The 288358-nt window shown below is 40.2% G+C and overlaps 3 long non-coding RNA genes across 5 annotated transcripts in view; 1 reads left to right on the plus strand and 2 right to left on the minus strand.

The window, feature by feature from the left end:
* The window catches only part of LOC116276409, a 17013-nt gene extending 13860 nt beyond the window's left edge, over nucleotides 1-3153 (minus strand). The window contains exon 1 of the long non-coding RNA XR_004185931.1: nucleotides 2490-3153. This is a non-coding gene — a long non-coding RNA (uncharacterized LOC116276409). The remainder of the gene's footprint in view (nucleotides 1-2489) is intronic.
* Nucleotides 3154-80810: 77657 nt separating this feature from the next.
* LOC116276410 lies at nucleotides 80811-86732 on the minus strand. Its single transcript, XR_004185932.1, has 2 exons — nucleotides 86488-86732; nucleotides 80811-81198 (listed from the first exon to the last, which is right to left on the minus strand). It is a non-coding gene; the product is annotated as an uncharacterized LOC116276410 (long non-coding RNA).
* Nucleotides 83809-196160, plus strand: LOC108587366. 3 transcript variants are annotated; one of them, XR_002523990.2, is made up of 5 exons: nucleotides 83809-84093; nucleotides 104158-104338; nucleotides 178993-179118; nucleotides 188762-189040; nucleotides 194908-196160. It is a non-coding gene; the product is annotated as an uncharacterized LOC108587366 (long non-coding RNA). The 3 variants fall into 3 exon arrangements; XR_002523991.2 differs by lacking the exon at nucleotides 83809-84093 and having other exon boundaries at nucleotides 103763-104338; nucleotides 194908-195042; nucleotides 195947-196160; XR_002523989.2 differs by lacking the exon at nucleotides 83809-84093 and having other exon boundaries at nucleotides 103763-104338.
* Nucleotides 196161-288358: the final 92198 nt, after the last annotated feature.

Consider the following 288358-nt stretch of genomic DNA (forward strand, 5'->3'; position numbering starts at 1 on the left):
CTACTCACTCACTCTATATTTCTATAATTTTTTATCTAGTTTCCAGGAGCACAAGGTCATTAGTAATGTGCCCCACGACTCTCCTTAGATTAATCAGACAAGCCAAAATTGGGGGAGATCTGAACAAAGCCTTAGAGTCTAGTTGATAGTAAGAATATGAAATGGATATGACTCATTGATGTAATATGGTCTTCAAAAAGCTAAATCTGGTGTTTGAATGCATAGAAATATATTAGGTTTTAGAACATAAAATTTCCATTTTGGTAGATGAAAAATGTTGAATAAAGGTAATTTCATAAGGTTCATAGTCTGTAGAGTGAGATGGAAGCAGAAAAACCTCACTTTGCTCTGTTCTGCTGTACTAAGCTTATACTTTAAGTAATCATTCAGTTCTTGATGCCATACAAATAAAGACAGTAGTGGACAAAAAGAGACACATATATTCGGTATATAACAACCAAGTGGGGAGGGGACTTTAAGACATGTCTGGTTAATGGGGGAAAAAATAAAGAGACTCTTTAACTTGGAGGTGTTAGCAGTCTTTTAGTCTTTAAAAGATAGGTGCAAAAGACAAAATTTTTCTGTGTGTGTATATATATATATATACACACACACATATATTTAATGCAATATATGACTAAGTAGTTCATGTAAGTGACAGTAGTAATAGTGACTAAGAAGTTCAGAAAAAGATTCAGATCCGTGTGAGAAGGAACTTTTTGAATGGAGCTGTCCAAAATTTAAAGGTGCCTTGTCAGCTACTTGCAGTGTTCCATTGCCAGGGATGTTCAACTCAAGCAGCACCAGGTGGTAGGTCTAGGACACTGGCTGTCTACCTGGGGTGAGTTTTTCTCCCAGGGGACATTTGATAATGCTTGCAAATGTGTTTGATTGTCACAATTTTGGGGGTTGGTGGGAGGGTGCTATTGGCATCTAATAAATAGAAGTCTGAGATGTTTCTAAACATCAAACAATGCACAGAACAGCGCCCTCACTGTAAGGAATTACCCAAGCTGAAATTGAGAAATCCTAGTCTAAACAGTTTGATACAGATGTTTAATTCCTAACATCCCTGTAGCTGGGGAGAAAAAAGTGAAATTGATCTATCGGAACAATGGTTATGTAGGCAATTGTTTATAATGACATTTTAAAAAGAATGTTAATGATACGCAGACATGTAAATTTTTTAACATATAACATTAAACATAAAAAAGAATACATCTCTATTTTATAAATATATCAAAATATTGAGTGGTTAAGTCTGATCAGTGAGGTTATTCATGCTTTTGTTTTCCTTTTTTCTCTATTTTCCAAGTAGCTATAATATACCAGTCCTGCTTTTAAATTCAGAAGAAGAAAAAAAGAATCTAAGTTGAATTTTTAAAACCTAATATGTCCCTGAGGACTGAAAGGCACATGGTAATAAGAATAACCATAATAGTAACTTCAATTTAGCCGGCAGCATACGGGGAGACAGGCCCACTCATTCACTGCCGGTCAGAATGTAAATTGTTATAACCCCTTTGGAAGACAATTTGGCAATATGACTGCAGAACTTCAAAAATATTCATATCCTATGACCCAGTCATTCCAATTTTGGGAAGCTAGCCTAAGGAAATAATCAAAAATAGGCACAAAGATGTTCATTTAAGCGTGATTTATAATAGTCAAAAATTGGATTTATAATGGCTACAAATTGAAAACAGTCTTAATTACTAGAAATAGGTGAATGTTTAACTAAATTATAATAAATCCATATGATGTAACACATAGCCATTGAAAACAATATTTACAGCTACTGATGGTGGGGGAAGAAACTTAAGATGCACGAATAACTGTGAAAAATAAGGGTCCAAAATAAATAAAAAGGATAACCCCCAAAATGTAAGTATACAAAGAAGCCATGATGTTTGAAAGTATATGTGTTAAAGTGTTAACAGAAAGTAAAGATCTTTAGGATATGAGATATGAGTGTTTAAAAATTTTTTTCTTTATATATTTATGACCTTTTCTAATTGTATAAAATGAAAAACATAAATTTTATAAACAGACAAAAACTTTAATATTTGTCAAATGCCAAATCTGAGTCCAAAGCCATTGTCCATTTTAAGAAAATCATCTGATTCAACATCACATCTACTTTTCAAGAGAGCACCATGCCCATTTCACAGAAGAGAAACTTTGGTCCAATATTCCTCAGTCTCCATGTTTTAACTTAGATATTGTTTCCTCCAGGAGGCCCTCATTGACCTTCCAATTCTGGTTAAATTACTCTTTCTCTGAGTTCTCATTACTCTACTGATTATGTGTATATAAAATATATATATAATATGTATATTATATGTTGTGCATATATATATGCACTGTGTGTGTTCGTGTGTGTGAATATATATATATATATATATATATGTTGTGCCTAGCAAGTGTATGACACCAAATATCCATAAATTGAATGAATGAATGAATTAATAAAGAAATGAATAACTTACCCAACCTGGTAAGTGGCAGGGCTGGCCAGGTCAGTGCAACTTCAAAGTCGGTGTTGTCACTGAATACTCCAGATGGATTGCAGAGAAGACCAAAGTTCATGTCTCGGCACCTTTTCCAATGTACAGGACTTATTGTTGGGACAGAGTAGTGCCTGGCCTAGAAGTTAAACATTCATCCAGCTAGCTATTAAGGCTTGAATGCCTTCAAAGAACAGCATGGATTTTTCTGTGAATTGTGAGTGTTTTCGCAATGCTTACCGCGGCAGCTGGTAATGATTATTGCTCCTGTTTCCCTTTGAATTTCATGTTCGTTTACTTAACAGGGCATTGCTAATCTAGAAGAAGGGAGTGGGTGAAGAATCCCATTTGTAAAGAGGATAACAGGTTAATGAAAAGAAGCAGAGGTATGTGTAGGTGATAGTGTTTCTACAAGGCTCGGTTCAATTGATATGATTTAAAGGCAAGTCTTGGCTGGCTGGTCATAATAAGGGCCACATTATGGAGGGGATTTACGTGGCAATTACCATGGTCCTTGCTAGTGGGATACAATGTTTGAGGGTTCCCTGGATACTTAAGATTAATGTCTGAATCAGTAGTGTTATTGTTGCAAGATCTTAGTGTGACGGGAGCCATTTGAGGCAGGAATTTTTATCCCTTATCAGAACGTAAAATACCTCATAGTCTGCAAGAACACCGATGACTATGGCCCGAAGTTGCCCTAGAAGAGTTTAAGTGTCCTGTTGATTGTTTTTTTTTTTTTTTTTTCCTTTTCCTTGGCAACTAGAATGCATAAATGAGTCTAGAGCTACTTTTGCTCATCTAGGTAATATGACTGAAATGGGAATTATACATGTTCAATCATTTAGAGAAGAGGGACTAAAAATCATAGACCTATAGCAAATCAAATAATTATAGAGAATCTACCATGTTAATGACTGCAATTAAGGACTTCTTCATGTACCCCAGGCCCGATTCACAGCCTCTGGGGCAAACTCACCATGATTTTTCCCTTACAATATTTATTAAGAATGATGATCCTGAACCTCAAGGAGCCAAGGGGAATTTTTGGATTCCTGCCAGGTATGTACCTGGCCAAGTTTAATTTGGTGAATCAACAATTCCCAGGAACCATATCATGAGTACTAAGAGAACAAATTGATTTATCTAGTAGTATGTTTCTCCAACCTAGTTATCGGTGCAAAAAAAAGTGCAGTGGACATGGCACACGTTCTAAGAAGTTCTCCTCCAAGGAAGTGGTCAAAATATGTAATGCTTATTTATTATTCATTTTGAGACCCAGATTATCCAGTCAAGGGGATCAATACCTTACTCCTCTTCCCCAGAAGCCTCACAAATAAAGTCTTAACACCATCTCAACAAAAATAAGATAGGGACCTGGACATGGAGAATATGCCTGTCTCACAGATTCCAAGCAATCAGGTAGAGTGTTGAGAAATGCTATTGAAACAGGAAGTTCCCGCTAAAGGTGTTGGTGAGATTGGGATGCCAGTGCAGACTGATACAATCTTTGGACACGAACACATAACATGTAAGTGTGTGAATCCTGTTCTTGTCTATAATGACATCTTGCCACTAAATCCTTGAGAACAAAAAAAAAATAATATATATTAGCTGAACTGTTTGCTAAAACCCCAATGTAGAACTCAGTAGAACAGACAGGACTACGTGGAAGAGTCCTTTTTCCTGGACAGGGTATTGCCAACTAGCCTCCAATTAAAGCAGGGCAGAGCCATAAAACTATTATAATCCAGGGGAAACTGGATACGGGGCCTTTTCATTTTGAAAGCAATATCCAAATCTACCCAGAAAGTCTAATTAAATCCTTATGGATCTACTTCTGATTAGCTGCTATCCAATTAGCATTCTGAAATCTGAATGCTCAGATTATCCCTCATTCCCATCTTGGTGGAGGGACAGGGGGAGTAAATTAGAGGAACAAAAGAACAAAAAAGAGGCTTTGAACTTCTGCTAGAAACCAGTATCACAAATCTAGAATGACAAGCCAAAACCAAGATATAGTTGGTCTGGGGCAACCGTATCCTTCATTTTCTTATTCGTTCATTAATTTACTCATTTATCAGGTGGACATTCGCAGGGCACCAGTGATGCTCTCAGGCACCATGTTTGGTGATGAGTTACCAGATGGTCTTAGCAGGTGAAAAGACTGGGAGCCCACTGGGAAGCATACAAAAATTATTCCGCAGCTATCAGATCAAGGGGGAGGTTAGTAAACCTGTTGGACCTTAAAGTTTCTTTACTTTTGTAAGTATAAAAACTGAGGTCAAGATAGAGTTTGGGATAATGGATGCAGCCATAGCCAAAGAATGAGTCTAGTGTCTATAGACAAGTTGTGATATTTGGAATTTTCCATGTGCAAACATGCACGCACATGCATGTGTGCACACACCACACCACGCACTCCTCACCTTTGCCATTTTCATAGGGAAACATGAAGAAATAAGTATATGGATTTTGGAACTGGACAGTGTTTTGTTTCAGACCCATGTTCGCTTGCGAGCTATGTGATATGTGACTTTGGCAACTTGTTTATCTTTTCTGGGAAAACAAATACTTCTAGGGGTACAGTAAGGAATAACTAGGAACAGTGGAAGGTGTGCCTGGTACAAAGCCTGGGGTGTAGATGCCATTTAATAAATGATGGTTTTCTTTCTCCTGAATCTTGAGAGTAGATCCAATCTATTGTTTATTCTTTACAATAGGCATGGTAGAGTAAAAGGAACAACGGAATAGAGGGAGGAAGGGAAGAAAAAAAAGAGAAAAACCATAAGGCCAGGTGCGGTAGCTCACGCCTGTAATCCTAACACTTTGGGAAGCTGGGGAGGGTGGACCAAGAGGTCAGGAGTTCGAGACCAGCCTGACCAATATGGTGAAACCCCATCTGTAGTAAAAATACAAAAAAATAAAAATAAAAAAAATTAACTGGGTGTGGTGGCACATGCCTGTAATCCCAGCTACTGGGAAGGCTGGCTGGTGGGGAGAACTGCTTGAACCGGGAGGCAGAGGTTGCAGGAGCCGAGATCTGACCACCGGCACCCAGTCTGGGTGACAGAGGAGACTCTGAAAGAAAGAAAGAAAAGAAAGAAAGAAAGAAAGAAAGAAAGAAAGAAAGAAAGAAAGAGAGAAAGAGAGGAAGGGAGGAAGGGAGGAAGGGAGGAAGGGAGGAAGGGAGGAAGGGAGGAAGGGAGGAAGGGGAGGAAGGGAGGAAGGGAGGAAGGGAGGAAGGAAGGGAGGAAGGGAGGAAGGGAGGAAAGGAAGAAAGGAAGAAAGGAAGAAAGGAAGAAAAGAAAGAAAGAAAGAAGAGAGAGAGAGAGAGAGAGAGAAAGAAAAGAGAGAAAGAAAGAAAGAAAGAAAGAAAGAAAGAAAGAAAGAAAGAAAGAAAGAAAGAAAGAAAGAAAGAGAGAGAAAAGCAACCATAAGACGGGCAAGAAGCTAAGTTTACAAATAAATGTAATCCATACTTCTCAACATCAGGACAGGCCCTTCATGCTTAGATTCCAGGTCTCTTCTTCGAATGTGATGTCAACACTTATCCAATGGTGCGTTTAAGAGCACCAAGTTTTTAAAAAAGACAAATGTCGAAAAGAAATGCCATTTATCATCAAGCGCCATTATTAAACACTAGCTTGTTGGCATATCTGTAATTCTGGTTGTTATTTTGCTAGGTGGAGAGGGCAGAATTTTGGAAAGTATCCAGGCCACACTCTTGTTTCAGAATAGTAATTACAAAAGCCACAATGTATTGGTACTTAGACTCATCATATATTTGTCCTTTTATTTTAAATACCCCAAGGATGGAAGTATTTCTAGCCTAATTTTCCAGCTAAGAAAATCAAGGATAAAAAAATGTTCATGTGTTGTTACTTTATCCTTAGTACCCCCCTGGGAAGTAGGTATAATTAGCCTTATCTTAGAGATGAGAATACTGAGGCTCAGAGAGGACTGTCCTATAACCAGAAAGAGGGTGTGTTAGGATCTGAACCCATCTGATGAAAGGCTATGCTCTTAATTAATAGCCTTGCAAGGACACATTTAGGTCACGGGATACCTGGGGAAGGTAAATGCTCTGTTCTGTTACAACTTAGCAATAGCCTTTGGCCCAAAATAAGACTGGACATTGACTTTCATGGATGAAAGTCCGCATTCCTAACATGGATTCATTCAGAAGCACCCAGATTTCACAAGAGGAAATGATGAGGCATTTTTCTGAAGTGTTGAAATTGTGCACTTTGTCAGTCACAAACAAACCTAAAAAAAAATGCTTTGAAAATTCCTCAAAGGTAAAAGGTAGCCTTTCTTCTCCCGTAGTTCTGACATAGTCCCAAAAGGAAACAAAAGCTTGCATAATTCTAGCCCCAGTGATTCTTCTTTCCTTCTTATTAACTACAAATCTTCACCACATTTTTTCTTACTAATTAGTTAAATGCTTAAGCTCCTGAGTCACTGAGTTGTCTACCGGTTAGAGCTTGTTCTAGCTCTTCCACCCTGAAATGGAACTTGCAAGGAATTAGGCCCTCTAAAGATCCCACATTCAAGTCGTGAAAACAAGCCAACAATGAAATCAATCACTGCCGAGAAGGGTGGACAAGCACAAGCATTAAGACCCACTACTGCTGAGTCAGGGCCTTTAGATATGCTGCCAATGGGAAGAAGAGAGAAAAATTATGTTTATTCATTTATAAATGTGTGCATTCTTGCCTCCAAAGGTCCTGATTTCACATTGGTCCATTTGGGTTCTGTTTTCTTTGCTGCATTCAGGAGCACAGTTGTATTTCATCTACTGCTTGAGAATCCAGAGGAGCTTGTCCCCAGCAGTGATGGAGCCAAACATAAAGCCAATTACTTTTCCCTGGGTGGCTAATGGTGGCTCCAAGAAGCCAGAGGTTGGTCACAGCCATATGATCCGAGAGAATAGACCATGCACTTCTGGAGGCTTGACTTGACTTTCACCAAAAGCATGCACAGAACGTGGAACTTGGCCTCCTGTAGAAAAGGCATGTCTTCAGCTTAGGTTATTCCTTTCTTGATGCTCACCATGATATCAGGCTCCTAGCAGGAGAGCCATTAATAACTGTCATGTAAACCACAGGAGAAAAGCTATGAGTAGAATTCTGTATCTATACTTATAAAAAAAAACAAAAACAACAACAAAAAAACAACCTTTAGTATGAATGTATGACGTTCTACTGATTGGCCCTAAACACTTTTCCAAAGCTTACCTCCACTTTACTCATCAGCAGTGTAGCTGCCAGAATTCTCACTGTTCCCAAGCAGCCATTTTCTCTCAGACTTCTGTAGTTTACATTCTCCACCCTTCCTTTGTCACCAGGTATCATCTAAAAATCATACCTGATTATGTCACCGACATGCACATGCACATGCACATACAAGGACATACACACACCCCTCATTAGTCTGGATCTCCCTGTTTGCACATAAAATGAAGTCCAGGCCTGTTAACATAGCACGTAAGACCCTCCTTAGTCGGCCTCCAAAACGGCCCATCCAGCCTCATTTCTACTCTCCCTCCTTCATCTTCTTCCTTACTGATGTTACCACAAAATTCTCTTATACTCCTCATCATTTCCAAAGGAGACCAGGCCTGGACCCAGTACCTTTGTGTACTGCTGCTTTGCTACCTGCTCTTATCCTCGGCTTTATCTCTATGAAGCAAACTCTTTCTCATCCTTCAAGAGCTAGTTCAAATATCCTCCTCTGGGAAGCCCTTTCTGAAGCCCACAGATGGAGTTAATTATACCCTTTACTGTGGGCACACCAAGGAAAAACAGCTTTACTCGTGTGCATGTCTCACTGTGTTATAATAGCTTACCTGCCTGTCTCACCATTAGACTGTGTACTTCTAGAAGGCAGAAATCTTTTTCTAGTGATGTCTTATTTCCCAGAACCTAGAACAATGCATATTAGAAAGGGTTGATTAGTGTATATGTTTAGAATAAATGAGTGCCTTTGGTGACTTGGCATTTGATGGACAATCTTGGCCATCCTAAAGGGTTCCATATACCCTGCATTGCCATGAGCTTTATTATTGGCTTTTAGAATATCATCCTCCCACTTTGAATAAATGGTCTAGCAGACAACAAAGTCCTGAGGAACAGAAAACATAAATGTTAGCTCCAGGAATCACCAGCATCTCATGCTTACTCAGGATAATAGAGGATGCAATGAGGAGCTGAAATGATTATCTAGTTTCCTATACATGGTAGATCCTGAGTAACCTGCTCAGCAAATCATATTTATCCTTTGAAGTTGAGAACTAACCCTACACATCTGAAACAGGACCAGGTACTCTCTAGATCTTGTTTCTGTTTGGAGAGTCCTGGTCAAAGAATGTCAAGGCCAAAAAGACTGCCAATATCAATTACTCTATTTTAGAGACGACAACATTGAGACTTGAAAAGGAAAAGAACCAGGAACATGAATAAAGGCAACCAGCTAACAAATATGCCACAGATAATGGTAGAAAACCCTCCACTGCATAGAAGAAAGAGGGTGTTTGTTGAAGGTTCTGGGTTTTCTCTATTTGCCCAATAAACAGATGCAGCTCTGAGCCATTCCACTCTGCAATAGATCCTTGACCCTTCTGTGAGAAAGAGCAGATCTAAAAAGCTGTCTTGGGCCTTGGCAGCTCTCACTGTGCTTATAGAACATTGACATTTTTGTTAGGGGTGACTAAGAGAGAAGATTTGCATTGGTTAGAAATTAGTCAGATGGCATTTCCTTAGGCTTTGCTTTCATTTCTCAGTGAAACGTTGTGTAGGAAGCATTTGATTTTCCTGTTAGATTACTTTATTAATAATCTATAGTTATTGGCTAGTTTCCAGAAGCCTAAGGCAAGAGAACTTGATAATGAAGGATACCCTATAAACCAGAGATCTTTGGGCAGACACTCACTTGGGGCATTAGGAGATCTCATTACAAGTCCTGGATCTTGATTTTCCCCTTTGTAAAATGAAGGACTTTAACCAGGTACTCTGTGGGTCCTGTTTCTGCTTGGAGAATTTTTAAGACCTCAGAGTCTATCTAGAATTGTTTTTTACTGAGCACAGTTCCCTCATGCATCCTGTATGTGCTCATTTCTCAGGACACAATGATAACAAGATGGGCTTCGTTCGTGCCATCATGGAGTTTTAGCCCAGTGGAGAAAACAGATAATACTATTGGAAAACCCACACTGAAGAAAGATTGTTACCAATCATTATGAACGCAGTGAAAAAACAATGAGGCTCTGAGGGTTACAACTACACAGTATAATGAATTACACAGAGGGGATGTTCAACTTAGATCGAGGGCCAGGGTGTCTTTTCTTAGGAGGAGGTTTGTAATCGGAAACCTAAAGGATAATAACATCTAGTCATAGCCTATATCATGGCTCATGGCCTGTAATCCCAGCACTTTGGGAGGTCGAGGTGAGAAGATCACTTGAGCACAGAAATTCTAGACAAACTTGGGCAAGAGGGTGAGACCCTGTCTCTACAAAAAATAATTAAAATTAGCTGGGCGTGGTGGTGCATGCCTGTGGTCCCATCAACGTGAAAGGCTGAGGAAGGAGGATTGGTTGCACCCAGGAGGTCAAGGCTGCAGTGAACCTTGATCATGTCATTGCACTCCAGCCTGGGAGACAGAGCAAGACTCTTGTCTCAAAAAAAAAAAAAAGTTAAGACTTGAGCATTTCAGGGAGAAGGAAAAGAGTGTGCAGGAGGCTGAGGTCAAGAAAAGCTTGGCCTGTCTGAGAAACCAAAAGGAGGAAAGGAGAGAAATGTCAGTAGAGTTCAGTGAGCAAGAGTGCAGATGGGGGATTATAAAGTATGAGGTGTGAAAGAGGGGCAGGTGAAGAAAGATCAAAATTGAGGTTTCAGTATTATGTGGGGAGATAACCTAATTTGGTTTACATCTTAACTCCATTATTCCAGTGACCATTTGGGAAATAACCTGAATTAGGACCAGCAGAGAGGCAGGGAGAAAATTTAGGAGGCTTTCACAGTAGACCCAGTCAGAGATAATGGTGATCAGGTGGAGATGGAAGGAGATACATATGTTTGGTTGGTATTTTGGAAAAGACTTTGATAGAATTCCCTGATGGACTCATACTTGGGTAATCATTGAAGAGCAAGTCACTGTGTTAGGGGCTGGGTGAGATGAGTGTACAAAAGTAAAGAGAACATGATCTCTGGCCAAGACCTTGAGAAGCTCAGAGTTCATGTAATTTTCATAAAATTCTAGTAAGTAAGGGTTACAGCAGCAATGAGATGTTCTTTCGCTTTCAGAACAGATGAGGCCTCCATGAATGGGGAGTAAGAAGAAAAGGTTTCACAAAGGAGTAGGCCTGTGAGCTGGGCCATGAAGGTTGGGTTCTGATCTAACAAGCAGAGCAGGGGGAAAGACCTCAAAGCAGCAAGAGCAAAGCTGCATGGTGTGAAGATTGCATGGGATTCAGAACTATGAGCAATGGTAGACTCGTGCCAAAGCACAGTGTGTAAGGAAGACAGGGCTGGAAACATATGCTGAGGTCTGACTGTGAGCGTTTGAAGCCCCCCTGAGAGGTCTGCACTCATTAAGAATTTCAGAGAAACATGATTAGTTCTACAATTGGAAAAATAATTTTGGTGCTAAGAACTAGTAAGGTATAAGATCAGCCTAATCACAGAGTGATTTGAAGTTGAAAAGAGTTTATAAATTATTCTTTAAGAAATCTCTGTTATTGAGGTGTGAGGCAGAGCCAGTACATAATGTCTATGTTCTGAACCAACTGAACGGGGAAACAAAAGGCTAACATTAGTATCAGGCACTTGTAGAGCATTTACCTTGTGCCAGGCAACATTCTGAATGCTTTATGTACACTAGCTCATTTAATCCTTTCAACTCTAGCTTGATAGGTAACACAGCAGGGATTTGAATCTTAGCTGTTTGAGGTCATTGTCCATGCACTCACCTATATCATTTTTCTGTCTCTTTCTGCAAACGTAAGATAAAAATATTACCTTCATTCTAGAAAACACCCCCTTGTAGAATAGGTTTATACCTTCAGGCATGTAGACTTTCCAATCCGAACTCCAGAAGTAGACAGATACCCACCAGGACTAGGCAATGCAGGAAAATCTCAGGCTTCAGCTGGGACTGTTTCATACAATTGCCTGCATGGCCAGAAACAAGGGTGAAGGCATGCACTCTGTGAGCAGCCCATTTGTGGACAGTGGGTCATGGGACTGAAGGAACCATGTTACACATGTCTGAGTTTTCCTTCTAACCTCAGAAACCATATTGAACACTCCTCCCTGGGGGAGAAGTGAGTGAGCAGGTGGAGAGACGATAGTAATGTTAGTATGGTGGAACTTCTTTCCCATAGATGGAAACACTGAGGGCTAAGAAGAAGGGCCTCTCCTCTAACATGTGTTATCTAGCAAGGCTGGTACTATTTAAGAAGGATATATAGTCTAATGTAATAGAATACAATATGCCTAGCTCTAAAATTATGTTGGGAAAAAAAATCAACGTTATGATGTGCTATATTCAGTCAATGAGTAAATATTTCTGTGCCTGCCACATGCTCAGCATTATAATTAGAGTCACCATGAAAAATTCTTATCCGTGATCCTTTATGCTATCAAAGCCTAAATTCCCCACTTAACCAAGAATCCTAGATAATTCCCAAAAAACAAATTTATTATTCGTTTCTATGGTTGTATGTTTGTCAAAAGTTGAAAGATTAATAGAAATAAGAACAATTTAGACTAGAAAAGCCATAGGCTTATACAAATGCTAGCATCAGCACATTCCAAAACTGCCTGACCCATCCCTTGATAGTATGTGTGATTGCTGTCACAAAACTAGCAGTTAGAATCCTTTGTAACTGAGAATATAAACCCAGTTTAGAAATATGTCTTTACTAAAAGGTGGAAACTTAGAAACGGAAATGGATTTACCACAATGAACTAGAACTAAATGTACCAACACAGGCTCAAAACACTATAAGATAGTTTTTCAAATTTATTTAAAATTAAGAAAAGAAAACTGGGTAACATTAAATCACAGACAGTTGAGAACACTGGGGTTACATAATATTAACATATAATTACATGATCATTTGTGGTAAACAGAAAATTTAAAAAAAGAAAAAGGATAAAAAAATTAAAAAAGAAAAACAAAAATAGAAACAAAAAAAAGAACAAAGTGAAATGAGAAAAAAAATTGATCAATGGCAAATCACTAGAGATAAATCATTTTGTACAGATTTCCCTACTGAAAAAAATAACAATAATTATAACACCAGCTAAGCCTCCTTTCTTCTTTTGATTTTTGTGAAAAACCACAATAAGATGTATCTCTAGATGGTGTGCTTGCCAGAATCTTTGCTGTTTCTTAGGCGAAAGATCATTGATAAGAATCTGGTGTGGAAAACAGTCAAAGAAGCATTGCAGCTCAATACAAAACAGTGGCAGGGAGGATCCATGGAATTAGGAGTCAGCAGTCATTATTCTACTACCTGCTAATCTTCTATGAGCTTTGTCAAGTCATTTAAGCTTGGTACCCACCAGTTTCCTCATCCGAAAACTAAGAAAAGTTGTTTCAAATTGTCTAAGTCCATTCCAGCTTGATCATACTAGTATCTTATGTGCAGCTTCTTAAAGTCCAGTTCACACCTCTGTCAACTCCCTGAATAATATGACTTCAAAAAAAAAAAAAAAAAAAAAAAACCTGTAGTTTGGTTATACAAATTATGTCCACTCATCTCATATCCACAGCTGCTATCAATATAATAAATTGGCAGTATCTGTAGTATCACTTATTAATAAAATGAAGTTTTTCTGACATACACGCAACCCAGACTATTAGGTCATTATCTCAATAATCCCTTAGCATAGGGGAAAGGGCAGAAAACACTTTCATTTTCTGTCTTGAACATTAGCGAGCCACAGTCCATATAATCTAATTAAAATAACAAATGAATATATCTATAATTGACCTGTGTCTGTTTCTCCAAGCCAAAGGGTAAGTCAGATATACGTGATTTTAAAATCTCTTGTTATTTTCAATATAAATTGTTCAGCTAAGTATCTAACAAATTGAAAGAATTAAAATGTTAATATCCAGAGCAATAATCTAAAACCTACTAGTCATCTACAATATAAAATGTTAGATTTTAAGGAAATTTCAGAGCTTATTTTACACAATTCTTTCACCTTTATGGTTGAAATTTTAATTTTGCCACTTCTTTTTACGAAGATCAGGAAGTTACAAAGACAGAAAGGTAACCTTATAGCTCAACAGTAAAGAATTAAAGGTGTTAAATAATGTACCAAGATAAATCAGTTTCTGGCATCATGAACTCTGTCACTTGGACTTGAAAACTGGTGGTCGTAGGATAGAGCCTAAAAATAGGTCATTAATCCTAATATATATATATTATATATATATGAAAGATATATTATATCTATAAAAGATATATATATGAAAGATATATAGAGATATATATATATGAAAGATATATATATACACAGAGAGAGAGAGAGAGAGAGGCAGAGTCTCGCTCTGTTGCCCAGGCTGGAGTGCAGCGGCGTGATCTCCGTTCACTGCAACCTCCACCTCCTGGTTCAAGCGATTCTCCTGGCTTAGCCTCCCGAGTAGCAGGATTACAGGTGTGAGCCACCACATCCAGCTAATTTTTGTATTTTTAGTAGAGATGGGGTTTCACCATGTTGGTCAGGCTGGTCTTGAATTCCTGACCTCGTGATCTGCCCGCCTCGGCCTCCCAAAGTGCTGGGATTACAGGCATGAGCCACCACGCCCAGCCAATCCTAATTAATATTGATTACAAATTATTAAAAGTCACTCAAATTGTAATTATAACATTCTTACACCAACCATTCTCAACAACATAATATCTGCCAAAAAGTAATTAACAAATACTCCCAGTGTTCTTGTTGCTGAAGGAAGTGGGATGAGAAAAGGAGACATTTAAAGGTACCCTACAGAAAGTATAGATTCATTTTTCTATGATATAGGGTGTTTATTTTTAATGTGGACTACACATTGGAAGTAGTATTTCTTGATTTAAAAAAAAAAACTGGGAATAATTGCTTACTGCCAGAAAGCAGAAAATATAAATCTAATAAAGAAACAAGTAGCCCTACAAGAAACAGCAAACACAGACTCAACGTGTATGAGAGAGACAGGGTCTGCAATTAAGATGACCAACTATTCCGGTTTCTCCAAGACTGTCCAGACCTTCTCCCACATCTCCAGAAACCCCTCCATTGTAGGTAAACCAGGTTGGTTGGTCACCTAAGCTGCAGCATCTTGCTGCCATTCTGTAAAAAGCAAAGACGAGAAGGTTTTAATTGGTAACCCAAGCCTGGAGAGCTAGCCACACCTAGCCAGTATGGACAATGCAAGTCAAGAGAAGTGCTGGACCTACTGAAAATAAATAACAGGACCAAAATGAGATAGACCCCTTACCCATGCTGGTAAAGAACAGTAGCCAGTGTTTAGTAAGGGAGGACCAGTGCCTAAATTCAGAACGCATTACATGTTCTCTATAGTGTCCTCTGTGTCTGTATATGAAGCCGAATTGATAAATGCCTGATTCTGAAGGCATGAGTCCATCCTCCGCCCAGGCAGACACAGAACATTTACCAGAGCACATTTTCCTGCTGACTCCTGTTCCAATGGGAACACAGAATCTGCTCAAGAAATGGTTCTAGACCAGCGGTTCTCAAACTTCAACGTGTATTGGAATCACTTTGTGGAAATGCTGATTTGATATTTTGATTAGGGGAATGTTGGCAGGGAACCTGAGATTTTGCATTCCTAACAAGCTCCCAGGTGATGCCCACATACCACACTGTAAGTAGAAAGGCTGTGAGCTCCAGTAATCAACCAAGTTGGGAGGCTGATTACTGAAGATGAAAGATGAAACCTATTTGACATACCCAACCTATAGTAAACTACCTACTCATAGGGCTGCTCTGAGGGTTAACTGAAATAAGCCACACAACGCTCCTAGCACAGTGCCTAACATCTAAACCACATATAGTTTCCATGCCCCAAATGATGGGTTCAATCACTCTTATTAGTAGTCTTGTAAATGCAATTTATATGAAAACTTCAGAAAGCCTGGTTTGTAGAAGTCAGTGAGAAGAGGGGGGTTATTAATATATATACACTCAGTTCTGACTCACACAAAGAACAAGGCTTCTGCTCAACAGAATTCAGAGGAGGTCTACTCTAGTGCAGGGCTTCCCAGCCCTGGTTGTACGGTGGTATCACATGGATATCTTGGAAAAGACATGAATGCCATTACCTCACCCCCGATCAATTGAATCGGAATCTCCGGTAGTCAGGTCCAGGCTTTCCAGAGTACAGAAAATTTGCAGGTTATTCTAAAGTGCAGTCAAGTTTGAGAGACACACACATAAGGAAACTAGAGCTCCCTGAGTTCTGAGGTTGACTCTCAGCTCTGCTTTGACAAACTTTCTGTACCCCATTTTCCTAATTTGTAAAATTAGAGTAATGGAAATAACAGTAATATCTATCTCAAAAGGCTAAATAAATCAATTTATGTGAAGCCCTTATTACAGTTTAATTTATGACTATGCTACATTTGGCCCTACCAGAATGGATAGGTGGTACATGACTATTACTATCAATATCTAAGACCTAGTACCTAACTAAGAATTAATTCTACAGAATTCTGTATTTAGACCTGTTTGTATTCAGATGCTATATCTTATACAAGCATTATTTTAGGCAAAGTAATATGACAGTTTAACATATTGTAAGCACATACTGTTTATCAGGCATAAATACATATTATGTGCTAAATGCTGTACTATTAATATATGAAAGGCAAAAGAATAGGATAGGAAACAGATTCAAACATGAATTGTGGTTCTACCATTTACTGTATATGTGACCTTGAGCAAGGTGCTTTTCTCATCAGCAGCCTATTTCCCTATCTGTCAACAAGAATGACGGTAATACCTACCACTTAAGGATTATTTCAAAGAATGAATGGATATGATCAATGTAAAGAATCTGGTATAGCACTTGACACTGAATAGGGGCTTACTAAGTGCATTTCTCTACCCTATCCATGTGTTTTGGGGGTACAGGAATGAATAAGATACCCCCAGTTTCCATAGTCTACTAGAGAATGTAGGACACAGACATACAAATTTCATTGCTTCTCCTTTAAAATCCTTGTATTAGAGATGTACAATGATAAAGAGCTAGAGTCTATTTATAGGCAATAGGAAGTTCATTATGTTTATGTGCTCCGTTCCTTGATATGGTACATCTGGGAATTTTATTTTTTTCTATGTGCATGGTTAGCCATTGTTTTGATTTTTGGTAGGTTTTATACTTGTTACAGTTTTGAAAGTAGACATGATTTGGCAGATGTTTAGAGTAGTAGGTGTGCGTTGCTTTTGATGTCTTTGAGAACATAGAGTCCTCGAGGGCTTGGATGGCTTTCTATAGTTGTATTCTCTAACTAATAGCTATGCAGTTCATGAGCGTTAAACAATGTCACTCCAAGTTACATAAGAGGCTATTCCACAGGAAGCAGAGGGAGTTAATGTAAGAAAAAACTGCACATTCCACATGGATCTTGTTCCACCCCACTCGACAAGGGGCAAAAGTGACTGAGAAGCTCATAGGGGATTCTGGAATGAATTTTATAATCTTCGTAGAACTTGAAAGATGTATTGACCCTACCAATTCCCTGAAAAACTGATGATGGCTAATAATAATGATTCATTCGAAACGCTAATGCCTACTCAAGACTCAGAAGATGGGTTGATCACATTTACATTCCTAACTAGATGTTTAATTGCATTTAAATACTATTTAACATTTAAGTGACACTGTAATTTACAAATAAATATTTCTACCACCATTTGAGTGGTGATTAAATCATGATTATTTGATTCACACATCATTCTGTGTACTATTACTATCCCATTTTACAGATGAGCAAGTCAAGTCAAAGAATTCATAAGTAATCAAGGCACAGGTATTCATCTATTCAACAGCAGCAGTACCTATGAGCCCCAGCCATGTCTCATGTCCTCTAACTATACTTTTCCCACTAAATATTGGCCATGTTGGGCAATGTGTGTTGCTACTTGCCTGTGTGTCAATTTCTTTATCTCTTAACTCACTTCACAGTGAAAATATGATAAAACGAAGCTAATTAAGAAAGGAAATTCTGGAATAAATAAAGTTCTGTATAAGCCTAGAATATTATGGTGTTTCAGGAAATGTGGAAGTGGACCAGAATTAGGTGTGTGTACAAGTAAACCCACCACCCTCATTGAAGCCTACAAACCAGGCACTCTGAAATTTTCATTATTTTTTGGTTAACACTGCATTTCTAAAAGCCTCCTGGAACATTTTACTTCCAATTGCCAATTCTTTAAAATCCTCTTGGGTTGAGTTCAAGCTTGAAAAATTTCATCTGAAAATGAATGTTTTGGTTTTTTTTTTTTTTTTTAAACATTCATAAAGTTCAGGGCATAAAGTACTCTTTCACAGAGAATAAAAACAAAGTTTACAGTGGAAATCGTGTCATAGACAGGCCATGGGGCACTTTTCTCCCTAGCCAATCAGCCAGAGCTGGGTAAGTGAAGGATGGAATCTGGCCTCAGGGAAAAGCCTTTTAGGGTAGACCCATCCCCCTCTATGAGGCTGCTCCTGCTAACTATGCTGTGAGCGTCCTGGGCTTGCAATGAACTCAGAATTCCCATCTGAAGTTTGACTTTATTTCACCATACATTGTGAAAGGGTGACTTCTCCAATCATCCAAAGGAAACATGGTCTCCTTAGCAAGACTGGACTAAACCAGCCTAAAGCCATTAAACCTGAAATCCAGTGCTGTTAACAAGGTGGAACAAGTGAGCTCCATGCCAACTGGTTTTCAGCCCCAGGTAGACTCTATTTAAACAGGCTGTGAACTCTTTCCACCACCTCCATTCTTTAATGCTTCTTAGTGAATTTAAGACAAGTGATCCCAAGCCACAGTGATGGTTTAGGAGCTGGCAATAGGAAGCGTATTGAAATGAAGTGTTCCCTTAGCTGCCTACTCTTCACCCATATTATGCTGCAACTGTAGTGAACCACCTACAGATACCCACACATGCTGTGCTCTCTGTTGTCTTCGTGCTTTTGAACCTGAGAAGCCCTTCTGTGAATTTTCTCCCTCATGGCTCCATCACCACACTCACCTCTCTTTCTAGTTCAGGACACAGGTCAGATCCTTCCTTTTCCCTTAGTCCTTGCACTATTCTGCAAGATCTCAGGTCTGCACTCACAACACACACTATGTTTGCTTCCATTTCAGCCCTTCTCTTCCCATTACTTGCCTGTATTTTTCTGCGTTCAACCAGTTATGAATTCTTTAAACATTTGGTACATTCTACTCTACAAAGTTTGAATAAAGAATGACATATGTAAAAGCCATTCACTGTTGTTTAGGTGGTAGAAAACTAGTTATCAAGTGCCTTCAATATGCCAGGCACTGTGCTTGGTACTTCAAGTGACTTTTCTCATTATGTTTTTTCAAATATGCCATGAAACTAATATTATTACTAACATCATCATTTTATAAGTGAAAAAGCTTGTGCTCAGAGAAGCTAAGTAATTTAGAATTGCTCCAAGACCATACCAAGAGAAACTGTATTCATTTGGGAATACAATTCCAATTCTGGAGTATTCCAAATGGAATCCCATGTCTGTCTAACTTCTAATCTCAAGTCATTTCCATGTCATCATATTCCTTTCCTTACTTCTAGGGAATAGCACTGGTTTCATGCTTTCTGATTTTTTTCTTTGTTTGAATTAGCCAAGTATGAAATGCGTTTTTAAATTTCCTTGAACAGAGACCTACAAATGCTCTGGTGTGTCATTCAGAACCCCCTTCAGAGCCAAGGCACTAATTTACCCAGTTGATGGGGGTGTTGGATGCTAATTGCATTGCCCTCTTTTGGAGACTGCTAGTTTGCCCACAGTTATACTCCCTTCCCAGGGTCAGTCTGATCCAATGTTAGTCAGTGTAGATGTGCTCTTTGCCCCAGTTCAGGAAAACTCTGCAGGGCCACCCTAGTCCTAGAGTTCCCTGTGGAATGGGCTAGTCAACAATTGCATCTGCCTCACAGTTCAACTTCTCCCTCTGCCCACTCCTGTTTCCCTCACTCTCTTACAAGTGTTGTTCCCGAAGACACTATCCAGTGAACTTTCTGCGTGCAAGTCTCCATCTGAGACTCTGTTTCTCAAACAACTCAGCCATAGATATGACAATGAGAAATCCATGACTACAAATTACTTATCAGAGTAAAAAATTGCAAGCAACATTTTAGTGATGGTTTAAGGAAAGAATGCACGTCTCTCCAAATGCACTCTCTGGCCCAGAAAGTACCATGGATTTTATAACTGGAAACTGGACCTGCTTTGCAGTGTCAGTGGTCAGCCCTTGACCTTCATAACTCCACCTGTTCACTCTGTGACTTGGTCTAGGTCACGTAACTTTTGTAAGCCTCTGTTTTGCATGGAACTCCACCACGGCATCAGGCACATTTTTCAAGCATGCCCTATGGTTAGGGAGGCAGAGCTCTTGGGCGCTGGCCACTCCAAAAAGTCACTCATCTCTTAATTGGATTGTTTATCTAGTGGCAGCCTCCAATTTAAGAAAAAGGAAAACCACTTTTCTCAGTGGTTTTCCTTTCAAGTTTGGACTCAACCCAAGAGGATTTTAAAGAAAACAATTCCCAAATGGAATAAACCACTACTATGCATGCCAGTCAAGAGTTTTAACATATGTGTTTTAAACTAGGACTATACTCAAATAAGAGTAGCCAATGATATAAGTAGGAATCACAAATTATGCCATGTAGCCATTCAGCCATCACACATTCCTTATTAGTCCTGATACCCATAGTTTCCAATATCACACCTCATTGTCACAGTTATGGTGATATTATATTGAGAAATATAAACAATGTATATCTAGAAATGGCACAGAGGTTCACCCTAGAGAAGAGAAACCTCAGGGAAGACATAAGAATTGTAGCTCCCTTTACAGAAAATCAAACACCGCATGTTCTCACTCATGGGTGGGAACTGAACAATGAGAACACTTGGACACAGGGTGGGGAACATCACACACTGGGGCTTGTCGTGGGGTCGGGGGACAGAGGCGGGATAGCATTAGGAGATATACCTAATGTAAATGACGAGTTAACGGGTGCAGCACACCAACATGGCACATGTATACATATGTAACAAACCTGCACGTTCTGCACATGTACCCTAGAACTTAAAGTATAATTTTAAAAAAATAAAAAATAAATAAATAAAAGAATTGTAGGTGCCTTTATGGGGTTGTTACTCTATGTTACTCTATGCCAGACCTGCATGGGGAGTTGTTGGTCAATCGGTATAAAGTATTAGTTACGTAAGATGGGTAAGTTCTAGTGATCTACTAGATCACTAGTAGTGCCTATAGCTAGCAATAGGTATTGTGTATTTAAAATGTGTTTAGGAGGATAGATCTTATGTTGAGTGATCTTACTACAAAACAAACACAAAGGAACAAAAGGGACTTTTTAGAGGTGATGGGTATGTTTGGCACCTTGGCCTTGGACTGTAACCATGGTCTCATAAGTGTATGCATATGTCTAAACTTATCACATGTGTACATTAAATGTGTACAAATCATACCTCAATAAAACATTCATTTTTTTAAATCTTCAATTCTGCTATTTTTTTTTCTTTAGATAACACCAAATTCCCTGGCCATTTACCATTCAAAAATCCAGAACCATGCAGAACAGGCACTCTTCCTCTCCATTTTATGGATGAGAAAAATAAGGCTTACAGTGTTTTAATACCTTACTCTAGTCCACAGAGCTAGTAAATACCTGAGCCACATTTCAGATCCAGGTTTTTCAGAATTTAAAACCTTTATTTTTATTTTATTCGTATTATCATGTTATCTTCTATGTTTATTTTTCACTATTTTATTGTCACTTTTTTCAACTTTAGCAATTTTTAAGTGTATAGTCACTGTTAACTACAGGTACAATGTCATAGAGCTGATATCTAGAGTTCATTCATCTTGCTTAATTGTAACTTCATACCATTGCTGAGTAACTTCTCATTTCCTCCTTCCCCTTAGCTCCTGACCATCTATAATTCCAGTATTTTATTTTATAAATTCAACTATTTTAGCTATCTCATAAAAATGGAATCATGCAGTACTTGTCTTTCTGTGACTGGCTCATTTCACCTAGCATAATGTCCTCAAGGTTCACCTATGTTATCTATATTGTAGAGTTTCCTTACGTTTTAAGGCTGCATAGTATTGTATTGTGTGTAGAGGCCATATTTTCCTTTCTTGCTTGCTTTTTTCTCTTTCTTGCTTGGTTGCTTTCTTGTTTTCTTGCTTTTCTTGCTTTCTTACAGGGTTTCACTCTGGCTCCCAGCCTTTACTGAAGTGCCACAATCATGGTTCATAACCTCAGACTCAACCTCTCTTGGCTCAGGTGATCCTCCCACCTCAGCCTCCTGGGTAGCTGAAACTACAGGCACAGGCATGCGCCCCCCACCCCACCTTTTTTTTTTTGTAGTGACAAGGGGTTTCAGCATGCTTTGCTCAGGCTAGTCTCGAACTCCTGGGCTCAAGCAATTCACCTCAGCCTCCCAAAGAGATAGGAATATTGGCATGAGCCACCACACCAAGCCCCTGTATTTTCTTAATCCATTCATCTGTCAATGAACATTTAGTGTATTTCCACATCTTGGCTTTTGTGAACAGTGCTGCAATAAACATGGAAGTGCTAATATCTTTCTTCAGTATTCTCATTTCAATTGTTTTGATAAATACACAGAAGTGGGATTGCTTGATCACATGATAGTTTTATTTTTAATGTTTTCAGAAACCTCATACTGTTTTACATAGAAGATGCACATTTCACGTTCCTACCAAGAGTATACAAGGGTTCCAATTTCTCCATGTGCTCACTAACACTTGCTGTCTTTTTTTAAAAAAAAATAATAGCTATTCTGACAAGTGTGAGGTGCTATTTCATTACAATTCTGATTTTCATTTCTGTGATGACTAGTGATGCTGATCATTTTTTTTCATACTCCTCTTGGTCATTTGTATGTTTCTTTAGAAAAGTGTCTGTTCGGGTCTACTGCCCTCCTTCTTTTTTTTTTTTTTTTATCACTGCAAATGCATATACTGCCTACATCACGTAAGTCTCTTTATTTTTCTGATGGGAAAATATAGGAAAAGAGACAGGGTTTGATCTGCATGTTCCCATTGAGTAGTCCTCAGTCAAATAAGAAGAAATTACAACTAATAGAGACTTAAGTGTATTGGGTAGGACCCAGTTCAAACTGACCAAAGTCCGGGGACGATTAGATGGATACTGATGCTCAAACAATACAGGTAGAATGTGTTTATGTTTTTTCTGTTGGCTTCTTTCTCAGGGCTTGACAATGACGGCCACAAGATCATTTGAGCTCACAGCCTATCATTTTAGCAGTCCCAACAGAGACAATAGTTACCCTTTCCTAATTGCTCTAGAAAAATCTCAGGATTGCATCTGAGTAAGTTGGCTTTGATCACATACCCATTTCTGAACCAAGCACTGTATATATTATATACTTTACAATTATTGTCCAGAACTGAGGAATGTACTGATGTTCAAGCTAGAAGTTCAGCTAAAAGGAGCTAAAATCACCTCCTTCTAAATTATGTGAACAGGGACAAGGTAAAGGGAGATTCTCCAAAGAAAAGGTGAACCAAAGAAGAAGGAAGGAGGTTGGGATGGCTGAAATGGCAGATGCTTTCTATGGGAAAGAGATTTTCAAACCTGCAGTGCACATTGTGGAACTCTTATCTCCTCCACTCTTACAGCGTGTGTGCACACAAGTCTGACTGCCAACTGCCAGCACTATGCTCCTTTGCCACAAGGCTGAAGTTAGCTCAGCCTGTACAAGTGGCAGATCAGCAATTCCGGCCTGCCACTTGAATGGAAGTTAACTCCTCTCAATAGAAAATTCAGTCAATAATTGTGCTATCTGGTGCATAAATACCCCAGCTCCCTTACCCCTTGTGTTAGCTAATTCTGAGATACATATGCTAGGAATATCATTCTTAAAGTTCTCCAACAGAATTAAGCTTCATTTATCTGAAGCTGTAAATGTAATCAAAATATATCCCATATTGTGGCCGGGACTGGTGGCTCACACCTGTACCCCTAGCACTTTGTGAGGCTGAGACAGAAGGATCACATGAGCTCAGGAGTGCAAGAACAGACTGGGCAACATAGTGAGATCTTGTTTCTAAAAAAAAAAAAAAATTAAAATTAGTAGGGCATGGTGGTGCCTGTCTGCAGTCTCAGCCACTTGGGTGGCTAAGGTGAGAGGATCACTTGAGCCTAGGAAGTTGAGGCTGTAGTGAGCTGTGATTGTGCCACTGTACTCTACCCTGGGAAGCAGAGCAAGACCCTGTCTCAAAACATATCTGTGCATATCCTGTATTGATTTTCTTCCATTCTCTGTGTCACATCTCCATATCCCTATCTTATATTATGGAATAACCTCCCAAAGAAACTAATTGTGCTTGAATCCTTGTCTTAACAGGTAAAAAAAACAATGAAATAGGCTGTTCCATGAAGTAGTGAGTTTCTCAGCAGTAGAAGTTTTCAATAATGAGTGGAAAAATGAATTTGGGGAGACACAAAAAATAAAATAGGTAATTGGATTGCAGGACCTACATTTAGACCATGCAGTCCCTTCTAAGGCTAAGTTGAATTATTACTTGTTTGACTTGTGACAGAGTCGTTCTTGCAGAAAAAGAGATTTATACTCATGCCTTGCATTCTGAAATTTGTGAAAGGAGATAATATAAAAAGTTCTCTGGGGATGGAATATTTTTTAAAGGTTATTTGAAAGTACAAGGTTTAGCCCTTCTGTTATAACGTGTTCTTATAAAAATACCTTTTTTACTACTCTGTGCTTCCTTTGCTTGGGAAGACCTCAAGATTACAAGAGGATGTCATTTCCTTAGCTCTGACTAGTTTTAAATTTTGACACCCACCATCATCTAGGCAGAGAAATAGCCTTCCCAAGATAACCTAAAGTGAGGAACATACATGGCTGCCACATACGTCCAAAAGGAGGTGAGAGTGTGTCATCATCTAAAGTTCTTTGTGTTGGTTTGGACATGTGCCGAGGACACAGAAGTGTAAAGGAAGTGATTTCTCTCAAAATAAGCACATCAATCAAAAAAAGTTACAGAATATAACTATTTTACCTTTTTGATGTGTGAAAGAAAGCCATGTCATATGAAATTTATTCTCCAGTGATGATTTTACTTCTCCAGTGGTAATTTTCTCCAGCTCACTCATAAAAATACTAATAATGAACAAAATTCGTTGAGTGTTAACTATGTATTGGGCACTATGAAAATGACTTAATATAAATTATGCATTGAATCCTCCCAAGAAATGTAATGGGTCCCATGTAAGCTGTCCACATTTGACTGATAAAGTAACCAAAGCTGAGAGGCTAAAGAGGCTTGAGGCTAAAGAGACTTGCTGAAGTTCACAAAACAGTGAGGTGCAAGTCTCCCTGTCTCCAAAGATATATTAGTTAGTAATTGCTGTGTAACAAATCACTCCAAAATTTAATGCTTAAAATAATAAACATTTATATTGCTCACAAGTCTATAGGTCAGCTGGGAAGTTTTTTCTGGTCTTGGCTGGATTTATTCATGCATCCGCAATCAGCCCTCAGTTGGGTAGGCAGCTGCTGCTATTTGGACTCACCTACATGTTTGGAGGTCAGCTGACAACGGGCAAATCTAGGATGTTCGCAATTGAAATAAGTGGACTTTTCTCTAGCTGGTCTCTCACCCTACAAGTGACTAGCCTAGGCTTGTTTTCATAGCAGTTGTATGGTCTCAAGAGTGTAAGAAAAGATGCATACAGTCTTTTGATGTCTAGGCCCCAAACAGACAACAGAATTGTTTGTATGACATTATATTGGCTGAAGTAAGTCACGTGGCCAGCCCAAATTTGAAAGGCAGGGAAAGAGATCCTGTCTCTTCATGGGAGGAGCTACAAAGTCATGCTGCAAACACACAGGGAGGCATGCAGGATTGCAGTTAATTCACCACGGATGCTTATATTTTGACCACTGTGTCCTTCCTTGCATCCTGGCACCTATCTGGCAAAAAAACACCAGCAGGTGTTCTTCGCCTTGGCTTTGCCTGAATGAACATCTAAGAGAGAGATAGCCCATTAATCGCCAATTTTGAAAGAGACTTTCAGGTCTTGTACTTATCTCCTACCCATGTTAAATCTCCTCTTTCAAACCTCCCACAAACACGCATTCGGCACCTACCAAGACACTTCCAGTGACGGGGAGCTCAATTTTATTATGTTAAATTGACTTTTGTTTCCTTTTACAGTAAGGGATTTGGAATAGGGCTTTCACCTCTATAGTTGTGCAATTTCTTTTTCAGGCATCCTGTTCCAATGCTCTTCCTTCTATACACTGAAATCTTCCTTCTAGCAATTCCCCATCTCTGCTCTTTTTCTTGCTCCCTGGAGCAGACTAAAACAAATCTGTGGCTTCTCCTATATGACAACTATTTTATATCCAAAGACATTTATCAATTTCTTCATCAATTCTCCAGGTCTTTCCAGATTTAATTATTCAACTGCTCTTCTAATGAGATCAATACACAGGTTGTCAATGTTCTTTCTTTATGTGGTACCCAGTCATCTACATACTCTGAATAAAACAGAACCAAATTGCTTGTTTTTTCTCCTCTACCTCTTCTTCCTTTTGTAATTGCAGTTCATTCTTACTGCATTAAATTGAATTTGGTTTCTCACTCACAGTAAGTAATTTGGAACAGAGCTGAGAGCCCTATTTTTGTACAATTTGTTTTTGAACCAAAGGAGAGGTATCATCTGCCTTTCTCCTTTTATTATTTCCTCTGTGAGTTCATACTTTCCTTCTAGTCAGTTGCTGTAAACATTGATGTTTTTATTTACTGTTTATTCATCACTCGATGGTCCTCCACTGAGATACTCTTCAGCACCTTGGTTTGTGATAGCTGCTTGGCACACAAAACTGGGTAAACCCCAGCACTGGTCCTTAAAGAATTTTCAGGCTCCTGGCGAGGCCGTGGTTTAAAGCAGTCTCTTTCAGGTAACCTCAGGCTATTTTAAAAGCATGCTTATTTTTCAGGGTTTCTCCTATACCCTTCTTCAATATCTCAAGAGGACGCTTGAGAAAGAAGACTGTGCGGCCCTGCGGTGTCAGGGGAGCATTGTCTGGTTCGCACGCTGTCTTCTGCTGCGAACTTCCTCAGCACGTTGACGCTCTTGTTGGGTCCGGATGTCAAGGATGTAGATGCTCTTATTGTCATCCTCCATAATGACCTCAGATGTTTCTGTGGCCTCCAGTCTTGAGGTCCACATTCTGAATGTGCCCTCATGTTGCCTCCCGGATTCCTCCAAGTTCAGGATTTCCATGTCCCCTGAGGGCCAGTGGCAATAATGCACTGTGGCTCTCTCTCCAGTAGGCAGTCACATGTGAGAGACAGCCTGAGCCACCCCTTGGCTTCCCTATGACTTTCTCACTACATTGGATTGTAATTCCATGCTGACTATGGAACTTCTTTGAGGGGCTTGCAGACTCCCTAGGCTTTTTCCAAGGATTCAAGGATTCCAGTTCTGTTTTACTTACTTTCTCCTAAATGAGATTAGGTTTCTATACCCTCCAGCTTGACATTTTACACCAGGGGGTGAGCTGGAACTCCAATAGTCATGTTGTGCATCTTGAGTAGTCATTCTATTCTTCTATCCTTAACACTCAAGCTCCTCCCAAGCACTCTGGTGGCTTTCAGAGTCATCATTTTCCTGCTGTGAGAACTTCCCTGCATCAATCAGTTCTCACAATTTCTATAACCTGCTCTGTAAGTGCCTTCAAGTTCTGCCTCAATGAAAGTCACAAGACATTTTTTGTTTGTTTTGTTTTTTCTCTGTCAACAAAACCAGCCATCTGCACATCAAAAGCATTTGCCTTCATACCATTGTCTCACTGTATTCTTAGTACGGTGTTCCAGAAATCGAAGCAACAGAGTCCCTGTTTTCAGACTGGTTCTTCTCTTAAACAAAGGAAAAAAATGGTCATTAATTGTATAGGGGCAGAAAGAAAAGGGACAAGGACTTCGGGAACTAGAGGTTCTGTCTACACGGGGATTCATGATACTATTTTCTCAATGATAGATCTGGAGGTTTGATTTACTATGAAAAAAAACACACACTTTTAAATGTTAATTCCTGTTAAACTTATAAAGAAATTTGGCATGCCAAGTAATAAACAAAGAATTCAGGAACCAGAGTGGTGAGAATGATGTGATTTGAGTGAAGATTTTCTAAAAGCTTAATGGGATTTCTTCACTTTCTCTTATTTTCTGTATCATCTAAAATCTAATAACCGAAGGACAGTTGACCTTCTGTCATTAGAGCTCTAATCCAGTCACAAAAAGAGAAAAAATTAGAGAGAGATAAGAAGAGAAAAAGGGAAGGAAAGAAAAGAGAAAGCGAAAGGAGGGGAAGAAAGGGAAGGGAGAGGAGGGGAGAGAAGGGAAGGGAGGGAGAGGAGAGGGAAGGGGAGGGGTGAGATGGTGAGGTGTGGAGGAGAAGTTAAATATTAAATTTGAACTCAATTGAACATGGACACAAACAATGGTCACCAAGTCCCAGCACAGGTTCTGTGAGCCCCTTGAGGTGTTCATCCAGCGCTGTTTCAGAGAAATCCCTATTTCAATCTATTCCTATATGTTAGTTATTGAAAAACAATAGAGAATCGCAAAAAACAAGTTGACCTTTTGTGTTCCTTGAGCCCAGTTGCAGAGGGCCGTCGTAACTGGGCCTTACACCAAATAACTCGTTACAAAAAGAGCTAGGGTCCCAGACTGCACCAAGGCTTCATGAGACTGCTCCTCGTCTGTGCACAGATGAGTGGCCAACTCTGGAGCCCAGGTTGTTGTTTCCCAGTATGGTGGTGAATCCTTCATAATCTGGTGAGTATAAATATATATATCTTTCCCTTCTCCCCTTTTCATTGCAATTTGCTTATTATATTATTTGCTTATTATATCAATTTGCTTATTACATTGATTTGCTTATTATATCATTTGCTTATTATATCTGCGTTGCCATTTACGTGGGAAAAAGGTTGTTTACCCCTCAAGGTATTGTGTATGTGTGTATGTGTCTTTTCTTTTCCCCTTGCACATTTCCTGCACAGAACAGGAGGAATGGAAAAAAAGAGGGGAGGGGATGGGAGGAAAGGGGAGGGGAGGGGAAAAGATAAAATCAAAATGGACCAATGACCAGTGTCGGGAACACTAAGCCCCAAATTAAGTCTTAAAATGACTGAATATTCTGAGATAAAAGTGACACAGACCCATCCCCATCCCAAAAGCATAAAGGACAAGATAAGTGACAGACAGAAAAGAAAGTAGAGACTGTGGCATGGAATTCCTTAATTTCTAAGATTGCTCATTGTTCTGTTGGAAACAGGGGGTTATGTAAGTGTTTAAGACAGAGCCAGTGCACAAGTGAGTGGTAGAGAGAGTGATGAAGCATCTCCTATTTTGAATGAGATCTTCTGTCTCTTCTCATACATATCCCAATCCACAACAGGGAAAAAGTAATACATAGATTCATTCATTCAGTGACTCAGCAAATAGTATGTGCCATGCATTTTCCCAAACATTAAGAATACAATTGGGAGCAAAGCAGACAAATGTCCCTTGCCCTGATGGGAGAACACAGGCATTAAATAAAATAATTAGATCAAAATATAATATACTAGGTGATAAGAATTGTCATGGGAATAAGTAAAGCAGGTAAAAAGGAATGAAGGCCCTCTGTGAAGGAGGATACTGTTTAAAACAAGGTGAAGGCAGGCATCTCAAAACAGTTGCATTTCAACAATGGCCGGAAGGAAGTGAAGGGCACCTGAGGGAAACATGTTCCAAGCAGGGGAATCATCAAGCATAAAGATCCTGAGGCAAGGCTTGCGGACTTGTTTCAAGGATAGCAAAAAAGGCCAATATGGATGGACCACAACAGGGAGGAGATAAAACTGCAGGTAAAATTGGAGCCATAATGGGAGCTGGCCATTTTAAGAATTTAGACTTTTATCATGAGTAAAAGGAAAAGAACTGAAGGAGCTGGGTGTGGCATTTATAGAATGTACACTTATAAAGTCATCACTTAGCTGCTGTGTTAGAAGTAAACTATAAGTGAGCCAAAGGCACAAGCAGAGAGTTCAGGTATCACGCTGTCTTAAAAACAAGCAAACAAACAACAACAACAACAACAACAAAAACAGAGATGGTGGTGGCATGGACCAGGGTGGCATTCTAGATGGTGAGTGATAGGTGGATCCTAGATAGATTTTGAATACAGAGCCAGTAGGATTTGGGAATGAATTAGATGTGAAATGTGAGCAAAAGGAGGAGTTAGGCACTTTTGTTCTAATTGAAGGATGGAGTTGCTATTTTTTGAGGTCAAGACTGCAGAAGGAGCAAGTTGGGGAGGAAGGAATTTGGGAGTTTGTTTTGGGTAAACTTTTTAAGACATTCAAGTGTAGACGTCAAATGAGTAGTTGTGTATGCGGTTCTGTTGCATTCACAGGGGAGACACAGATTTGGCAATGAATTTGGGAGTCATCAGTGTATAGGTGGTATCAAGGCTGTAAGACTATATGGGAGTGAGTGTAGACAGAGAAAAGTGATGTTTAAGAACTGAATCCTAGAGTACACCAAAGTGTATTGTTTGGGAAGTTGAGAAGCAAACAGGAGAGGTGATTGAGATGGAGCAGCCTGTAGGGAATATAAGAATGGTGTCCTGGAAGAAATGAGAAAATATTTTCAATGCAGAAGGAGCTGTCACTAGGTCCAATGTTGCCAGTAGGTCAATTAAAAATAGGAATGAGATCCGCAATATGCGGGCCTTTGGAGACATTAGCAAGAGACATTTTTATAAAGAGGGAAGAACATAAGGCTAAATAGAGTGAGTTCCAGAGAGAAAGGGAAAAAGATTTAAGAGATAATGAGAAAGAGCATCTCTTTGGAGAAGTTTTGCTAAGAAGGGGAGCAGAAAAATGTGGTATCAAGGAAAGGAGTTTTAAAGACGGGAGGAATTATACACAGGCTTCATTTGCAAATAAAAACATTGATATAGGAGATAAAGGGTGCTTTCTGAAGCACCATCCTTGAGCTGGTAAGAGGGAATGGGTTCTGGTACAAAAATGCAGAGACTGGCCTTGCACACAAACATGGATTGTTAATTCACACTAACTGAGAGAGAGGTGAGTATATAGGGCAGATACAGGCAAGGTAGACGTGGAGGGGGTATTGGGAGAAAATTGCCTTCTGCTGCCTTCTCTTCTCCCAGTGAAATAGGAAACAAGATCCAGACACTATAGGTCACTGTGCAGTCACATTTTTTGGATTCAAGGTCCTAGAATGAGTGAGTTGGAAAGATAGAGTGTGGTGGTTAAGAAAGTGAAATACTTGAAACCAAGATTACAGGGAGTGGCAGTGATTTTAATGCCCAGACCTAGAAAGAAGAGAGAAGAGGTAAAAGAGTTAAGGTCAAGTTACTGGGAAGATTATCTTGACTGCTAGTGAAGTCATCAGTTTATGATATGAACAGTGTGATTATGACTATGAGAACAGGTCAGAAGTTAAAAACTTCAAAGAATAAGGGGGAATTCTCTGAATCATGGGTTTGTAGATGCCTGCAATAAAGAGGGGCAACTGATGGTATAGATGGATGACATAAACTTCAAAGCGAGTTTTCAGAGAGCGGGCAGGGAGAAGCATCTGGAGGCTGGAATGAGGAAATAAGAGGACACCTAGTCAACCTCCAGGCTAGTTACAGAAGGAAACAGAAAAAAAAAGTGACAAATTAGAAGGACTTTATGAGGAGGCAGGGATCCCAGGAGTATCTGAGTTTCCATTAGAGCAAAAATGCAAAACGGGATTTATAAAGAAACTGCACAGGCTATAAGGCATTTTGCTGATGACTGATCTGGAATTGTACAAGGGAGGGTATGGGAATTAGAAAGAGGTGAAGATGGGGTCAGATTAGGTGGTACACAGAGCGGTACTGGGGAAGTATATGGGAGCTAAAGGATGAGCTGTGTGTCTTGGGCTTTCGTAGTATTTTATGGATGTGGAGATCAAGGGAGGATCTTCTGTAAGACACCAGTGGTGAGATTGTGAATGTCAGGGGAGGTAGGGTGTGGGGTCTTTCTTGGAGCACCCAGGGCTCTGAGGCACTCTCTTCTCCCTCCTGCCAATGGCAGTATGGAAAGCAAGGAAGAAATAGTGTTACTATAAACAATTAAGCCTGAGCCCCCTCCTCATTCTAACCAATGTTTTTGCTTTCTTCATTCATTAAATAAATACCTTTTCGGGGCCTCATAAACCTGAATACTAGAATATAATAGGAAAATGTCAGTTTCTTCTCTCATGTAGCCTTCAGAGTATTGGAAAAAACTCCATTCCAAAGCCCAAGACTTATTCATTATTCTATACCACCTCCTCAGGGGATGCTTAATTATCTAAATCTGAGTATCTATGACCTCAGAGAAGGGATCTGGACTGGAAATACAAACTTGAGCCATAATCAATTACCATATGGCCTAAGGAAAGAGTCTACACTCAGAAGAGAAGGACTTTCAAGAGTCTTAAAAATTAGGGGTAATTGGAGTGGTTCCAGAAAATTAAATATTGAGAAACATTTTTTTTGTTTTGTTTTGTTTCGTTTTGTTTGTTTTTGGGTTTTTTTTTTTTTTTTTTTTTTTTTTTTTTTTTTTTGAGAAGGAGTCATGCTGTGTTGCCAAGCTGGAGTGCAGTGGCCCAATCTTGGCTCACTGCAACCTCCACCTCCCAAGTTCTACTGATTCTCCTGCCTCAGCCTCCTGAATAGCTGGGATTACAAGCCACCATGCTCAGCTAATTTTTTTTTTTTTTGTATTTTTAGCAGAGATGGGGTTTCACCATGTTGAGAAACGTTTGCTTTTTAAAAAGGGAGTGTGTTAATTTTCCAGAGGTGGCATAACAAAGGACCACAAAGTGGTGGCTTATCCCACTCATCCTCTCACAGTTCAGGAGGCTCGAAGTCTGAAATCAAGGTGTCAGCAGAATGAGTTCCTTTGGAGAGCTCTCAGGCAGAGCCTGTTTCCTGTTTCTCTCCTAGCTTCTGGAGGTGCCCGCAATCCTTTGATTTCCTTAGCTTATAGATGCATCACTCCAATCTCTGCCACTATCTTCACATGACATTCTTCCCTATGTCTCTGCGTCTTCAAATTTTCCTCCCTTTATAAGGACACCAGGCATTGGATTTAGGGCCCAACCTATCCCAATATAACGTCATTTTAAACTGATTACATCTGCAAAACCATATTTCTTTTTTTGGATGACGTCTGGCTCTGTCACCCAGGCTGGAGTGCAGTGGCACAATCTCGGCTCCCTGTAACCTCCATCTCCCGGGTTCAAGCGATTCTCCTGCCTCAGCCTCCCGAGTAGCTAGGATGACAGGCATGTGCCAACACACCCAGCTAATTTTTGTATTTTTAGTAGAGACAGGGTTTTGCCATGTTGTTCAGGTGGGTCTCAAACTCCTGACCTCAGGTGATCTGCCTGCCTCAGCTTCCCAAAATGCTGGGATTACAGGCGTGAGCCATCGCACCCAGCCTGCAAAGACCATATTTCTCAATAAGGTCACATTCCCAGGCTCTGGGTGGACATGAATTTTGAGGTGGCACTATTGGACCCACTACAGGAGAAAGAGATAAAATTATAACAAAACCATGTGTCATTCCATGTTGATCATGTGCCAGTAACTTCCAGGATTTTCTTTTTTTCTTTTTTTTTTTTTTTAATCATTTAATTTGAGCTCATCAGAAAAAGTTCATTTTCTTCCTGTTGGGAATGTTTTTGATCTACACGTAAAGTCACTTGGTCATGTCTCTTGCCGGGTGATCGTTTTCTCTAGGTCAGTGGTCATCATGATTAAAACGGATGTTGACTCCAACCTTCAGGGTTTCTGATTTAGTGGTTCAAGGATGCGGCCCCAACATTTGCAGTTTTAAAAAAGTTCCCAGATGATATTGGTGTTGATGTTGTTCATCCCAGACAACACTTTTCACTCCCAGAAATCTAATTTCTCCGACTCTGTACTTAAGAGAAAAGAGTTCCTAGTTATGTCAGTCATTGATGTCTCTATTTCCTGTGTGTGGTTGATGAATAGGTACGTGGAAAGAACCCTATATGCGGGACTGTTGTGCTGAGGTCTTTATCATAATACTGATAATTATTCTTTGTATCCCATTACAAGTTGCAAGGTACCTTCCCATACTCTATTTAATGTAACTTTTGAACCAGTGATAAGTTGGTTACTGTTGCTCCATTTTACCCAGGAAACTAGTTCAGAGGTGTACTGTACCTTGAGACATATCACTGGGAGCTGATGGTAGAAGCTGTGTGGCAAATTTTCACCTTTTTATTCTAGAGCCAGTGTAATCTGCCACCCAGCAGCTATTTTATAGCTTTTGAACCTAAATTTTGATGAGAACTATCTGGGTGGTACTCTGCAAATTAGGACAACACACAGGTTTGTTTCATATTGTATTTGTGCCACCATCTGCATCATCGAGGTGGTGACGGTGCTGTTTTCCCTCGCTCTTGCTTTCTAATCTTAGTAAAGGGCTTGTCAGCCCAGTTCATCAGAGTTCTTTGCTCCCTGTTCCCTCTGATTGTCCAAATGGCAAGTTTTGTATATGCTAAGGTTCACTTCCTAACACGAATTCTCTGAGGTTCATGGTTAATGACCCTTTCTTCTCAGGAGCCAGAGAAATAAACATAATGTGGGTTGTGTTCTCTGCAGGTTGCTTCAACCTTTCTCCTCCATACTTTCTCTCTGCAGCATCACACATCTGACGAGTGGGAAAGCTGAGATTTGAACCTGTGCTGTCTGTTTCAGAGCCTGCCTCTAACAACTTCACACGGCCCTGCTCACTGCCCTCAACAGCACTTCCTGTTCTATCAGAATCTTGCTGAACTCCAATCTGACATTACGGCTGCTGAAGCAATTCACCCCACACATTTGCATCTTCACTGTGTTCCACCCAGGCTGACTGTTCCTGGCGGAGGAGTTTCCAGCTCGTCTCCCACGCGTGCTATGCTCACCTGTGGTTCCTGTCCTCATGCAGGTGACAGGTGTCTGAGTAGCTAAAAACACAAGCTTTGGACCCACGCAACTCCAAATATGACGCGCCACTTTTTCTTCTTACTGTATAACCTTGAGTAAGTCACTGATTTTCAGAACCACTGTTTCTTTATCTGTAAAATGGGTACAAGAATATCAAGTTTGCATAGTCGCTGTGAGAATTAAACGGATAATTTATGCAGCAAGTAGCAGCTCAATCATTGGAGCTTTTCTTATTTGTGTCATGTTATTGCCTCTGCCTGGAGCCCCTAATCTACTCCTTTCTGCCTAAGTGTTCTTCAGTGTTCCTCGCACTCTTCTCACATATGAAAATACCCTGACCAGTCCTGCCATGATCGCAATGATGTGTTTAATTCTCTGGGAGCCTTAGTGTATTGTACAGCAAATGACCTCCTAATGTCATTTCCAGCCTAATGTGCCTCTTTCACACAATAAATGACTATTTGAAGCCCCTAATTCCTCATTTAACAACAGTAATAGCCACCATTTACAGCCCTTAAAATTTGCCAAAAAAATTGCCCATAAAGTTGTGATAAACACCATTGCCCTGTATGGAAGGAACTACTATAATTTCCCTTTAGAGAAGAGAAAACTGAAGCTCAGTGAGTTTTAGTAGAATCCTAGTAGATCAAAGCTGAAAGAAATCCTAAAATCTATTCTGTTTCATTAGGCCCACACTTGAAATTCTCCTGCAACGCCAGTTCTTCTGTGACAAGCGCTCACTATCTCTGAGACTAATCTCACTTTCTCTCTCTCCTTCTCTGTCTCTCTTTTGACCAGGCTGGTCTTGAACTCTTGAACTCTTGCCCTCAAGCAATCCTCCATTCTCAGTTTTGCAAAGCATTGGGATTACAGGCATGAGCCACTGCAACCAGCCCAAGCTTGATATTTTTATATCCGTCTTACAGATGTAAAAAATGGCGGTTCAGAGAAGTCAGTGTCTTGCTCAAGATGACACAGGAAGGAAAGGAATGGGGAGTCATACCTAGAGTTGCCTGGATCCAAAGCTTGTGTTATTAACTACACACACACACACACACACACACTCATCATCATCATCATCGTCATCATCATCATCATCATCAGTCTCCTTATGGAGGCTGCAACTTTCTTAGCCACTTTTAGTTCTCATCAGTCCCAAGCCCTTCAACCAGAACAGAAAGCTGAAAGGCCCTGATTCCTCCCTTCTTTTCTATCTGCCAGCAGCACCAAACAAACCCTGCATATAGGTATGCATAGGTATGGGGAATTGGTGGCAGAACTCCCCCATGAATACCAAAATTCACGGATGCTTAAGTCTCTTATATAACATGGTGCAGTGTTTGCATATAACCTACGCACATCCTTCTGTATACTTCAAATCATCTCTTGATTATTTATAATACCTAACACAATGTAAATGCTATGTTAATGGTTGTTATACTGTATTGTTTAGAGAATAATGACAAGAAAAGGAAGTCTGTCTGTGCATATTCAGTACAAATGCAACCACCATTTTTTCCTCAAATATTTTGACTGTGGCTGGTTGGATTCGTGAATGTGGAACCCACAGATAAGGAGGACCCACTGTATTTTGCTCACCTAGCTTTCCTTCTCCTCCCTCCTTGCTGCTTAACCCTGAGGCAGTCTTTCTTCTCTCTTTATCCTCCAGGGCTAGGTGAGGGGCTCACACACTGAGTCATCATGCTGGGGTGCAACTCTCTTTGCATGTCTATCTCTTTCCCCCAAATTAGGAGCCTCTTGAGAACAGGACCTGGGGCTTTGCTCTTTAGCTTATCTGCATGGATCCAGTATAGTCCCTGCATACAGCTGGCCCTCAGGATTTATTGAATAAGTGATTGCTTCCTGAATTAGTATAAGAATGCCAGCCAGGCAAGGTGGCTTACGCCTGTAATCCCAGCACTTTGGGAGGTCAAGGAGGGCGGATCACAATGTCAAGAGTTCGAGACCGGCCTGGCCAACATGGTGAAACCCCGTCTCTGCTAAGAATACAAAAACAAGCCAGGCGTGGTGGCATGTGCCTATAGTCTCAGCTACTAGGGAGGCTGAGGCAGGAGAATTGCTTGAACCCAGGAGGCAGAGGTTGCAGTGAGCTGAGATTGCGCCACTGCACTCCAGCCAGGGCAACAGAGCAAGACCCCGTCTCGAAAACAAGCAAACAAAATAAAAAGAATGCCAAGCACCATGGTGAGCACCCAGGTGACACTGCATCACTGCTTGCTGACTTGGTCTTAGTAAATATTGGCAGTTCTGGGGCTCCTGGTGAATGTCCTGACAGAGGTGGCTTGGCTTGAATTGAAATCTGGGAGTGCTACATGAAGGCACTGTGAAGCAACTTATGCTAACCCTGACTCTCTTAATGGCATCTCACTGATGCCACGTTTCTTGCTTTCATTCACAATCTTGAGCTTCTCTGGGGCCAGGGGGAAAATTGCCTTCAGGATTGAAATGAATAGGGTGCCGGCAAACCTCACCTCTGGATTGTTGTGGTTGTGAAGTCCCTACAAGTCAAGCTATTTTGCCAGGAAGTTTCCGTTAATTTACATGGCTTTCCAGTAAGGTGCAAACAAATATCTGAGGCTTATCACTTCCAGACATCACCCTTCTCTTCCAATCATCCTTTGGAACATCCTATTTTGAGCGTCTTCTTCCTTTCCATCCCTGCTGCTCTCCTCCACCCCCGCTGGGAGTTGCCTCTGCGATGCCTTAATAAGTTCACATCTTGCAATACATCAGACCAGATCTACCCTGCTTCCGGCCAGCTTCACTAGCTATAGTCTTCGCTGGACTTCAAAACTCCTTCTTACCCATGTTCACGTTGGTAAACCTGGTGCAGTTCTCTCGGGCTTCAGGGTGAGGAAAATAACACTTGCTTTATTTTCATTTCCATCCCAGTCACTGGGGCAGCCATGCTTGGTGACAAGCCTCTGATTATGAGGCTGCAGGATGGCACAGTCAGCAATGACTAATCCTAACACAGTAGTCAATGTTAGTTAAGCTGCAGGGTAAAAGGCAAAAAGGAAACAGGAGCATCAGCAATTGCATGGTTGGAAATAAAATGCTATCCGGGACAACAGAATAAATCAAAAGATGTTAATTCACCACTACTCAATAAAGAGGACCTGAGGGAAATATAAACAGTGAAGAAGACAGGAAGTCCGCTCTTGCTGTGCTTATGGGCTGATTGGGCACTGGACTCACCCAGTGTGAGCCTTAAGAAGGAACTTACCTCCCCAGGCTTGCTGTTAAAATAGGAGTCTGATGGCAGTACTGGTATCCGGCCTTTTTAGTATGAGGAATGTCTCTTTTGTTGCTTTTGCCCAAGGATCCACTGTTTGGAAAGAATCTGATTCAAAAATAAATGATAACCACTTTCATGAGTCCTTAATTCCTTGTCTCAGTTTTCTATTGATCAAAGATATGTAAGTCACAAATAAAAACTTCTGATCAACAGGAATCAAAAAGTAAATCCAACTTGAAGCACAGTTTATTTAACACTTTTGATAGTTTATAAAGTATTAACAAATTAAACTGGGTGTGGTGGCTCACCCCTCTAATCCCAGCACTTTGGGAGGACGAGGTGGGTGGATCATTTGGGGTCAGGAGTTCGAGACCAGCCTGGCCAACATGGTGAAACCCCATCTCTATTAAAAATATAAAAATTAGCAGGGTGTGGTGGCGCAGGCCTGTAATGCCAGCTTCTTGGGAGGCTGAGGCAGGAGAACCGCTTGAACCTGGAACGTGGAGGCTGCAGGGAGTGGGGATGGTACCACTATACTCCAGTCTAGTTGACAAAGCCAGACTCTGGCTCAAAACAAAAACAAACAAACACAAACACAAACCAGTATTAACAAATTAATGTGTTATTTCCTTGGGCTTTAAAAAATACTGGGAACTGCTCATGACCTTACTTCTCCCAACTCCACAGTACCTTCGCTTTAGTTCTCAAAGTGTGATATGAAGGAGGAGTGATGGTCTGTGCATTTGTTCAGATATTCAAGCTGTCCCTTTGCTTCTTATGTGCAAGTGAGTTTCAGTTCCATGGACTTGAGTTTTTGCACTACTTTATGTTAACCTATTATGAGAATTCTTTGAGGGTTACTAAAATTGGGTTATTTATAAAAATAATTCCTGTCTGTTACCAGCAATTACTGAGGTCTCTAATTCAGGACTGTCCTGAGTGTTGGATGTCACATATGTTAAAATATTGCAAAGCTCCTACTGCAAATGGCTCATGTAACCAACATTGTTAGAGAGTATTTCCTGTTTAGAAATTTATTTTAAAAATTTAAATTTAAATTTAAAAGTTAAAATTATTTTACCACTTTAAAAAGTCTTTCTAGCATAGATTATACCCTTAAACAGAGGATGTGAACCTATTTACCTTTACTAATGGCCATTATTAAATTCACTTTTACTCTGTTTCTTGCACAGAGAGAGGCAGAGGTTCTGAAAGCCTGGTGTACTGGGATCCAGCATATCTTTAATTGGCAATTATATTTCCCCTTTTCCCCAAAACCTGTTTGAAATAGGCTTTGGTCATTTACTACCTGAAAAAGTTATTGATGCTATTCTCACAGGGTATCAGTGCAGTACAAATTACACCTGAAGGTATTAGGTTAAATAAAACAGCATCGGAAATCTCTTAACACAAAGTTGATCCTCAGTAAATTAGTTGGTAGACACATTCTTTCGGACAGATAGTGAATTCAGTTTTCTACACATGCCTCTATTTGGCCTGAAGAAAATAAAATCTTGCTTTACTTTTCTTACTCTTTTCTTTTTTGTGTGAGATAGGGTCTTGCTTGCTCTGCTGCCCAGACTGGAGTGCAGTGGTACAATCACAGCTCACTGTAGCCTCAAACCCTTGGGTTTTAAGTGTTTCTCCCTCCGCATTCCTCCTGAGTTCTAGGACTACTGGCACACACCACCATCTCTGGCTAACTTTAATTTTTTTTTTTTTTTTTTTTTTTTGTAGAGATGGGAGTCTCACTACATTTCCAAGGCTGGCCTTGAACACCTGGGCTCAAGCAGTGCTCTCATCTTGACCTCTCAAAGTGCTGGGATTACAGATGTGAGCTACCATGCCCCACCTACGCTATATTTTTAAAGAGCACTTCAGAGTCTTCTAAATACTCCCCCAGCTAATATTTTACCTCATCTACAGACACCTCTCTACCTCTTTCAGCTATTTCATAGACTGTTGACCATGTAGCCAAGCAGAGTGGATGGAGTTTGAGAAGAGATGTATTCATAAGGAGAGGGATTTCATTCCAAAGGCAAAAAGATCTATTAAAAAATATTTCTTGAACACCTTCTATGATAGGCCCTCGGACTATAGTAGTGAATGAGACAGGCAAAACCATTGGCTTCACAGACAGGAAAATGCACAGAGCAAGCGAGGCAGGTTTATTCCACTCAGGGCTAGAGATAGTGGCAGGTAATTGCCTTTAATCTCCTTTGTCTATCTCAAATGAAAACATCAAAATCTGATGAAAGTAAAAGAGATAAATTTGGGACAAAAACCTTAAAGTCACTACTTAGCCTGCATTAGACTTGGGTCATATAGTTTACTCAACCTTTCCAAGCCTCTTACCTTCCAGGGTTGCTGGGAAGATCCAGGAAGGTGATGTGTATTATGCAATGTACCTGGTACTCCCAAGTGCTCAGTGAGGGAAAGGATTCTAAATAAAGGAGGACTGAAGGAGTTCACTGGCTTTTCTCAGAAATGTCTATTTCATACCACACAAGCAGTGCCAAGGAGCTATATAGAAATATATATATATATATGTATAACTCATTCATAATTTCAACACCTCCTAAAAATACGGCTTCCATCTGCCTATGTCCTTTCTCCCTGTGACCACAAACACACATGACATTTGAGCTTTAATCGGGGTAGAGTTACCATTTCTAAATTTATCATTTTCTTCTCTGAATATAGCATGGAAACAGTCCATGTTTACACACCACATTTGTTATAGCTATAACACGTTATTTAGACACTATTTTTAAGAGCACACTTATATGCATCCAGTTTTCAGCAGTATGAATAGCGTGGCCGAGTACATGCTTATGCAGAAAAGGTGACACTTCTTTCCCTGTAAATCCTTAGAATAGGCCCTTGGGATTGTAGACTTAAATTTTATTAACGTCTCTCCACGATGTGATTATAAAGTACTTTTTCGATTATCAAAGTCCTTTGGAGAATTTAGGGAAATTGAAGGAATGGGGCTTCTCTGGCGTGTGAAGTGGTTATGTGGAGAGAGAACAAGGATTTCGTGTGGAATGAGATGTTTATAGGAAGGGAGCATTGGGAATCACTGCGTGAAGCGGTTGCAGGGGAGATTACTGGGGATTAGGAAGGAGTAAGAAGTGACTGTTGGTCAGAGGATTGGAGTTCATCACGGCGTGTGAAGGATGTGTCGTATTTGAGGATCGGTGTTACTCTGGCATGTGATTGGGCTGTGGGCACGAGAGGATTAGGGTTTGCTGTGGAGTGTAGTCATTTAGGGAGCATGGATAGGGGTTTATTGTGGAGTGGCTTGTAGGGGTAGAAGAACTGCAAATAACTAAGGGCTTAAAAGTGGATGCTGGCTTACAGAATGAGGATTTACTCTGGAATGAGAAAGGGACTATGAAGGTGAGTGGGGTGGGGTTTACCTGGGAATGTGAATTGTTTGTAGAGAGGAAGGATTGGGGGTTCACGTGAACTGCAAAAGGGCTGGGAGAGTGGAGAATTGGCGTCCGCTGTGGAGTCTGAAGCATTTGGGGGAGGAAGGACTGAAAATGACTGGGGAGTGTGAAACGGCTTGAGGATGGGGGTCCTGCGGAGTAAGAAGCGGGTGTGAGGGTAGGCGAACTGCAGTTTATCAAGGCGCATGAAGCCGTGTGGGAGAGGAGGTGTGAGGTTTCCTGTGGAGTGTGCAGCATGTGTAGAGTAGAAAGATTGGTGATTAACGCGAAGGTAAAAGAGCCACGGCTGTCCTGTGGAGTCTAAGGGATCTGAGGCTTGGTGAATTGGTGTGTATTGTGGCATGTGAGGTGGCTGTTGAGAGGGATGAGTAGTACTTGATTTTGAAATAACCTGGTTTTGTGGAGAGATGACTGAAGCTTTCCATGGGCGTGAAGCAGGTGGTTGTGGGGGAAGAACTGGTACCTTCCATGGAGTGTGAAGTGCAGTGGAGGTGGGAGGGCTTTCCTGTTGGGGTGTGAGGTGGTTATTGGATGGAGGATTGGAGATTGCGGTAGAGCAGTAAGGGGCTCTGTGGTGGGAGGGTTGGGTTTGCTCTAGAAGGTCAGGGTTTCTGGTGAGGGAGGATTTGGGTTTAGTGTGACATGTGAAGCAGTTGTTGGAGGGAGGACTGGATTCTTCTTGGAACATGAGTTGGTGTGGGCAGGGATCACTGAAGATGGCTAGCAAGTGTGAAGGGCTGTAGGCGTGAGAATTTTATTATGGGGTGTGAAGCGGTTATGGGGGAGGGAAGCGTTGGGCCTCTTGTGGAAAGGTGAATTACTGTGGAGTAGGAGGTTAGGGCTTCCCCCAGGACGTGAGGAGGTCAGAGAAGGTAAGAATGAAGTTTGCTGTGGACTGTAAAATGGCTGTTGGGTTGGACGATTGGATTTACTGCGGAATATGTAGTGATTGTAAGGAGGGACAATTTTTGCTTGATGTGGAATGTGAATTGGTTGTATCAGAGGAGGATTTGTATTTATGATGAAGTATGAAATTGGTGGGGAGAGGGATTGAGGCTGACTGTGGAGTGTTAAGTGGATATAGCAGTGGGGGGTTTATGGCTGATTTTGGAGTGAGACATGGTATCCTGACTTATATTTTGCTCCCTATCTTTCCATAAACTATCTCCTAAATCTGACTAAACATGTCCTTCCCAGGGAAGCCACTTAGAATCATGGGAACCCTTCCACCACCCATACATCCCTCTTCTCCTCCAGTTAGTCAGAAGAAATTGATTTGAGCACTTTAGTGCCCCTGGCCCAGTCTTAGGAGCTGGAAATATAGAAAACACAAGTTTTTCCTTCATGGAGCTGTCAGTTTAAAAGCAAATGAGAAGCTCAAGAGCACAGAAAACAAGTTACTGAGTTTTTGGGTCCGCTCTATGCTTCAGAGAGAGTGGGCAAGGGCATCTTCAGGTTTCCACCTCAAGAATCCATTTCAGTTCTTCAGGAAGAAACGGTTCCTGGCATTTGGGTGTGACATGCCCTTCTAGATAATGAGCATGGGTCTAGAAGCAGCTATCCCTTTGGAATCCTGAATATTGCATGTGAGGTACCATCTATCCAGAGATCCTAACCCTGGTGAGCCCTGGGTCCTCAAGGAGAAAGGACTTAGAAGGCAGCATTGAATAGAGCAGGGACGCTGGAGTTGGCTAGATCTGGGCTCAAATTTCAGTTCTGCAACTGTGATGGGCATCTGCCATTTAGCCTGTGTGAACACCCTCTCCACATTGTGGTAGTTCTCTACAGTGTAAATCTCTCCATTCCAACATAGAATCCATCAGGGCCGACAGGTGGCACAGGCCCTGCTCATCAGACAAGTTCTGGGAGATACATTTTGAGGGGTCAATGATATTCATGGAAAGTGAGGCAGGATGCAAAGAATTTATTCAGCTGTTGCAGACTAATGCAGCTGTAGCCTGGTTCTATAGTCCCCAGTTGGGGTGGAAGCTCCTGACTCAGGGCACCCTGATTGTGGTAGGGGCAGCTGCCCTCTGGGTGTGTTAGTTCCAAGGTGTGGCTCTGGGAATCTTTCCTGAAATTTTAGTCTGTATTTCATAAAAGTCATTTCATCGCTGTGATAGCTATTTACCACCTTTAATAGAACTCTTTCTGCTGAAAATAGCTGCATTGAGTTATGTTGTCTACGTTAAAGAAACATGACCATAAAAACTACTAATAAGCTTTGAAACCACGAATAAATCAACCTGCACAGGTCCCTCGGCTCATAGGGGCAAGCCAACTTAATAGTTACAGGTATAGACTTGCAAGCAAGACCATTTAGGTTTTAATCCTGGCGCTGACACAAGTTGTGTAAGCTTGAATAAGTTATTTTATCTCCTGGGGTGCCTGTTTTCTCCTCCATGAAGTGAGAATAATGTTGCTTACTTCATGGGGTTGTTGTGAGAATTAAATGGACTAATTCATATTAGCTGCTTAGAAAAGCACCTATGATATACAAAACACTGAATAAAGATTAGTCATAATGTTCACTCTTTCTGAGCCTCAGTTTCCATTTATAGACTTTGAAAACATTTACCTCATAAGTTTGCAGTGACAATCAGATTTTAATAATGCATTTGATAAGTCCTTCCTTCCCTCCTTCCTTCCTTCCTTCCTTCCTTCCTTCTCTTCCTTTTCCTTCTTCCTTCCTTCCTTTTCCCTTTTCCTTCTCCTTTCCTTTTCCTTTCTCTCCTTTCTTTCTCCCAAAATGAGGAAAGAAGGAAATGGTATTGACAGGAATCTGAGGACCATCTAAGGCAAAGTTGACCTACTTACCAATTTTGAAGTGTTGCAGCTCCTTTGGGACAGCTAGAATTAGAAGTACACCCCAAGAAAAATGCATTGCTCAGGGAGAGACAGAAAACAGCTAGGCATGTTAACTAAACTAAGTTTACTTAAAGAGACAAGCAGTTATAATTTATATAAGTTTCTACTGAGTAAAGAACTTTCAACTAGATTTTTATTGCTGTTTTTTAATTGTAAATTGACAATTTATATAAATGTATGAAGTAAAAAGTGATGTTTGCCAGGCTTAGTGGTTTATGCCTGTAATCCCAGCACTTTAGGAGGCCGAGGTGGGCAGATCACTTGAGCTCAGGAGTTCAAGACCAGCCTGGGCAACATGGCAAAACCTTGTCTCTACTAAAAATACTGGGCCTGGTGGTGCACACCTATGATCCCAGCTACTCAGGAGGCTGAGGTGGGAGGATCACTTGAACCCCAGGAGGTGGCGGTTGCAGTGACCCGAGATTTTGCCACTGTACTCCAGCCTGGATGACAGAGAGAGGACCCTGTCTCAAGAAATAAATAAATAAATAAATAAATAAATAAATACAATCAAGCTAGTTAACATATTCATCACCTCAAATACTTTTCTATGGTGAGAACATTTGAAATTTACTCTCTTGGCCATCTTTAACTGTACAATGCTTTATTATTAATTATGTTTACCACAATATGCAATAGAATTTAAAAACAGGAAAGAACATATTCTTCCTGCCATTTTATACCATTTGATCATCTCCCCATTCCCCTCACCTTAGCCTCTGTAACTACCATTCTATTCTCTATTTCTCTGAGTTTGATTGTTGTAAATTCCACATTGTAAGTGAGAACGTGTGGTATTTCTTCCCGTGCCTGACTTATTTTACTCAGCATAATGTTCTCCAAATCTATCTATGTTATTGCAAGTAACCAAATTTCCTTCTTTTTAAAGACTGAATAGTATGTCATTGTGTGTTTATATCACATCTTCTTTATCCATTTATCTGTTGAGGAGTCCTTAGGAGGATTCCGTACCTTGTCTATTGTGAATAATGCTGCAGTGAACATTGGAGGGCAGACACCTCCATAACAAACATTTCAAATCTTTTGGGTAAAGACCTAGAAGAGGCATTGCTGGATCATGTGGTAATTCAATTTTTTTGTTTTGTTGGGAAACCTCCGTATGTGTTTTTATAGTGGCTATTCTCATTGGCATTCCTATCAAAAGCGTGCAAAGGTTTCCTTTTATCCACATCTTTGTCAGCACTTGTTATCTTCTGCCTTTTTGATAAAAGCCTTTCTGACATATGATATCTCATTGTGGTTTTAATTTGCATTTCCCTAATAATTAGTCATGCAGAGCATTCTTTCATATGTCTGTTCACCATTTGTATGTTTTTTGTTGAGAAATGTCTATTCACACCCTTTACCCACTTAAAATTTTTTTTCTTGCTATTGAGTTTTTTGAACTCCTTATATATTTTGTATATATTAATCTCTTATCAGATGTATGGCTTGCAAATATTTTCTCCCAGTCCATAGGTTGTCTCTATACACTGGTAATTGCTTTGTTTTTTGTTTTGTTTTGTTTTTATGCAGAAGATTTTTAATTTTATATAATCCCATTTGTCCATTTTTGTTATTGTTGCCTGCACTTTTGGAGTCTATTCCAAATATATTATTGCCCAGATTAAAGTCATAAAGCTTTTCTTCCAGCAGTTTTAGAGTTTCTGGTATTACATTAAAATCTGTATGCTTATGAGTTGATTTTTGGACATGTTGTGGGATAAGGATCCAATTTTACTCTTCTGAATGTGGAAATCCAGTTTTCCCAATACCATTTCCCAACAACATTGATTAAAGAGATTTTTATCTTTCCATTGCATATTTTTGGTACCTTTGTTTAAAATTGGTTAGCCATATGTGCATGGGGCCATTTATGGGCTCTCTACTCTGTTCTGTTGGTTGATATGTCCATTTTTTTTATTTTTTTATTTTATTTTTGCCAGTACCATGCTGTTTAATTACTATAGTTTTGTAGCATAATTTGAAGTCAGGTAGTGTGATATCTCCAGCTTTTTACTTTTTGCTCAATATTGCCTTGGCTATTCAGAGTATTTTGAGGTTCCATATGAATTTTAGAATTGTTTTTTATATTTCTATGAAAAAAGATGTTGGGATTTTGTTACGGATTGCATTGATGCTATAGACCAATTTGGGAAACATGGGCATTTTAATAATATTAAATTCCATAAACTTGAACTGTATTTTCATTTACTTTTTCTTCTTTAATTGTTTTCATCAACATCTATAGTTTTGGGGGTACAGGTCTTTCACCTCCTTGGTTACATTTATTTCTAAATATTTCTGTATTTTTGTAGCTAATGTAAATAAGATTGTTCATTTCTTTTTCAGATAATTCATTGTTAGTGTATAGAAATGCTATCAATTTTTGGCGGGGCATGGTGGCTCACGACTGTAATCCAGTACTTTGGGAGCCCGAGGGGGGCAGATCCTGAAGTCAGGAGTTCGAGACGGCCTGGCTAACATAGTGAATCCCCATCCCTACTAAAAATACAACAATTAACTGGGCATGGTGGTGCGCGCCTGTAGTCCCAGCTTCTCAGGAGGCTGAGGCAGGAGAATCGCTTGAACCCAGGAGGTGGAGGTTGTGGTGAGCCAAGATCGCGCCACTGCCCTCCAGCCTGGGCAACAAAGCAAGACTCCATCTCAAAAAAAAGAAGAAAAAAAGAAAAAGAAAAAGAAATGCTATCGCTATTAATTTTTTATGTGAGATTTTTTGTATCCTGCAACTTTACTGTATTCATTGATTAGTTCTAACAGTTTTTTTGGTAAAGTCTGTAGGGTTTTTTAGATGTATGAGATTATGTCATCAGCAAACATTGACAATTTTACTTTTTCCTTTACTACTTGGATGTCTTTTATTTTTGTTTATTTGTTCATGTATTTATTTTTGCCTAATTGCTCTGGCAACGCCTTCCCATATTACACTAATTAGAAGTGGCAAGAGTGGGCATCCTTGTCTGGTTCCAGGTCTTAGGGAAAAGGGTTTCAATTTTTCACCATTGAGTATAATGTTAGCTGTTGACTTCTAATATATGAACTTTATTGTGTTATGGTACATTTCTTCTATACCTAATTTGGTGAGAATTTTTATCATGAAAGAATGTAGAATTTTGTCAAATGCTTTTTCTGCATCTAATGAGATGATCAAATGCTTTTTATTCTTCATTCTGTTAATATAATTATGGCTTTTTATACTGCCTGGTTTTAAATGACTTTTATGTTCCTTTTTTGCAATGTTACAGTTTTTCCCATTTTGTATCTTGAGTAAAATGTTTTGATTAAATAGAGGCAGTTTCCCTGTATTCTCAATAAATGTTTTCCTCTAAGGAAGGTAAAATGATTCAAACGTGAGCTTTTTCGTCAGGCAATTTTTAGAACCACTGTAAACAACCCAGATTTTTGAAGAAAACAGTGAAGAGCCTTTAGATCAGCAAAATAGTCGACACGTGGTCCTTTGGTATCTTTCTTTTTTTTTAAATGTGAATTTTAGCCTCTGTATCAATTACATTTCATTATAAGCCATGAAGATCCCAACTCAAATTGTTTGGGGGCCAAGAGAAAGTTGCTGACAGTGGCATTGTCAGCTGCAGTGCAAGGATGAAAGCTCATGATCTGCTAAGATCATGGTACCAGACAAGGATACTCTTGCTGAAGAGAAAAGAGCTACTTGGAACCACAGATGGATTTGCCACTTAAAGTCCATTTCAGGTCCTACTTCCTCCCTTTTCTTTTTCTTTCTTTTTTTTTTTTTTTGAGAGAGAGTCTCCCTCTGTTGCCCAGGCTGGAGTGCGGTGGCGCCATCTCGGCTCACTGCAAACTCCGCCTCCCGGGTTGACGCCATTCTCCTGCCTCCGTCTCCTGAATAGCTGGGACTACAGGCTCCGACCACCGCACCCGGCTAATTTTCTGTATTTTTTTTTTTTTCAGTAGAGACGGAGTTTCACCATGTTAGCTAGGATGGTCTGGATCTCCTGACCTCGTGATGCGCCCATCTCGGCCTCCCAAAATGCTGGGATTACAGGCGTGAGCCATCGCGCCTGGCCCATTCTCCCTTTTCTTATAGTCATGCCATCTAGAACATATGGCCTCTAGGGTCACCAAGGCAGAGACTAACAGGGACAGAAGAGGGCTGTAATTAATCAGCTCACATGCATTACTTCCACTCAAGTCCACTAGCCTGCTTTATTCACGTGGCTTCAGTCTAACAATAGGGAGGGTGAAAAGTATAGGTAAGCAATGGCTGTTGGGAGAGTCTCTACTGGCTATACCACAACAGTTATCCCTATCTTTTCTGGTTTTCAAAAGAAGGTATATTACTCCATTCTTGAATTGCTATAAAGAACTATCTGAGATCAGGAATTTTATAAATAAAAGACGTTTAATTGGTTCACAGTCCTGCAGGCTATACAGGAAGCACGGCTGGGGAGGCCTCAGGAAACTTACAATCCTGGCAGTAGGCAAAGGGGAAGCAAAGCGTGTCCTACATGGCTGAAGCAGGAGGAAGAGGGCAAAGGGGGAGGTTCTACACATTTTTATTTTATTTTATTTTATTTTATTTTTTTCTTTTATATTATACTTTAAGTTCTAGGGTACATGTGCACAACGTGCAGGTTTGTTACATATGTATACATGTGCCATATTGGTGTGCTGCACCCATTAATTCGTCATTTACATTAGGTATATCTCCTAATGCTATCCCACCCCACTCCCCGCTTCCCACAACAGGCCCTGGTGTGTGATGTTCCCCTTCCTGTGTCAAAGTGTTCTCATTGTTCAATTCCCACCTATGAGTGAGAACATGCGGTGTTTGGTTTTCTGTTCTGTGACAGTTTGCTGAGAATGATGGTTTCCAGCTGCATCCATGTCCCTACAAAGGACATGAACTCAGCCTTTTTTATGGCTGCATAGTATTCCATGGTGGATATGTGCCACATTATCTTAATCCAGTCTGTCATTGATGGACATTTGGGTTGGTTCCCAGTCTTTGCTATTGTGAATAGTGCCACGATAAACATACGTGTGCATGTGTCTTTATAGCAGCATGATTTATAATCCTTTGGCTATATACCCAGTAATGGGATGGCTGGGTCAAATGGTATTTCTAATTGTAGATCCTTGAGGAATCGCCACACTGTCTTCCACAATGGTTGAACTAGTTTACAGTCCCACCAACCATGTAAAAGTGTTCCTATTTCTCCACATCCTCTCCAGCACCTGTTGTTTCCTGACTTTTTAATGATCGCCATTCTATCTGGTGTGAGGTGGTATCTCATTATGGTTTTGATTTACATTTCTCTGATGACCAGTGATGATGAGCATTTTTTCATGTGTCTGTTGGCTGTATGAATGTCTTCTTTTGAGAAGTGTCTGTTCATATCCTTTGCCCAGTTTTGAGGGGGTTGTTTTTTTCTTGTAAATTTCATAGAGTACTTTGTAGGTTCTGGATATTAGCCCTTTGTCACATGAGTAGATTGCAAAAATTTTCTCCCATTCTGTAGGTTGCCTGTTCACTCTCATGGTAGTTTCTTTTTCTGTGCAGAAGCTCTTTGGTTTAATTAGATCCCATTTGTCAATTTTGGCTTTTGTTGCCATTGCTTTTGGTGTTTTAAGACATGAAATCCTTGCCCATGCCTATGTCCTGAATGGTATTGCCTGGGTTTTCTTCTAGGGTTTTTATGGTTTTAGGTCTAACATTTAAGTCTCTAATCCATCTTGAATTAATTCTTGTATAAGGTGTAAGGAAGGGATCCAGTTTCAGCTTTCTACTTATGGCTAGCCAGTTTTCCTAGCACCATTTATTAAATAGGTTCCCCATTTCTTGTTTTTGTCAGGTTTGTCAAAGATCAGATGGTTGTAGATGTGTGGTATTATTTCTGAGGACTCTGTTCTGTTCCATTGATCTGTATCTCTGTTTTGGTACCAGTACCATGCTGTTTTGGTTACCGTAGCCTTGTAGTATAGTTTGAAGTCAGGTAGCGTGATGCCTCCAGCTTTGTTCGTTTGGCTTAGGACTGTCTGGGCAATGCAGCTCTTTTCTCATTCCATATGAACTTTAAAGTAGTTATTTCCAATTCTGTGAAGAAAGTCATTGGTAGCTTATACGGATGGCATTGAATCTATAAATTACCTTGGGCAGTATGGCCATTTTCACGATATTGATTCTTCCTATCCATGAGCATGGAATGTTCTTCCATTTGCTTGTGTCCTCTTTTATTTCATTGAGCAGTGGTTTGTAGTTCTTCTTGAAGAGGTCCTTCACATCCCTTGTAAGTTGGATTCCCAGGTATTTTATTCGCTTTGAAGCAATTGTGAATGGGAGTTTACTCATGATTTGGCTGTCTGTCTGTTATTGGTGTATAAGAATGCCAATGACTTTTGCACATTGATTTTGTATCTTGAGACTTTGCTGAAGTTGCTTATCAGCTTATGGAGATTTTGGGCTGAGACGATGGGGTTTTCTAAATATACAATCATGTCATCTGCAAACAGGGAAAATTTGACTTCCTCTTTTCCTTATTGAATACCCTTTCTTTCTCTTGCTTGATTGCCCTGGCCAGAACTTCCAACGCTATGTTGAATAGGAGTGGTGAGAGAGGGCATCCCTGTCTTGTGCCAGTTTTCAAGGGGAGTGCTTCCAGTGTTTGCCCATTCAGTATGATTATTGGCTGTGGGTTTGTCATAAATAGCTCTTATTATTTTGAGGTATGTTCTATCAATACCAAATTTATTGAGAGTTTTTAGCATGAAGGGCTGTTGAATTTTGTCAAAGGCCTTTTCTGCATCTATTGAGATAATCATGTGGTTTTTGTCTTTGGTTCTGTTTATATGCCGGATTACTTTTATTGATTTGTGTGTGTTGAACCAGCCTTGCATCCCACAGATGAAGCCCACTTGATCATGGTGGGTAAGCTTTTTGATGTGCTGCTAGATTTGGTTTGCCAGTACTTTATTGAGGATTTTTGCATCGATGTTCATTAGGGATATTGGTCTAAAATTCTCCTTTTTTGTTGTGTCTCTGCCAGGCTTTGGTATCAGGATGATGTTGGCCTCATAAAATGAGTTAGGGAGGATTCCCTCTTTTTCTATTGATTGGAATAATTTCAGAAGGAATGGTACCGACTCCTCCTTGTACCTCTGGTAGAATTTGGCTGTGAATCTGTCTGGTCCTGGACTTTTTTTGGTTGGTAGGCTATTAATTATTGAGTCAATTTCAGAACCTGTTATTGGTCTATTCAGGGATTCAACTTCTTCCTGGTTTAGTCTTGGGAGAGTGTATGTGTCCAGGAATTTATCCATTTCTTCTAGGTTTCTAGTTTATTTGTGCAGAGGTGTTTGTAGTATTCTCTGATGGTAGTTTGTATTTCTGTGGGGTTGGTGGTGATATCCCCTTTATCATTTTTTATTGCATCTATTTGATTCTTCTCTCTTTTCTTCTTTATTAGTCTTGCTAGTGGTCTATCAATTTTGTTGATCTTTTCAAAAAACCAGCTCCTGGATTCATTGATTTTTTGAAGGATTTTTTGTGTCTCTATCTCCTTCAGTTCCGCTCTGATCTTCGTTATTTCTTGCCTTCTGCTAGCTTTCGAATGTGTTTGCTCTTGCTTCTCTAGTTCTTTTAATTGTGATGTTAGGGTGTCAATTTTAGATCTTTCCTGCTTTCTCTTGTGGGCATTTAGTGCTATAAATTTCCCTCTACACACTGCTTTAAATGTGTCCCAGAGATTCTGGTATGTTGTATCTTTGTTCTCACTGGTTTCAAAGAACATCTTTATTTCTGCCTTCATTTCGTTATGTGCCCAGTAGTCATTCAGGAGCAGGTTGTTCAGTTTCCATGTAGTTGAGCAGTTTTGATTGAGTTTCTTAATCCTGAGTTCTAGTTTGATTGCACTGTGGTCTGAGAGACAGTTTGCTATAATTTCTGTTCTTTTACATTTGCTGAGAAGTGCTTTACTTCCAACTATGTGGTCAATTTTGGAATAAGTGCAATGTGGTACTGAGAAGAATGTATATTATGTTGATTTGGGATAGAGAGTTCTGTAGATGTCTATTAGGTCTGCTTGGTGCAGAGTTGAGTTTAATTCCTGGATATCCTTGTTAACTTTCTGTGTCGTTGATCTGTCTAATGTTGACAGTGGAGTGTTGAAGTCTCCCATTATTATTGTGTGGGAGTCTAAATCTCTTTGTAAGTCTCTAAGGACTTGCTTTATGAATCTGGGTGCTCCTGTATTGGGTGCATATATATTTAGGAGAGTTAGCTCTTCTTGTTGAATTGATCCCTTTACCATTATGTAATGGCCTTCTTTGTCTCTTTTGATCTTTGTTGGTTTAAAGTCTGTTTTATCAGAGAGTAGGATTGCAACCCCTGCCTTTTTGTTCTGTTTTGTTTTCTATTTGCTTGGTACATCTTCCTCCATCCCTTTATTTTGAGCCTATGTGTGTCTCTGCACGTGAGATGAGTCTCCTGAATACAGCAAACTGATGGGTCTTGACTCTTTATCCAATTTGCCAATCTGTGTATTTTATTTGGACAATTTAGCCCATTTACATTTAAGGTTAATATTGTTATGCATGAACTTGATCCTGTCATTATGATGTTAGCTGGTTATTTTGCTCGTTAGTTGGTGCAGTTTCTTTCTAGCATCAACAGTTTTTACATTTTGGCATGTTTTTGCAGTGGTTGGTACCAGTTTTTCCTTTCCATGTTAAGTGCTTCCTTCAGGATCTCTTGTAGGCAGGCCTGGTGGTGACAAAATCTCTAAGCATTTGCTTGTCTGTAAAGGATTTTATTTCTCTTTCACTTATGAAACTTAGTTTGGCTAGATATGAAATTCTGAGTTGAAAATTCTTTGAGAATGTTGAATATTGGCCACCACTCTCTTCTGGCTTGTAGAGTTTCTGCCAAGAGATCTGCTGTTAGTCTGATGGGCTTCCCTTTGTGGGTAACCCGACCTTTCTCTCTGGCCGCCCTTAACATTTTTTCCTTCATTTCAACTTTGGTGAATCTGACAGTTATGTGTCTTGGAGTTGCTCTTCTTGAGGAGTATCTTTGTGGAGTTCTCTGTGTTTCTTGAATTTGAATGTTGGCCTGCTTTACTAGGTTGGGGAAGTTCTCCTAGATGATATCCTGCAGAGTGTTTTCCAACTTGGTACCTTTCTCCCCATCACTTTCAGATACACCAATCAGACGTAGATTTGGTCTTTTCATGTAGTCCCATATTTCTTGGAGGCTTTGTTCATTTCTTTTTACTCTTTTTTCTTTAAACTTCTCTTCTTGCTTCATTTCATTCATTTAATCATCAATTACTGATACCCTTTCTTCCAGTTGATCGAGTCGTTTACTGAAGCTTGTGCATTTGTCACGTAGTTCTCGTGTCATGGTTTTCATCTCTATCAGGTCGTTTGAGAACTTCTCTGCATTGGTTATTCTAGTTAGCCATTCGTCAACTCTTTTTTTAAGGTTTTTAGTTTCTTTGTGCTGGGTTTGTAATTCCTCCTTTAGCTTGAAGTAGTTTGATTGTCTGAAGTCTTAGTCTCTGAATTCGTCAAAGTCATTCTCTGTCCAGCTTTGTCCTGTTGCTGGTGAGGAGCTGCATTCCTTTGGAGGGGGAGAGGCGCTCTGTTTTTTAGAATTTCCAGCTTTTCTGTACTGCTTTTTCCCCATCTTTGTGGTTTTATCTACCTTTGGTCTTTGATGATGGTGATGTACAGATGGGGTTTTGGTGTGGCTGTCCTTTCTGTTTGTTATTTTTCCTTCTAACAGCACCCTCAGCTGCAGGTCTGTTGGAGTTTGCTGGAGGTCCACTCCAGACCCTCTTTGCCTGGGTATCAGTAGCAGAGGCTTCAAAAGAGTGAATATTGCTGAGCAGCAAATGCTGCTGTCTGATTGTTCCTCTGGAAGCTTCATCTCAGAGGTGTACCTGGTCATGTGAGGAGTGAGGTGTCTGTCTGCCCCTAGTGGGGGATGTCTCCCAGTTAGGCTATTTGGGTGTCAGGGACCCCCCACTTGAGCAGACAGTCTGTCCGTTCTCAGATCTCAAATTCCATTCTGGGAAAACCACTACTCTCTTCAAAACTGTCAGACAGGGACATTTACATCTGCAGAGGTTTCTGCTGCCTTTTGTTTGGCTCTGCCCTGTCCCCAGAGGTGGAGTCTATGGAGGTAGGCAGGCCTCCTTGAGCTGTGGTGGGCTGCACCCAGTTCGAGCCTCCCAGCCACTTTGTTTACCTACTTAAGCCTCAGTGATGATGGGCACCCCTCCTCCAGCCTCGCTGCTGCCTTGCAGTTAGATCTCAGACTGCTGTGCTAGCAATGAGGGAAGCTCCGTGGGCGTGGGACCCTCCAAGCCAGGCTCAGGATATAGTCTCCTGGTGTGCCGTTTGCTAAGACCCTTGGTAAAGCACAGTATTAGGGTGGGAGTGACCCGATTTTCCAGGTGTTGTGTGTCATGGTTTCCTTTGGCTAGGAAAGGGAATTCCCTTCCCTCTTGCACTTCCTGCGTGAGGCGATGCCTTGCCCTGCTTCGGCTCTCGCTCTTTGAGTTGCACCCACTATCCTGCACCACTGTCCGACATGCCTGAGTTAGATGAACCCGGTACCTCAGTTGGAAATGCAGAAATCACCCGTCTTCTGTGTCGCTCATGCTGGAAGCTGGAGGCTGGAGCTGTGCCTATTTGGCCATCTTGGCGCAGATCTCTACACATTTTTAAGTAACCAGATCTCATGAGAACTCTCTCACTATCATGATAACAGCAAGAGGAAAATCCACCCTGATGATCCAATCACCTCCTACCAGGCCCCTCCTCCAGGATCAGGGATTACAAATTGACATGAGATTTGGGTGGGGACAAAATCCAAGCCATATCAAAAGGAATTTACTCTAAACCCTATGGCCTCTCTCCACTTACTTTCTATTGAGAGGAAGAGTGACTTAGTTACTGGGTGTCTTTGGAAGAAGGATCTAAGGTTGTTGGTACAGCCTCTCCCTTTCTTTCATTCTTTGAAAGTGTACCTGAGAGTAGAGAGCATAGATTGTGCTCTTCTCCTCCATGCTTCAAGCTTGGCTGGAGAAGAATTGCCCCATCAATACAAGGGTGGGGAAATCCTGTAATGATCCAGTAATGCTTGCAATTGGATGAATAAATTTGTTTTATTCTGAGATTTGGTGTTAAGAAAGCCATTACTGCTGTTTCCTTTAGCCATAAACCCACAATAGTGTTTATCTATAGTGGTGGTGATACTCTGATCCCCATCTGTCTCACTTCAGTGTCTTTCTCTCAATTGGTTCTGAATTCAGGCAGGGAACAAGAGCCATGTTGATAGACCCTAGAGCCCAACATCAGCATCAGTTTGTTCAGTTGTAAGATGTGTTCAATAAGCACTCAGTAAATGAATGCACGTGTAAGAAACCTGAAAGATTATCTAGTAAAACCTGCCCTTAGAGCAACATAAGTAGAATCCAAAGCAATGATCTGACTGCTCAAAATCACCTATATTGATAACTGATTCCCAAATCCCTGCTCCATCTAACATATATTGCTAATACCATGCCCAGATAGAACACAAAACAATATTTATTATATGACTAAATCTCTCCATAATGTTAGAGATTTTTCCTCGAGGAAAGAAAGGACTTTTTTAAAAAACAGAGATTAAACTTTTCCAAGTATATTACATACTATTCTTTTCCCAGAGGTCTGGGGGTAAATTCTTTGCCACACCCCACACCTACCACCCAAACTATTGAATACTTTTGGGTGAATCATTCCCAATCTGAACTGATAATCCTTGCAGAAATCTTTTCTTTCCAGACCATAAAAACACAGCAGCTTGTTAATCATACAACTATTTAACCCAGTCCCTCCCTAGTCCTACAAATGAGCTCCAAGCCCATAACGTATAATCTACCCACCCACACATATTGAAATGAGATTATTGTTCCCACAGAAAAGAGCCCTGCAGTTGCACAAGTCCCAACTTTGCTCCCGAGGGCGATAAAGGGGACAAGGAAAAGGTCTGGAGTTGTTTGATAGGCTTCTAAGGAAGGCTCAGAAAGGATGAAAGATTACCCTCCCAGGTACACAGTGTGGAGCAGCGTTCCAGCAAACATCCAGAGGGTTCCCACACTCCACCCAGGCACGCTCCCCAACTCTTTGATCTAGAAACCACCACGAATTACTGATTGTTACAGAGGTGGCTGGAGTGGATGAACCTACCTTTACTTAAAAAGTAAGACCTGCCAGGGAGGCAAAATACCCACAAAAAGAGCACTGTGGCAGGTGAGAATCCAGGCTGAGGAGCAGCTTACCACAGCAGAAAAAGAAGAGTTTTGGGGATCGTGTACACCTGGATTGCAGTCTCAAATCTGCCACTTAGAATCTGTGAGAATCAAAAATACAACTACTGAGTCCCGTCTATGTGCCAAGAATGAAGTTAGGCAGTCTAGTGATAAATGTCCATAAGACCTCGGCTGGCATGACCATCACCTGCTGAGTTAGACCTTTCCCACCTTCAAACTGTAGATAATAAAACCAACATCACGTAATTATTATAAAGAGAGGAGAAAAGTTCAGGGACAATGTCTGGTGCACAGCCAGCATGCAGTCAACAGGAGTGCTGATTCTTTCTCACTCATTAGGAAGCACTAGTTCCAGGGTATCTTACACGAGAGGTTCAAACACCTAGCAGCAACTCTAGACAGCATCCCAGCTACAGAAAATTTCAGGTCAGCAGCCAGGATTTGAGCTTCAGCTCTCTTACCATCCCAGAGACTAGAGGAGCTCCTGGATTCAAATGACACATCTCAGTGGACACTGAGAAAGGTTTAAAACAGATTGGACCTCTCAGCTGGCATCATGGAAGTAGGAGTCAAAGACAGACTTGCTGCAAGGTCATCGGAGGTTTAGAAAAAGACAGATGTTCTTTGACATTCCCTGGTTCCTTCTTAGAGAGACAAACATAAACAGAAAATCAGTTTGTCCTTTGAAGAAGAAGTTCCAGATGGAAACAGCAAGGCTGTCTTACTCTGTGAATGTTTCCTTGATCCATCCCCAGGGCTCCCAGCAAAGTCCAAATCCCTTGGGCACCACTGTCTGGTAAACAACCCTCTAATGTTGCCTGAAGCTCAATTATAAAAATATCTAGCTTCTCCCTAAACTAGACATTCCTCCAGGGCAGAGAGTGTGTTGTATATGTGTTGATATTAATCTGACAAGGAAAAAAGCCAATAATTATTAAGTGCCTACTATACAACAACCACTTTTTTTTTTTTTTTTTTAGATGGAGTCTCGCTCTGTTGCCCAGGCTGGAGTGCAGTGGTGCGACCTTGGCTCACTGTAGCTTCTGACTCCCTGGTTCAAGTGATTCTCCCGCCTTAACCTCCTGAGTAGCTGGGATTACAGGCATGCACCACCACACCCAGCTAATTTTTATATTTTTAGTAGAGACTGGGTTTCACCATGTTGGCCAGGTTGGTCTTCATTTCCTGACCTCATGATCTGCCCAGCTCGGCCTCCCAAAATGCTGGGATTATAGGCATGAGCCACTGTGCCCGGCCAACAAACACTTTTAAAACACAGAGATATTTATATATTATGCATACTTTAAAAAATTAAACTAACCCATGTAAACCGTATTTTATACTTTCTTTTTCTCACTGAAGTTTGGAGTGATAGCCTTATTTCTTTTAATGGTTATGAATATTTCCTCATATAGATGTATCATAATTTAAGCATTCTACTACTGATTGATTTTTATAATTTTTCCTCTTCCGTTTGCTTTATCAAATTTACTATCTGTAGTCTTTGTCTGCATCAATGATTACTTCCTAACAATAGACTCCTAGAAGTCACTATGACACTGTCTTATGTATAGTGAGACAGTAAGGCATAGAGGTAATAAGCAACAACTCGGGAACTAAACCACATTAACTAGCTGTCTAACCTTAAGTAGGACATTTAACCTTTCTGGTTAGAGTTTCTTTACTCTAAACTATAAGCGATCATAGTAACCAACTCATAGGTCTGTGGCAAACAGTAAATGAATTAATATATGGAAAGCACATAGAATAGTGCCTGCCACATACTAAGTGCTCTATTTTTGCTGTTATTATTTATATTTATGCAGCTGTACCCCCATAAGACTGGGAGACCCTTGAGGACAGTGGCCATGTCTCACTCATGTACTCCACCCCCCTCAACCTGTCACTGAGAAGGAGCTCTGTGCATATTTGCTGAATACATAAGATACGCGAATGGGGAAATCAAACATTTACCTGGTTGTGGTCAGTGTTCCATAGTAAATGGTTCATTAATTTGAATTACATTTTTATCCACATGTATATATACATATATATGAAACCTTACCAGTCTTTCACACCTTAGTTTGGAATGAGTTTCTTGCATATTTTCTGGAGACAAAGATGTTAAGTGGAAGAAAAAGGACACAAAAGGTCTAGGTGCCCCAGAGAAAGAGCAGAACAGACACCGCCAGGAGCGCATAGAACATAGGAATGATGTGGTCCGTTCAAAAACAATGTCAATGCCTCCTCCATTTCATCTAGTTTTGGCTCTGCACTTGTAAAATTATATTAGAGTCAGGCTCCTATTCACTTAACTGTGGTTGATCATTTCCTTATCCATCAACAGAATAAACCTAGAATAGGGAAGCAAACAAGGACAGAAGCCAATGATTATTGAGTGCCTACTGTAAACACACTTTTGAATAATAATATTATTGGAGTTTCACACACACACCCAGCAGTTCTATATGATTATCTTCTTCCCACAAATGAGAAAACTGAGATACAGCCATGCTTGGTCATACAGCTGGGGGAAAAAAAAACAAAACAAAAAAACAGAGCAATGATTTAAACCCTGCCCTCTTTACATCTTGGTGCTAACCTTTTCTTCCTTGTTTAAGCAGCACGGACCCAAATAGGGCTCATTCCTAAGAAGCAAGACTTTGCAAGCTTAGTGTCCTAGCATTCTGAACCAAGCAGGAAAAGAGAGAGTTCATCAACTTTAAATCTCATTCGTAAAACTGCCTATAAGCATAGTCATTTTCCTTTGTTTCTGCTTGGGTACCATGTTGGGAGATGGGAAGAAGCAATCTGTCCTGAAACAGGTCCAAAGAAGGCCTCTCAGTCAACAAGTGGGAACTTGTGTCATCAGGGAACCAAAACTGCTGAATGTTCTGTAGCTGGAGGGGATCCACCACAGGAGACTATCAGAGGCAGCATTCAAAATTCTACATAAATATTCTTCAAATCAGCAGCTTCTGCTTTGATTGTAGAAAGTGGAAGAAAGAAAAGAAAAAGATGTTTTGTTCTTATTTTTCATTGTTTACTTTTTTCTCATTTTACATTTGTTTTCATTTTGCATTTTTTACTGTGTCAAGTTGTGATCCTAGTCAAAGAAGCCTGAAATGATTTAATGTGGTCCCTATGAGGGTTGGGTGTTTTATAGAGAAAGGTTCAAATACATTTGGAATATATGTGCTGCTTAGGCATATGAATTATGCATATACTAAGGTAAAATCATAGATTTATTTTCAATTTTGCTTCCAAGTATTTCATAACACAAATCTTCTATTATTACCTCATGTGTTATCATCTCTTAATGGGGAAATAAAATGGAGACCAGAATTTATTTTCCCTATACAGGTGGGAAAACTGAAGAACTAGGATTAAGTAACTCCCCAAAGTCTGGAAAAATAAAAGATATTTTTTAAAAGATAAGAAAAGGAAAAGAAAAACCTACTCATTTAGAGTCCTAGAATAACCGTAACGTCTAACGTTGCCCTAACGTTGTCACCAATGCAAGGATCCTCCTAGTATATCCTTAGGGGACAGCCATCCAAATCCTGCTTCTGTACATCCAACAAAGGGAAGATGTTTTTCCTCTCAGTGGGAACCCATATTTCAAAGAAAATATTCCACATGAGCAATGCAGATGCATGGGAGGCACTGAACAGGCCCGGGGAATGCTGAAATCTATCTGCAAGGCAGTGTTAATCCCAGGTGGTTAGTGATCAGTGACATGGCTCAACTGTGGCATACTGAAGTATTCAGGAATTTGATTCTTCAGGAACAGTTATGTATGTGTCTGGTTCAAATGCTGAGTCAAGACCTCACCCTTCCTCATGTTACCAACTTATTTCATTTTAACCTTCTTATAGGGATAGAATTTGCATGTGTGAGGTAGTTAGAATGCCAAGTATTTACGAAGCATTTCCAGTGCTTTTACTCATGTATCCTTACAGTCACTCTAAAGAAGCATTACTATCCCCATTTTACAAATGTAGAAATTGAGGGTTAAAAAGTTGTCCCAGTAGGAAAGCAGAAGACCAAAGACACTATCAGTGTTAAGGGCTGATCTTGGGATTATATTAGGAACTTTAAAAAGAAGTTGTAATTCTAGTTGATGGATGGTGGTCTATCACAGGGGATGACTTCTGAGCTTGGCTTTGAGAATGAGGGAGAAGAAAGCTTTTCAGATTAAAGGAACAACATCAAGAAAAGACATGGGGCCTTGAAAGAAGATACTGAATTTGTAATACTTCTTAAAGGTAGCTCACCTGACTCTCCAACCAGACTCTCTTCATTATACCCTTGTACAGAGAAGGTACCTGTATGTATTTATTGATTGCCTGCTGGGAGATTAGCTGATGCCATTCCTATCACCATGACAATCAAGTGGGCTTTTAACAGCTATATTTGGAACTTGGAGACCTATTTTCAGATGCAAGCACTGAATCAGAAAAGTAGAGTTGGGAAAACTTAGGGATGGTCTTCTCTAGAGCTTCCAAACTTGTCTTTAGTAATGAAAATCTTTTTTCAGACAATATTTTCAACGTAGCATAGATAGGCATGTATTCCTTGGTATTTTGTCTCAAATAAAACCTAAATTTTATTTGAGAAACTACCCTTTTCACATACAGTATGTAGGATTGACCACAACCCAGCTCTAATTTGGGTCAGTAATTGGTTTAAACCATGCATCAGGTTGTATTTCTCTGGGACCATGATTGCTTTAGGGTAGCCAAGTGATCTCTGCTGATTCAATCAGATTGATCCCAAAGAATTGCCTGGGACTACTGAACTAGAATAGCTTCACTGGTTGAGATGATGAGGATGTGAAGGTTAGAACTGCCAGGAGCCATGGCTGCTACCATTAGCAGTTCTAGCCTGAGGTCAAAGCCAGCAGAAAAGGCTGATCCTTGAGAAATATAAAGAAATGAGCCTCTAATGTAAATATAGTTAACCTGCTGGATCAAGCTGTTTCCCAATCCAGTTGCCTCTGGCCTTCTTAGTTAAGTAAATAAATAGATTATCTTTTATGCTTCACCCAGTTTGAGTGGGATTTTCTGTTAGTTGCAAATGAAAGCATTTTTAAAGAATCCAAAACCCCATAATAAGAAATAGATAAAACCAGATTCTCCCAGTTAAGGTGACGGCAGGAAACTTAGAGTCTCACCCACAATGTACTTTCGATTTCTAAAATGTGGTGCAGATGAACTTTACTATCTAGTTTAATCCTTTTTATTTTACAAATGGCCAAACCATGATTCAAAGCGAATATTAAAATATTGACAATACACGTGAAGAAATACAAACATGGGTACAAGTTTATTTGTTTTTTAAAAAGCAGATTTCAAAAAATTGGACAGGATCAAGGGTTGCTGCTTAAAAATTAGAAAGATTTTATCTAGAGAAATCACAATAATGCAGGATTCAAAATAACACGAAATAAGCCATCAGAAATTACAATATAATCACTTATGTAGTATAAGCATGTTCTACAATGTCTATAAAAAGTATTAACAGTTATTGCCCTATAGATAGTTGATCATGCTTAAAAATTGCATTAAAGTACTGTTTGCTACTTTAACCATGCTTGTAAACTTGCTACAGAAATTTCTGGTATGTTCTAATAAAAATACACTTTTCCTAGGGAGGGGCTGGTTTTATATTATGCCATTCATCTTACTTGTTATTTCAACTGTACACAGCTTTGGCTGGGCGCGGTGGCTCACGCCTGTAATCCCAGCATTTTGGGAGGCCGAGGCGGGTGGATCACGAGGTCAGGAGATTGAGACCATCCTGGCTAATACGGTGAAACCCCATCTCTACTAAAAATACAAAAAAAAAAAAAATTAGCCGGGTGTGGTGGCGGGTGCCTGTAGTCCCAGCTACTCGGGGAGGCTGAGGCAGGAGAATGGCGTGAACCTAGGAGGCGGAGCTTGCAGAGCGGAGATGGTGCCACTGCACTCCAGCCTGGGCGCAGAGTGAGACTCCAACCTCAAAAGAAAAAAAAGAAAAAAAAAAAAGAAACTGTACACGGTACACAGCTTTACAGTATGATGCATTACCCTGTAACCTCAACTTTCTCTCAGACAGACATCGCTGTTACAGGGTATATCCTTAAGGCAAAATAAAAGAAATTCAACAGACAGGTCAAAATTTGGGACACAATATAAAAGGCACATGGTAGACCATTTTGCGGTGGTCAACTTGTAAAACATCATGATCCACAAAGGTCAGAAGACTAACCAAATTTACATAACTGCACAAAGAGAGGGGAAAGTAGAAAATGTGTATGAATATATAATCAATAAATGAGTCATTTATTCTCAGTTTAAAGTTATCTTCAGAGAGGTGCTAAATCCACAAACCACATTGCCTTTATTCTTTTTTGCCAGTGAATAAAAAAGAAAAACAATTTAGTAGTTAGATGAAAAGATTTTAATCTAAAATTTCAAAGAGCATTATTTTATTGTGTCTCTTATCTAAAGATCAGTCATTACATGACTGCTTTCCAGAGTTTAAGAAGTGTTTCATAGAAATGTGTCTGATTGAAAGCTCGGAACTCAGCTTAATACAAAAACGGGTTTATCCTTCTGATTGATGGAATGGAAGTAGTACTTGTAATAATGAGGCAGGAGAATAGGGTCTGAAGGCAGGGAACCTCAGGCTGATTCAAGCTTCTTTCCTAGAACTCAATCAAAAGGAAAACCCCAACTTTCCATGCCCAAGTAACAAAAGACCCAGAGGCTACTCCCTTTGCAACCCCCAGTTTTCTGTGTGGCAGATGAAAAACTAAAAGTACCTCTGATTGGTCACTTCCCACAACCCATCAGGCTGGCTGCGGGGCAAGTCTTCCTTTGTATAGGAGTATAACTTTGTAACTTCAGTTTAGCCTCTGGTTGCTTTACACGACCAATCAGACGTTTGCATATAGTGTAACTTTGTAACTTTGCTTCAGGCTCTGATTGGTTCCCTACCACAACCAATCAGACTGATTATAGGCCCCTACTTCATTTACATAGGGTATACACAAAGTAACCAATGGGACACCAATGGGACACCTCTAGAGAGTATTTAAACCTCAGAAAACTCTTAACTGGGTCCTTGAGCCTCTTGCTCGGGCCACTCCTACCCTGTGGACTGTATTTCCCTTTTCAATCAATCTCTGCTTTTGTTACTTCATTCTTTCCTTGCTTTGTTTATGCACTTTGTCCAATTCTTTGTTTAAGGTGCTAGGAACCTGGACACAACCTCCACCTGGACACCCTCTACCAAACAATAACTCATAAATTCTGGTTAAAAGGAGAAATAATCATGAAATCTTGGTTAAAGATAAATAATTAAAAAAGAGTTATTTAGTATTATTCTTGGTGACCCATATGAGCCCTTTTTATAGTATTTTTTCTTTCATCTGAAAATTTTGAGTAAAGGAGAGTTTTAAAAACTTCATTTATGGTTTGTGGCATAGTCGCTGAAGTATTTGAGAAACACTTAAGAGACTGGGAATTGGTATACAACAATATAATGATTCATTCATAAGAATCTGAGGAAGTTATCTTTCCCCCATAAAAAGAGTGAGCAATTTAGCTACTCAAATCTTTTCATTTTGTTTGGGCTGTCTTAGGTCAGTGAAAGCATTATTAACTAGTTACCAGAGTCATGGTTTATTAGAAATGCCAGCTTGGGTGGGTTTTAGTAAAATTTGAGGTCATGCAGCTTTTCTTAGACCCAGAGAGGGAAACTGAGGGATCTACTATCACATGTCAGCATGCTGAGAGGAAACTGTCTGAATTCCAACCTGTCCCTGCATATATGTGACTTCCGACAAATTACTCATCTTTTTTTCGGATGACTTCCTTAGTTTTCTCAACTGTAAACTGAAAATATGTATACTATTTTAAAGGACTGTTGTAAAGATTAGATTGGTTTAAAACTCTTAAGATGATTTCTGGCATATGGTAAACACTCAGCATTAGTCTTTATTAACATATAAGTCTAGTGAAACTGACATAATTAGGCAGTTTGTGCCATGAATGGCTTCACCTCGAGGAAAGCTAATACAGAGAAACCTGATCTCACCAGCCAGATAAATGTGAGGCTGGTCTCCCAGGTCAGCCTGGATATTCACTGGTTGTGGTGGGCAGAATTCTAAGATGTCTCCAAGATCCCAGTCCCTCTTATTCAGAGCCTTTATAACCTCTTCCCCATGAACACAGGTAGAATCTTTCATGTGATGGGTTATTACTCTCATGCTTAGGTTACTAATCAGTGACTTTGTGTTAACCAAAAGTGTGATTATCAAGGTGGGCTTGACATAATCAGGAGAACTTTATAAGGGACCGGGCTCTTCCTGGAGTTAGATAGATTTAAAATGTGAGAAGCTGCACTTAGAGGAAGCTGCATGGCAAGGAACTGAAGTAGCCTCCGGAAAATGAGAACAGTCCCTGGCTTGCAGTCAGCCACAAAATGGGAGCCTTTTTCCTACAGCCTCAAGGAACTGAATTCTTCCAACAGCTATGAGGGCTACAAGGGACTCTTAGCTTGAGAGGAGACCACATCCCAGGTGATACCTTGATTTCATCCTTGTGGCACAGTGAGCAGAGACCTGGGTAGATCTGACTGGACTCCTGACCTACAGAACTATGAAATAATAAATTGGTGTTGCTTTAAACCACTAAGTTTGTGGTTATTTATTATTAGGCAGCAGTAGAAAATGAATACACTGTTAATGATCCAAAGTTGTGCATCATTTGCCTGGCTCATCAGAGGCCAGGAGAGTAGATACTAAGAGCTTGTGATTATTATTTTGCTTTTTATCTGTCCCAGAAAGGGAAGCACAACTCAGGGAATTTTGTGGTCCCAGAGGATGGCTATGTTCATTCTTATGACCTCTGCAGGAAGACTACTGTCATCCCCAAATACCCTCTTCAGCAAAGTCCCTAGAAGACTTCTTAAATTTTGTCATCCTTTAGCCTTCTGCTTAATTGAAATAAAGAGAAACTTCCCCTAATCACTCAGTCTAATGTCCACCTCCCAGAGGTCCTTCATAGTGCTGGTCCATGATTATCTTGTTTATTTGCTATCTGGCTTGCTACCATGCTCTGATTTGAAAGTAAGAAACATGAAGGCAAGGACCTTGCTTATTTTGCTCACTGTTATATCTCCAGAGCCAGTATAAGTGGCTGGCAATGAATGAACAGTTGCTACATGAAAGTATAATAGAGAAAGGCAGCCAGTGCCAACATTGCAAACACACAACACTGTTATACACTCGTATACCCAGCATTCACACATAGCTCTATTAAAAGGTTTTTTTGTTTGTTCGTTTTTTTGAGACGGAGTCTAGCTCTGCCTCCTGGGTTCACGCCATTCTCCTGCCTCAGCCTCCTGAGGAGCTGGGACTACAGGTGCCTGCCACCACGCCCGGCTAATGTTTTGTATTTTTAGTAGAGGCGGGTTTTCATTGTGTTAGCCAGAATGGTCTCGATCTCCTGACCTCGTGATCTGCCCGCCTTGGCCTCCCAAAGTGCTGGGATTACAGGCGTGAGCCACTGCGCCTGGCAGGTTTTTGTGTGTGTGTGTTGTTGTTGTTTTGAGATGGAGCTTCGCTCTTGTTGCCCTGGCTGGAGTGCAATGGTGAGATCTCAGCTCACCACAACCTCTGCCTCCAGGATTCAAGCGATTCTCCTGCCTCAGCCTCCTGAGTAGCTAGGATTATAAGCATGTGCCACCATGCCCAGCTTATTTTGTATTTTTAGTAGAGATGGGTTTTCTCCATGTTGGTCAGGCTGGTCTCAAACTCCCAACCTCAGGTGACCTGCCTGCTTCGGCCTCTGAAAGTGCTGGGATTACAGACGTGAGCCACTGCACCTGGCCATAGCACTTTGTTTATATTCTTATAATAAAAATTTTGATGCTAGTTTATGCGATTCTTGAGGACAGAGGTAACATCCTGTTATCTTTGTATCTTTGTGCTAAACACAGTAATCAATGTGTAGTCAATGTTCAATAAATGTTTGTGGAATATAATGGCAATTGATAATTAAACTAAAAAATACAATTATTCTCAACATGAATATATATATGACTAAGTGTAATTCTTTTTTAAGAAACATACCAATTTTTAACCAACATCTTGATTTTAACCCAGTGAAATCCATTTTGGGAGTCTGGCCTTCTGAACTATGAGATAATAAACTTTTATCATTTAAGCGACTAAGTTTATGGTTATTGGCTAGAGCAATAAGAGACTAAGGCATAGGGGTAGGGACAGAGCTGTCTTAGGCAGATGTCTCCTCCTTACAGAGATCAGTTTGCATTGCAGGACATATTATCAGTGGTTTTGGGTCCTGCCACGAATGGGAACCATAGATTTTACCTTCACTAAAGCTTTTCTCATCATCTCTCAGGCTTCCTCCCCAACCTTGTGCCTGCATGTGATATGGCAGAATAGAAAGAACATGGGCTTCAGAATCAGAGAAACATAAATTTAAATCCCAGTTCCACCACTTATCACTAACATGACCTGGGACAGCTAACTCCTCCTCTCTGGTTATTTCAGTATTGTTATAAGGGTTAGAAAGCAAAGAAATCATAACAATGAAGATAATGTTATGAGTGATGACCAAAGCAGCCTTCCAAGGAGGTACTCACACTAGAGTTTTTCTGCTCTGAACATCCACAGGATTGCATGGTGGCAGGGCCTGTGGAAAGCTGGGTTGTTCCCGTATATTCTAGGGAAAGAAGTTTGGTGCCACCAGTCTCAGTCCTGGGGTGACGTAAAGGGCAGCAGAGACTGGCTAAGAACAGAAAAGATGAGACAAATGAATGAAAGTGCAGCAAATTCTATAATGTGAACTTCCCTGGGACTTTCAAATCTTTAATTAGTTCTAACTTTATATGTTCTCAACATGACTGTGTTTTTTATGTAAACTTTCATCGAAGCTTATTCTTAGAACCACTTTTATTTAGGATAAAACAGAGAGAAGATTCAGGCAGAAGGTAATCATGAGAGGGTATAGCCCCTAGAAATAAATAATAAGCAAGGAAGAACTTTGGGCTTCCATCAATGGTGAGATTGAGCCAAGATTACCAAACTCCCTAAAAGACAAAGCCAGGGTCCTGCTAACAACTCGTTGCAGGAATGCCTGGAAAATTACAGGCAATCAAATGGTGAGGACTTCAATTTGGGTGGTGTTTTGTATGCTTTCTTCTCTCATTTGAACCATATTGACTTACCAGTTTGCCTAGATAGAGATATGGAAAGAAGTTGATCTAACAGGAAAACAGTGGGGGTGGCAGCTGGTAATAGCAATCATGAGGTCTATTGCCCCTTCAGGGCCCAGAATGTATCCCTTTTGTTCCCAATCACCCTTCTGCCCTCTAGTCCAATGCTGTCTGCTGGGGAAGACTTAACACAAGAGAGCAGGTGGCTTCACAAGTCTTTCATTTGGGTAATGAGTTGGAACACTGACCTAAAGCCAAGCCCAAGGATCCTCCCAGCTGCTCCACACTGGAAGCTGACACACAGTAACATATATGCATATGTGTGCGTGTTGAGATGGGGTGGGGCATCATTTTTTGTAATAATCAACAAGCTTGTAGCTGTTTCCTGCCTATGTTATAAACCAGGATAAGAGCTTCCTGGATCACTTGATCTCTTTTTGTGCTGGTAAAAATAATCAAGCCTGTCTTTAGGCAATTAGCTACCTCTTCAGGTCATCAACTTTATGCACAATTTCCAAGGAACTCCTCCTTGCCTTTTCCAAACCACTGTGGGAAATGATTGGAAGGAGACAGTCAAAGGCCAACAATATAGGGCGAGGCCCCTGGGCATCCTTCTCTTCTCTGGGGAAGGTTAATGAACTGTACTTGGGGAACAAAGAGAACTTTGACAACAGAGATTCTGACAGTTTCATAAGGCAGGAAATGTGGCCATTATCAACCCAGAGCTGGGTTGACACAATCTCTGTGTTTATATACCTTCTCTAAGTTTGTGGACATTGTTCAAATGGAAGAGGAAGAAAACACAAGAAGGAAATCCTCTTCCTTTTGGCAAGACACAGACAGAAATTCACATGCTTGACCTGCATCTGTTGTCTCAAGGAACAAGTCACCCTCACTGTGTTGGGTGTCACAAAGAGAGTTTAAAAGACAGCATCATCACCATCAAATCATTCATTCAAAAGCCATTTATTGAGCACTGATTATAGGACAGGTGCCAAGGTTACAACGGTAAGCAAAAAGTCATTGTCCTTCTTTTGCCTCATGGAACTCCTCATCTAGTCATTGTTGTGGTTCACCTCGTCATCATCCTCATTGCAAACACCACTGCCATCTCCCTTTTTATCTCTTAGGGCAATTTTAAAAATTAAGTATGAGTCTGGGTGCAGTGGCTCATGCCTGTAATCCAAGCACTTTGGGAGGCCGAGGCAGGTGGATCACCTGAGGTCAGGAGTTCAACACTAGCCCCGAGAACATGGCAAAACCCCGTCTCTACTAAAAATACAAAAAAATTAGCCAGGCGTGGTGGTGGGTGCCTATAATCTTAGTTACTCGGGAGACTGAGGTAGGAGAATCACTATAACCCTGGAAGCAGAGGTTTCAGTGAGCTGTGATTGTGCCATTGCACACTAGCCTAGGTGACAGAGTGAGACTCTTTCTCAAAAAAGAAATAAAAATTAAAAAATCAAGTATGTTTATGAAGCACCCAGGGATCAAAAAAAGGAACATAAAAATAAAATCTTTAAAAAATTTAAAAAGTGAAAAAGAATTATCTGGGGATTTTATTAAAAGGCGAATTTTCAGATATATTTGCCATGCTATGAATTAGAAAATCTTGAGGAGAGTCCCAGGACTCAGTATTTTCAAAGTAATTCAGATAGTTCTGATGTACATATTTCATGGTCTATATTTTGCAAATATTGTCTTACGTTATAGCACTTTTGTCACATTCATTGTGTTTTGAATATCACAAAAGTCCAATAAGGTAGACAGAATGGGAAATATTATCTCCAATTTACTTATGAGGAAAATGAATGCATAAAACTGTGCATTTATCCTAATTTAATATAACTGATATCTAATTTGTTCAAGCCTCTGTTTTAGAAGTTGCAGAGAAGAATGATATACTTAATGAGTTTGTATTAGAAGGGAAAAGCAATGTATACAATGTGTCAGATGCTTTACATGCTATATTATTTGTAACTTACTCTAATATGTATTAGTAATACATGCATATAAATGCATTATATTAGCCTTAATTTAAAGCCTAAGGGTGATACATTTCTTAATTTGCTAATTTGTTCATTCACTTGTCTAATATTTATTGAGCACCAATTATGTGGCTGACATTGCTTTTTGTATTTTGAATGCAGTGTTTTATTAAACACATTTTAAAAGCCTTCCTGGAGCTCATATTATAGGGCAGAAACAGAGATCAGGAAATCACAGCACAGTGTGATTAGTTCATATTTGTAGGGGTATATCTAGGAGTCCACACTCTAGATGTAACTGTGCAAGTGCTTAGTAGCACTATCCATATCTACATCAGAGGGTTTGCTGATTCGTATAAGGATGCCAGAAATAATGCCTTGGTGAAATAAACGATATTCAAGATGTGTAGTTGACAAGAAACATTATAAGACAAGTTTACTCTTTCATGAATAAAGCAGCTGACATTGACAAGCCCAGTAGCCTAACATCTTTGGCATAACTAGGTCTAGAATTCTATTTGATCATCTTTCTCCTCCCATTAATGGAGGACTCTGTCATCTTATCTTTTCTTTCTTTTCTTTTTTTTTTTTTTGAGATGGAGTCTCGCTCTGTCACCCAGGCTGGAGTGCAGTGGCGCGATCTCAGCTCACTGCAAGCTCCACCTCCCGGGTTCATGCCATTCTCTTGCCTCAGCCTCCCGAGTAGCTGGGACTACAGACTCCCGCCACCTCGCCCGGCTAGTTTTTTTTTGTATTTTTAGTAGAGACAGGGTTTCACCATATTGGCCAGGTTGGCCTCAAACTCCTGACCTTGTGATCTGCCTGCCTCAGCCTCCCAAAGTGCTGGGATTACAGGCGTGAGCCACCGCGCCCGGCCCATCTTATCTTACTGGATAATTTCCTGAACCTGTATGCACCTCAGAATAAGGACTGCATGCGAGGTGCTTATTGAAACGACTAAAAGGATACAGAGGGAGAAATCACCAGGTTTCTGGGAATAGGCTGCATGACTGTTTGGGAACTATTTGATAATAAGTGTTTGTACAAGCGGCAGAATTCTTTCTGAGACTTGCTCTCATCAAAAATCCCTTCCACAAGTGAGATTGTTGGGGAGCAAATTCACAACCCCACCTGCCTGTCATTGTCACAGCCATTGTTTGCCAAAATAATCTGACAATTATGAGCAGACAAATTGACATCCCAATTTGCACCAGATTGTGTCATTTAATCGCTTATAATAATAAGGTGAGGTGGTGTAGACAATCTTCTTATCTCCAGTTTACAGATTAGGCACTTCAGGTTGAAAGAGGTTAAATAATTTACCTGATGCTGTTATTAGATATTGAGTAGCAGAGCAAGGGTTTAAACTGGTTTGTTTCTAAAGCCTGTACTATTTCCACTTACACACTCTGGTTTGAGAAGATCCTGCTGTCACAAAATCTATGTAAAAACCATCTCTCAATAGTTCTCAGTGGCCTTATGTTTCACTTTGGTCATTCTCTTTCACACCAGCCACATTCAACCTACGTTTGAGTTTCCTCTCCAACCTTCTGTCCATGAAGAGCCAATTTAAATTTCCCTTCTGGAAGAATTTCCCAGTAGTTGACGATCACTTTTTTTTTTTTTTTTTTGAGACGGAGTCTCGCTCTGTCGCCCAGGCTGGAGTGCAGTGGCCTGATCTCAGCTCACTGCAAGCCCCGCCTCCCGGGTTTACGCCATTCTCCTGCCTCACCCTTCCGAGTAGCTGGGACTACAGGCACCCGCCACCTCGCCCGGCTAGTTTTTTGTATTTTTTTAGTAGAGACGGGGTTTCACTGTGTAGGCCAGGATGGTCTCGATCTCCTGACCTTGTGATCCGCCCGTCTCGGCCTCCCAAAGTACTGGGATTACAGGCTTGAGCCACCGCGCCCGGCCGACGATCACTTTTTAATCTATGTTAAATCTTTTCTCCCTCAAGTAACTAACTGAAAAAATTTTCAGATGAAATATTTTTTTCTATAGTTTTCTAATACTCCATAGCACCTAGTATGATGCAATACATGTAGAAAGCGTATGATCTTTGTTGCCTCCACAGGTAAAATGGAACTGCACAGGTTAGCACGTAGTACCTGGCATATAATAGATACTTATAGGTACTCACTCTTGAAATGAGAATTTTCACAGGATTCTAGATGATATAGTGGATGTCACTTTCAGTTTAGATGATCAGAACTAGAAAACCAGTGAGATTCCTTTTGTAATTTAAAAGACTTATTCTAAATGGCTATTATTTACTCATTCTTTTAAATATAAGGCTTAAAGGTCCTGGAACAAGAGGTTCATTCTTAATATATAATGTATGTATCCAAAAATCTGAGTCAGCAATGAGGTTATCTGAGGCCAACCTGAGAAAATATTTGTGGAGGGAGGTTCTGGATAGTGTGAGCGGAACTGAGATGGAATACAGAATATGGGGAAGGAAAAGTGTGCACAGAGCCAAAGCTTTACATATTAGATTTTCTCCATTGATTATAAACAAATTAGAAGAAAAGATATTTCATGCACCATATATTAAGTTCAAAACAGCCCTTTACTTACTTTGGAAACACCAAGCACATTTCACATCTTGTCACTTCTTAATGATTAGTGTGCTGAATACCATTTGATGTCAAGTAAAACAGACTGAGTTTGCAATTATTGCTTAGTTATATGCAGACATGTGATAGAATCACAGCATTTAATATATGCATGCTCATGTATATAGCTATGTGCAACTTGTTTCCAAATCCAATACCAAGCGAAACAATTCAAGAGGGGATTTTGTTAATTTATGAATTTCTTTAAATTAATGTTCTATGGTGCAATATAAATTCATCAGTTTTAGGTATATGTATTTGAAAAGAATGAAATTATCAGAAATTGAGACTGTTGTCAAAATAAGAAATACAGCCATTCTGTGCACAAGTATGGATAATATAATTAGGAAAAATAACTATGAGCTTTATGCAAACTCAAAGGGTAGAAAACTCATTTCAATTAAAACTTAAGAAAGAAGGTGTTTTTGTGACATGTGCATGTATGATAAATACCCATAACATATTGAACTACGAGAAACAGCGATTTTATGATGAAAGCATTGGTTTTTAAAGTGATACAGTTTTAGATATGGGTCCCTGTTCTACCACCTGAATTTACTTTCTATTTCTGAGCTTTAGTTTTCTCCCCTTTAAATATAGGGGTAAGCATAATTGTTCCTATCTCAAGGAGTCGTCTGAATAAATGAGATAGTATACATGAAAATTCCCATCACACAAGTGGGATGGTTACTTACCTCCCCCTCTTTTTTTTTTTTTTTTTTTTTTTGCCTCTGTTGGTGTTTATTATGAATATAGCCATATGTTATTCTATTTGGAAGGGCCATCGGATACATACAAGAGGATATAGGCAGGCATTCTCTTGTGTCTTTCGTGCATTGTATGCAGAAAGTAGAGAGTGGAAATTTTCAAAAGTGCTGGTTGAGATATTCCCAAGGTTTTTCCTGCTAGGCTATGGCCAGCAATTTAATTAGAGACAAGATCTCTCATTAGCCAAAAGAAAGTCAGATGACAAGTTATTGCTATACTGAAAAGATACCTTGAATATAGGAAATCCCCAAGGAGCCTTGATGGGCAGCAAGGAGGCAGAAGGAAGAACCAAGCACATGCTGAAGGCCAAGGCAGTGCAGGGAGTCAGGCTGTAACAGCCGAGTGAAAGGAACCAGCAAAGCACACCAGCAGGAGAGGAAGATTCCATTTGAACCCAAGCTCCGTGACCCATCCAAGTCCTAAAGCTCATCAATGTTATGCACCTTCTCAGCATACCCAGGTGCCAAGCACAGGGGCAGGTAAGGAACATCTCCAATGACATATTCTGATCTAATGAGGCAAGCACTGAACCAGGAGCCAAGAGACCCAGATTCAATCCGTCTTCCACTTAGAAACTCTGTAATATGGCGCAAGTAAATTCCTTCAGTGCCCTCACTTGTAAAACACTGATAATGTTTGCTTTCTTTCACAGGTAGTATGAGATTAAAAAAAAAAAAAAAAAGAAAAGGAAAGAAAAAAAGGAACATGAAACAACACAGGTTAGAGGTCAATGACATAGACTGCCTGGATCCAAATCCAGATCCTGTACTTACAGCAGCACCCAATCTTGCCAAGTGTAGCTGTACCTCAGTGTGCTCATCTGAAAAAATGGGATAATAAGATGCCTTTCTCAAAGAGTTGTAGGCAATAAGTGATACCAGCAGTACATGTGAAGTGTTCACAACAGAGCCAGACACACAGAAGACATTCAGTAAATTTAATGTGAACTATGATTAGTAATGAGAACATGAATAACCAAACATCACCTGTTTGTGAACAGGGGTTGTAGGAAGAAAATAGAACTTGGCTCCAGAATCAGACAGACTTAGGCTCTGATTCAAATTCCATAAATATGAGCTGGATGATTTGAAAGACATTCAACCTTTCTTAATAAATATGTATTTTTTTAAATTTGCAAACTAGGCATGTTAATTCACTTTACACTTTGTTCTTACAAAGATTTGAAATGGTCTATGTCAAGCAGATAAAATATGGTATATTTTCGATGAATGATAATTATGTACAGTTGTAGGATGATAGACACATTTAGAAGGCATTGGTATTAGAACTGATATTATTGCAAGTTTTTTCCTGAGCAATGGATGGACTTCTCAGATGCTAAGACTGTGACATTATTGAGTCAGTGTGAACAAGGTGAGCCAGTGCAGCTGGGAAAGTCGAGAACCTGGTTTAAAACAAGTATAAACGCTTCTTCCTTTATAGACAACCCAATCAGAATAGACATTCAAACAATTCATCTGTCCCCTGTGGTTTACATTCATAGTGCATTTTGCCCAGTACTCTCTCCTCTCTGGTCCCCTGTGTTGGTGAGACCAATGAGGAGAACAGTACAATGTCCTGGGACAGAAATGCCACAGGTAGCCTGAGGATATGAGCTCTTTGTCCTGTAGGTCTCAGACATCAACAATGCTGCCACTATTCTCAGAAACGCTGGAATGTGGATGGAGGCCAGCTGGACTCAACTACCACAAAAGCAGACCAAAGAGTTGCAAATGGGCCAGGAGGAAGGCAAGAAGATGGGTATTTGAGAATTCAGGTTGTGGTGCACTCTCACAGTGCTCTTCAAAGCACTGGGCTCGTCCCAGTTCAATGCGTGCCAAGTACCCAAAGGAGCAAGCAACACGCTTCTGATTCCCAGTAGAAAGTCACGGCCTAGAAGAAATATGAAGGGGTAAATTGCCTCAGCAATGACTAAGTTTCTCATTCACGGCAGGTGCTTTATACGTTGATCCCATTTGGTCCCCATAGCACCTGTGTCAAGTTTCAATCATCCCAATGATGCAGGTGCATTGTAACCCTTCAACCAATTTTCATTCTGATTATTGTTGTTGTCATCATTATTATTGGAAACGGAGAGAGACTCATGGCAGTTAAATCATTTGCCCAAATGTATACAGCTGCTTAGCGTCAAAGCTAGGACTCAAACTAGTGGCCTATCCTTTGCATAAAAGCCTATAGCCTAAATGACTCATTAAACACCTTCCCTGAACCAATGGCCATATTAGGAGCATAAACAGAGATAAAATGGTTTGCTCTAAAAAACTGAAAGTCTAGTGAAACGTTTTGCAGACTCTAGGACATAGCCTTCGGTAGGTCATTAAGCTACTTTGAAGTCATCACAAATACATTTTTAATACTTTGTTAAAAAATTTAAGTATAGAATGCATGTTACATAACACTAGTATTTGATGACACTTTTGTTTTAATCATATGTAAATATACATATATGTGTATGTACCATATCATAATGTACAAAATATACCTTTTTTTTTTTTTTGAGACAGAGTCTGCTCTGTCACCCAGGCTCTGTTGCCCAGGGAGAGTGCAGTAATGACTGCACTGTAACCTCAACCTAAAAAATAGCTCATAAAAATCATGGTGAGAAACTTTTGGAAGCTATTAGTTTAGTAATTTTGCAAGCAAAAGACACAGAGATTTATGTGGGGCATTCCCTACTTGCTAACTCTTGTCCTCAGTCTCTTTACGGTATCTCAAGTGGAAGAGAAGGATTATAATGCCCAAGTCAATAGTTAGGACTTAATAAAGCAGACTTCTGTAATCCACAGTGAACATCTCAGTATACTACAAAATCCAATAGCATGATATGAATTAAGGTTTGAATTAAGCTGGAGTTAAGGTAATTTTTTCATTCAACAAACATTCAACTAACATTTGTTTATCCTCCTCTGTGTACTAGGAATATATTTTCTACTGTACTAGTATATTCTCTACTGTACTAGGTACTAAAGAGAGGAGATTCAAAAGACAGATATATTATTGCCCTGTCCTCATAGAGCTCACAAGTCCTTTCACAAATATGAACTGAACACCCTGTATGCACTAGAACCTGTGCAAGGATCCAGGAATATCAGAGTAATGCCAAACAATGTTGGAGTATGAGGATCAAGAAAAAACATATGCCCCATATACATTTTTTTTTTTTTTTTTTTTTTTGAGACGGAGTTTCGCCCTTGTCGCTCAGGCTGGAGTGCAGTGGCACAATCTATGCTCACTGCCACCTCTGCCTCCTGGGTTCAAGTGATTCTCCTGCCTCAGTCTCCCGAGTAGCTGGGATTACAGGCGCCCACTACCACGACCGGCTAATTTTTTTGTATTTTTAGTAGAGACGGGGTTTCGCTATGTTGGGCAGGCTGGTCTCCAACTGCTGACCTCGTGATCCGCCCGGCTTGGCCTCCCAAAGTCCTGGGATTACAGGCACTAGCCACTGCACCCGGCCTATATATGTTTTAATATAAAGATTTAATTTTATTATTTTATTTTTAGTTTACAAATCATATATATTTATGGGATACAATGTGATGATTTGATCTACGTATACATTATCGAAAGATTTAATTAAATCAACATATCCATCACCTCAATAATTTATCATTTTTGGTTGTGAGAATGTTAAAAATCTTTTTTAGTAATTTTGAAACATAAAATACATTTTTATTAACTGTGGTCAACATGCAGTGCAATAGATTATTAAAATCTTTTCTCCAAGAAATAACATTTATTTCTCCAATAAATAAAACTTTGTACCCTTCAATTAATAACATCTTCCTTTTCCCTATCCTTTCCACTTTGCCCTAGCCTTTGGTAACCACCTATCTATTCTCTGTTTTTAGGAGACTGACTTTTTTCAGATTCCACATATAAGTGAGAGCATATAATATTTGTGTTCCTGTGCCTGGCTTATTTCCCTTAGCATAATGTCCCCCAGTTCCATCCATGCTGTCACAAGATTAGAACTTCCTTATTTTTAAAGACTGTGTAGTATACCATTGTATATGTATACTATATTTTTAAAAATCCATTAATTTGTTGATAGATACTTAGATTGCTTCCATAACTTGGCTAGTGTGAAAAATGTTGAAATTAACATGGGAGTGCAGATATCTCTTTGACATACTGATTTCAATTCTTTTGAATACTGATTTCAATTCTTTTGAATATACACCCATAAATGGGATTGTGGATTATATGGTAATTTTATTTTTAGCATTTTTTTTTAAGGAAATTCCCATTTTCCAAAATTTCCATGCTAATTTGCATTCTCCCCAGCAATGTACAAGTGTTTCTTTCTCCACTTCCTCACCAACACTTTTTATGATTTGTCTTTTTAATAGCAGCTGTTCTAACAGGTTTGAAGTAATATCTCATTGTGGTTTTCTTGCTTTTCCCTCATGATGAAAGAAATTGAGTATTTTTCATATATTTGTTGGCCATTCATGTGGCATATTAATATGTTTGTAATTTATTTAAGAACATTAAAATCATTGAAGAATATTGAAGTCTAAAAGTAGGTGTACTAAAACTCAATACATTATTTTAAGATTAAATATTTTATTTATACCCAAAATGAACTTATTTTAATTTTAATTTCCTGTTTTGTTGATGAGAAAACTCACCAATATATTCAAAATCAGCTTCTTGCTGATCTCATTTTTATTTGGGGAAATTGCTATGTTTAACAATTTATCTTGACCAAATGAAATGGTCTTACATAATGATTAATACAAATCTAGTCTTATTTAAAATATTATGTTCACAATGGAATGTTTGCACTAATTTCTATTTTTAAAAGCACTGCACTAAAATATTATTTATCTTGGTTGTTTATGTGTTTTGCTTCCCCTACTCCTTCACTGAATTTTGCAGCCAGTGAGGTGCTTCACTCAGCTCACCCTAGTCCCAGCACTGAAGAAAACATCAGCAAAATAAGACAGAGCCCTTGTTCTCCAGCTTTTATATTCCAATGGGAGGTCAAAGTAAGGAGACACATACGAGCTAACATAAGTGCTCTTCTAAGTACTTTACATAAATTAATTCATTTAATTCTTCCAGCAATTTTATGAGGCATATACTACTTATAATTCCTGTTTTAACAAAAAAAAAAAAAAAAAGAAAAAAGAAAGAAAAGAAAGAAAGAAAGAAAGAAATTTAGGGACAGAGTAGTTAAGAAACAAACTCAAAGTCTAAGATACTATGCCTGTAATTGAACCCAGACAGCCTGGCTCCAATTCTGAAAAATCAACCACTGAGTAGTCTCTAGATTAAGAGAGGTGGTTGTAGTTTTTTATTTAAAGGATCATCAGCTCAGCTGGAGAAACAAAAAGAGAACATGATATTACATCATATAGGATTTTTAAAACCAACTTAAAAATAATAATTATAATAACTAACACTTTGGGTAATCTGCCCCCAGATAGTTCTCCTGAAAAATGTGATTTTCCTTCCCTGAGCTATATACTTTTCATTCCCAAGGAGGATCAGAGTAATTCTCTCTACAAATGCTTAAATTAAATCAGAGAATTTCCTTAAGATGAATTTGCACTCACAAATTGACATCTTTTGCACAGTAAGTAGCCACACTGAGACCTACTACACTGAATCTATGTCTCTGAATATTGCATCTTATCCATTCTTTGAACAAATATTTATTAAGCACCTACTGTGAGTCAATTTTATTTTTAAAGAAAATATAAAATGTATTTAAAGCATCGACCCACAAGTCTGTTTTACTCTGAATTTTTTCGGAGACATCCCTGAGGAGGAAGCAGTACTAATGCATAAAGCTATATCCTCAAATATAAAACTATATGTAACACACATCTGTATGACGGTTTATGGGTTACAATGTGTTTTCATGTACATTATTTCATTTGCTATTCATCCTCTATCATGTCTCAGGAGATAAGTAAAATTAAAATAACACTAATTTAAAACACTCTAATTAAAGGAGCCTAAAATGGTAAGCACTAGCAATAGATAAACTCTAATTGTTGCCCCACCGAGGAAGAGAGTTTGAAAAAATAGGTCATACATAATGGTTTTCCCTGTAGGGAAGGAAGATAAAATGCTGAAGCCCTGCCACTAACCGCTAACCACTTGGGTGGTATCAGGTTAAATCATTAAGCTCTGTATTTTAGTTTCCTTACCAATATAGTGAGTTTTCAGTCACATGCCAGTTCATCTCACAGAGTGAGATGAGTCCCTCAAGTACAGAGATTGTTCATCTTTTCATCTCTGCAGTTCCCATGCCCAGTACAGGTCCTGGTATGTAGAGGGCACCCAACATGTATGTTGAAAGGATGGATGATGGATGGATGGATGGATCAGTAGATGTGTCGATGGGTGGACGAATAAATGACTAATGAACTGATTTTGTCTGCCCTTTTGGCCCTTTTCTTGAATCTGTAACACTCACCCATCACTTGAAGCCAGTGGTGGGTGCTAGTTCAACTATGGCATTTGCCTAGGGTCTTTGCACTTGCTATGGAAGAGGTATGCTCTTGTTTGAATTATTTACCTTCTTCATTCTACTTGCCATTTGGATTCCAGATCAAATGTGTTTTCTTCAGAGTTTTCTTCCCTAATCACCTCTTAATGTTGCCTGCTTAGTCCTGTTTTATCAGTCATCCTGCTTTACTATCTTCAGAGCTCTTAGCACTCTTTGAATGATATTATTAATTTTTGCTAATTTACATATATGTTCCTTGTTTTCCCCATTGAATGCGAGCTTCATTAGGCCAGGGAATTAGTTTCTCTTATCCACTACTGAACCCTCAGTTTATAATATAGTGATGGTACTTAGTAGCACACAATAAATTATTGTTACATGAATGAACAAATTAGCCCCAATCACTCTTTCAAGTACTGATATGACCTAATATTCCTGCTTTAAAAATTATTTTCTGGAAATTGGACCTGGTAATTGGCCTTATAATCTTGGTTGCAATGTTTTCTCCAGGTCTACTTTCCCATTTTAGAAACCTTGAACCTTCTCACCCATCTCCTCCAGTGCAAATCCATAACCCACTAACTCCCAAAACTCTAAAGATAAAATAATTTCTTCCTACTTCCTCTTTCCCATGAAACTTTCATCGATCAGGCTTATTCCTAGATTTCCTCTTATGAGAGGATCTAGAAATGGATGGATGGATGGATGGATGAATGGATAAATCAATGATGAATTCATTTATAAATTGATAATGATGAATTTAAAAATACTTTCAAGGTTTATGACAGTTTTCACCAGTTGAGTACTTGTAAAACGTCTTTTGTTTTCTCTACAAAGCTTTCTCCAGTGAAAGAGAATTGCCATTATTCCAGGACCCTACTACTACTCTTACAAAAACCCATTTTGAGTTTGGAAAACGTTGACTAATTAAGACAAAATATTTAAAGCTGCAACTGAAAATCAAAACAAACATCAACTTTATTACTTAAAAAAATGAATCGGAGGATGTGATATAGATGTATTACGTCAATAAGCTCTGTTCCAATTATCTACCGTAGCTGCCTAACAGCCACCCAAAAATTAATTACTTAGTAACAGTTATTTATTTCACTCATGAATATCCAACTTGGGCAGAGCTTAGTAGGGACAGCTTGTGTCTGCTTCATGTGGCATCAGCTGGGATGGCTCCACCAGGCAGGAGGATCCACGTTCAAGGAGGCTTACGCACATGATCAGCAGGTTCCTTGGTAGGCTAGTTCTGACTGCTGCTGAGCCTGGCTGAGGGTATCAGCTGGAAGCCTCGCATCCTCTCCATGGGCTACTTGAGCTTCCTTGAAGCCTGGAGCAAGATGACAAGAGCAAACATTCCAAGAGAATAAGGAGGAAGTGCATATCATTTTCATGCCCTAGTCTTGGAAGTAACAGTATTATCACTTTTGCCATACGCCATAGATCCAAATAGTCACATACTCTCTGCCTAGATTCAAGGTTAGGGAACAGAGACTACATGTATTTATTTATTATTCCTTTTCTTTTTCTTTTTTGCCCTCAGCCAGTGGAAGATGAGAAAGAGACTCCATTACTTGATGGAAGAATGATAAGGTTCTAAAGAGTGTGAGATGGGTGGTATTGCTGGAACCATCTTCAGAAAATAAAATATGCCACAGGCTTCCTAATACTGAGTCCCAGAATTAGAGGGACATACCCTTCTTGTCATAGGCAGCTCTGGTAAACCCACATTGATGCCAGCCCCTGTAAAACTTAGGGCATGGAGCAAGTGATGGGACAGAAAGGTTACACTGAACTGAATTCTAAAACCCAATCCGAGCCAATTAAACACAAAGAATCATCGGCTAGAGTTTCTAAGAGAGAGAAGAATACTCTCTTACACATGATTTGATGGTGTGAAGATGTGAGGTTTATACTTATTTCAGATATTTTGTCAACATTAGAAGAAATAGCTAAGGAATAATGTCACCACACAGAGGAGTCAGAGAGAAGAGATAATCCTAGTGGCATTATTCAACTGAATCAAATGTTTAAAGTTGGATGAAACATTGGACTTTTAATTTACATGAGCCAATACATTCCCTGTTATTAATATTTGCAAGCCATTGTAAGTTGGTGTTTCATTCATTTACCACCTATCCTCCTATACTCTGCATGCCACTAGGGGAGTGTCTCTCATAATAAACAACACTATAGATGATAATGATATATACATCTTGGAAATTCTCTATCTGTTCCTTTATTGCCTCAGCAACATATGGTTTGGACCTGGGCAAATTCTCCCCAAGACTTCCAGTTGCCTCTGCTTTGGTGGGCTTCTCTGCTTACTTACAGTGTCTCCTACCTCCAACCCATTCCCCATCCCCACCATTCAGCAACCCCCTCACCAATACCCACATCTTCTCTGATCACTCACATTCTTTTATCAGTTCTCCCATTTCCCACTTCTTCAAGTACAGAGTTCTCAATCTTGTCCCCTAAGCCTCTTCTTTTACCTTTCCAGATTTAACTCCCATGAACTTGATAATCCATCCCAACTTTATGACTCAGTTCTCTGACAAGAATGCACCTTTTTTTCCTCATTTCTCAATTTTGTTATTGCTGTTCCTTCTATGATATATGAAAGATGGCCACAGAGCCCTTGCTATTTCTTTCATCAAGAGGGGCAGTCTGTATATCTAGTACAAAGAAAGGACAAATATTTAAGGTGATGGACATCCTAAGTATACTGATTTGATCTTTACAAATTATATAAATGTATTAAATTACCACATGTAACCTCCCCAAAAAGAGTCTGAACCTTTTTTTTTTAAACCTGGGTTGGTCTTGGGGACATGATTGATCAACAGAATGCAGCTGAAGTGACACTCTGGGATTTCCAAGACTAGGTTACCAGAAGCCTTAAAGCTTCTTCCTGGGCTTCTTAGAATACATGTTCTCTTTGTTCTGGGTTTCTTGTAATGAATGATTTTTCTTGGAACACTTTCGAATCCCAGCCACTGGAATTCATTCTGTCAAAAAGTCCATGTCAGCCATGTAGAGTAGATACAAGATGAAATAACTGCTTGACCAGCCTTCAGCTGTGCTACCCATTGTGAAAAAGGCACCAGATGTATGCGTGAAGCCACCTTGGAACCCTCAGATCAGTCCACCTGCAAGCTGAGTACCACTGAGTTACCTTGCTTGATGTTCCTTGGAACACAAGAATAAAGCAGCCAACCTCTACCTAAATTCTAGATGCACACAGTAGAGCATCTGTGGCCACTGTAGTTAAGGTGAAAAGGAAAAAGGAATGAATTATAGATCCATCTTAAAATGTTTACACACATAATAGAGATATCTTGAAATGGTTACTTTTTAAGTCACTGACTTTTAAAAATAATTTGAATATAGCAATAGATAACTAGAACACCCTTCGTCAAAGTAGGGCTAGGTTCACTAGAAAAATCATAAGAAAATCTTACCTCTCTCTTCTACCTGAATTTAAAAGACAAGAATCTTTTGGATTGATTGATTTTGGACAAGAATCTATCATTGCAGTTTGATGGTGCTAGACAGGTTGAAGGAATATTTCAAGCATATGATCCTTTTGTGTATCTTGTTATAGTTGAATGTGTAGAGTTGGCAAGGTGTGGGCAAAAGAACATTATGCCAACGGTGGTAATATGAGGAAATGATGATATAATGTTAGAAGTCCAGGAGCAAGTATGAATGTTCCCTGAATAGAGAAACTGTCTGCCTTCAAATGACCCTGCATCTAAAAACCCATTTCTTAAAATGTAAAAGAAAATTAGCATTGCTGATTCTTCATGATAAACATTTTAAAATTATATTTTGCAATGAAGATTATTTCTATCTCTCCCCCACCCCATATTTTTTTTCTCTCACATTACTCCCTGATCCCTGCAAAAAAAAAAAAAGGGGGGGGGGTTTTAAGTGGTCTAAGTTTTTCTGTTTAGCCAAATTCTGTCTGGTGTTTGTAATCTGCAACTGATCATAAAGTTTTACATACTAAAATAAAGAACAACTTTGCCATATTTGAAAGAAGACCAAGGTTATGTTATCCATTCATTTTAACATTAGACACAATCAGCCCAATGAAGGAAGAGGAGGAAAAGGAGAAGAAAAGAAAAAGAAAGAGAGAGGAAGAGGAAGATGATCAAAGTGGAAATGTGGCCGGGCGCGGGGGCTCATGTCTATCATCTCAGCACTTTGGGAGGCCAAGGTAGGCAGATCACTTTTTTATAGACCTCCTATGGCATATACCTCTCCACATTTTTATAACTGCCATTTATACACGTTTTTAAGTTCCTAGAGTATTGTCCTTCAAGGCAAAAATCCTGGTATAATCTTCTTGATATTCTTAGGGCCTAATGTTACCAAAATGCCAGGGGTTTGGTCTTGGTCCTGTAGCTTGCTGCTTGAAGAGCTAGACCCCGAGACAACAAGAGTTGCCAGGTAAGAAGGCTTTATCTGGGTGCTGCAGCAAAGGAGACAGGAGATGAGTCTCAAACCTGCCTGACTACAATTGGGGGTTTATATAGCAGAGAAGGACTGTAGCTACAAGCAGGAAGGAATTAGGGAGCGATAAGGAAGCAATCATGATGAATGAGGGGTCTGAGCTCTCGTTATCTGCATGTGGTGATCTAGTGAGTTTCAGTCCCTTGCCTGAGGGTCAGTTTCCTGAGAAGAGAATTCAGATGGGGCAAATATAAGTTTCAAATTTTAAGACCAGGAGAGTCAATTTCTATATTTATTCAAAAAACCCATAAACATTATTTCTATGGAGCAATTGGGCTGATTTCAGTAGCCCAGTGCTTGGATATCTTCAGTGCATTATTGAGTAAATAACTGCTCAGTAAATAACTGCTGAATTAAAGGAAGGTGGCGATGATGGCAGTGGTTGTGGAAGAGGCGCTGGTTAGTAGCCACGATGATTGTTTTTGGTGGGAATGTTACTGACGGTGGTGATGATGATACTGATGATAGAGGTGGTCCTACTGATGTTGGTGAGGTTGGTATTGTTGAGTCCTAACTAAGAGAAAGGAGCACTAAATTATCTAGGAGTAATATCATTTTGATAATGAAGGAAAATTTGGTGGTAAGCCTGATTGCCAGTCTATGCAACAGTTAGCAGGAGAAAATAGCAGACTTTCTCTGATAGCTTTGGGATCTGATGAATAGACAGCAGAGGCTACTGGGAGCAATTTTATCAGTCTCTAGAGAGTCCTAGCTGACTCCCTAAATGCCTCTTTGCTCCAGGACTTGGTTTTTTGAAGGAATTGAGCAAGGAATATGAAAGAAGAGGGATAAATAGTCACACCCAGAGTAACTTCCCATCCCTCATTGTCTCATGCAAAGAAAAGACATTCTTTAGAAGGGATCCTTCCAAAGAAAACATCCTGAGCATCTAAGTATCCTGCTTGTGGATCCCCAGTAGCCAGCACGCTGACTCACTGGTATTTGTGCAGCTCCCATGTGCCAGTGAATTATAATGAGAATATTCTGGGCAATCAAATTACTGGATCTGAAGGGGATGGTGAAGTAGGGGTTGCCCACATAGGTCACTTTCTAGAAAGCAGGTTCCAAAAATGTCTTTCTGTGCACTGAGAATTGAATCTCACCATTCCAACAGAGAGAATATTTCCTGCCCATAACATACATAGACCGAAGGAATTAAAATGCAATGAGTTATTTGAAAGCTTATTGTACTTAAATCAACAAAAATTAGGTACTTTTCAACTTATTTATCCTGTGCTGTATTTAAACCACTTCCCTCCTGCCTTTGTTCTGTAAATAACCATTCCAAAATCTAAACTGCCTATCGAACAACAAAGCAATGATTCAGTTAATAATTATAAACCTTAACAATTCAGCATGCACCCACTTATAGAAGAACTAGATATCACTTGCCTGGAATATTTGACAGTCATACAAGAAAGCAATGGGCTACTTAAACAACGCAGTCATGTTGGGAGCTGTTGGGGAAGGGGTAAGGGCGGGGAGGATTGTTTTTGAATGAAACTTCGTCTACGTGGTTCCAATGGATTCTTTCCCACACAAGCTCAAGCCTACATCTCACAGAGCTATTAGGTCTGTTCACTTCCTTGTGCTCTGCTCCAAGAATTAGTGAGTCATGTTTTAAGCACAAATTCTTAACATAGGTGCTACCAGGGAACAAAGGAAAACAAAATGCCTCATTCTTTTATTCATCTTTTGAAAGGAAACTCATGGCGGAAACATTTGTGTAACATTCCATTTATGTAACCTGAGAAATATCAGCTGAAGGAAAGAACAGTACAGCTGAGGAAGGGGACTGTGGTGCTTTCTTTCCACAAACCCATGCCCCTCCTAGACTATTAGTTCCTAATGTGTTTCACAGCTCGTGGGCCAGCAAGGAAATGTGAGGGCACATAGCGGGAGGCAGAGAGGTGGAGGGGAGCACATCAGGAGAGCCCAGATGCTCCAGCAGGTATTAGGAAATGCTTCAGTAGAGTGTTTGCAAGCATGGGCTGCAGAGTCAGGCAGACCACTGGCTGTGTGACCCTGGGCAGGTGGCTGAACGTCTCTGTGCCGTAGCATCATTGTTGGGCAGAACGAGGATAACAAAGAAACATACCTCAGGGACAACAGAAAACCATGTCTGATACATAAACCAAATTCAATAAAGCTCCTTGGGTCCAATTCTGGTTTCTTCCCTTGGATCGGTCATTTTGCTCCTCTTAGTTCCAGTCTCCTCATCTTTCTCTGAATCTTTTATACTTGGGATTGGTGGAAAAGTTACAGAAATGTTCTGAAAATGGAAAAATGTCATTACAACCTAGCCATAGCTCACACATATCAGTGTGAACCAGGAATCAACCACTTGTGACCACAAAAGGGAAAGGAGAAAGAATACAAGTCTTTCCAGCTCTTTATTGCCCATACATCTTGGATATGTTGAAAAACCTTTACTGACTATCTTCAAGTTAGTTTATTAATGCTCTACTATTTTTTATTTCTGTCATAGTATGCATACGATGTATTAGACAGGGCTCTGGGTACAGATGGGCAGGGTTTAAATGACAGATTTAAGGCAGTGGCTCACACCTGTAATCCCAGCACTTTCGGAGGCCAAGGCAGACTGATCACTTGAGGTCAGGAGTTCGAGACCAGCCTGGCCAACATGGCAAAACACTGTCTCTACTAATAATACAAAAATTAGTCGGGCTCGTTGGCACACACCTGTAATCCCAGCTACTTGGGAGGCTGAGGCCCAAGAATTGCTTAAACCTGGGAGGCGGAGGTTGCAGTGAGCTGAGATCACACCACTGCACTCCAGCCTGGGTGACAGAGTAAAACTGTCAATCAATCAATCAATCAATCAATCAATAATGGATGTTCTCCTATGTGCCCTGGAGCAAGTGAATTGAACCCTGGTTTTTTCCTGCCGCAGGCTTACCAAAGTTAATTTTGTTCATTGGTCTATTCAAAGAACCAGCTTTTGCTTCTTTTTATCCTTTTTACTATGTTGTTTTCTACATCACAAATTTCATCTTTTGCATTGGCAATGCCCATGTATTCCCTCATGATTTACTTTGAATTTTCCCTAGATTCTTAACAAAAGTTATTTATTTTCGGTGATAAAATAATAAAGGCATTTTAGGCTATACATTTTTCTGTAATAATAGATTTATTTCTAATAGGTTTTGACAACAAGTAATCGTCTTTTCACTGATTCCTAGATAGGATTTCATTTCTATTTTTATTTCTTCTTGGCTCTCAGGCTTATATTAAAGAACATTCCATATTCATACTTTCCCAGTAGTTAAACTTTTAAAAATTCTATTTACTTTGCTTTTCTATTTGTTGGGCATATGAACTATAGCCCTAGATTTCTAAATTTACTGAATTATAATCAGAAAAGGGCAACTTAAAAAATCTATATTTGGGGGAAAATCATTATTATTTTTAGAGACATGGTCTTGCTCTGTCACCTGGGCTGGAATGCAGTGGTGCAATCATAGCTCACTGTAGCCTCAAACTCCTGGGCTCATGCGATCCTCCCACCTCAACCTCTCAAGTAACTAGGACTTCAGATGCATGCCACTACATCTGGCTAACTTTTAAAGTTTTTGGGGAGATGCGGGTCTCACTGTGTTGCAAGCATGGGCTGCAGAGTCAGGCAGATCACTGGCTGTGTGACCCTGGGCAGGTGGCTGAACGTCTCTGTTCCTAACCCTAACCCTAACCCTGACCCAGGCTGGTTTCAAACTCCTGGTCTCAAGGAATTCTCCCACTTTGGCCTCCTAAAAGTGCTGAGATGACAGGTGTACTCCAAGAGTGCTGAGATTACAGGTGTGAGCCACTACTCCTGGCCCCAGGGTAGTTTTTAAAGTTATTTTTTTATTGCAATCAAATACTGCGTTTTAAAATTTGTTACTTAGATGTAAGAGAGAATTAATATCCTCTCTGTATAGTTCCTTATATATATAAAAGCAAGCTTATTTAAATTACTCAAATAAGTATATCTTTCAGAAATAACTGTCAAGTTTTTCAATCATATTCTGAGACAGGTGAAACTGTTTTATCTTGCATTTCTGAATTGTTCATTTCACTGTTACATAATAAGACACTGATTAGATGCTTTGGGTTTTGAAGTTTTTCCTTACCTGATTGACCAACTCTCTAAGTCTCAGTTTGTCCATCCATAAAATAGAAGTAATAATGCTTGCATTGTAGAGTTGTAAAAATATACAATGAGAAAAATATTGTGAGGTACCCAGCATAGTAGCCACCATACAGTAGACAATAACCTATTTTACTTAACTACCTTTCATTCCTTAAGCTAACTATCTGTTAGTCCCAAGAATAAAATCTTGGGACTGGGAAAAGTCTTCTTCATTTCTATTTAGGGGCCCTGGATCATTGAGATTCTTCTTTCCTGTTAACTACCAGGCTATGGTTTTGAAAGAATCTCTGTTAGAAATATAATAGCATCATTCTCGACAGAAGAATGGAAAACTAGTGTTCTAAACTGGATCAAAGGGTGTCTTGTGAAATAATGCAGTCATTGTTCTCTATAGTTTTGCTCCAATAGGTCGAGGATATACTAGTGTATCAGGGGTAGCTATGGATCCTGGGATTTCCCCTTTACCACAAAGGAGATGATGTAGGTGTGAAATTCCAGGCACCTTGCCCATCTTTTGTAATCCATTCTTCTTTTTTTCTCTCTACCGGTTGCTTCAGATTCTAACTCTACAGCCCACCTGGCTTAGAGTGCTGATGCCTTCTCAAGGCTTCCTCACTAAACTTCCTAGAAGCTATGTTCCAAGGAAGGTAGAATCATTGTTCTGGAAAACTAACTAAAACTACATTCAATGCTTATCAATAGATGACTCACTCAACATATTAACTTTCACATTTTAAATTATATGCTCTTACTCATTAAATATACACAAAGCTTTTTCTCTCTCTCTCCTCTTTCTCCCAGAAGTGTTTGCAAAATTCTTTCTTTTTCCTATAAGTTTAAATATTTCTACAAAGTTATGTCTTTTATGAAAGAGAAATGTTAGTAGCAAAAGGTACAACATTTGCTAAACAGGTCAGGTGGCATCTACAAACACATCACCCTGAGTTTTCACAGAAAGCCTGAGAGAAGATGTCATGTTCACTTTTCTGAAGACAAAACAGAGGCTCAGAGAATCAGCTTGCTGAAGGTTTCACAGCTGGCAGATCTAGGAATCTAAACCATTTCTGTTATCATGGCCCATGTTTCATTTGGTTATGCTCTCCTCCCACAAACCTCCCTTAGGTTTTGGAAACTGAAAAATGTATGTGGAGTGATTGCCTGAGGTTCCTCTAGTTAGAATTGATCGACTGAGCCACATCTACAGCAATATTAGACGGGGAGGAACCCCATGAATCCTCGAATCTCTTTTAAGAAGACCATTGAGGGTCTTGAGTGCTTATATGGTCCATATGGACATTTGGTGCTTTTTATATTTGGCTTAAGTGAAGCAGCGTCATTGTCTGGGGTAAATACCCAGGGTTCATCATCTCGTGCCAAGAAGATTAAGGACACAGACCACATGAGGAGTGAGTTTAGGAGCAGAGGGTTAACAGGCAAAAGAAACAGAAAGGAGACCAGCTCTCTCCCTTGTAAGAGAGAGGGGCTCCCAAAAGGGGAAAAAACCACCCCTTGGTGGACTGCACCAGAATTTATAGGCAGGCTGAAGGAGGTAGTGTCTGATTTACGTAAGGCTCACAGATTGGTTCAACCAGGTGTGATGTTTACATAGTGCAGAGGGAAAGGCTGGTCACCCCACCTGAATCTTATTAAGTAAATTGGGTCTTTGCCTGGCGGGGGCCATATTGTCTTCTCCTTACTGTACACATGGTTTGGCAAAGAGAAGGGAAGATGGAGCCACTCTTTTGAACGTGCCTAGTCCCACGTAGCCTTTTCCTATTGGCACAACTGTGGGCATTCACCCGTGCAAGCTTCCAGCTTGCTTATCGATGTCTGCAGCTTGATTATACAGGCTGCTCTTTGTTAGAAAAGAAAATGATCTGGGGGCTGCTTTTCATTAAAAGGAAAACTTTACCAAGGACTCCTGTACCCTCACTATCTGCCTAAGTAATTTCTTCCTAACTCCTATACCATGAGGATTGACATTCTTCAGAGGTAAGGTGTTATGCTGCAAGTTTGTATTATCTGGCAAATTGATTGGAAGATGTTACAGTAAATTGTCTCCAAAGATGATGCCGTAAATTAATTATTTTCCTCTATGCACATGATACTCTGCCCACCTAAATTTATAGTCTGCTTCTTATTCTCTTAAGCCCGGAGTGGACTTTTGACTTGTTTTGGTGAGCAAAATATAGCAAAAATGATGCTGTGCCAGTTCCAGGTTTATCCTTTAAGAAGTCCGGCAGCTTCTGCTTTCATTCTTAAAGCCAGCCACCATCTAAGACATCAGATTAACCTGAGACTACCATGCTGTGAAAAAACACAAACCAGCCACATGGAGGGGCCACATGGAAGAGGGTGAGGCACTGTCCATGTGAATGAAGTCTCTCAGATCTTCCATCCCAGCCCAGACACCAGCTGGATACAGCCAAAGCAGTGACTCAGTTGATACCACTAGACAGAGAAGAGCTGTGTGCTGAGCCAAGGCAACCTACAGAATCAGGAGAAGTATTTTTATTTTTTGTTTAATCCATTAAGTTTTAGGGTGTGTTACTACATAGCAATGGATAATGGGTGGATGTTTAGGTCAAGAATAGACAAAAATTACAAATTAAAAAAAAACTTGTTCTAATGGCCCATACATAATCCACCAATCGCCAGGAGTTTGCAACTCTGGCTGAACATCAGAATCACCTGGAAAGTTTTTTAAACTACAGATGCTCAAAACCTAATGGAAGCCTTTAAAATGCAAAACTTTAAGGCCTGCACATTTGCATGTTTTTAAATTCCCTCAATATATATAAAATGAGCAGTTATTGTACTAACCCACGAAATTAAAGACTCATTTACTTTAAGAAGTTCCTTTTTCAAAATGCAAATTCTTTCAGGGAGTGATAAATCAAGCAGATGGTCACAGGATTACATCTTTAATCAGATTGTTTTCTTAACTCCTGGCCAGGATTAGCAAATGTAGAGTACAGGAGAGTTAAAGACAAAGCGTGCACACACCTGACCAGGGAGCTATTGACTGAGGTCCCAAAGAGACGTCATTAGAACAGCCTACGGTGAGCTTGGGCCTAATGCGTGCCTGGAAATTGGAAGACAGGTGCAAAAGGTACAGTGGAAGATTGACAAGGCTGATTACAACTATTCTGATGTCAAGTCACTGAAAATCACCCCAGGAGTGGCCCTTAGAGCTTGTTATTTAGGAACCTAAGAAATTATTATGGAGGTTACTAAAAGGGAGCACAGTAAAGATCCAGTCAGATAACAATACCTGTGCTCATACCTGACCTCTCAGAAGGCCAGGATATGAAGTTGTTCTGATTCCTCTTCCCTAATCAAAGAAATAGAATGTGTCTAAAGATAAGTCCAAGAAGAGTCAGAGTTCAGTGTTGAAAATGGAGTGTTGAAGAAAGAAGGCTTTTGTTGTGAGCCAGGGAGTTCCTGTGTCTTTGTCTTTTCCTTCATATTTCCCCTAAGCTGCCCAGACCACCTTCCTCACAAAGCCTCACAGGGTGGTTACCTGTCCCTGAGGAGTGGTGAGTCAGCTCCCTCTGAGAACTTTTCACTTTTACTGTTTCTCTCTTACTGAGTCTGTACTAAGATACACCTGGGGGTTTTATGTTCCCTAAAGAAAGGAAGTGAAACGTACTGCGTTTCCTATACTACTCAACCTTCCTTTCTCGATGCGAAAAGAACAATAAATCTATAGTTCCTGAAATCTCTGTACTTCCTGTGTTGCTTAGTCAATAAGAAGAGAATTAGCATGTACTGAGCACCCACCGTATGCTAATTGCATTACCTGCATTCTCATATCAATGATCATGCCCTATGAGTTATACTTGTTGAAATAGGTTTTGTGATCCCATTTGACAGAATAGGACACTGAGGCTAAGATTTTGAGGTTGCTTGCCTAAAATCATATAATTAAGAAATGATGGGAACAGGATTTGAGCCCAGATTTGCTTGACCTATATCCTATAATTCTAGCCAACGAAGTATCTCTGCCAAGAATTTAAAAAACATCATTATTTCAGGGACTGGAGTGGGACATTTTCAGCAGGCCATTTTGTTATCATACGAACATAGCCTAACCACCTGCTACTTCAGATCAAAGTCAAAATCCAGCAGCATTTGTCTCACCTGGAAGTAAGTACTATTGACGCATGCTACTCAAGTGAGCGCTGCTGAAAGGCCACATTGACATCATCTGGGAGCCTGTGTGAAATGTGGCATCTCAAGACCCACTCCAGGCCTACTGAACTAGAATCTGCATTTTTACAAAGTCCGCATGTACCTTAGTAGGCAGATTAAAGTTTGAGAAGCACTGACCTAAATTAATGTGTTCTAATTATTTGAGCCTGATACCTCGCTGATTTTTTTTTTTCTAGACACAGTGCTACTTACATACTTGAATTCCTAGGGACTTCACATCTCACAATGAGGTGGTGGGGGGCTTGAAACCCAAATAGGCAAAATCGGGGATTGCAGACTTCCCAGTAAATTAGTGGCAGACTCAGACCTAAGACAAGTCCTTACCAGATGCTCAACACCTGTCATTTAGACATCATGTCTTAAGCTCTAGGTCTGTGCCAGGAACCTTGCTAGGTGCTGAGGATTCAGTGGTGAAAGAAATAATTTGTGCCCTCAAAGAACCCCTGATCCATTGAGGGAGACAGATACACACACAAGCAATGATGAAACAATATGGCAATGGGGAGACAGAGTGACACAGGTGACATGAAGCTTCCAATAGGAGACACTTGGAGTCGCCAGGCTTCGTAGAAGAGGTGCAGCCTTCACCAGACCAGGTGCCACCAACTTTGTGATTAATTGATGTTCCAGCTCCCCCTTTATCATTCATTCCCCTTTCTCCTTTTCACTTGTCTTCACTCCATTCTCTTTACCATCGCCCCTTGGCCTGGGTCCCTTCTACTTCTCAGATTCCCATCTTTTCCTTCAAGGCTTTTCCCGCCTGCTCACCCTAATCCACAAGTTCTGCTTTCTCTTAACACCTGTAACTTCTCTGTATTCTATCTGTTTCCAGATCCTCCTGCCCACCAACATCACCTTAGGAGCCTTAAAAACTAAAAAGCCCCATAACAGGTCCTACCCTCAACTCTAGAGATGATTCTAGGTCATCACTTTTTCCCCAGAGCTGCGTGTGCAGCAAGGGTTGAGATGAGAACCTTGTTGACCCCACTCGCCTGCCATCTACCCCTAGCAGCTTGCATTACGGAGAGAGGCAGAGTTTATAAAGGCCTCTGCACCCATCATCCCATTTGATTCCCACATCAGCCCCATAAAATAACAAGTAAGAGGTGCTTAGTCCATTTTACAGATGGGAAAACTAAGTCATAAGTGAAGTCACAAGCCCAAGTTGCCCAGATCTGGGACCTACGTCTTCTGACTCGCCCTGTGCTGCTTGGAGAATATGTGTATGGTTAGAATGAAGGCAGAGCCCTGCCTTGCTCTTTCAATGCCCCCATTTCCCTAGCCTAACACATGTAAGCTGCTCAGCTCAGAGCTAACTGATGGTTGATGGTTGATGACAACTGCTTATTGAAGGAGGCATGTGTCATTTTCCCAGGTCTCGAAGGTCTCCACCTGAGAAAGAGGAACTAGGAGTTGGGTGTAAATCAGAAACCATATGACCAGACACACTTGAGTACACTCTGTGAGAAAAGGGAAGGATGCGGACAGCCAGAGGTATTGGAACTTCCCTCAAAATCAATCAGGAGTCATGTTCTGATCAGAAGCGCAGATAAGAGGATCATGAGGACTGAAATGTTCTAGGGTTTCGTTCCTTCCCACCCAGCCGCCACCTGCTATTCTGTCTGAGCAGTGCTCTTGTGAACGGGACCCTTCTTACCTATCCTTGCCTAGAAAGTAACATGGAAACATTATGAAGCTCCCCTCTCTCCTGATTCTGAATGCAGCCCAGGAAGCAGGACTGATGAGACGAGCCCTTAGCAAACATAAACTTGGGCAGGAAGGGGTTGGGAGTGAGGACTAGGAAAAAAACCTTCTTTTGCTTTCTTTTTTTTGTAATCTCTTCACTAGGTTTTCTCCATGTTCTGCTTCAGAAATAGACTGGATATGTCCTATGTATGTTTTATTCCTCTCATCTCAGGAATAATTTCCAGTTCTTAGAAAAGAGCAAGGCAAGGAACGGGCAGGGGCGGGCTGAACGCCTCCCTGCTGTGAGGAAGGAGGCACGGATAGGGCGCACAGGAGAGCTGACGTTATACAATCCACATATCAGCATTTCTGGGGCAGCCAGGAGGTTATTCCTAAGGGGAGCATGTTCTAAACCAGCAGAAAATAAATGCTGCTTCAAAAATAAGCATTTCAGGCTGTGACTTTCTTGGGTCAGAGAAGCCTTGTTATTTTTCAGAGTAAATCTGCCCCAGCACACACGGCTGCTGCACTAAAAGGGCTTATTTCAGAAGGCACTGGGTCCTCATTTTCATAAATAAATAAACCCTCACAGGCCTTTGGAATCTGATTATATTTGGGACAAAACTCCTAAATATAGGGCCATTGTCTGAAACCATGTGACCCACCCCAGTCTTTTAACTTAATTGTATCTATTAAAGAATGGCATGCTTCCAGGGCCAGGATTAGGCTGTAAGCTGGTTTTCAACAAATATCATGGGTTCTTTTTTGTTGTTTGCAGGGGAAGTGGGGACAAATGACTTTCTCTTGATTAGAAAAGCTAATACTTTCATTTCGAAACACCAAGAAAAAATAAAACCCTCTTCATTGGTGTTTGTCATTTTTCTTGGATAAGACAAAAATCCTATTCTTAGAGAAAAGCCTAACGCCACCCTCTGTGTCGCTAACTGGTGGAGACGTTGGTTTCTATCTTAGCGTCTTTTGTTAACTGACCCATTCCCAACTTTATTATTATTACTATTATTAATTATTAATATTATTATTATTTTGAGACAGAGTCTTGCTCTGTTGCCCAGGCTGGAGTACAGTGGTGCAATCTTGGCTCACTGCAACTTCCACCTCCTGGGTTCAAGCAATTCTCCTGCCTCAGCCTCCTGAGTAGCTGGGATTGCAGGCACCTGCCACTACCATGCCTGACTAATTTTTGTATGTTTAATATAGACGGAGTTTTGCCATGTTGGCCAGGCTGGTCTTGAACTCCTGACCTCAGGTGATCTACCTGCCTCAGCCTCCCAAAGTGCTGGGATTACAGGCGTGAGCTACTGCACCCAGTTCCAACTTGATTAGTTTAATTTAGAGGAGTGACGTCAACTCTATTCATTCACCAGAAAACTATCTACTAGTGTGGACCAAGTCTGAGGAAACACTTGGTCTATAGAACAGATGGCTGGCTTGCCTTGATGAAGCTGTCTGTTAAATGGGTAGGAAGACATTAATAAATAATCACACCATAAGCCATCTAATTTTATTGGAATAAATTCCTTGAAAAAGGGCTGTGAAGACATAGGCCTGGACCTTGGAATATAGGCAGGGGGTTCAGGAACGGCTTTTCTGAGGCAGTAACATTTCAAATGAGACTTTCAGGAATAAGAGTGGGCTAGGGAAGAGAAGCCGGAAGGGCAGGTGTTCTTGGCAGGGGGGGTGACCAGTGTGAGTGTCCCGAAAGAAGGCCAGCTTCTGCCACCATGCCTGGCCTGGAAGCTAGACAGGTAGCAATGGTAAATGCATGGCATGTGATCGGAACACAGAAGAGGGATACCAGCATCAAAAAGGCTTCCTGGAGGAGACACAACTGAGCCAGGTGAAAGGAGGCGGGATGAGGTGCATTTCTGAAAGAGGAGATTTGGCAAGGTCACAGAGGCAACAGGGACTTGGGGAGTGAGATGAGGCAAAGTCCAACTCTTATTGCAGGGGTAGGAAGCTGGGGAAGTGTGGGCAGAGATTTGAAACCATCACATGGAGATGTGGAGAGAGTGGGAGCCCTGGAGGGCCAATGGGGTGTTGGTGGAACAATGTCGAATTGAAATGTTTGGATGAATGCTTCGAGTGAAGCAAACTTAGAAATAGGGCCTCCTTGTAAAACTGAAGAATCACACTTCAGACTTGCTCCAGGTTAAATTTTATTTACAAAAGCTGATGGCTGTGGACTGGATTTGGCCCATGGGCTGTGGTTTGCCTACTTCTGCTCCAGACAGGAGACTAGGGGTTCAGGGAAAAGCATACAGTGTATACTAACCATGGTGGCAATCTCTTTTGGAGAGGAATGCGTTAAGTGAAACCATCTTGCTGGCATCTCTTTCTGTGCTGGTTGGTTTCTTGTGGTTCAGAAACACAGTGAGTCAGTCAGTCAACAACTCTTGTGCAAGAGTTTTCTAAGTTCCAGGTCTGTGCTAGGACTCAGAGATCAGTGAGAACAAAATGGAAGGGACATCTTTGTGCCCATTCAGTGAGCCGGCGCATGTTGATTGTCCACTATGGGGCAGGCTCTCTACCAACATCTTGAGATTCAGTACTGAATACTTTTAGTGGCACGTCTATCCCTCCATCTGTCCATCCATCCACCCAGCTACTTAACAAGCATGTCATGAACTTCTGGCAGCATAAGACATGTTGGCAGAACTCTGTGGGATTTATTGGTAACCCAGCCATGACTCTTGCTTCCAACTTGCCTACCTTCTAGAGAGAGAGATAAGACAAGTGCATTAAATATCCAAGATCTGAGGTGGACAGGGAAATGTACTGCCAGCAAAGAACAGATGGGGATGGAGTGGGTGCTCAGAGCAGAATAAGATGACTTTCAGCTGGAAGAGATCAGGAAGGCTGACAAGATGACGTCTAGTTTCCTGTTAACCCTTTAAAGTGACATGTGAGTCTCTGCAAGGATTACAAGCAGATTTGAAAAGACAATGCTCTTTTGTACATGCTATTAGCCCTCGGGTCCCATCAGGGCAAGTCTTACAAATGCCTTATGATTTCACAGTCCTGGAGATGGCTCCTTTCTCCTACCAGCAAAAGTATCTTACCCAGCACGGTTTGCCTATTTGCTAGGAATTTTCATATGTGTCAGCTCTTGAGTTGAGCACTGAAGGGAGTTATTAATAGAAAACAATAATAATAATTCTTGCAATAACTCTGTGCAGTGTATTGTTCCATCTATTTTAAAGATGGGGAAGCTGACGCTAAGAGGAGTAAGTAGCTTGCCTGGTATTACAGAAGAGAGGGAAGCAAGCAGGGAACCCATATCTCTTGACTCTCAGATGATTCTCTCTTTAACAAACTCTCTGGTTGCCAGTCTTCAGATTAGTAGCCTATAATTTGCTTTGACTTCTTCCTCCATTCAGGTCAGCTTCCTGCTTGACATTTCTTTCTCCACTCCACTTCTCAGAGATGGTTCTTTCTGTTTTACTCCCACAACCAGCTCCATGCTCATCATTATTGGGTCAACAAACATTTATTTTCTGCCCACAGGGGATCATAGTCTATTATCCAGGATTTTCCTGGGTAATAAATTGGCCTTCTCACTTTTTACTTTCCCCTTTCAAATCTGCCAATCAGATACCAATAATAAGCCATCTCTTTAGTGTAATGTAAAACACATTCACTGATTATCTAACTTGTGGCAGGCATTGTCCTGGGTCTTGAGGAAGAAAAATTACAAATTTACAAATCTCATAGTTTACAAAGCATTTTATTGAAGCCAGATAGGCTTCAGGATAAATAGCAAACTTCATTGGAAATGGTCATAGGGAGTCTGGGCAAAAGAAACACTCTCAATACAGAAAGAAAGAAAAGATGGGTTTTCTGAAAAAAAGCAGCAGCAGCTTGTGCAGTATTTGGCAGCCCCAGCCAACAGCACAAGAGGAAAGGGAGAAAGAGCACCTCATTCCCAATTGTGGGGCAAGAACAGATTCAATATAGCTATTTAAGAAGCCAAGACAGAATTACATGGGTAGGGAGGATGTCCTGTTACCAGAGCCCAAAAGTTTAACACCCTTTGATCACCTTCCGTCTAGAGAGACCACTCAGCAAAGGTCGTTGGCTATGATAATTAAACTGTTTTTCTAAATAGAAGCAATTTCAAGAAGGCAGGTTGACCTTTGGGAGAATTTCTAGCAGCAATCACTTCATGATTGATTGGAAATATCTGCAAATACACGTGTCCTGAGAGGTGAATGAGAAATGTGGGCAGTTACTGTTTTCCCAATGAGTCTATTTGTCCTTGTGGAACACTTTAGGGGAGAGTAGCATTGAGGAAACAAAAATGGCCCAGGGATCTTGGAAGCTCTATCTGTGAATGTTCCACAGTTCTCGGATTTAGGCGATTGGGGAGGGATGTGGAAAGCGTAGACAGAAGGCACTGCAGAAGAGGAGAGTAAATGACTTTAGGTCATTGAACTGGTTTTTGATAGAAATCAAGTTAAGAAAAATAGAAGTCAATAGTACTAAGTTTGAACTTTATCTTTCTAAAAACTGCTTCTGTGGGCAGAGTTCATATGCTGGAGGAATGAATCATAATGACACCCCTTGGTATGACCCTGGGGAGAATAAATGTGACTTATTTGAGGTTTCTGAGCATGACTTTCAGAAAGAAAACAAGAGGAGAGGGAAATACCCTTTCTCTCTGTCACACTGTCAGGTTAGAAACTCACTTTAGGGGCCACAACCTATGACAAATACGCTCATGCAAATTCTGCGCTCGCTTCCACGCTCCATTTCTTTGCCAACTATGTAGCTAAGCAAAATGGAACAAGAAATAGTGTCTTGGGAGAAATAAAATTGCTGGATTAGATACAGGCCACCTTTATATAAAGAAAAAAAGTTAAATTATGCTGCTGGTGAAATGAGTCCATCTGGGTTATTGTGGAATTTTATGAGAGACTGAGATAGCTGATTAAGATGATGATGCTTGAGTATTATCATTTTAGTAATAAATATTTCCAGAATCAAAGTGAATAATATGTAGGGAAGAGGGAAGCAAACTGCAGCCATGGGCCAGCAGCCTGGTTTTTTGTTTCGTTTTGTTTTATGGCTCTTGAGCTAAGAATAATTTTTAAATTTCGAAGCGGCTACATTTTATTTTATTTTTATTTTATTTTATTTATTTTATTTTATTTTATTTTATTTTAGGCTAGTCTAGTGAATACATTTTAAATGCTTATACAAGCACTGAAGTGATAGCTTCAATTTTGCCTGTTGGCACACAAAGTCTACAATATTAATTATCTGTGTCTTCTAAAAAACAGTTTGTCAGCCCCTGGGATAATAAATAGTAGATATAGGCTGGGCATGGTGGCTCATGCCTATAATCCCAGCACTTTGAGAAGCTGAGGCAGGCAGATCACCTGAGGTCAGGAGTTCAAGACCAGCCTGGCCAACATGATGAACCCCTGTTGTAAAAATACAAAAAATTCTCTGGGTGTGGTGGCACATGCCTGTAGCACCTGTAATCCCAGCTGCTTAGGAGGCTGAGGCAGGGGAATCACTTGAATCTGGGAGGTGGAGGTCGCAGTGAGCTGAGATTGCACCATTGCACTCCAGCTCGGGCAACAAGAGTGAAACTCCATCTCAAAAAAAAAAAAGAATGTATAGTCTCCTGGGTCAAAGAGATCTGAATTTGGATTCTGCCTAGATAAATCATTAATTCATTTCAAAATACTTACCAAATAGTTATTCTTTCTTCACTTGGCTTCCAAGATACCACCCTCTCCTGAATTTCTTCCTTCCTCACTCACCAATTCTTACCAATCTTCTTTGCCAGTTGTTCCCAGTCTTCCTGATCTCTCAGCACCAAGACCATGGCTCAGGTCTTGGCCCCACTCCTCTTTTCCACCTGTACTCACCAGGTGCTTGTGCTGAGTTCATTCTTCCCATTTTATTTACTAACACCAATGTGCTGATGACTTCCAAATTCATACTTTTAGCCCGGGCCTCTCCCTTACACTCTATGGTCATAATGCAACTGTCATCTTTAATATCTCCATTTGATGATGAACATAGATCTCAAACTTAATACATACAAAAAAGAGCTTCTGATCTTCATCCCCAAACCTGATTTTTCTAGAGTCTTCCTTGTATTGGTAAATGTTAACTTCATTCTCCCTGTTATGTCAGCTTCTTCATTGGAACTAGGCATCGAACTTGTCTCAGAGCTGATATAAAGAATAAACGATCCTCAACCGCTGATACTCTTGAGGATCGTTTATTCTTTATATCAGCTCTGAGACAAGTTTGGTGCCTATTCTCAGCAAACTATCGCAAGAACAGAAAACCAAACACCACATGTTCTCACTCATAGGTGGGAACTGAACAATGAGATCACTTGGACTTGGGAAGGGGAACATCACACACCGGGGCCTATCACGGGGAGGGGGGAGGGGGGAGGGATTGCATTGGGAGTTATACCTGATGTAAATGACGAGTTGATGGGTGCTGACGAGTTGATGGGTGCAGCACGCCAACATGGCACAAGTATACGTATGTAACAAACCTGCACGTTATCCACATGTACCCTAGAACTTAAATTAAAAAAAAAAAAGAATAAACAAGATAATACAGTTTTACTGCTTCTCATAATACCTACCACATTCAGCATTCGGTAAGAGTGAGGAGAGGAGAGCATAACCTTCCCATTCTTTCATCTAATGGCTATGTTCTTTCCTTCTCTTTCAGACCCTTACTATCTTATCCCAGAACCATTACAAAAATTTAGTAACTGGTAGCCTTGATTTAGTAGTAAAGTGCTAAATACAGAAAATATTATTCTCCTCATTTAAAGATGAGGAAAATGAAACAGCCAAGATGCCCTAGTCTCCCCTCTTAGCAAGCACCGAAGTTGGAATTTAAACACTAGCCCATCTGAAAAGCCAGTGTTCTCCAGGCTCATCTTCTGCAACACAACCTTCACCAGCTTACTCTCAGGTGAAGAGCAGACCCTACGAGGCTAAATATGATAACAAAACAGGGTAACTGGACTATAGGAAACAAGAGCAGGGGTTCTTCAACCGAGCTAACATATCAGAATTCTCTGAAATTTTTATGCAGATTCCTGAGCTTTGCACTAGAACTACTGAATCAGGTCGGGCCCAAGAATGTATACATTTTTAAAGCTCCAAAGGCATTTTTGAGCAGTCAGATTTAGGCACTCCTGCTCTAGGGTTTAAAAGGAAGATTTCATAATATTTAGAGCCAATAAATATAATACAATAACCTACAACTCTCAAAGGGAAACCAAAAACCATATTTTCCAATATATAAATGGGCAAAGGGCATAAAAGGAGGATTTACAAAAGAGGAAGCAAAATGGTTAATAGAAATATTTCAAGTTATGGGACCTACTTATATTCAAATAATACAAACTTCTAAATGTTAATAAAATGCCATTTTAGCTGCCAAATTAGCCAAGATTTTATTAATGCAGATACAATATTCCTGTGAGTATGTGATGAAATGAGCACTTTCATAAACTACTAAGAAAGCAAATATTGGAGCCACCACTTTGAAAAGCAATTTGGTAGCAAGTACCAAAGTCTTGGAAATGTCAGTAGTCTTTAATTCAGAAACTCCCTTATACAAATATATCCAATAAAATTATCCAAAAGGAATGAAAAAAATATATACTGCACCTAAAAGACATTTATAATAATCATTTACAAAAGCAAAATAAATAAAAATAAGTGAAATGTTAAACAAGAGAAAATGTGAATTATTCAGCATCATTGTATTATTAAGCAGTTATCAGATCTTTCAGAATACACTATATTATTTCATTTTACACAAATAAATAAATATATATGCCAGGGGGAAATGTTTGAGTGTCCCTACATCATATTGTTAACAACAGAGTCTGTGAGTGGAGTGTAATGTTATTCTAGACATATAAATTTGTTGAGACAAATTATGCTAAATCTACAACTCAAAATATGATGTTTCTTCTTTTTAGAAGGTTCTACCCAGCTTTCTATGCTGCTAAAATATTTTTGTTTTAAGAACTAATGCAAGTGTCATCTCCCCTAGAAAATCTAAGTGTTTTTTACCAAAGCTGTGATCCATTTATCCCCTTTATTTGTTAGCATAGATTACCTGTATTTTAGCACTTACTTGCTATTCAAAAATTATCTGTTGCTGTATTTTTTTCCTCCTAGCAAACTATGAGCTGCCTGAAGGCAAGATCTGGGAGTCCTATATGGTCAAAAGTGTTTATTAAATTAAATTCCTTGAATGATAGAAAGAAAGATCAATGGAAACCTTCCATTTAGTGTCTGTGACTCCATCACAAAGAATGCTGTGCAAATTGCTAAGAGGGTAGATGACTGTTTTTACCACCAAAAAAAAAAAAAAAGAGAGAGAGAGAACAGAAAATGGTAAATAGTTATCTCATATTGATGAGATGGTGGATATATTAATTACCTTGATTATAGTGATTATATCAAAATGTATATGTGTATCAAGACATCAAGCTATGCACCTTAAATATATACAATATTTATTTATCAATTATACCTCAATAAACGTGAAAAAAAAAGCTGTGAAAGACTTTTGGCTTCTACTTAGGATATAGAAAGCAGGAAAGAGTAGCACTCCTAGAGGTACTAGAACATAATGCTAAAGAATCTGCAAATTTGGCTGGGCACGGTGGCTCAAGCCTGTAATCCCAGCACTTTGGGAGGCCGAGACGGGTGGATCACGAGGTCAGGAGATGGAGACCATGCTGGCTAACACGGTGAAACCCCATCTCTGCAAAAAAATACAAAAAAAATTAGCCGGTCACGGTGGCGGGCGTCTGTAGTCCCAGCTACTCGGGAGGCTGAGGCAGGAGAATGGCGTGAACCTGGGAGGTGGAGCTTGCAGTAAGCTGAGATCCGGTCACTGCACTCCAGCCTGGGCGACAGAGCGAGACTCTGTCTCAAAAAAAAAAAAAAAAAAAAATCTGCAAATTCACAGCTTTTTATTTTTATCTTTACTTTTGTAACTAATCAGAGAACTGAGGTCGCAGGACAACAAACTGGTCCTAAATAAAAAGTAAGAAAAATGCCTTCAGGAAGAGCCAGGACATGAACACATGTTTTCTTAGGATAGACGCCCCCAGTAACCATACAGCCTGTTGATGATAACTTAACTAATGTTTTAAAAATTGGTAAAGGCTGAGTATGGGTTAACATAAGATTATGGAATCCCTGGAAGCCATAGAGAAATGGGATTCACGCTATTCATTGGCTCTTCTCAATAGACTACAAATTTCATCAGCTGTAAGATGATTGGAGGCAGGGTGAGAATCCTAAGAAAAATTTCTTCATGGCTCATATTTCAAAGAGAAAAATAGCAGCCAGTGTAGGATTGGAATAAAGCCTTACAGAGATTCTTCACTGTATCTCTTCTGTAGAACACATAGCTTAAGCTTGTAAGAAAAAGGCAACAAACAATGTTGGCCTTGGGACAGCGGTGAAGACCCACTGCATCTGCAGAGAAGAAATAAAAATAGACGCTCTATCTCTGAAAGAAAAGCAAGAATACATGCTGAGCTCAGATAAACAGGTCTCTTGCAGTTTAGGAAAGGGCAGTATCATGGAGAAGGCACCACTATCGGGGTATTCAGGAACACAATGCCTATGTGAAAGTGAGCCTCAATTCAAACAGCAGAAAACACTCTGTTCCTCTCCTCAGTCAGCAGCAGGTTCCTGCTATGAGAGGACAAGAGCATGTGAAAAAATCATCTTATAACATCAGAGAAAAGAAAAGACCTAAACCTGACGGTGGAGCAGATCCTGAGGAACACGTCTTGCACATGAGTCTGCAGTCTAAACGCAACGTACCTCTAGAACTTAAATCTTATTGTGCAGGAAAGGTAAGTTATATAATTTGGATATTTCTCCCTTCTAAATCTCTTGTGGAAATGTAATCCCCAGTGTTGGAGGTGAGGCAGGGAGGAGATGTTTGAATCATGGGGATGGATCCCTTGTAAATGGCTTACACTGTCCCCTTGGTGATGAGTGAGTTCACATAAGATCTGGTTGTTTAAAAGGGTGTGGCACCTCCTCCCTCTCTCTCTTGGTCCCGCTCTTACCATGGAATATGCTGGCTCCCTGTTACCTTCTGCCATGGCTGTAAGCTTCCTGAGGCTTCACCAGAAGCAGATGTCAGCATTATGTTTTCTGTAAAGCCGGAAGAATCATGAGTCAATTAAACCTTTTTTCCTTTTTTTTTGAGACAGAGTCTCACTTTGTTGCTCAGGCTGAAGTACAGTGGTATGACCTCAACTCACTGCAACCTCCACCTCCTGGGTTCAAGCATTTCTCCTGCCTCAGCCACCTGAGTAGCTGAGATTACAGGCACCCACCACCAAAAGAAAGTAATAATTTTTGCATTTTTAGTAGAGACGAGGTTTTACCATGTTAGCCAGACTGGTCTTGAACTCCTGATCTCAGGCAATCCACCCACTATGGCCTCCCAAAGTGCTGGGATTACAGGCATCAGCCACTGCCCCGGGCCTTTTTTTTCTTTATAGGCTACCCAGCCTCAGGTATTCTTTATAGCAATGTAAGAATGGACTAACACAGAAAATTGGTACTGAGGAGTGGGGCATTGCTATAAAGATACCTGAAAATGTGGGAGCAACTTTGGAACTGGGTAATAGGCCTGAGATAAGAAGACTTTGAAGAGTGCAGAAGAAAATAGGAAGATGAGGGAATGTTTGAAACTTCTTAGAGGCTGGTTACATGATTGAGACCAAAATGCTGAAAGTGATATGGACAGTGAAGTCCAGGCTGATGAGGTCTCAGATGGAAATGAGGAACTTACTGAGAACTGGAGCAAAGGTCACCCTTGTTATGCCTTAGCAAAGAACTTGGCTGCATTGTGTTTATGCTGTAGAGATCTTTGGAAGCCTGAACTTAAGAGTGATGACTTAGGATATGTGGGAGAAGAAATTTCTAAGCAGCAAAGCATTTAAGATGTGACCCGACTGCTTCTAACAGCTTATACTCAGATGCAGGAGCAAAGAAATGACTTAAAGCTGGGATTTATATTTAAAAAGCAAAGTATAAAAATTCGGAAAATATGTAGCTTTGCCATGTGGTAGAAAAGAAAAGCTCATTTTCAAGGGGAGAATCTAAGCAGGCTGCACAGGACCCACTTGCTGGAGAGATCAGCATGATTAAAAGGGAGCCAAGTGCTAGTAACCAAGACAACAGGGTGTTGGGGTCCGTGCCGGGGGTGGTGGAGAATGAAAGAACACACAAAAGACAAAGACACACAGAGAACATGGCGGCCGCGCTCAGAGCCTCCGCCTCACTTTATTTATACTCCATAAACCCCACGTCAGCAGAAAGAATGCAATGCGAAACAAACTTTCTTTTCCCAGATGTAACCTTCTACTCAGTTCTTTGTTTCTATGCTCTTCTTTATCTGCCCGCCTTCTTGGCGCCTACGGGAGTTCATTAAAAGTTCAATTGGAGATACTGTCCTTGAGCCCTATCTATTCTCAGCATACTGTTTTCAAAGGCCCCTGCAACAGGGAAAGGCCTGAAAGGCATTTTGGACATCTTCAAGGCAACCTCTCTTATCACAGGCTCAGAGACCAAGGAGCAAAGAATGATTTCATGGGCCAGACGCAGGTGCCCACTGACCTGTACAGCCTTAGGACACTGCTCTCTGCATCTAGGCCACTCCAGTTCCAGCCTCACTCAAAAGGCCCCAGGTACAGCTCAGGTCATAGCTCTGGAAAGCACATTCTGTAAGCCTTGGTGGCTTCCATATTGTGTTAAGCCTGCAGGTATTTAGCACGCAAAAGTAAAGGAGGCTTGGTAACTTCTACTTAGATTTCAGAGGATATGTAAGAAAGCATGGGTGACCAGGCAGAAGCCTGTACAGGAGCAGAGCCCCCACAGAGAGTCTCTGCTAGGGTAGTGCCAAAGGAAAATGTGGGGTTGGAGCCTCCACACAGAGTCCTCACTGAGACACTGCCTAGTGAATTCACTATTAGGAATGGGGCCTCTACCTTCCAGCCCCTAAAATGGTAGATCCACTAGTAGCTTACATCCTGAACCTGGAAAAGTCACAGGCATTCAACTACAACCCATGAAAGCAGCTACATGGGCTTCACCCAGGGAAGCCACAGGAGCGGGGCTGCCCAATGCCTTAGGAGCCCACCCCTCATACCAAGATTCAGGGCAAAGAATCAAAGGCGATTATCTTGAAACTTTAAGATTTAATGACAGTCCTACTGGATTTAAGACTTGTGTGGAGCCTGCAGCCCCCTTATTTTGGCCAATTTGACTCTCTTTTAAAATGGGAATGTTTAATCAGTGCCTGTATCTCCATTGTATCTTGGAAGTAAATAATTTATTTTGATTTTACAGGCTCCTAGGTGGAAGGATATAAGTCTCAGATGAGACTTAGGACTTGATGTTGGGAAGAGCTAAGACTTTGGGGGACCTTGGGAAAAGATGATTGTATTTTGCAATGTAAGAAGTACAGGAGATTTGGGGGCCAGAGGGAGAATGATATAGTTTGGATGTTCGTCCCCTTCAAAGCTAATGTTGAAATCTAATCCCCAGTTTTGGAGGTGGAATCTGGTGGGAGGTCTCTGAATCATGGGAGCAGATCCCTCATGAATGGCTTAGTGCCATCCCCTTCATAATGAGTGTGTTCACATGAGATCTGGTTGTTTAAAAGAGTGTGGTATCTCCCTCCACTCTCTCTCTTGCTCTCACTCTCACTGTGTGACATATTGGCTCCCTGTCATCATCTGCCATAATTGTATGCTTCCTGTGGCCTCACCAGCAACAGACACCAGCAACTTGCTTCCTATAAAACCTGTAGAACAATGAGCCAATTAAACTTCTTTTTATAAAATAAATTCCCCAGCCTCAGGTATTTCTTTATAGCAATGCAAGAATGGCCAAATACCATAAGCATATCATTAACAAATCTCAAACTGAGGTTAATTTTTGACTTAAATGACTCAAACCAAAGACTATCTTCCCCCAAAATCCTGGCAAAATTCACAGTATACCCAATTGATTCACAAAAATTACATATCTCAGTCTTGTCATATAAAAATATTATGAGATATACAAAAATATAAGACAGAAAGAAATAAAACATAATGTCAAGGAACAGCTCAATCAATGTACCAGACTCAGAAATGAAACAGATGTTGAAAATGTCAGGGAATTTAAAACAACTGATTAAGACGTTAAAGACTCTAGTGAAAAAGATACATAAGTTGCATGATCGGTTGAATGAATTTAGCAAAGAGATCAAATTTTTAAGAAATAATTAATTGCAAATGTTAGAAATGAATAAAAGTGTAACAGAGATGAAGCATGCCTTTGATGGGCTCATCAGTAGATTTGATGCAACTGAAAAATTAATAGAGAACTTGAAGGTAGGTAATTAGAAATTATACAATCTGAAATACAACATACAAACAGAGCAAGAATAGTGGAAAAAATAGTAGCTCACCCTAGAGCTATTCAAAATATCAAACTATTTAACATTCAGTACATGTCTTTGGAATTCCAGAGAAGAGAGAGAATGGGACAAAAGAAATCTTTGAAGAGATAATGGCTGAAAATTTTCTAAAATTAATGAAAGACATTAAATCACATATCCAGAAAGCCCAGAGAATATGAAACAGGACACACACACACACACACACCCCACTATATATATTGTATTTGAACTGCTGTAGAACAAAGGCAGAAATAAAATCTTGAAGGCAGCGAAACTGAAAAAAGACATATTACATCCATAAAAAAACAAAGACTTTTTATCAGAAGCTATATAAGCCAGAAGATAATGGAGTAACATCTTTACTCCAGAAGATAATGGAGTAGCATCTTTAAAGTCTTGAGAGGAAGAAAAAAAGTACTGTAAAGTAAAATTCTATCCATGGTGAAAAGAAAATGTTTTTAATAAAGGAATCATAAAACTTTTTTAGTCAAACAAGAACTGACAGAATTTATTACCAGCATGCCTGCAGTACAAAGGAAATTCTCTGGGCAGAAGGAATTAACCAGACAGACATTTGGGTCTATGAAAAGAAATGAAAACTCCTAAAAATTGCATATAAGAAAGTACAGATAAAGCCTTTAAAAATTATTTTTTAATTATTCATAAAGATTATTTTAAAATCTACAGTAAAATAATAGCAATATGTATATTCTTTGTATATCGTGTATAAAAGTAAAATGACTGACAGTAGCACAAATGTTGGGAGGAGGAACTAGGAGTCACTCTCGTTTAAGGTACTTAAACTACACCTGAAGTGGTATCATTTTATTTCTTTTTCTTTTTATTTGAAACAAAATCTCATTCTGTTGCCCACTCAGAGAGTGCAGTGGCATGATCATAGCTCACTGCAGCCTTGAACTCCTAGGCTCAAGTAATCCTCCCACCTCAGCCTTTCAAGTCGCTGGGACTGGAGGCATGTGCCACCACACCTGGCTAATTTTTAGTTAGTTAGTTACTTTAGGAGATGAGTTCTCATTGTGTTGCGCAGGCTGGCCTCAAATTGCTGGCCTCAAACAATCCTCCTATTTCAGCCTCCCAAAGAGCTGGGATTATAGATGTGAGCCATCATGCCCTGTTCGTATTTGAAGATATAGATGCTGATTAGCCAAAGATGCATACTATAAACCCTATGGCTACCACTGAAAGCATTTTTAAAAAGAGATACAAATACATAAGCCAAAGTGGAGATACCATGGGATTATTAATACTCAATTCGAAAGAAAGTGGAAAGTAAGAAAAAAAATAAAGATTGAGCAAATAGAAAATAGCTAGCAAAATAGCAGATATTAATCAAAGTATATCAAATAATTAGAGTAACCATAATCAAAACACACATAGGTGTATTAAAAGATGGAGATTATCAGACTGGATAAAAAGCAAGATGCAATGTTATGTTTTCCGTGCCTTCAGATACAAAGATATACTAAGGTTTAAAGTAGAAGGATGGGAAAAGATATAACATTCACAAACTAATTTTAAAAAATTAAGTAACAATACTGCATCAGACTAAGTAGGCTTAGAAATAGGGAATATTACAGGGATAAGTTTATTCTCCAAGAAGACATAGCAATCCTGAATGTTTAATCACCTAACAATAGAGCTTTCAAATATATGAAATAAAAGCTGATAGAACTGAAAGGAGAAATACACAAATCTACAACTAAAGTTGAAGTCTTCAACACTTGTCTCTCAGTAATTGATAGAACAAATATTAAGAAAGTCAATAAACACACAGAAAATCTAAACAACACCATCAGCCAAGTTGACCCAATTGACCCTTACAGAGAAATCCACGCAGCAATAGCAGAATACACATTCTTTTCAATGTGCATGGAAAATTTACCAAGATACACCAAATTCTAGGCCATCAAAAGATGTTATTTGCTTTTGAAATATGTATTTACAGGCAGATCAAGTTTGGATTATAAAGCAAAGATCTATCTAATATACAGATATATCAGAAACTAAAATAAGTCATATCACTGTGTAATTAATTCCCCACCAGCAGAGATATTAGAGGAAGCTTTGATGACTACACCCAGATATTATAAGTAGGAAAATGACTTTTCTGACTTTTAGTACTATAAAATCATTATTCAAAATTAAACCATATAGAGAAGCCTAAAATATATAACAGATACAAGGAGAACCACTGTAAGTAGGAGTCCAATTGATGTACCCTCAGACTCTACAGTGGGCCTGAGATATGACCACAAGTTATCTAAGACTCTACTGATCATGATTTTAAACTACCAGAAGAGAGAATTTAGGTAGGTTGTCTATTAATATACCCTTATCTGAAATTTTCTATAGTCATCATTCTCCATACCTCTAGTGACTGTGCCCTTACTCTCCTAAATCTTTCACAATCTTTGTTCTGTAAACCAGGTTCACTCTAGATAATAAGATGGGTCCTTGAATAAGCCTGTCTGTGTTCAATTTTCTCTATATAATTTACATAGCTGATAATGCTAAGAAAATTCCATAACTTTTCGGTCTTTGTTACTTGACATGAAAAGTGGGGATACCAACAACATCTATCACAAAAGATTTTCTTTCAGTGAAGTTTTTGTAAGTTTTTTATTCAAATGAAGCATTGACTTAATGCATATGAAACAGTTAGAATAGTGTCTGACATATCACAAAAGTTTAATAAATATTAGTCATTATTTTTATCAGTCATCAGCAGCTTTTTGGTGTGCAAACAGAAAGGGCTTTGAAAATAGATATGGGTTCAAGTTCAGCACTGTCAATTAATAGCTCTGTGGGCACAGGCAATTTACCTTCAGATTTTTACTTAAATGTTCTCATTTGTTCCAAACCCATTGATTGAGCGGCTACCATGAGCTTGCTACTCTTCCTGGTTCCTTTTGTACAAAATTTGGGTAAAGAGGATTCAAGGAGCTAAAGGATGCAAGTAAATTACTTGGGAGTGAATTGGAGGGTGCCAAAAAAATTAATATTGCCTAGGACATCTCTAGGTCCTAGGTCTAAGATATAAAACTATCCATTGAGAATGCAATATTTTATATGTTCCTCTATCCCTTGAGCTTATAAGACAACCTAAGACATAATTAGTATCAATAACTGCTTGCTGATAAAAATGTAATTGCCATCCAAATTGCGGTAATAGAACATGTGGGAATTACGATGTTCTTTGTGAGACCCAATGAACTGTGGGCACATCTATTGATAGTACAGTCAGAAATAGGAGTCTCTTATACATATTGCAGTTCTTCACATCTCAAGACCTAGCATAAAATCTGCATTTTTACATTTATTATCATTCATTCATTTGGATATGTCCTTGCTAGAAAGAAAGTTGAAGAAGGTGCAAAAAAAAAGTATGAGGGAAAACTTCTAAATTGAACAAATATATGTTTTAAATTTGTTGGAAAAGATCATCATGATGAAGTATAGCCAAAGACAACCCCAAGTAAATTACCAAATAAGCTACTGTGCAAAGATGAAGTTTGAGAGTCACCGTTGGATCTAAATTCAGCAGCTTCTGGCATTTGATTGACAACAATGAATGTTTCCCATATGTGATGTCACATAGTTAAGTCCTGACCTCCCCGCAAAAGATTATGTGTGCTGTAGCACTCTTCTTTTTTAAAAATAAATATTTCTTACCCTTGAGGCCTCTCCAGACTTTCTATTTTGGGCAGTTCACACCACTTGACCCTTTCTGATTATTCTTGTCCCTCAACAGCAGACTTAAGATACAAACCTCCCTCTCTCATTATATTCCTCCTCTTTCAATCCTTATGAATGTGCCATTTACAATATTACCTTGAGTTAGTTGGATATCTCTTTGCATCTCTTATGCTAACTGCATTATGTGTGAAACTTGTTGAGACTTTAAGAATGCATTTTTAATAGGATAATAGTCTTTCCTAGTCATCCAGAGTACTCAGCATTCCCCAAAGGTGCCATGTGCTCACTCTCATATCTGGGCAGCTCTGAACATGCTCTTCTTTCTACTCATCATTCCCTATTTTATCTGCCCTGGCTAGTGAACGCTTCACATCCCTCACAACTTGGTTCAAGCATCTGTTTTCTGCAACGGCTTTCTTTCTTAATATGTCAGTGACAGCACTGGACTGCTCTGTCAACAGTCGCTGTGGTAGGCAGAATAATGCTTCTCCAAAGTCATCCAGGTCCAAATTCCAAGAACCTGTGAACGTGTCAGCTTACATGGCAAAAGGGATTTTGTAGATATGATTATATTAGGGATCACAAAATAGGGAGATTTTTCTGGATTATTAAGATGGGCCAAATGTAATCACAAGGGCCTTATAAAGCAAAGAAGTAGGTGAGAGAGCGTCAGAAATGATGGAAGCAGAGTTACAGCAATGCACTTTGAAGATGGAGGCAGGTGCCACACCATGAACAGGAATGTTACATTCTCTGGAAGCTGGAAAAGGCAAGGAAACAGATTCTCCCTAGAGTCTCCAAAAGGAAAACAACGCTGCCAACAGCCTGAGTTTAGCCCAGAAACATCAGGCATCTGACCTCCACAACTAAGACAATAAATATGTCTTGGCTTAAACCAAATTTTTCATAACTTGTTACAGCAGCATTTTAAAAAAAAAACAAAAGGGCTGGGTGCGGTGGATCATGCCTGTAATCCCAGCACTTTGGGAGGCCGAGGCATGCGGACCATGAGGTCAGGAGTTCGAGACCAGCCTGGCCAAGATGGTGAAACCCTGTCTTACTAAAAATAGAAAAATTAGCCAGGCATGGTGGTGTGTGCCTGTAGTCCCAGCTACTCGGGAGGCTGAGGCAGAAGAATCCCTTGAAACAGGGAGGTGGAGGTTGCAGTGAACCAAGATTGTGCCACTGCACTCCAGCCTGGGTGACAGAGTGAAACTCTATCTCAAAAACAAACAAACAAAACAAACAAACCAAAAGAACCTAAAAATAAATAAATAAATAAAAATAAATAAATAAATAAATAAATAAATAAATAAATAAAACACAATTGTTTTAGGGAATGAAGACCATTCTTGTGTGGTCTTTTTATCTAGTTAAATGTCTATTTTTCTTAACTATTACTACAGGGTAAAATAAGGGCTTAGTAAATTAATGATGATCAACAAATAAAGACAGGGATAATTCACTGGACAATTGTTAGAAGAATAATCAGAAGTTGGATGGAACAGTGAACAGTAGACTCAGGGTCAGAAACATGAATTACAATTTTAGCTCTGCCACCTGTATGGAGATGAATCGTTTCACCTTTGAATCTAAGCTTCTTTACCTACAAAAAGAAATCAAGATATTATTTGGTCTCCAAGGTACCTTCCAGCCACAAGACTATGTGACCATATGCCAGGGAATTTTTGGAAGACATGCCTGAACTGGGTCAGGGGTTGGACTGATGGCCTCAGAGGTCTCTTCCAGCTCAAAGATTCTATGACACAGACCCAGCAGGATGCATCTTGTGTAGAAAGTATTTCTAAGACAACTGATTTTGCTGAGTCTCCTGGGAGGAGGGGAAGTCCTCTGGGAGCAAACAAAGGCACCAGTAGCTTTGGGTCAAGCCCTGCTTCAGATTCGGGCCAAAGACAACGAGAATGCCACAAAGAACATCAAAGGGCAGAATCTGGCCCTGAAACAAGAAGACGGATGGAGGGGAAGTCATGATCTGCAGTAAAACAAATAAATAACCTTTAAAATCACATCTGCAGACACTCTAACGTTCTTAAATGTTTTCCAATAAGCTTTGCTGGTAGCTTGCCACAAAGCCTGTCCAAGAGGATTTACAACAGATGGAGGCAGGGAATACTGACCTAGGCTTGGTTCTGCTACTAACCAATTGGGAGACCTTGGGATCATCATTTCACTTCACCGGGTTGTAAGTTTCTTATTTCAAAGTGAGAGGACTAAATTAGATGAGTTCTGACCTCCCCTCTGGCCTCAAAATCTTACTACCTTCCAGCCCAAGCAGTAATCATGGATTCTCAAAAGCACAATGGTTAGTTTGGTATTAAGCAAGCAGTCATTTGCAGGAAAGGAAGGAAGGGAGGGAGAAACAGAGGGCTATAGGAGGTTTTTTTTCTCCTTCTTAAACAATTTCCTCATTGTTTCCTCCTGTTTATGCAAATGCTGAAAATTAACAATGACCACTATCCTTTTAAATGACCCTGCTCTAGCTAAAGTTGTGTAGATCAGGCTTTGAGCTGCTGCTATCTGTCTGTTCTTAGGCAGAACTTCAGGCGTGGGCCTCCCAAGCATGAAACCCCAATCCCAAGATAATGCTTAGAAAATTTAATCTTCCTTTGTCCTTGGCTTTCCAGTATGGGAAACCAGCAAGATGGAGCACTGAGCTATCTCCTAGATTTCCCATTTTAGGACATGTCTTGGAATAGTTTATGATGTAACTGTTTCTACCGCATTTACTTCAGACCATCTCCTATCTAGGCCAAGATTGTTAGAGCAAGAACTTTTAGTTTTTTGAGAAAGGCCCAAACAAAAATGAAAAAGGGGGATGGTTTATATTTGCCAGATGTTAAAAGGTGTTCTAAGTTTGAACTTCAGTATGTTTATAATTTTACCACGCCCAATCCTTCAATGGCTCCCCAGATGCCATATAAACACATAGCCAACTGTGCCCATGGGATCATTTTTAGTTCCTAGACACCAGGATATAGTTACCAGGGAAGAATGGAGGAGAATTGTAAGGACAATAGAGTTTGTTCCAAGAGCTAATTGTAAGTAATTCCATATATTTGTGGAATGCTTTAAAGTAGTGTTTTCCCAAATATGGTGTATATACATGTGGTATTATACAATATGCAAAATAATTTTGGGTGGGATATATTGACTGTTTCACCCAAGACTGATATCCTGACTTTTCTTATCCCTTGCTGATGGGCATTCCTGCTCTCAGAGTTTAATCCCAGGAAGAAATGCTATAAAACTTAAAATGAGGAAGACACATATTCCATTACCACGTTTCCTGAAAGACCTGTCACTTCCAAATTGGGGTGCTGGCTTACTATGCTGCAGTAACACCATGGCTCCATCTACGTGGCAGTTTCCATTTCCTAAATTCTATTAATCATCCCTAACTTTTCAAGCATCCCCTCATCCCCAACCAGTTTTATATCTCCTCAAGCTCTCCCAATTTTTCAGCTTTGACCCTTACATGATGTCCTTAAACTAAATGTTTCTTGAAACCCCTGACTCTAGTTTCTCTGTCATGGCCTCTTTCTAGCTTCAGTGCCCCATCCTACCACTCAATCAAAAGCCTCCATCCCATTCTACTCCAACCTTCCTTCTCAGATTGGAGTTCACTTCTTTCAGTGGGTCAACCTGCTGCCTTGGATCTTCCTCTCCCTTACTCATTCCGCTCATTTCATGCCAATTTCTTGAGCCAACGCAATGAAAAACTGGTCCCCAAGCCCAAGATCCATTCCTGTCTGCTCTTCCTGAACATATCCATGAGCAACAGTTTCTCTCTTGGGCCTTGATCGTTCCTATAGTTTGAGCCTGTGTTTTTTTTTTTTTTTCTTTTTTTCTTTCCATTAATTTCCCTTTATAAATAAATGTATTTAAGCAAAAAAGAAGTAAATTGACTTAAGACAAATATATTTACTAAATACTAAATAACAGTGAAAGTGATATGTGGATGTGGTCAAAATTTGGATGATTGTAAATGAATGACAGCTTAATGAAGACTGTCTTAGAATTACAGAATATTCTCTTGCTTTTTAAAATTTGTTTTTGGCTATCCTGTAATAGCAAGGAGGATGGGAATAATTAATCCACTGTTCAGAAAAGAAAGCTAAAACTCAGAGTTTGTATGAATTTCTAATACAATGCAGCTAGCAGCTGGTAGATGCAGGACTAACGTGACAGCCTACTGACTCCAGATCCAGTGACACTCTCCATGCACATGTCCTTAAATACATTTTCTTCTTAGTTGAAGATATAGATGCCAGGCATAGACTCTAGGAAAGGGTACCTCCCAGGAGAAAATATACATAAAATAAATATAAATATTCATCTCAGATAGTTTGAACATGTGTCAAATTAATCAGCAGTGTGATCTATAGCCAAGGAAAAGACAGCAAATCACTGAAATGTAAATAAGGTTCCCTTATAGAATGTGGCAGAAATATGGAAGACAAATGTAACTCTAGGAAAGTAATATAAGACTCCTACAAATTCAAATATTAGATGTTTAAAAGAATATATTGCCAAAAGATAAAAAATACAGGTCCTGAATAAAGTCAAAAGAGCTCAGGTCAAATCCCAGCCCCTTCACCTACCTGCTGAGTGATGCTGGCAATAGGCCTAATATCTGTGTTTCTTTACCTTTAAGAAGGTGGCAATAACAGCACCTAGCTCCTAGAGCTGCTGTGAGGATTGAGTGAGATAATTCTCCTAAGAAGAGTAGCACAGAAAATGCCCAGTTAAACATGGCAGCTTGAATCTTTGCTTTTACTCTGTTCTTTTATGCAAACCAATAAAATGATTGTAAAGGAATGAAAAAATGATATAAACTTACAAGAACAAAGAGAACTGGAAAGGTAATGATATCAATTGTGAGATGTGAACTAAATTGTTAACTATGGGAAACAAAAGGATAGAGGTAGCCAACTGATCAGAGCAGAACAAGTGGAAAACTAAGTCCATATTAGGGATGTCAAAAGCTAGTTAACATCAGACGATGCAGAAAAGATAATGGCTCATTGGCATCCAGTGTATTTGAAAGGGGAAAAAAATGATAGGGTTGATTGACAATATGTGTAAGGAGGAGTTAGAACCATAGATTCACTGTCTAGTCCTAATAACCAAACAACTACTTCCTCCCCAACACTTAGTATCTACAGAGGCTCTATCAGAGAAGACCAGAACATGGAGACACTAGGCCTATCTGAGGGTGGATATAAGAAGATATATCAAAAATGTAAAAATTAAGTCAAAATATACATTTTGAAAAGTGCTATTTATGATTTTTCCCTAATGCTGTCATTCAGGTCTCTATTCCCCACCTGTGACACTGGAGAATTCTTCTCCATGGAGATTATCTGTCTCAGGAGGAAAACAAACATTCAGATACTATCATAACAAAATGGCAGATCCTCTTCTCATCACTCTACGGTGAGGTCAACCAGTTGACAGCCCCAATCACATACACAGCACCTCTAATTAACTTTCCAGTGCTTCATTCTAGTCATTAGTAGAGTGCCAAAATATCATAAAATAATTGAGGAAAATCTTGAATATATAAAACAGAGAACAAAGTAAGCATTTACAAAAGAAAAATATCCTTGGAATTGTTGTGAAAGCAAACATTAAAATGTCAAGAAAAAGGGAGGATAATTGGAATACTAAGTTGAAGAACTGTTCAGAAATTTGAAAAAATAAAAGTTGATGAAATAGAAAATACTGGAGAAATGTTAGAAAATTAGACAATTCTCTGGGGGTCTAATATCTAACAAATATTAGTTCTAGGAAAAAAATGACAGAGAGATTACATGGGAGGAAATTATCCAGGAATTTTTTTTTAAATATGCATAGAATCAAGATATGTGGCTTTCTAGACTAAAGGGATTTAACAGGCTTCCTGCATCATGAAAAAAGAAATACCCACATCATGGGACATCATGACAAAATTTAAAACTCCAAGAATAAAAAGATACTAAATGATGCGATAGGAGAATAAAAAATTGCCTTTAAAGCATGAAAAGTTACAATGACATTGGGTTTAACAGTAACATCAAAAACTAGAAGACAATGGAATAACATTTTCAAACACCTGAACAAAAATGTTTTCCAACCTAAAATCCCATACCCGTAGTCCAATGTATGAGGAGATAACAAAGATATTTTTAGACACTCAATTTTCCCAAAACTGTTGTCTATCAGACAACCTTACTCAGAAAGCTGTTGGGAATCATATACCATCAAAGTAAGTCAGTTGGGAAAGAGATCTAGAAAACAGGAGATTATTCCCTAGGGGTACTGAGAGTTCACTGCTATTGCTAACCTTTGGGGTACTGCACACTCCCACATTTATGTCTCTAAGCCTTTGCATAGAGTCCATTTATAAAACTCTCCTCCATTACCCAGTGTAAGTTTTGTATCTGTCTGCTGCATGACTGATATATATTCGATATGCAAAATAAATACATATTTAACAAAGTCTAACACAACTAAGCAGATTGGGGGAGTGTCAATGAGTGCAGGTTTTCATGATCTCCATTGCTTTGGAGAGACTTGCTTGAACAGGAAGTATTCTGCCAGTCCATAGGGAAGACCTTCCAGGTGCCAGAAAGCCCCAGTGAGATTCTCTCATGCTCCTAATTACCCAGAAACTCCAGGTAGGCAATTATTCTGTACTTGTTTTTTATTACTCTAAGACAGACTCACACAAAGTTAGCAGCTTAAAATGACACTTATTTGTTAGTTTATAGTTTACATGAGTCAGGAGTCTGGGCATGGCCTAGCTAGGTTCTGTGTTTAGGGACTCACAAGGTTGAAATCATAATGTTTACCAAACTCAAGCTCATCTCATCTGGAATGAGAGGTCCTCTCCCCAGCTCATTTAGTTTGTTGGTAGAATTCAGTTCCCTGTTGCTGTAGGACAGAGGTTCCCATTTCCTTGCTGGCTGTCATCTGAAGCTGCCATTCTTGGCCACTCAAAGACAATCTGTTTGTTGCCACATGGCTCCCTCTGTCTTAGCCAGCAGTGGAGAGTATCATGTTGAGCATCTCTCATGCTTTGAGTCTCTGACTTCATTTGTCTCTGATCTGTAGATCCATATTTAAAGAGCTCATGTAATTGGGTCAGGCCCACCTGAATAATTTCCCTTTCAATGAACTCAACTGATTAGGGCCCCCAATTACCTCTACAAAATCCTTTTTGCCATGTATCATCATATTAACAGGGTCATTTCACACTCAACAGGAGGGGATAATAAAAGGGTGTAGGTTATTAGGAGCTGTCTTCAAACTCTGTCTACTGTACATTGCCTTTAGCAAGCCATGTTGCCTGGCTCCAACACCCAGGATCTAGGTCCCATACTGCCAGTGCCACCTTGCTGCATTGTGTAGAGGTTAGTGAATTGGCCGAGACACGTGTGGAGTTACATTGCAACTAAGCGGATGATGATGACTGGGCTGTGGACATGGGCAATGGTTGAAGGCATGAGAAGGCCTAGACAGAGTAGGACAGAACATAGCCACTTTTTTCTTTATGGAGAACTTAGAGCAATAGTTTTCATGCATAGTCCCCCTCCCTAATACAAACTAAAATAGTACCCATGATGATTCCCACCTCACAAATGAGAAAACAGGGGCTCTACAGGATTGGGCCAATGTCCAAAATTACCCAGCAAGAATTGGTAAGCTAGGATTCAAGTGAAGATATGTAACATTCCAAAGCCCTGGCTCTCAGTGACTAAGTTCTGAGACCACCCAGATAGTTTTGTGTTATAAATCCTGCCTTCCCTTCAACAGTCCTTCATTCCCATTGGCCTGAACTTGAGCTACTTGACTGAACTTTTCCTTAGAATGAGTTCCTTCCCAGAAATGTCTAATGAATACTATTTCATGAAAATTGATCTTAGGTCCTCCAAAGATGATTGGAGAGGTATGGATCTTTACACAGGGACACTGCTCAGCAAAGAAGCTATCATCACTTAAGACTGTCATTCATGCTCATCAATGTGACCGCACATTGAAATTAGTGTAATTTTAGCTAATACTAAAGAACCTCGAAATTTAATTAGTACATGCAACCTAATCATTGATAAATGTGTTGGACTTTTGAAATATTTAAAATAGCTCAAATCTCCTATTATTACTTTGACAGACATTTAAGAACCAAAATAATCCATGATAAGAAACAATGCTCTATTTAAAGCTAATTGTTTTAAATTTGCAATTGTCCCAATAGAAAAATTTGCTTAGAATTGAACTCCACATCCCAGTCCTAGAATAAAGAACCCAATGTATTCTGGAAAATTACCACAAGGCTCAAGATTCACAATAAAATTATATTGAGCAAATTGTGAGTGTGTACAGCATTGAATCAAGCAGATGAATGATAAATTTCTTCCTAAGTTAATCAATAACTGGGCAACTCTTTAAAAACTCTGAGAAAATACGAGATTGACTAGGTTTTCCATCTCATCATGTCAGTTCTATCATAAGATTTTTTATTGTGTTTTATTTTTATCAAATAAAATGTCATACCCTTAGTAAAGACATGAGGATGCTTGTGGCTTGGCTCCTACCCAGTTCTCCAGTTTCATCTCCTGTATTTCCTTTTTTCCATTATTCACTGAACCAATATTGGTTAACTACCTAGAATGGGCTAGAGATATAAAGACAAGCAAGACAGTCACCTGAGTGTTCCTCTTTGCTGTGCCTTTCTGGACACACCATACCTGTGGTTCCCAGAATATGCAGTTTGTTGTACACTTGTCTGCCCTTGTGTGTGCCTCCCCGATTTGCTCCTCTGATCCCTCCATTCCCACTCTTCTGGTAACTTCTCAGCCTCAATATTGCTGCTTCTGTAAGGACTTTCTTGAATTCCATTCCTCCAGCTCCAGCAGCTTCCCTTCTCTGGGCATTGCCTCCTTTGTGCATGACTGTACATCAGCATTTACCACATTTCTATAAGTGGTTTCTACTGGCCTTCGAACTCATCTTATGCCATGCTTTCCACTCAATCCATACTGGCCTCCAATCATTTCTCTAATGCACCAGGTTCTTCATGGCCTCACATCACCTACACATGCTGCTTCCCTGGCCTGGACAGTTCTTCCCCAACATTGCACTTACTCTAACTCACCTTTCAGGTCTTGGCTTAAATGTCACTGCTTCAGAAAGTCCTTCAGTAACTACCTAGTCTTACACGAGTCCCCAGTGTTATAGCTTCCACGACATCTTTTACTTAATTCACAGTACTTATCACAATTTTAATTCATTTTTGTGTTTCTCATTCATCTATTTATTCCACGAATATTTATTAAGCACATATCATGTGCCATGCACAATTCTAAAGGTGGGACATTGTGGAGCAACTATCTTCTCAGCTATGAGGAGAGATAGATAATGAACATATACACAGATAAATAAATTAAATAATTTTAAGCAATGATAAATGCAATTGAGAGGATAATACAGGGTGATATTTCTGAGAGTAACCAGGAAGAGAATACTATTTTAGTTCAGAGAAGAAGTGAGCCAGGAAGAAATGAGGGGAGCTATTCCAAGCAGACAATATCATGAGTGAAGCCCAGGGATAGGAATGAGTTTGAAATGTTCAAGGGACAAAAGTAAGTTCAGTGTTTATGGACACTGGTGAATGAGCAGGGACAGAAGAGAGAATGAGGACATCGAAGTCAGCAGTCGAGGCCAAGTCATGTCAGGTGATACAGATCATGATCATAAGTCTGGATTTTATTCTGGGAGCAGTGAGAGCTCTGTCAGATTTAAAGGAGGGGGATAGCTTACACTTTAGAAAAATTACTCTGAGTGCAAGGTAAAGATTGGACTATCAAAAGTGAGTTCAGGCAATCCAGATATGAAGCTATTTCAGAAGCTCAGGCAAGGAGAGACTGTGTCTTGGACTCTAGGTACAGCAATGGAGATGGTGAAAAGTGGTTGGATTTGGGATCTATTGGAGATGTAATTGATAAGACTTATTGATGGATTGAATGTGGGTTATAAGAAATGAGACAAATCAAAGTTTTTAGCTTTTTTGCCTGGGAAGCAGGATGGATTGTGGTACTCTTAAATTAGGCAGAGAAGTCTGTAGAGAGGGAGATTCCTTTGAAAGACTTTAGGAGTTGGGATCATTGTCATAATTACGGCCATGTGAAATGTGATATGCCCTTTAGATTCCAAGTGAAGGTATCTACTGGGTAGTTACATGAATGTATTTAACTTAGAATTTGAGTTTTTGCTGGATATATAAATCTGAAAGTCACTAATACATATAGAAGGTATTTCAAGCTGTGAACTACATGAGATCATAAGGTAAAAGGGGACAGAAAAAAGAAAGGGATTAGAACAAAGCCTTGGGATACTTTGACATGTAGACATCTATTCAATTTGGGAAGAGCCAGTATGGGCATTGAGAAGGAGGAGCCAGAAAAATATGAGAAAAACCAAGAGATTGATATAGCAGATAATTTGAGCTGTAGCTAGAAGATGACCTTATCAGGCAGGATTCTAGTAAAAGTTAGAAGGCATAGTCAAATTAAGATAATTCTGGGAAGGCTTATTCATTAAAGAACTGCGTGTGAAGATATGTGCAGGGCATGGACAACCTTCAGAGATGGCACTGTAACTCTGTGCTTTGAGTGCAGTTTCTAGGGAAGTAAATACACTGATGCTATTCTCCTCTCTTCCTCCAATCTCCTGCAAGCTGCTTATTTAGCAAATTCAACCTTAAACCTGAGTGCATGGAAACTATTGATGCAGTGTCCAAGGTGGAGAGAGGTCAGAGTGGATCCAGAGGAGCCAAGAGAAGATGTCCGGCACAGTGACCTAGGCTCAAGTCAAGGTCCTTATTTCTCTTGTAAGATCAAGTATACTAAAACATGTTTGAGTGCTGATGAAATTGATCCCATAGAAAGAAAAAATGTTGACAGTGCTGGGAAAAGGGGGATAGTTGTAAGAATGAAGTATTTTAAAGTGTTAGAAGAGTGAGATCCAAAGAGCAAGAACTGGTTTGTCTTAGAGAGGAGTAGAAATAGATCTTCAATTATCGTGGGAAGGAATGTACAGATGGAGCTGGCGGCATAGAATCAGTGGAGGGAATTGAAGATAATGTCTGTTTCATCTAATTTTTTGGTAAAGTATGAAAATAAAACATCAGTTAATGGGGAGAGGTTCTGGAGACTTAAGGAGAGGAAGATATGCAATGATTATCTCAGAAAATGGAAAAGTAAATCTCCTATAGAAATGTTAGATTATCTGATATCTGAGTTAGATTATCTGGTAACCAAGTGCACATGCAAAGTGAGTCCTATGAGTAATATTGTGATATTTCAACTTCTCAGGAGCAAGCTCAGACTAAGTGATAGTTTGGATTTATCCAGTATTTATCTAGTCAAGAATGGCAGAAGGAGAGAAAGGAAAGAAAGATAAGTGGTTTTTCAAGGCATTGATCTTAATGATGGGCCATAAACTCTAAGCTGGAAGGTGAGAGAAGTGAAGATGAGAAGGGAAACATACATACAGACAAAGCTATAGAAGGGTAAGTGGATTTGAGATAATGATGTCAGTCTCCAGAGGGAAGATGCCGGAGGGAATAAGCTACCAGGAGAGAAGAATACTGTATGCAAGTGGGATGTACTGAAATCAAGATTTTGGAGATGATGCAATTTCTGGAGATGACAAATCCTAGGGCATGACTATGTGAGTAGGTGGCAGAGGTGGGAGGAAGAAATGGTCAGAGCTACTAAGCCAAAGAGCTAAAGTGCCAGAGTCATAGAGACTCCACCTTCATGAATGCTGAATTTGCCAAGAATGATATTGGACAGAGAGAAGAGGAAGTAAGCCAGACATTCAAGTTATCAGTCAGTTGATAACAACAAAATAATTACAGACACTTACATGGCACTTAAAATATACCAAACACCATTCAATGTGTATTACCTCATTTAATGTGTATTACCTCATTTAATTCTCATGTATATTACCTCATTTAATTCTCACCTCTACCCTATTCTCATTCTAAAGATGAATAACCTGGGTCCCAAAGATATTAATTAACCTTTTTTACTGTCATAACTAGTAAATGGCAGAGACTGAATCCAACCTAAGCAATCTGATTCCACGGTTTATGACCCTGACCTTGAGTTTCCTCTAGTGCTCTAAAAAACAAAAATAAAATAATAAAATATGTAACTAAAGTCAACACTTTCCTGTATGCCAAGTTCTTTTGGGTAATAAAGTCTAATGATGGGCTTCAAAGATGCTAGGATTTTTGGAGTAGGGAAAGACAACAGAGAGAAAGGAGGTAGCATCCTCACCCCCAGGCCTTAAGTTATCTGAGGTGTGAGAGATGAAACAGTTACCAATGACAGGGGAAGCTGCTTTATCAGGGAACAGAAAGTCTTCATTTACATCAAGGAGGTGACAGGACCAAGAAACTGCGGAACATATGGGGGTTTATTCATGTCTTATTGTGAATTCCAGTGTGCAGAGAAAGATGGAGATAGATTCAGATTTGATTCACTGTGAATTCCAGGGGTGGGGAACAGGGGTTTAGGAGGGCAGAAAGAGATGGGGATAGAGTCATATTTGAGAAGCATAGAAGCAGGTCCATTGATAAGAGATTAGATGGGAGCCTTGGCCTCTGACGGTGACTAAGGAGGGAGGGATGAGAAGTGTAATGGTTATGTGATAAGTCCCAGCAGTCCAGGAGCATCAGTGATAGAAGTCCTGGGTTGGGAAGGGAGCTTTACCTGAGTACTGAGACCTGAGGGACTTGCCATTGCTGAGATACGGTGACAACTGGCAATATGCAATAAGGTAATGCCCCCAGGGCAATGTATCTGGTCCATAAACATATTTTATTGGTCTTTATATCCCCAGTACCCAGCAAGGTTCCCAGCACACAGTTGGTGCCTGTACTGTTTACACAGGTAGCAATGTCAACATTATCCAGCCCCCTCCATACCTCTCTCATTTCACCTTGAATTACTGTCCTCCATGCTCACCCAACTTGCAACACTGGGCTTGGTTGTATTCCCAAGCCTACCAAGCTCCTTCTCATCTGAGAGTTTATGTAGTTATCAGCCCATCTACCTGGACACCCCCACCCCTACTCAGCCAGTTCCTCATATGCCTGGCTCCTTCTTATCACTCAAACCTCTGCTCAAATGCTTCCTTTTCAGAGATGACTTGCTTGGCCTCTTATCTTCAGCATGACACCGCTGTCTACCTCATCATCATATTTTATTTCTTTTAGAGCACTTATCAACAATTCCTTATGTATTTGTTTGTGTGTGTGTATACTACTGGTTTCTTGTACATTTTCTGTCTGCACTAGAATGCCTGTGAAGGCAGAAGCATAATCGGTCTGCCTTATCTTCATGTCCTGACTCTTAAAATGGTAAATGCAGTAAATATTCATTGAAAAACTGTCGAAAAAATATTTTGTTTAAGTATCTTCAAAGTTTTCAAGCACAACAACCATTGTATAGTTTAAAAGCCCCCATAGTTCATGAATAACCAACCCTCCGTAGCCTGGCAAGATCGGGATGTGGCTCAATATTCCCGAGATAGCTCATCACGCTTCATCTGCAACTAACCGTGTGGTTTCAGTGGCCGAAGCTGAATAGCTCACAAGAGGAGTAAGCAAGTATTTGGCAGGGTCATTTGCCAAAGAGTCATTGCCCCTAATCAAAAAGCAATTAATAACGGGAATTAAGGAAAAGAAATGGTCTTCATGTCCCTGGGCCACCTTTTCTGAATGACTCAGGCGGCCCAGGGCAAGTCAGGACATAAAAGTAAAAATAAGCCCTGTGCTTCAAAGGCACACTGAGGCTTTGACAATAAAGCTGCTGAGACGGCAGGTCACAGGTAAGGAGACCTGAGTGTAGAAGGTTTTAAAAAGCATGCCTTTAAAAGTAAAGGAAACAGAGGAAGAAAATGATTTTTATAATTACAATTTAAAAATACTGATTTAAAAAAAAATAACTTAGCATAGGTTAAAGAGAGAGAAGATTTACAGCACTGGGAAAACCAAAGAGAATCCGTGTAAAGTGTTGTCATGGGATTAAGCAATTGAGATAAGCCCTTTCCAGCTCGAATAAAGGGTATTAGTTTGAAAGCAAAGTGGGCTTTGTCTCTGCCACTTTGTCCATTTGATTTTGATTTTCTGGTCAACTTGACCTTTGAGTCTTACTCAAGTGATTTTTGACCTAGTTGTGGCATGGGGCCTGTAGCTGTATAAAACAGTAACTTATTTGATTACATTGTTCAGCCACTATAAGATTCCTTCATTTTTTTCCCTACTTTTGAAAAGGTTTTCTCACCTCAGCTAAACAAAATTGGTCTTTTCAGTTTATGGCTACAAACAATAGCTCATATTGTTTTAGTACTTTCCAAAGTTAAGAAATGAATTTAGCAATCATCCAGTTAATTCCCAGCTCTCTGCCCATTTTATGGATGAGCAAAGTAAGCCCTAGAATCCTGAAGGACCTGGCTCAAGAGCACAGCTAGCAAGTGGCAGGACAGAAAACCCAGCTGTTGAGCCAGGTGGACCCATGTTTGAATCTATCTCCACTATTCATTACCTGTATGAAGGGACCATCGCTTCTGTATCTGCAACAAGACTATTTCTTTGACTGAACCTCAGTTTCCTCATCTATAATATGGGGAAAAGATCATGAATTCTGTAAACATTTATAATGCAGAAGCACTATCCTGGAATCTAGGGATGTAGATACAATAAAAAATAGACATGTGGAATTTACTGTTTTGATGAATTGGTAACTATGAATCTCATCAAAAGAAAGCAGAATGGAGATATTCTGAGCAGGGAGTTTGGGGGAGAAATAAGAGTGATTCCTCCTATCTGCTGCTAAGGCCATGAAGACACTACACCAAGAGGAGGAGTAGGCTTGGCCAGGTCCATATTCCAGGCCCTGTTGAAAAGGCTCTTAGCTCTGTCTCCTTCACACCTTCAGACTCTATACACAGACAATATTCTCTGTGCCTTGGTATGTAGTATTCTAGAATAATGGCTTCTATTCAGTAGGGGTTTGACACAGACATTTTTCATGTCATAGCTCATACAGAAAATTTAGTTTTCATAGAAATGTATAGCCCAACACAGGGATAGGTAAATGTTTCTGTAAAGGGCCAGATGGTAAATATTTTTCGCTATGTGAATCATATAGTTTCTGTCACAGCTGCTCAACTCTGCCATTATAGCTAAACAGAAGCCATAGACAGTGTGGCCAAGGACAAGGATGGCTAAGTTTCCATAAAATTTGATTTACAAAAACAGGTTATGGGATGGATTTGGCCCACTGACTGTTTGCCAACCCCTGGCCTAGCAAAAAGTTAAAACTCAATAAATATTAACAGTCATTCATTAAATCAAAAACACATTTACTGAGCACTTTCTATGTGCCAGGTACTATCCTGGGATAGAGGATATCCCAGTGATATGTTCAGTGACAGGACACAGTTCTTACCCTCATTGAGCTTACAGTCTACTTCCTAAATAAGCCGTTATAAAATACAAAGCGATATGAAGGAAACAACTGTGGTTTTGAGATAAATAACAATCAGAAACCCAGATCTTCTGATATCAAAGTGCACATTCTTATATTGCTTATAAGCTATTTGGGGATGAGAAATAAATCTATTCCTATCATTTTATACTGATTATATTGTACTGATTAGCACAGTTCTGGGCACACATTCATCACTTCACAGAAAACGTGCTGACTTTAATATCATAGAAGGGGATTTGGGTTGTAATGGAGATGGAGAACTTTGTATATGTTAGTTTTTCCATCTTTACAATCTTTTTTCATGTTGTAGATGCAGTAAAAATTGCCTGGCTCATTGATGTGAGTAATACGTCATTGAGCCCAAGACCATGGGCAATACTAAAGCAACCTGTTTAAATCTCAAATCTCAAATGACTTTGAAAAAAAATTGTGGACTAAAAGCAGGAAATCATCCCAAGACCTTGTCTCAATGTAAATTCCCCCTAAAAAGTAAGACATGGGGTAGAGACTTTCAGAGAGTTTATTTCAGAGAAGTAACTTCAGGAAATCGGGGGTGGGAGATGTGGAGAATGAAACAGGGAATGGACAGGTGCACTATGGAGCTAACACCACTGTGAGCATCTGGGGCTCAGTCCCACTTCAGACCCTCTGAGAAGCCTTGTAGAATGCTCTGTACAATTGCTGCCTAGGGGACAGAAGAGGGAAGTATTTATCCACCACCTCATCTTCACTGGTCAAGGGTTATCCCAGAAGGTGCTACCTCTTCTGTATTCTCAGAGTTGCATATGAATCAGAATGACGGAGCAGGTTTCTTTAAGTACTGCATATTAGCCATGTCATAAAAGGCCCAGGGGAGAAAGCAAGACTTACAGGGTGTAGTCAAGGCTAGATGCTGTTGGTTTGACCTGCATGGTAACTGGTTATTGTAGCAATGGCTGGAGTAGAACATGTAGACCAAGAAGGTGTAAGAAGAAACACAAGAGCTGTTCAGTCCAGTATATACATTCTGCTGAACCAGTATTCAGGATACAGCAGTATTCAGGGATATAAAAGTGTTCAGGGGTGCATCAAATAAAGTTCTATGCTTTATTTGGAGTGAACACCCAACCATATGTCTACCACCAGTTCTCACTTCCAAACTTCCTTCCTCAGTTGAGATAATGATAATAATCCACCTTCATGTACCACATGCATAGTACTTTTATGAAATTTGACTCTCGCAGAAGTCTTGTGATGTAACTAAAGTCTGACTACTATTCTTCCTTTTTGCTACATAAAGAGACCAAGCTCAGACAAGTTAAGAGAATTAATTGCCTAAAGCATCATTTTCCAATGGAACTGTCTGTGATGATGAAAATGTTCTACACATTGTCCAACACGGTAGCCATTAGCCACATATAGCCATTGGGCCCTTGAAATGTAGTTCACATGATTATAGAACTGAATTTTTCATTTCATTCAATGTTAATTAATTCTGATTTCAGTTTTAATGGCCACATGTGGTGAGTAGACAAAGCAGTGGCAGACATTTGACATGTCTTTTTCTTGTTGTATTCAAAATATTTTTCACTGTTGAAGTGCAATGAAAGAAATGTGTTGACTTTCTTCATATTGCATTCTTATTTACATAGTCAGTTATAAATTAAACTATTTCCTTGTTTTCTTGCTATCACCTGGTTGCTTCCCAGCATTAACTGTAGTGTTAAAAGAAGGGACTTACCCAGAAATAGCACTGAATAACTAATGCAAACTAAAGCAGCAAGAATCTTCATGGGAACAGAACAAACACAAAGGATGTCTACCCTTCCTCCCTCCACCCACTTGGATTCTTATTTCTAGTTTGCACCTGGACATAAGGCCATTTTGTACTTCCACATATAGAGCAAAAATGTTCTACACACCTAAATTTATAGGGTGTACCTTGTGGAACAATGCATCTAAAATACAATTTGCATAAGGTGAGACTTGCATAACTTGGGGTTGAGATTTAAGACTCTATTTAAAATCTTCTGAGTTTTAAGTGTAGGACTTTTAAGCCTAGGACTTTTTATTTCATATTTTACCACTTCTTAATTCAAGTATGATAAGCATGTCAAATTCATGTTCATTCAATAAATGATTCACGAGCTACTAACTTACACTACAATTGTTTTTAAAATATGTATGTGTTGTTTGGAGGGAAATAGGCATTTTAAATCTAAAGACAGTAGTAGATCATCCATCCTGAATTGTTAGAGAATGAGGCAACTCATATTCGTATGTTTTTCAGAATACTGAAGCTTACTTTAACCCTTAAAGAATGAGCTTTAAAATCCTATCCATTTTTTGCTGGAAATCTTTCTGCAAGAAGTCTCTTACTTTCTTAAACAGAGTACTTCAGACAGTTTTATCATAAATTGACAATTTATAATTCTATAAATTTATGGGGTACAACATGATATTATAATTTATGAATATAATGTGGAATAGCTACATCAAGCTAATTAATATTTTCATTACCTCAAATACTTAACATTTTTGTAGTGAGAACATTTGAAATTTACTCTTAGCAAATTTGAAATGAACAATTCTCTATTATTAACTATGTTCAACACACAGTCCAATAGAACTCAAAAAAGAATAAATCACATTGTTCATGTCTCACAGATTTTATACCCTTTAATCATTAATTTTCCATTCCCCCAGCCTCTGTAACCAGCATTCTACTCTTTTCAATGAGTTTGTTTTAGATTCTACATTAAAGTGAGAAGATGTGGTATTTGTCTTTCTGTGCCTGACTTATTCTACCTAACATCATGTTCTTCAGTACCATTCATGTTGTCCAGATGACAGAATTTTCCTTTTTAAGGCTGAATAGTATTCCACCGTGTATATATACCACCTTTTCTTTATCCATTCATCCACTGATGAACACTTAGCTTGATTCCATAACTTGACTCTTGTGAATAGTGTTAAATGAATATAGAGGTGCAGACGTCTCTTTGACAAACTGATTTCAAATGTTATGGGTTAATTCCTAGAAGTAGGATTGCTGGATCATGTGATAATTCTATTTTTCATGTTTTGAGGAACCTCCAAACTGGATTTTATAATGGTTGTACTAATTTACATCTCACCAAAAGTGTACAAAGTTTCCCTTTTCTCTCCATCCTTACCAACATTCATTATCTTTGTTTTTTTTATATAAGCCACTCTGACAAGTGTTGAGTGATATCTTGTTATGGTTTTAATTTGTCTTTCCTTTATGATTAACAATGTTGAGCATTTTTTTGAAAATATATTTGTGACCATTTGTCTTCTTTTAAGAAATGTCTATTCAGATCCCATTTTTTAATTGGGTTTTTTGTTAAGTAAGCTTCTTCCATATTTTGGATGTAGCCCCTTTTTGGATATATGGTTTACAAATATTTTCTCCCATTCTGTGGGTTGTCTATGCATGCCAGTAATTGTTTCCTTTAAGGTGCAGAAGTCCTTTAGTTTGATGTCATATTTTGTCTATTTTTGCTAAACTAATGTATTGCAGTTTTTTTCTATGTTTTCTTCTAGTAGTTTTAGAGTTTCTAGTCTTACATTTAAGTATTTAATCTAATTCAAGTTAATTTTTATACGTGGTGTGAAAAAAGGGTCAACTTTCATTTTTCTGCATGTAGAAATTTGTTTTTTCTAGCACCATTTATTAAACAAACTATCATTTTCTTACTGTGCACTCTTGGAACCTTTGTCAAAAATCAATTGATCATGTACATGTGGGTTCATTTCTAGATACTCTATTTCATTAGTCCATGTTTCTACTCTTTTGCCAATACCATGCTGTCTTAATTACTACAGCTTTGTAGTATAGTTTGAAATCAGATGGTGTGATACCTCCACAAACATTTTTCTTTAATCCATTCACTTATACATTTGTTTATTCTTTCAACAGATATAAAACAAATACTACCCACAGACCATGCACTGTGAAAGGGTCTGGGGCAGACCGAGTAAATAAATCCATTCTGCCCTCAAGAAACTCAGAAGTCTTGAACTAACTACCAGTGTCCTATTCAGTCATCATTATTCAGAATAGTCCAAATATTCTGGAAGCCATGTCTTTAAAAGAGTAAAAGAAACAAGTGTAATCAAGTTTAATACTATATTTTAACTCAGTATATCCTAAATCTTATCCTTTCAACATGTATTCAATATTTAAAAATTGTTACAGTATTTTATATTTTTTATATTTCAAATTTCCATGTGCATTTTATATGTACAGAACATCTCAATTCATATCAGGCATGTTTTGAGTGCTTAATATCCACATGTGACTAGTGACTTTTCTGTTGGACATTGCAATTTCAGAGCAAAACAAGTATTGATGATTAATCACCAGTTCACTACACGGAAGCAGACACTTAAATATTTCAACTTTGTATGTCTGTTAACTTCATATATTCATATGCCATATGAATATTTTAAGTTCATATGGCTTCTCATTCTTCCCCCTCACTCTCAGGCAGCCTGATTTCCTTCATTATTGTTGCAAATTTGCTATCTCTAGCAAATGACAGTGCCTCCTGTTTATTATTATAGTCTTGTATAAGCTAGAAAAAATTGGTAGTAACATTGCCTTGTTTTATTCAAAATAAAGTAAATGGGCTCTAAGTAGGGGATAAAGGGGCATTTCTGTGACTAAAACATACACGTATTAATGTATAAAATTTCTAACACAGATTTGACTTCTCAGAAGCCTCTTCTCTCTTTCAGTCTTCTTGGTCAGTGGTCCTCCAAGTGTTGTCCTCAGGCCCACAGCAGCAGCAGCAGCACCCAGGGAGTTGTTAGAAAGTCAAAGTCCTGGTCCCCACCCCAGACCCACTGAATCAGAAACTCTGTGGGTGAAGTATATAGCAATCTGTGTTTATAAGCCCTCTGGGTGATTCTGGTGCCCACTAAAGTTTGAGAACTATTATTCTAAAATGTTCAGACTGCTAGCTATATACGTGGACTTGAGATGAATAAGTGTTCCTTCACTACTTTTAAATTCAGTATTTTGATTACTTGAAAACGTAACAAAGAAGTCTGTTTTTCTCTTTGAAACATGGTAGTAAAGTTATGTCAGTTAATATATGTACATATTCCTTTCCTACTGCTGCTGTAGTGAATTATTAAAAATTTTACTGGCGTAAAACAGGAAAAAATAATTTTCTTTTGGTTCTGGAAATTAGAAGCCCCAAAGGGGTCTCACTGGGCTAAAATCAAGGAGTCAGCAGAACTGCTTTCGTTCTTGGAGGCTTTAAGGGAGAATTTATTTCCTGGTCTTGGCAACTTCTGGAGGACACCCACATTCCTTGGCTCATGGTCTCTCTAGCTTCAAAGCCAAAAACATCTGATGAAGTCACTGTCAGGTCGCAGCTCTCTGGTTCTCCTTATTCTGCTTCCCTCTTCTACTTTTAAGAGGCTTTGTGATTACATTGGACCCACCTGGCTAATCCAAGCACAACACCTCATCTCATGTTCAACTGATTAGCAACATTAATTCCATCTGCAACCTTAAAATGCCTCTCTGGCATGGACCCTAACATATTTACAGGTTACAGGAATTAGGACATGGGTATCTTTGTGGATCATTATTAACTAGTCAGTGATATACCCTAATGCAAAATTTTTAAAAATTATTTACCCTTGCACGTTTTCGGGTTGACATCTAGCATTTTTCACTAGAGGTGCAAAGGATGTCATTTCTTGCATTTTGCAAATCTCAATATTTACATCACTCTTAAAAATATCTACATGAATTTAAATGTGATGGCAATTTGATATAGTTTCTATCCATTTAATTTGTTTTTCTATACAGGTATAAACTCTTTTCCAACAGTTGAAATTGTATAGCCTTCCTTTTTTTCCTAGCAAACATGTTCCCATTTTCTTTCCCCAGAGAATATTATATTGACCTATTTTCCACACTTTAGGGTTTTTCATTGATTACTCCAACACACATCTCAACAACAAAATTATACACATACTGTACATATAATTATGCACATGCGTGTGTGTATATTCAATTTTCTGTGATCATAAAGTTTTATGAGTTTAAATTTTTTCTTCATACATATATAAATGTTAATGCAATTAATAGGAACAGACAATTGAGCTAAAGATATTATCCATTTTATAAATATTTTAACTTAAAAAAATAAATTTCATTAGAAAGACACCTCTTTGTTATATACGGGTGGAGAGAGAGCAAATTATGGCATCTCGATTAGATGAAGCTTTTTTAAACAGTATTTCAAATAGTCCCTCTGAAGTTTTCGCATCTCAGCACAACCCATTGTAGTATGATTCTGTGTGTAAGAGACAAGGCTTGATTTGGTAAAGTGGGACAGGGACAACAGTGAAAGCAATAAGAACATCAGGATGCCCAGTCAATGCAGAGCAACTCTTCTCACAGAATGTGCAGACTGTGCAGCAGATACAATTATAAATGCATCACACATTATTTTCTTCTTTGAGTGCAATCACAAAAAGAACGTATCAGCAATCCAATATTTATAGGGCACACATCTCTAGCAGTACTACAAATAGCATGACTGCCTGTGGGTGAGGTAATATGTTTTATGCATCCCAACTATCAATAATAAACACAAATTCCAGTCAACCACGCTAGAGGAAAGACTGAGTTAACTTCTGATTCTCTCTAAAGAAAATGATATTGAGACACCACTGTCATCTGGCAGGGAGATCAAAAGACAGGTAGCTCCAAAAAGTAGGAAAAAAGTTTTTTTCAATTGTGTTTAAACGTAATTAATTAAAATATTACTATGTAGATTTTTCTGACATTAATTATATTTGTTCATTTTAATTCACTGTGCAACTTGTTGTGATATCTTGTTTTGAGTAAATATTCATTTTCACAACTAATTCTCTATTTATAATTGGTATGCCTTTTATTTTAATTTTAAAATACAACTCAATAAATGATTGTCAAGCCAAATTGAATGGAATTCACTTCTTTTTCTTTTCTTTTTTCTTTTTTTTTTTTTTTTTTTTTGAGATGGAGTCTTGCACTGTTGCCTGCGCAATGGCACAATCTCAGCTGGGCTCACTAAAACCTCCGCCTCCCGGTTCATACGATTCTCCTGCCTCCACCTGCCGAGTAGCTGAGATTACAGGCACACACTGCCACGCCCGGCTAATTTTTTTTTTATTTTTTTTATTTTTTTTGTACTTTTAGTAGAGACTTGGGTTTCACTATGTTGGCCAGGCTGGTCTCAAACTCCTGACCTTGTGATCCGCCCGCTTTGGCCTCCCAAAGTGCTAGCATTACAGGCGTGAGCTACTGTGCCTGGCCATGGAATTCATTTAATCAAATGAGAAACAATTACTATTCATTGACGCCTGGTGTATGCCAGCCACTCTGTTTAGACTGTTTGGAAATGGTGTTTTATTTACTTCTCAAAAAACAAGTGACCGAGTACAAGCCTTATAAATGTGTATCATTGTCCAAATTTCACTGCCAAGGAAAAGTTAAGTAGAATATTCAGTCTCACAGCCAAACAACCCAGAATTAGATACTAGAATATTTTGACAATAAGTAGTAGCAACCATCAAGTCATTATTCATACACTCAAGGGGTCAGCTCACGGTAGGCACAACATAGAGCAAAGAAAGTGGGAAAGAGAGCTCAGCATGGTTGCAGTGGCAATGGCGATGGAAACCAGGTATAAGTTTAAATGGGGTGTTCAGGAAAGACATCATTAATAGGGCAACCCTTGAGAAGAAATTCAAGAGACAAGAGGAATCAGTCATGTCAATGTCTGAGGCACGAACATTGCAACAGCAAATGCAAATGTTTAAGGTATTCTGGTGTTTGATGAACAAAACAAAAGCCAGTAAATAGAAGTGGCAAACAGTGACAGCTGAAGCTGGGGCTGGGTGTGGTTTGTAGCTCACAGAGGCTTTGTAAGCCTTTGTTAGGTTTTCAGCTTCTACTTTGAGCAAATTGCAAAGCTGCTGTGGGAGGATGCAGAGTTACTGATCTAACTTATATTCTCCAATGTGACTGTAGCTGCTAGGTGGAAACTAGGCTGAAAGTTGGGGAGGGTAGAGCAAGAGAAATCAGGTAGAAGGCCACTGCAGTAATCCAAACGAGGCAGTGACAGCAGCAGAGGTGGTGAGAAATGATCCAATCACAGACTTTTTTTGAAGGCAGAGCCACAGGATCTAGTGATGGTATCTGGGAAGTATGAGAGAGAAAGGTCAAAAATGACTCCAATTTTTTTTTTCTTTTACCCTGAGCCAACTGCAAGAATGGAGTTTCCATTTTTTCTAGGGCAATTATTGTGCTAGGTTTTTAATTCAAATTATCTATAATTTTCATGCCAACCCAACACTGCAGGCAAGATGGCAGAAGCAAGGGTAGAAACAAAACTCTGCCTGTCTCAAAGTCCTCTGCGCCACACTTAGCAGCTCCACGATCTGGGACAATTATCACTTTTAAGAAGGATTTAGCATGGGCTAAACCTTCTTACATTAATTTTTCAATTTAATCCTCAAAACAACTTGATCTGGAAAGCATTGTTTATCTATATTTTCAGACAAGGAAAGTGAAGTAGAGAAAGGATGAGTTGTGTACAGTTACAGAGTGAGGAGGTAGCATAGCTCAGATGGGGAAGTACTAATATGTCTTTATGACTCCAGAGCCCAAACGCCTAGCCTTTACATTAGAATACCTACAACTTACTCGGCTGGAATTGCCTCGTCCATATGCTGGGAATTATATCTGCCTTTTAACTCAATTATACGTAAATTACCGGCATACCGTAGACACCCAATATCAGTGTCTCTTTATCAATGTCACATACGCATGATGTCATGGAATTAGCACATAATGCTGACCCGCTACTCCTAGTGACAAATCCAAATGTCTGAATATGTCTCTGTAATCAAAGTTTTATTTTGCTTCATTTTTTAAACCACAATTTTGAGTAAAATTCTTCTACCTCTTGATAAACAGTGAGTGGTGGCATGTGCAGAGAGATGGAAGGAGTTACCAGTGGACGTGTTGCCTCTCCAAGACAAGGCCAAGCAGCCAGTTCAGGAAATTAAATAAACGAAAGTGGTGGCAGGGCCTAACCCTATCCACACAAGTAAAAGTCATAAGGGGTCTCAGTGGTATCATTTTTAAGAAGACAATCAAGGACTTACAACCCCAATCTGCCCACCTTCTCTATCCTCATCTGTCAAATAATAGTTTTAGGTGACAGGATTTCTTAATCCTTTCCAGTTTTACATATCTATGAGTGGGGACGGAAAGAAGAGAGGGTAAAAAAAGAAGCACAAGGAAAGGAAGACGAAGGAAGGAGCTTCCTTTGATGCCTTTCAGAGATTCTGTCTATTTGCCCCGAGAATGGCTAATTGCATTTTCAGCCTTCTATGACTGATTGAGAAGACCCAAAATTTCTCCTGGTCCAAAGTTTCTCCACCTTGAAGAAAATGACTGTGAGGCCTCAAAGAGCCATTCTGGGTGTAACGATAACAAACAGAGGAGAAATTCCTTGAGAATTTGAGATGAAAGATGCAACACTTGTGTAAGTACTACAGAGGTATACAAAAAATGAACTGGGCATGACATCTGCCTGAGAGGCCAGACAAGCAGCAGTTAGATATCCAGTGAAATATCTCCATGGGCAGGAATGCAGATGGCACCTCAGGTCCAGGAGCCGAAGTGAGCACCACTCAGTTGACAGAAAGCAACTAGAATGTGTCAGTGAAAGGCACTGGAATTATCATTCCTTCTTGAGAAGGAAAAGAGAAGAAAGAAGAAGAAAGAGGAGGAGGAGCAGGAAGAGGAGGAGGAGGAGCAGGAAGAGGAGGAGGAGAAGGAGGAGCAGGAGGAGGAGGAGGAGGAGGTCTTCTTCCCCTGAGGAATTCTTAGTCTCCTGGGAAAGATAGCTCTTCATACTGATAATAGGCCACATTTTCTTACGGGCGTTGATGGACATGCACAAAGTTTAAAAACATCACAAAAAGGAGAGATGATTGAGAGTAGCTGATAGAGGGTGAAAGCAGGCTTCACAGGGGAGGGGACACCAAAACAGAGCTGTGAGCATTAAACTGAAATGTGCCAAACACAAGAGAGAATGGTGGTGCCCTTCCTAGTAGAGGGAAAAGAAAAAAGAAACATGCAAGGTCAGAGGAAGGAAACCATCTGGTATAGGATGCCACTTCTTATCTTAAATGAGAAATCCATGACCTCCAGCCACCAAAGCTTCACTTCATTCATTCACAAGTCCTTTCTGGATCCATCCACTGCGAAAAGGATCATGAATCTGTAAAATTTTCATTTTCAACCTTTAATTACATGGAATATATTGAGCTTCTAGCACATAGCTTGACATATAGTAGGTGCTCAATAAATAATATTAAATTTTTATTAATATAAAGGGAAAAATAGAGAACTACAAAAATGTTTTTGTCAGTAGTAATTTTCTTGAGGTGTTCTTTCTTAGTCAGCCATACTCTCTTGATATGGAATTTAATCCCATTCAACAAGCATTTGCTGAGTGTCAGCTGTGTTTCAGGCACTCAGGAAGAAAGGTAGAGCTGCTTCTCAGCTGGTGTGCACCAGAATGTTCTAGGAGGATTCCCTCTTGGTTGACTGGAGAGTATGATTGCCAGTTGTGAATGATGAATATCTGCCTGGTCCAGAGATGAATCAGATCCTGTCCTTGCTCTCAATAGTTTACAATCAGCTGGGTCAGGTATGGATCTTTCTTACAGCAGGCAGGTTGGAGACCAGCCCTGCCACTGAATTACTGTGTAACTAGGAACAGCCACTGAGCCACTTACAAATGAGGTTCTCCACATGCAGACAGTCAGTAATAATCTCACCTTCTCACCTCACAGGGATTACACTAGTTACTAAGCTATTGTTTCTCAGCTCCAGACCCACCATCCTATACCCAGCTTGGACTTTGAAAACTGCCCTAGTCCTGAGCTGCCTGGCCCCCTGATCTGTTCTGCCAAACTGGAAGGCAAGAGTCCAGAATGAAAAAATAACTTGTTTTTGGCCGGGCACTGTGGCTCATGCCTGCAATTCCAGCATGAGGTGGGTGGATAACCCAAGGTCAGGAGTTCGAGACCAGCCTGACCAACATGGCAAAACCCCATCTCTACTAAAAATACAAAATCAGCCAGGCATGGTGGTAGATGCCTGTAATCCCAGCTATTCTGGAGGCTGAGGCAGGAGAATCGCTTAAACCCTTGAGGCAGAGGCTGCAGTGAGCTGATGTTATGCCACTGCACTCCAGCCTGGGTGACAGAGTGAGACTCCACATCAAAAAAAAAAAAAAGGAAGAACTTGTTTTTGCTGCACTGTTCGCCATTACTATAAGTGTCATCCTGGAACAGTCTTCATCTAGTGGCAACAGATGATTCTAGTTTTCTGCTTTTTTTTACTCTCAGACCAGCCTCATCATGCCCCTGGAGAGGTACCAGTGCCAGCTGGCAGGGCAGCACCTTCTCTTCACCAGTGGGGATCCCATCTTCATAGGGTCTCTTTTCCAAATGTCCTGAATCTGATAACTCCAATCTCTTATATTTGTAAGGTTAAAAACCGCTTCCTGCAGTAACTTCACTATTTTTTTTACCTTTTCATTCCTCTTGTATTTAGCCAATTCCCTATTAAATTTTCCATTAAGACAAATAGTGTGGTTTTTATTTTCTACACTAGAGCATGATGGATTTGCTGATGCTATGACAATCGATTCACATTTACTTCCACAAACATGTGTTCTGTCTTTGCTATGCTAAGATGCCATGCTAAGTGGTAAGGATGCAAAGATGAAAAAGACAGAGAGTCTGACCTCAAGGATGCTCCTGAGCTAGAAAGACATGTTCTATGCTCACTCTGTAAAAACCAATCAGGCCATACTCCAAGTTAAAATGCAAATACTGTCAACAAAGTGCAGTGGCCACACAGAGGGAGCAGTGACTGATTCTAACTGAAAGAGTCTTACTGGCTGACAACAGGGCTGCTCCATGAAAGTATGAAATTTTATGGAGAAAACAGAAGAGGAGTGGGTGGAAGCACAGGAAACAGCAAGAGCCCGGAAGAGTAAAATTGCTTAGAATGTCAGGGAAAGGCAAGTAGCTCAGCAGAGTAGAGACAACACTGAGGCTGTGATGGGAGCATGTAAGAGTTGAGAAGGAAGGGGGTTATGGGTCCTTGGATGGCATGAGAGGAATTTGAACTCTTATTCTCCCAAAACTAACAGAAAGTCATCACAGGAATTTGATTGAAGAGTGTCATGGTCAGATCTGCCTTTCCAAAGATCACTCTCAGTATCCCAGAGAAGATAGGAAGTTGAGCTGTGAAAGGAACTCCATTGGGAGATAAAAGGACTGAAGTAGGGCATTGGAGAGGTGTGTGGAGTAAGGGGCAAATTTGAATGAGATAACATATGTAAAATTACTTTGAAACATGTAGAATCTTGACAGAAAATCTAGATATTATTCTTATTTCCCTTCATTTCTTGCTACTATGCTAACAGTAGCCCTATCCCAAGTAGGCAGGCATCCATGTCAACTTCAGGCTCTATGTCTCTCATACATTTTTCTATTCCTCCCGGAACACGCTGGCAGACATTTAAACATTTTCAAATTCTATCTTGTTCAGTCAGTCTCTTTTCTAATAATTATATCGTTATGTAGTCTGGGCATTAACTCCTTCCAGAGCTCAAGCACTGTTTAGGGAAGCTTGTTGGCCAGTGCTTGTTGGATCTCCAAATGACTTCTTGGACAAGATTTGGAGTCCCACAGTGTGGATCAAGATTAAGCCTGGCTCTGTCATTTACTGACCTCGAAATGTCTTGTCAATTCTCATTTTCTTAACCTGTAGAATGGGAATCCCAGCACCTATCTCAAAGTAAGTGATTTCCTGGGATATAACAAGGAAGTCTGTAGGAAATCTAGCATGAAGCTCAATCCACTTGAAAGCACAGTCAGAGCATTCTTTGGTAGTAAAGTCTTCTGTGTTCATCACTGTATATTTATTGACTGGCTAGCTCATTCAAATTAGCATTTGCCTGTCTTGTTTTATTTTTTGTTTAGTCTATGTGAACGTAATGAGGGCCACTTCTGTTCTATAGTGTTCTTATAGAAGCAGAAATCCTGAAGAAAATTCCATCTCCTTACATTTCACTGCATCACCTTTTGCAGTTTCCCAAAGTCTTTCATTTTAGTGAACAGATTGGCCTCTTTTTCAAAAGCCAAGGGATTGTTATGTCCACATTACAAGAGAGAAAATTGAGACCCAAAGGCAGGGAATGATTTGAGCATGTTCACAAGGCTAAAATAATAAAGTTGGGACAGGAATCAGATGTGTCCAACTATATAGTTCATTCTATACTGGACCACAGAGTGGTAGTAAGATTGCCAGGATTCGCTGTTGGGGATGGGGAAGAGTTGTTTTGAGGAAAGAGTTAGGGGTCCTGCACTCAAGCTAATGAAGGACAATAGGGCAAAGTCCTGAGCCCCTCCCTAGGCCCATGGTTTGGTAGTTTACCCTCATCTAGAATCTATATCTAGATGCCTCCTTGCTTATAGCCTTCCTCTGTCATAGGGTAGTGCTTGAGCCACAGGAGATGCTTCTGCTTCATTTTCATTTTTTTTTTCCTTCCTTCTCTTTCTTTTCCTGATGCACTTCATGGAATCCACTGTCCTCGTCATCTCTACTCATCAGCTTAATTTGTTTGTAAAGATACCCACTAAGAAGGGCCTCCTCCTCATTCTTTCTCCTTTTCTATCCTTTGGTCCTATCCCTCCATGTGCCTGTGTTAGCTGCAGGGGAAAATAAATAAACCTGCCCACATTATGCACATAGGAAATTAAAATTTAACATCTTTTCTTTTTACCCATGACAAAACACTTTAATTATACTGAAGCAAGGTAAGTGCTGAAGGCAAAACTATATCGACAGAAACCAGAGCAAACACACTCTTTCCCAAGCTAAAGTAGGAAACAGCTTTCCATAAAGTGAGGGCATGGGGATGGAAGACAACAAGACCCGAGTCCTAAAGCTAGTATCACCACCTCCTTCCAAATCTGTGACTTTGTACAAATAACTGTCTTGTCTCTCAGAAAAGCTTTGCTGATCCTGACATACTGACATACACGTTTTTTCCCTTTTAGGGATGAGACAAATTGTGTAACTGATTGTATTTCCTTTTAGCTCTATCATGAAGCTCATTGGTTTGTCTGGGGCTAAATTTAAATACATAAAATGGTATCTGTGAAACCACCTTTGCAAAGATTATGGCAGTGAAAGAAATCTAACACGGCTGACTCCATTTTACTTCTAGCCTAACAGGCTAGTTGTTCTCACTCATTCCTGGGCATAGGACAACTAACCGTGGGAGCAATTTAGTTTATAGTTTAACTTGGAAGCAAGGATAATCATAGCTCTTCCCTAAAACTAACCCCTTCCTTGTTCAGGAACCAAAAACTAATAAAAGGCCATGAAATTAGAATTATGAGAGAAACCCAAATTCTGCTAAGATTTAGAATAGGCATAGTTTCTATTAATCCTGCTCAAGAATCATGTGGCCAGAAATCACAAGATTTTCAACTTCCCCAGTTGCTCCTGTAGATAACATTGTTCTTATAGAACCTGAGATTGTTCTTTTGAGATGTTTTTCCGACTTTTGGATTCTGGCAACCGATTGACCCCGTTCAGACCCATGACTCGTGACTCAAGTAGTCCTTTGGCCCCCTCCTGGAGGCAGACTAAGTGCACAACAACCATTTTCCACACCCCTATGATTTCACCCTTAACCAGTTAGCAGCACACAATCCCTATCCCCCTGCCCACCAAATTAACCATAAAAGCCCCAGCCTCTGAGTTCTCAGGGACACCGATTTTAGTAATAACTCCAGTCCTTCCACTTGCCCAGGCTTGGATTAATTAAACTCTTTCTCTACTCCAACACCACAGTCTCAGTGAATTGGTTTTGTCTGTGCAATGGGCAAGAAGAACCTGTCAGGTGGTTACATCTGCATCATTCCCAACTTATCCTCTGTTTTTTATCTTCTCCGCATCTCTATTTTCCATGATTCTGACTTTTTATGTTGGTATTCATATTTTCTTTCTACTTTTATTAAGTGACCATGTATATTCATGTTATTAAATTTTTATACATGAAAACAGATTTATAAGTAAATAATCTCTTTGCACTTCCATTTTTAGACCTATAAATGTAGATATTAGCAACTACCACATAGCACTGTTATGAGGCCAAAATGAGACAAAATATATAAAAGTTTTAGCATAGCCTTGCCTATTAAATATTAGTGTTCTCATTTCCTCTCTGAAATGAAAGCATTGGCTGCCATGTGTGGCTCATTGAAAATGTTTTCAATCAGAAATATCAGATCTGAAGTGTGGGACTATGTAGCCAAGGCTAAAATAGTCCACAGATATGAGCGTCCTCCAGCATGTCACAGCTGGGTGCCAAGTCAACAGTCACCTTACAGTCTTCAGGGTTCTCTCAGCCTTCACTACAATAAGCACAATTTTATGCAGTGTTAGTATTCAATAGTCCATGATCTTGGGCAAGTTATTAACCTCTCTAAAGACTTGGTTCATTCATCTATAGGGCAGAAATAATAATATTATATCTCTTTCTTTAGACTTTAATGAAGATTATGTGAAATGGAACATGTAAATTGTTTATCTCATGTAGTGCTTAATGTTAGTCGTTAACTCTAAGCCCAATAATTAGTACTATTGTCATTCCTTGTACTTATATTTTGCATCACGCTATCTCATCTAATCTTTCTAAGTTAGAAAAGCAGGTATTATATTATTACCTCCATTTTGCAGATAAGGAAATTGAGGCTCAGAAATGTTTCATGACTCCACAGTTTAAAAAGTGACAGATATAAGTAGAAATTTTTGCATAAGAAGGATTTAGAGTCATCTAAAGTTATAGAATAAACTAGGGCAGTTACTTCAGGTTCAGTCCATGCCAAATTTGAGTCTTAAAACTTAAAAAAAAAATATTTTATTGGAAGGCCATTAGGCTGAGATGGCTCCAGTGCTTTGGGTTCTATATTAGTCCATTCTTGCATTGCTATAAAGAAATACCTGAGACTGGGTAATTTATAAAGAAAAGCGGTTTCATTGGCTTACAGTTCTGCAGGTTGTACAGGAAGCATAGTGGCTTCTGGGGAGGCCTCAGGAAACTGATAATCATGGCAGAAGGCAAAGGGGAAGCAGGGACATCTTACATGGTTGGAGCAGGAGGAAGAGAGAGAGAAGGGGGAGGTGCTACAAACTTCTATGCAACCAGATCTCATGAGAACTAATTCATTCTACAGTCCCAAGAGCAGATGATACTAAACCATTGATGAAGGATCCACCCCCATGATCCAATTACTTCCTACCAGACCTCACCTCCAATATTGGAGATTACGACTGAAAAAACAGAACTTAAGTTTAGCCAGTCTGAAATCACCAAGTAAACTCTAACTAGAGACTTCCCACCAGATTGTACCTAAACAAGGCAAAAGGCCTATCTGTAACCAATCAAGCAATTTCTTTACTTTGCTTTCGTGTTCACTCTGCAGAAGCCCGCTGCTCATGCTGCTGAAGCAGAGTTCTCTGAACCTTTTCCCATGTGGAGTTCTGCCTGATTCATGCTCAAATAAACTTTGTTAAATTAATTTGGTCTAAATTTTTTAACAACATATATAGGACTAGAGTCAAATGTCCATCACCTAGCATAGCACCAAGCTCATTTCAGGGATTTTAGAACTGCATTTTAAAATAAATAAATAAATAAATAAAAGCTTTATTGAAGTAGAATTGATATACAAAGACCTGCACATATTTAATGAGTGATATTCATTACAATTTGATGAGTTTGGATATACGCAAAAGCCATCAGCACAATTAAGGTAATGGACATGCCCATCACCTTCCAGTTTTGTTGTGTTGGCAGTAAGAATATGTAACATGAGATCTACCCTCTTAAATTTTCTGGTGCACAGCACCATGTTACTAACAGTAGATAATATGTTGTATAGAAGACCTCTAGAATTTATTAATCTAGTGTAACTGAAACTTTATACTTATTGAACAACAACTCCCCATCTTCCCACTTCTTGGCAACCACTACTGTGGTCCCTGCTTCTATGATTCTGACCATTATAGACATGTCATAAAAGTGGAATCATGTAGTATTTGCTTTTCTGTGCCTGGCTTATGTCACTTAGCATAATGTCTTCCAGGTTCATCCATGTTGGCACAAATGGCAGGATTTTTTTCTTTTTAAGGCTAAACAACATTCCATTTTGTATATATACTACGTTTTCTTTATCCATTCGTCTGTTAATGGACATTTGTGTTGTTTCCATATCTTGGCTATTGCAAATAATGCTTCGATGAACATGGAAGTGCAGAGATAAATGAAGGCTTCCATGCACAAATAGAAACAATGGGTAAATGTAGAGCACACTTGGGAGACAAGCCTATTTTAATCTGAGAAGAAGATTATATTCCTATCAGTTTACTCTTTCCTAGAGCTATCTGTTGTTCTCTAAAAGGCAGAGCATTGGATGGTGCTGTGATTGCCTCAGCTTGGGAGCTTTGGAGCTAAAACCGATCTGGGCTCAAATCCTGGATTTTAGTATTGTTAATATATTAAATCTTTGGTATTAAGGAATTTGCCCACTACTTTCAAAAGAGATAAGTAACTTCACTATTCCAGTCATGAACTTGAGGCCAGTTGAGATTTTGAGTAAAATTAAAAAAAGACTTACTCATCAAAGAATCTGAAATATTTTCTCGTGAATGTAAGACAATTTTCAAGGCAAGTACTGGAGATTCACTTTATTTATAGCGAGAAACCTGTAAGTAGGGAAAAAATGTGTTGTCTTACCAAGAAGGGACTAGCCCATTTTGCATCTATCTCATTCATTCATTTTATCCATCTCTATTCATCAAACCACCACATTTTTCTCTCTTTAAAAAATCTAACTTATTTCATGCAGAATGGGTTCTAATATGAGGTACCTTGTAACATCAGGGAGATATCCTAAGTATTATGTTAACTTCCATTTCTACACATTTTTCACAGGGATACTCATATTACCCACTCCATGGAGATTTAAAAGGTTTGTATTGCCTTCATATACCCCCAAAACTCAGCATGATTTGTTCAAAATTTTACTAGTCAGCATTGAAATTTAAAAAATGGTGCATCATACTCAATGATAAACTACCCCATGTGGTTTGGAAATATTAAATACTTTAAGCTTTCAGTCTCCCTAATGATTTGGAAATGAAGAAGCTGTGATTTATGACTCCAGCTGATAGGCTAGATCTGAAGTTTACACTTTGAAAAATGCCATATTTAAATTCCCCTATAAATAAAAAATAATATTGCTTTAAAAGCCCAGCCTAGGATATGTATGTAATAAATTAGAGATACTCATATTGGGTGGGGGAAATCTCCAAGACTGATGACTTTCTCCCTTGAAAAAATGCACTGAGTGAACCAGACCTAGGTCTGTGTCTATCTGCTATCACTTAATCACCAGTTATTGTCCCTTTCTGTCCAATCATTCATTTGCTCATCCTAATGACTACTATTAGAACCACCTGCACCAGCTCAGTTGTAAAGATGATCTGATGTGGTTTTTAAGTCCAAATTAAGTATTTTTAATCAGGTAGTTTCAAAAGTCTTGATACTAATATCATTCTTTGCTCCTCGTGCTTTTTGTTTGCTTTTTTGTTTATTCCAATGACATGACTGCTTTTGGCCTCTGATTTGCTTTCCCAAAAAGTAACAGAACTAAAGCAGGTAATCAACATAATGCACATGAGCAGGGAAAAAAAGGACTTGGAGAGGAGTCAGCTGACCCATGGTCCAGTTTGGCTTCTGCTTCTTTCTACCTTGAAGTCATTCACAAATTCATTATTCTCTCTGAGATCTTTATATTGCAAGGGATTGGCTTATTTGACTCCTAAACTTCCTTCTTTCTCAACAACCCTATAGCCCAGTGTTTAGTGTGGAGCAGACCTAAGTTCAAATCCTTTAACAAGTTACTTTATTCCCTCTGAGTTCCAGTTTTCCTGGGTATCATGTAGGGATAAATAGCCCCACTACACAGATTTGTCATGCAGATTAAACAGTAGAAAATACAATAATTTCTAGTGCATAGTAAGCACTCTAAATAATAACTGTCATTACTATTTTTATAATTTATATTAACAATATTTTCATTATTATGCTAGACAATAACCAGATATAAAGGGAGGAAAGGTGAATATCACAAGCTTCAGAGAGAAGATGACAGCAAAGCAAGGGCCTTCTCTCACTTGTTTAATAGCCACAGCAGTCAAGCCAGCAAAGTGGCAAAAAGAATTAAGACAAATACCAAGTCTTCATGACCCTCAACACTCACCGAAAGCTACCTAAGACCTCACGCATGTAGACCTGAATAGTGCTTGGTGTTGGGCAAGTCACGTCACCTTGTTGAGCTCAGTTTTTACATCTACAAAATGCAGCAATAATCTCTACTTTACATGGTGATAGTGAGCATTAAGTAAAACTGAATATTAAGCACTTTGTTTGTTACCCAATGGACAGCAAGTGGATAAAAAAAATAAAAGTTGCCACTATTACTATTATCATTATTTCGATTATGATTATTGATTTTTCTGGTACTGCTTCTCTGCCTCTGCTAAAGCCACAGACACTCAGTTCCTGGTGTTTTCAGGTTTCCTGTGAGGTCCCATCACGTCTCTTCTCATTTATTTACACCATTCCACTTGACAGGCTCCACTCCTTCGCACTTCTTCCACTTTCTCTGCTTAGTTTTTACACAAGTCCTCAGCTTGCTGAGGAGGGCTCTTGTCTCATTTATGATTCATGAGACACTGAGTATACAGATGGCATTATATAAATGTTTAATAATTGCCATATGGTTTCCCCGGAAATGCTGTCACTCAACGAGGAACACATACTTAAGGCTTCTCACATGTGAAATAAAGAAAAGGCAGACCTCTACTCTCGTGCTCCCCTTCACTGCTACAGCCTCAGAAAACAAACACAAACAGTTCATCCCAGGCTTCTAGGTGTTTAGAGACCACCAAATTTGGGAGCAGTAAAAAAGTAAATAAAAATAGATGTCCAATATTACTCTTCTGTGTTAAAGATAGACAGCTCAGTCGGTGCTACAAAATTCCAATGTCTATGTCAATTGTTATACCACAGGGCACTGTTTTAATGGGGAGTGGCCATGGGGTTTTCAATTGGATCCACTTCCATCATGATATCATTTCTCCCGGCTGGTTTCTTAAAGGGCTTTGCAGCAGCCATTTATTTATGAGGTTCTGCACTTTGGATGGAGATGCATACGTAATGGGGAGAGATTGCACATTTGACAAATGGGAATCGTGATTGTCTGACCCACTGACAGTTGTTGATGTGCTCTCGTGACCTGTAAATGTTGCAGCTGACTGATTACAGTAATTGATTGAGAAAACATTTGTCAATAGTCTTCTAATGAAAGAGAGCAGGGAGGAAGAGATTGCTGGAGCGCCTAGGAGTTGGGTGTTTTGCTTAGCAGAAGGAGCACTGACCCATGTTATAGACAATCGCAGAATTTCATATCCCCATCTATAAAATGAAAATACAATACCTCTCATCAACACTTATAAAGCACCTACTATGTGCTAGGTTAGAGATCATAAACTGGTGATATGTAAGTGGAATATAACCCTCAGACTTGGTCTGTGTATTCTCCACAGTTGATCTGCACCAGCTTTTTGTTAAAATAGGAAGGAAATTGCTAATATTTAAAATCAGGATATTTCACGTGAAAATCTAGATTTCTAGTATCTCAGAAAAATCACTATTTGGCAGCACTGGGCCAGAATTTCTGCAGGGCAATTGTTGTCCTGACTTGGGTGGCTGGTGGAAAACGGGGTATACTCCTAAGTTTGTCCCAATTGCTACCGCTCTATTACTTCATCCTTTAATGTTCACTGTCTTGGCCCTGTGGGATTTTGAGGCTAAGATTCCTATTTTGGGTTCTGAAGAAACAAACACACACACAGAAAAGAATGATTTCAGGCCTTTCCTTGAGCGTACTCATGATGCTATCACTTTTTACAACAGTAAATAGTAAGTATCTAGCAAATAAGGAAAAATAGGCTTTCTGGTTTATTAAAGACTCTGCACAGTGAAACCAGCCCACATTTATCAAGATGGCTGCCATATGCAAGAAACTATTTTAAAAACCTTTACGATATCCTGTCTTCGGTGGTAGCTGGAATTGTAGATAAAGGAAGACTGCATTTGTAAGTAGTGGAATCGGGCAGGGTTTTCAGTAGTGTCATCTGATTGCTGGTGACCCAGAATGAGTCCTTCACTTCCTTGGAAATCTTATTCCTCCAGAACCAACAGAGTAGAAGTTTGAAAAGTGTGCTATAAACTATAATGCTGTATACCAGGGGCAGTCATCTATGGCCACTAGTTTTTGCAAATAAAGTTTTATTGGAATACAGCTACACCCATTCAGAATATAAACTCCAGAGCAGTTATTTTCAAAGTATAATCGCCAGGCCACTTGGTTCATAAATGCCCAGGCCTTGCTACTATGACAGATTCTAAGGCTCCACTGCAGACTTCCTAAAACAGAATCTTACAGTAGAAGAATGCCAGACTCTATTTTAAGAAGAATCCCAGATTATTTCCATGAGTCCTAAAATTTGAGAGTTTCTACCCTAGAGATAGCAGCTCCCTCTTTCTGTACTATATGGCACATACAAATTTGGAAGGAGACAGGAAATCTGTGTCCAACACAATGCGTGACAGGCATGATGAGAGCTAGTGGCATGAATTATGAATCTCCTCTTGTCAGAGAAAACCCTTCAGGCAAGAGAGACCTGAGCTGGCTTTTAACGGAGTGGAGATAACCTGGGTAACCCCAAGAGTTCGTCCTCTGGACAGCTGCCTCATGAGGGAGCTCTCAGAATCACTTCCTGCTCCAATGCCCAGACCCACACTTTGACTAATTTAGTCCAGATGGACTCCCGCCTACCATTCATTACACATGTGGGTGTTAGCCCAGTGTAACTTCAGTTCCTCTCTTTTTTTTTTTTTTTTTTTTTGAGACGGATACTTCAGTTCCTCTCTTATGGGTCCTCTTTTAATGGATGAGGGCATATGTGTAATGAGAACTCTGAACACGCAGAACTCATAGGGCTTAGTCCTACAACTAGTTTCTTTTTTTTTTTTTTTGCCCCTGACTGCCCTATTAAACCTACTAGCGAGGATAATCTTTGCCCTGCCACTGGGTGAAAATTCAGTTGTTCCAAGTCTTTTTGGATCACTTTTATAAGTCTTGAACGTCTAATCTCCAATCATAAATCAAAATATTCAGTCTAATACATGAATGAAAACCCCTATCTATATTCAAGGATAAGACCTTCCTTTCCCCTGGTCCACCCCAACTGCTAGAGTCTATGGTAGGTAGGTAGCCCGCACTGGGGAAGACACACGTCTCACGTTCTCACGTGCCACTTTCTCCACTGACTAATCACTGTTTCTGATCCTCATTTTCATTCAGATGAGGGTGGAAGAGGTGAGAAAAATAGGTAAAGGAAATAAGAAAGTTCTTACTTTCTTATTTGTTGGACTGTTGTGAACCATCTCTGCTCTCTCTGGGCCCAAGGGGTGAACCCTATGGACTGAACACTTTTCAGCAGGCCAGCCTCAAAATGAACTAAATGTTTTTGCTGAACTCATCTACAAAATGAGCTACATTCCTTTGTTAAGCTCACCTACTGCAACCTCAGTTATACATGACATGGATTCACCCAGGCCCATGGATAAAGTTCTCTACCTATCCAGCACGGCCCCTGATGCACGCACCCAGGGAGTCCCATGGGTACAAGGCAAAGGAGCTTGAGCCTAGCTCTCTCTCTCTCGTGTGCCCACATCTGGTCCAAAGGACGCTCACACATCCTATTCACTTGATGCATTTGCTGAGTGTCAGGAGAAGGAGTCACCTCTTTCTCATGTGGCCACCAAGTAGCCCCCCAACCTCTCCCTCTTGCTCAGTAGAGTCCCCTGAGGGGAGTCAGACATCAATCCACTACTCACTCCCAAATCCTAGATACATACATTATGCTCTCTGAATGGTTTCACAGAAGCACCTCTCTCACTTGGCTTGAAGTAAGGGACAGACATCCCCAGACACGTCCTTAGAAAAGGACTCAAAGCCTGTCATCAGCTCCTCCAAGAAATTATCCCCAAATAATCTTCTCTCCGTTGGCTTCTGACCATTTTACACTCTGCATGGGATAGACTTTTTAAATTAATAAAACTGGTTTTCTGGTATCTCCTATGAAATGTTTTCTGTGCTAATATCTAATATCTATTCAATTTTATCTTTACTAGTTGAAACTTGGAATATATTAAGCTTCAGTTATGTTATCATTATGTCACCTTCAGGATTAGCTATGAAAAAATTACTTCCATGAATAAAACATCTGAAAGACAAAATCACCTAAGAAAATCATACAAAATATGGCAATTAGCTCAGGCTCCCAGCTTAGGCTTAATTCAGCAAACTTCTAGGAGAGATGCCAACATCTATAGAAAATGTGTTCCCCCATTATTTTCAGGAGGCTAGCTCTGTGGTGGATGAAATGCTCCTCCCACGGTGATGCTGTGTTGTCTTTCTCTTAACATCCTGCACTGTGACTGTTCGCTGCCATTTCCCCATAAACTGAAAATCTCTTGAAAACACACTTCTGTCTTATTCGTCTCTGTTTCTCCAATGCTAGCAACAGTTCAACACTTAGAAGACACTAAATAGATGTTAATTGAATTGAATGGAAATATTTCTCCCTTCCCAAACTTACCTGTGATAGCACGGTCAGCCACATTGAGGGAGAAATGACTGATGGCAGCTGAAAGCACTATATATTCCAGACATATCTGTGAGCATATCAAAGCATGAAGGAAACAGTTGATAGTGACTTTGAAAAGTGAGTCTTTCTTGTCTTCTAAAATCCTACCATGAGTGGGTATGCCAACAAAGAAGGCTCTTCCACCTCCTGTTACATTTTATTGTGCATGTGGTCCAGGTATATCATGATTCCTTCCAGGTGCACCCCTGGAACACATTTATAGCATGACCTAGCCAGAGATCTGCTTGAGGCACAAATTTCTTGTTTGCCACTTACTTCTTTAAGAGCACCTCCTTCATGCCAGTGTTCTCCCTAACTTGCTCAGATTGTTGGGCTTTGCAGAGATGTACCAGAGCAAGTGGGATAAAGGAAGCCTGGGGGTCTCTTCCAAGGAAACTGAGCCATAGACTGGGAGACTGTAAGAAGCCCCAAAGAATAGAATCTATACCTGTGGACTGAGCTTCTCTTCTCCTGGAAATCAAATTGCCTTACTGTTCTGGGCACCAAGGCCTCCACTCATGCTATGCTTTTGTAACATTTTGTTCATCCTTTGAGCAAAGCGTTTACCATGCTCTTTTATGGTGAATTCATGAATATCCGTCCTTTTGAGACTCAGAGCTCCTTGCAGGGAGGAATTTTTGTCTTGTCTCAGAAATCTGAGAACCTAAAACACATAGTTTTGTTAAATGGGTGGATGTTAATATTTGTTGGATGATAGATAGGTGGATGGATGGGTGGATGAATGGATGGATGAATTAATCTCTTGCATGTTTACCATGTGGAAATTAGAATTACACTGTGTCTCTGGATTCTCTCAAAGCCAAACAGTGATCAGGAAGAATCCGGAAGTAATACTATTCTCTATCATTAGCAGCAGCAGTAGTATCTCACAATGGCATGATATATCGAAATGTTCAAGGAAGAATTTTTATGTTGACTTTCATTTAAGACTAGAATGCAAACTATATGTAAGAATATTTATCCATAGTGTATGAGAAAATCTCTTTTCTAATATAAAAAAGCTATTAAATTTTGTATTTAAAACATATTTAAGTGAATCGCCTGAATAGATTCTGATTAGAGTGTCTGTCGTGTTTTGCTACCAGCATCCAGCAGTTCTTCGTCAGATAACCATGCTCTGATTGTTTTCCAGAAAACCACCTTTCCCAACAGCCTCAGCCCATGTGCCTTGATTGAAGTATCCCCATTGGCCAAAGCCACTCACAGTATTTATTCTTCCTGACCCTAATGCTCGATTTAAGGATAGATATCTGTTCCAATCAGAGCTAGAGTAATAGTATGAGACTTTTGCTTAGACTTCTGGGAAACTCTCTTTCTGCTTACCTAAACCCGAGAGAATATAAAATCTGGTTCCTCAGCAGCTATCTTTCTACCATAAAGAGGGCAGTTTGTCTGAGAAGGAGATTACCTTAGACTAGAAAATGAACGACACAGAGACTGGGCAATGGTAATATTATATAAATCTCAGAATAATGCTATATCTTAACACTACTTCTGTACTATCTTTTTCTGTGTGTGTGTGTTTTATAGTTACTTATGTTTATATATGATTACTCAAACGAATATATTTTTTCCTAAAGCTAAGTGGGTCAGACTATTTTTTTGCATTTGCAACCCTAAGTCCTAACAGATTAATTTCTCTTTTCAAAATTAAATCCTTGTATAAGTTTTTGCAACTCGTACTATACACATGGATGAAATCAACTTTACTATTGTGGGAAGTCCATGTATGGACTCAGGTGTTTCACAAATAATAGTATGTACTTACTCATCCAGGTCCTGTGCCAGATTCTTGAAAGACAAAAATTACATTCCGTATCTCAGGGTGCTCACATTTTTAGTAGGAATTAGATTTGTAAACAACTGATTAAAATACAATATATGTGAATAAAGTATTAATATAAGTAAAAATAGTGTAGTGAACACTTAAATGAAAGATCAGTTACTCCTGATTTTTAAACAGTATTTCTAATTTATAGTCACCAAATAAGTTAGTATGGTAAGTGGGTGGATGGGCAAGAAGGAAGACCTTTTCCGTACATTGGAAGGCTTTGTATATAGGGAGTTTTTAAATGATTCTGATACTGACATCACTACTCCAGAGCAATTTAAAGCATATTCTCTGAGGGACAGGACCCGGGCTTTAGTATTTTAGAAGCTCCAGAGGTGATTCTAATTTTCACCCAGGGTTGCCAATCACCTTTTATAGTTGCCAACGAAAGCAGTGATGCTTAACCTTCTTGTGCATGCAAATCACTCTGGGCAGTTTATGAAAAATACTCATCCTCAGTCTCTACACTCAGACATTCTGATTCAGCTGGTCTAGGGTGGGAATCAGGTGTCAGGGGGTTTAAAAGCTCCCCAGATGACTCTAAGATTCAGCCACGATTAAAAACCACTAATTTATAAGAAATTCATCATTTTGGAGGTGCCAATGGAGTCCTATGTATCATGCTGAATACATTTATATGCCTGATTTTTCTTTGTTCTTCTTAAAAACCTTTCAAATAGCAGCATTATACAGATAAGAAAATAGACACTCTGAAGGCAAAATAACTTGACCAATATGACCTATATAAATGACAAGAGCTAGAATTTGATCCCAGTTTTGTCTGGTTTCAAAATCCAAATTCCTTTAACCTCAGCATTCATGTATTCGTTTATTGTTAGTCAGTCTGTTTTTCTTTCAATAACCACTTAGTGTCTTTTAATAAATGTGTGAATTACATCCCAGAGTGCAAAGTATCTCCACAAAGCGGCCACCTACCTCCTTAGGAACACAACCATGTAGACCTATATGTGAAAGACAAATCTGTGTTTAATGAACCAGCTTTAAGCCACCCCTAGCACCTCAGTCTGCAAATACAGTTTGGTTATTCCAATCTCTTTGTTCTGGACACAACACAGTCCCAGTGGCTTCAAAGAAGGGCAGGCCATGTTAATCATACTGTGGGAAGTCACTTCTAGATCACTAACCCAAAAGGCAAGTGACATGAAATACACCTGGTCCTACTCTAGTCAAATAACTGCAGGGAGAGTGGCAGGCAGGGTTTTCTGCTGGAGAAGGAGCACCTGGGAGAGACAGAAGGGCAAAGCTAGTCTTGGTGTGAGAAGCAAGATTTGCCTCCTGGCTACAAGGAAACGCTCTCTTTGTCTTTCTTAGTCCCAAGAACAACCTGCCCTTTATGATCAAACCTGCCAGCAATTGCTGCCTGAAGGACTGGAAAAGCCTGTCATCTCAGCAGACAAAGGAGGCCTCCAGCCCCAGAGGCAGTGCAGCCAGTGAAGGGGAAGAGGACAGCTACCTTTCCTTCCACTCACCTTGATGGCCTCCTGTTACAGGTGCCTCCCTGCCATTTCAGAGATGCATGCCATCCTGCCATCTGCTCTCAGAATGTTAGAATTCAGGGAATTCTATGCTTATCTTGTTGTCCACACACTGAATCCTTAGCCCAGCTTGGAGCAATTTAATTCCAACCTACATTTTCAGCTTCATCACCTGCTGCTGCCCATAGCTTAATGACCCTTTAGTGTAGTCACCGCGGGCCCCTTTCTTTTTGGCTTTCTCTCACAAAGTTTCTTTCCTGCTGCCGAAATTCTCTTCTCCCTTCCTTCTCTTGGAAAACTCTCACCTACATAGTTGTCTACCCTACTAGGAAGACTTCCTGTTGTACTGGTGAGCAGAGTCACCTTTGTAATTTTTTATAAGACAACATTTTCTTTACCTCTATAATTCTACTGATATTATACTCATCTTAGGGGCTTAGAATTAAATAATCTTTACATACTTGGCTCAGTTGTAACCTCCTCCAGGAAGTCATCCTTGAGGCCCCACTTTTCAGTCTTAGACCTCCTTCATGCTCTCATAATGCTATACTAGTAGCTCTCAAATGTTAGTGTACATAAGAATAACTTGAAGAACTTGTTAAAATGCAGGTTTTTGGGCCTCATTCCCAGTTACTGACTTAGTAGGTCTAGCATGAAGCCCAGGAATTTCCATTTCTATTACATTTTCAGTGATGTTGATGCTGCTGGCCCAGCGATCACCCTTTGAAAACCACTGGTCTATACTTACTCAAACATAATTATCTCATTGTACTTATAATATGTGTGGCAAATTACTTATTTATGATTCCACCTTCCCCATTCACTACATCGGTCAATAAGGAAATTTCAGAAAAATATTAAGCATGACAAAAAGTAATTCAGAGTATACTAATTATCTATTGTGCAATAAACTACCCCAAAACTTAGTTCAAAACAACAAATATTTATTATAGCATCGTCTCTGTAAGTTAGAAATCAGGAATGGTTTGATGGATGGTTCTGGCTCAAGATCTTTCACAAGGTTGTATTCAAGTTGTTGGAAAGGGCTGCAGCCTCATCTGAAAGCTCAACTGGGAAAGGAACCTCTTCTAAACTTACACCGTGGTTGTTAGTAGGGCTCAATTTTTCACTGATGGTTGCCAGAAACTTCAGGTCCTTCCCACATGGACCTCTCCATCAGATGGAGGACTAATGTTCTCCAAACATGGCAGCTGGCTTTCCCAACAGCAAGTAACCCAAAAGAGACAGTGAACACCCAAGATGGAAGTCGCAGTCATTTATAACCTAATCTTAGAAGTTACAGCTTCTGCCATGTGCAGGTGGTAAAACAAACCAACCCTAGTTCAGTGAAAGATGGGACTACACAAGGATAAGACCATGAATGCTGGCTATCACACAGGGTAGTCATAGAGAATAGAGATGACCCTTTTATGTAGGGTATCTAGGGAAAAGCTTTTTGGGGAGATGCTATGAAAACCAAAACCTAAATGAACAGAGATAGTCAACTGTATAAAGACTTAGAAGTAGAGAGTTCCAGGAAGAGGAAAAGCAAAGATTCTAAGGTAGAAATGAACTTGGTATATTTGAAGAAGAGAAAGTGGGCTGGTAGAAGAGCCAGCAAGGGGCTGGAGGGGTAGCTGTTATTATTAATATTAATATCAAAAACTTTTTTATTATACTTTAAGTTCTGGAATACATGTGCAGAATGTGTAGGTTTGTTACATAGGTATACACGTGCCATGGTGGTTTGCTGCACTCATCAACCCATCATCTACATTAGGTATTTCTCCTAATGCTATCCCTCCCCTTGCCCCCCACCCAACAACAGGGCCCAGTGTGTGATGTTCCCCTCCCTGTGTCCATGTGTTCTCATTGTTAAACTCCCACTTATGAGTGAGAACATGCAGTGTTTGGTTTTCTGTTCCTGTGTCAGTTTGCTGAGAATGATGGTTTCCAGCTTCATCCATGTCCCTGCAAAGGACATGAACTCATTCTTTTTTTATGGCTGCATAGTATTCCATGGTGTATATGTACCATGTTTTCTTTATCCAGTCTATCATTGATGGGCATTTGGGTTGGTTCCAAGTCTTTGCTATTGTGGATAGTGCTGCAAAAAACATACGTGTGTATGTGTCATTAAAGTAGAATGATGTATAATCCTCTGGGTATATACCCAATAATGGGATTGTTGGGTCAAATGGTATTTCTGGTTCTATATCCTTGAGGAATTGCCACACTGTCTTCCATAATGGTTGAACTAATTTACACTCCCACCAACAGTGTAAAAGCATTCCTGTTTCTCCAAATCCTCTCCAGAATCTGTTGTTTCCTGATGTTTTAATGATCGCCATTCTAACTGGTGTGAGATGGTATTGCACTGTGTTTTGATTTGCATTTCTCTAATGACCGGTGATGATGAGCTTTTTTTCATATGTTTGTTGGCAGCATAAATGTCTTCCCATCAAAAACATTTTTAAAGCATCTACTATGCTCAGGATCTTATCAGCCGTATAAATAAGGAAAAATACATCATTTCTAACTTCAAGGAACTGACCTTCCAGTTGAAGAAACATTTCGATGCTTTTTAATTAGTGCAATCAGAAAGGCTAGATAATTTAGCTTCAATACATTCCCATTACCACACCCACATTTTTTATTGTATGAGTTTCAATTATGTTTAATCAACTCAGGAGCAAGACTTTGAGAAAAAAAAAAGTACCAATTAGTTGAGTGAAGCCAAGACTATGCTTTATATTTGTCAAATTTAATGAGCCAGCACCTTTCCAATCTTGGAGAATATGCAACCTGGAAGAGACTTCGGAGATCATTCCATCCTTCTCTCTTCATCTCCAGCTTGATTTTTGGAGAAGAAACGGAAACCAGTGAGCTAGAGAAACCAACCCAAGATCTCAAATATTGTTGGACACTCCTCTATCCACTAATTGGGTTAATAAGCTTAATGAGAACCCGTCCCATGCAAGGTGCTCAGGGTAGCAGAGGAACAACTAAACTCCCACCTCAGTATTTCTAGGTCAGCCTGTGTTCCACAGCAGAGATAATCCAGAAGCTGCCTTAGGTGTGGGAAGGAGCAGTGAAAGGGGAAGAAAGAGGCTAGGACGCAGCCTTCGGGCTCTCCTCTGCTAAACCACAGCAGAAGCACTTTCATCCATTTTATATGTAGGAGTTTATAAATGTCTCTGCTGAAAGAAGATTGAAAGCCACTTCATAACACCATTCTTTTTTCTTTGATAGTTATGCCTAGAGGTCAGCAAACTTCATCTCCTGAACCCAATCTAGCCCACTGCTTTTATGTATATGACCTGTGAGCCAGAAATGGCTTTTGCATTTTCAAATGGTCAACAAAAAAAATCAAAAGATAAATAATATTTTGTCACACATCAAAAAGTAGATGAAATTCAAATCTCGGTGTCCATAAAGTTTAGAACACAGCCACACCCATTTATTTAAATATCATCTCGGGTTGCTTTTGTGCTGCCGTTGCAGAGCTGGGTAGTTGTGACAGACCATCTGGCCTGCAACCTAAAATATTTACTATGTGACCTTTACAGAAAAGCCTGCTGACCCCTGGTATAGCCAAGGGTCCAATAGATGCCTAAATCCCTCCTTCACATCTTCCTTCTCTTTTTATTCCTCCTGCTTCCCAGCAAAACTTCATTATATGTTGGTATTCAAAATGTAGTTTACCGGGATCCACAGGTCTGCCTTTGATGCTAGTGTATTTTGGGGACACTTAACACTAGGGTTTCAGCTTCCTGATTCAAACCACCCATACCCCATCTGCTCTTTCTAATAACATCCTGTAGTCAGCATTGCAGAAAGAGTTTGAGTGATTACCTCCCTACTCTTATCCCCCAGTCAATGAAGCATCTGCTAATGATATGAGCTGTTCTTTCCTGTCCCTGTGGTCCATAAAAGCCTGGGTTACAGAAAGAACGGAGCTGAAGTGCATAGACAACTCCACCACCCACAGCTACTTGAGCTCCTAAATAGCTCACTAGAAGGGCAGATATGTGAAGAGGAGTCTGGGAGACATGTTGTTTATTCTTGTTGAAGGTGTGGATTGCTAGCAAAAGGTTCATTGCCAGAGATAACCTAGGTCTGAGGAAGCAGAGGCCAATAGTTTGTACATGCATCAGAGGGTTAGACAATAAGATGCAGTGTAAAGGTGTTTGTTCTCACTGCTAACCAAAGACAGGCAAGTTAGACTATTAAACTATTCTTTTCTACCCACTAAAATAATTTTAGAGAAAATTTAAAATTACAAAGCTCAGTGCTAGTAAGACCGTAGGGAAAAAGAAACACACACACATTGGAAAAATCATTTTGGAGACCAAATTAGTAAAATAAATAAAGAGCCAATATAATCACGCCCTTTGACAAAGGAATTCGCCTGGCTTCATCTGAAGGCATAAATCAAAAACAACAACAACAACGATGACAAAAAAAAAAAAATGAAAAACTTGTACAAATAAATTCATTGCAAGATATTTACAGCGTGTTATTTAAAGTAACACAAAGTCCCCAAAGTCTAAATGTTTGATAATACATTTTGATGTATTAAATTATGGTAAGTGAACCCAAAGGAAATACCTTATAGTCATTAAAATGACCATGCTGTAACATACAAACTCCTTTAAAAGTAATATGAAAGTAGAAAGGTAGAACAGAGAACATACTGCAATTAATGTAAAAATATGCCTGCATCCGACTAAAAATGAGATAGGAAGTTTCTGACAGTTCTTTTCTGTTAGCCATGGGGAGAATATAGGTGAATATTCTTCTATTTTAACTTTCATGGAAGTTGTTGTAATAAGTAAAAGGCTTTGGTTTACTTAAAAGCATATATTTTAATAAAAGAAGACAAGAAAAAAGAATGAGTCTTCTTTATAACATTACTTTCAGGGATACTGAGAAGCAGCATTACATTTGAGAGAGCTGGGTCATAACCCACGGAGGTTACCTCTCAGGACCGTGATGCAGGGATCCAAGAGGGAAGCAAGCTGCGCTCTACCCACGAAGTCTGGTAATCGTGACATCAATAGAGACGGATGCTTCTGATGGGAGGCAGAGACAGGGCCACTGAGAAAGTGACTCAGCAGGGCCAGATGGTATTTATTCAAGAGCTCATTTATTTGGATCAACTAACGTATGAAATAGCAGGGATTCTGACAAGGACATGCGATACCTCATTTCCTTGAAGATTAAGGAGCTGCAAAGGAAGTATCTATCCTCCAAAGAGAGCCTAAGGAAGACAGAATGAGATTCAGAGGTGGCCAAGCACTGAGCGGAGCCCAACTTCCATGAGACTGACAAAGACAGAAGAGTTTGCCTGGAGTTACGGATTGAACTGTATCTCCCACCTCCGCCCTCCCCTCCCCAAAAGATACATTGAAATCTTAACCCCTAATACTTTAGAATGTGACCTTATTTGGAAATAAGGTCATTGCAAATGTAATGAGTTTAGTGAGGTTGGACTGGTGTGGGCCCCTAACCCAATACAACTGGTCTCCTTATAGAAGAGGAGAGCACACAGAGACACACACACACAGGGGGAGCAGCACATGAAGACACAGATGGAGATACATATAAAGGGAGTATCCTGTGACAGAGAGGCACAGATGGAGTGATGCATCTACAAGCCAAGGAACGTCAAAGATTGCTGGCCATTACCAGAAGCTAAGAAGGGTCAAAGAAGGATTTCCCTATAGGTTTCAGAAGGAGTATGACCCTGTTGAGTGCCTGATTCCAGACTTTCAGTCTCCAGAACTGTGAAGCAATACAATTTCTGTTGTTTTAAGCCATCTAGTTTGTAGTATGGTTTAAAGATGCCCCAGCTAGGACACAAGTATACCCTGAAAGCCTCTGTGGTCAGCTGAGTGAGTCTGAGCTAGTTGCTTTTCCTTGCTTATCTTTTGGATGGCTACAGCTGGTTGCAACTTGGGTCTTACTGATACAGAGACCACGTAGAAATAACCTAGCAATTGGATACCCAGCTTAGGCCCAAAGGAAGGTACACAGAGCAGAAGTGTGGGTTCTGAGCCAGGTACCTTCTCCCCACAGCAGCATGTAAGCATTTAATAGTGGGAGGACAGGAGTAAAATGGGGGAACCATGGGAAGGCGAATGTGGTGCCCAGATAGTAATATGTAGTGTACGGTATGTATAGTGAGTAAGCACCTGGATTCAGAGTTCTAATTTCAGTTACACCACGTAACTAGCAGTGATCCTTTAAGTTACTTAACCTCCCTGTGGCTCAGTTGTCTTATCTGTAAAATGGGACTAATAATAGTTCCTACCTCACAGGGCTATGGTGAGGGGTAAGTGACTTAATACCTATAACTGGCATAGAACTGAGCCCAGTGCATAGTGTGTTAATGGTAAACATCACCTCTACCTTTCCATTTATGCCTTTACAGTTATTCTGTCAACTATTCTATGATGCTAATTTTATTACGTTATGAATAGATAGAGAAACTCAGGCTTAAGAGGTTAAAGGAAAAAGGTTGAAGAACATACACAAAATAAAGCAGCTTGGCAATTGGAGACTGAAACTCTGGCAAGAAGGAGCAATGGAGGACAAAGCAGGAATGTGAGAGGAAAGTCAGGAACTTTCTGGTAAGCAGGTCAAACTGGAAGGCAGATTACCTAGCGCCACAGTGCATCCTTTCTTCAGTTCTTCACTGTCCTGATGTCCTAAGTTCTGGTTGATCTGCCATCAATTTGTTGTATAGCCTTCAGTAAGTCACTTGTATTTCTTAACCTACATCAATGTTTCTTAACCTCAGCACTGTTGATATTTCAGGTCAGATCATTCTTTATTGCAGGAAGGTGTCATTTGTATTGTAGAAGATTTAGTAGCATTGCTGGCCCTTGTGCACTAGATACCAATAGCATCTTTCCCACATGATAATAAAAAATGTCCCCAGACACTGTACCAAAGATCCCCTGGAAGGGAAAATTGTCCCAAGCTGAAAATTATTGACCTACATGATAGGATTAAGGTACCTGTGAAACTGCCTAATTGAGCCATTCTGAGAAGCAAATTTGATAAATATGTTTTTAATCTTTTAAAAAAAAGTATTGCTAATATAAGATATTGTAAGACAAATAAAATATTATTTGTTAGATGTCACTTATCACATGCAAAAAAAAAAAAAAAAGGTAACAGTGCTCTCCTTTCAAAAAACATTACAACCAAGGAGGGAAGGAAAGAAAAGTATGAAGGCAATAAGCATTGTTGAGGTCAAAAGGCCTACGAAGAAATTACCCTCAATTGAGTCAATAAGGGGATTTTATAAAGGGAATAGGACATGAGCCACTTATTGAAGGATGGGAACAATTTCTGCAGACAGAGATGAAATCTCCCTTAGAGAGAGGGAGATGCATACAAAGTCATCACACAGCAGAAGCCAAGAGATAAATCAACAAGAGACTAAGCGGATGAGGACTCCTGAAATAACTTTGTTTTTTCCTCTTCCTAGAAGGCCATTCCCACTTTCACAAACCCAATCATCCTCGTCCTTCAAGACTCAGTTCAGATGCTACCTCCTCCAATAAGACTTTTCTGAACTCCCAAATTTGGCAAGATACTGCTTTGCGTTGTTCCTCTTTGCTCCCAGTAGTACCCCCATTAGTTTCTCTTATGGGCCTGCCATTGGCAGTAGGGTGGGTTGATTCTTCACTGAGTAATTGAATAGAATTGTTTTATGCATTGTAGAATGTTTAGTATTCTTAACTTTCACTCCCTAAATATCAATGATATTCCTTATCACTGTGATGACCAAAAATCTCCATGACACTATCCCAAATATCTCTAAGTAGCAATAAAAACCACATTGCAGTTAAAACCACATCTCAATACTTAATACATTTTGCCTGAAACCGTGCGCCTGTCTCCTCCTGTCGAGAGTAAGCCCCTCGAGGACAAACTGTTGATCTCAATCATATCTGCATCACTAGGACCTACTCCAGTTCCTAGTTTACAACTGGTATTTGATAAATATTCAGTGATCTATCAAAGCCTAGATTTTATCTAGGGGAAAATTGTAAATTCAGAATTGGAAGACAAATAGGGGCCAGATTGTAAACAACTTTGAATATGCTGAGAAACATGAGTTTCATTCTATTAGGTGAAATCATATGAAGTTATCATTTTTGTAAGTCAAAATGGTCAGTTTTCAGGAACTGCATATAACCTTTCCTAATGTAACCCAGTATAATTTTTTAAAAATTGGAATATCTTTTCTGGCTTAAATACCTACCTTTGATCTGATCCTAATTGAGCACCAATATTCATGCAATAATAGATCATATGCAGTAATTTTTTAATTAAAACATTAAAATAATTTTGGTCCTTAACAATTAATGATCATTTACTCACCCCCTAACATGATATTATGTGCTACAAGTAGAGACAGGTACTGCTGTAGGAAACTGTGCTCTAAGCAACGGGGATGGATCCACTGCAGTCTGAGGATAATACTGGTAATAATGAAATAAGGGTGGGGAGTGTTTGAAAAAGAAGGGGAAGAAGAGAGGAGGAAGAAACTATAGACAACAAGGAAAATGTGGGGAAAAAAAGAGAAGGAAAAAATAACAAAGTAGGAAGAGAAAAGAGAAGAAACAGCAGGAAGAAAAGAAAAGGCAGTAGGAGATGATTACTATGAGCTCAAATTTGTTTCTCCCTTTGTTTCCAAGTTCCACTCCAATGCTGCAGTACAATCAGCTCAGAGCCTGATTATCGTGGCTGACATAGCATAGCGCCTGCTTATTTTTAGATGAAATTAATCATTTTCATGTGTTATTTTTGGTTTAGATAATAGCTCGAGTACACAGCAGCTTCTTCATTAGCTGCCAACAAGAATGTAAACAAGGTTGCATCTCTCCTTGGCAGGTTCTCTATTCAGCTCTGCCATGAAGAAGCTGCGTTCCTGCAGAAACTGAGCAAGCTGCTTCTCCTGCAGCCTGAGAGAGATTGCAGAGTGGGGCTTAGGCAGTCAGAAGAGTAGCTGGATGAAAGGGAGCTGGAACTGCTTTGATTCCAATGCTCTCTTTGTTCAGTTTCTTTTAAGTCAGGAACTATGTGTCAGTATTATTGGCATTTGCACTGCATCGTCCTTTGTTGGGGCTGGGGACACTTTCCTGCAGGTGTTTAGTGGCCTCTTGCCAATAGATGCCAATAACGTCCCCACCCTCACCCAAAAATGTCTCCAGACATGGCCACATGTCCCCTGGGGAGACACTCCAAGACACCCCCAGTTGAGAGACACTGATTTAAATCAATACAATGAAACCATAATCGAGTAACCCAAATTATGGTGCAACAGACTCCCAACCACTTCACTGCAGAAATTAAAATTTCCAGGGCTGTCTTGTATATGTGAAAGAACAGAATGCTCGTATTTGTCTCCTCCTGCCTCTGGGTTGCTACTGGAGATCCTTGAGAGACAACTGCTCCAGTGGGCACAGACTCCAAGCTTTCCACTGGTGGCTACTGCTGCTACTACCCCGTCTGACCTTGGAGGACTCCTCAGCTCACTCCTTCCTTGCTTCATACCAAGCATGCACAACGTCTTCCTATTTAACTCCACACAGCAGAAGAGAGAACCAAATGTAATTGTTTCTTAAGTTTTTTTTAAAGGCTCAGGGACACTAACAACAGGATAACCATGATCCCTGCTCTGGCCTTCCCTGGCCAGTGCTGGACTGGCTTGTCATCTCACTCCTAGCTTCTCTCAATGGGGCCAGACATAGCATGCTCTTCCCACTGAAATCTCTCTAGTTAAACCCATTGCATTTAAATGCAGCTAAACTGTGACCCCTCCTTGCACCCAATACCCACAAAAGAAGGCATTCCTCTCAGAGTCCAGAATCACACTCACTTCCGAAGTCCTCACTTGCCACTCCAGGAGTCACCTACTCCCAGGATGACTGCAAATTGGAATACACATGAATCTCTGCTGTTATGCACAGGAGTGTACCTCAATGCTGCATTTTCAGAAAGATAATCACCCAATAGGCTGACGTTAGTGCCCTCCCGAGTCTGGGCACATGGGACACAAACTATTCAGAAACAGTCCATTTTCCCTTAGTTTCTCCTCATCAAGTTCAAAGGGAAACATCTGAAGATAACTCTACAAGCAAATGATCATATTAAAACATGAAGAAGTTTCATTGAAACCTAGAGAAAAGGAAGAAACCAAGGCCAAGACAGGAAAGAAGAACTGGTGGCAGATGTGAGACATTAGGAGGAATAACAAAAAGTGACCAGAAGTCAGCCAGATAAAGTTCACAGGGAGCTGGGCAGGAGGGGAACCGCGAGGTGATTTTCAAAGCAAATGCACCCCATGGTGGAAAACAGCTTTGGGAGGCCGAGGCAGGCAGATCACGAGGTCAGGAGATCGAGACCATCCTGGCTAACACAGTGAAACCCTGTCTCTACTAAAAATACAAGAAATTAACCAGGCGTGGTGGCAGGCGCCTGTAGTCCCAGGTACTCGGGAGGCTGAGGCAGGAGAATCGCTTGAACCCAGGAGGTGGAGCTTGCAGTAAGTCAAGATCTCGCCACTGCATTCCAGCCTGGGCAACACAGCAAGACTCCGTCTCAAAAATAGAAAAAAGAAAAACGAAAAAAGAAAGATACAGAGATACATATAGATTTTCAAGGATGTAAAGGATGAACAATGCTGAGAGATCAGATTTGGGCCAGGTCAGAGTCTGATCTAAGAAATCTAGAGGAGACAAGGATCTGATGACTTGATTTTAGAAGATGATCCCAAGGTTCCTGGCTGTGCTGCCCTACGATGGTCCCTCTGACAGCTGGCTACTACAGAAATGTGCCAGCCACACTACCCTTTAAAAATAAGTACCAACTCCCATTTTCTGTTAAAAAGTTACTCTTAATTTTCCAACCATAAGGCTGGAAAAAAGATCATTTTTTCTTGTATTGATTAGGCCAGAGTGAAATGAGAGCTTACTGTGAGCACTAAGGTGAAGGCTGGCTGGCATCACCCTGATCCCTAGGCCGCTTGTTCCCTTGGGACACCTCTTCAATGACCCTGGGGATGATTTTAGGATCTACACTCGCCCCTGACTTAGAGACACAAATGCACACACACTCAGGCATTCAGGCTAAGTGTTATAGACTAAGGGTTTGTGTTTCCCTAAAATTCATATGTTGAAATCCTAACCTTCAAAGTGATGGTGTTAGGAGATGAGGCCTTTGGAAGGCGATTGGGTCATGAGGCTGGAGCTCTCATGAGTGGGATTAATGCCCCTATAAAAGAGGCCCCATGAGAGCGCTCCAGCTCTCCGCCCTGTGAAGCCAGTGAGAAGTCATCAATCTGCAACTGGAAAGGGTCCTTCACCAGAACTCGCTCATGTTGGTACCCTGATCTTGGATTATCAGCCTCCATAACTGTGACAAATAAAAGTTTATTGTTTAAGCCACACAGCTGATGATAATTTGTTATGTCAGCCCAAAACGACTAAAACACCAAGTCAAGGAATTTCTACTTTCCCAGACCAGTTTAGACTACTAGTTTCCACCTTCTCTGTCCAGTACTGAACGTAAATAAAATATCAAGGGGGAGACAGCTGCTGATTTTCCTTTGCAACACTTATCCAATGCTGACGCTACTGTCTCCTCTTAGCCACAGCCTTGTGGTTGGTGGTGGTTTTCAGATAGAATTTCCTTATCCAAATCCAAATATCAGATACTGATTATCACAGCTTTAAATAGAATCTAAAAGAAAAGTCAGATTGGACTATCCCAGTAAACTTGTCAGTAAAAATAGTGACTCTCACATACTTAAGGCATTCCCTGCAGAAGTAATGATCATCATTAGGTTGGGAAGGATGGCTGTTTCTACATGTGCTAGGAGTTTCTTCTTCATGGGATGGGCTGTTAGTCAAGATTCTTTAAGTTTCAAACAATAGAAACCCAACTATAATTAGTTTATGCAAAAAGACAGGAACTTACTGGTTCCTCTAAAACACAAAATGTGGGGAGATGGGTGTAAGCTGTATGATGGGTTTCTGCCAGAGCAAAAAACCTATCAGGGCTTTCTGTCCTTTCACCTCTCAGCTATGCTTCTATCGATATGCTGACTTCATCACCTTCTATTGAGATAGGCATCTTCCATGCAACACGGACCATGCCAGATGCTGATCTAGAAGCACATTCTAAGGTAGAGATGAACACATTGCCTCCTTCGGTTCCTATTTGAAACCATAGAGAGAGATGCCGATTGGCCTGGCTTAGGCCATGTGCTCATCCCTGAACAAATCAGAAAAGCCCAGAGTGTGGGGCATTATAATTGGCCCAGGCTGAATGGAGCCGTTTAGATCTACAGTGAGAAAGGCAGAAACAATCCTTACCTGTCAGTATACATGACCAGTTCCCACTCCTATCTAAGCCGGTACCGTATCCTCTCTCATATACTCAAACGTTTTGCATTTCGAATGATCTCATAGGTCTCATATCAATCGTTCCTCCCTTTTATTGGTGTATATGTAGGTGCATGTGTCTGAATGTTGGAAAGGCAGGGGAAAAAAGTCAGTATCTCCTACTACAGATAGGATCAATAAAGCTCCTTTAAATCTACGGAAATTTTCAAAAGTTTCAAAGGAGATTTCTAACTTTTCTAATTTTGTGTTACATAATTTTTACCTATCTGTTAAATCAGCGATTTCTCCTCTAATTAAAAGATAAATATGCGGATATATAAATATATCCTTCTATCTTAAAAGAAAAAAAAACAACTTCCTTAACCTCATGTCCCCCTCCAACAACTGCCTTAGTTTTTTCTCTTTACAGACAAATTTATTGAGGGTTGACTATGCTGTCTGTTTCCAACTCTTCACCTCTCTTTCTCTCTTTAACCTGCTTTTATCAGATTTTGTCTCCACCACATCAGTAAAACTACTTTTGTGAAGCTCATCAACATCCTCCATCTGGCCCGATCCGACGGGCCCCAGTTTACTGACTTCTAAGCCTCATTTGACAATTGTGCACACCTCCCTTTCTGAAACATTTTTTTCATTTGGCTCTGTGACCACACATTCTCCTAGTTCTGCTTTTGCCTGCCTGGCTACTCCTTCTGAATCTCCTTTGCTGGGTCCTCCTCTTGTTCACAACTTTTAAATATAGTAATGTGCTTGGCTTAGACGCACTCTGCACTCTCTCTGGGGAAACACATCCATGGCTTTAAATAAAATCTGTGTGCTGACTACTCTAGTTGAGAACTCTCCCTTGATTATCAGGCTTGTGTTTCCAGCTGTTTATTGAACGCCTTCATTAGCATGCCTAGTGATCTTAAATTTACTAAGGCCAGAGCAGAACTTTCCCACTTCCATTTCACATTTGCTTCTCTCCAATCTACTCTATCTCCTTTAATAATAGTACTATTCACTCAGTTGCCCAGGCTATAAAACTAGGAATCATCCTTAATTCTTCCTAACACTTCATATTCAAACCATCAGCAAGTACTACTGATTCTGCCTCCAAGATATATTCTGAATAGCATCATTTTTGGCAACCTCCACTGCTACCAGCTGGTGCACGTTACCACCAAATTTCTCCTGGACCACTGCAAGAGCCTCCTAGCCATCTCCCTGCTTCACCTCTTGCTCCTTGACAGTTCATTCTACACCCAGCCACAAGAGTGATCTGGAAACACATTCAACTCGTATTTCTCTCTTGCTTAAAATTGAACAATCTCTCCTCGATATATTCTGAATTATATTTCTACATGCTCTTATTCCCTTTTACTTCTCCATCCTTTCCTCTCCCATTGTCCTTATTAAAATGAGCCAACCACACTAGCATTTTTTCTGTTCCTCCTCCATACCAAGCTTATTCCCTTTTCAGGACCTCTATTCTGTTTATTCTTTTTTAAAAGTGCGTCCTATACCACAGTTATTTACACAGCTGTCTTTTTTGCCATTCAAATGTCGCTTCTTAGGGAACCCTTCTTCAGCAATCCTTTGTACAACCGGCACACTTAGCTGGTACCTCAGAAAATCTTTATCCCATAATCATATTTTATTTCCTTTGTAGCACTATTTTAAATGACACCATTTATTTATGTAAATATATTTGTGCTTTTCATCTTCCCCCCACTGGAGTGTGAACAGGTACCATATATGTCTTATTCTGTTGATTTCAACTCATTTGCCTGTGTGTCCACAACTCTTTGATCAATATCTGGCAATAGTAAATTCTAAATAATATGAAAGAATAAACTTGTGTCTTCCATTGCCCTTTTCACAGTAGATGTACAATAAGTTGTTAAGAAATAGTTGGATAGATAGGATGGTGGGTGGAAGAGTGGCTGGCTGGCTGGTTGTGTGGCCAGAGATAAATATGCAAAATCAACCAATTTAATATCTCCCCATTACTTGCAAATATAGGATAGTGAGCACGTTCTTTAAGTAATCTATAGCTGCATTGACAACCAGCCCAAGATGTCATAGCTTAGAAAAGTAGTTGATTCTGTCTCATAATTCCAGAATTTCATTGGGTGATTCTTCTCGTCCACATGGTCTTGGCTGGAATGCTGGCATGGACACAGCCATCCAAGGGCTACGTTGAACAGAAACATTCAAAATGGCTCATTCATGTGGCTGTTGTGGCAAAGGTCAGCTGTTCACCTGGGACTGTCAACCAGAGAAACTACACATGGCATCTCCATGTCACTTGGGTTTCTCCCCGCATGGCAGGTGGGTTCCGAGGCTTCCCAGAAGTGAGTGTTCTAAGAGATTCAGGCAGACACTGTAAGACTTGTTATGATCTCGCCTTGAAAGTCCCAGGATGTCATTTCTTCCACATTCTATTAAACAATCACTACTGTCAGCCTAGATTTAAGACTCCACCTCTTGAAGTGAGCAGTGTTGGTGAAGCCATCTTGGAAACTGTCTACCATACCTGTAAACAGACAGCCCACCGGGTTCTTCAGGGAAACCACATTTATAGATTTTGATTCTCTGTTCTTTTTATTGAAACCACTTTGGGAATATGCATCTATGTGTTTTATTTTAAGCAGATCAGATCTTACTAATCACAACTGAGTAAAGTAACAGACTTGCATAACTCCAGCCTTCATAATTCAGTAGCTGCATATTCATTATCTGAAAACTCACTCTTCAGAATTCCTTGCCTCTTTTTGGTTCCAAAAATACAATCTTGTTTCACTTTCTTTAAAGTAGTCTGTGTATTCTAATCAGGGTTCTCTGTTTTTTCCATCGCTATGTTCCTGCCACCTGTTCCCTTTCCACAACCACATTTCCTTCTCTTTAGCACAAAGAGGCTGATAAAGAAAGAAAAAGTCCGTTTTAAAATTAAGAGCTAGAAAACAAGATCTGCACAGTCAAATGAAGATATTGTCAAGGCAAAATATTGAGTCGAACTATTAAATTAGTGATTGGGTTCTGTTCAGGTAGGATGCTACTGTCTTCCCTTTCAGCGTTTGTCACATAAGTATCATACATGGAGTGACAACAAACAAAAGTACAAAACATACTGCACTTCACCCCAGACATACAAATCAGAAGCTTAAGGGGCATAGCTGGACCCCCGCATGTATGTTAAAGATCCACATAGGTGACTCTGTTGTTGTCTCGGCATGCATTACTTCTAGGTATCAAGATACCACATTGCGAAGGAAAACCTAGCTCTTTTACAATTTTGGTTTATCTTATTAGCACACTTGCTATTTTCCCATTGCAGCAGTGATTGGAACTACTGGTTATGTTTGCCAGTGTGTTTTATATCTCAGTTTCTGGATGAACATATTTGTACATTTATAAAGAAAAAGTACGAAGAGAGCTTTCAATATGTGAAGATTCGCTTTCCAGGCATCTTTTCAACATTGATCCTAATCTGCAAAAGACATTGACCTCACAAGAAACAATTGCAATCAGATTCTCACTGAGCTGAGTTTCCTCAAGTGTACCCCTGTAAGTGGGCCACAACTGCACCAGCAGATTTTGCACTTCTCTTGTTCCTGCTGAGGATGAAATGTGCTGAAGCCAATAACGTGGTGAATAATTCATTTTTCCAAGGAACAACTGGTAAGCCTCAGAATTGCTTTTTACCCAAATAGAGAGCAAATTTAAACAATAATAATATTTTCTGTATGTATAGAAACTTCTAATTTTTTAAATCATTCTTCTAACAATGAGGATAATGACCATAGCTGATATTTATCAAAAACTTATCTTGTGCCAAGTTTTGTGCTATTTCCTTCAACATAGATCATCTCATTTAATTTTTGCAACATTTTGAGACAGGTATTGTCATTTTTAGCTCTCTGTTTCAGAGGAAGAAACTGAGGTTTACAAAGGTTAAGTAACTTTCCCAAGTCCACACAGCATTTAAATACACATCATAGCCATCATGCTAGACTGCCTCCCATTTCTTTATTGATCAGTAGACAGATAGATAGAAGCAGACATATAGACTCATTTGATAATTATGAAAACCCTGGGTGACAAAAAGTATCACATATTATGATTACCAAATCAGATAAGAAAACTTAGGCTGCAGATTTAAAACAACCTGCTCAAGTAACACATTAGGAAGGCAAAATCAGTTTTTTGATCTGAGTTCTGTGATCCTTCCATAGCCCTGGGGCACCTCCAACAGAACCAAAAAGATTTATTTAATTTTTGCCTTGCAGTGTGCATGGGAGTGTGTCAGGGGAAAGGGACCGGATATGGCAGTGTACTGAGCCCTACGATGACATTTTCAGCCAAGAAGAAGAATGCTTCATCAAATCTCCCATCAGCCCAAGACTAGATTGTACCAAGATTTTGCAATATGAACATAATGTTCCCTACTGTCCAGGATCTAATCCTTTTCCATCGGGGAACACATTTGCAAACAATGACTCCTAACTGATGAGGAACAGGATCCAACTGTTACTCCACAAACTAGGACCTTTACACCACATTGGAGGCAATAGCCCTGAGGTTAAAGGGCTGTTCCGTGTCTAACCACTGAAGCTCTTGCTTGAAGGAAGGTTTCCCAAAATGAACCCCCAAAGAAACTGAAAATGGCATGAACGTACATCCTGTTACTCAACACTCCCCGAGTTTCATAACGTGAAGTCAGGAAGAAAAGGTGCCAACATTCCTGAATGTTATAATCATTAAGGAGCAAACTCTTAATGTTCCCACACTTGAACGTTAAAGAGATGGGATCATTCAGTCTCCTCTTTACTTATGGAATTGCTGCAAAACCATATGGGCTGAATTAGGCATCCAAGGCTAATATTTCCTACCATTCCCTCTGGGAGGCCTTTGGGGCTCATCCCAGGCAATTGGCTTTAAAGACAAGGATATCCTATTTGGAAACATAGTCATGAGCCCTGATATTAATAAGCACTTTCTAACTTCAAAGCATCTTTATAACCATTGCCCTAATTAAATCTCATAACCTCCCAGAGAGAATGCAGGCTTCATCATTTCCACTTTACAGATGGAGAAACTGAGGCAGAGCCCTATGGAATATGAAACCATATCCCACCTGATTGAGCAACCACTGGAGATTTTAATCAGTTTCAGACTAAATTACAATGTTAAAGTTTTAATTTTTTCTTTTACCATTTGGTGAGATTAAAACAAGCCATTTAATTGTGTATTCTGATGGTTAAAACCACCAGACCTGGTTGTGTGGCCTTGGCATAGGGATCAAACTTCTCTAAACTTTAATTTCCTCACTGGGGAAAATGAAAATAATAACAGAGTCTACCATAATGTTTTTCAGGTTAAATAATGTATGTTAAGTTTCTGGCATGCAAATAAGCACTCAATAAATTGTAGCAGTTTAAGCCAGCTTATTTTCCTTCAGCTACCCATTCATTCCTTCATTCACTCATTTGCTTCTATTTATTACAGCCCATTGAGTGCTGAGGGCTGTGAGGTCCACAAAGGACATGGCAGTGAACAAAACAGAAAAAGGACTATTTCCTACATATGGAATATATCTTATTTATGATTATAAATTAATTCACACAAAATGTGGGTTATTCCACATTGTTAATTTTGATCTGATCTTACACTTACTTTAAAAGGTCTCTGATTGTTCGTTCACCTGAACCATCACAGTCCTTGTGCAGAGTGGGGCAGCACTGACTGAGTTCTACTAGCAAATGCTGGAGATGTGGTTCCTGTTGGCCTTTTAACTGATGTGATGGAATAAAGTCTTCTACAATCTGACTAGTTTATAAGTGGCAGAGTTTGAATTTATTTTTATCTCAGTGTATGCAGTTTTGGAAGTCCGTATTAGATTTCTGTTGCTTGCAGGCACTGTACTGGGCACTGTGGTGAGGAGGAGAGGCAGGAGGAAAGGCTTAGGCAATGCAGTAAGGCTAACTGAGGCCCTGCTGGAGCCACAGCATTTTGAAAAGAAATAGTATCAGTAAAAATGTCATTCCAGGGGAGGGCACAGGATGAGCAAACCCATGGAGGTTCTGTTCTCCACAGCTTTTTGTCTGGGGACCTCAATGATCTAAGAAACTCCAAATTGTCTTCTGCACTTTTCTAATTATATGTATTTATATAATGTCTGTATGCATATGTGTATATGTGTGTGTACAAAATATACATATGTACTTTTTCATCAAACAAATGCTTGTTGAATAGTAACTAAAAAAGGCATTTATTGAGCTTTTATTCTAGGTCAGAAATGCTGAAGGATGCCCTGACATATATTAGTACATTTAATCATCCTGAGATTCCTATGTATATAATTATTTTTCTCATTTTACAGAGAAGGAAACAGATGTTTGGAGACATGAAAAGTTTGCTTACGGTTTATAAGTGGCAGAGTTGGAAATTAAAGCCAGGTGTGGTCATTATATTCAAATGATCATCATACCAGAAAGGATGAAAAGGAAGGAGGGAAGAAGGGATATAGGAAAGGAGGAAAGGAGAGAGGGAGGGAACAATTTAAAAACCATTCAGGCTGGGCGTGGTGACTCATGCCTGTAATTCCAGCACTTGGGGAGGCCGAGGCAGGTGGATCACCTGAGGTCAGGAGTTCGAGGTCAGCCTGGCCAACAGGGTGAAACCCTGTCTCTACTAAAACTACAAAAATTAGCCGGGCATGGTGGTGGACACCTGTAATCCCAGCTACTTGGGAGGCTGAGGCAGGAGAATCACTTGAACCCAGGAGGAGGAGATCGCAGTGAGCCAAGATTGTACCACTGCACTCCAGCCTGGGTGACAGAGTGAGACTACATCTCAAAAAACAAAAACAAAACAAAACAAAAATTCGGCAATACTAAGGGATGGCAAAAATGAGCTATATAATTCATATCCACATTTGAAGACCCAAGAATTTAGTGTTTGGACCCACTGAGAGAGGATGGGGAGACACCTATCAAGAGAATATATGTGATGAGAGAAGAAGGAGGTGGTGTAGGTAAAGATGGAAGTGTAGCCATAACCCTGCAAGCCTCATTGAGAAGAGCACCATAAGCTGCAGAGCAGTGGCAGCATAAATTATTTTGCACAGGAGAACAGACATACATCTGGCACCTCTCAGCACCCACTGGCCAAGCAGAGCCTTCGATATGTCAGTCCAAGCCAAGGAGTCATCTCTGTCCAGCCAAATCTTTTCATCCTTCAAGATCTAAATGAAGTCTCTCTTCCCCAAAGAAGTCTTCTTTTAATTCATTGTTTGCAGAAAAGCAATCTCCAAGAAATGTTACATGAAAATACTAAGCCCCCAATGCCCTCTCCTTTGTTTGAAGCCCTTATAAATAAAAAAGTTATAAAATTGACAATAGTTAATATTTACTAACTGTACATGAGGTTCTAGGCATGTTTTCATTATTTAGGCATCATATTTTAAATAATTGCAATGATCTTTAGAATAAGCTGCTTTTTATTCCCATTCTACAGAGGCCATAATGGTTAAGTAATTTTCCAATGTCACTTTACACTCAAGTGGCAGAGCAAGGTGGCCACCCCAAAGCCCACGTTTCTTCTCCTCTAGAACAGTCTTCCTTGTGGCTGACTGCTTGAAGATTCAGCCAGGTGTTAAAGGATCAAGACTGGAAGGGACTGGTGAACCGTTTGCAGTGGTTCCAAAGAAGCCCAGAAATGGAAAAGAAAGAGGAGAGTGAGAAACTCCATGCGTGGAAGCTTGATCTGCTTTGAAAAGAGCTCAGCTTAAAGGATGATATCATGGGGGCTGTCAACAGGAATCAGAGATGCACGTCCAAGGGCAGAATCTAATTTCAATTCCAGGACATTTCATGAAACAGAATGCAAAGCAACAATTATCTGCTAAATGGAAAATTAAAGGCATAAATAAAGTCAAAGCTCAAACCAGTGAGGCAAAAATCACACAGGCTCCAATTTCCTTTTGCTGCTTGTAGCTGCCAGTTTGAAAGGAAGGACACATGGGGATAGTAAAAATATGAGAGCAATGGACCACGTTTAATCAATAGTGATGCCTCTGATCCCACAAATGCTCCCCTTCCCAGTATTAGCCCTTCTCCACCTACTGCCAAAACCCAGCAAGCTGGATGGAGCAAGACCTCTGAGAAAGAGGCCCCTGTTCTCTCCATAGGAACTTCACTTTCCTATAAATGAACTCCAGCACTGAGTAAGTTCTGGTAAAAAAAAAGAGCTTTATTTCCCCAGACTCCTTGTTCCTCCACTTCTGCCAAAATACATTTCTTAAGTGTTCCAACCCGAAACACACACATGAACACACACACACACACACATGCTGCCAATTTCTTGGTATTTTGTCAATACTGACTTTGCCCCTTTTCTAAATCTTCATCTCCAATTAAGGCTTCCTGTTTGATGGATAATTGGTGACACATGACACAGAATAAGCCCAGTGGAAGACTTTGTTTCCCATGGGCCCATATGTAAGACATTGGGTCAAGTGTCAAATGCTTTGGGCCATGGTTTACAACCAATGTTTGTGACTTCCACCCCTCCTCACCCTCTGTCTTCCCTGCTGTCCTTTATATTCTTCCCCACAAGTATGTTTCAAATCTTTTCCCTCCTCTTGATGCCCACTGCCTCTTTTACTTAGACCATTGCAAAGTTCACCACTTCAATTCTGCCCTCAAAACATCTGCAAGAATGTGTTTTCTAATCCATAAATCTGATTATATTTTTTTCTTTGTTCAGAAAACACAATGGGCTCCCATTGCCTACAAAATAAAGACCACTCTCTATGGCCATGCCTACCAGGACCTTCATCAATAACCCCCCTTAACCTCCTCTACCACTGATGCCATTCATTTATCTTTTCACTCATTCATTCAAAACCATGAAGCATCCACTATGTGCCAACCATCATTCTGGACACACAGCCAAACTAAACTTCTCTTTCCCAAACACTTCCTGCCCTCTTACAACACTGCTTTCTCTCACAACGTTCTCTTTGCCAGAAACGCTTCTATTCCTCTTCTATCAAACTCTCATTCATCCTTCCAGATTCAGCTTCCTTTGTGTGCCCTCTGTGAAGCTTTGCCTAAGACAGACACACACGTGCACACACATGTTCCAAGCAGGTTCTCTCTTTTGTATCCCCACCCACCATGGTTTTATGGAACGACCATGACTTGTATCACTTTGAGGAATCACTGCCTGCTTATCTGTTTCGTTTCTAAGGCAAAGATTGTGTCAGCCTCAAGGGCAGGAGAACGTATATACTTTTCTGTATACTTAACTCACTGATTGGCACATAAGAAGTGTCGGTGAATGTTTGCTGATTGACACCTGCCTCCACCACCTGGCAAAAAAAGCCACTCTGCCATTCCAAGCTATTCTGAGGAGTGAGCAAGGTGAGTGGCTACCTACCCAATGACACCTTTCCCATCATGAAATTTTACTCTCACCACCAGCCTACACCCCAGTCTCTGCAATTGCGCCATTAGATATTTAGTTCTCAGTACACACCACCTTTTTTTTTTCATCTTTCCACTCTTATTTTCTGATCCAGGAAACACAGTCCTTAAGAAGACTGAATCTGAAGTCAGAGTGCTTCTATGAACCCACCAACTTTGCCATTCTACCTGGGCAACCTGGTATCATTTCCATTCTTCACTCATGAAATAGGGATCCTCATAATACTCAGTCTCACAAGGTGGTTGTGAGGATTAAGGAAAGCAGTACTTATGAAGTGCTTAAAATAGTAAGTGGCACACTGTGAGTGCCAACTATGCTAAAGTATTTGCTATTATTGTTGTTGTTGTTGTTCTTATTTTCTACCTAGCCCTACCTTCACCTTCAAAACCAAGGTTTTCATAACCCTTACACTCATCCTTCCCTTTCAGGCTTCCCTGCTGTTTCTTGCCTTGCATGTCTCTCTCTTTCATCTGTTCATTCTTCATGATGGATCTCGAGTCTCCTTCGTAAAGGCACCAAGACCACTCCTCACCCATTTGTCTCACCACTGGAGCCTGTGCATGCCCAGATCACAGCATTCGCCACTTCTGGTTTACGGTCCATTTCTCCTATTAAGTCCAGAATGCTGTGACTTCAGGGACAGTGTCTATGCACCTAGCATAGCCTTTCTGAAGTCCTTCCCTGGGCTAGGCATTGCGGCAGCTTCTGAGGATACCACATAGCTCAAGCATAGTCCCTGCCCTCAAGAAGCAGACAAGAAACTAATCTGAAGGTCTATGGTGACAATAAATGTGGTATCGTTCTTGGCAACTACAAGGAAATCAGTGAAACGGGGAGGACAGAGAGAAGAAAGCCCAGAAAAAGAAAAAGAAGGAGGGAGGAAAGAAAAAGAGAAGTGAATTGAGGCCATGGAGTTACTTCAGTTGTCAAATGTTCCACTGGAATATATTTACAACTATGAAAAGGAATTACTTTCACTATTCCAGACACATTTTTGCTGATTCCTTTAGCACAGTGTTTCCCAAAGAATGGCCACCATGCCCCAGGAGGCATTTGACCATAGTGTGCAGAAGGATATTTTAAATTGTAATAATTGCATGCTTTAATGTGTGTTAGTACTAAGTTTCTAGCCTTTCAAACCTGTCTTTTCATGGATATTATTGCTTTATTTTGAGTGAGTGTAAACAAATTGCAAGTAAGAAAAACTGGGGGGGTTCTGATTTCATGTCTTGCCTAGAAAAGAGCTTCTGAGGAGAAAAAATTTCTAGGTCTACCACCAAGAAGGGTAGGGGACAGCTAAAAGTCAAGATTTCAGAAGCCAAGGGCACACCTTTGGCTCTCACCCTGCCTGACCAGCACCTTCAAAACTTCTATGCACACTCAACAGTTATAAAGGAGCTCCTCATCTACTTTTGGTCAGCAGACTGCAAAAGTCTCACATGCTCTCAATTCATACACAGAGAGATGAAAGCTGGGAAAATTAAATGAGTCATTAATATTTCACTAGTTGAGACTAAATCTATCTGTAGAAAAGGTAGCCTGACCAACTGCACTTTTTAAATAAACTTTGTTACTCCCACCACAGAACATGTTCCACAAAATCAGCTTATGTGGGTAATTCTTTTCCAGCCTTAATCGCAAACCCCCAAGGAATCTCATTTGGACTCAGCATTTGTGTATAAGCAACAGCAGAACAAATGGTGCAATAGCTCATTAATATCTTTCTTGGCAGGATATGCTGTTAAAACATATATATCAAGTTATAGTCTTGATAGGATCACACCTCATTTTAAACAGTACATGGGGCTCTGCTACCTGCAGGGTGTTAGCCCTGGGAAACAAGCTGCTTCCAAAAATAAAAATGTCTAACCTGCTCATTATCTTGCAAATAAATGACTTTGTGCATCTTCCTCTTTTTCTCATGCTTACTTTTCCCTTGTATTGTGCCAGACTTCCTGTACCCTGTTATTGTAGGATATTGTCCTGACATGCTACAACACAAGGCAGTATAGTGAATATTGACACAACCAGAGCACCATGGCAAAAACACACACACAAGAAGAGCAAACTGAAGACTTTCTCTATTGATTCAGGTAGCAGAACAGCCTGAGGTCAGGCAGTAACATATTTGATTAACCTTCAGTACACCAGAGATTCCTAACTATCCTCAGCTGAGCATTATTGCTGTAGCCAAAGCAGGAACACCTCTGAACCGAAGAAGGTCCACTGATATCATGCTCAGGTAGTTGGTCAGGTAGATTGCTCATCCGCTCCTAACTCAGGTGGACTGTCCACACCTGGACGACCTCACCCTGGTCACTGCGAAAGCCACTAGTTGAGTGAAGACAGGCAGTTGGTGTCATTCAAGACTACATGATCACCAGACCAAATTAAATTATGGGTTTGTAGCATCCCTAATCCCCCTTCTCAGTACAGAAATTGTCTTGCGTGTTAGACACAATTTTATCTGGAACTGGCAATGAAATTTTTTTTCCTGGCTGTCACCCTTCAACCAATTGGTTAACTCCTATTTCTTCTTCAGATTTCTGTTCAGAAAACACATCTTCAGGAAAATCACCCCTGACTCACCCAGGCTAAGTCACAAGCTTTTGTTATAAGCTCTCATCATACCATATGCCTCTCTTTCAAAACCAGCACCTGCAGAAATGTAAGTGTACATTGATTTATGTAAGTATTTGAATTATGACTGTTTCTGTATTTGTTCATGAGCTCCCTGAAGGCAAGTACTTTGCCCGCTTTTGCCTGTTTCATAACTATCATGCCTAACACACAATAACCTCTCAATTAATAGCCAAGTTTATTAGTAAAAAAAATGAATGAAAAAGTGAATGAATGAAAAAGTTGCTACCAACATAGGCATTATAATGAGATGATATCAGCGATCTGAGCTCTGAACAAATTTATTCTTCTCTTCCTGGGTACATACCTGAATTATATTTCCCAATCTCCTTAGAGTTAAAATATAGTGGTGTGACTTTTGAGACACGGGACTTCCAGGTCTGGCCCTGGAATCTCCCAACATGTGCTTCTTCAAGCCCCTTTGCCCTTTTGGCTAGCTGAGATTAAAATCAGCATAGCAATCTTAGAAGCAGATGTTAAGGATGACTTAGTTCTGTCGCCCTAGGTCCCTCAATGAGCACATGGAGCAGAATCACCCAACAACATGTTCAGCCATCTTCAGAACTGTTAAATTGAGCAAGAAAGAAATTTCTGATAAGTGTGAGCCTTTATGTATGTGGAATTTATTTGTTATATCAGTTAGGGTTACTTGAAGTAATACAACTCTTCCCAGTGATCCTCAACTAGAAAAGAATTTGGAGGGCATGTTAGAATCTCATGGGGAAAGGGGCTGTTGGAAAAGTCTTCCAAAGTATAATCACTGTCTTATGTACTTTATACATAGTTTGCAATAAAAGCAGAAATGTAAAGATATATTTGACTAGATGAAAGGATTTGTGGAGGTGTGGAACACACACATTCACCCACATGTGTGGACGTAGAAGGCAGATACAACAAAAATTATGGTTCATCGCTAATAGTGGCAGAGGATGGGTTTTGAGCCACTTCCCTTCAAACCAACCACAACGTCATAAGTGATTACCATCATTCTAGTTCCTGTGAAGAAGAGAGAGCTGTGAAAAATGCTTGATGCCCTCAAAAGAGATAGCACAAAATTTCATTTTAAAAGGCTTGCCTCCTATGTGATTCACTAGAAATGAAACCCTGGAAAAATTACTTCACCCCTCTTTTCCTTCATTTGTTAAAAAAAAGTGTTTAAATTTGCAACTCAGCAGTGTTTTAACGTTATATGATTCAATTTGTATAAAGGGTCTTGTGGAGAGGAGATAAAAGTACATCAAATATTATAGCCAAATGTTTCTTATGCTGGAACAGTTAGGTACAAAGGGTTATAGAAACGTAGCCTGCCAGGTTGAATAGTAAAGAGGAGGAACAGAGAAGACTTACAGTAAGAAATAATCCCTAATTCCAGAGCCAAATGTGGGATTCAAATAATAGAGGTTCTAGCAATTCCGAGGTGATCAGGTGGACTTTCCTGGATGTTCTGGGTCTTGACCTGATTGCTGAAAAATGAATACAAATTCAGAGAAGAAGAAAGCTAGTATGAGACTATCAAATGATCATCAGACATTTCTTGAACACCAATTAAATTGCTAGGTATGCTAAAGTTTACAAAACTGGTATAGACACCAAGAGTGAGATATCAACAGAGACTCCCCAAGAGCTAAGAGGAAACCACCTTGGACTAGAAGTCAAGAGACAAAATTCTAGACTCTACTCTGTAATTAACTACCTATTTGAATTTGGAAAAATCACCATCAACTTTCCCAGCCTCATTCTCCGCATCTGGGAAATGAAGGCGTCGTCCAAATGATTACAAGCTTCTTTTCCTGCTCTTATTGCATGATTCCACTTCCACAGCCCTCCAGCATTTTTTAGAAGCTGCATCGCTCCATATAGCCTGCAGGGGGCACTAGACTGGGAATTAGAAAACATGATTTCCCTTCCAGCTCCACCTCTGACCAATTGCGTGACCCTGGTGAAATTGCTTAACCTCTCCCTATCTCAGCTCCCCATCCATAAAACAGAGGGACGAATAAACTCTCCTCCTACCACTAAGAGGTGTAGCCAGAGTTAATACCCTCATCGTCCTTTGAGCTCAGCAGATGAAAGGCACTGAGAAAAGTACAAAGAATTTTTATGTGCTATTGACTTTATTTTATTTTATGTGGGGGAGGGAGTCGGCCCCAGCTGGAAAGCTGCTTTCTCTGAATCAAAGGGCAGGAACCCAGCAAGTTTCTCAGGATTGGGGCCTTAGACTGGGCTGTGTATACAGACAGAGCCAGCCAACCCCACAGTTCAGTTTCCTTTAACCTGGCGCTCCAGGCAATAACTGTGCAACTCTGCAATTTAACAATGTGTTCTTTGTCCCACAACTGTTCTCGTTTCTCAACTGCCCAGGTAATATGTTTGGGCCTGTAGGAAGAGTCAAATAGTTAATAAGGGAAGGGTTTGGCATGCCCTACGTAAGTTCTACCAGCAAGTCCCAACAAGAAGGCATTCTGTGTCTCCTGATTCCTGACCTACCCCCAAAATGTACAAATGTACAAGGAATGAGCCCACTTTCCCAGCAGGCTGTAATACCAGTTTGGCCTATATCAATGCATTGGTGAGCTGTGTTTTGTTTATGGTTTTATGCCATCTATTTTCCCATGGATATTATGTTTTCTAAAGAGCCCTTAAGTTTACGTCAGCTTTTAAAGCTACCAGCAGCACCATTTCAGTTCATATTAAGCCCTTAATATGGTATGAATAGGAGAGCTATTAGACTAGAGAGCCATAATCGCCCCTGAGGAAAACATCCATCACCAACCTTTATGTAGTCCCTGAACTTCTAAAAGGTGTCATCTCTCTGGGGTGTATCTGGTGAGAGCTTTCTCTGGGAGATGCCAAGAAGCCAATGCATTAGATGAAGCTTAGAAGGGCATTTTCTAACCATTACAAATTGCCTAGTCTAGCATCTCAATTTCATCTACGTGATGAGCCTTAATTAAATTTGTTGGGGTTTGATCCTTTATCCCCAGATGTGGCGCTGACAGAGATTGCTGACATAAATAATGTGTGCTCCAAGTGCTTGCCAGGCTCCTGGCTCAGCCAGGACAGCTGTAGCTTTTTGAATGTCATTCCCAAGATATCCTGCAGGTGTTCAGCTTCCCCCAGTTCTACTCTGGGAAGAGAGCCGTGGGCAAGATCAGCCCAGATGACACTACTGCATCTTGACAGAGCATTCCCACTGGACAGGTGCGCTACCTGCAGACACCTCCAACAGTGAAAGAACCCCCCGGCTGCAAGTATGTCTCGCCAAACTGAAGGCATTTCTTGTATAAGTCTTGAATCTGATGTTCTTTAATAAGACTTCCTTTAAAACTGTATACCCACGCACCTGAAAACGTTATCAGGCTTTTCCTTATTTGACAGCAATATTCCAGGAAACGGTCCAAGTAGCAAAATCTTCTCTCAGTGGCTTTCTGGTTCCTCATTTCTGACTTGTTTTCCTGCTGTCTACTGGAGCCAACGAGAGGCATTCTCACTCTGGAAGTTGTTAGTTCATTACAGCCCAGGTTGATCTCATCTGGTTCTGGGTGGGGGTTTTCTTCTGAAGATTGGCTGGTAAAAGCCTCCACAAAGTCTTAGCTAGAACATTCAGAGCCCTGTGTCAACTTCCGCCTCAACCCTGGCTTGAACTTAGCTGACAGCCCTATCGATTTGCTCAAAGGAGCTTTTTTGCTGCAGGCAACAGAAAGGAGTGGAAAGAACACAGGCATTGGAACCTGCCAGACCTAGGCTCGCCTCAGGCTCTAGGACTTGCTCACCATGTGATCTCAGACACATGACTTCATTGCTGAGTCTCAGTTTCCTTATCTGTGAACCAAGGATACTCATACCTTCTTCACAGGACAAGAGAGGCACATACAAGTTCATATCTGTCTCTCCATTTCAAGTGATTCTTCCACATCAGAACCAGTTTGTCTTCCCTGGCCTGGTCTTCTTTCAAAGGATGCACAAGGCCATTTACAACTGGGAACAGAAGAAAAACTTTGGCAAAGCAGTTGCAGAAAAAACAAAAAGGATGAGATACAACAGCAATTTTTATTCTTTTCCTGGTGGAAATCCAATCAAGAAGAAGAGTTCTCCTTTGATTCTATATGCTACCATTATGCCCAAAGCTGAGAAACTAGTGTTTGCCCAATACATTACAGTTTGCATGAGGAGCCCGTATCTATGATGGTGTTTGATACCCAGGCTTGATTAGTAGGACTAAAAAATTGCCACCACTTCACAAGTGAGGACAGTAAACCTCAAAGGAGTCAAATAACAGCCTAAAGTTTATGTAGGTTTAAATGGTGGATCAAAGAAACAAGGCTAGTCTATGAATCCAAATCTGGGGTGCTTTCTCCTCTTGTATGGCCTCTCTTGCTCCCATTGGCCTGTGGGCATTCATTATATACTTCAGTTTGTTAAATGTTAGGAGGAAAGTCCAGAAAGTAAATTGCTAACACAAAGCAAACAAATGAAAATTCCAAATTGATAGCCTGTTTTCTAGCACAAAAACGACATTATGGCATATAAAAAGCTGACACCACCTGCATTGCTAGTTCCCTCTATCACCCCTTCTTTCTGACCCTCTCTTTAGACATAAAGAAGGGCTGGTCATTTTTACATGATCCCATGATCCCTGGACTCTTTGATTTCTCAAGGCTTAGACTCGTGCTGCCTAGAATGTCCTTCACTCCTCTCAGGCTGGTACATTCCAAGTCTCCCTTCAGCACACAGCCTACATGTGAAGAGCATGATCGCAGCCCCTCCAGCAAGCCCAGGTAAAAAGAACCACTGCCTTAGAACCCTGCAGATGCAACTTTTGTAAAAGCCCTTAATCCTAGGTTTGGGACCCTGGGAAGGTTGCTTTACTTGTCTGAGAATCAAGGGAAAATTATACTGTCCCTCCAGCAGTGATGGAAGATTAAACAAGAACATGTATAACAACAGCACAGCATTGCTACTTAGTACCACTCCAGAATTGCTACTCTACTTCCCCTCCTTCCTGCTTCCTCTGTTCTCCAGCAAATCCTGTATGCCCACCAATTATAGTGCTAATCACACTGTATTGCAATCATTTGGGTCCTTTTCACTAGACTGCTAGTAGGTTCCTCAGTGACATGAAAACAGACATTTTTATCTCTGTGCCCCAGAACTCAGCTAGACATTCATTAGGCATTCAATATACGGTGAATGAAAAAGCCATATAAGAGCAGGAAGTTATACAGAAAATGTTTCCCTTTCTTTGCCTAGGAAAAAAAGTATGTTATCTCTGATTTCTTTAAACCAGCTTTGTCTGAACTTTTTGAACTTCAGGTGGCTTTAAATGTTGGTTCTAATTAGATGGCTTAAACCAGCACGGATGTCTCCATCAGGAATTTCCCATCCACATTCCATAAGCATCTGTGTCTGTGCACAAAGTTGGAGGGTAAATATCTGAGTAGAGTTCCTCTCTCTTGGATCTGCCAGCCCAGCATGCATACAGCTCAACAGTTCTTAAGCTGGGCCAAGAATCCACACATTATAAAACTGACATGAAAATAGGCACTAGCCAGATGGAATGGAAATCAAGCAGCAGATCTAAGGGAAGCAGGGAATGGAACCAAAGAACACTTCTCTGCCTCTCACCCCTTTGTGTCCATCCTGTGAAAATCTAAGTTCATTTGAGATCACTAGAGGTTGGGTGACCACAAAACCATGAAGTATTTACCCTCTCTTTACATCAGTTTCCTCATCAATGAAATGCAGGATAATATTTTCCATAAAATAGGGATATTATGTGGCAATATCCTCACCCCATCAAATATTTATTTGGATCAGGTTTCCCCTGTGCAGATCCAGCCTTGAGCGACATCTACCCTAATTGCAAAATAACTCTGAGAACATTTCATGAGTACCATTAGGCACCATTTCCTCCTGTGCAACCCCATGAATAGGACCATTGCATCATGTCACTGTTTCTTACCCCATCATGCTGGTGATACTGTCCTCTGTCCTAAAATAAGATGTTGTGGGATAAAGATGCACCCTCTATTCGATGACTGAAAAATGCTGAGATTCCTTCTAGGACAGCAGCATTCCAGGGACAGGGGCCTTGAGGAATATAGGGATTTATTATAAACTCTAGAATGATCATTTCTGAAAAGGTATGTGATAAGTGTTTCTATGGTTTAGAAGAATACTTGGTGACATTCTGGAGGATGAATTAGAGGAGGGAGACAGTGGTTGCTGAGAGATTAATTAAAAAGTTTTTCTATAGATCAGAATGAGAGATGATAGGATCCTGACCTAGGCCACTAGCAACAAAAAGGAGTGAAATATGTACACTTTGAATGTAAAAGTTGCATGGTTTGGGGACCAAATTTACAATTGGGAATAGAGTAGAAAGGGAAAAGAAGCAAAATAGCCTATCTTAACACAATTAAATATGTTCCAAGCCTCCTTTCCCTAAGAAGCCAGGATAAACTCACCTATTTGTGACAAGTGTTTTGTCAAAATATTTGTTCAATAAGATTTCCTTCCTTCTTAAGATATTTTATCATTTAAATCACCCCAGAAGAACAGAATTAAATAGTAAAAGTGATTTGGTCATTAAACAAGAGGGTTGGACTGATCACACCAGCTCTTGAAAGTCATTTCTGCAGTTAATCACATAAGAACGCTGACTCCTTAGAATGGTTGAAATGGTAGCATTCCACTCAGAAAAGCCTAATCTAATCCTGGAGCACCAAGGTCACAATCCTGAGGCCAAGATTTTAAATTCCAGCTCACCCAGGATGAGTACTTTATAGAGACTCCATCCCTGACCTAGGTGGGCCATCTCCAAACAGAAGCTTGGGACAGTTCCATGGTCAGCTTTTATTTTGCATTTTAGTAAAATAGAAACAGTTGTCTTATGTGTGTAGCATTCAAGCATTCTAGAAAAAAGAAGAAAAAAACTGGGTTCAAAAGTGTTGGAGTTGGTGTATAGAAAAAAAAAATAAAGCATAAACCTCAGGATTCCTCATAAATTGCATAGGATTCTCCTAGGTAATAAGAAAGAAAAATGAAGGAGAGGGAGATTATCATTGGATATGTTTGGATACAGGGCTTTGGAAAGCTGGGCAGATTGATGTGTCAGTCAGGCTCTTAGCAGGCAATAGGAGCACACCCAAATTAGGGCACTTTGAAGGGAACCACTGCACTCTAGCCTGGGCAACAGAGTGAAAGGAAAGGAAGGGAAGGGGAGGGAGGGGAGGGGAGGGGAGAGGAGGAGGGAGGGAGGAAGGAAGGAGGAAGGAGGGAGGGAGGGAGGAAGGGAGGGAGGGAGGAAGGAAAGAAGAAAGAAAGGGAGGGAAGGAGGGAGGAAAGGGGGAAAGGGAGGGGAGGGAAGGGGAAGGGGAAGAGAAAGGAAAAGAAAAGGCACTACTTACCAAGTGTGGACAGGACCCCAGGAAACCTTAAGAATATTGCAGTACCCCAATGTTCACTATAGATTTATACCTCAAGGCTAGAAGGGGAAAGTGGATAGAATATTTACTCAAACCTGGAGTCAAAGAGGGCCCGGTGGAGAAAGAGGCCGAGAGCTTTGGTCAAGTTTACCCTTCAGGGAGGGAGCATGTGACTCATCTTCCCAACTCCACTTGCCCACTCCCTTCAGTCTTCTGTTAGTGCTCACCCTTGTCTGAACCCAAGCAGACATCAGAGACATGGGAACCTGTTGATTTAGTCCATACAGGTCAGTCTCCTGGGGAATAGAGCAAGGTAGAGGAGAGTAGAAATGGCATCAGAGAACTGAATGGAAGATACACAGCTCAAACACTTTCCTGAGAGCCCCTACATTCTATAACATCCTAGTTAATGTGCATTGGGTTGTGTAAGAGCTGCACCTATTCAGCAGCAGTTCTCAGGCTGATGTGATGGTAGACACATGCACTGAGAATCTCAAAGAATGTGTTTGGGGTAATTAAACTGTAATAGCAGATTTCAGAATTTTGTTTATAGTCCTAATAAATGGCAAGATCCTCTATGATTTAAGGGGAATTTTGCTTTAACATCCACTACTCTACAACACATCTGTGGATTGGGGTTGGCCAAGTTGTATTATACTTATTTTCCAGATGAGGAAACATAGCAATCTCTTTGCTCATCTTAGTTCACAAAGCTCAGTGAAAACTTGTCCTTGGATTCCATGCCATGAATGCCAATGGCCTAGGTCTACTTCTTAGCTTGCCTTGGGAGAAACAAATTAAAAACAATGATTTCTCTGAGGAGCTACTTGTAGGAAACTCATCAGCTTTAGTTTCAGACACTTTAATAAAACGCTAATGTCTCATTCAGCAAGTCCATCTATCAGCCAACATTTTTGTAACCCTCCCTTCTGCAAGATACTTTGCTGGCAACTGAGTGGAAAGAAGAGGCGAGGAGTGTTAGGATTTGGGGACGTGGTAACACCATATTAGATAAAAATCTTGTCCTGCCCAATGGGAATTTACATAAAAAAGAAATAAAAAGAGGAAAAAGAAAGAAAAAAGGAAAGAAAAGACACTGTTTACCAAGTGAGCAGGACCTTGGGAAACCTTAAGAATACTGCAGTACCCTAGGGTTCATTATAGATTTATACCTCAAGGCTAGAAGGGACAAATGGAAAGAATATTCACTTGAACATGGAATCAGAGGGCCAGGTAGAGAAAGGAACTGAGAGCTTTGGCCAAGGTTACCCTGAAGGGAGGGAGCAGTTGATTCTAATGGAGAACCAACCCACAGGCTCATCAACAGGACGATGGAAAATAAATGGTGATGTATCCATATAATGAGTAGTATACAACAATAAAAGGGAATAAATTACTCAGGCATGCTGCAACATGGGTGAATCTTAAAAATAAATTAAGCCAATGAAACCAGACACAGATATATACTGCATAATTCAATTTACATGAAATTCAAGACCAAGCAAACTAATCTCTGTTGATAGAAATTATATTAGTTATCTCTCGATGTGGAGACCGAGTTGGAAGCACCATTGAGGACACTTCCGGGATGGTGGAAATGCTTTATATTTTTGACTCAGTTGTGGTTGCATGGAGACAGATATATATATATATATATATATATACCTGCAAGAGAAAAATCATCAAGTGGCATCTATAAAATTGGTGCAATGTATGTTTATAAATTATATTCTAACATTTAAAAATAGAACAGGAAATGCTACAGTGAAACATGCATAGTGATTAAAATGCTGTCCTTCTGGCAGTTTTCTTCTCCACATGAGTAATGCCCTGAGAGCCTTATGCATGTGTTTTGGGAAACTGAACTACATGGTTGTAAAGAGCATGGGCTTTGCTGAGTGACAGATGTAGCTCAAATTCTAGTTCTATCACTTCTTAGATATATGACCTTGAACAAGTCATATAACTTCTCTGAGCTGAGTTTCCTCCTTGGTAAAATCTACCTCCAACATAGTGTTGTTATGAGAATTAAGTAATAAAATGAATGAAAGAACTTAGCCAACTTCCGGGAACATTCTATGCTCTCAATAAATACAGGCTACTGGTTATTATCATTGTTATAAATGCTGCTTTTCTGCCCTCTGCTCCACTTTACCTGCAGTGAAGACAATTCAGAGAGAGAAAAGGAGGGTGGGCAGAGGGAATGGATAGTGTCTGTGAATTCTCTTTTCTTTTGCTTTTCAGCAGTTTCTTATAGGGCACGTTTGAGGCTGACTGCAGTGGAAGATGCAACTGACTGGACATCACAGGGACAAGGTGCATCCTGTCCCTATGATACACCATGCCTGGCCTGCGGGCCTTCTTAATGTGCAGGGCAATGGCCAGCGCTGCTGTCCCCCTGCATGCAGACTTGCCGCAGTGGCACTGTGGGGCTCTGCTGGGCTCATTAGTGGCTCCCTCACCCACAAACTTCACAACTCTGACTGGAATTCTTCGCAGAGCCAGTGCACCTAAAGGCAAAAGGTGAGGCCCCCATGGTGTCTGCCAGCCGGTTGCTTCCATAATAGAGTATTGATCTCCACCAGAAGAGTTGCAAGCCCTGCACACCCAGCATTGGCCATTAGAGGCAGGCTTGTGCAGATGGCAAATCCATCAGCTACCAGTTTGACATTAACAAGCAATTACAATGCAGTCCCTGAGTTAGCTCCACTAGGGGATATCAGAGTGATTGCTTCAAGTGAAGAAAGATAGGGGAAAATTTTTGATCAGTCCAGAGTGCTTCTCTAGAATTCAGGCCACCGAGGGTTAGACTGTATGGTGTGGCAGAATGAGCACTAGACTCTGAGTTAGGAAATAAGGGAGGCTATTACTAGTGATCTATATCCATCACTTTCCTTCTCTGAACCTTTCTGTCCTGTTTCTAAAGCAGTGGTTCGCAAGCCTGGCTGCACATTAGAATCACCTGGGAAGATTTTCAAGTTCCCAGTCCTAAAACTATGCTTCAAGCCAATTATATCACAAACTCTGAGGGCAAAACCAAATATCCACACTTTTTAAGGCCCTTCAGGAGCTTTCAATTTGCAGGCGTAGTTGAAAACCTTGAAACTATCTGGAGAGAGGTAGCTGAAATTAGTGATCCTTAAGGCAATAATGCATGACTTTCAAGAACATGAATCCTTCAGGTGCAAATCATCTGAGGATCTTGTTACAGTGCAGGTTCTGACTCAGTAGTTCTGACTTGGTAGGTGTAAGATTCTGCAGTTTTGTAAAAGCAACCAGTGGATAGAGCTGCTGCTGGTCCTGGGACAACATTTTGAGTAACAAGAGAAAAAAGGTACCTTTTCTCTCAAAAATTTGAAAAGTCCAGTGCAGCACTGTCTAATAGAACTTTCCACGCTGACTGAGTACAGTAGTTCATACCTGTAATCCCAGAACTCTGAGAGGCTGAGGAGGACAGATCACTTGAGGCCAGGAGTTTGAGCCCAGCCTGGCCAACATGACGAAATCTTGTCTCTACTAAAAATACAAAAATTAGCTGGGCATGGCGGCACACACCTGTAGTCTTATCTACTCAGGAAGCTGAGGGATGAGAATTGCTTGAGCCGGTGAGGCAGAGGTTGTAGTGAAAAGGGATCGTACCACTGCACTACAGCCTCCGTGACAGAGCAAGACCCTGTTTCAAAAAAAGAAGGACTTTCTGCACTGATGGACATTTACTATATCTGTGTTTTCCAATATGGTAACCAGCAGCAACATGTGACTACTGAGCAATTGAAATGTGGTGCTCGTGCAACTGAGGAACTGAATTTTAAATTTTTATTTAATTTTAATTAACTTAAATTTAAATAGCCACATGTGGCAACTTGATATCACAAGTCCAGAGGTTTTAAAACATGAAGCATATAACATGGCTAAGAAGGGGTGTTCATACTATATACCCACGAGCAGGATTACACATGCTCTTCTCCAGAAATAGGCCCCAGTCCATGGCAAGAAGGTCTCTTCCTAGCTCAAATTAAGCCCAAAGTCAGTATGAACAGAGTGTGTTGACTCTGGGTGGACCATGGGAGGAAAGTGACTAGAGTCACAACTGAAGAAATAATCACTGTATTGAGCCTCCTAGAACAGGCTGAGGAGCATGAGTTTTAAGACAAGGGCAATGGCAAAGATAGAGCCATGACATCATGACACTACAGAGAGGGAACACTTAATATTACCCAGAGCTGGCAGGGAAGACAACCAGAAGAACAACATTTGAGCTGATTCTTAAAAAAAAAAAAAAAAAAAAAAAAAAAAAACACAAGAAAGCCAAATTAGGAGAGAATGCCAGAAGAAGGGAGTAGCATGTGCAAAAAAAAAAAAAAAAGAGAGAGAGAGAGAGAAAGCAAAAATTAGCAAAGGGAAAGTACTAAGTGTGCGTCAGAGAGTAGGGAAAGTGAGGGTCTTAAGAGGCCTTGAGAAGTCCCACCTCAACTAAAGACAACAAAAGACAAAACCCATGGTGGCATACCTTTTCTTATTTTAATAGATAACAAACATTATTATTAAGAACATTTTAAGAGGTAGCTTCCAAACAGGGTCACTGCATACAGTTATACAGAGTGCACACTGCCCAATTCCAAGGCAGCTGTTTGCATCAATACAATGGAAATGGCATCCCATGGAGCTGTGCAGTATGCCAGCCCTACCTCCGTTTCATTCCTTCTTAAATTTTTTCATTAAAGTTCTTTCTCTTCTGGTCAAGAAAACCCTATGATAATAGAATCTTCAAACTGAAAGCATCTATAAAATGAACCCCAGATTCCTGGGGCTTTAGCCTTTTGTTAACCAAATGAGATGAGGAATTATGGGTGTCTGATGTGCCAGGTACTATTCCAATACTTAAAATATATCATCCCACATTTCTCACAGTAGAACCATGAAGTGGAGACATTACTTCATTTTCCCATGAGAAAATGGGACTGAGATGGTTAAGGTGGGATAGCATAGATAGAGACCGTTACAACAAACATACTCAGTCTTAACTAATTTCTAGATCCGTGCTTCGTCCGCTACTTTATTATTCCTTGAAGATGTTAGGGGAAATTCATTAGTCCATTTCAATAACACACAACTCCTCTGGAAATAACTTACATGCCTATGATTAGAACACATAGGTTCAGACATCACAAAGCTTTGATGTGGCTGAAGTTCTATCAATTTACTGGGGCAATGCTAGTTATCTCTTGGTGATTTGTGCCTCTGTTTGGCAGTAGTCTCTGCCTTAGATCCCTTGGAAAGAGAGAAACTAATTACTTAAAATTTTGCTTATTTGCCATCCTAACAAAATAGGACTACCTAGGGGACGAATAATTAAGTGGATCATTAATGGTGTATTTACCACATCCTGACTGGAATCATAATTATATGCTTACCGAGATGTATACCACCCTCAGTTGTCCCACAGTAAGCTCACCCAGCTTCTCTATGTTAATTTTCAACACCATCTAAGTCTTCTTGGGTAATCTAATCCACTACAATAGCTTTACATATCACACACATGATCGTTATGGCCAAACCTCTATCTCTTTCCTTAATATTTAATCATAGCACCTAACACATATAACCAGCTGCCTGTAAGACTCCCACTCCTAAATGTCCTGCAGCTCCTTCTACCTTAAAATTTCCAAAACTATGTTAATTCTCTTCTAACCTTGTTTTTTCCTTTTGTGTATTATTCTCAGTGAATCGGACCACCACCCAAATAACCCGACAGTCTTCTTTGATTTTTTTTCTCTTTCTCAACATTCCCAACCCCTTTCTACCCCACCTAGTCACTTCCAGCTTTTTTATGGTGAGAACCAGCTTCATGTAACAGAAGCTCTAAAAATGTCAATGATCTAAATAACTTGGGTATATAAATATCTCTCTCATAATAGAAGGTCAGAGGTGGGAAGTCTGAGCATGATATAATGGTCATCAGGGGTCCAAGCTTCTTCATTCTGCCTCACCATCTCACTTGCAGCTTCTGCCTAATGTTGACTTACAGTTCAAGATGGCTTCTGGAGTGCTACCATCACATCCGTGTTGCAGGCTAGAAGGAAAAAGGCAATGGCCTGAGGAAGGGAGAGTTCCTGTTAACTCAGCTTCCTTTAAGCAGCCTTCCCAAAAGTTTCACATTGTATTTTTGCTAATTCTCATTGGTCACAACTTAGTGCCATAGAAGACTAGTAAATACAGTCTTTTAGCTGGCTGGCCTGCTATCCTATATAAAATGAGTTTAGGTTACTGAGACAGAAAGGGAGAGCAGATCTTGGGAGGCACCTAGCTGTTTCTGCCATCCCAAGTGTTGTGATTTCTACCTGCTTTCGATTTAACCTATTTGCCAGTTTCTCTGCATCCCACCGTCATGGTTCTAGTTGAAGTCCAACCTCAGAGAAATAGCTACTTAAGTGATACTGGGATGCTTTGTACAGAGCAAAGAAACCAGTCTTTATGCCACTTGGAATAGATTTTTCCAATTGTTCTGCCCCCACTGAAAAAAACTCTTGGTTCAGAAGAAACAATGACCAATGACGTAAGAAGGACTAATGTTGCCACCTGCCTCTCAGTTTAATAGCAAGAGATTCCACATGTCACACAGGAAAGAAGCCTAGGAAGGAAAATGAGCATTAAGATTAATAATTGATGTTAATACTGACAACAAAGACAAACAATGGTGATAAATGAAATGGCAGAACCAAGGAAATTGTTCTACTGTGATATCTTTCTTTCAAGCAGGTCAACTGTATAATTACAAAACTCAATTTCATCAGGAATTTCATCAACATCAGAGCCCCTGGGCCACCAGTCTTCAATGTTTGCTACCAGTGTGTTACTGTCTGCTTGTCATTATCTAGAGACAAAAATGGAACATTACAATGGGCTTTATGACCCTTTTGTACCTCAGCATTTCCATCCTGCCCCCTTCACCTAGCTGTACCTCATTATCTATTCCAGTCCCTGGCTTGTAATATCCCTAGAAATTATTATTGCACTAAACTAAATTAAACACAAAGGCTTATTTAGTGGATTCACAATTTTTAGTTGTACCACATAGTCAAACAAGTAGACATTCAGGTCACAAAATCTACCCTGTCTCCCCATGAGACCACAATGCCATTGTCTGAACAGATTAAATAAAGCAGAGCATCATCTCAAACGATTTCCATGGTTCAAATCTAGGTGGCTATACTTACCAGCTGTGACGCTTAGGCCAACCTATTAACCTTCTATTTCACTTTTCTGCTAAATGAGAAAATATGGACTTTACTTCATTTTGTGAGAAATAAATAATCTAAGTAACTGGCCAAACCATATTTTGTGCTTCTTAAAAAAAAGGTGCCATATGTATATATATACACACACATATGTATACACACACACACACCACCCAATATAATGCAATCTTTTCAGATGACATTAGAAATATTTTAGTCAGGTCTAAGGAACAGAAGTTAATGATAAATATGATAAACAATAAATAATAGCTACTCTTTAGGGAGAAAATTACACACATCTTACTTGACTTAAACCTCACAACAGAATTGAGTGGCAAGTTATTACCCTGAGAAAGGCGACTCAAGGTTGGCAGAATAACAAGTGGGAGAATCTAGATGTAAACTCATATCTCATATGCAAATGAGCATGAGAATTTAAGCAAGACTGAAGGAGAACATTTAAGTTCCCTTTCCAACTCATATCCCAATTCTGGAATCTAATTTCTGTAACAAGTAACTATATTCCTTGCCACAGAAGTAAAGATGGCCCCATGCAGAAGCTGGCAGCATGGCATGATGGAAACAGAATAGAATCAGGAATTGTTTTCTACCTGTGTGTCTGTGACTTTGGTGTTCTGATTCAGACACATATTTGAGAGGTGGAGGGGGGAGAAGAGGGTTGCCACATTATGTAACAGAAAGGAGCCCACTGCCTAACCACTTACCTTGTGCCAGACATTGCACTAGGACTTTATTACCTGCAACCCATCCTGCAAAACTGTGAAGATTTGATATAATCATTCTCATTTTATGCTTGAGAAACAAGGGGTAAGGACATTAAAAATTTACTCAATGTTTAACATTTGCCTGTCTTATTCTAAAGCCCCTTCTCTTTTCACAATACCTGTAAGAAATGGAGATCAAATATTGAGTGGCAGAGGCAAAAATATGGCCTACCAGAACCATTATGATAGCTTTACAATATGCCCACCAATTATTTGATACTCCTCTTGCCAAACGGTGAAGGCTAATTACCCTCCCACAGAATGTGACTCACTTCTAATGAATAAAATATGGTAAAAGTAGAAGTGTGCAATTTGAGAGACTAGGTAATAAAGAACAGTGGCTTCTTCCCTGCTCTCTCTTTCTTAGATCATTCTCTCTGGGGGAATCCAGCTGACATGTTGTAAGGACACTCAAGCAGCTTTATGGAAAGGCCCACATGGTGAGCAACTGAGGCCTCCTACCAACAGCCAACAAGAAACTGGGGCCTTTGCCAACAGCCAGGTGAGTGAGCCATTTTGGAAAGTGGATCATCCAGTCCCTGTTAGGCTTCCAGATGACAACATCCCCTGCTCTCATCTTGACCACAACCTCATGAAATACCCTTATCCAGAATACCCAGTTAAGCCACTCCATAATGGCTGTTGTACAAAACTGTGAGCTAATGTGTTGTTTTTAAGCTATTAAGTTTTGAGGTGATCTATTACACAATGATAAACAACTAATACACCCATCCAGTGCTGAAGAAAGGGATTGTCAGGAGGGTGGAATTTGCACTATTAAATCTTCATAGAGTGCAATTTCCCCTCACCACACCACACTTGCCACTAACTATAAAGAATTAGGTCAGGGAGCTTCTTTGGTTGCACCCCTTTTGCCTTTGGTTGTCAATGGTAGAACCATTTCCCCACAATCTGCAGGAATTAAGAATCAAAGAGAAGGACACACCATTCCATAGCACAGAACACAAGTAGATGACTCCCATGAAGAGTCTAACAGCATGGTATGTAATATCCCTAGATATTAATATCCATCCAGGAATCATGGTGCCTACACTGGAATTTCAGAGTGGCCACTGACACAGTGGACACATTATTCAACATTTCCAAATCTTGGTGTTCTTATCTACAAAGTGAAGATAATAATTGCCAATGCACAGGTGACTATGAGTTAGAGAGATTACTTTTGAAGAGTTCCTAACACATTTGTTCAACAAACATTTAATGATGCTTCAGGCACTGTGTTCATTACTAGTGAGAATATGACACACAGAGCTATACAGTCAAAGAGCTTTCAATGAAAAGTAACATAATTGAGTGATAATTTTTAAAGTGTGGTAAAATGTGTGGCACATAGTAGGTATTCAATAAATACTTGGGTTTTTTTCCTCCTTTTTACCTTCTCCTAGAGTTCTACTTGATGGTAGCTGCAGTTTTTCTTCAAGACATCCTATTTGTCCTGGTACAGAACCTCTTTTGACCACTAAAGGCACAGTCGCAGTCCCTCACCATTGCCTTGCATATTCCACAAAAATGTGAGCATTAATCATTCTCCATGATACAGATAATTCATGGTTTAATTTAATTTTTTAAAATTTTATTTATTTACTTATTTATTTTGAGACCAGGTTATAAGACTGGCTAATTTTTGTATTTTTGGTAGAGATGGGGTTTTGCCATATTGCCTAGGCTGGTCTCAAACTCCTGAGCTCAACTGATCCTCCTGTCTGGGCCTCCCAAAGTACTGGGATTACAGACATGAGCCACTGCACCTGGCCTGGATAATTTTTTTTTCTTTTTTTGAGGTGGTGTCTTGCTTTGTAGCTCAGGCTGGAGTACAGTGGCGTGATCTCGACTCACTGCAACCTCTGCCTCCCTGGTTCAAGTAATTCTCCTGCCTCAGCCTCCTGAGTAGCTGGGATTACAGGTGCCTACCACCACACCTGGCTAATTTTTGTATCTTTAGTAGAGATGGGGTTTCACCATGTTGGTCAGGCTGGTCTTGAACCATTGACCTCAGGTGGTCTGCCTGCCTTGACCTCCAAAAGTGTTGGAATTATAGGTATGAATCACCACGCCTGGCCCTGGATAATTCATTTTTAAAAGAACATCATACCTACCTTAAATGCATCAAGATTTCACATTAGACTCATTATTCATAGTGAACATTAGGAACTTAAGTCCGCTCAGTAATAATGCACCTATCCATGACTCTTGATTCAAAGATGTGCACCTATTTACCCTGAGCCAGCTCCTTGGAAGGACATGAAATAGAGGGTAATAATCACATCTTTCCAAATTTTCTATGAAACTGCATCGCCAAAAACTGAGACTCATTTTCCGATTGATGTATCGAATGACAACAAAATCTCCAGGGCATTCAGAAACCCAACAGGGATTAATGATTAGGCATACCAGTGGTAGTCAGGAGACTTGCCCAAATTTCTAGTTTTCTGCAGATGGCATCTAAGTTAGAAGACTGTCATAAATTTATTCATGACTTGGCTTTCTGCTATTTGCTCATTGGTGACACTTTTATATAAAATAGTGTTTCTACAGCTAGGAAATCCCAGTGGAGATCAAGAAACCTGGGTTCTACAAACTAATAGGGTGGCCTTTGATTAGTCCTAACTCCCCTTCCTACGCCTCAGTTTCTTTAGACATGAAGTGAAAGCAATGGATTACATTGCCTTAGACTTTTTCCTAGATCAAAAATCATGTGATAATTGTGCCTTTCCAACAATAATTGATACCACTAATGAACTTTCTTAAGCACGTCTATTAAGGACTTTACATTATTTTTCTAATCTTTAAGCAAACTCTGAGATAAGTAACATTATGATGTTTATTTCATAGGTGCAAAAGATTTGTCAAGTAACTCCCCAAAGTCAAAGGGAGGGCTGGAGTTTAGACTCGAGACTGTTCTGCTCTAACCCAAGTAATTCTGGATTCCAGACTCCCCAAATGACAAGTTATTCCAGAAATACTCAGAAAAAGGAGGGTGCCGTATGTCGCACATGGAAAAATAGAAAAAGTAACAGAATCCAGCCAAAGGATTCCCAGAAATTGAGGCTCTTCTGTTCTTGGCATTTGCATCTTTGGATGTGTGTTTTTTACATTGCTCTATGCAAAATGTTTCTATGTGATTTTTTTTCCTCCTCCCGTCTTACTACTGAGGAATCACAGGGAATAGACTTGACATCTGTGAACTCAATTTACCCTAGAAAAATGTTTCAGTCACACTTAAAATGAAAAGGGCATCAATTAGAGTAAGAAGGACACTTTATTGCCTAGGAGGACTGAACTTTTTTGGACCTGGGGCACCTTATCAGCTTCATTTTTCGCTCTAGTATAATCAAAATGTCAGGATCTCCATTGGACCTTAGAATTTTTTTATTTTTCTATAAGAATTTCTGAATGTCTGCCATGTGTCAAGGGAAATGCCTGGACTTCTCTACATAGGTATTTTATTGTCTCCCTACATCTACCCAGGAAGACAGGCACAGTGAGCCTTCCATGTTATAGATGAGAAATCTAAGTCTCAAAGAAAGAGAAGGAATTTCTCAAGGTCACACTCTAAGTAAAAGGCAGAGGAGGGATTAGAACCCTGGATCCTCTTTATTACACCAAGCCTGCCTCACAAGGATGCCAATCTCTCATCACTTACTGGGAAAGACCCACTCCTCCCATTCATGATAAGGTAATGCTATCCTATAACCCCAAAGCAGGCATAAAATATGAAGTAGCGAAATTCAGACAGGCAGAAGCAGAGAGGTTTAGACATGGCTCTTGTCTGCAGCAGGGAGAAGTTCCTGGCAACATGACCCTGAAAATAACAATGAGTGACTGAAGCTAAGAAGGAAGAATCCTCCAAAGACTCTGAAACTAGATATTTTCTCAAGCCCCACCTATGGACAAACACAAATCATGGAGAAATAAAGATGCCAGTCTCCAGGAAGCACCAGTGTTAAATTCACTCTGGAATTTAACTCCTGGCATTAACAGTTAGCTGGGAGATTAAAACAAACCAACACACAAACACAAAAAATAATCAGTAGAAAAAAGTAAAAAAAAAAATCAATGGACAGTGGTTTCATAGCAGATGGCAAGAGGAATATTAAAAGCTGTATTTTATTCGGAACTCATTGTCTTCTGGTTTCCTTATTAGGTGTTTTGTATATCGAGGCCCATAGCTCCAAGCAGCCTCCATAAAGTAGAAGCTAAGAACTGCAATTTGTGGGTTAAAAAACTGTGCTTGAAATTCCTTGTTTGTCCCTTGTTTGTCATTTCTCTACCCTTCTGTACCTGGCCCACACCCTAGGAAGATGACTCGTATAAACTACATAAATGAGCTCCTTGCCTTCTGGCTTCTAGTTGGGTTTAGTCAATGAGATCTATCGGCAGGAAGATTGGAAGGTAGAAGAATGGCATCTGACTTTTTATTACTTTAAATTCCTTCCTGTCAGAGCTTAAATTGACTGCAACATTCCTTTGAAAGTTGCAGCTCCCTTCAGAAAGCTCTTTCTTGCAGCTCTAGCATCTCCCCAGGCTTCAGTAAATGCCTCCTCCCTGTGCCCTGAGTCCTAGGCTTAGAGTGAAAATGGGTCTCTGCTGCCACTAACCCTGGGATGCTTCACCCTCCCTTGTGAGTTTCCCTTAGTTCTGCCCACATCTTTGCATATAGTCTCTTCATGGAACTTTCCTCAATTGCTTCTTTTAAATGTATGAGCTGGTTATGTTGGGAGGGGCCCCACGGTGGGAGGAACAATGACTAAGACACAGCAAGGTTAAGTAGCTTGTGCAAGGTCATACAAATAGTGCATTAGTTAAAGCAATGCTTGTTTCTATAACAAATAAACCCCCATATCTCAGTAATTTTAAGTAAAGATACATTAATTTTTTTTTACTTACCTCAGTCCAAAGTAGGGTTTGTGAGCAGCAAGTGGCTCTTTTTCAAGTGGTGATCCAGAGAAGAAGACTCCTTGCATTTTCTGGCTGTGCCATATTCAATACACCTTTCAAGGTGGCCATGTTCATCAGCACAAAGCTGGAAGAGGGAAAGAGTATGTAGGCTTGAACATGGCAGGTTTTGAGTCACACCCTCCACTCATGTTTCACTGGCCAAGCTCAACTGCATGGCTGTCCAATTGAAAGAGAGTCCCAGAGATGGTGAGCTCAGGAGGATTAAAAAGAGAGTTTGGGAAAGCTCTTGACAATTTCTACCTTAGAAGTGTGTTTGAAAACACAAACTCAAATCCAAAGCTTTTCGCTCAAAACACAAGGCCTCCAGTTCATGGCGTATACAGTTATTTAATGTGTGCATTAAGTAACAAGAATCATCCATGTGTGTTCCAGAGGGGAAGAGACTCAACCAGAGAAAATTTTATAGTGTGATAGTGTCAGCCCATGATTCTACCAAGGGAGTATCTATTCTGAAAATGTGTAAGATGGGAAACAGGGACTGCTGCTGCCTCCGCCTATCACAGTAACCACTTACTTTACTTATATTACCAATAAAGTAATATATAAGTAACTGCACACAAGTCTAGCATTTAAGGACATTGATTTTTATATCACTTGTTATTTATTTTAAAAACCACATATATTTAATAGTAAATCACTGTAAAAGGATTATATGAACAAAAATACGCATTCTATGATGATTTACAGTCCCAGTTAGAAATTCCAAGGGTAATTTTGATCATATGCCCTGTTTCCTTTATCCACTAAATTTAGAACCTGCATCTCCACTGGATTCAAACTGTAGTTCCCTCTCTTTCCACTCACACCTCTGTGGATTTCTCTCTACTGCCTGTGAGTTTTATAGTGTTAGTACATATTCTCCGAGAACACAGACACAGTGGGACTTTTTACATTGCTATGTAAATCTGCAGATTCACTACTCAATAAGTATTGACCCGTTGACTTTGCCTTTTTTCCACCTCATAAGCATTTCCAATGATCCAGAAATGCGGAGAAAGAACAAGTCCCATGAAGGTAAATTTTCCCTAACTGAGTAACCTGGGGAACTCACATAAAAATGGGCTGCACAAATGTTATTTCAAGATTTAAAAACAATATATTTGAATCCTACATCAATAAGGAAAAAATCATAAGCTCTCAGCCTGCTGATTGACTCTACAGCACTCTTTCTCATCATTATAATATCCAAATATAAGAATGTGAAGGAAAGAGAATTTCAAGCACTGTAAGACTATCATAGATATTACCCCCATTGATCTAGTCATTCACTGAGTGTGAGACCATGTGGCCATAGCAGTGAAGAAACTTCTGTTTCTGCCATCAAGGATCTTACCTGGGGTAAACAGACAGTGCACACATCATCAAATTTTTTATAAAAAGGTAATTACTGCTGGCAATAAGCAGGGTAAAGGAAATCAAATTCAGGTGCTATTTTTGAAAGTGCTCTGAGATGAGCAAATCACGTGCTATTTTAGAGAGTGGTCAGAAAAGGTTCCCCTTAGCCTCAGAGCCCTGATTGATGAGTGATCCAGGTAGAGAGTGGAGGAACAGTATTCCAACCTATGCAAAGGCCTTGAGATCAGGATGGTTTCAGGAAATTCGAGAACACCATGAGTCTGTGTGGCTGCAATGGCAAAAATGAACATGAGGTAAAAGGTGGCCAGAGGGGATTTCATGGGCATGTGGAGTTTGTAGGCCAGGATATCAAGAGTTTGAATTGTGTTCAAAGGGTAACATAAAGCTATGGAGGTAGATGGGTGAACAGAAGAGAACCATCATCTGTTTTGTTTTGTTATAAGGATCACCCTATTTGCTACATGCAGAATAGGCTCTGTGTGTGTGTGGTGGTGGGGAGGAGGGGAATTGCCAAGAGTAGAAGCAGAGAGATAAATTGAGAGATCAGAAATGACTTGGACCACAAGGCTAGACTCGGAGGTGGTGAAAGTGGTCAGATTAAGGATGCACTTGAAAGTGGAGTTGTCAGGACCTGTTGATGGCTATGGCATGGCTGTGAAGGAAAGTGAAGAATCAGGATGCCTCCCAGGTTTTCAGCCTTGGCACTAGTGAGAGGACTGGCAACAGCTGAAATGGAAGCAACTGGGAGAGCTGTTCTGCCCTAGTGGTGGAAAACACACCACTGGCTCAGCTGGATACTTCCAAAGGGCTGCTCTGGTAGTACCTCTAGTCAACAGATATTTGATGAGTACTTCTGCCCTACCCTCAAGGAGTCCCAGGCTGCAAAGAAAACCTGATGTACAAACAGATGATCGTGCTGAGAAGGAAAGCCCACAAGTCTTTCTGGGAATAAAGGAAAGGATGATGAAGCCAAATGTGGACTCAGGAAGGCTTTTTGCAGGAGATGACACCTAGCTAAGACTTGAAAGATGAATAAAAGCCAAAGAGGTTGGGAGAAGCAGTCAGGCAGTGGAAACAGCACTAGCAAAAGCACAGAGAACTGGAGCAGCATGATGACAAACCACACGCCTCTCACCAGGGAAGTGGAAGGTGGAAGGGAGCACAGGGATGCAGTTAGAGACGTTTGCAAGTTCCAATCATAAATGGTTTTCACACTGTTCCTCAGAGATAAGCATCTATCCTATAAGTCTAAAGAGGAAACCACTGAAGAGTTTAAGAAAGGATTGCCAATGTCAGGAATTAGGATGATAAGCTCAGTTTCTAGGAGGTCCAGATGGTAACATATAAGAACATGTCTTTGGCATTCATTGCTTCTACCACACATTTTGCCCTTGATCCCGGTTTTCTCGGGTGAGTTCTTCTATTGTATGTCCATAGTCTCCTGGTCTAGAAGGTATAAAAGCTCACTCTTTGTTTAATTTTCTGCATTCTTCCAGTAAAGATCTAGCATGGAGGAAAAAATCTACAGAGTTCCCTGCTATATTGCCTGGCTAGGATTTAAGCAAGATATTCATGAACCATCTTGAAATATCAGAAATAAAGATTCACTCCCAAACCCACCACCACTATCTGCATACCTGCTGCCATTTAATATCAACTGATTTTTAAACTTACAGTCAATGTCAATGACTAAGAGAGAAATCTCCATAGCTATTTAACTATGAAAAGATAGACATCAAGTCAAGCACAGACTTCAAAACTCTCCAAAATACTAATAGTTAACATTGGCTGAGTGTTTACTTACATACCAGGCACTCATCTAAACACATTTCATGCATTAATTAAATGTTTTCAAAAGAGCTCTAGGAGATATTTAATTTGACAAATGAAAAAACTGAGGCTTAATTTATTCATCCAGGGTCACACAGCCAGAAAGTAGAAAAGCCAAGGTTGAACTTCAGGGATCTTGGCCCTAACGCCTTTTCTGGGAAAACAGTCCATAGCTTTACTCAATAATTCTTAAATCCTTTTATTTAAGAAGTATTCTTAAATAAAGCCTTCTCTTCCAGAATATTCTCCAAGTCCCACTAACCAGGTTCAATTCCTACCTCTCCCATAATCTTCCCTGCTTAATAGGAGTCATTCCAATCTGATCTCAGATGGCATATGCATTCTATACCAGAAATGTGGTTAATTCCACTGCATTTATTCCCATAAAAACATAAAGAACTGTGGTGATTTCCACTGCATTTATTCTCTTATCAACAAAATGAAGACAAGTTTTTTTTTAAGTATTAATACTTTAAAAGAGTTAAAGGACTCTTTCTTTCTTTTGCACCCTATACATAGATATAAGTACTCCACCAAATGCAACTACCAAGTACCCAGCACACATAAACTATATATACCACATACACACATATAAGCACACATGTGAGTTTGGCCAAAACACGTAATAAAAGAACAAAATTACAGCAACTTCTGAACCAAAGAAAATGAGAAAAATCACATGCCATACAACATTAATTGCAGCAAAGTCCGTAGGTTGCAGAGTACATGGGCACAAACAAGATTCAACTTTGTGCAAGCAGTTGAATCTTGGCCTTTTATTTGCTATTTGTGGGACACTGAGCAAGTTAATCATGCCTCAGTTTCCTCATTTGCCAAATTTGCCATTTTTTTTCTTGGGGGTTTATCCTGTAAGGCGCTTGAGCAAGAGTCACACTCAAGAAGATTCATTATGCTCTCACATTTTCATTCTGTGTCTTATAATGCATCGATTCATCTTTTGCCCAATTTGACTTCTAATATTCTGCATGGCTTAGAGAATAAAGTATGTGGACCTATCCAGAGCAGATGACCATCTGCCTCTAAGCTTGAGGCTCTTAATTCCAGCTCCACTGCCCATTGGTTGTAGTCACAGAACAGGGTAAATTTAATTCAAAACTCTCAATCCACCCTGGAGAAGTAAATTAAAGCCCAGAAGAATAATATGCCTTGACCAAGGTCACAGAGTGTGTTAACAATAAAGCCAGAACTAGAACTCAAAGCTTCCTATACTCAGCCCAATCTCTATTAGTAAATATTTCCTGAATGCATATTAATGTTTCAAGGCCTGTGGATACAGAAATGAATAAAGCACAGTCCCCACACAAAAATATTGCCAATTGCACTGAAACCAACAGATGACCAATTGCAGTGCTTCCTAACCTTGTTTGTGTCTGTCTGTGTCTGTGTCTGAGACACATGATGCTTTCCTAACATGGGCCCTTGGAGAGTTGATTCCCAGCCACTCAATATTTACCAACTGGAAATTCACTAACCTGTAACCTGTCCCAGTTCCCAGTAGAAATTTGCACATTCAGAAATACTTTGAATAATCCTCATGTGGAAGATGAGGATGCTTCTGAAGAGGAAAATGCCAAAAGTAAGATAAATCAGACCAATGACTTAAAGTTGCTGGAAAGACATGTACATTTAGCAATATGTCGGGAAGTGGGGGCTCCAAAGCTGATAGAATAGCTTGTGACACCAAAGCATTAGATTGATGTCTCTTACCTTCTCTCAGTGTTTCCCTCATGTGCTCAGTTTGGTGTCCCTATCTTTAGGTATCATGATTTCACATAACTTGCATTTAAAGGCAAGAAACACAAGGCAATCAAGATGGGGTGAGTGGTATAGCAGGAGGAGAGAGAGAAGAACAGAGACAGAGAGAAAGAGAGAGATAGAGAGAGAAAGCGCACACTTGCCATTATCTCTCCTTTTAGGAAGAAAGATACATCTATCCTAGATAACCAGGAGTCCCCTTAAATCTCACTGGGCAGAGCTGGCTCACATAGCTGCCCTGCTGCAAAGGAGGCAGGCAAGCATGCATCTGGCTCATTCAACCTACATAATTAGAGGCAGGTAAGGGAAAAACCAACTTTAGCATGACTATTGGTAGGCAAACAAAAATGTCTGCTGCACCCAAACTGTGTAGGTTTGTTGAAGGAATGCATGATCCTCCCTGGGAATCACAAACAGCTCTCCTTGCAGAGCCAGCATCCAGGAGTTTGCAAATATCTAGTTCTTGGGCCTAAGAAACTTTCTGAACCAAGCTGGAAGGGAGAAGAAACAGGTCAAGCAGATTTCAAGGACACGTACCATTCTGGAAGGGAGAAAGAAAGAGGCTGAGCAGATATCAAGGACACCTGCCATTCTTCTACAAATCACATTTTGCCAGATTTTACCTTCTGTGCCTGGGTCTTCAGTGGCCTGTGATAATGGAATACTACCATTCACTAAGCCATGGAATTCTGCCATTTACTACAGCTCAGAATTTTATCAACTGTTGATACTGGAATTCTAACCCAAGCAGATCTTCCATTCAGTCATCATCTAGGGTTCAGAATCTTGCCATTCCCAGAACCTCAATCCCCACCCCATTTATTTCCGAGAACTTGAGGGTAGCAAGAAGATGTCAAATCCCAACCTAATGAGTCAGTGTAATTGATTCCTAGTGAATAGTCTGTTGCCTTGTAACCTCCCAAGATAGCTGTGATTAGAAAACAGGATTCTCAAAGCTAACTTCGGGTCCACCCATTACTAAATCTGTCCCCTCCTCCCCCAGCTCCTCCCTTGGAAATGTCCCAAGACAATGTGCCGTGAGACTCATCTTCCCCTCTATGAGTAATAACTCCTGCAAGGGGCATGTCAGAAGTGCCCTGACAGGAAAGCCTGGCGACCTGCCAGAGGAACCTTTCACTTTTTTCCGCCTGCTCTGCTCTGTTTCCCTTTTCCTCCTAAAGGGAAGATCTGAAGGTATTCCGTTTAGTCACCCAGGGTAAGCCGTTTTGACTTGTCGACAGTAAATACTGCTCTGTCCTAACTCCCCGTGACTGACACACAAACCTGTTATTTCAACATCACTCTCTGAAACCTCCCTCCAGAAACCTCAAGGCAGTTGTATATGTTGTCAGTAGGTCTATGGGCCTGAACAAGGCATTCTGGTGTAGTGAAAGTCAACGTCCCTAGAGTCATTCAAACTGAGATGGACTCTCAGTCTCTTCACTTTCCAGCTCTGGGATGTTGGCCACTTATCCAGTGAGCCTCTTGTTCTCCTCTGTAAAATGGAGATAATAGTGCCTACTTTACTGGTTTGTTGTAATTAATAAACATCATGCTGGTAAAAGGTTTACACCTACAATGATGCCTGGAACAAAGCAAGTGATTTTAGAAAGCATACACGTAGAGGTGTGTGTTTGTGTGTGTGATGTATGTGTGTATGTGTGTATACTCACTCATTCATGCATATATGCATTCAACAAGTACCTCCTGCCTACTAACTGCCTGATCTTAATCTAGGCATTGGACATGTAAATACTAAACAAAATTGTCAAAGTCTCATCTATGTTTTAGAGTGGAAGATAGACAATAAGTAAATAGATGTGTATTGTGACAAGTGTCCATAAGAGCTATGAAGGACAGTAAAACATAGCAAACAGATGAGGAGGGCTGGAGAGGCCAAGGCATCCATTTAAGTAGGGTGCTTGGGGCAAGGCTCTGAGAGGGTAGCATGGAAGGGAGACCTGAAAGAAAGGAGGGAGAAACCACATGTCTTGGTTCCTCTCTACCCACTGCCACCAAACTATTTCTCCTATACCCTTCCCAAGCTTAGTAAATGATAATTCCACTCTAGGAGTTTCCCAGGTCAAAAACCTTACTGTCAGCCTTGACTCTTTCCTTCACACCCATGCTATGCCAACTGTAGCTGCAGCCAGCTCTATGGATGTCTGGGAAGGAGTCTTCCAGGTGGAGAATAGCAAGGTCAAAGGCTGAAGGGAGGAAGCTCCCTGGCCTGCTGTGGACAGTGAGGAGGCCGAGAGGCTAGAGAAGGACAGTGAGAGAAGGCCAGAGGATCAGCTGAGATCACTCACCTCAGACTTTGTGGACCAGATTAAGGAATTTTTAGTTTTCCTCTCAGGAAAAATGGAAGTCATTGGAGATGTGTGGACAGAGGAGTATCATGTTCTGAATTATGTTAATAAGGAATCACTCTGGCTACTCTGTGGAGAAGAGACTAGAAGGCCAAGTGCAGAAGCAAGGGATGCATCAGGAGGCTCCTGTGACAGATCAACTGGGAAGTCATGGTTGCTTGGTCTAGAGTGGCCATAAGAGAATTGATGAGAAGGCATTATTTAAGGGTAAATTTTGAGGACAGACTTGGTTGCAGTTGCTGTTGGAATAGGCATGGATGTGAAAGAAAGGAGTCAAGGCTGACAGTAAGGTTTTTGACCTGAAAAATTCCTAGATTAGAATTATCATTTACTGAATTGGGGAAAGCTATAGGAAAAGTAGTTTGGTGGTGGTGAAATGGGAATGGGGCAGTGGAACCAAGAGTTCATTCATTGAATAAATATGTTACTGAGACTCTTGTGCCAGGCATCTTGCTTAGCACTGGGAATACACTGATGACTAGACAGAAACTGGCTTGGCACTCATGAAACTCAAGTAGCACAAAGAGACAACATTTATTGAGTCCTTACTAGGAGGCAAGCATCATGCTAAGTATTTTTTATTTAATGAAGCTGACTGTCTGGTAGGAGAGACAGTCATTAAACAAGTAATTATTCAAATATTTATTTAATTACAAGTGGAAAAGTACAGAGCATATCCCTGTGTATAATTTGGGAGAACTGCTCCCCAGGCTCCTTAGGGAAGGTGATACTGGGCTAGAGGAGAGGAGCAGTAGTTTTGAGAATCTGGTCAATATGGAAAGATTTGCTGACATATTCAGATTCGAGACTTTTTTTTTTTTTTTTTTTTTTTTTTTTTTTTTTTTTTGAGGGAGTTTTGCTCTTGTCGCCCAGGCTGGAGTGCAGTGGCATAATCTCGGCTCACTGCAACCTCTGCCTCCCAGATTCAAGTGATTTTCCTGCCTCAGCCTCCCAAGTAGCTGGGAATACAGGCGCCTGCCCCTGTGTCCGGCTAATTTTTTGTATTTTTAGTACAGATGGGGTTTCATCATGTTGGCCAGCCTGGTCTTGAACTCCTGATTTCAGGTGATCCACCCTCCTTGGCCTCCCGAAGTGCAGGGATTAGAGGCATGAGCCACTGTACCTGGCCTGGAGACCACTTATTATTTTGTAGGCATGTTACCTCCCATCTTATCTCTGGGAGTGGGGAGGACATGACCTTCTGCTTGAGTACATGGATTCAATGATCAGAACTTCCATGATAGGGGTTCTAAAGTGGTCTAGAATCTCTGCCCAGGCCATTTCTTGGCATGGCAAGCTAATCCTCTCTGCTTCCTGCCTACCTATCCCACTTGGGCCAATCTAACAGGAAACATCTAGACTGCAGAAAACGACTTCTCCCTCTGACCACCACACTTCTACGTGAACCCCATTCCTAGACTCAACTTACCTCTCCAACCCCATTTGAATATGTCCCATTGAGCCTCTGATCATGTCTCATCTTGTATGATTCTGAAATTTATCTCATTCCTTATTTCCCAGCAATACTGCAAACCCCTTGAAGACAGGGATGGTGCCTTGTTCTGCTTTTGTATCGCCAACAGACATCACAATGCAAACTGCTCAGGGCTGAAATCACTTGAGTGAGACATTGTGAACCAAAGACCTTGACATCATTTAAGAGAGGATGTTTGGAACGAGAATCATCTTGTCAATGCTCAGAGTTCAGCCTGACTCAGGCTAACCAACGTGCCCATGCAGCTGGGAGATATATCAGAGTGTCCGTTTATTAATTTTCAATGGGGGGAAAGAAGGCAAAATGTTCAGGTTGACGTGGTCTGAGTTGGTGAGTTTCCTTCCCTGAAGCCAAGTCACAGGGGAACCAAGTCATGACTGGAAACCATTTTATTTTTATTTTCTCTCTACAAGAAGCCATTTTTGCAGAAATCAGAAAATAATTGAGCCCCTTACGATGTAGTCTGTGAGAGGACTCATGGCAGCATAAATTGCCATTTATAACTAATGGGATTATTTCTCCAACCTGGGTAACCTAATGACTTTGTCCATTTATTTCAAGGCACCCAAATCTCTCCCTTGCTGGAAGTGTAACACCTCCCACTAGAGCTTACAAGATTAGCCTCTTTAGGCTGAAAAAGATGCCCAGTAAATGATGAACACACAGACATGGGGTTTTTGCTTCACTAGACATAGCCCAAAGGAACTAATTTATGCTTCCCTTTTCTTTTTGGCATATTTTGGGAGGCAATCCACCACCATGTTGATTTCAGACTTAAGAAGGAGAAATTGAGGGCCTGGGTGTTCTAGAAACAAACTTTATAAATAATTAAGTTTCAGACAACTAGCTTCAGAGACTACTGGAAATACCTTAGGATTAGCATCAACAAGAAACTTGAGCATTTAGAAACCATGATGATTTCAGATATGCCCACAAGAAAACAATGTTTCAACACAAAAGGCAGGTGTTGAGTGTGTAGAACTGTTCCAAGTAAATCATTCTATTATTTCTGCATAGTCCTCTATAATTGAAAAAGTCCTTTCTGAAAAATTTACTAGGGAAAGAAAACTTGCATTTTGTGCATCAGCTTTTTTACTTAGGCTTTTACATGTGTTAACACTTATGTTCCTTGCAATGGCAGATGAAGAAAATGTAGCTGAGTGAAGTTGAGTGGGTTGTTTATTGTCAACAAGTCATGAGAGACAGAGTCGGTAATTGAAATCAGAGGTGGGGGCGCTTGTCCAAGCTTCTCCCACAACCGCATTCTGGGGCACTTCGTGGAGAAATGCCACTCAGCAATCTGCATTCAGCTCTGCTGTTGCTGTGGTTTTCGAATTGGCTACACATCAAAAAACACGTGAGAATCTTGTCAGCCTCAGATTTCTAAGCCTGACCTCAGAGGTTCTGATTCTCTTGGTATGGCACGGGCCCCAGGGGTCTAGATTTTTGCATCAGGGTAGGATCAGGTACCTATGAATATTCCAGGTGCCTGCCTTCATACAAAGCACCCTGAGGTGATAAGTATTACATATTCTTGTTCCTGGTCCTTAGCTTAATTCTATAAAATAAAAACTTCGGACATTTAACATGCCCTTCCTCATTTGATACGGTTGTCCATGAAATTGAGAGACAGTGGAAAACTCATTGATCTTGCTATTTACCATGAGTCGCAGACCTAGTAACTTAGTCTCTCTGAGTTTCAGTGTCTCCCCATTGTTGAAAGCAGGGCTTATAGTAACTACTCTCTAGAGATACGGAATTCAAGTAAGATAATATGTGTATTAGCTGTAGTAGTAGCCACTTATCGGAGTAGGAGGTAAAGGGCACACGTTCTACAGCCTGACAGCCTAGAGTCATATCCCAAAGCTTTTAGCTACTGACTGTGTGATCTAAGGGAAGTTACTTAACTGCTCTGTGCCTTAGTGTTACAATCTATAAAATAAGAAATAATAATAGTACCAACTCAGAGACTATCAGGAGAAATAAATGAATTAATATGTAAAAGGTTTTGGCTGCATCACAGAAACTTTGGTAAGTCGTGTATTTTCATTAATTTCAAATAACATTTTATTTTTGCCTTAATTTTGATGTTTGCCCAGGAGTTATTCAGGAGTAAATTGTTTAATTTTAATGTATTTGTGTAGTTTTAAGAGATCTTCCTGATATTGATTACTATTATTATTGCACTGTGGTCCCAGAGTGTTTGGTAATATTTCAATTTTTGAATTTATTGAGACTTGCTTTATGATAGAGCATGTAATGGACCTTAGAATACATTTTTTGTCCAGAGGAGAAGAACGAATATTCTGTCATTGTTGGGCAAAGTGCTGTGTAGATGTCTATGAGGTCCAATTGGTCAAGTGTTGAGTTTAAATCTAGAGTTTCTTTGTTAGTTTTCTGCCTTGATAATCTGTCTAATATTGTCAGTGGGATGTTGAAGTCTTTTACTATTACTGTTTTCATCCAAAGCAGTGTTAAGAGACAGTTTATAACCCTGAATGCCTTCATCAAATAGTTAGAAAGATATCAAATTAAAAATCTAACTTTGCACCCAGAGGAATTAGAAAAAAGAAAAAAAAAAGGAACAAACTAATCCCAAAGAAAATAAATCATTAAAATGAAATAGAAGAAAATAATTAAATTAGAGAACTTAAGGAAGTTGAGATGCAAATATCAATACAAAAAGTCAAAGAAAGCAAGAATTTATTCTTTGAAACATAGACTGCTAGCTAAATTAACAAAAAAATGAAAGAGAAGATCCTAATGAGCACAATCAGAAATAACAAATGACATTACAGCTGATCCCACAGATAGGCAAAAGATCTTCAGAGATTTATGAACTTATGAACAACTCTATGCACACAAATTAGAAAATCTAGAAGAAACAGATAAATTGCTAGAAGCACACAATCTCCCAAGATTGAATTCAGAAGAGATTAAAACCCTGAAGAGACTAATATCAACTTCTGAAATTGAATCAGTAATAAAGAACCTAACAACAACAACAATGAAAAAAGCTCTGGACCAGATAGATTCACAGCTGAATTCTACCATGCATACAAAGAACTGATACTGATTCTACTGAAACTATTCCAGAAAAGTCAGGAGGAGGGGCTATTCCCTAACTCATTCTGTGACGTCAGCATCAGCCTGATATAAAAATCTGGCAAAGACACGATGAAAAAGGAAAACTCCAGGCCAATATTCCTCATGAACATAGATGCAAAAATCCTTAACAAAATATTAGCTGACCAAATCCAGCAACACATCAAAAAGTTAATACACCATAATCAATTAGTCTTTATTCCTGGGATGCAAGACTGGTTCAACATACACAAACCAATAAATGTCATTCACCACATAAATAGAATTAAAAAGCAAAAAAACATATGATCATCTCGACTGACACAGAAAAAACTTTCAATAAAATTTAACATACTTCATGATAAAAACCCGTGACAGACTAGGCATCAAAAAATATACCTCAAAATAATAAGAGCCATCTATGACAAATCCACAGACAGTATCATATTAAATGAGCAAAAGGTGGAAGGATTCCCCTTGAGAACAGAAACAAGACAAGAATGTCCACTCTAACAACTCCTATTCAACATAGTACTGGAAGTCCTATCCAGAGCAATCAGGCAGGAGAAAGAAATAAAAGGCATTCAAATAAGAAAAAAAAAAAATCAAACTATCTCTTTTTACCGATGATGTGATTCTATATCTAGAAAATTCTAAACACTCTGCCAAAAGGCTCCTAGAATTAATAAACAATTCTAATGATGTTTCAGGTTACAAAATCTATGTATAAAATTCAGTAGCATTTCTATACACCAACAATGTCCAGACTGAGAGTAAAATCAAAAACACAATCCCACTTATAATAGCCACAGAAAGGATGAAATACCTGAAAATACAGCTAACAAAGGAAGTGAAAGATCTCCACAAGGAGAACTGCAAAATGCTGCTCAAAGAAATCAGAGATGACGCAAATAAATGGAAAACCATTCCATGATCATGAATTGGAAGACTCAATATTGTAAAAATGGCCATACTGCCCAAAGCAATTTACAGATTCAGTGCTATTCCCATCAAACTACCAATATCATTCTTCACAGAGCTAAAAAAAAAAAGGATTCTAAAATATGGTTTCTATGTGAAACCAAAAAAGAGCCTAGCCAAGGCGATCCTAAGCAAAAAGAACAAAGCCAGAGGCACCACATTACCCAACGTTTAAACTATACTACAGGGCTATAGTAACCCAAAGAGCATGCTACTGGTACAAAGATGGACACACAGACCAATGGAACAGAACAGAGAGCCCAGACATAAGGCTGCACACCTACAACTATCTTATCTTTGACAAAATAGACAGAAACAAGCAATTCAAAAAGTACCCACTATTTAATAAACAGTGCTGGGATAACTAGCTAGCCATATGCAGAAGATTGAAGCTGGAACCCCACCTTTTGCCATATACAAAATGGATCAAAGATTTAAGTGTAAGACCTCAAACTATAGAAATTCTAGAAGACAACTTGGAAAATACTCTTCTTAACATCAGTCTTGGCAAAGAATTTTTGACTAAGTTCCCAAAACCAATTGCAACAAAAATAAGTGGGACCTAATGAAACTACAGAGTTTCTGCACAGCAGAAGAAATTTTTTTTTATTATACTTTAAGTTCTAGGGTACATGTGCACAACGTGCAGGTTTGTTACATATGTATACATGTGCCATGTTGTTGTGCTGCACCCATTAACTCGTCATTTACATTAGCTTTATCTCCTAATGCTATTCCTCCCCGCTCCCCACAATAGGTCCCGGTGTGTGATGTTCCCCTTCCTGTGTTCAAGTGATCTCACTGTTCAATTCCCACCTATGAGTGAGAATATGTAGTGTTTGGTTTTCTGTTCTTGTGATAGTTTGCTGAGAATGATGGTTTCCAGCTGCATCCATGTCCCTACAAAGGACATGAACTCAGCCTTTTTTATGGCTGCAAAGTATTTCATGGTGGATATGTTCCACATTTTCTTTTTTTTTTTTTAATTTATTTATTTATTTTATTTTTTTATTATTATTATTATACTTTGAGTTCTAGGGTACATGTGCATAACGTGCAGGTTTGTTACATATGTATACTTGTGCCATGTTGGTGTGCTGCACCCATCAACTCGTCAGCACCCATCAACTTGTCATTTACATCAGGTATAACTCCCAATGCAATCCCTCCCTCCTCCCCACCCCCATGATAGGCCCCGGTGTGTAATGTTCCCCTTCCCGAGTCCAAGTGATCTCATTGTTCAGTTCCCACCTATGAGTGAGAACATGCGGTGTTTGGTTTTCTGTTCTTGTGATAGTTTGCTAAGAATGATGGTTTCCAGCTGCATCCATGTCCCTACAAAGGACACAAACTCATCCTTTTTTATGGCTGCATAGTATTCCATGGTGGATATGTGTCACATTTTCTTAATCCAGTCTGTCATTGATGGACATTTGGGTTGATTCCAAGTCTTTGCTATTGTGAATAGTACCACAATAAACATATGTGTGCATGTGTCTTTATAGCAGCATGATTCATAATCCTTTGGGTATATACCCAGTAATGGGATGGCTGGGTCAAATGGTATTTCTAGTTCTAGATCCTTGAGGAATCGCCACACTCTCTTCCACAATGGTTGAACTAGTTTACAGTCCCACCCATAGTGTAAAGTGTTCCTATTGCTCCACATCCTCTCCAGCACCTGTTGTTTCCTGACTTTTTAATGATTGCCATTCTAACTGGTGTGAGATGATATCTCATTGTGGTTTTGATTTGCATTTCTCTGATGACCAGTGATGATGAGCATTTTTTCATGTGTCTGTTGGCTGTATAAATGTCAGAAGAAATTGTTAATAAAGTAAATACACAACCTACAGGGTAGGAGAAGATATTCAGAAACTATGCATCCTACAAAGGACTACTATCAAGAATCTACAGGAAACTTAAACAAATCAACAAGCAGAAAACCACCCCATTAAAACACAAGCAAAGGACATGAACAGACAGTTCTCAAAAGAAGACATACAAGCAGCCAACAAACATGAAAAAAAATTCTCAACATCATTAATTGAAGAAGTGCAAATCAAAACCACAATAAAATACCGTCTCTTACCAGGCAGAAAGGCTACTATTAAAAAGTCAAAAAATAACAGATGCTGGTGTGACTGTGGAGAAAAGTGAATGCTTATACACTTTTGGTGGGAATGTAAATTAGTCCAGCCACTGTGGAAGGTAGTCTGGAGATTTCTCAAAGAAGTTAAAACAGAGCTGCCATTTGACCCAGCAGTTCCATTACTGGGTATACACCCAAAGAAAAATAAATTATTCCACCAAAAAGACACATGTACTTTTTTGTTTATCCCTGTGCTACTCAACGATAGCAAAGATGTGTAATCCACTCAGGTGGCCATCAATGGTAGATTGGATGAAGAAAATGTGGTACATACACACAATGGAATACTATGCAGTCATAAAAAAGAATGAAATCATGCCTTTTGCAGCAACATAGATGCAGTTGGATGCCATAATTCTAAGCAAATTAATGTAGGAACGGAAAACCAAATACCACATGTTCTCACTTATAAGTGGGAGGTAAACATTGAGCACACATAGACATAAATATGGGAATAATAGATGGTATAGAAACTAGAAGGGGTAGGGAAGGAGGGAGCATGGGTTGAAAACCTACCTATTGGGTACCATGCTCACTACTTGGGTGATGGAATCTATACCCCAAACCTCAGCATCATGCAATATTCCCATGAAACAAACCTGCACATGTATCCCCTGTATCTAAAATAAAAGTTGAAATTTAAAATAAATGTTAACTAATATTTATTGAAGGCACACTGTTTTATTTATTGAGGGTATACTAGTATTTATTAAGGGCCCTGTGTCAGGCTATATACATATATATATATGTATTTTCCCCCGCAATGCCTCTGAGTCAGTTAATATTAGTTTCCTCATTTTACAGATGACAAAAATTAGTCATAGTATCTTGCCCCAGGTCTGACAGCCAGCAAATGGGAGAGCTGGATTCTGAACACAGGCAGGCTCCAGAACTTAAAATACCATGCAATACTGCATAGTAGTTGTAGAACTTAAATAATAGTATTATTGCCTAGTGTTATGCAATATTTCACAGTATAATGCAGAACTGAAAATGCTATCATGATATCGCTATGTTGTGCTAGTCACTGCACATTCTCATCTTCTGGTTGTAGGCTTCTGAGTGGGTGGGAACGAGTTGCATTGTATCTCCTGCCTTTGGTATAGAGTCCTGTTCATGATAGAAAATATGCTTAAAAGAACTAGAAAGACAGGGAGGAATGGGATGACACCTGCATTTTGGCAGATGTTTTAAAAATTCTGGAAACCCAAGGAGCAGTTGGCCAGTCACAGGCTGTGTGTGTGCACACGTGCTTGACCACACTCTCTATTCCCCTCCAGTCAGAGCTTAAACATCTTTTCACGGAGCTCTGCTGTGGAAAGTCTAGAAACACATTCTACTCTCTCTAAAAGCAAGAACTAAAAATACACAAACAGGCCAGGCATGGTAGCGGGCACCTATAACCTCAGCTACTCGGGAGGCTGAGGCAGGAGAATTGCTGGAACCCGGGAGGCAGAGGTTGCAGTGAACCGAGATCATGCCATTGCACTCCACCCTGAGTGACAACAGCGAGACTCCATCTCAAAAAAAAATAAAACAAAAAAATGAGAACATAATCCACAGGAATGAATCTCCAGTGTAAGAATGGTGACACTTTGATACATCCAGGAGAGGGATCTTAGACTCAGGACAGGTTATATGCAATAGACAGTTTACAGCCTTAAAGGTTATAGAATTCAGCCTGCTACTGAGAAAGCAAAGGCTAGAGACATCCCACAATGACACAGTCGTCGACCAAATGCTCACCCCTGTTTTCTGGGGCTCTGAATCCAGGCTGCTGAATCTCAGGAAAGGTGGTTTTTCATACTGCCCTTTCAAATTATAGCACCTTTGCTGTCTCCATCTAAAACTGGCCCTACCACCATCTCATCGACTTTTACATTCTGATGTCCCCATTTCAGAGAGATTTCTTTGAAACAGAGCCAGCCCTTCCAGTAAGCATATATAACAGAATGGTGATTTCAGAGAGTGGAGCCTGGTGGAAACAAAACCCAGACATGTAAAATTTGACACCTTAACCGACATAAGTGCCCACATTCCCTGCAAGTTCCCACTCTCTGCCTCACTCCACCTTCAACATGCCCATAATTTTATTCTGAGGAAAACCACAACCAGCACTTACCACCAGAGTCCAAATTCCCTGGCAGCAGCCTTGCTTTTAAAAGGGAGACATTAAAAAAATTGTCAAGACCTATGGGGCTTTCTAGCACATTAAAAAGGCCCTCAAAAACTGTGTTACACCAAGTATAATATTATCTTTTTCTTTAAGAGATTTCTTAATTGGTTCCATGCAAAAGGTTTGTAGGTAATGGGTTTTAAATAAATAATAATGTTCCACCACCCTGACTGGCCAAGAAAGTAAATGCCTTTTTCCCTGACTTGGGTGAGCATTGGGATGGAAAAAAGGTCTGTGTGAAAATTTTGGCCTCACTGTAAAAAGGCAAGACCTCAATTTGGGGGCTCAGATGTAATCAACCATGGTTTAGTTTCAGTAATTTGGTTGCAACAATTATTTGGCAAGCATAGTACTAGGTATTGGTGAGATGGAGATGACAGACTGCATAACTGAATGCTCAGAATAATTAAGTTAAATTTATTAATAATTAACAAGTATGTTAATTAATATTGAATAAATGAAGTTTATTTGAGCTTCAGTCTTTCTGTGCTCCTCACAGTTACAAAAATATAGCATACCCTTCTGGTTCTCAAGGAGTTTCCAACACAGATCTCTGATCTGGAGTGCCTCTCTTCCTCTTCGTCCTGAAGGTAGTCAGTGAGGCTCAGAAATTTTCTGATTCTCTCCCTTCCAGATACCTCCTTATGCTTTTGCACTCAATTGTTGCCATGGACTTGATTTGGTCAATGAAATGTAAGTGAAAGCAATGTTTGTCTCTTCAGGCAGAAGCTGAAAGCCAGTGCTTACTTTTGTTTCATTCTCTCTCTTCCTCTTGTCACTTTCCAAATAGTAGAGGCCCTATCAGCCTGGGTCCTGGAGTGAAGAAACATGAAGTAACACTCTCCCAAATTACCCATAACAGAAATGGAATAAGGAAGAAATAAATCTTATTATGATCTCAAGTTCTGAGAGCTGTTTGTTACACAGCATAGCATAACCTAGACTAACTGATACATACCTCATCTACCCATTTACCATTTACCTAACTCTAATCATCCTTCAGCTCTCTGCTTCGTGGTTGCTTCAAAAGAGAAGACTTTACTGCTCACCCTTTGAACAGTAAAGTCTTCTCTTGTGGAGTAACCATGAAACAAAGAGCTTCATCAGATGCCCACAAGTTCATTTCAATAGTTTCCAAAGCTTCCTCAATATAATGCTTATCATATTATTAAGATTGTTAGTTAATTTATTTATAGCCCGTGATTGGTTATGAGCTCCTTAAGAGTCTAGGCCTCATACACACTCTTATCTTTAGTATATAAGTATAGAGTAAATATGGGAATATTTACTATAGATTTACTTTAATACTCTGTATTATGTATACATAATATGTATTATGTATTCACTACCCAGGACTGCCTCAGAGTATTATGTATACATAATACATAATAAACATGATATACATGTTATACATAATGTATACATAGTATACATAATATACATATATGTATATGTAGTATACATATATAAATAATACTGATATAATGTGCTATGGTTTGAATGTATGTGCCCCTCCAAAATTCATTTTGAAACTTATACAACACTAGTAAAAGGTAAGGCCTTTTTAGTGTGATTAGGCCATGAGGACTCTGCCCTCATAGATGAGATTAGCAACCTTATAAAAAGACCAGAGGGAACTAGCTAGGCCCTTCTGTCCTTCTACCTATTCTCTTATGTGAGTACACAGAGTTCATCCTTTTTTGCCCCCTTCCACCACAATGAGGGCACAGTAAGAAAGCTCTGTCTTGGAAGGATAGAGTAGCTTTCACCAGACACAGAACACATAGAATATACTGGTGCTCTAATATTGGACTTCCCAGACCATATAACTGTGGACAATAAATGCATACTGTTTATAAATTACCCAGTCTCTGATATTTTATTATAGCAGCATAAACAACTAAGACAGAAATTGGTACCAAGAAGTGGGGTGTTCCTATAACAAATACCTGAAAAATGTGGAAGTGACTTGAAATTGGGTAATGTGTAGAGACTGGAAGAGTTTGGAGAATCAGGCTAGAGAAATAGCCTGTATTTTCATTAACAGAGTATTAAAGTAATTCTGAAGAGGGCTCAAATGAAAAGCTGCAGAGAGAACCTAAATTCTCCTAGAGACTGAGTGGTTATAAACAGAATGTTCGTAGAGATACAGACAGTGAAGGCCATCCTGAGGAGATCTTAGGTGGAAATGAAGAACAAGGCATTGGAAACTAGGGGAAAGGTTATAAGTTGGCAAAGAATTTGGCGACTGATGCCCATGTTCTAATGTTTTGTGAAAGGCAGAAGTTATAAGTGATATACTAGGATATTTTGCAGAAGAAATCTCTAAACAAAGTGTTGAGAGTGTGCATGACTGTTTATAGGAAAAGATGAGAAGGGACAAACAACTTAAAGACAGAGCTTATCATCATCACTGCCCATCAGGGAAATGCAAATCAAAACCACAATGAGATACCATCTCACACCAGTTAGAATGGCAATCATTAAAAAGTCAGGAAACAACAGGTGCTGGAGAGGATGTGGAGAAATAAGAACACTTTTACACTGTTGGTGGGACTGTAAACTGGTTCAACCATTGTGGAAGAGAGTGTGGTGATTCCTCAAGGATCTAGAACTAGAAATACCATATGACCCAGCCATCCCATTACTGGGTATATACCCAAAGGATTATAAATCATGCTGCTATAAAGACACATGCACACATATGTTTATTGTGGTACTATTCACAATAGCAAAGACTTGGATCCAACCCAAATGTCCATCAATGACAGACTGGATTAAGAAAATGTGGCACATATCCACCATGAAATACTATGCAGCCATAAAAAAGGCTGAGTTCATGTCCTTTGTAGGGACATGGATGCAGCTGGAAACCATCATTCTCAGCAAACTATCGCAAGAACAGAAAACCAAACACCGCATGTTCTCACTCATAGGTGGGAATTGCACAATGAGATCACTTGGACACAGGAAGGCGGACATCACATACCGGGGCCTGTTGTGGGGTGAGGGAGGTGGGAGGGATAGCATTAGGAGATAAAGCTAATGTAAATGACGAGTTAATGGGTGCAGCATACCAACATGGCACATGTATACATAGGTAACAAACCCGCACATTGTGCATATGTACCCTAGAACATAAAGTATAAAAAAAAAAATAAAAGACAGAGCTTATAATCAGAAGGGAAGCAGAACATAAAGCGTTGGACAATTATCAGCCTGGCCATGTAAAGAATGGAAAGGCACTGCTTTGGAGAGAATAATCCTAAGGGTGTGGCCAAGTGACTCTTTGACAAATAAACTAGTATTCCTAGAAGGAAGCAGATGCTATTCCATCAAGACAATGGAAGAATGACATCAAAGTCATTTTAAAGATCTTGGAAGCCGCCACTTTCATCACAGGCCCAGAGTGCCAGGGCCCTGAAGGCAGAACAATTTCATAGGTGGTACCTTGAGGTTTTACCACCCAGGACTGCCTCAGGCTTCTGCTGCACTATTCTGGCCCAACACTCTTTGTCTGTCCCAGCTGTAGCTCCTCAAGTGCATCCAAGGTATGGTTCAAACCACTAGTCCAGAGAGCATAAGGTAAACCATGGCAGCATCCATGTGGTGCTAACTGAGCAAATGCTCAGAGTGCATGAGCTAAGCAGGCATGGCTACCTCCTCCTGGATTTTAAAGGATGCTTACGAGAGCCTTGCGGCCTAGGCAGAGAACTGTCACAGTGGCAGGGTTACCACAGATAGCCCCTCCTAGGTCAATGCTTAGTGGAGCCGTGGGGGCAGGGCCACTCCTGAGGCTGCCTAGAGTCTTGCAGGCACCAACCCATATCCCAGTGTGTCAAGAAGTCAGGAATGGAGTCAAATAAAATTATTTTCAGTCCTCAAGATTTGAGTGTTATTTGCCTTGTTTGGTTTTGAATGGGCGTAGGACCTACTACTCCTTTCTTCTTTCCTATTTTTTCTCTTTTGGAATGGAAACATCTATCCCATGCCTGTCCCACCCAGTACATTTGAAGCACATAACAAAATATATTCATTCTATCTCAATAACTCCAAAAGTCTTAATTCATCTAGCATCAACTTTAACTTATAAATCTAGAGTCTTATCTAAGTATCATCGAAATCAGATATGGAGGAATTCTTCTCCAGCAGAGTCTATGAAATCTGACAAGATACAGATATCTATATGTCCACATATGTAACTATCTGTTGAATTCATTCTCTAACCACTTCTATCAAGTCACTGTGCTAAAACTGCTTACTTAATGCTCATTAGTGTTACACAGACACACACACACACACACACACACACACACACACACACACACACACTCTTGCTGTTAGATTTTACTCTCTTGGTGGATTTTACTCTCTTGCTGCTAGATAAGGGGTACCTAAGGTAAGATATACCTATCTTAGAGTTTGCACATTATCTGCATTATTGAACATAAAGTAAAAGCCAAATGGGGGAAAAGGGAAGTTTAGTGTTTCATGATCATTGTCTTACCCGAAACAATTAGAAAGCCACCATTCAGCTTTCCAGGCTACGTAACTGTCATTTATCATGAATGGCTGATAAGGGGTTGAATCTGTGAGGTTTTCCCATAGAGGAAAGGGAAATGCTGATTCTAACTTCAGCCGACAGCAGTTGTCTCTAACACACCCACACTGTTGAGAAGAACTTAAGAACTATTTTACTTTGCTCTTTTTCTTATCTATTTATTTATTTAGACACAGAGTCACACTCTGTCACCTAGGCTGGAGTGCAGTGGTGATCTCGCCTCACTGCAACCTCCGCCTCCTGAGTTCAGGCGATTCTCCTGTCTCAACCTCTGTAATAGGTGGGATTACAAGCATGCACCAGCATGCCCAGCTAATTTTTGTATTTTTAGAAGACACGAGGTTTTGTCATGTTGGCCAGGCTGGTCTCGAACTCCTGGTCTCGTGATCCACCCGCCTCAGCCTCCCAAAGTGCTGGAATCACAGGTGTGAGCCACTGCACCCAGCCTTTAAGAGCTATTTTATTTCCAATGCAGAATAGAACCTCAACACCATCATGGATGAGTTCCAGATTCATAAGACTTTAGGCCTGCAGGGGACATCAGACACAATCTAACTGAGCTCCTTCACTGTAGAGATGTGGGAAAGGAGGCTCAAGATAGGAAAGAGACTTGCCCAAGGCCACACAGCTGGTTAATGGAGAACAAGAGACAATACTCATTTCTCCCAACCACTATGCCAGTGGGAGCTCCAGGTCCACCCTGCCCAAGAACTTCATGACCACCTTGAAGATGGCCCAATGCTGCCTTTTAAAAGGGATCAGTGCCTGGGCCACCTGATGATGAATTCATTAGAGGTAAAATAAATGCTTATAAAAGGGAAAATGGAGATGTGTAATTCTACCTCTTGATTCAGAGAAATCCTTTAATTGGGTCTACAGTGTTCATAAACCTCTATAATTTGAAAATTGAACAGCACAGTTTTCTATGTACAAGTGCAAAAACAGGGTCAGAAGTTAGGAAAATTGTAAAGATGGAATGTGACATTCTGGTTCCTCAATCTTTACCTACAAAAATCTCTCCTTGCTCTCTTCTATTCTATCAAATCCTAGTCTCAGATTCTTAATTTACACTAAGGTATAGATGACTGACAGCAAAATGGCCACTCTCAGGGGCATTTGGGGACAAAGGGATGACATTGCGATTATTGACCTGTCACACTGGGGGTATCAGAGCCAGAGAGAAGACATGGAGTCTGAAAAGAAAAGCTGTACCCACAATAAAGAATTATCCAGCCCTGAATGTCCATTGTGCAGAGGTTGAGATATCCTGCTCTGGGTTACAGAAAGTTGCATTAATTCCTAGCATGAATCATCAGATGGGCACCTTGAGAGCAATCTGCCATTTCCATAACTTTATGTCTTTGCCTTTTTTTCCGAAAAGGAAGGGTTTAACCAAGCCATGCTTATGACCAGCCTCAGCCTCCCATTAACTGGCACCATTGGCATCCTGGCCCCTGTGTATTTGCACAGTCCCTGCTACACACTTCACTAAATACTTCTCAACTTCACAATAATTCAGGGAAAGGAGACAGTATTATTATTCATATCCCACATATGAAGAAACAAAGAAGGAGGCAATTTACCAGGTTTTCACAGGGAGGAAGAGGAAGGGTCAGAATTCCAATCCAGATTGATCTGAGCTCCAGAAACTAAACTATCACACTATCACACTTCAGAGAGGAGTGCAGATTATAAAACACAGACTATTTTAAGAAATGCTCAGGGGCAGAGCAACAGCACAGGTGCCATCCAGTGCTGTTTGTGGAGAGAAGGTATTCGGAGGCCACATCGTAGGGCAGGACATTTCTTCCTAAGCTAGGTGTGAAAGGTAGAATAATGGCTCCCCTAAAGATGTCTACATCTTAACCCTGTAACCTGTGACTATTACCTTACACAGCAAAAGTGACTATGCAGATGTGATTGAATTAAATGCCCCGAGTTGGGGAGATTATCCTGGATGAATCAGGAGGGCTGCATGGAATCACAAGCGCCCTTATAAGAGGGAAGCAGGAGAGTCAGAGTCAGAGGAGATGTGAGGATGGAAGCAGAATTTGTAGGGGTATGGGCAAGAAGCCAAGGAATGTAGATGGCCTCTAGAAGCTGGAGAAGCAAAATGGATTCTCTCCCAGAGTCTCATAAGGAGTGCAGTCCTTATGTGCTCCTTGATCTTAGCCCAGTGAAGCTGATTTCCAGCTTCTGACCTCCAGGACTTTAATGATAATAAAGTTGTGTTGTTTTCAGCCACCAAGTGTGCAATAATTTGTTATGGAAGCCATAGGAACCTAATATATGAGGATTGCTACATAAAGTATAGACCACACCGTCCAACTTGAATTTCAGATAAACATCAAATAATTTTCTAGTATGAGTATGCTCCATACAATATTTGTGTGTCCTGTATTTTCATTTGCTAAAACTGGTAGCCCTAACCAACTTCCCCCTCCCACTCAGCCGCTGCATCCCCAAAGCCCTTTTCCAGATCCGCTCTGTTACAGTGGTATCATTGCACCTGCTATTCTGGGGTTAGTCTACGACTCAACCAAGTGAAATTGTTAAGGCCTCAGATAAATAGCTCTGAGGGAAAGTTATTATTCTATATCATTGCCTATCAATTATTTATAGTTTCTAATGCAATGCCATTTGTAATGGGTAATATGTTTTTCTATTGTGTTGTAATATCATCCAACTCATCAGAACAACCATTGGGGAGATGGATTGGCTTGGTGCAAATAGCAGTGCCTAGTAACAAGCTGTGTGTGTTTTTAAACCTGGAAATCACTGCTCTTTCTGATAAGAGGAAACTCTTCTTTGAATTCAAAGAGAGGGGTACAAGGCACCTTTTCTGACAAATTGATTTCCTGAGAAGCAGGGCAGGAACTAGGGCAAGGCAAATGTGCACAGTGTACAAAATGTAAGGAGGCTCTCCATTTCAGGTGCTGACCCCGTACTTGGAGAATGTGAAAATGCATGCTGCTTTAAATCTTGCACCCTGGGAGACTCACTTGCCTCACTCGAGTATCGACCCTGCTAAGAAAACTCACATGAAGCCATCAATAAAAGCCAAAGCTAATCTGGCCTCTTTACATGGCTTATGGGGAACTGAGGCCCAAAATGATGGACCAGCCAAGATTCAATTTGCTTGGTGACTAGTGGACCTGGTGGTTGCTACTGCAGCATCTGCTGCATCTGCCAACACCTACCCACTGAGTTGCAGCCAGAGGCTTGAGGTTTGCACTGCCCTCCCAGCCCTGGGACCAGGCCCTGCCTCAACTGGATTAAGCAAATCAGTATAATTTTGTATCCCTGATCCCAGTGATTGAGCACTTAACTCAGGCCTAAACCAGTAAATAGATTGTATGATCCTGGCCACAGTGGTTAGCTCCAGGATACACACATGGGGCAGGGTGAAGCTCATGACTTTGATTCACGGAGAGAGAAAATGATTCCTCCTTCCTTTGGAGGGTGTGGAATACAAATAGAAAGTCTGGAACTGCTGCAACCATTTTATTGCCATGAGAAAAGCCAGAATGGGAATGAAAGCAATCATATATAGAAGGGAAAAGGTGAGAGAATCATAAAGGGAAGCCAGATTCTTCAACTCTCATCTAAAGGACCCACTACCTCTGGACTATTCTGTTACATGCACCAATAAATTCAGATTAATATTTAATCCATTTTGAATTAACATATTCTGTTACTTGCACAAAAGAGGTTCCTAACTGGACAATGACCTTAGAAAAGCCAAGTTCTACAGCTACACTGCCCCATAGAACTTGCTGCATTGATGCAACTGTTCTATATCTATGCTGTTCAATAGAGTAGCCACTACCTGCGTGTGGTTATTGAACATTTGAAATGTGGCTAATGTGACTGAGAAATGGACTTTTAAATTTCATTAATACTAATTCCTTTCAATTTAAACAGCCACACAGACCAGTGGCTACCATATTGGTCCATGCAGTCCTATAAGCTTCTTTTCCTTCATTTCATTTGTTGCCTCCTCCAGAAACCATCTCCAGATCCCTTCTTTCCCCCTGGCTCATCTTTTCTGTGATCCTATAGCAACTTAGCATTCCTCTAAAGTTGTGATTGTCTCTCTTAGAATAATGATCTTTTAGCATGTGTATCTCTCACCTTTGGATGAGGTTTTAAAAGGCAAGGTCCATTCCTGTGTCCAAGCACTGAGCAGGAGCATTGCCCATGGTGACTTTTGAATGGGATGATGACATCTGTGGCCCAAATGTGTACCAGATGTTGAAAGGCTTTGTAGCTTTTAAGAATGTAAGACAATATAAAAATGTTTGCTATCATTATTAGTTCTTGTTACTATTTCTGATTGTTAACCTTGATCCACTTCTCAATTTGCTGTGGGAGTCTCAGTCACTGCCCTCGAATGACTGGAAATTTGTCAAGCCTTGTGACATCTGTGACCATCAATGTCAGGCTCACTGGCTTCTTACCATTCTGTTTTCTTTTTTTTTTTTTTTCCTTGAGACGGAGTCTCACTCTGTCACCGGGCTGGAGTGCAGTGGCGTGATCTTGGCTCACTGCAACCTCCAACTCCTCCATTCCCTGGTTTAAGCGATTCTCCTGCCTCAGTCTCCTGAGTAGCTGGGACTACAGGCACACACCACCACACCCAGGTAATTTTTGTATTTCTAGTAGGGACAGAGTTTCATCATGATGGCCAGGATGGTCTTGATCTCCTGACCTCGTGATCCGCCCACCGCGGCCTCCCAAAGCTGCCTTGACTTTCTAGCTCAAATGTCCTGTTTCCCTGATTATCTGGCTTGGTCCTCTTAGTCTGCCACCTACACACTTGTGGTGAGAGAAGAGGAACTGGTGGACAACACAGAGCTGCAGTTAAGGCCACTGCAATTGCCAGGGTGTGCTATGTGGCTTTGGCGTGCTTAGAAGCTGGTATGGTTTGGCTGTGTCCCCACCCTGCTCTCATCTTGAATTGTAGTTCTCATAATTCCCACATGTTGTGGGAGGAACCCAGTAGGAGATAATTGAATCTTGAGGCCAGTTTCCCCTATACTGTTTTCACAGTAATGAATACGTCTCATGAGATCTGCTATTTTCATAAGGAGTTCCCCCTTTCACTTGGCTCTTATTCTCTCTTGCCTGCTGCCATGGAAGACATGCCTTTCGCCTTCCACTATGACTTCCACTATGAGCCTCCCCAGCTCCCATATGGAACTGTGAGTCCATTAAACCTCTTTTTCTTTTTATAAATTACCCAGTCTCAGCTTTGTCTTTATTAGCAACATGAGAACAGACTAATACGGAAGCCTCCTCCTCGAGATGTGCTTCCCGATTGATTCCAGGCCTTTAAACCAGAGGAATTCATCAAATTCATTCATCCCCTTAACAAATGTTATTGAGTTTCTAAAAAGTATCAAGCATGTGATGAGGCACTGGGGTTCTGTCAGTGAAAAAGACAAAGTTTCTGTCATACTGCAGTTTACATTCTAATAGGGGAGACAGACAGAAATAATACACTATATAAATAAATGGCTGCAGTAAAGAACAATAGAGTGTGGGAATAGAGGGGAAGCAGGCAGATAATTGCAGTGGTCCAGAAAAAAGCAATGGTGACAAGGTCCAGAGTCATGGCAGGTGAGACAGTGGAGTGTTATCAGATTTGAGACCAGGAACTTCTTAAGAGTCCTTTTTCTTTTGCCCTTGGTCTCACTCCTTGATTTATTCCAGCTCTGCCAAGATCAGATCTTTGTCTTTACTTGCCCCCACCCATTCTCAGATACCCTCTGTACCTTTACAACTAATATCCTGTTGGTTCTTTCGAAGGAATAACGTGTACTCAGCTTCTAGGGTTCTAGGCTTTTCCACTGGAATAACATTTTCTCCTAGCTGAGTCCACTGTCCAATTAATGATGAATTAAGAATTAAAATTTAGGAGATACAAGTCACTTCTCCTCTCTGGATCTGTTTCTTCCTGTGCAAAACGAGATGTTGCACAACATAATCTCTTGTGCCCCTTCCAATTTAATATTTTATAATTATAGCCTAGGTTTTGAAGAATAAAAATATAATAAGAGGAGGGAGAAAGAAAGGGAAGAAGAGTTGGGGGAAAAGAAAGGGGAAGAAGAGGAGGAGAAGGAAAAGCAGGGGAAAGGGGAAGGGAGAGGGAGAAGAAAGAAAGGGAGGGAGGGAAGAAAGCTATTTGTAAGGCCAAGTTAAAAATTCATTGCCACAATAAATACTTTGGTGTGAGGCTGTAGAAATTGGCAAAATGAAAAAATCCTGGCATGTAAACCCACAGCTGAGTCCTAGGCTAAGAGAAGCGTCTCCTACCTCCTGCACTTCCCGATCCCTATCCCATTAGCATTTCTGAAATGCTTGGAAAGATGCTCCCTAGCAGGGTGGAGTCAGGAGCCCGCTGTCTTCCTTTCTCATCTAATCTGAGCATAAACTGGTGCTTTGGGCTGTGGAGCGGATTTATCTCTCCAGTCTGTTTCTGCCTGTCCTGTCTTGAGGTGCACTAGGCAGGGATCTCAAGTGCGTCCTTGGCCTGCAGTGGGGACTTGTGCATCTGAAGGAGCAATCAGGCAGGTGGCCTGGGGCAGCCTGCTCCATAATGCTGCCCTCATTCCCAGGACCAAGACTGAATGCCAATTACTCAAATCCCATTACTGGCTTTCTGCTTCACTCATTACCAAGAGTTTTTCGTATCTTCTGGTGTTCAGGAAAATATTTCTATTTTCAGGAGAAGCAACTCTGCCTTATACTCGAAAATTAACCAGACATACTATTATTGCTGCAAAATCTTTCCTTGTATTGCATTTTATTTAGGCTTTTTTTTTTTTTTTTTTTTTTTTTTTTTGAGATGGAGTCTTGCTCTGTCGCCCAGGCTGGAGTGCAGTGGCGTGATCTCGGCTCACTGCAAGCTCCGCCTCCTGGGTTCACGCCATTCTCCTGCCTCAGCCTCCCAAGTAGTATTTAGGCTTTTAAAAATACTTTATTTATGCAGTTTGAATCAGGGGTATTTTCTGGCTTAAAGGTTAGTAGAGGATTACAGAAGATTCAAAATTTCAAAGATTCTCTAAGGGGGAAGTGATCTATTCCAATATGGGCTTATATTCCAGGAAGAAAAAAAAAAAGTGTACTCCCAGAAAGATTTGTCCGGGAAATGACTGCAAATGAGAAAACTCGCTCAGATGTGAGAAATGATACTGCCCTGGACTTTCAGGCTGGGTCCTAAGAATTACGACATGGATGTAAAGAAGATTGCCACGAGTCGCCCGCTTGCCTGCTCCTTAAGATGCTTGAGGTCCCCAGTGAAAGCTGAGAAACATGAAATTACTTCTGAATGTGCCCACAGACAGGACAGTGTAAATTGTAATATCAGAGAAAAAGACCTGCTGCAGACCTCCCTGACGCAATCCCAAATGGGTTTTACAGTCATGTGGCAGGATAGAGTGCGCCTAAATCTAAGGCTGAGGAAGCTGAGGCTCAGTAACCCCAGTTTGATCAACTTGAGTCAGCAAGCTCAAAACTGGTGAAAGCCAGATTTTCTTATTTTTTTCTACCCAGGCCTTCTACAACAGGTCTCTACAACTAGTGTCTTTTATGACCCAGTGCTGCTTTCTGATTGGGAACATACCAAGTTCAAGGTGCCCATATAGTCCTACATAGTATTCATAATAGGAATAATGACATTTTCCATGCGAGGAAAACATGTATCTTACAATGCACTTTCACACTTAGTGTCCCACTTGACCCTTACAACAATTTCATGGGGGTAAATATTTCTTTCCATGTTTATGAATAAAGAAATTGAGGCTCACATTCTGTTAAAGCCATTGTTATGGCCTTAACACATTCTGTTATGCCTCCAAGAACACACAAACTCTGGTGGCTGTTCTGGGAGCTGACAAACTCTGGTTTAAGTCCTAACTCTGCCATTCTCCAATTTTGTGACCTCAAGAAAAATGCAAATTTTCTCTGCATCTCAGTGTTCACATGCGATAACTAGAGGGAAAGAGTACTTGCCTCATAGGGCAGATTCTTCATTCATTCTACAAGCATTTATTCAGCATCTACTATGCTCTAAGTTCTGGAGATACAGTAATGAACAAAACAAAAGCCTCAGCCCTTGTGGAGTTATGTGCTGCTTAGGGGAGACAGAAAAGAAAATATATTGCATTTGAAGGTGATAAATACTAAGAAACATAAAACAGGGAAAGAGAATAGGGAGTATTGGAAGGAGGGGTTCAGTTCAAGACAGAATGACCAGGAAAGACTGCAACCGAGAAAGCAACATGCAGTGAAGACCTCAAAAAGGAGTGAGGGCCCAGGCACAGTGGAGGAGGATTACTCCCGTAATCCTTGCACTTTGAGAGGTCAAAGCATGCTGAACACTTGAGCTAAGGTGTTGGAGGCCAGCCTGGGCAACATGGCGAAACCCCATCTCTACAAATACAAAAAAAATTAGCTAGGCATGGTGGTGTGCTCCTGTAGCTCCAGCTATTAGAAGGTGGGGGCGGGAGAAACACTTGAGTCCAGGAGGTCAAGACTGCAGTCAACTGAGATTGTGTCACTGCACTCCAGCTTGGGCAACAGAGTGAGACCCTGTCTCAGAAAATAAAGGGAGGAGTGGGCGATGAAACAGCAAGCTTTGTAGGTATCTGGAAGAAGAGCTTTCTAGGTAAGAGGAAACAGCAAGTTTAGAGGACCAGAGGCAAGACATTGGGAGGGTGGTGCCTCTGTGTTCCAGGAACAGGGAGGCCACATGACTGCACTGGAGTGAGCGAGGGAGAAAGAATTAAGAGGGAAGATCAGAGATGTAACTGATAGTGCAGAGGATGGGGCACTAATTATGGATAGTGCAGAGGATGGGGCACTAATTATGCAATGCTTTATGGGACCATTACAAGGACTTAGATTGTTTTCTCTAAGAGTAATTGGGAGCCGTTGGAGGCTTTTGACGTAGGAGTGCCATGACCTAACTTCAGTTCTACTAGGATCACTCAAGCTGATATGTTGTGTTAGACCTGAGGGGTCAGGTGTGGAAGCCAGTTAGGAAGATGTTACCTGTTCTCTAGGAAAAGAGGATGGTGGTTTGGGCTGCAATGGTAGCCACGGAGATGGAGAAATGGTAGGAATTGGGTTTTATTTTGAAGTCGAGCCAATAGGATTTGCTGATGAGGTCTATGTGGATAGGAGAGAAGGAATGGGACTACGAGTTTCCTGGTCTGAATAACAGCTTTTCACAAGAATGGAAGTATAGAAGAAGCAGCTCTGCAAGAATGAGAAAAAACTGAACAATGAATGTATATTTTCTCCAGCTATACAGTGTCTAGCACAGAATGTGTGTTCCATAACAGGTAGATATTACTATTAATAATGTATCTGCTCACCTGGTTAAATATTTCTGCAGACCTTTGCCCTACATCTAAGCACTCTGAGAAAGCACATGGTCAGGCTGTTTTCCACCAGCAAATGGACCACAGAATCTTGGTACCATAGTGGTTTTAAAAGCTCATTGGCTACCCAAAGGCCCTTTGACCCACCAAGCGTGCTCTGGACTCAACACGTTTGCACAGGCTGATCTCCCTCTCCACCTACCTTTCCTTCCTCTCAGCTTCTCCATACAGAAAATGGACAAAGGCACAAACTGGAAGTCAGTGCAGATTCAAGCTTTGGTTTTGTTCAGAGAGTATTCCTTAATGCTCAGAGAAAATCTAGCCTAGCTTCCCCTATTACAAAACTGACAGCTGAGGACTGGAAAGATGAAGTGGCTTGCAGCTTCCCCGTCAGTAGGATGAAGAAACTGTATTAAATAATTCCCAAGGATTCTTCTAGCTCTCACATGCTTTCAGGTTTTCAATAAACACAAGATACAACAAAAAGCAATCAAAATAATGACCAACTGATTTCTCTTTCCTTCATTACCCTCATCTAAGTCACCAGCAAATTCTGCTAACTCTTCCTCCAAAATAGACCTCACTCTGTAACTCTCTTCTTATGGCCACCACTGTGAGACAAGCCACCACCATCTTGAAATGAACAGCCAGAGCAGCCTCTAATTGGCTTCTTTCCCCTCCTTACCCTGGCCCTCCTACTTCCTATATACCTGTGACAATCTGAACAATCTGTTCAGAATTTGAACCAAATGTATTTACATCTTTACCCGAAACCCACCAGTAACTATCATGTCTTACCTTGGCCAATCAGGCCTTATGATCTGGCTGGCACCCATTTTTCTCTTTGACCAGCTCTTGCACCACTACCCCCTTATCTACAAGCCTCTCTGACCTGCTGCCTGTGCCTTTGATATTCCAGGCCTCCCCTCTCTTTGGCACTCAGGCTCCTAAGAGGGCCACCCTACCCACAGTGATTCCCACCTCTCCATATTCACACCCTTTGTGTAGGCTGGAACTAGTGATTCGCCTTTAAAGAACAGAATATGGCAAAGGTGATGTCACATCCATGTTTAGGTTGCAAAAGACTGTAACTTCCATCTTATTGGCTCTCTCTCTCTCTCTCTCCTTCTCACTTTCTCACTCAGATGACGCAAGTTTCCATGTCGGGAGCTGCCCTATGAGAAGGTTTACTTGCGAGGAACTAAGAGTGGCCTCCAGCCAACAGCCAACAAGGAACTGAAGCCCTCAGTCTAGCAGCTTGGGAGAAACTGAATTGTGCCATCAATCATGTGAGTGAACTTGGAAGCTATTCTATCCCCAGTCCAACCATAACAAGACTACGTCCTTGGCCAACACTTTAATTACAGCTTGTGAAAGACCCTGAGACAGAAGACTCGGTTAAGCCAGGCCCACATTCCTGACCCATAGAAACTATGAGATAAAAAATATTGCACTGTGGCCGGGTGCAGTGGCTCACACCTGTAATCCCAGCACTCTGGGAGGCCAAGGCGGGCAGATCACGAGGTCAGGAGATCAAGACCGTCCTGATTAACATGGTGAAACCCCGCCTCTACTAAAAATACAAAAAAAAAAAAAATTTAGCTGGGCATGGTGGCAGGCGCCTGTAGTCCCAGCTGCTGGGGAAGCTGAGGCAGGAGAACGGCGTGAGCCCGGGAAGCGGAGCTTGCAATGAGCCGAGATCATGCCACTGCATGTCAGCCTGGGTGACAGAGCAAGACTCCATCTCAAAAAATACATATGGATGGTTGGATAGATAGATAGATGGATGGATGGAAGGATGGATGGATGGATGGATGGATGGATGGATGGATGGATGGATAGATAGATAGATAGATTGATTGATTGATTTAAGCCATGCAATTTTGGAGTAATATACTACACAACAATAGACAACTAAAACACCTTCTCAGAACATTTTGTCTTCTTTTTCTCTCAGCCAGAAATTCTATTTCCACTCAAGTCTTCCAATGGTTGGCTCCATCATGCAGCCTCTCAGGCCAGATGTCCCCTTCTCAGAGCTTATTCCCTAGCTAACTCTACACTCAGCCCATTACTCTGTTTCATTACGTTTATCCACTTTTAACTAGCTGAAAAGATTTTATTTATTTACTGATTTACTTGTCTTCTCTATCATAATAAAAGTTCCTTGAGAAGAGGAACCTTCTCAGATATGTTCATAGCAGAATCCCAGCTCCTAAAATGGAGCCTGGCGCAAAGCTCCCTTCAATAATTACATTTTGAATAAATAAATGAAGAAATTACGAATGAAAAGGAGTTGGGGGTGGGGGAAGAATGGAGATGCTCTACCACATGACTTTTTTAAAGCTCTAGGACAGTGGACCAGCATTTGCTCTCCTGATTTATCCCATTCATCTGCTTGAGTACATTTAAATTTTGAAGGACCCCAGGTTGTTTATTTCTTTCAAAGATCACCCCCTAACTTCAATTTTCCTGCTTGAGTTTTCTGCAGATCTCAGCTGAATTTCAGGGTGGCAAAAACCCACATCCTCTTCCTCTGGCTCCACCTTTCTCTTCTCCTTTTCTGCAACCCACTGACTAGTTTCAACACATCTCTCCTTCTAAGTGAAGACTATTTAAAAGATTGTAAAGCTTATTGAACTCGTACAACACCACATCTTTATTTGTTAAGTGCCAATGACTCAAAAATAGAGTAGTCTCTCCTGAAATTCACGTGGTTTTACAAATTAAGGAGAAAGTTCTAGGCTCGGTGTGGATTGCCAAGTGGTGAAAATTTGTTACGTATCTTTTGCAAGGCTCTGTTTTCTTCCTTTCTACTGACATTTTGTCCATAGCTTGAAGCAATAGTGTGAACTATATTCCCATATTGTCACGGAGAATAGAGAATAAAAGATCATACCATTTTTAAGGGCCCCTCCACAGAAAAATACCTGAGGATTTTGTGTTTGCTTTATTCTTAAATGCAACCTATAAATGAGAACATTTATCCAAATGTCCAACTAATATTTGAAAAGGTGTTTCATTACTAATTTCATTAGTAATCAGGGGATGAAAAATAAAACCACTATTACACACTCTGAAAATTGACTTAGATGTGAAAGATTAGAAATCCCAAGTATGGGCCAGAATGTGGAACGATGAAAACTGTCATACTTCTGGTCAAAATGTAAACTGTTACAAGTATTTTAGAAAACTCTTTGGTATCATTTACTGAAATTTAATATAATACTATGACCCAGCAGTTCTAGGTATATATCCTCAGAAATGTGTGTACATGTGGACCAAAAGACATGTAGAAAAAAGCTTATAGCAGTATTAGCTACGATAGTCCCAATCCAGTAACAACAATAGTTCCAGTTCAACAATACTAGATGCGAGTTGATAGGTGCTGACGAGTTGATGGGTGCAGCTCACCAACATGGCACATGTATACATATGTAACAAACCTGCACGTTGTGCACATGTACCCTAGAACTTAAAGTATAATAATAAAAAAAAACAATAGTAGATGGATAAACAAATTTTGATATATTTTACAATGGAATGTTATATAATAATGAAAACAAACTACTACCATATATAACAATGTGGATGAATCTCAATGATATAATGTAGAACAAAAGAAACTAGACACTTGAAAATGCTACAGTATGATTTGATTTATATGAAATTAAAAAAAAAAAAACTTGGTTGCCTTTGGGGAGAGGGAAAGGGCTAAATATGGGGTGATATTGGGGCTCCCAGGGTGCTAGCAATGTTCTGTTTCTTTGACCTGGGTTGTGGTCAGTTTGTGATAATTTAATGACCTGTTCACTTAAGATTTGTCCACTTTTTTGTGTATTTCCTATAGTTCAAGTAAACAGTTTAAAAATTCAAAAAATAATAATAAATAAAAACAAATAAATGAAGACATACATCAGTTCAATCCCAAAACATCAATAACATGTCTAGCAAAAGGCAAGGACTATCAAAATGGGTCACAAAGCAAAATCTTCCCTCTGCCATTTTCATGATACATGCCTATAACACAATGCACAAAATATACTCAAAGTATTTATCATACAATATTCGTATTAGCACAAAATTAATTTAGATCTAAATGTCCAATAAAAGAGGACTGTGAAAGTACATTACAGTGTATTTCTACAACAGAGTATGATACAGCCAATAAAACTCATGTTCTCAAAGACTTAAGTAAAATCCTCCTGATATCTTGGTAAATGAGATTCATTCAAAGTGAAACATGTAAACCGAGCCCTGTTTGTATGTGCTTACACCTTCTAAAGTAATTTTTGTCTTCAGTTGCTCACTTTTCTGTTTTCCCTTCTTTGTAGCTTCTGTCCCCCCTTGCTTTTCATTGTCCTCCAAAGGAAATCTTATTCTCAGCAGCCATGATTTCATGAGACAAGATTAGGAGAATGCGTAGAGAAAGACTGGAATTCAAAGGTAGTAAAACTTTAGATAAAATTCTTTCTCGTTGGGTATGGTTTCAGGTTTTCCTCTATTATGGAAATTCTAGGTAATGAGCAAAGAAAAAAGCAAATTTAAAAGGAGTCCAGATACTCATGGACAAAAAGATGGCAGCAACAGAAACTGGGGACTACTAGATGGGGGATGGGGGGGAGAGAGGGGAAAAAGTTGAAAAACTATTGAGTACTATGATCAGTACCTGGGTAGTGGAATTAGCCACACTCCAAACCTCAGCATCATTCAATATACCCAGGTAACAACCTTCACATGTACCTCCTGAATCTAAAATAAAATTTGAGCAAAAAAAGAAAGCCAGAGAAACTCTTCCTTACTGTATTTAAAAGAAGCTTAAAATAGGGTAAGAAAGGGTTATGGGAGACTTATAAAGAGGTGAGGCTAATTTGGGGTAGGTTGGAGAATCCAGAAGCTATTATATAGATTTTGGTGTGGAAAGGTAGGAGAGTAATAGAAACAAAGGTTTAAGAAGTTTTAACGTGAGTTATCAATTACATTCCACTTAACATTATTTGAAGACCAGAGGTAAAGCCTGTATTTTTCCTAATAATTATGTATGGCTAATTGAGTAGCAATTCTTTGAGTATCCATGAGCACATGAAGTCCTAGATTATGTTAAGAGCATAAAGTATGACACTGAGGTCATCAAAAAAGCTTGTCATGAAAAAAAATCCTAGCAGTGGTTATTTCTATACAGTGGAACTAGAATTAATTTATATTTTGTTCTTTACATTTTTCTCAAATTTTCCCAAGCTTTCCTATATAAGAAAGTACATGACTTATATAGCCAGAAAAATGCATATATGTAACATATATTATTCAGAAAAAAGTTCCAATAAACATACTATTGTCTGTCCCTTCAATCGCTGCTGGAAAAATGTTTGATAGTGAAGCAGAAAAAGAAAGAACAGAGAAAGGGCTCTCTGAGTATCTGGGGTGGGGATGGGAGAGGAACAGAGGAACAGCCGTGGAACCCCTCCTACCATGGCCTTGGCCTTGTTCACAGGAGAGCAGTTTGCCCTAAGTAGCTTTGTAGAAGCCTTTTAAAAAATTGCATCAGGCTGGGCGCGGTGGCTCACACCTGTAATCTCAGTACTTTGGGAGGCCGAGGCAGGTGGATCATGAGGTGAGGAGTTTGAGACCAGCTTGGCCAAGATGGTGAAACCTCGTCTCTACTAAAACTACAAAAGTTAGCTGGACGCGGTGGTGGGCGCCTATAATCCCAGCTACTTGAGAGGCTGAGGCGGGAGAATCACTTGAACCTGGGAGGCAGAGGTTGCAGTGAGCTGAGATCATACCACTGCACTCTAGTCTGGGCAACAGAGCATGACTCAGTCTCAAACTAATAATAATAATAATAATAATAATTGCATCAATAAAACAGCAACTTGCAATATAAATAGTTATGACAGTCTGTTTTACATATAATCAAAAGATCTGTATACAGAATTTGATGTGAATGATGTATCTACAGAGAGCTAGCAATTTAAGTGCGCCCGGAGATGACTGCTTGACCTGAATATACTACAGATGCTGCCAGGGAGAAGTAGTAAGCTCTGGAAAAAGCATGGACTTGGGTTCTTTGAAGTTAGACAAGCCTAGATTTGAATCTCAGTTTTGCCACTTACTGGCTATGTGACTTTAGTCAAGTTATTAATCGTTTTTGTGCCTCTGCTTCTCTATCTGTAGCATGGATTTAATTAAATCCATATCACCTGGGTGCTATGCACAATAATTGAGAAATGGGATTATATAATATACATTTAAGCACCCAGTGGAACTCTGAGAAGTAAGAGGTGCCCAATTAGCTTTATCCTTACTGCCATTCCCACTTATAGTTTCCACCCCCCACCACACCTCTTCTGCCCTGCCCCAAAGTTCTCAAAGCAAGGGGGCTGGGTGGGGATGGCAGGGGTTGGGGGCAGGGAAGGAGTCAGGGAGGGAAACTGACTGTAGATATTATTTTATCATAAAATAATTTTCCTGCCAAGTTCCTCACTTACTCCTGGATTTAGTTTTCCTTTTGTGCATAGATAAGGGTATGTGCTAGTGTATTCCTGTCTGAATTTAGAGGCATTTCTTAAAAAGCCATACAGCATCAGAGTACAATAGTTCTTAAACTCCACATACAAGTAAGCATTCCAGAGCACTCGTGTGTCTTGGGATGTACCTTTTATCAAACAATCAAGAAATTATAATAAGCAACTCTGATATAATCTTTATGAAGCACCAGGAACTTGTCTAAATTTTTTACCCTACAAAGTAGGTGCCATGACGATCTTCATTTTATGCATGAGGCTCAGAGAGGCTGAATAACCTGACCAAGATTATTCATCAGGCCAATGTCAAGTCTGGATTTAAGCTCAGAGCAGAAGTCAAGAAATCACTTGATTTCTTTGTGGTTTTTTTTTTTTTGTTATTATACCTTAAGTTCCAAGGTACATGTGCACAACGTGCAGGTTTGTTACATATGTATACTTGTGCCATCTTGGTGTGCTGCACCCATCATCTCATCAGCACCCATCAACTCGTCATTTACATCAGGTATAACTCCCAATGCCATCCCTCCCCGCTTCCCCCTCCCCATAATAGGCCCCGGTGTGTGATGTTCCCCTTCCAGAGTCCAAGTGATGTCATTGTTCAATTCCCACCTATGAGTGAGAACATGTGGTGTTTGGTTTTCTGTTCTTGTGATAGTTTGCTGAGAATGATGGTTTCCAGCTGCATCCATGTCCCTACAAAGGACGTGAACTCAGCCTTTTTTATGGCTGCATAGTATTCCATGGTGTATATGTGCCACATTTTCTTAATCCAGTCTGTCATTGATGGACATTTGGGTTGATCCCAAGTCTTTGCTATTGTGAATAGTGCCACAATAAACATACGTGTGCATGTGTCTTTATAGCAGCATGATTTATAATCCTTTGGGTATATACCCAGTAATGGGATGGCTGGGTCATATGGTATTTCTAGTTCTAGATCCTTGAGGAATCGCCACACTCTCTTCCACAATGGTTGAACCAGTTTACAATCCCACCAACATTGTAAAAGTGTTCCTATTTCTCCACATCCTCTCCAGCACTTGTTGTTTCCTGACTTTTTAATGATTGCCATTCTAACTGGTGTGAGATGGTATCTCATTGTGGTTTTGATTTGCATTTCTCTGATGGCCAGTGATGACGAGCATTTTTTCATGTGTCTGTTGTCTGTATGCATATCTTCTTTTGAGAAATGTCTATTCATATCCTTTGCCCACTTTTTGATGGGGTTGTTTGTTTTTTTCTGGTAAATTTGTTTGAGTTCTTTGTAGGTTCTGGATATTAGCCCTTTGTCAGATGAGTAAATTGCAAACATTTTCTCCCATTCTGTAGGTTGCCTGTTCACTCTGATGGTAGTTTCTTTTGCTGTGCAGAAGCTCTTTAGTTTAATTAGATCCTATTTGTCAATTATGGCTTGTGTTGCCATTGCTTTTGGTGTTTTAGACATGAAGTCTTTGCCCATGCCTATGTCCCGAATGGTATTACCTAGGTTTTCTTCTAGGGTTTTTATGATTTTAGGTCTAATATTTAAGTCTCTAATCCATCTTGAATTAATTTTCGTATAAGGAGTAAGGAACGGATCCAGTTTCAGCTTTCTACTTATGGCTAGCCAATTTTCCTGGCACCATTTATTAAATAGGGAATCCTTTCCCCATTTCTTGGCTAGGGCAATCAGGCAAGAGAAAGAAATAAAGGGTATTCAGTTAGGAAAAGAAGAAGTCAAATTGTCCCTGTTTGCAGATGACATGATTGTATATTTAGAAAACTCCATCATCTCAGCCCAAAATCTCCTTAAGCTGATAAGCAACTTCAGCAAAGTCTCAGGATACAAAATCAATGTGCAAAAATCACAAGCATTCTTATATACCAGTAACAAACAAACAGAGAGCCAAATCATGAATGAACTTCCATTCACAATTGCTTCAAAGAGAATAAAATACCTAGGAATCCAACTTACAAGGGATGTAAAGGACCTCTTCAAGGAGAACTACAAACCACTGCTCAGTGAAAAAAGAGGACACAAACAAATGGAAGAACATACCATGCTCATGGATAGGAAGAATCAATATCGTGAAAATGGCCATACTGCCCAAGGTAATTTATAGATTCAATGCCATCCCCATCAAGCTACCAATGACTTTCTTCACAGAATTGTATTTGTTACAATTACTCAATTGGCCCACCAGCTGGTGGTCCAAATACAGCCGATCGGATATTGTACAGAGAGGACTTCTGTAGCCAGCCTTCCCTCCTCAAGGCCGCCTCATCATCACTCCCTTTCTCTGTTACTGATCCTAGTGTTCTGTTTTTATAGCTCTCAGAACCCGATCCTATTTATGCACTGACTTGTGTATCATTGTGTATACATACATACATTGTGTATTGTATGACTCAAGTTAAAAATAATTTTTACCTTTTTTTCTGTTTTCCCACACTACACTGATGTAAGTTTTTACTTTTTTAAATAGATATCTATTAAATACAGACAGTCCCTAACTTACAATGGTTTGACTTATAATTCTTCGACTTTACAATGGTACAAAAGTTATATGTATTTAGTAGAAACAGTACTTCAAGTACTCATACAACTATTCTGTTTTTCGTTTTCAGTACAGCCTTGAACAAATTGAGATATTCAAAGTTTATTATAAAATAGGCTTTATGTTAAATGATTTTACCTAGCTATAAGCTAATAGAAGTATTCTGAGTGCTCTTAAGGTAGGCTAGGCTAAACTGTGATGTTCAATAGGTTAGGTATATTCAATGTATTTTTGACTTAAAGTGATATTTTGAACTTCAAATTAATTTATCAAGACATAGGCCCATCATAAGTTAAAGAATGTCTGTAGTTATACAATAAAATTTTCCATGTTTCCTCTTGGCCCTCCAAACCTAAAACGTGTACAACCTTTTCTTTACAAAAGAAGTTTGCTGCTCCCTTATCTAGTGTATCTTAATCGCTATAAATATTCCCTCTCATTGCATGCAGTTGCAAGCACAATCTGCACAGGAATAAAATATTTGTTATCAAGCAGGAAGGCATCATCATCATCATCCCTTCTACTGTACAGTTGGTTTAGGGTAACACAAGCAGCATTGTATGCAGGCATGGCCTGCCAATCAGTGACACAAATGCTCTGGGCTCTCAGGGGCTATCAGTAACTAGGATAGGTGCTGAGGCAAATACAGTGGTAGAAGACACTACCTTCATCCTGAAGATTTACTGTCAAAATATCCCAAAATAGTGCATTAAGAGCTATTCAAGTCTTTAGGTGAACTAAACCTTCAGCCAAAATATTCTCTAGTAGATTATCAAGCCACCTAGTGAGAGAGATAAATCAGACAGACACAAATTTCTACATCTGGGGGGAAATTCGTCACTCACTCTATGCCTCAATTTCCTCTTCTATACAATGGGGTTGGTGATGACATCTACCTCATGGAGTCATTGTAGGATTTGGCTGGGACAATAGATGTCAAGTAGTTAGCACTTTAAGTAGTTGAGACAAACTCTCAATAAATGTCTAGTATGACTGGTATTGCCCCAAAATTTCTTTGTGGTAGAACAAAGAAGGCCCTCTGTAGAAAGACTTCAGCAGGGTTATAGTCATCCTGAAATTGTACTAAAATTTTATATTCAAGATGCATTTTTCTGGGGAGAGTTTCTGCAACTTACTTCAGATTCTCTGAAAGATCTGGAGCTCAAAAATATTAAGTGCTACAACTCAAAACGATATAAACTATGGGAGATTCATGAAGGCTTTTGGGAGAAAGATGTGTGCATCTCCAGACATGTCCCCTCTGATGCACCACAGAAACCTGTCAGTTGGTACTGATCTACCCTCTTCCTCCTCATTTTCCTACACACACACATACACACACACACACACACACACACACACACCCCTTCATCCTACTCTCCACAATTCAGGGAAGAAAATAGAGGCAAAGGTTGAGAGCTGCATCCTTGTAGTCACTGCTCTTGGGACTTCTGTAGCCAGTCTTTCTCCCTCAGTGCCCCCTCATCATCATTCCCTTTCTCTGTCAACTGATCCTAGTGTTCTTTTTATAGCTTTCAGAAACTGATGCTATTTATGCAGTTACTTGAGTATCATTGCTATCTACTATTTGAATATAGGCTCCATGAAGATAGGAACTTAGTCTGTCTTGCTCATGACTGAATTCTCAGCATTTGGCTCAACAGATATCTGATCAACAAGCAAAAGAGACCCCCAAAACCCCCAGAAAATTTCAGTTCAGCTTGCACATGAACAGTGAAAGGCAGCTTGAGAATCTTGAGTCTACTAAGAATGCCAAATACTGCTTAACCAAGGTTGTCCAAATTCAGCTAAGGGATACATCAAGATGGACACCATGAGTGTTTTGTGTGGAAACAGAGTGAGGGTTTCCCTATCATTAAGCAACTTCTGAGTAATGAGTGTATAACATCCAGGATGCTTTGACATTTGGGCTTCTTACATCTGACTGCTGTCACCTCGGGCCAGTGCATACCTTAGGGGTAGAGTAGCCACGCTTATAGACCTGAAATTCTAGTACAATAATAAAACCAAATATCTGAATTAAGACAGTCATAAAAATAATCTTGGATTTCTTTTATTTGTTCATTCATTCAACAAATATTCATGGAGCCTTGTTATGCACTAGGCACTGGGAACTGAGCTGTGAACAAAACGGATAAATCCTTATACTTGAGAAGTTTATATCCAAGTGGAGGACTAATGAGAACTCCTCCTCCCCCAGTCCTATTGTCTAATGCCCTTCAATATCTGATTTGATCAAATTTACCAAAAATACTTTTTGCATAAGGCAACACACCCACATGCCACTCATATATAGACAGTGCATCAAATGTGTTATGGTTGACAGCAGTTGTTCTCAACAACGGGCCATGTTGCCTTCTCCCTAGAAGACATTTGTCAATGTCTGGAGACATTTTTGGTATCACAAGAAGGGGGTTGTGCTAATGGCACCAGTGGGGAATGCTGCCAACCATTCTATAATGCACAGGGCAGCTCCTCACAACAAGGAATTATCTGGTCCCAGATTTCCTAAGTGTTGAGGTTGAGATGCCCTGGTCTATAGTTGAGATCTAATAGCCAGATCCAAGCAGCAGTTATACTTTCCCTGGTTTCCTTTAATATAATAATATCCAGCATTAAAGAGCTATTGTAGACATTGGGAGTTTTCCCACTGCTCAGAACTTCTTAAACACCCTTCCATCATCTAAGACCTTTCACATCGCCAAGGTAGAAACAAGAAACTCACTTTCCCATCCTCCTTTGCAATGCTAGGCCTCAGCCCCACCAACCACAATGAGTGAGAGACTCACTGAGAAGTGAGCAAGATGAGACAGCCAATGCTGGGTAGAAACTATTTTTTGGCTAGAGATGGCAGTGATGGCCAGAAGTGAGATTTCTGACATCCTGAGCCCAGAATGTGAGCTGTGGTCTCTGTCCTCAATAGCATCGATGGAGTCTGTACTAATGCATTCCCATTGTATAGTATGGATGTGATCCTTCTCCATAGAGCCTCCCAGTGTGACTCTCCAGTCATCTTGGAGACCTGAAGTGCTAATACTCCTCAAAAAATTCTTTTTTCCCCTAAACCCACTTAATGGGTTCTGTTTGCATTGTCTCATCATAACAAGCAAAAAAACTGTTCACAGTCGATAGGAAATCTAAAAAGGATGGACTCACAATTCACCTAGAACTCATTCACTGGCTTACACTAATCATCTTATTTTGGGGTAAAAACCACCTTGGCTACTAACATAGTGAAACACCCTAGTGTGCACTGCATGAAAAAGGTATTCCAAAGACAATGACTTCATCAACAGCAAAAGAAGAAACCTTGTCCTCTGTCTTATCAAGTAGCCAATGCCCTCATCCAGCCAGTTTTTCCCTAGCTGTAAATACAGCCTATGTGCATGTGTCTCTATCTTGCAAGCACAGGAAATAGGAATCATAAGCCACCTGTGCTCCTTTCATATCAAATTAAAAGGGAGAGAAAAAGATTGAAAGGGTGAGCGGGAAAACAAAACCTCCATAAAGATTTTAAAGTCAGACTGCCCTTGAGCCACCTTGAAGGTTAGTTTAAGTGGATTATGATGCCAGCTTGCAAGGATTTGAATATACCATGCTATACCATGGGAACGGAGAGACGGTGCATGAGATGTACCACCTTCATCTTGCGTTTGCTACTGTGGGAGAAGACCGACCTGCTAGCCTTTTCTGCTCACCAGTTCATCTTTTGCTGGGAGAGAATTCTGAGTGCAGAATTCTTCACATTATCCATGCAGAACTAGGAAAATTTCCAGAAGTTATGGTCTGTACACAGTTAGTGCCACTGTAAGAATCCCATTGTCCAAGCAATAGGGTCTAAAATCACAATCTTATTCAAAGTAACAGCAGCCACTTACCTCATGCCTCATGTGTGCCAGATACTTTTCTTACATTATTTTTAATCTCCATAGCAATTCTTTAAGGTAGATAATATCTAGAGATGAGGAAACTGGGGCTCTAAGAGTATGCATGATTTGTCCAAGGTCTCACAGCAATATCTTAGTAGAGTCTGTCTAGAATCAAAGCCAGTTTGTCTTTTTGCCCTATCATGATTCATCTCTACTTCACTCTAACTCCATCCTAAAAACCACCTTCCCCACCCACTATATAAATGAATGATAGCACCACCCTTTCAGTAAAAGGATCTAGACATTCACCATATCCCTATCATCCTAGCAGCAACTGCAGTGCTTGGAAAATAGCCGAGGATTAGTAAGGGCTTGTCAAATGAGACACAGTTTCTTGTTCTGGCCCTGACATGAAACAGGTAATCAAGTAAATGTATATTTTATATATATTCACTTCACTTTCCTCAGCACTAATTTCCTTATCTATAACACAAGGGTATTGGACTAAAAGTCTAGTCTCAAAGGCTCCTTTCAAGTCACTGATTGAAAGTTTGTCTGCTACTATTTTTACTAAACTTTATATATTCCTTAAATACACACCCAAAGAAATATGTACAGGTGAATACATACAAGCTCTATCTAATGGTGTTAACTGTCACTCAATATATAAAGACGTCTTCTCTCAGAGGAATTGGTCACATGTTCTTTCTTTAGACGACTGCTCATCGTGTCCTTTGACTAATCATAAGCCAACAGTAAGAAGTTAAGAGTGCCAAGAAAAGGTAACTGTATTAATTTGCATTTGTATTTTTCCAAGTATTTACTCTCCCCTTCTTTCATATCTATAAGAGGATTATCCATCCCCACCCACTGGCATGTGCCTACAGTGCCTCCTTGGGAGGAGTATATCTGGTCTTCTTCACAATGGATTGATCACATGCCTTGCTTTGGCCAATAGAATGTGAGTAAGCATAACGACGTGTGCATGTCTGAACAGAAGTCATGAAACAATTGCCTGGTTCTGATTTATCTCCTGCTTTTTCTTTGACGTTCAGTTGGTATGTGCGAGATAGAGGTTGATCTTTCACCTTTGACCTGGTATTGAGAAGTCACCTGAGGCAAAACTAGAGCTGATCTAGAGTTGACATACACAGTGGACATATAAAATGAATAAAAGATAAACCTTTTAGATTGTAAGCCACTGTAATTTGGAAGATGTTTGGTACTGCAGCATAACCTATCAAAGGCTGACTTATAAATAATATTTCAGATACAGTCAATTCTCACTGTTCACAGTAGTTATGTTTTATGAAGTTTCCATGGATACTGAATTAGCGAACACTGAACTAACGTTCCTAGGTAAAATATTAGGTTAGGTTCCCGTGAGCTCTGGTCAAAACATTTTCATCATCCAAGCAATACGTAATCTTGCTTTATGTATGTTTCTATGTAAAGACACCTTATTCAATATATTTTGTTGATTCATTAAAATTAAGCTCACAGCCAGCAGCATTATAGCTCATGCCTAAATGAGGCTTATCTAACATGTATATATTTTCCACAAGACATTTCACAGTCTTCTTGCACTCAAGAACACCACACAGCACTTCAGCACTATGCTGAAATGGGGCCGTTTTAAACAGAAAAATCACCATCAACAAAAATTGGCCAGGAGTGGTGGTGCAAACCTGTAGTTCAAGCTACTCGGGAGACTGAGGCAGGAGAATCATTTGAACCTAGGAGGCAGACGTTGCAGTGAGCCAAGATTGCACCACTCTACTCCAGCCTGGGCAACAGAGTGAGTCTCCATCTCAAGAAAAAAAGAAAAACACTTCATCAAAAAGCATAAAAATGGGGGAAATGTGGTGTTAAGTAGATTGAAAGGGACACTTGTTACCATGTAAGAGCTGAAACGAGATAGCAGAGGCTCACCTTGTTTACCCTCAGCTAGGATCATGTGTGTCAGCTGACTTAGATGTTTTGCCACTCACTCTAAGCATGTCCAAGAATCACTGCAAAAGCACCATGAGTATTGATTTGGGGATTATAAGTATGTTTTAGCAAGTAGGTGAGTTCACAAATATAGAATCCACGAATAATAAAGATCCAGTCTACTTACATGTGCCACATCATTTAACCCTCATAACAATCCCAAAAGGTGAGTATTTTTATCACCATTGTAGAGAAAAGTGAGATTCTGACGGTGAAATAATGTGTCCAAAGGTATAAACTAATTCATGATAATGCAAGGATTTAAAGGTTTTTAAAGTCATCCAGGTTTGCATGGCTCCAAAATCACAATATGGCTTTTTTTCTATGCCCCATATTGTCTCCCAGCAGAAGGAAAGTTGATATGTGGCACCAAGACTCAAATTCCTCTGCCTGGATTTCAGGGCCCTGCTTAATCTGATTGCTCATGGTATTTTCCATCTCCATTCAACCCATGCTCACTAACACCCTCCTTTTCAGTGAAGAGATTCTTTCTTCCCATTGTGCTCAGCCACCATTTTTAGTTCTACTTTGACATGGAATATGCTCTTATGTCAGGCTTCTGGTCCACATTCTCAAGGCTGGTTGCAAAAGCTTGGAGTTTATTTGGTCCAATCTTGATGTTTCCATCTCAGACCCTGGGAGGGTCAGTGATTTTCCTAATGTTAGTGAGAGTCTGAGTCAGGACTTGAACACAGATTTGCTGACCTTGGGGCAATTATCCCTGGGATTATTTCATTTTTCCTCCCACCCCAAAAGCAATTACCTTTAACCTCAGAGCAAACAAATGAGGCAGAGGAGGGGCAGGAGTAGCAAAAGCAAATCATTACCACTCAGAGGTGTTTACAAGTGATTTCAAAGGGTTTTTAGGAAGGAGACAGAGCTGATGACTTTGTCGGTCAAACAGCCTCCTGCTCTAAAAGAATCCAACGAGCCGTTGAAGAATAATAGCAGAGACTTTCTGGTCTTTGAATTCATACAGCAACTTTCATCTCTGAAGCTCAAGGCTCCTTCCAGACATTATCTCATTCTTCTTCCCAGAACACTAGTAGAGAGTAATTGCAAGTATTGTGCCCATTTTGCTGACAGAAACATTAAGCCTCAAAGGCAGTAAGAGATTTTCTCAGCATCAGAAAAATCAACAACCTTATTCTGCAGAACCAGGAGAACTAGAATCAAAACTTAGCCCTTCCAAATCTCATCCTAAGCCATAGAAGTAATTGTCTAGAAATGAGACTGAAACAAGGGGGAAAGCAGGACTGGCATTTGTTGAAGATATGTTGTGTCAAATGTCTCATATAAAAGCTATCACGGGTCCTTGGCATCTATCCTGTGAAGTAGAAATTGTTATCCTCATTTTATAGACAGGGAGACTGAAGCTAAGGAAGGTTCAGTAAGAAGGTACTCAAAGTGCTAAATAGCAAAGATTTGACCACAGATATTCATAACATCAAAGCCAGCATCATTGACAAAACTGCAGAAAGTGCCTAGTATTTGCAGAAGACTGTGCTAGGCCCAATGAGTGTGGAGTGAAGCACAAGATGAAGATGTAGCAAGAACTTATTATGCACCAGGCATCAGAGATCCGAAGATAACTAGAATATGCCCTCCAGGAGTCAACACTCTATTTGAACAGAGAAGAGGAGCTTATGGAGCATATAGAGAATAATCCAGCACCCACTCTCTTATTGAGCACTTCCTATGTGCCAGGCACTGTGTTCTTCATGCTAGCAATTCAACAGGGAACAAAAGCACAGTTCCTGCCTTCGTGTAGCTCATTATGAATGATTGTCAATGTATTCCAAGGGATGCTGCATACCCAATGATTCCGGGCAGGCACAAGAGAAAAGGGAGGACTTTGACTTTGTGTACTTTATCTTAAAATTCATGCAAATTTAACATCCTACTCTGTAATATATGGAGGTTCATTTTAACATTACTATATATTTCCTAATAATCAACAGTTAAATTGTTTGCCTTTTTTTTCCCTTTACCAACTTTTCCAAAACAGTTGAAACTTCAGGATGCCGTTCGCGTTGACTCTGGAGCATAAAATAACTCCTAACAAACTAAAGCTATACCATCAGGATGCACAAGCCTGATTTAAAAGCGCTGGCCAATAGGTACAGTCCAATTCTGTCGACACCACTTTGATTCAATATCGTTAGTGTCTACTATGTGCTATTATGCACAATGTTAAGTGCTGGGGGAAAAACAAAACAAAACAAAAACAACCAAAACCAAAAACTGGGATAACAAAGAAGAAAATCTCAAATTATTTCTATTCAATGAAGTTAGAGCTATGGCCAAAATAGCTACAGGGGCCAAGAGGAGACACCCAATCCAGATTAAAAAGCTCCAGGTTCCTTTCATATTTGCACATTAAAAGCACACAATAAATGTTTTTGGCTGATAGAGTCACATCAGTTTTGTCTTAATCTTATAAAATATGTATTTCTTGCAAAGCACATAATCATACCCAGTCTTGCAGCTCCATGTAGAGGCCACAGACAGTGGAGGGCCGTTTCTGGACCCAGGAGTCTAATTAACTCTTTCTCATCAAGCCAGCCGAGTTGGCCCTCCAGCCTCCTACACTACCCCCACCTTGGATGTGCCCTTTGGCAGCATTTACAGGAGTGGTCTCCCTCTCATTCCCCAAGCAAAGAAAGTTTCTCACATGGTGATCTATGGATGTGTCTGCTCGTGACTTCTCTGGAAGTTAATTCTATTACCTTCTGGGTTGGATTGACAACGGCCAAATGATTTCCTCACACCTCTGGGACACACCTCCTGGCAGTGCCTCTTTCTACACTGCTGCAACGTGACAAATTTAAAAATGAATCATTGGCCGGGTGCAGTGGCTCATGCCTGTAATCCCAGCACTTTGTGAGGCCGAGGCAGGTGAATCACGACGTCAGGAGATCAAGACCATCCTGGCTAACATGGTGAAACCCTGTCTCTATTAAAAATACAAAAAATTAGTCGGGTGTCGTGGCGGGCCCCTGTAGTCCCAGTTACTAGGGAGGCTGAGGCTGGAGAATGGTGTGAACCGGGAGGTGGAGCTTGCAATGAGCCAAGATTGCGCCACTGCACTCCAGCCTAGGCAACAGAGCAAGACTCCATCTCAAAAAAAAAAAAAAAAAAAATGAATCATTGAATTCTATCTACACCCAAATCTTTTATTTTCCCCTCCTAGTTATGAACTAGCCCAGAAACCTCAGTCTTACCACACTTTCTATTGTCAGTATATTCAGATTCAACTAACATTTACTGAGAACCCACTGTGTGTCTCTCATGTTTATAAATATTATTTAATCGTATGTCCTGATTAGCCCTGGGAGTTAAATAACTGTTGCAATTTTCAAGATGGGTTCTCTGAGTCTTAAAAGAATAAGTTACTAAGCCAAGTCTCCAAACTCCAATTCTACTACTTTTCTCTCTCAACAGTGTTGCCTAAACCTTTGGATGGATAGATGAATGGATGGATAAAGAGACAGAGAAGGAAAGAGAAAAGAGAAAGGCATACATATGTGTGTGTGTGTGTGTGTGTGTATATATATATGTATATATATGTGTGTGTGTGTATATATATATATATATATATATTTCTTCATTCCAGGGGCCCACCCTGAAACTACTGAATCACAGTCTCTAGATTCTCAGGCAACTAGCCCAGCTGTTTTTGCCAACTGGAATTTATGAGCCACCGCAAGAGACCACATGCAGCTTCATCTAAAACAAATTATTTTTAAGCATGCATAGTGAGCAGTGATATGAGGAGTGCACAGGAGTGCTTTTGCTTAAAACTCTCTTTTTCCCTGGTCTCCATGAGTCTCCTTTGCAAAGTCGGGTATTACAAGATTCTAGAACACATATTACCTGCCACTGACATTTTAGTTTGTTCAGCAAACATTCATTTGTTGAGTTGCATGCCAGACACTATAGTAGATGATTGGACAACTAAAGGGAAACGAACAGTTCTGTCTCTACGTAAAAATAATAAAGATGATGATGATGAGACGGGATTTCAATTGAGGAAGTGCCATTGGGGAAGTATGTAAATGGTGCTATGGAAAAAAAGCAACAGGAACCCCTTGATAGAAAAAAAAATACTGGAGGGGGTGGGGATTTCTGCCTGTGTTATTCAGCATGGGGTATGGGAAAATCTGGGAGGAAAATAAATTTAAGTAAGAGCAGAGACTTTGCAAAATTTGTTGTGTTGACTTTTCCTCATGCTGCTTCCCCTGGCATGGGAAGTCATTAGCTGGATAGAAGAGACTTCACAAGAACTGCAGTGAATCAGATGTGTTGGTTTTGTTTTGACACATGGAATTCTTAGGGATTTGATGGGTTTTTTTCCCCAGCCTTCTCCATCAAAGTTGTTTTCAACCAGTCCTGGTTGGACTGATTGACTGATCCTCAGATATCATAGTTTTCCCACTACAAAAGCATGGAACTGATGCTGATAAACCCACTCCTTATTCCCAGAGGGCTAGGGTGAGTCCTTGCAGAGGAGAGTTGCTACGGATGGCACCTGGCAGAAATGGACCATCTCTCTTTCCTCTACAATTATGGTCCCTGCCATTGTGAAGGAAACATTTACCTCCCCCTCACCCTCAGGCCCCCTCTTCCTGCACTTAGAGTCTCATTGTCCGTCCCCACCCTCCGACAAGTAGCTGGTGCTTTCTCCTTGACCCCTGACTCACTGTGGGGAGACCTCTGCCTCAAGAAACATCTTTTCATCTCACTCTCTAGTTCCAACTGTCCCTTTGCCTCCATGCAGAGTTCCTTGCTCTCTCCTTCGGTGTTTCTCTGAGGGCTCACTCAGACCACTCCACCTGCCACCAGTGGTCTCATACTAAACTATAAATCTGGCCATCCCCCTGTCCTGTTCAGTATCCTCCATCCCCTTCCCATGTCTGGCACATGATGATGGCCTCAACCCCCAGCTGACTCTTGGACCACGTACCATCCATGCTTTTCCCGTTGAGCTACTGTGGAAAGCCCTTGCTTGCTTCTAAGTGCTCCATGGTATGGTTTGGTTTTGTTTTCTGTCATGTCATTCTCTCTGCCTGGGACAGGATTTCTCCCTACCAACACTGGGAGATCTCCTGCTGACCCTATAGTCAATGATTGTGTCTGCCTTGTCCCTAGCACCCAGATCAACACCTAGCAAACAAACAAGTGCTCAAGAATGTATGTTAAATGAGTGAAAAAGCTACCTAGCAAGAGAGTGAAAGAGAATGAATGAATCCTTGGAGAGCACAGGCCTTCCCCATGAGGCCTCTGGAAGCCTCAGTGAATGCCATACTCCTTTCTCTGTGCTAACAGCATGTGAAATACTCCTCTGCCGTCACCCTTATCTCTCTTACGATGTGGAATCTCAGGCTCCCTTCTTGGGCACATAGTTCATGTCACATTTTGTATCAGCAGCACATAATAGCCATGCAATACATAATCAACTATTTAGTTTTACAAATCCATTTCACCATCCACGTTCCCCACATCTCCTCGCCTCTTTCTACAGCATTTTCTGACTCCTCACTTTTCATTCTATCTCTCTTACCTTCAGAAAATTCCAGACCTCGCTCCTTTACTCTAGTATTACTGCCTGAAATGCCCTCTCCTGCATCCTTTCCTATGTGTATTTAAATCCTAAACTCCTCACAGCTAACAAAAAACCATCCTCCCAAGCCTCCCCAGCCTTCAAGAACATTCTTCCTGTGGCTCCCAAGTCACACACATGTCTTTTTGACAATAATAATAAAAACAATCATTTTTCAGTGCCAGAATGAATCTCAGGTGCTTTATGTATTACATAAATTCAGACATATCTCTTTTTATTGTACTTCTCTTTAGTGTGCTTTGAAGAGATACTGCATTTTTTTACAAACTGAAGATTTGTGGTAACCCTCCATCTAGGAAATCTGTCAGTGCCAATTTTCCAACAGTGTGGGCTTATTTCATTTCGCTGTGTCACATTTTGTTAATTCTTCGGTAAGTTCAAGTTTGTTGTTATTATTCTATCTGTTATGGTGATTTGTGATCTGTGATCTTTGATACTACTATCGTAATTGTTTTGGGGTGCCACACATTGCACCCATATCAGACAGTAAACTGGTAAATGTTGTGTGTGTTCTGAATGCTCCACTCCAATCAGCCACGTCCCCCATCTCTCCCTGTCTCCTCTGGCCATTCTATTCTTTGAGTCAGAAAAAAAATATTGAAATTAGGCCAATGAATAACCCTACAATGAACTCTAAGTATTCAAGTAAAAGGAAGGGTCACAGATCTCTCATTGTAAATAAAACACTAGAAACGACTCGGTGAGCCGAGATCGCACCACTGCACTCCAGCCTGGGCGACAGGGCAAGACTCCGTCTCAAAAAAAAAAAAAAAAAAAAAAATTAGAAACGATTAAGCTTAGTGAGTATGGTATGTCGAAAGCTCAGCCTCTTGTGCCAAACAGCCAAGTTGTGAATGCAAAGGCAAAGTTCTTAAAGGAAATGAAACGTGCTATTCCCGCGAACGTATGAATGATAAGAAGCAAAACAACCTTTCTGTGATATGGAGAAAGTTTTAGTAGTCTGGATAGAAGATCAAACTAGCCACAACATTCCCTTAAGTCAAAGTCTAATTCAGAGCAAGCCCCTAACTCTCTTCAATTCTGTGAAGTTTGAGAAATATGAGGAAGCTGCAGAAAATGAGTTTGAAGCTAGCAGAGGCTGGTTCGTGAAGTTTAAGGAAAGAAGCCATCACCATAACACAAAAGTGAAAGGTGAAGTAGTAAGTGCTGATGGAGAGGCTGCAGTAAGCGACCCAGAAGATCTAGTTAAGTTATCCAGAAGATCTAGTTAAGATAATTGATAAAAGTAGCTACACTAAACAACAGAATTTCATTTTAGACCAAACAGTCTTATATTGCAAGAAGATGCCATCTAGGACTTTCATAGCTACAGAGGAGAAGTCAATGCCTGGCTTTAAAGCTTCACAAGACAGGGTAACTCTCTTGTTAGGGACCAATGCAGATGGAGACTTTAGGTTAAAGTCAATGCTCATTTACCATTCTAAAAATCTTAGGGCCCTTAAGAATCATGCGAAATCTACTCTGTATGTGTTCTGTAAATGGAACAACAAAGCCTAGATGACAGCATATCTGATTACAGAACGGTTTGCTGAATATTTTAAGCCCATGCTTGAGATCTGCTGTTGAAAATCAAAGATTCCTTTCATTAATATAGCTACCCAAGACTTTTGATAATGCTTTTAGTTATCTAAGAGTTTTGACGAAGATGTACAAGGAGATTAATGTTATTTTTATGCTTGTGAACACAGCATTCCTTCCATAGCCCATGGATTGAGAAATAACTTGACTTTCAAACCTCATAATTTAAGAAATACATGTTATAAGGCTACAGTTGCCATAGATAGTGAGTCCTCTGATGAATCTGAGCAAATTAAATTGAAAACTTTCTGGAAAGAAATCAGCATTTTAGAGGTCATTAAGACTATTTGTGATTCATGGGAAGAAGTCAAAATAGCAGCATTAATAGGAGTTAAGAAGAAGTGGATTCTAACCCTCATGGATGACTTTGAAAGCTTTAGTGGAGGCAAGAACCGTGGATGTGGTAGAAACAGCAAGATAATCAGAATTAGAAGTGGAGCCTGAACATGTGGCAGAATTGTTACAATCTCACGATAAAACTTGAATGGATGAGAAGTTGCTTCTTATGAGCACAAAAAAAAAAAAAAAAAAAAAAAAAGTTTCTTGAGATGGGATCCACCCCCAGTGAAGATGCTGTGAACACTATTGAAAGGACAACGAAAGATTCATGACAATCAACTTAGTTGATAAAACAGCAGTAGGGCTTGAGAAGATTGACTTCAATTTTGAAAGATCTATACTACTAGGGGCGAAGTGCTGTTAAACAGCATTGCAAGCTACAGAGAAATCTTTTGTAAAAAGGAGAGTCAATCAATGCACTAAATTTCATTTTTATCTTATTTTAGGAAATCGTCACAGCTACCCAACCTTCAGCAACCACCACCCTGATCAGTCAGCAGCCATGAACATTGAGATAAGACCCTTCGCCAGTAGAAAAGATTATGATTTGCTGAAGGTTCAGGTTTATTATTTAGCAATAAAGTGTTTTGTTTTGTTTTGTTTTGTTTTGTTTTTTTGAGACGGAGTCTCGCTCTGTTGCCCAGGCTGGAGTGCAGTGGCATGATCTCGGCTCACTGCAACCTCTGCTTCCCGGGTTCAAGTGATTCTCCTGCCTCAGCCTCCCAAGCAGCTGGAAGTACAGGCGCCTGCCACCACACCTGCTAATTTTTGTATTTTTAGTAGAGACAAGGTTTCACCATATTGGCCAGGCTAGAACTCCTGACTTCTGGTGATCCTCCTGCCTCAGCCTTCCAAAATGCTGGGATTACAGGGATGAGTCACCATGCATGGTCAGCAATATAATATTTTTTAATTAAGATGTGTACATTTAAGAATAGGCGCAGTGGCTCACACCTGTAATCCCAGCACTTTGGAAGGCTGAGACGGGAGGAACACTTGAGGTCAGGAGTTCGAGGCTAGCCTGAACAACATGGTGAAACCCCATCTCTACTAAAAAAAAAGTTTTTAGAAATTAGCTGAGTGTGGTGGCATGAATCTCTGTAATCTCAGCTACTTGGGAGGCTGAGGCAGGAGAATCACTTGAACCTGGAAGGTGGAGGTTGCAGTGAGCCAAGATTGCATCATTGCACTTCAGCCTGGGTGACAGACTGAGACTGAGTCTCAAAAAAATTAAAAAAATAAGATGCGTACGCTTTAGACATAATGCTATTTCATACACAGTAGACTACAGCAGTGTAAACATAACTTTTATATGCACTGGAAAACCAAAAACTTCATGTGACTTGCTTTATGGCAATATTTGCTTTATTGCAGTAGTCTGTAACCAAACCCACAATATCTCAAGGTATGCTTGTATATACATTTTTATAATCTCCTATACACAATATGGAAGGATAAGAAACTGAGGCACAAACAGGTTAAATATCTGTCTTAAAGTTGGGCAACTGGTAAAAGATAGAGCCAGTATTTGAACTTGGCCATTATTCATTCATTTATTCACTCATTCATTTATTCATTAAACAAACAGTTATGCAGTGCCCATGGTATTATTCATCTGGCAAACTAAACTATTCTGTTGCTTAGACAAAGTGAAGGCAGACAAAGAAGGAAAACCAGAAGGGATTACTGGCTCTGAATCAAAGAAAGGCAGAAAAAGGGAAGAGTGAGAGACGAGTTTCAGTTTCAGGTGAGATACCTGAAAGGGAAAACTTTCCTACGGGGTAGCTTTCCTCCTCCAGGGCTCCAGATTGAATGAATTCCTTGAACTCAGGAACAAGTGTCAAGACTTGTTTTATTGGTATTTACAAAAGTAGGTTTTAAAGGATCAGCGATTTGCAGATTCCAGTTGGATGTGTCACACACACATCTCTCATTCATCACATCTGAGAGAGGGGAGAAGGAAAGACACGGCTTTGAAACCCTAGATATTTTGAAAGGGGTGTTTTGGGATTTCAGAGATTTCTTTTTCCAGCAGCAACTGTATCTTGGACTGTGGTTTATCTCTCTTTCCCATCTTCCAGGAAGGTCGGTTAACCCTTTTGGGCTGTGTTCAATCAGGGTTAGTGCGTAATAAAGACCCTCTGCATTTAGAATTACCTTCTTACCTGTAAACCTGCTTCAGGAGGCTGCAAACTCTTCAAAGACAGAAGCTGCTGTATTGATTTTTCACCTGCTTCAGAGTCTAGTGAGAAACAAGGGAGAGAAGGGGAGAGAAAAAGGAGGAAGGAAGAAACAGATGCAAGGGATATCTACTTGGTACTTTACAAGGTAGTATTAATGAAATACACATAAATGGAGAGTTCTGGGTTCAAGTTCCAGTCCTGACAGTGCCTATACGTCCTTGGGTCATCACTCAGACTCTCAGAGCCTCAATTTCTTATTCTGAGAAATGGAAATAATAATGCCTACCTCACCAGATCATTAGGAGAATTAAATAAGGTAATGTATTGGGTAACATTTTGTAAATGTGTCCTACTGTGTAAATTAAAATTGTATTAAGGTTTAATGAAAGGAATTGTTCTGTAAGACTTCAAGGAGTTTCTGTCAGAAGTTGAAACTAGAGGATTTACCAGGATGTTTCTGGCTTTATAGGGGTCATGTCCCTTTTCAAGATGCCTTGGTTGACCAGTAGATGCATTCCTTCCAAGGTTTAATATTAAAATAATATCAAATTCTGATCTAGTCTGGATCAGAAGAGAAAATATTCCAACCTGCAATTGTCAGCCGCAACACTGGTTGTGTTTAGTGGTGATGGAATTCTGTCACTTCCACCAACACTTTTGAGCATTTGCTGGGTGCAAGGCATTCTGGTGTATACTGATAAGAAACAACAACCAAAGATAATTAAGATTGATCTCATCCTCCAAGATGTTTACAGTCTACTTTGCTTCCCTAAGCCTCCGTTTTTCCATCTGCCAAAACAGAAGCTTGGAAGAGATGTCTCCAAGACACTTTCTACCATGATCTTTTGAATTTCATAACTCTCTAATTCCAGAATTCAAAGAGTAACTGTTTTACCTCCCACCGAATGATTCTTCTGAAAAAAAAAAGCTCTCTGCTACCTAAGCTAGCCAAGACACCATACCTGAAGACAATCCCTAAACTTCCGTTTGTGTCCCAGGAATCCCAAATTGATATCACATCAAAACAATGTCATTTTATACAATTCATTATATAAGTCACGCATTAACACATTTGCTTCGTTGATTTTCATTAAAATCCTGCAGGTAGCATTATTACAAACATTTTTCAAAAGCGATAACTGAGTCATAAAAGGATTAAATTATTTGCCCAGGTCATTAGCGTGACCGGGGCATAAAACCAGATTTTCTGTTTTTAAACATAATTTTTTCTCTCCCTTCCACCCTGTAAGAGCTTTTATTACCAAGCAATTGAGAAGCATAGGCTCAGGGACACTGGATTTGACCAAAGAAGCCAATAGAACCATTCCAAAAACCGATGGTTCCCCCTAATGCACTGGAAAGACTCAGAATGGGTTAAGTTCTCCCTGGCTCAGTCCCAACAGACATTAAATTCACCTGTGCTTGCTCTGAAATAAATCAGTGTCCCTTTCTGCTGCTGCTGTTGTCTGGAAATAATGCAAATGCAATGGGCCTTTACTGACATTGTGCTTCCCTGGAAGGATACACATAATAAATTGTCCCTTAATACTGTTAAAGAGACATTTTCCTCTTACTCAGGAGCTTTTAGGGTTGGACTGGGCTACTCACCCAGGAAGGAGGAGGACATGTGTCTTGTCACTGGCCCAGTTATTCATGTGGCCTCTCATCGCCTCTTGGCTCACTGCATTGCAAGGTTCAAGGACGCATTTCCAGGCCTCCACATCAAGTCGTAGGACTTGCTGGTAACCTAGATTGGTTTTCTCCTTTGTAATTTGAATTTATTTTATGTTGTGCATTTGTATGTTTATTTATTTGGCTGCTCAGGAGCTGAAGATAACTGGTGCTCCTGGTCCGTGCCATTCATCAATTGGAAGAATGCCAAGCTGTTTTCGCAGAGGACAGAAGGCATTGGTCTCCCCTGCAGGAAGCCACTGCTGCTCCTTAATTGTTTGCTAGAGGAAGAATCAAGGGTAAAATTTAAAGTAAATGGCTGGCCGAGTTGCACTAATTCATCAAAGCATGTTTCAAGTCAGTAGTCAGAGCATGCATCAGCCCCCGGCGCCACCAGCTTCTACGAGAGTGGAAAAGCCAGCAGACCTCCAAGCAGATGAAATCATTAGGAGGCATTCAGCAGGGCTTGAAAAGCAAAGAGAGAGGAGGTGGGGATTTCTGCATGTGTTCCCTTTGCCACATGGGAAACGCCAGCTGTCTGTGACCCAGTTATCCAAGAAAGGAAACACGGAAGAGAACCCACAAAACTGTTTGCTACACGAGAACCCCATTCTCCAAAGACACACTGGGTGTTGAGGAAACAATTAGCATCTTCTAGTTTGACTCTTTTTTTTTTTTTTTTCGCTTAGAGATTTTTGGTAGCGATAAAGACAAACCCAATTACAGTAGCTTAAGAAAATGGAATTTTTAGGGATAGACCATGGATAGGAAGTAAAATCCTCGTTCGTGAAAGATGGGAAGTGGGAACTGGAATGTTTTCAGAAAATCTGTCAGCATCTCACCTCTTTCTCTTGCTCTCTTTCTCTCTCTCTCTCTCTCTCTCTCTGTCTCTCTCTCTCATTACGTGGTCCTTTATCTGTGCAACATTTGATTTTCCTACTTCTTTATGAAGGTCTCTCTTCTTGCTTTTAAGCAAGAAGTCACTCATTCATTCAGTAAATACTTATTTAATGCTACCACGTGCTGGCACTGCTCAAGATGCCAGGGCTACAGCAATCCAGAAAACAGACAAAATCCCTGCCCTTGTGGAACGTACACTGTGGTGAGGCAGGCGGAAACTGAACAAGATAAATAAGTAAAAGATACAGTGTGTGACAGGGCAATGAGTGTTTGGAAGAAAAGATCAAGGGAGGGGAAGTGAAATGCTGGCAAAGTAGTTGAAATCTTAAATAGAATGGTCATGGGAGACCCCACTGAGAAAGTCATTTCTGAGTGAAACCTGAAGGAAGTAAGAAGTTAGCACTGCAATTGCCTGGGGCGGAGCATGCTGGGGAGAGGGAATAGCAGGTGCAAAGGGCCTGGGGTGGTTCAAGGAGCCAGCAGAGAGACCATTGAGGAAGGAGGTTAAGCAAGTGAGGGGGACTAGTTAGAAGTGAAGTCATAGACCTGAGGGCACAGATCACAAAGGGCTTTCTAGGTCATAGTGAGGACTTTGGCTTTTACTCTGAGTGAGATCAGAAGATCTCAAAAGACCGCCACAAGCTGATAACCACGTGGCCCACCTAATCCAGTGGTCAGTCCTATTGCTAACTTGCACACAGTCAAGCTCTCTTAGTCTCCAAAAGAGGAGATCTAAGCAACGATACTTCATGCGCAGTCAGCTTCGAGAGTCATTCTGAGTTTTCAAGGCTGACACAAATATCAGTCTAACTACCCAGTCCACCTGTGTAAATATTTGGGTAATAGTGGAGGGTTAAGGAAGAGATCCAGTCTGAGATAAAGTGTCTAGGCCCTGCACACATTTGGGTCTCACAGAATTAATTGGCAAACGCTAGTAAGTATCAGGACCTTAGGAAATAGAGATTCCCTGTAGAAAACTCTAATTCCCAGAAAGATTTTCACATAAGATCTTCACACAAAGACAAAATTAGAATGTGTATTCTCTCACCATCTCCTTATCCAGAGTGTCCTTAGATGTGGCAGAAGGACCCACAAGAGTTGTCAGAGGCAGTTGTGAGGGGTTGCCAGTCATGTTAGTATTAATAGATACCATGCGAAGTTAGACACGTTTTTGAATAAATTAGAATGAATTAAATATTAACCCAAAATGCCATTATTCTCACTCCCTACCTTCCCAATATGCTTTCCTGATGGGGAAAGAAAGCGTGGCACCGTGGCTGGAATACAGATCCCACAGGACTCCAGTATGTCCTACACATAAACCTCCTCCCTTTTGTGACCCTTGGCGGAAAAAGTATGAGAGCCACTTATCTTAGAAATAACTGCCTTTTCTCCCTAGATGCCTACCAAAAAAACAGATATGTTCTGGAACTTTCTTCTTCCCAGTTCCAGGAACACTGAACTCATGGTAATGGCCAAACAGTGATCTTTTTCTAAGGACAATGTCAGAATAGTTTACTGTGCCATTTCCATAATGAGACGCAAGAAAGTTACCATCTGTAGTTCAGCCATAGCACTTCGCATGAAAGAGGAAATGACTAAATATATATTTACATAGCTCCCATGAATATGCATTTTGTAAATGCACAAATATGTACAATTACTTGATAGACTGTTTTGGTTCCTATCTTTCGAATATTTAATACAACTGTAAATGTTTAATTCATATTTACTGGATTGATTGAACAGTTTCTAAATTATCCCAAGCCTTGCTGGAAACAAGACTGAATGTTTCCAGCATATTTGCACACTAGGATTTGGCCAGGAGAATCCACACTAACTGGTTAAATGATGATTTTCTTAGAAAGCATATTGAATAAGCTGCTGGTGAAATCATCTTGCTGACCACAACATAGAGGGACAGCACCAGATCTAAGTCTAACCATGACCTGCAGAGACTCTCAGGACTAGGCCCCCCAGTGCCTCTTTGCACTTCTGCACTGCCCCTCATCACTAAGCCACAATCACCCCATGTTCCACCTTCAGTCCTCATACCACATGTTCCCATGTTCCACCTTCCTCTACTTTTTTCCATGTTCCACATGTTCCACCTTCAGTCCTCTGCACCACATGTTCCACATGTTCCACCTTCAGTCCTCTGCACCACGTTCCACATGTTCCACCTTCAGTCCTCTGCACCACATGTTCCACATGTTCCACCTTCAGTCCTCTGCACCAGCTGCTCCCATGTGTCCAGAATGCTCTTCACGCCAGACATCAAGCCTTTGCTCCCTAATGTCACCTTTTCAATGAGGTCTATCTAACCTCTGCATTTAAAATTACAATCCCATCATCCCCCAGAACTCTGATATCCCCTACACTCCCTTACACATTTTTTGTCTACTTAGCAACCACCCCTCACCCTTTATAATATTTATGCTTTGTAGTCTGTCTATGTCCACTCCACTAGAATACAAATATTACAAGCAGGAATCACTTTTTTTTTTTGAAAAACTCCAAATCCTAGAGGAAGCTGGCATTTAATATGTGCTCAGTAGACATTAGGGGAGGGAGGGAGGGAGGGAGGGAGGGACGCGTGGCGTGGCTCGCCAAAACTCGGCAAAACCATTTCATCCGCTCGCCGGATCGACGCGTGCGTAAAGCAAACAACAAACCATTAAAACAACCGCTTCGCCATCGTTGGTGCGGGCGCTCTTCGCTCTGGCACCATGCCATGCGCCGACAAACCAAACGCCATGCGACAAAACCGTATTGTCGCCGACCCGACCGACCGGCAACCGTCAGCGTTCGAACAGATCAAGGCCAGCTTTGTCCCTGAGCTCAGGGGACACCCACCTGACCAACTCTCCACAGAGCTGGGTCACACTTTATTTAGAGGACAGCTCTTGGCAGTAGTAGTAGTGCTGGTCGGGAGGACTTTGTCATCATATTATGTGCGTATGGGGTGGGACTCCTCCTTAGTTCAGCTAAAGACAAGCTCCTTGTCACACAGCCATGAAAGATTAGGCTCACAGACAATTTGAAGGGTGAGAATAATGGGATTTATTGAGCATAAGGAAAAATGGGGGCAGAACAGAGACTCAGCAGAGTCAGAGTCTTCCTAGTATGTGCTTCCAGCCTCACAACTGAATCCCAGCTACCACCCAGGAAGGGGAAGGGCCAGGCTCTTCCCCCCTGCAAATGGTGAGAAATTCTGTGGCTCCACCCCAGTGTGCACTCCTCCCAGTGTGCAGGCTGGTTGGAGTTTCTCTGAGGACCCTTTCCCATGACTCTCTCACATGCAAAATGGGAGTATTAGAATCTCCTTCTGAGAGTAATCTCAAAGTTAAATGAGGTAAAGCAAGTGAAAAAAATGCTCATGTGTTAGGGCAAGGGAGGAAGCAAAAAAGAAGTAGAAGGATTCTCCTGAGTAGGGAATAATTCTTTTAGGGAGATGCTTACTCCAGAATTATTAATATTTGAGCAAAAGCCAGGAGCGACTGTAAAACACAGCCTATCATTGCAGAGCAAAGACAAAGCACCTCAAAATGCATTTACTACAGCAGGCATATTTTGCAATAAAAATATTAGAGAAAGCTACATCTCCTTGGAGCAAAGTGCCGCAGGTACCCAACAATAGAAAATAGAAAAAGACATCATTGCAAATATAGAAAAATAGTAGATGAAGATGCAAGATCCTAAAATGTGTATTTTGGGCAGTTTGTGACAGATCAAATCACATTTATGACAGAGTGAGAATTAACCCAAAGCAAAATCAAGAGATCATTTAAATGTAAAATGGAATGACAGACACAATTGAATGGGACAAGGAGACAATGTGAAAATAACAGAGAGACAGAGAACAAAGAATAAAAATTAAAAGAAGGCGACTCACTCCAGAACCGAAATAAGATACCTTACTAATTCTCCTGTCTGCAGACATTAACAATATTTTGGTAAATAAAATTAATGATAATTACCAGAACGACACTATAGTTATCAATGAAGAGTGTTTGTAGTCTGCCATACGTGTGTATGAATGTTCAAGGGGATGTTTAGTAAACTGTAAATAGTGTGGGTTCAGTTCTGCTCTGCTAATCCTATATGCCATAATTACAAAGTCTCAAATAAGTGCAAACCCTTCAATTATCAGGAAGAGGTATCTGAGCCAAGTGGAACCAACTGACAGTAGCAATCAAAATTCTATTGCCCACAAGGGTGTGGGGGAAAGAAGTACTTTCAAAACTTTAGTGGCATTATAAACTGGCTAAAAATACATATACTTCTGGAAAGTAATTTTGCATACTTGCATATGCAAATATTCCTGTAAAAATGTGCTTAAAATTTATTCCTCTACTCTTCTCCATCCACCTCTGTAATACAACTTCTGGCAGTGCATTCTACAGGATCTAATACAAAGATCCTGGGGAAACAATGTTATTTTGCTCATAGGTGTTTATGACCACATAATGTTTTATGGTAAAAAAAAATAAAAAACAGCATACATAATTATTATGGGTATAGTCGAGGATTTCATGATGCCTTCTTTTCGTTTTTATTAAACTTGGTGTGTAGAGATATAATTTACATAGAGTTTTAAATATTTTAAAAATGCAAATTTTAAAAAATGTATACAGTCATGTAACCATTGTCATCAAGAAATGTAACACTTGCCTGGAGTCCCAGCTACTGGGGAGTGAGGCAGGAGGAGCAACTGAGCCCAGGTGTTCCAGGCTGCAATGCACTATAATCATGCCTGTGAATAGCCACTGCGCTCCAGCTTGGACAACATAATGAGACTTTATCTCTAAATTATTCTTTAATTTAAGAAAAGATATATAAAACTTACGTCACCTCAAAATTTCCCTCAAATAGTCAATACTCGCTTCCTGCCCCAGGGAATCCTCTGGTATAGTTATTTCCCTATGGTTTTGCATTTTCTAGGTCATTATATAAATGAAATCATACAGTACACAAACTTTTGTGTATGCCTTTTTTCACTTAGCATGATGCATATGAGGTTTATCCACATTGTTACTGGGTAATATTCTACTATACAGATGCAACAAAATTTGTTTATCTATTAACGATTCATTTTATTTTGATATAATTATTGTCAGTTCATAATTATTAATTATCTAAATTATAGATTTGAAAGACAGTACTGAGAGGTCTTGTATACCCTTCACCAAGGTTACTTCTATGTTTCCACCTATGTAACTATCATACAATATCAAAATCCGGAATTGACAGATGCACAGTGTGTGAGGGGGGACAGGCATGTGCATGCACAAATTTGGATGTGTGTGCATGTGTAGTTCTGTCATTTTATCACTTGTGTAGATTTCTGTAAGTGCTTCTGCAAGATACAGAAGTATTACCTCCCGCAAAGATTATTTTGCTACTCCTTTACACTTACACACCCCCATGCTTATTTCCTTTTGCTTTCTCCAAACAATAATGTAATTGTTTTAGACATTTCCTGTTTTGATATACTTTTTAAACCCCATCAGGCAGTGTTATATTTTTTCTTCAATCATCAAACGTGATCTAGAAATCTCAAGAGAAGAAAATCTACAGTATTTGCTGGTATTTTTACGAAATCTTTCTATTGTTCTTCCTTCCTTCCTGATGACCCAAGACTACTTCTTTTGTCATTTACTTTCTTTTTAGAGGAATTCTTTCTGAGAACCTCCCTTGCTAGCAACATATTCTCTTAGTTTTACTTCATCTGAAAATATCTTTATTACACCTTCATCCTAGAAAGGTATTTTCTCTGGATATAGACTAATTTTGGAAAGACATAGTTCTTGTCTTTCAGCACTTAAAAAATATGCCATTTTCTTTTGGCCTCCATGGTTTCTGACGAGAAATGTGTTGTCATTTGTATAGGTTTTTCTCTATAAATAAAATGTTGTTTCTAATTCACTGATTTCTAGAATTTTTGTCTTTAGTTTTTAAATGTTTTGCTATGGTGTGTCTTGGCTATCTATCTTGTACTATTGTACTTTGGATTTCTTCGGGCTTATCATGTTTGAGATTTCTTGGGTTTATCATGTTTGAGGTTCACTCAGTATCTTGAATCTTTAGGTTTATGTGTTTTGTCAAATTTAAGAAATGCAGCAATTATTTCTTTAAACACATTTCAGCTATGCCCTCTTTCTCTTCTCCTTCTGGGACTTCAACAATATTAATATTCAGTCTTTTGTATTAGTCCCATGGGTCTCTGAGGCTCTGTTCAATTCTTTTCCAGTATATTTTATTTCTGTTATTCAGATCGGGAAAATGTCCATTATTTCATCTTCTGTTTCACTGATACATTATGCTGTGGCTTTCTATTTTGTTATTGACACCATCTAATGAGTTGTTTATTTCAGTTTATTGTATTTTTCAGCTCTAAAATTTTTATTCAGTTCTTCTTTATATCTTCTTTGCCAATACTTTCTACTTTTTTCTCTTTTTTCCAAATACGTTCATAATTTCTCACTGAAGCATTTTTGTAATGGCTGCTTTAATATCATTGCCAGATAATTCTAGAATCTCTGTCATCAAGGTAATGGCGTTCCTTGATTATATTTTCTCATTCAAAATTTCTTGGTTTCTTATATAAGTGATTTTTTAATGGAATCCTGGACATTTGGATTATGAAACTCTAGATTTTCTTTATATTCTCTGTTTTAGAGGGCTTCCCCTGATATCAAGCCAGAGGGAAAAGAGTGGCACTATGTTGACCCTATCAGGCAAAGGTGGATGTCCAGATACTCCACTCAGCCTCTGTTGAGACTCAGAAAGGGGGAGGATTCCTCATGACTGCTGGGTGGGAGTGGGAATTCAGGCCCCGGCCAGGCCTCTGCTGGTACCACTCTGGCTGGTAGTGGGGTGGGTGGTAGTAGGGAGGTGAGCGGTGTGGGCGAGATGGACTCCCCACCCACCATCGAGAATGAAATTCTCAAGTTCCTACTTTACCTTTTCTGATGCCAGCCAGGCAAGGGGGTTGGGTACCTCCTTACATCTTGGTGAGGGTGAAAGTCAAAACTTCCTGCACAGCCCTGGCTGATAAGGTGGAATGGGCTACTGTTTTTACAATGGTGTTTGGTAGTTGATGTCTAAAAGCTTTTATTTTCTTGCTAGGCTGCCCTTTCCTGGTCCTCTGGCTGGAGTGAGCAATCTTGTCTTGGAACTCTTTTCATTTGCATTCATTGACAGTTCCAGGTTGCCAACTCCTTGAAAGACCAGTCCTGGGATACATGAGACCAAAAGAAAACCCAAGAATCCCACTGCCATGTCATACTCTGAGTCTTGAGACCTCCAGCAAGTTGCCTTCTTTTCTCCACCTTTCAGTGTCTTCTCGTGCTTATATTATACATAATATCCAAAGTTTTTAGCTTTACTTATTCAAAAGAATGGGAAAAAATATCCATCCATTTCATTTCAAAAGATGTTTATAAGACTATGTTGGAGCACAGAAAAATAATGTCATAATATTAAGGGAAGAAAAATGATATAAAATGTTCTTCATATTACATGCAAAACCCCGTATCTACTAAAAATACAAATAATTACCTGGGCATGGTGGTGCATATCTGTAATCCCAGCTACTTGGGAGGCTGAGAGATGAGAATTGTTTGAACCTGGGAGGTGGAGGTTGCAGTGAGCCAAGATAATGCCACTGCACTCCAGCCTGGGTGACAGAGACACTGTTTAAAAAAAAAAAAAAAAAAAACTGTAGTGGTTACTACTATGCATGTATTTTTAAAATCACAGCTATGCAAGAAAAAAGACTGAAAGAAAATATGCCAGATGTTAATATGCACTGAGTTAGTGAAGCAGAAAGAGGGATAAAGCAATTCTCTTCTGTTTCACAGTGTTCTCTATGACAGCAAGATTACATTAAACATATAAATTAGATTAACAAAAAGTATTCAGTCACACAGACAAGTAAAGCTCTTAAAAATGAGACCTGCAAAGAGATCCATTTCAGGATGGCTATGCTGCACATTCATAAAACTACATTGTAAACTTCACAGTTTATGAAGTATATAAGGACAGGCATTGGGGTTGCTTTGTTGAACAAATCTAGCAGGTATTTGAATGAGGATAGCAATATAGTCTGTAGAAAAAAAGTGCAAGACATAAGTAGAGAAAGAATGGATATTTTCTGTTGAAGCGCGTATTCTCTGGCACAAGCCCACAATAAATTGAAATTGACACCAACAGTTGGCTCAAAAATAATCAACTACAAATACACTCAACACATAAGCATTCTCTCAGACAGAACCACAAAGCACGGTCTGCGTTGCTCCTAACAGCTCTTTAGAAGTCACCAGATGCAGTTTAAGCTACAATAACATAGTGAGGTACAAGTTAATTACATAGTTACCAGAAAGTCACACACTTTTTTTTTCAGTAATAATGTAGTAAATAAATACACACTCACTCCATGGGAAATGGTGGCAATTATTAAGAGCACATATTCACACCATCATATTGCTTACTGATAACCGTGCAGTTAACCAATGGCAGTGTGCTAAAACGGATATTAGTGTTTCCCTGAGTTTTGCATGCTACGTAGGATGCATGTGAAAACCAAGCGTAGGGAATTTCAAGTATGAACTTCAGCATGTGAGTGTTGTTTGTGGTCCAATCTCCGTCCCCAAACATCCCCAGAGTGAGGCTTCTGCTTTTTAACAACAGACATCTATTTCAACCAGTTGTCTAGCATATAATTAATGCTCCATAAACTATTTGCTAAATGCATTCACAGAAGGTAACAAAAGATTTGTGTGACATGAGTAAACCAAAAGGAACAAATAAACCTGAACTGCTTTATGTTTGCGTTGGTGTTTCAGAAAAGAGGCTTTGCCTTTGAATTCAGAAGTTGCTAATCTGAATACCAGGTCTCCCAATCACTAATTAAGGAATATCAGATGAATTACTTGCAGTATTTGAATTTCAGATTTCTCAATTATAACAAGGATGTAGAGAGGTTTATTATGTGGCTCAAATGAGAAAATGCATGTAAAAACACTTGTAAACCAAACAAGTACTATACACACAGGAAACAACGTTATTATGGTGCTACTATTTAAGCAGTAGCAAATTCAGGCCTATCTTCAAAGAATCATACATTGTCTAAGGACCTGTCATTGATAGTAAGAGAGAGGTGGGAAGAGAGTCAGCACAATTATTAGTCATAAGGGCAAGGGAATGGCCTGGGAGGAATCCATAATGAGAGATCTGCAGTGTAAATACTCCACAAATTTTGGACACAAAGGCTCAAATCTAGAACCAAATCTATGGCAGGAAGTTTCTACAAATATAAACGCTCTGGCATTTTTGTGCAGTTACATATCTCTATGACATGTAAATGAGCTCAAATTATTTATTTTTCTCATTTCAGTTGACTCATTTGGCAAGAATAATGCACCCTCCAGTAATAAGGATAGAGGAAGGATAAATAACTGTGGAAATTTATTGCCTTCAAACCAAAATTGTGCATCTCTCTAAAGCTCTGCTTTGTACTATCAGAACTAACTCTGATTCTTAGGTTAATGGCATTCAGGGAAAACACATCACATGTAGAACAGCTTTTGCAAGCTAGAAAAAAAGTCAACAACTAGATTTTTCTTATTTATTACAATTCATCAACAGAATAAAACCCTTCTATTCAATATGAATGGATTCAAAGTTGGTTGTTTAATTGAAACATTTGTTAAAATGGGTTAACGTCTATTTAGCTGAAAATATGTAAATGCTTATGTCATCACAAATCGTTTATTTTAAGGCTCAGACCTTCTCTTTGATGATGGGTTTGGTTGTTGACGTTCAAATCATGTTTCTTGTGTAAGCCATAACTCCTGGTTTTTCATTGGAGGGAAGTGATAACTTAAAACGCTTGGGAAGAAATCTAAGACCCCAGTAGATTCCTATGATGTCTTCTCGAACTTTTATGGTTGTCTCCCTCACACCTAATTCTACACTAATTTTGTTAGGAAATTGTCTTTATCAAGCCTGTGCAGAGCATTTAGCTTATACTTCATCAACTCTCCTTTTGCATTCATATTTCATCAGTTTGTATATTAATTAAGTGATATAACTATAAGATATAGTACAGCCAAGACAAACAAATGCATGTACAAATAAAACCAAAATACAGAATAAGTCCTGGGTCCCTACTTTTCCTTTTCTGACAAACACAGACATTGAGAAAAAGAAGAGAGCATTTCTTAAACCAAGGTAAACTGAATTGAATTTTAAAAGTTATTTCCATTTCCACTGCCCTCTGCAAAAATGTTTGCTATATGCTTATTGCCACCATCAAAGATGAAGTCACTCTCTTTCTCTCTCTCCTGAAAAACACAGAATTTTATTTTGTTTAGCTGAAAGCTGTGTGATATGACTTTGAATTGAAAGTATTTATTGTCTATAATAAGATATGTGTTACATTGGTAGCCAGTCTTTTTGTAAGTAAACCTTCCTTATTTTAAAACAGCTTCATATTTGCAGAAAAGTCTCAACAACAGTACAGAGTTCTCATATACCCCACATCAGGTTTCCCTTATAACTAACAGTTGCTGGGTTTTGGTTGTAACTGTAAAGCAATTAATCTGAAACAAAATAATCTCCTATTTTATAGAAGTCATCAAAAGATACACTCTTTCTTTTATAATGTTATTATGACGTTTCTATTCCTCACTGCCAATCCAGAACTACAGCTACCAAAGGCATGTACACTTTCATTGTGTTGACCACCCAGCAACCCTTCCTTCAAATGGGACACGAGCACCTAATTTCCAGTTTTGGGAACCACCCCGCTCCAACTCACAGTTTTTGGCATTCAGGTGGGGTGATTCCAAGGGTGGACATGGGGCTCAGACCTGGCCAATCAGAGCACCCCTTACTCCACCCACAGTAATCAAGGAGTGGCTGGAGGAGATTGTTGCCACCTTGTGGGAGCAGCCTTGGATTATCTCAGTTTACACCTGTTGTCCTGAGGGGATCATTAATGGATTTTCCTTTCACCTTCAAAAGCCATAAATGATACAGTCCCTCCAGTGAAGGTCCTGAGCTTATTCATGCATGACTTTAGCTGCTTCCATAGTTATATGAACCAATAAATACCATAGAAGATGAAGGGTGAGAAGATTGGCTTAAAGTCATTTGACAAGCAAAGAGTGCCACTTGCCCAGTTCCTCACCACAAGTTCATGGTTGCAATCACCAAATCTTTCTGTTTGGCCACTTAAAGTTCATACATGCATAACCTGCACTGGCAATGCTGGAACATTTCCTTAGAAGAAGCACATGCGAAGACCTGGAAGCAAGAGCGGGGGAGTATGTTTCCAAAACGAAAGGGAGATCAAGAAGGAGCTCAAGTGCAGAGGGAAGTGAGGGTGGGAGGGAAGACATCAGGCGGGGAGGGTAAGCAGGGGGCCATGTTGCGCAGGCTGCTGACAAGCTTGTGCATTATTCTAAGGGCAATAAGGAACCAGAAAACGATTCAAGTCAGAAGGAGGGTCAAGATCATGTGCTCATTTTGGAACAGTCTCTCTGAATGCTTAGGGAGAATGAAAGGCAGATGTGAAGACAGGAAGCTGCCTCAGGAAGCAATGATCTTGAGTTGGGGCTATGGTAGTGGCAAGGGTAAGAAATGTATGTATTAAAGATATAACCAGGCAATTCTCACGGGTCAAGTTTAGAGTCTCATTAATGGAAATTCCTGTCTGCTGCCCCTGGTCTCTTTTCCCTTTGCAGAACAAACCATTAGGGCTCAGAATACAGCCCCGCACAAATAAATATTTGTTCAATTAATGCGTCTCAATAGTTTGATAGTTGAATACAATTAGAGATTCAAGCCACCTCCAAATTCTCTAGCAAAGAAATTGTGTCTTGGTTCCTAGGTTTTATGCATTCATGGGGGAAGTAATCATGCATTACCTACCTCAATATGGCAGCCTCAATTGCTTGAGCAAAAGCTGAAGCCAAACCTCTAAGATGTTCAAATACTTTGTTAAGGGTAAGTATTCATATTCTTTTGTCCTTTAAACAGTAGAGAATCAGTAAAGTATTTTCTTGGTTCCGTTGATATTAGATAGAACTATTGACTTTCCTCCTCTTTTATGGCACCATAAAACATGTTGTACTGAAATAAAGGTTTACTTTGCAACTGAGAATTCATAGGCAAGGCTTCCTGCTGACTCCTCAGAACCCGGGACAAGTGTGTCACTGTTTTTGTTGATGGAGGTATTCTTAGAACCAATTAACTACCCTTTCCAGAGGAATCTTTGGATCATAATTAGTTTTGTGTGTGTGTGCACGCACACATGTTCTGGAGAAAAGAGAGAAAGTGTACCACATATACATGAGTAATTAGGTTTCTGCTAAATTAAAAATTTTCCCAAGTCACTGTCTGCACTTAAACGAGCTGTTTCTATTCTGCTAACCTCTGCTCAGAGCAATCACTGCCCATGAAACCATCATGTTTTCTTATTCCACAGAGGTCATAGAAGTCCTTTTCTTCTGATGGGGAAAGAAATCCTTGCCCACTTTCTCCTATGCCTGCAAAGATCAGGCAGATGATGAATAATGCTCCAAAAAGATGTTTAGCCAAAAGAACTTTAGCTCAAGGCTTTGACTTTTACCCCTAGACTAAAAGAAGACAATTTGAGTTTCACTGTCATGAGATCACGAAAGAGGAAGTGACCTCAGTGTTCAGCTAGGCAGAGAGGTGGCATGAAAAAGAGATGCACTCTAGAATCAGGCTTGAGTTCTGTTGGGGGCACCTCCTGGCTGTGAGGCCTTGAGAAAGATGCTCTGTCTCATTTGAGCCTCATTTTCCACATTTAGATGGGAAATTTTAGTGTGTTTGGACTTATCACCTCTTATTTTAAACCAAATAATTTAACCAAAGCATAGGAGTATACCTTTTTCTGAGCCATCTCATTCTCAGAATTACAATTATTTATGTCACCCAGAGTGAACACCTAGCTCTAATTTATCTGAGGCCTTCCGTTTTTGAACACTGAAAGTTCCTCACGCCAGGAACTTCTTTAGTCCAAGCAAAGTGAGACAGTCATCTGTCCCAAATGTCTATATTTCTCTGAATGTCTACAATATGCCAGGCACTGTTCTGAGCTCTTTATTGACAATGTTCTACTTATTCATCTTGAAATATAGATGATGTAGGGTTATTTCCACTTTATGAGGTGAGGAAACTCAGTTCTGAGTGATCCAATAACTTGCCCAAGTCACACAGCCAATGTGTATTGGAGCCAGGACCCAGGGCATTCTGAATCCAGAACTGTGTCACGTAACGCTGACTCCCGAATGCCCTGAACATTCTCAGGAATTGTGGGTGGGAGGCATAAGCTGCTTCACACCAGCTTATTTTATAATCTACCTGCCAGTTGTAATGGTTCTGGATTGATTGGAAAATGGTTCTAGTATTCAAACTTGGGAGCATGATAGTGAAAAGACCACTAAAAAAATACATATAAAGCCCTCAATTCAAGTTCCTACCACATTGTTTCTTGACTTTACATCTCAAAGTCTTTTTTTTTCTTATCATATGAAGTGAAAATAATAAAACCTACATCAAAGTAATACCATGAGACTCGAAGTGTTTAGAAAATGTTTTATAACCTAAGAAACCCAATATATTAGCAAAGTGGGGCTTAATTTATTTACATTAGGTTAATCGTGTTATTGAGGATTTATATGGTGTCACTGTACAAGCTTAATGGCTCTGTTAGCCTCTAATTTTTTTGGTTTATTTCCCAAAATTTACTTTCACAGCCATTATCTTCCAGACACCGTATAGCAGACACCTGTGGTTGCCTGCACAGCAGGAATTCTTCCATTTCTTTTAATGAGATCCTGATTTCCAAATGGCAACATCATCCTGTCCCCATCCTCATTCTCAAACATGAGCTTTAGCCAATGAGTACATGAACCAATCAGTGTCAGTGAGACATTTGTGAGAACTTCTGCGAAACACAAGTTCTCATCATCTTCCACGGGCAGATTTATCTTCCCCACTGGATGTGAACAATAATAGTTAAAGCCACTAAAGCTATCAACAGTAGACTTAAGGGTTTTGAGTGAGGGAGAGAAGATGAATCCTCACATCATGAAAGTGGAATTAAAAATAGAAAGAGAAATTCATTTTTTGTTTTTCATATCAATTTAGTCTTTTTTTTTTTTTTTTTTTTTTGAGACGGCTTGTCGCGCTGTCTCGCCTGGTGTGGAGTGGAGGCAGGATATCAGCTCACTGCAAGCTCCGCCTCCTGGGTTCACGCCATTCTCCTGCCTCAGCCTCCCGAGTAGCTGGGACTACAGGCGCCCACAACCGCGCCCGGCTAATTTTTTTTGTATTTTTAGTAGAGACGGGGTTTCACCGTGGTCTCGATCTCCTGACCTTGTGATCCGCCCGCCTCGGCCTCCCAAAGTGCTGGGATTACAGGCGTGAGCCACCGCGCCCGGCCACAATTTAGTCTTAAATCAAGTCACAGGCTGGCATGGTGACTCAGGCCTGTAATCCTAGAACTTTGGGAGACCGAGGTGGGCGGATTGCCTGAGTTCAGGAGTTCGAGAACAGCCTGAGCAACACGGTGAAACCCCGTCTCTACTAAAATACAAAAAATTAGCTGAGTGTGGCGGTGTGCGCCTGTAGTCCCAGCTACTCAGGAAGCTGAGGCAGAATTGCTTGAATATGGGAGGCAGAGGTTGCAGTGAGCCGAGATGGTGCCACTGCACTCTACCCTGGGCAACAGAGCGAGACTGCATCTCCAAAAAAAAAAAAAATCAGGTCATATACAAATTACAGCTCTGCCCTTTCAAGGCTGAGTGAGCTTGGGCGTGGCCATCAATTTCTCTGAGCTTTTGTTTCCTCATCTGTAAAATAAGGATCAATAGCATACTCCCTATAGTGCTGTGGTGAGTGTTGAACTGGATAACAATTGTCAAGTTACCTACCACAAGGCCTGGCAAATAGTAAGTGCTCAGTGAGTGAGGGCTTTCCCTCACTGCCCTGCCCCTAGCGGAGAAGACTGGGCAGTGACTACATAAAAAATGGTTTGAAAATAGGATTCTTTTTTGGAGTTTAATAAGACTCCAAGAACTTTGCTCATGCTACTGTGTGTGATACAATAAAGGAAAAGGAGGCTAAGTTATTTCTTACTGTCTCATTTTCGTATCTGTTTGCATAATTCAATCTGCATTTTTATTTGCATATTAATTCACTTTCCAAGATCAACCCTGGACCAAATCCTGATGCAGTATTTTGTGTGTGTGTGTGTGTGTGTGTGTGTGTGTGTGTGTGTGTGTGTCTGTGTATGGGTTACAAGGTGTGGCTTTGGGAAGAGGACAACCATGACCCTAATAAAAAACTGGCTAGAAAACACAATTCCTCCAGTTACAGCCATTCTTAACCTCCTCATTGCCAGTCTCTTTGACCATATACTAAAGCTGTGGTCTCACTCAGTCTAGGATTGTCCCATATTAACATAAATCTGAAAGAGAGAACAATCTTTATTATTGGAGGAGAGTAGGTCTTCTCTGGCTGTTCAGATGTATCTTGGAAACCCAAAGACGCAGCTGGCTACTCTTCAACAACAGCAACAGATAAGGAAGCAACGTGTCTGCTCCATCTGAACACCATCCAAAAGGAAATCCTCTCCAAGCCTACAGGAAACTCCAAGACTACAGCTGGCAAGAGAACACAGGGAATAAGAAGCAGCTAGGTTTAAAGGCAGGAGCACAAAAATCAAGAATTTGCAGTCCGCTCTGCTTCAACCATGTATTTCCCACTCTGGGAACCAGGGTTCCCACCTGTAAAATGGGCAGTCAGAAATAATGAAGAGTAAGAAACAATCTCAACACCAGGTCAGCCACTTCCAGCACAATCCGGGAGTGTGAGCACATCCTAAGGTATGTGAGCACATACCCTAGACCTATAGGATAATAGGAGGAGTGAACCCTGCAGGAGTACAATAAGTACCCCAGTGTTCCTTCAAAAACTTCCTTCCATTTCACAGGATTCTTTTCTTCCCAGCAAAATCCTTATCATCTCTGAGGCCCGGCTCAAATGTTGTCTCTTCTGTGATGTTTTTGCAACACTCATTGCCCAAGTGATCCCAGTTATTCAAGCTCTTGACCCCACAATGCCCAGTCCACAGACCCTGAAAGATGCTGATGCATTGCTGCGTCCCATGTCTGTTTCCCCAGCAGGTTGTGAGTTCTCAGTTGAATTCAGTTTCTTGTTGCAGAGTCTTTACCAAACCACAGAAGAATCAAAGTGAACAACATGGAGTATCTGCACTGGAGCAGCCCACAGTTCAGGGGTGGACATAGAACAAAAGAGATTCATTACAGACATGAAGCAGAGATGTTGGGGTTTTCTCTGTTGGGAAGAATAAGAGGTCCAGGGAAGCTTCCCAAAGAGATGGCACCTCAAGGGTCAGGTCTTCACCTTATTAATCTCCATGTTCCACTATCTACTACAGCATCTGTCACAACTGGGCTCTGAAAATATTGGCTAAATAAATGATTGAATGATATTGATACACAGGGTTTTCCCCCATTTTCTGAATATTCTGGACTAGGGGATATCTCAGAACAGTACATAGCACCTAGTGTGTGGTCAGTAAATTCTTGGTAAACCACTAAGTAAATGTTGGACAGCTGAACTGAAAATTACTCACAGCCCCATTCAGCTGCATCAGCCATGAAAATCAACTCAGAATTTGCAAATCTATGCTGGCATTTAGCACTTAAGATATAAATAGAGGGTGTCAGCCATGTGGCTAAGATCAGTTCTAATTCAGTGTTCATCTCTGAAATTCATTAATTATTAAATATTTTTTTCCTTTGCTCTCTATGGGAATTGAAACAAGTATCATGTATCCAAAGACCAGGGTTCAGTTTGACCCAACGTTAATTCACTTAATGTTTCAACAAAAATTTATTGACCACCTACTAGGTGCTGAGTGCTAGAATTTATTGACCATCTACTAATGAAGTACTAGGTTTTAACACAGGGACATCTGTGGTAAAACAGTAAATTCTCTAACCTCATCTAGAGGGGTTGAAAGTTCCGTCTTTGCCTACGTTCTATAGTCAGAGACTACTGGTATTTTAATCTGTAAGTATTAACTGAAAGTCACTCTAGTTCCCTGCACATGTGAAGCAGAGCATTTTATTATTTTGTCCTTGTTGCTCTATCTAAATGTCATCCATCCTGTCCATCCCATCACTTATTTTGTCCTTGGAATTCCTTCTGGATTTCCTCAAGATTATATAGAAGCTCCATGAAGCAGGACACTGTCTGACTCATTGGCTCCTGAGTCCCTTGCACGTAGTGCTGAGCTTGGCATATAGTAAGGGCTTAATAAATGTTTATTGAATGAATATATGACATGATGGATGATTAGATGAAAACGTCTCCTTTTCCAGAAAGTTTTCCCTGTTTCTAAAAAAGAGTTAAGGGCCTCTGCTGATTGCTCCCCAAGTCTCTCCTCTGGGTCCAGCAGAACACATCCTCCTCCATTTTCTCCCATTTCCACTGCTCAATGGAGAGTTCCTCTAAGGCACAGGGCATGAGTGTTTCATCTCTAATTTCCTGACTCTAGCAGAGGGATGTTCACAAAGGATGTGCTCAGACAATAAATAATGATTAAACTCAACAGATCTAAATGAAGGGAAACTTTAAACTCTTGGGTAACTCACCGCAGATTGGCCCTCGATCGGTTTCTAGGGACCCACTCTACCCCCTGAAAACTCCGGTGGTAATGAAGAGCTTCTTAAAGTTAAAAAGTATCAGTGGAGTGGAGGTGGGATGTGTGTTGATCAACAGAGGTCAAAAGTCCAGTCACAGTTGTGGGAATGAGGAAAAGAGTGAATATAGGACTATTCGTACTTATTACCATTAAAACTAAAAATCATATTCTGATACTGTACACAGAAGAATCAAGTGCATTCTCCAGCAGGCAATTGACACCAGCCTGCTCATTGGAACTTCGAAAGAATAAGCAACCACAAAGGCAAGAATACACAAATACTGTTCTACTTATCCCAGGGAGGTAATTCATGGGCTCTTCCTGCCATCTGGTTTCCTGGCAGGGATAGTAGAGGCAAATCTGAGACGGCACCACTTGCTGCTTAGGATAGCAATGGGGTAAGAAGCATCACCAACCTGTCATCATCACCAATCAGACAACTTGGGGCTCTCCCCACTTGATAGTGCTGCCCTCAGGCTGCTCTATCCTGATGGTCATTTTGGTTGTGGTGAAAAGGGGCCAATTTTACCCTTACTTTCTCCCCCATGGGAGAAACCTGATGGCCGTCATAATTGTAAAAGCACACCATCACAGTAGCTATTAACTTGCTGACACATCCTTGAGTTACTCTTCTAAAATACATCCCTAAGTGGATTGCAGAAGTCTCTGGGAGACCATAGGATCAGACCATCCAATGCAAGACATCACCAGTCCACTGCTGTCACTGAAACCTGGCTTTGTTGGGATGGCATTGGTCTGCAGCAGCCTTTCCAGCACTGGTTCCCCAGCCCACTGGAGCCAGGGATTTCTGGTGGGAACATCTGGTAAACCATAGGATCTTTCTGTTCTCCACATTACTCAGACATGCATGCATTAGGGAAGAAAACATAAACGTTTCTACTCTCAATCTGCTCCACCCCTCAAAAACGGTATAATGCCTAAAACAGGTCTGGTTTCCATTGGAGCCAGTTGGGCCATCTCTCTCTATTCCACGTCCCTCATATATTAAAGTAAGAATGCACACCTCCTTTTAAAGTTAAAAGGAAGAAGGATCAGCTTCTTTTAAGTATGTAAAGTCTCAGTGGCATCAACCAGTAAGTGGAGACTGTTAAACTCCCCTGTAGTGGAATAATGCGGACAGTCTTGTGAGTTTACATGTGTGTGTGTGCTTGTCATGTGCTAGAGAGTGTGCTAAGCTTATTGCATCTAATTTTCACAACAAACCTAGGAGACAGGTATTATCATCATTTCCATTTTAGAGGCGAGGACACAGGCGCAGAGCTCTAGTGATATGGCTCAAATCCCCATGGCGAGTGAAACAGTGGTGCCTGGGTTTGAATCCAAGTGTCCTAAATTCAAAGCCCAGGCTCTTAGCCAATACTCTGGGTTGGGGTAAGAAGAAAATTGGATAAGGTATGAATCAGAGATATTCCAGATTAAAGAAAGCTTGAGGAGCTCCTCCCTAGTGTTTTGATGTTACAGGTGGGGAAGTTTTTGAAACTGGAAGCTCCTTAAGGCTTACATTGTTACGAGCCAACACTTGGCAAGAACGAGTTGCCCAAGTTCTTTGCAATTCTGATGGCTAGGCCCATATACTCAAGCAGAACATTTTGTACATGATGGTTGCTCAAGTAAATATTATTTGAAGAAAGAATGACAGACTCAAAATGAGAAGATCTCGACTCATACTTCACCACCAAAAATGATCCCTTTTCTGTGGCCATTTCTTCATCTGTAAAACGGGCATAGTGCTTTCTGCTTAACTTTAGGACACCAAGATAAAAGGTTACATAAACCCACTGAGGCACATTCCTACAATGCACATTTATACATCCTTAGTGGCATGCTGATGGCTGGTAAAAGAAAGACTTACTGAAAATAAAAACAAGAAAGAAAGAATAAATAAAAATAAATTTTCATATTGTTGCCAGACTGAAAGCTCCCTTAGAATAAGGACGGTGTTTGGATTGGTCACCACCGTATCTGTAATGCCAAGTAGTTATTGCTGTTTGTATACATTTGGAGAATAAAGGAACGCATCACCAAGAATGTTTAATACAACGCAAAAGGAATTTTGAGAAAAAGGTAGGTGGGAAAATGTAGGATACAAATTTGCACATATGGTATAAACCCAGCTCCATAAAAAAGCAAGAAACATGTAAGAGAGAAAAAGAATTTAAGCCCAGGAGGAAATATACGAAACACAGAGTGGCTTGCCTCTGCATAATAGAGTAATGAGGAAATCATGTTTCTGCCCCATTCAGTTTTTTCTGAATTCTTTAAATTTTCCACAATGATCAATTGTTAATGGATAATCAGAAAAAAAATGAAAAATAAAACTATTCACAGAGTCCAGCTTAATAACCCAAGTCCTAACATAAGGAGGTCACTCAGAGTCTGAGCAGCTTGGGTGTGGGGATCTCAGCTGTGAGCCACCCCACTGCACACCATTAGAGCAGACATTTAGCCCTGAGTCATACTCCAAAGCCATATTATACACTTGAACTTGCCTTCCCCAGCCCTACGGCTGCACAGCAGACTTGCTCAAAGTCCCATATGCTTCTTTAGTGCAGATTATTCAAGAAACACAGGCTGGGAGAAATGGCATTGTCAGGAATATTGCAAGACAGACAAGACTTGCAGGTGCACAGCAGCAGAAACCCACAGTCATGGTTATTCATCAAGTGAAGCCGGAATCTAAGGAACGGACAGACCTAGAAGCTCCTTGTGCAGTCACTTTGTCTGTGTCTCCATCGCCAGCCTTCTCAATTTGTTGCAACTGCTTATAAATAAGCATGTTTCTGAAATCTCCAACACATTTCCTATGGGACCAAAGAAGATAAAGAGATGGGGCCAAGTGTGGATGAGTGGAGAAATACAGATATGCTCAGGCCAGGCATTTCGTATGGCTTGCAGAGATTTTACTGAGTGATGGAAGGCTGCAGGCCCCATCAGTCCATCAGGGGACGCTCATTTTGAAGTGAAGATCTGGACCCTCCTGCTCCTTATGGCCCGCTCTGGTTTATGGCTCTGTCTCTGGTTGTCTATTAACATGAGTTAGTGCCAGCACTTTATAGTCTAAACCTTTGCAACAGAAAACAGCTATTCTTTGAGCTCTGGGAGCCCAGCAGGAGCAACAATGTACAGAATGAGGAGCGTCATTTCTCTGGACGCTTACTTTCTGCCTCCTTGCCCTAATGTACAGCTACAGTCTTCTAAGCACAACACTTCCTTTTAGCAAGGCTTTGAGATACAGTTCTGCCTCTATCGCTATCCTCACTACTCCTGTCCAAGGGCCTAGTCTCTCTCACCTCTCTCCGCATTGATGGCTTCTACCCTTGCCCCCGCTCTTCCATTCTCCACTGGTAGCCAGAGTGAGCTTACAGAAACAGAACTGAGATCATCACATCACTGCCCTGCTTAAAATAACTCAGTGGCTTTCCATCACACTTAGAACTCTCTACATTGGCGTGCAAGGGACTGTCAGACTTGAGCTTCCTCCCTGACACCCCCTAGAGCTACTTATCTCCTTTTCTGTGTTACAGCCATGCTGTTTGCAAACCTACCTAGCTTGTTCCTACCTCAGGACCCTTGCACTGACAACTCTGTCTACCAAAAAGGCTCCTCACCTGAGTGTAAATTAGTTCTACCGTTGTAGAAGACAGTGTGGCAACTCCTCAAGGATCTAGAACCAGAAATACCATTTGACCCAGCAATCCCATTACTAAGTATATACCCAAATGATTATAAAGCATTCTACTATAAAGACACATCCACACGTATGTTTCTTGCAGCACCGTTCACTATAGCAAACACTAGGAACCAGCCCAAATGCCCATCAATGATAGACTGGATAAAGAAAATGTGGCACATACACCACCATGGAATACTTCGCAGCCATAAAAAAGGATGAGTTCATGTCCTTTGCAGGGACATGGATGAAGCTGGAAACCATCATTCTCAGCAAGCTAACACAGGAACAGAAAACCAAACACCACATGTTCTCACTCGTAAGTGGGAGCTCAACAATGAGAACACATGGACACAGGGGGAGAACATCACACACTGGGGTCTGTTGCAGGGTGGGGAATTAGGGAAGGGATAGCATTAGGAGAAATACCTAACGTAGATGACAGGTTGATGGGTGCAACAAACCACCATGGCACGTGTATACCTATGGAACAAACTTGCACACTCTGCACATGTATCCCAGAACTTAAAGTAAAATAATTTTTTTAAAAAAAAGGCTCCCCACTCTCACTTACAATCTTCTTTTAGTTTGTTCTTGCTAAGCTTTCAGCTCTTGGCCCCAGATAGGCTCTCCAGGGTCCATCTAGCTCAAGTCTCTGTTTAAGATTTATTCCTAGGAAGGAAGGAGGGAGGGAGGGGGGAAAGGACTGAAAAACTATCTACTGGTTACTGTGCTCAGTAACTGGGTGACAGGGTCAATCACACCCAAAACCTCAGCATCACATAATATACCAATATACCAAACTTGCACATATACCCCCACACCCAAAATAAAAAATTTAATTTTAATTAAAAAAAAAATTCTTAAGATATTTATTCCTAACTTTTAAGTATATTGTTCTTTACAGTCTGTTTCCCTCTATAAGAAAGCAAAGCCCATAAGAGACTAAGGATCTTGACAATTTAAAGCTGTATCCCCAGTACCTAGGACATTGGCAATATCAATTCATATGTTTTTAATGCATTCCTGAGTGAACGAATAAAATAAATTCAAGCTTAAATGGAACCCAGAATCACAGAAATGCTGTTCTTCAGTACATTACTAAGTGCAGTGCCTCCTTGACCCATCTACCCTAAATCATCAAATGATAAAGAAAACCTTCAAGAAGCAATTCTGAATCCTGGTTTCACCATTTACCCCATGACTCTAGACAAGTCTCTTAAATTCTCTGCACCTGTTTTCTCTTCTAAACTAGAAGGTGTAAGGGAAATAAAAATAGCTGTACCTACAGTTGTGATGCCTATTCAGTGAGTGAGGGTATGTTGGGCACTTTGAACTGTATCTGGCACAAGCATCGCCATGAGGATATTCTCCCCAAGTCGACGGCATTGTGAAATAAAAAAGCTCTTAGCTCTGCCGCTGGAAATAGGCAGGAAGGGGCACAGCAGGGAGCAAGTCTGAAAGCGGGGAGACCCTGTAAGGAGATTGATCCCCCCACAGCTGACTGGTAATGAGGCTGGGCCAGGGGAGAGGCTGTGCGAGTAGAGATGAGCTGATAAATTCAGAGCAATGCAGAAGTAGAATTAATAGGATTTGTCTATTATTGGAGATATTGGAGGGAGGAGTCAAGAGCAGGAAGCTGAGGATGCAGACCTGGCCACCTACAATAGGGATGAGCAGCTGTGCACTCACATCCACTCATAAGCCAACCCAAGAGATGCTCAGGGCACAAATCACACACAACCTGGAGCCTGCCTTGAGGACGTGGGTGCAAAGAGAGAAACCAGCAGAGACCAAAAAAATAAGTGATGAGGGTCACCCTGGAGGTACGAACAGAGGGAAATGTGGTCACAGAACGGGATACGATTTCTTCAAGTATAGGAGGTTTGGATCGGCATCACAGAAAAAGTGAAACCCCGTAACTTTTTTATTACAGCATACCCAAAATGGTATCCCTTACAGCATACCCAAAAGCGTTGGTGAGGACACAAAAATTACAGATAAGAAGCAGATTCTAAAAAGACAATTCTCTTTTGTATTCCTGTGCTCTCTCCTGCAACTTCCCAATCCCTCACCTCTAATTAACCCAGCCACCCCTCCACTAGCTTGTGATTTGAGGCAACATCCAGTACTTGTTCCACCTTTCTCCCTGACCAGCCATCAAGAATATCCTGTATGTTTCTCCTACATATCCCTGCCGCTGGACCCAGGAATTCTTCCATTTTTCCATATTTGGGCTATATTAAGTAATAAGCCCACATTCTTTCTGTTGAGAAAATACAAAAAGATGTTTCCCTCTGTCATAAAGAAAAAGATGTAACCCAGAGAACATTTTGTCCCTCTAGTTATCTTCCCACAGGCCCATCAACCATCAGGCAGTTGATGAAAAAGAAACACAGAGAACCTAGGAACACAATGGGAAGACCACCATGGGCCCTTAGGGGGGTCAGTGAAGTCTTATGATGCAAGAAGAAGGTCCCAGGTACCTTAAAAACTCCACTTCCCTCTCTAGGATCCCTAAGAGAACTTGACACCATCCCTCTATGCAGATGTTCGTAAATCAGGCATGTGTAACTCTGTGGTTTCCTGCACATAATTGATCATAGTTGAGCTGCTCAGACATTAAATCCAAAGGACATCACAGAAGGATGAGTTCAGTAAAGAACGTTGAGAAAGCGGTAGACCCTGAGCATAGATCTTGGCATACACAGGTGAGAAATGGCCTCTTAAGGGGTCATTATCCATTCCATTACACACACTTTAACTTGGAAAGAAAAAGTTCCTGCCCTTGAGTAAGTTACTGTCTGTTAGGGGAAGTGAAAGTTCACTAAGAGTAACAAATAACAAATTCAAATGCCTTCTGGGTCCAGTAGATACCATCCATACCTATCATGACCAAGGAGGTGAGTGGCCTATGAAAAACCAGAGAGTCCAGGGCCACCTGGAAGACCTTCAATTTCAGAAACATTTTACATTTCATGACTAGCAAATAAATACCCCTGGGGTAGTGAATTTTCAAAATCTCACACAGGTCTCCTTAGAGCAGAGTTTCTCATCTTCAGCAATATGGACGTTTGGAGTCAGATAATTATTTTCGGGTTGGGAGGTGGGCACTGATATGTTCATTGTAGGATGTTTAGCAAGATCTCTGGACTCTGCACACTAGATACCAGTAGCACCCACATAGTGGTGACAATTAACTGTGTCCCCAGACATTGCCAAATGTATCCAGGGGAGCAAAATCACCTCCTGTTCTCACCCCCTGAGAAAGCAACGCAGGATATCACAAAAACAGAGAGCAATGGAAGATGACAGTCCCACGCTAGAAGCTGCTTTGCAAACACAGTCAGCTGCTAGCTCCACAACAGCCAGGTGAGGAAAGATTCGTGACCCTCAATGAAATGAACAAATGCAAGCAAAGCCAAGTTGTCATCGAATGTGGCAGGTACTGCTTATTTATTTTATTTATTATTTATTTATTTTATTTATTTATATTTTAATTCCTCTTTTTTGCTTTTTTTTTTTTTTTTTTTTTTAAAGAGAGATTGGGTCTCACTGTGTTGCCCAGGCTGGTCTCAATGTCTTGCCTCAAGCATTCCTCTCACCTTAGCCTCTCAAAGTGCACTCCACCCTGTCAGAGTTACTATTTAAATCCAGATATTCTGACTCTGAGGCTGTGTTTTAACCAGCCTGACATCAGGCCTCAAGCAGGGGATCTTTCAGAGGACAGGATGGTGGAACTGAGGCTTGAGAGACCGTCAGCCTTCACCTCTGTGTGTGGAGCATCCTTCCAGTGATTTCCCTGTCCACAGTGTAGAAGATGAGCTGGCCAGAGGCCACAGACGTCCGGAGGCTGCTGCAGTTGTATTGATGATAAATGACAAGGGTCTGCACTTGAGCAGTGGGAGTAGGGATATAGAAGATATTAAAACTATTTAGGCTGGGTGCAATGACTCACGCCTGTAATCCCAGCCCTTTGAAAGGCCAAGGCAGGCAGATCATTTGAGGCCAGGAGTTTGAAATCAGCCTGGCCCACATGGTGAAACCCCATGTCTACTAAAAATACAAAAATTAGCTGGGCATGGTGGCAGGTGCCTGTAATCCCAGCTACTCAAAAGACTGAGGCACGAGAATCTCTGGAACCTGGGAGGCAGGGGTTGCAGTGAGCCAAGACCAAGATCATGCCACTGTGCTCCAGCTTGGGCAGCAGAGTAAGACTCTCTCTTTAAAAAAAAAAAAAGAAAAGAAAAGAAAATTAAAGACAAAATTGACAGGATTCATGATTGACTGAATTAGGGAGTTTTAAAAAATTCTAGAATATTCCATGATTAGTCATAATACTTAATATCATACATACATAATGTATGTATATATGATACATAATGTATAATATATAATATCAGCTGGTTTCACAAACCAACTAACTATCACAGCAGCTTAAAAATAAGTTTTATTTCTCACCCATGTTGGTCCAATTGCGTGTTTGGCCCGCAGCCTTCAATGTAGTGACTCAGGGATTCGAAATCCCTGCATCTTGTGGCATCGGCCCACTCTAGGTCAGGGGTCAGCAAACTACTGCCTGTGGACCAAATCCAGCACTGCTTGTGGGCCAAATCCAGCCACTGCCTGTCTTTGTAAACACATTTTTTATTGGGACACAGTCATGCTCATTTGTTTACGTATTATCTATGGGTGTTTCACATTACAACACGGAGTTGAATAATTGCAACAGATGCAGAGACTGTATCATCCATAAGGTCTACAACATTTACTATCTGGCCGTTTGCTGGAGCAGTTTGCTGACCCTTGCCCTCAGCTCTCCTTGGAGTCTCTCACTGGATTTCCTGTTTCCATTGGCCAATGAGGAAAAAGAGAAAGTAAGAGGGCTCACACGAGAGGTTTATCGCCAGCTGGGCGTGATGCATACCCTTCCTGTGGCCACACACTGTTCACTGGTCAAGACTCAGATTCATGGCCCTGTTCACTGCAGGAAAGCTGGAAAGCACGCAGGCAATGGTGGATAAGGCTGAGAACCCGCAGTCTACGGCACACGTCCATCCATGGCTTTGGAGGAACTTCCTTTTGCTGATTATCATCCTTTGATATCCTTAGAATGGAAAACTTACATATTCTTGCAAAGTGCTGTAAACAACCATATCTCACTGAGATGCATTAATGACCAACATAAACTGCTGATCCCTGAGTTTAAACAAATGTATTATGTTAGTTGATAATCTTAGAATAAACATGACCTCAATTAATAAATTTTCTCAGAGCTATATACTCTTTATTAGTTCAAGTAAGCATATAAATGGAAATTCAGTTTAACTGGATAATACAGAGTGTCTACTTTGTGCTCAGCGCCGTGCCAAGCAGAAAGGAAAATAAAGACCTACCGGATACCTGCCGGGACCTCATCCTATGCGTGAAATACATAAATATAGAAATAACAAAAGAAGTATTATGTCTAAGTTCAAAAATATGAAGCTTTATCTTCTCATCAGCTCAGAGAAAGAATATATCATGAGGAATGGGATAGTGAGAGTCACTTCCTGGACAGGAGAAAAAAGGCCATTATAATTTACAACTGTGTTCAATAAAAATTAAAATACCAGTGAAAGTTGATCAAATGTAAAAAACACTTTAAAACTTAGAAGTCATTCTCACTATGTGATCTTCTTTAGTATTCATCAAAATTCTGTAATTTCCAGTGTCATCAGAACTAGCTCAGTTTCAGTGAATTCCAGCAAGGGATGTCAAGTCACCTGAGACCTGGAACACACAGCCTGTGAGGAGAGCAGCAGGCCTAAAACAAGGGCGGGATTTTTCTTTTTCTTTTTTCTTTTCTCCCCTTGCCCCCTCTTTCTGATTTTTACTCCAGGGCTCTTTTCACTACCACATTGTCATTATAAATAAAACAATGTCATTTGACAGACTTAAACTGAGAGAACCACAGAAAGCTCCGGATCTGCTCCAAAGCAAACAGCAGCCGGGAAATCCTTTCCATGCACAGACAGTAACATTTCTCCTTAGCTCAAGGATGGTGCAGCCAGGGGTAAAGGAAATGAGGACACAGGTTGAATGCTGTCCCTGAAGAGTGTTCCTTCCAGGAGCTCAGGTCAAAGGCAGCTTTGAGATTAAAACACAGCGATCCTGATAGGGGAAGGAAGTAGCACTGTGAGGGTTGTCAGTTTTATCAAGTTCAGTAAATGAACTAGACACAGAACAATTGATCAAGAATATGCAGCCCTTTGTTGACAGTTCTGAAGAATTCTGGCTCCTCTCTGGGGTCATGCTCCCAGGTCCCCGTGGCCCACGCCATTTGTCATCTACACTCACAGGCAGTTGGGACGGTAAGCTCCTGAATGACAGAGGATATCTGGGTGTGTGGCACACATATGGACACAGTATTCTGCCTACAAATGCAGGAGGTCTCCATGTGATGGTAGAGTAGACACCTGCTATTATGGCCCACTTGAGCCAAGCATGTCTGTAGGGTGAACTGTAGCAGTCACTATAAGTTTGGCAAGAGGACTTCCCTTTGATGAGGAAGTCACCATGGAAATGGGAGACAAAATGAAGCATTTGCCTTGGCCCTTAGAAATAAAGCCCACATCCTTAGTGTGACATATCTGTGCCCTGGTCCCCATTCACCGGGGCAATCTTTCTGTGTCAACTCCTGCTTTTCAATGTCCCACCAATATGAGACACTCAGCACATTACTCACCATATACCTGGGCTTGCTTATAATTCCAGTTCCTGCTTCCTGGTGTGTCTATCCCACTTTCCCCACCTGGAAAACCCCTATCCATGTGCCATACTTAACTATTAATGTCAGTTCATATGTGACAGTTTCTCCAAGGTGTTCTTTTAATGTCAGGAAGCCACTCGTTTTGCTCTGCAACTGTAACATTTTGTATGCATTATTAATATAGTTCACGTTACATTCTGTTGACATACTCTATGTTCTCCTCTGTCTCTCCAATCAGTCTGGATAGTTGAATGGACAGACTTGACGTCTAATTCTTTTCTGTTTTCTCCAGGCAACTATCAGAGTGTCTGACATGTAGTAGACATTCAACAAGTATTTGCTGAAGATGGTAAATCTCAGGGGAAAATCTGGTTGGAAGGAAACTGTGAGGAAGTGGACGGAGGCAAGAATTGAAGCTTGAAGTATTCTGGCCCCACTACTCTGTGCCCTTGGAATCGTGGACACCTAAGCAAATATCTATTGCTTCATTGAGAAAGTGGGAGTATTTTGTCTACCTTACATATTAATAACTAAAGTCAAGATTAGGCAATAAAAAGCTAGGAGGAAATAGTTGATTAATTGTGTCAACAATGAAATAATGAAATAATAAGGACATGAAAGGAATTTGCAACATGTACTTTTAGCAACACTGATTCATTGCTACAGAGTGATAAGTCAAGAAGAAAAAACAAAAGATGGTATCAACTGGTGGGATAAGAGGAGGGTCTAACCTTTTGACCAATGTGCTGAGCAATCAATTCGGATTTACATCCAAATGGTCATTTGGTCTCAGAATAATTAAGAACAGAGAAGCAAGAAGGTAGAAACTCACTGAATGAAATCATGACTACTCTAACTCTCCTTATGATTCCAGATGCTGTTTAATCACATCATTTGTTGGTGTTTCCATTTGTTTATTAATATTTGCATTCACTGAGAGGCCCACACAGCTCACTCTCAGAGTCTGGCAGCTCCAAGGAGATCAGTTCTACTATACATAGATTTGCTCTTCTCAACATCATTGCCTTAGAAGGGGAGAGTGGTCCATCTGCCTTAGTCAATAGTAGTAATAGTAGTAGCAATGGTGGTGACAGAAATAGGTAGCAGTCGTTGTGTTATGGAAATTCACATTTATTGAAATCTCATCAATGACCATGTACTGGCCAGTCATTTAACCACATCTCAGTTAATCTTCAAAACGCACCTGCAAGTGACTTACCATCTTTTATTCAACTAATATTTAATAACACCTTCTAGGCACTGGGGATATAGCACTGAACACACCAGACAACATCTTCAGTCTCATGTCAATTATTACTTGCTGGTGGGAGAAGAAAGACAACAGACCAAAAAAAAAAGTAGCCGCACTAGATAACGCATTTTCTAACATGTGACAGAAAGTGACTGAAAGGTGAACTCTATGTTAGGTAGCAGAATACTTATTAGTCTCATTTTACCAATGAGGCATTAGAGGCTCAGAGAAATTAAGTAACTTCTCCAAGATCACATAGCTACCCACGGACAGAGTAAGTCTGTCTAAATAGGAAGCAATAAAATAGCATGCACAACAGAATATAGTCAAGAATTAGATGTATTATGCTTTAAGCTCTTGTTTAGTAGCTTCTTAAGAATAGGATGAAAAGTCAGCGTTGGCTACATTGACTAGAAATCTTCACGAAGGAAGAAAAAGTTAAGTTCATCTTGGAGTGTGGTTAGGATTTAGACAGGTAGAAAGAAAGAAAAGAGTTGTGAGCAGGAAGTAACAGGTATTTATCGAGGACTTACTAAGTGACAAGAACAAGGCAAAAAGTTTTAGATACGGTATTTTAGTGAATATTTAAAGTTTTTAAAATTCAGGATGGTTACACGACCTTTCAAGGTGACATAAGATGCTGGGTTGGGCATGTAGGTAGGAACTGGCATGCTGTATGCAGGGAACACTAAAATGGCTCAGGTACTTGAGGAAGAAGTTTATATTGGGGACTACTGAGAAATACAATTCTATGTGTTAGCAAACCAATGAGAGGCAACTGAAGACATTGAAGGAGAGGTGATAGAAGCTGGAATTGGCATAGGAGACAACAGGGAGCTGTAGCAATTTTTTCAACAAGGAAGTAAAACTCAGATGTTGGAACTGAAATCATCTTTTACCATACCCTTTCCTCTTGAAGTCATCACTCTCAAATCGGGCTC

Source organism: Papio anubis, chromosome 8 (genome assembly GCF_008728515.1).
Source record: "Papio anubis isolate 15944 chromosome 8, Panubis1.0, whole genome shotgun sequence".
Taxonomy (NCBI): domain Eukaryota; kingdom Metazoa; phylum Chordata; class Mammalia; order Primates; family Cercopithecidae; genus Papio; species Papio anubis.